This window comes from Microcebus murinus, chromosome 10 (genome assembly GCF_040939455.1).
Source record: "Microcebus murinus isolate Inina chromosome 10, M.murinus_Inina_mat1.0, whole genome shotgun sequence".
In the NCBI taxonomy this organism is placed as follows: Eukaryota; Metazoa; Chordata; class Mammalia; order Primates; family Cheirogaleidae; genus Microcebus; species Microcebus murinus.
Window position 1 is genome coordinate 26,559,644 of NC_134113.1, and position 248,770 is coordinate 26,808,413.

General features: G+C 37.2%; 2 protein-coding genes, 2 long non-coding RNA genes and 1 pseudogene across 4 annotated transcripts; 3 read left to right on the forward strand and 2 right to left on the reverse strand.

Moving 5' to 3' along the window:
• The first annotated feature begins 14,651 nt into the window (after window positions 1-14,651).
• On the forward strand, window positions 14,652-16,185 carry LOC109730915 (uncharacterized). The gene is made up of 2 exons (XR_002224052.2): window positions 14,652-14,758; window positions 15,961-16,185. It is a non-coding gene; the product is annotated as an uncharacterized LOC109730915 (long non-coding RNA).
• A 34,616-nt stretch (window positions 16,186-50,801) lies between these two features.
• Window positions 50,802-51,132, forward strand: LOC105877110 (HIG1 domain family member 1A, mitochondrial pseudogene; annotated as a pseudogene).
• A 7,883-nt stretch (window positions 51,133-59,015) lies between these two features.
• On the reverse strand, window positions 59,016-66,083 carry LOC105877061 (uncharacterized). The gene is made up of 3 exons (XR_001156731.3): window positions 65,642-66,083; window positions 60,969-61,132; window positions 59,016-59,223 (listed from the first exon to the last, which is right to left on the reverse strand). It is a non-coding gene; the product is annotated as an uncharacterized LOC105877061 (long non-coding RNA).
• A 124-nt stretch (window positions 66,084-66,207) lies between these two features.
• EEA1 (early endosome antigen 1) lies at window positions 66,208-186,083 on the forward strand. The gene is made up of 29 exons (XM_012775252.3): window positions 66,208-66,565; window positions 89,982-90,074; window positions 106,767-106,894; window positions 111,756-111,810; window positions 111,901-111,966; window positions 114,882-114,921; window positions 115,785-115,898; window positions 116,532-116,653; window positions 117,226-117,381; window positions 125,131-125,247; window positions 134,400-134,738; window positions 141,257-141,406; window positions 142,396-142,515; window positions 148,208-148,411; window positions 151,803-152,003; window positions 153,834-153,947; window positions 156,141-156,296; window positions 157,337-157,476; window positions 165,964-166,294; window positions 167,422-167,523; window positions 169,319-169,513; window positions 171,551-171,733; window positions 176,614-176,799; window positions 178,110-178,241; window positions 179,298-179,483; window positions 180,413-180,651; window positions 180,911-181,031; window positions 181,638-181,736; window positions 182,470-186,083. Exons 1-29 carry the CDS (start codon window positions 66,542-66,544, stop codon window positions 182,590-182,592), a joined length of 4,236 nt encoding a protein of 1,411 aa, XP_012630706.2. The 5' UTR covers window positions 66,208-66,541; the 3' UTR covers window positions 182,593-186,083.
• A 1,915-nt stretch (window positions 186,084-187,998) lies between these two features.
• PLEKHG7 (pleckstrin homology and RhoGEF domain containing G7) lies at window positions 187,999-240,673 on the reverse strand. The gene is made up of 16 exons (XM_020287931.2): window positions 240,152-240,673; window positions 239,598-239,620; window positions 225,902-226,029; window positions 222,944-222,984; window positions 218,293-218,388; window positions 217,179-217,322; window positions 214,000-214,095; window positions 213,326-213,427; window positions 210,177-210,290; window positions 202,753-202,927; window positions 201,060-201,175; window positions 200,635-200,728; window positions 196,106-196,185; window positions 192,812-192,965; window positions 189,410-189,507; window positions 187,999-188,414 (listed from the first exon to the last, which is right to left on the reverse strand). The coding sequence occupies exons 1-16, from the start codon at window positions 240,671-240,673 to the stop codon at window positions 188,307-188,309; spliced, it is 2,091 nt and encodes a 696-aa protein (XP_020143520.2). The 3' UTR covers window positions 187,999-188,306.
• Between the last annotated feature and the right edge of the window lie 8,097 nt (window positions 240,674-248,770).

Below are 248,770 nucleotides of genomic sequence, written 5' to 3' on the forward strand. Positions count from 1 at the left end.
ATTGATGTTAGACAGAAAAACGGAAAGGAAGGAATGATTGGTTATAATGATTCAGATTCATCAGCAAAACTAGGGTTTTAAAATTCAACTAAATACGACAATTGGGCCATTTGCAAGCATGAAGCCTGACTGCATGAGCTTTCATCTTTCAGTGAAGACGGAGAAGGAGGAATAGCAGACATTCATGTTTTTATGCTGCATACCTTTTTTGCTTCTTCATAGTTATAGCAAGAAAGAAAAATCTGCCTTTATTTTTAATGTAACAGTAGCTCTTCTAGTTTTGTTTAATTAACTGTTTAGATGCTTCATTTCCCTCTTATGTCCTTAAGGTAGTCAACATGAATTTATTTAAGTTTGAGTCGACATGATGGTCAGTGGTTGTGTGCAGCTTATTCTCTTTGCTCTTCTAGATAGATCCATCCTTAGCCCTTCTCTGCCCTGTTCTCTGGTCCAGGAGGAGGTAACTCTGGGCTCCATCACTGTCTGGCTTCTACCTGGGTTTGGCCAATGAGAGGTAGCAACAGGAGGTCACCGAAGGTGAGGGGAGAGTGCTCTGGGTTAGGGTTAGGGTTAGGGTTAGGGGTTAGGGTTAGGGTTAGAATTAGGGTTAGGGTTCCTTCCCTGGCTGCTTCCTGCCTTTCCATAGTTATGGCATGCCTAGGTTCCTCTCTCTGCCGCCCCTGCTTCTGTAGGGCAGCTCTACTGCCTTGACTATAGGTCTCACGGCATCCTGGAAAGACCATTTTTGTTCCTTGTGCATGTAAGCCTAGGTGAGGTAAAAGTTTCTCCTGACTGTTGCTAGTCCCTCGGTATTTCTTGATCCCTTGTTGGTTTCCTTAACCATGCCCAATGCCCAAATCCTTGACATAGTCCCTTCATTATGCGTTCTGCAATTAACCCACTGAGCATGCCTTTCCTTTCTTTCCAAGCTTGACTTGTACAGCCACTCATATACCACCAATACATAGACTGTTCTGATACTTTTACTTTCCTAAGAAATACTGATATGCCCAGAGAGAAGAGGCTAAAGGGACAGGTCATTATTGATGCCTTGATGTCCATACCTCCCAAATTCACTGATTATATGGAAAGCAATTAGCATGGTGCTGGCCCATAGTAAGCTCTCAGTAATAGTTGTCATTGTGCTGTTGTTTTAACATCCAAAGAATGGCAACTATTACCTCTTTTTATTCATTAAAGAGACTAACCTAATTTAACTGTTGGTATTTTATTCATTTGGGGGGGATTTAATATGTGTCAGGCCATTGACCTCATTTTATCATAGGTTGTAACAGTGCTATGAAGAAGTATACAGAATTATTATTTCTGTTCCAGGTGGGGAGACCAACACTTAGAGAGGATAAGTGATTTGCTCAAGATCACACAGACAGTGAGTAATGGAGCTGGGATTTAAACACAGGCTGTCGGCCCCAGGACCTGTGTTCTTACCAAGACATCCACAGCCTGGCAGAATAAGGCAGACATGGTCCCTTTCTTCTTAGAGCTGGAGGGGAAAACAGGCCTTAGACGAGTAATTACAAATGATGCATCTTACCAGGCAGAACTAATCTTATCCCAAGAAAGTGGCACTTAAGCTGAGAACTGAGGGAATGAGCCAGACACAAGAGACATTGGTCAGACCTCTCACCTGCAGATTTGGGAGCAGGTCGAGGCAGGACTATCTGTCTTATTTTGGATTCCTCCAGCAGCACCAAGCATCTTGCCCTGAGCAAAGTCTACATGAAACAAATGTTTCTTGACTCTATTAAAATAAAGATATTTAATTTTTGATGATGACTGTTTCTGATAGAAATCTTACTTAATAATTATTCATAAATCAAAGTCTTCCTAGTGCCCTTTAAGGTCACAGAATCAAATTCTCCTCTCATTTATCTATCTGTAAGTGACACCCACTAATTTCAATGGAAGTGACGTGTGTTTACTGGAAGGGAGAATTTGGTGGATGAGATATGGCATGACAATTAATGACAATTCCAGCCCCTTCACATGCACATTTAGTATCTATAATCACTGTTTAAGAAGATTACATGCCACAGGAATTAGGGGCTGTGGAGTCGGGAGCCACCTCCACCTTTTGATAGTTGTATGTTCCTTATCCTCTTCTCTTGTTACTTTCTTTCTCAGATTAACACCATCTTATTATAATTTTTTTTTTCTGACACCTAGTTTTCCAGGTTTAAAAAGAACTGTAGCATAAGGGATTTTTTTTTTTTTAAGATAGAAATCTTTTCTGAATTAAATTGTAGGGGGCAAAAAGTTGCCAACTATTGCCTCCTGAAGGTCTTTCCCAATTGGAAGTATTGCCGATTGACAGCAGTTCAGCAGGGGTCTGTTTGCTGCCGACCCTGGGACCCACTCAGGCCACGTGCACCTGCTATCTGTTGTCTTAGCACCACGCTCAGGAAGGAAATGTCTTCTGTTTAGGTTGTGGTTTTGGATTTGTGTATCCCTCTGCATGTAACAAAGTATTTCAAACAAAGAATAAACATGTAAATGTTTAGTGCCTAGGATCTGTAGTCTACAGGCAGAGATGTATCAAAACACTTTCTTATAAAACTTTCTAATAATGCTCTCATCTACCTCCAGCTTCATTTGCTTTTTTCCCTTCCTTTTCCTTTCTTCTCTGTCTCCTCCACTCAGATTATATGATACGAAAAAAACTCAAGTTCTAGATGCAGTTCTGTCATTGACCTTGGAATCAGAGACGAGTCACTGAATTTCTCTTGGGCCTGATTCTTTCTTTTGTTCAATAAGTATTTGTTGAAAACTTACCATGAACACTATTTTACTTGGGATTTAGAGGGGAAGAAAACATACATAGTCCCTGGTGTCATGGAATCTTTTGCTGACATTCCTCTAGGAAAATGAGATGTGACCACAAAGAGACAGAACCCAACATCATGATGTGAAGCCAAACACATTTGTCTGTAAGTCTGTGGCTTCTTTGTCTATAAAATGGGTAGAGCATTATATATGTTATATCTCCCAGACATTAAAGCCTTATTTATTTACTTTTTGAGACAAGATCTCACTCTGTTGCCTGGGCTAGAGTACAGTGGCGTCATCATAGCTCACTGCAATTTCCAGCTCCTGGGCTCAAGCATGCCTTCTGCCTCAGCTTCCTAAGTAGCTGGGACTACAGGTGCATACCACCACGCTCAGCTAAATTTTCTATTTTTGTAATGATAGGGTTTCACTATGTTGCCCAAGGCTGGTCTTGAATTCCTGATCTCAAGCAATTCTCCTGCCTCAGCCTCCCTAAGTGCTGGGATTATAGGTGTAAGCCACAGTGGCAGGTCTTAAAGCATTATTTACAATTCAGCATATGCAAAGGATCTAGAATAGGCAAAATAATTTTTCAAAAGAACAATGTTAAAGAACTTATACTATCTGATTTCAGGACTACTATAAAAGCTGCAATAGGCCGGGCGCTGTGGCTCACGCCTGTAATCCTAGCTCTTGGGAGGCCGAGGCGGGCGGATTGCTCAAGGTCAGGAGTTCAAAACCAGCCTGAGCAAGAGCGAGACCCCGTCTCTACTATAAAATAGAAATAAATTAATTGGCCAACTGATATATATATAAAAAAAAAAAATTAGCCGGGCATGGTGGCGCATGCCTGTAGTCCCAGCTACTCGGGAGGCTGAGGCAGAAGGATCACTCGAGCCCAGGAGTTTGAGGTTGCTGTGAGCGAGGCTGACGCCACGGCACTCACTCTAGCCTGGGCAACAAAGCGAGACTCTGTCTCAAAAAAAAAAAAAAAAAAAAAAAAAAAAGCTGCAATAATCAATACAGTGTGGCAGGGGCACAAAGATAGACACATGGATTAATGTAACAGAGTTGAAAGTCCAGAAATAGCCCCACACTTGCATAGTCAATTGAGTTTTCATAAAGTGCCAAGGTAATAAAGGATAGTCTTTAATAAATCATGCTGAAATAACTGGATCTCTGTGTTAAGAAAGACACCTTGACCTTTCCACATAGCATACACAAAATTCAACTCAAAATAGATCATAGGCCCAAGTCTAAGAGCTAATACTATAAACTTTCTAGAATAATATATAGCACAAAATCTTTGTAACCTTGGATTAGGTAAAATTTCTTATATAGAATATAAAAAGCATGAACTATAAAGGAAAAACTGATAAATTGGGTTTTGGAGCAATTAAAAACACTAGCTTGTCAAAAAACACAATTAAGAAAAGAAAAAGGTAAGTTACCAATTAACAGAAAATATTTATAAGGCATGTATCTGACAAAGATTTGTATCCAGAATACATAAGTTTCTCTTACAACTTAATAAGAAAACAATCCAATAATAAAATGAGAAAAAATATTTGAATAGACAATACATGAAGGAAAATATATGAATGCTCAAAAAGCACAAGAGAAGATGCTTAAACTCATTGATAATTAGAGAAATGTCGCTTAAAACCACCACAATGGGATAACACTACACTCATACTAGAATAGCTAAGGTTAAAAATACTGACAATAACAAGTGTTGTTGAGGCTGTAGAACAACTAGAAATATCATACATTGCTGGCGGGAATGCAAAACAATGCAGCTATTTTGAAAAATGAAGTTCCTTAAAATATTCAACATACACTTACCATATCACCTGGTAATCCAACCCTTAGGTATTACCCAAGAGAAATGAAAACATGATGCTCACTGAAAGACTTATATGAATGTTTATAGTATTATTTCACAATAGTACCAAACTTCAAACCATCAAAATGCTCATCAACTGATGGATAGATAAAAAGAAAATGGTGATAAACAACGAAATATTAACAACTGAAAGGAATGGAGTTGATGGGCTTCAAGACACACTCCCCCAAAATATGACTGTAGGAGACCAGAATGTGCCGCCTCAGAATATGCTTCTTTTGGCACAAATATTATTTTGAGCTGATTATTTTGAGAATTAGCAGACATAGGAGAGCTCTGAAAATGAGAGTAGAAATTATCCTTTTGTAAGAGAGATTTACATCTATAAAGGAAATCTCCATTTGCAAGGGTATCACCCTTTCTACACCAGGAAGAAAAGATGACTAAATACTAGGGACTGTTATCAATGGAGAAAGTATTGACTTAAATCTTTATAACAAATCTGAGCCTTATTTATGGTGCTTTTCCTGGCTACCTCCCCATAGATGAGCCTTTCCCAGACCTTTCTTTATTTGATTGACATCTGAAGTCTAAACAACTCTTTGAGATCTACTTTGGAGATTTAATTCACTTTTCCCTTTGTAAATCCAATGTATACAGGAGGTACACGTGTAGTAAGCTTCTGTATGTTTTTCTCTTATTTAGTCTGTCTCTTGTTACAGGAGTCTATTCCAACTAATAACTCATGAAAGATAGTGGAAAAATTATTTTTTCTCACCTACAGAGTACTAATACAACAATGTGTATGGATTTTAAAAGCATCATACTAAGTGAAAGAAACTCAAAACAAAATACCATATATAGTCCTTTGTGATTCCATTTACCTAAAATTTTTACTAAAAATTCTAAAAAGGCAAAAATTGGTGAATTTCTTTGTTGTAAATTATTCTTCAAGAGAGCTGTAAACATAGTTGATTCAAAACAAAAATGTATGGCTCATGTCTGTAATCCTAGCACTATGGGAGGCTGGGGTGGTAGGATTGCTTGAGCTCAGGATTGTGAGACCAGTCTGAGCAAGAGCGAAACCCCATCTCTATAAAAATAGAAAAATTAGCCAGGTGCCATGGCAGGTGCCTGTAGTCCCAGCCACTCGGGACGCTGAGGCAGGAGGATCACTTGAACCTAGGAGTTTGAGGTTACTGTAAGCTATGATCACACCACTGCACTCTAGCCTGGGCAACAGAGCAAGACTCTATCTCAGAAAAAAAAAAATACTTGGAGCTTATAGAAAGCAATTCTACAAGGCAATATTTTGGCAGTTTCAGAGGACGAAGAGAAGTTACCAATGCAGCAGGAGAATTTCTGAGGTTCATCCAGGAGAAACTTCCATCCATAATGGAACCCCAGAAATTCCAGGCCATATAGCATTTGACTTAGAACACTCTGGAAGTGCAGGCAGAAATGTCAGGCACAGAAATAGGTTTCTTATCACCCACACAGAAATCTCAGTCAGAGGCCACAGGCAGTGTGTGGCTTCATTGCTTTATCTGGCTAGATAAACCCTTGCGGGTTTTCCTCATCTGCTCAGAGGTGAGAGGGTAGCAGGTGGGGCAGCCCAGCGTCCCTGGGCTTGACTCGCTGACATGGAAGGTGTCCCCTCACTTTGGCATTTCTGTAGCCCTGCAGTCACTCATAATGCTTCATCGGGAGCTTTAGGGTTTCCAGTTTCCTCTGAGGGCTCCTTCGCTGCAGGACTTTGGTGTTTCCTGTGGTGCTGGTTTCTCGAGGGCCTCAGCATCCCAAGCAGTAAAGAGCCAAGGTTTACTTCTCTTAGGAGACCCTCCGAGCCTGACTTGTCTCCGCTCCCCAATCCTCTATCCCATGCTCCTAGTCCCCAGCTTGCTTGCCTTTCAGCGTTTGGGTAGCTGCTACCTCTCCCAGGAGGTGCTGGTGAAGAACATGACTTCTCCTTGAAATTTCACCTGTCTGAACAGGCATCTTAGACACTCACTCGTGGCTTCCTTCCATCTCCTTAGAATCATAACATCACAAATGATTGGAACACAGAAAGACTTTACAGAAATCTAGATCTAGGTTTTCCAAAACGTCTTCCTCAAAACTTAAGGGTATGAATAGGTGCTCAGTGGAAAATAGAGTCCATTATCAAATGCATTTAGAAAATGCCAATTAAACAGGTTTCTCTTTACAGTGTCTTACAAAAAGTCTCAATTCCCACATTTTGATAAATGAGTGTCATGACCTGGGATGAGAGTTAACAAGGAATGGGGATATGACATGCAGTGTTTGATCAGACAAACATTTTCATCTTTCAGATTGTAGAGCAGCAACAGAAATATATGTCAAATAGAAATATCCTGGAGCCAGCTGTGGTGGCTCACACCTGGGATCCTAGTACTTTGGGAGGCCAAGGAGGGAGGATCACTTGAGACTAAGGGATTTGAGACCAGCCTGGGCAACATAGTGAGACCTTGTCTCTACAAAAACATAGAAAAATTAGTGGGGCATAGTGGCATGTGCCTGTAGTCCCAGCTATTCAGAAGGCTGAGGTGGAGACGGATTGATCCCAGGAGTATGAGATTACAGTGAGCTATGTGTGCACCACAGCACTCCAGCCTGGTAGACAGAGTGAGACCCTTGTCCCTTAAAAAAAAAAGAAAGAAAGAAAGATCCTGCCAATCGCCAGACATATCTCTAATTACACATACAATTTTAAATATTTTAGTAGCCACATTTTAAACAGTGAAAAGAAACAGGTAACCCAAGTTTTTTAACTTTTTAATATAAATTATATTTGTTTATTTATTTACTTATTTATAAATAGGTTTTATCTGTTAGAGGAATTTCAGGTTCAACAGCAAAATTGACTGGAAAGTACTAAGAGTTCCACATTCCTCAGCTCCCATACACGTTCAGCCTTGCCTACTATCTTAAGTTAAATAATATATTTTATTTAACCTATTATATAAGACTGTTATTCTTTCAACATTAATTAATATAAACATTGTTAATGAGATACTTTACATTTTTTCTTGTATACTGCTTTTGTTTTTACCTTTTAAAATGTGGCCCCAGCCACATTTCAAGCGCTCAACAGCCACATATGGCTAGTGGCTTCCTTAGGGGTAGATCCACAGGGCCAGATGTTCCAAGGAACATACTTTAGGAACTGCTGATCTAGTCACACCCTCTGGTGATACAGATGAAGTTGCAGAGACCTGAAAGTTGGAAGTGATTTCCCTGAGTAACAGACTCAATTAACTTGAGCTCTGAGATCAACACACAGGCTTCCTGACTCTCACGGGTTAGTTCTTTCCACCACACCCTGACTCAAAACACAAATCTTTTTCTTTGTAGGAGGGAGAATTCTAGCTTCCTTCTTTTGCCCTGCAGAAGAACCTCCTTCTACTCCTTCTGAATTGAATTCGAATGGAACTTAGTCTAGGGACAAAGAGGGGCTGAGTTCACAGTGACTATACACAGCCTTTCATTTTGCCATGTGCTTCTTAGAATCTCCATGCTGTCTTTCCTTCTTAGGATTTCATGTATTCACGATTGTGTTTCTTATTCATATAGGGGGCTCTTTCCGGCCATAGTGGACTAGGATCCCTAACTATGAAATTGTTGTGATGAACTTGGGCCCTGGAATGAGAAGGACGAGAGAAGTCTTCCATTCATCATCCTTTTGGCAAATACTCACTGGACATTTCCAAGTTCTATAGTTAAGAGGTGTCAGGAAAGTAAAAATTGTCATAATGAGCTAGCCATTTATTAAAATGTGTCTCTATTCAAATATCTACTCCTGTTTTATGTATCATATACCTTGACCAGTGGGCCAGTGGCCCTTGTTGGTCATAACCTTATCAATTGTCAGATATTTACAACATAAGACTGTACAATGAAAATATAAAGCAGACAGATTGCAAAAGGAAAAAGCACAATTTGCCAAACATTTAGGATTTCATGAAGTTGATGAAAGTGGTACAGGAAAGCTACTGGAATTACTTGCAAGCCATTGGCAAATGAGGATTTGACATGACATGACTCAACTTATTAACAATTGAAGAAAACAATTATGGGAACAGTGATGAGTACTTCAAAAGGAAGGACCCAATGCTAAAGGAAGAGAAGAGATCCTTGGAAAGCTTGATCAAGCCTCAGAATAGTTTTGCAAAATGTATATCCTATGAATCTTCCTTTGGGGGTCACATATGAAATGAATATATAGTGCTATCATGTAATTTTGTTTGAAAAATTTAACAAAAATCTCCTAAATAATTTATGCCTTGGGGTTTCCCCTGAGAATAACTGTATAGCTGAAATTTTAAACAAAATTTAAACTAAGATAATTTTATAATTTGTACAATCTTTAGTTCATTTTTCAAGAAAATATCTTAATAATACCTATTTTTTTCAATGATGTTTGGTGCATTTATTTTAAGTGGCCTTTTCCAGGTACCAGTTACCCTTCAGTAACAGGAAATACCCTGCATGTGCTATTAGTATCCACAATTTTCAAGTGAAGAAACTGAGATATGGAAAACCTAGGTAAATTGCTCAAGGTCAAGTACCGGGTGGAAGTGAATAGCTGCCTAGCCAACCGGAATCCAGACTACAACTCCGCTACCCAACAGTGCCTCCTAGAGGGCTCACATTTGTCTTGCTCATCTTGACAAAGCTCAAACTAAAAGCCTTGTGTAAAAGGATGTTTAGGTACCCATTTCTTGTGGACCTCACAGGTAGGAATGATTCTACCTTAAATTTTCAGCTCAGAGTGGTTTCGAGTAGTAAATGGTACATTGTCCATTGTCTCGCCGTCATATTTTATACAGTCTAAAAGTTTGAAGTCTAAACTTCCTAACTGCTAGTTAAAGTCTATTATCTTTGTGTTTGCTTAACTTCTGCAGGACATATCAAGGAAGTTAGACATGTCTATTATAAATGTTGGGTATCTAATTGGCTTACCTTATAGCTGAGCCAGAAGGCAGACACTAAATAAAGAAAACCTCTTGGCTCACAATGACATACTGTCTTTGTACATCTTTCAATCGGAGAAAGATAATGGCCACGTATGATTTTAGGCAAGACTGCTGATTTGCAGTCTCTTCAGGAAATTGTAGTGTTTCCGAGGACAATATTCCTAGTCAAAATAGATTAAGCCTGAAGCCAAAGTGATGACCACAGTCAAAGTTAATGATACTGTGTTTGGCTGGAAACAACTGGAAGAAAATGATACTGTGTGTTTGGCTGGAAACAACTGGAAGAAAATAAGTTATCGTAGTAGACAGTCTACTCTATAATCCCTCTTTTTTTCCCAGGTCCTTGTCACCAGTGGGATGGAAGAAAATAAAGTTTCTCTTTGAGTACTTTGTATTATGTTTGCAGATGGGCAGAAAAACTACTCACTCCGATGAAATGGAGTATAGGGTAGGAGGGATATACCTAGGTTTTAGAGGAAGACTTGGCCTTTCCTCACTCAGTTTTAAGCTTTCAAAGAATGCAAGGTAGCTCTGTAACATTCTCTGGGGTACAGAAGGGGGACATGCTGCTCTCTGGTAGCTAAGGGCAACCAGCTTGACAGAGGAGATGAGAAAGTAAGGCTTATCTTATAAAGATGGGGCCTATCAAGATTATTAGTCCACCAGCAATCTACTTCTGGGTATAGACCCAAAAGAATTGTAAGCAGAGACTCTAAGAGATATTTTTACGCTTATGTTTATAGTAGCATTATTCACAATAGCCAAAAGATGGAAGAAACCCAAGTGTCCATCCACAGATGAGTGGAGAAACGAATGTGGCATATACATACAAACAATGGACTATTCGCCTTAAAAAGGAAGGAAATTCTGACCCATGCTGTAACATGGATGAATCTTGAGGACATTGAGCTAAATGAAATAAACCAATCACAAAAAGATAAACACTCTATGATGTTATTTTTGTGAAATAGCTAGAGTAGTCAAATTCATAGAGTCAGAAAGTAGAACGCTGGTTTCCAAGGATGAGAAGGGAGAAGGGAAATGAGGAATTATTGCTTACTGGGAACATGGATTTGGTTTGGGAAAACAAACAAACAAAACTTTCCGGGGATGCTGGTGGTGGTGGTAGCGTAATGTAAATGTATTTAATGCCATGGAGCTGTACACTTAAAAATGGTTAAAATGAAAAATCATATGCTAATACTAAAAAAAAAAAAGATTATTAGGCCAAAGAGTGGTGAGGGTGGTGTTATTGAGGTGACGGAGGTAAAGGAGATGAGAAGAAAAGAGACACAGCCCTGAATAAGATTTCCTAACTATGTTATCGTATGCAAATGATTTTAAAGTAAAAGTAAGTCTTGCCAGGTGATAATAGTAATAATTTGTTGTGTGCTTACCAATCACCAAGGATTAGCCGAAGCACCTTATGTGATACATTAACTCATTTCTTCTTCACAAGAGCCCCATGGAGGTGGGTACTACTGTTCTGTCTTTTTGAGATTTAGCAAGATTAACCATCTGCCTAAGGCATGGAGATGATGAGTGTCCACAGCCCCAGGAGCCAAAGCCAGGATGTCTGAGGAGTCTAGTGGTTCTCAAACATTAGTGTGCATCCGAATCCCCTGTGGGGCTTGTTAAACCAAGATTGCTGGACCTTACCCTTGGAGTTTCTGAGTCACTAGGTGTAGGGTGGGGGCCAAGGATTTGTATTTCTAACAAGTTCTCCCAAGGATGTTCATGTTGCTGATTGGGGACCACACTTTGAGAATGAGTGCACCAGCCTATGTTCTTACCCACCACAAGGTAATAGTAAAAGGAAGGACTTGCTCTGTGCAAGAGAACCCTGGGGGAAAGACGCAGGGTAACTCGATGTGTTGATAGGAGCCAGAGTGGCTCGGGGAGTGAGGAGCAGAGTTCACTACCCTGCGTCAGCTGTGCCACCCTCTGCTGCAACACAGGGGCAGCTGCTAATCTCCGCCAGCAAGGCGTGAGTTTTCAGGTCTTTTTCCCAGGATGCAATGAACAAAGATTGATGGAATCATACATTCTCATCATTTCCTTTCCTCTAATCTATCCAAATCTTCCACGTCCTTCGAGCTCAAGATGAAATCCCATCTGAGATTGATCCCTCGGCCCTCGCAACTCAGATGTATTTAAACTCAATGTTATACAAGTTAACATTTAATTATTCCTTAATCGATTTATGTGCTTTTGTCTTTCTTCCCCAGCTAGCTTTAAAGCTTTCTGAGGTCAAGGATAGTGGCTTCTATTTATGTAGGTTTTCCAATATGGTTAGAACAGTCTTAGTCTAGATGTATAATCAATGATTGCTGAAAAAAATTGCTTAACGAGTTAGAGATTACAATTACATCAGTATTGATAAAAATCAGAGTAGGAATATAATGAAAGTATTTCAGAAAACTAAATGCTGGTTAGCTGCTGGCAGACCTGTTGCTGGTCCAAACGGTGACTTCTATAGAGGCACCTGTGCTCCAGACAGCTATCTGACGTCCACACAAGTCTAAGAAGCCTATGAGGGGATGGGTGTGCCCTGAAATTGTGCAATGCACACCTTGCACAAGTCATGTCCCTGTGCATTGGGTGGATCGTACAGGCACATTGCTCCCTTTCAAGGCAGGTGATATCCTTATAAATATTAGTTCTAATAACTCTCCCATAATAACTGGTGCATATTTCTATAAACTGCACTTTCACAATACTCTGTAATTTTCTGATCCTTGTTCTTTCTCCCATTAAATTTGGTTTCTTTCCCCCATTAAATGTGTTAATGAATGTCTTAAGGGTAAGGACCATGTTTTATCTTTGTATCTCTAGTGTCTGGAGAAGTATACTGCATGCAGTAGGTTCTCAAAATAAATGTATGTTGAGTGCAGGAACAAGTCAACGAAACATCAATAGTCGCTGTCAGATTGTTTGAAGCTCCAGACATGCTGATACATAGTAAACTGCTTTGAAATTCCTTGGAGAAATAGCAAGACAATAGGCAAGTTCAAGGGAGAAACAGTTCGTGGTGCCCTCCCAGTGTTGGTAGTTTACCTTTGCAGAGTCCTACAGTGGGTTTTCTTAGCATTCCCACTGACAAGCCAGAACAGCAGGTGGATAGTTTCATCCTCCTGTTACACATGAGAAAATTGCTTTTGTCCGAGTTTCATAAATTCTACAATTTTTTCCTGTATCATTTTTCCTGGATAAACGAGTCAGATCAGGGTGCCTGTTTCCTTAAACAATCATGGTGCTCATATTAAAGGCCTTCATGGGAATATTCCATTTGAGAAATTACTATGGAGAAAAAATAAAGCTCATAAGTGCCTTATTTTCTCCTTTTTACTGCTTTATTTGACCTCCTAAAAATACCTACTTGTCACTTGGCTTTTGTGGTAGTCATGGGTGCTGTTTCCCAGGTGTTGCCGCGGCCCACTACCCCCTCCCCATACAGCAGGATGGTATTTCCCTGTCCCCCTTGAAGTTAGACTGGCCGGTGACTTGCTTTGGGCAGTGAAATGTGAGCAGAGCCGTGTGTGTGTGTGTGTGTGTGTGTGTGTGTGTGTGTGTGTGTGTGTCGCTTCCTGGTGGAAGCTCTAAGAGCCGGTGTGCAGTTCCCTACTTTGCCCTTCCCGTTGCACTGATGAGGGGTCAAACTGAAACCTCCATCAGCCTGAGGTCTCTGAGTAATTTCTATGAGTAATATATGTTCACATTCCTTATTGATGGCAAGTCAAAATGATCAAAGGAAACGCTTCTTTGAAGTGCCTTAGAGAAATAACTGGCTAGACGCGTGCATTTCAATTCCCCCCTTTCATTCAAAGACATTACTTCATAGTGCATTATGATCTGCGTGAGCAAGGGTGGCTTCAAAGGCCCATGCAAGATCAGCAGTCCTTCCCGGTGTAAACACAAGTCGACTGTGTCTTTCAGTAGCGCCTTTCACAGCCAATAGTCCCTGTCATTGTCAGGAACCCTAGACTCAGAATTACAAGTTTTGTTCAAAAAAAAAAAAGGGCATTTCCTCCTCCATCCTGGGAGTTGTCTACAAGTTGTCTCTGCTCCCTTGTTCTTTGCATTTAGGCCACCCTCCATCTTTTGCCTCTCTTTTGTTCTTGGTATTCTACAGAGGCAGCCTGGGCACTTTATTTGCTCATATCCAGAGCTGGGCTGTGATGGATACCCCTAAAGTATGGGGGACTGGCTGACTCTTGGCTTCTGTGGCCACCTATCCTGCCTTGTCCCCTTGGAGCCAGGGCTGACCTTGGACGATGTATTGAGTAGGCTGACTTTGTTCTCAGACCCACACATCCCTCTTCACACTTGGGAGACCCCATTGCACAAGACTTCTGGGGGGATGGACTCTCCTGCTACACTTCCTAGCTATGTGGCCTTGAGCTTGAAACCTCTACACTTCAGCTTCTAGAGCTCTTGAATAGCTGGCACTAGTGCCTAGCTCAAAGTGATCATGAGGGTTAAATAACACAATCCGTATAAATGTCTGGCACGTCGTCATCCCTCCATAGGTTTTAACCTTTATTATTAGTGTACTGGTTTTAGAATTATTCAGATGCCAGTGACTGGCACGACACAAATGTGAACCTCCTGGGCTGTGAGAAGCCTGGTGTCCATGGGGGGACAGACAGTGACAACAGAAAGCGCTCCTCAACAAGGCTCTGCACGCTCTGCTCACCTGTACATAGAAAGTGACTCTTCTGAAATCGCAAACACTTCGTTTCTTTGTGAAAACAGCATTTTAGAAAGGATATCAGCCTTTGCTGGGGAGCCAAATAAAGGATGTTATTGAGCTCTGAGAAGGGGATGGCTGTTAGCCAGCAACTCCTCAGCAATGTGGGAAAATGAGAGAGTGGGACACGAAGCTGGGCAGTGCCCGAGATCGACGGAGTGAATGAGCTCGTCCACGTGTTCTGTGGGGAGAGGAAAACGTGGCTTGTGAAATGGTTTAGTTAATACTAAACATTTACTAAACAGCTAGCACAGGATTGCTTATCAAGCAAGGCGTGAAACTAGTGGAAGCAGGAAACCCACGAGTGGTGAGACGCGGGCCTGTCTGAACGCTGCACTTTGCAGACTGAGGGGTTGGTGTAAGGTGTCCGACGTCAAGGTCAGCTTTCCTTTGTTGGGGTGTGTCTGCCTTCAACTTGGCCGATGGCCTGCTTGCAGGGAGGGTTCTGCATTCATCACTGTTCTCTCCCCCAAACTAGCTCAGTGCCTGGCGCATGGTAGGTGTTGCCTAAGTGTTTAGCGAGTGAGTAATCGAGGGCACCCATCCCAGGAACCAGCTTCCAAGGTCTAAGCGGGACTAGCAGATAGAAAGCTTGTGCTAACACAGTCATCCAGGACCCCAGAGTTTCTGCCTGGGCACAGGATGGGTGGAGGCATAGGGGAAGGGAGGAGAGGAGAGGCCAGCCTTCCCCCAGGCTTCCAGTGGTGCAGTTGGGAAGTCTGCAGGGACTTTGAACCCAGCATTGCAAAAGCTTGCTGGTTCCACTGATGAAGATGCAGGCTAAGGTGGGCTAGAGACTCCTGGCAGAGCTACCAGGAGGTTAGAGAGACCCGCAGCTTGGAGGGAAGAAGCATGGAGCCACACTGGTAGCTACGCCTCTCAGACCTTACAAGGGCTCTCAGCCTTGGGGATTAAGTTCTCTGTGTTTAGAGCACATTGTAAAAGTTCTACCTCATTTGAGTCACCTCAGGCTCTTACCTGGATGCAATAGTGACCATTTATTGAGCACTTCTATGCTCAGCATTGTGCTTAGTGTTTTATCCACTTTATCTAATTTAATTCTCATAACAACCCCACAGGTAAGTACCATGATTCCCATTTTAAAGATGGGAACTGAGGCTTAGTAAAGTTAAGCTACTACTAAATTACAGATCAGGGATTCAAACTCATGGCTGCATGACTGTGACATGTTATGCCATCAACCACTAAGAAAAAACTTCTAGCTTTATTTTATTTTTAGGTTGGGGTATGTATGTGTATAGATTTTAAATGTCTTCCCTCATTTTATGATTCTTCTGCAAATGTTGCTTTTAGAGCTCCTTAGCCATACCCTTAAATTTCTGGCCAGGTAGATACAGACTGAGGCAGACAGGTGTTGGGGTGGACCTTGTGATCTGTACCTCCTGAGGTCCCCACCTTCCTGAGTGTAGGCAGGACCCAGGACTTGGTTCTAACCAAAGAATATGGCAAAGGTAATGGAGTGTCACCCCATGATTATGTTAGCTCATGTAAGACTCTGTCTTCCCAGTAAACTCACAGTCTCTTTCTCTCTCTCGCTCTCTCTGTTGCCAACTTTGAAGAACTGAATTGCCATAGAATCCTACTGTGGCAGAAATATTCAGTAACCCAAGGGCATATGGACACAGAGCTTTCCGTGGTCAAGCCTCTGAGGAGAACCCAGCCTTGACCAACACCTTGACTGCAACCTTGTGAGACCCTAAAGAGAGGACCTTGCTGAACTGTGTGCAGACTCTTGTCCTAAAGAATATATGATATAATAAATGTGTGTTGTTTTAAGCTTTTAAGTGTGTAGTAATTTGTTATATAGCATGGAAAACAAATGCACACATCATTGCTTGAAAGAAAAAAAAAGTGCTATTTGATGACAGGGCAGATACATCGGGTTCAGAGGATGGTACAAAGCTGTTCTTGGGTTTTGTCCATTGGTGGAAATCAATCCATGAGAATCCTCCTCCTCAGTGGGCAGCAGTAAGGCCTTTTTCTCTGATCTCTCTTCCTTTGTTCTCCAGCCAGTCCTCTCCCTCCCAGCTGTCCTTGCTCATAGACTCTCAGTGGAACTGGGCAGAAAGGGAGAGTGTCTTAGTCCCTTCAAGCTGCTATAATGAAGCATCATAGCCTGAGAGGTTTCTAAACAACAGAAATTTATTTCTCACAGTTCTAGAGGCTGGGAAGTCTAAGATCAAGGTGCTGACAGCTTCGGTGTCTGGTGAAAGCCTGTTTCCTCATAGACCCCTGTCTTCTTATTGTAACTTCAGGTGGTAGAAGGGACAAGGGATCTATCTCTTATCTCTCCAGGGCCTATTATTAGGGCACTAATCTCATCTCAAGGGCCCCACCCTCATGACCTCATCTAACCCTAATAACCTCCAAAGGCCTCACTTCCTAATACCATCACCTTGAGGGGTGGGATTTCAACATACAAATTTTGGAGGAGACACACATGTTCAGTCCACTGCAGAGGGTTCAAGTCCCTTCCATTATACCCATCAAAGGGGGAATAAAGAAAGATGGTATGGCCTTGGGGTGACACATCTACAAGACAAACCTATCTTTCTTTTATAGATATTAATCACTTCTAATCATGTATTTCTCTGCAGTGTAATGCCAGGAGTTTCTGTTTTTCTCTTCCATGTTACCAAAGACTTTCTTCTATTATTTTAGTTCATGTAAAACAGGGTCTGATTAAATTTTTAATTAATTACCTCACCCCCCTTCTTTCCCCTCATGAATGAGGAGAAAGAAAAAAATTCTATCGGGCCTGACCTCTTATCGGAAAAGAAGGTTTTGTATTCCTGAGAGGAGGGAAACTGCAGGTTAAAGGCTAAATTCCTTTGTCTGTAATATAATCATAAAGCCTTTTTTTTTTTGGAAGGATCAAATAAAGCCTGTGTTTAAACCGACTGCATGTGCAAATACAATCGCTGTCCCTCTTGCTGTGACAAGTTTGTGCTGGCTGAAGCTTGAAGCGTTCTGAGGCTGGAGCTCACAGGGGTTTTGGGCGGAGAGCTGATCCTGGGCAGAGGGCAGGTGACCTGCTGACTGCATACAGATTCCCTCCCTGCAAGCAAAACAACTGCCCCACTGCCATTTGTCACTGGGCTCCATGGGGGTGGTAGGGGAGCGTGTGTTTTGCCTGCTTTGTTGGAAGGAGGAAAGGGAGGGTTGCTCTGTCCGGGATGAGGAGGCAAAGGTGGCATTCCTGTGTTGTTGTTGGAGCCCTTTGCATGAACAACCTCACCTGTCAAAACACGATGAGAAATAGAAGTAGAACAAAAGAGAAAGAGGCAGGAACCGATGAGAAGATGGATTGAACTAAACCGAGGCCTTAAAACACAATCTGTAAAATGTCTGATTGCATTTCATTTTATAGCTGCTTGAACACTCTGTGTGTGTGTGTGTATGTGTAGTCATATATTTATCTTATATAACTAACCGTGAAATTATTATAACTAACCATGAAATTATTATAACCATGATATTTCTAAATACTTTCACCAGTGTAGATATAATCATAAACACGTAATTCCTGGACAACAAAGATCAGACATTAACTTGCTTTATGCAATGTCCTTCGCCACCCAACTATAAATTTCCAGATCTTTAAGATACAGTTTTATAAACAAAGTGCTTTCATATAATTATCTCATCGAATAGCCTGAACATTAGCTCACCCAATTCTTCTCTGAGGACTCCAGAACTTCTACTCTTCACTTCCAGGCCAAGTCTAACAACTGTGTGTCCTTTAGAATTTCATGACACCCAAGTGCGACTCCGTCACTGGGCCTCTGCTCTCCAATCTGACTCAAAGCCTTCTCCCTGCTCCCAGTATTTCTGAAACCGCCTGCCTACCTCCTGCCCTGTGAGCAGCTAATGCAGCATTTTCTCCAAATATTCCCTTCACCTGTTCGCAGAGACCCAGAAGTCCCTTGAGGACATTTCTTCCCTCACTGCCTCTTCAAGGGTAGGATAGTTTTTTGTTTTGTTTTGTTTTGTTTCTTTCTCATGTCCCTCTTTGTACTTTAAGGCTGAGAAGTAGAAAAAAGCATCTTCCTGGCTTCCCATTTTTGATTGTAAAGCCTTTTCCCCTCTCTCTCTTGAAACAACCCCTTTTGCTCTTTTCCCTTCCCCTGGACCAGTCATTGCCAGAACTCTGCTACCTCTCGCTCATTGAAGAAATACTGGAGCCCCTGACCAAGGTGCTTCCTTTCCATCCTACTCCTGCAGCACTCTTTGACCTCAGCTTTCACAGGGCTCCCCTCTGCACCCCAACATCCCAGTTTCTTAACCTCTTCACCCTGCTCTACTCCATTTCAGCCACCCCACTCTCTTGGCCACCACGGGGCCTTGGTTCACAGCACCAGTAATTGCTTTCTTTCTGAAGTCTCCAGCTACAACCTCCTTCCTAGTTATCAGCTGACTTGCTTTGTATTCATAGCTACTTTTATTTTTCTTTATGAGTGGAATCTACCATTCTAAAAGAATTATCTGTAAGCCTTCTCCCATCTCCATTTTCTCCTTCATCTGACTTAGAGTTCATATCCATTGATATCACTGCCTTAAAAATATTCTTGGGGCTCATTGGATATTCCTAGACAGAAATAAATCTTGTACCTTAAACAAAAATTAACTCAAAATTGGTCACAGATTTAAATGTAAAACTACGAAACTTTTAGAAGATAACATAGAAGACGATCTTTGGGACACAGTGCTTGATGAAGTGTTCTTGAATATGACACCCAAAGCATGATCCATTAAAAAAATTGATAAATTGGACTTCATCAAAATTTTAAAGTGTTATTCTGCAAAAGACCTTGTTGAGTATAAAAAGACAAGCTAAAGACTAGAAAATAATACTTGCAAATCCACATATCTGACAAAGGGCTAGTATCTAGAATATTTAAAGAACTCTCAAACTCAATGTTATGGCAAAAGAGACCTGGAAAGTTTTCATCTGTGAGGATATGTAGATGGCAAACAGGCTTTTGAAGTTATGTTCAATATCTTTAGCCATTAAGGGATATGCAAGTTAAGATCATCACTATATACAAATTAGAACTGCTAAAATGAAAACTAATGATAACATATTGATGTAAATAAATGGTTGAATAAATAAATAATTATAAGAGAATGGACAAATCTTCCATGCAGAAGAATTTCAAATAATATATGAGAGAACTCTATCTTCAAGGAAGTGGAGCATACTTCCCACTCCTTAGGTGTGAGTTATACACAGTGACTTCCTTCCAAAGAGCACGGTATGGGAAGGGTTTTTGGAAAAAGAGTAACTTTATAATGAAGAAATCTAATGAACAGTGTCTCAGCCAGGGGAACATAGTCAATATCAAAGTGATAAGTTATGTTGACAGCATGGATCTTTGAGATATGATATGATAAGAACAGCACTTGACCTGGGTAGTCTTCCTCCTCAAAATCCACAACCCCAGCCTAGGCATGAGCAAAACATTATAAAACACCAGGAATTCAAGTGCTGTGGATTCTTGGATAACATGAGTTTGAACTACACGAGTCTACTTATATGCAGATTTTCTTCCTCTTTTGCCACCTCTGAGACAGCAAGACCAGCCCCTCCTCTTCCTCTCCCCCCTCAGCCTTCTCAATGTGAAGACAATGAGGATGAAGATCTTTATGATGATCCATTTCCACTGAATGAATAGTAAGTACATTTTCTGTTCCTTAAGATTTTCTTAATAACATTTTCTTTTCTCTAGCTTACTTCATTTTAAGAAGACAGCATGTTATACATATGACATATACAATATGTGTTAATTGCAGTTTATGTTGTTAGTAAGGCTATTAGGAGTTAGGTTTTGAGTCAAAAGTTATTATATACGCAAATTTTCAACTGCCTGGGGGTGAACACCCTTAACCTCCAAGTTGTTTAAGAGTCAACTGTATATGTTGCATAGAGACTCAAACCCAACTTTTCTGTCTCTAAAGCCAGTGCATTTTCTACTATGTGTGACTTATAGACAAACAGAAAGGTGCTTTTTGATTGATGTGAACTAACCTTCATCCGTGAGAAGTCTCAGGCTGCTCTCGATCTTACACCATTCAGGGATTCAAAGACAAAACAACCCACACCACTGGTTCCCAAACACTGTCTAGTAAAAGGTTTTCATTTGCCCACAGAACCCCTATTGTAGCAATTCCCAGCTTGCCTCTATAAGGCAATGAGTGCCATAGTGGTTTTGCTCTGAAAGTTAGGAGCAGTAACTGGGATGAGCCTTCAGCCTTCATCTCACAAGGGGCCAAGTAGCCCACCTGACCAGGCTCAGCGGGCCTTCCTACCTGCGTGGTAAGCAAGGTGAAACGGAGGGCTTGGGAATGTGGGAACTACTGTTCCTTAGCATCTTGGTTTGCCTAAACTATTTCAAATGAACTGAAACAGTATTGAGACCGACGTTTTCATTTTTGCTCATATCTGCATAAAACAGAATTTTTGGTAGTGACACTGATAAAAATGAAACACCAAAACAAGTTGCATATTAGAGCTTTTTCTCATGGGTGATATCAAATATCAAGGTATCAAATACACACAGTACAATAAAATTAAAAGAAAACTTATACCAAGGAAACATAACATATGTTGTATTATAAAATAAGTTTTAATGTTGTAAATGTCTCTGCATTTATATAAAACTATAAATATATCCTTTAAAATTATCCATGGTCAACAAATAGTATTTCTTGGGAAGAGCTCTCTTTTGTTCTGACATTATGAACTTTCTACATTTTTTGGTGTTGAAATATCCTTTCCTTTCTGCAATGATGGAAATGGTAGCTTTTTGTTATTGTTGTTGTTGGCAAAATTAATGGTTTGGCAACTCTATGTTTTCTCTCTCAACTGCTTTGGGAAGTTTTGCTGTCCTAAAAAAATTTAAGTCTGGGAACCACTAACCTAAGAATGCTATCATTCGAAAACGTAGGAGAATTAAATAGGCAAACATTTTAAAATTCTATGTAAATTAAGAACTCAGAAACTTTGGCTGATTTCATTAGTTTGTGTTCCACATAATCCACTGTAAAATTTCACTTTCTTCTTCCACTTCTTTACTAGGTTATTTTATAAACACCAAATATGAAAAGAACTTAAACTGTAGAAACTAGAACATATTATAGCTCCATAGTATCATATATTAGTATCATATATTAAAACTCTTTATAATATGTATTTTTCACTGAATAATATGCTATAAAGGTTTTGTTGTGGTTGTTTTCATCTGCGTGTATGTACATTTGCTTTGATATTAATATTTTTGCTCTTGCTATCACATGAATATTATGCCTTAGTGAAAGTTGCAAATACGTTCTGCAATGATTGAGGCGGTTTCTTATGTTTATATCAAAGGCACTAAGTTGATGAAAAACATGGAAATGTGCTTCTGAGTTTAGTAATTTTTTTCCTTTATATTGCATAATACAGGCAATAGAGCCATTCCATTAGTGTGGAAATAACTTCCTCGTGAATTCAGTATTATACTCAGGAAATTTTGAGCAGCATTTATGTAGTTTTGCTCTGCCTCGTTGCTCAAAGGCTTTCTAAGGATGTAAAAATAGGCACTGGTTGGACTTTCCCTTCATTTCCGTGCATGCCCTGATTCAAATGAATCCAATGTTGCCTCATTAGGAAGCAGATCCCTTTACTCTGCCCTATGCCATCTCCATTTCAATGAGCTGTAGAAGGAAAACACAATTTCCCTAGCACCTGTAGTTTCAGAATGAGACCATTTGCATTGCTAGAGTGTTTCACCCACAGCAGGTAGTTTTATGCCAATCTACGTTAATGGCAAAATTGGAAGTTAGCGTGTTAGCATTTCCCTGCTCAGCCTGGAGACTGAAACGTGCAATGTTGAGTCCTGTGTCATTTTGAGAATCCATTCTCCTTTGGATCGCTGCGCATTCCAAAATGTACTCAGACTAGAGTTTTTACTGATATTTAGAAACAATTTGACAATTGCTACTTGGATACAATAGTGATTTAGGAAGTGTGGAAATGTTGGTGAGGTCAGACAACACTATAAAAGGAGCCAAACATCTCAAACTGATGAATCCATGAAAATGTAGCATCAAGAATATTCAGAGAAGGGAAATGGAGTCTGGAGAGGAGAAATAAATTTGCAGAACATCACTTTAAGTCACCAAACATTTTAACCTAAAACTATGTGTATGCATTAAGTCCTTGTTAAAGAATAGAGGGGGTTAATATTTTTAGCACAACGGAACCATTAGCAAATTCACAAATTATACTTTTATTTATTCTTCCATTGTGAAGGATACACATTTGTTAGCTGAAGTAAGATCTCCTGCCTTACACAATTTCACTGTGGAAAAAATAATATTGACCTAGCCTCTGATCCTGCCTAACATGAAATTGATACATACTTAGAATCATGGAATTTTTCAGCTGGAAAGTACCATTGGATGAGATTTTAAGGCATTAAAAACAACTTGTGACCTCCATACCAGTTATCATTTATAAGAAGTAATGATGAACGCCACAAAGATAGAATGATTAAATAATTATACTGAACAATAGGGAAAATGGGGTCCTAGTTAATGAACTTGTTGATTCTCTTTTCTACCACTGGGTAAAGCCCTTCAAATATTCTAAAATTGCTGAATTGGGCAACACTTGGGAGATGACAGTCTGACTATAGGATTTTGCACGGATGAGGAAACTAAAACTGAGGTAGGACAGTTGCCAACACAAAGATCTCACAGCCCCTTAGTAATAAAGCCAAGTTCAGAATAAGGAAAGACTATGAACTTGGAGCAAATAGAATAGCAGGGCCTGTTTTCAGGGAAGGAGTCTTCTTCAACTAACAAGTATAGCCTCAGAGGAGGGTGGGACACACTGAAGAACTTGGATAATACTTGGAGCTGAGGAACCCAGAGCAGACCTGAACCTACTTGGAAAGGCTCTCTGGAAGAGCAGAGTATGCTCCTCCCCAGTATGGATGACTGTAGAGCTGATGACAATTAAGTAGAAATGGACGCCTGTAATCCTAGCACTCTGGGAGGCTGAGGCAGGTGGATTGCTCAAGGTCAGGAGTTCGAAACCAGCCCCAGAAAGAGTAAGACCCCGTCTCTACTATAAATAGAAAGAAATTAATTGGCCAACTAAAATATATATATAGAAAAAATTAGTTGGGCATGGTGGCACATGCCTGTAGTCCCAGCTCCTGGGGAGGCTGAGGCAGGAGGATTGCTTGAGCCTAGGAGTTTGATGTTGTTGTGACCTAGGCTGATGCCATGGCACTCTAGCCCAGGAAACAGAGTGAGACTCTGTCTCAAAAACAAAACAGAACAAAAAAAGAAATGTATGCTGGAGAGCTCTCTGCCCTCTCTGTTTGCCTACAAGCAGGACATAGATTTACAAAGACAAAAGGTATCCTGGCCACCAATCCTCCCCACCCCATCCCCCAGAACAAAGGTTAACCACTTCACAAGACAGCTTTGGACCCTCATCATCCTGGAGAAGACACCAGAGGAATTTATATTGGCAGGCTTTGCTAACTAGCCTTGATCAGCCATTTGTTTGCCTTTTCCCAAATTGCCAGCCCACCTATAGAGACTGGAAGTCCTTTTCTTTTCTTCTTTTCTTTTCTTTTCTTTTCTTTTCTTTTCTTTTCTTCTTTTCTTTTTTCTTTTCTTCTTGTCACTTCTCTAAAAATTTACTGCTCTTTGTTGAAGATGCCACATGAGTGAAATTCAAAGCCACCTCTTTGAGAACTACTCATTCTCTGAGCGTCTCCCATGTATATCTGGACTACATCTGTTAATAAACTTCTGTTGTTCTCTTGTTAACCTGTCTCTTGTAAGAGTGGTTCATTCCAACTAAGAACCCATTGGGGCTTATTATTATTATTCCCTCTACAGCTCTTTGTCCATGTGTTTGTTGATCAACACATAGACATTTCTCTCTCCTTGGTGAGAAAGGACTCTTAACTTAGATTAGAAACTCATAGAGCATGATTTGTAACTCGTTGTAGGATCCAAAATGAATTATTTCAAAGCCTGGAGATAGTGTACCAGAGTGGCCAGGACATGGGTCCTACACATCAACTGTCTGGGTTTGGCTGTAGGGTGAGTGAGGGAGAGGAGTCACCACGAAAGTCTTTGTAGGTCATGTCAGGAAAGATTTTTGCTTTTATCTCAAGAGCATTGGGAAACCATTTCCAGGCAAGTATTTGAAACAGACAAGAGTGTGTTCAAATGCATATTCAAAAGCTTATGTGACTCCTACCTCTGTCCATTACTAGTTGTATGTTAATTGGGGCAAATAATTTATCCTATCTGTGCTTTTGGATACTGCATCTGTCAAATGACACCTTTTACTGTTGCTATGAGGATTAAATGAGATAATGCTTTCAAATATGCAAATGATGCTTGGGACCCAGCAGGCTCTCAGCAGATGGTAATGCCATTCAGCTCTACAGGAAAAGAAAAAGAAGAAGACCCAAGGGGAACATCAAGGTTGATGGTAGAAAGAGAAGAAAAGGTGAAGACCAGGAGGTGAAGTTAGAATGCTCTTAAAACCCATTCAGGGTTAGTGGTAGTAAGTAGGAGATAGAGCCAGGAGAGCCTCTGGGTTTTGAAATTGGACTTCAGGGGCCTCTCACCTTTTATCTACAGCCCTTTGAAATGCTAGTCTTCCATGAATCATCCTATGCTCTTCTGCACTAATAAATTTTTCAGCAGCTCCACTTTGAATTGGGCTGAGTATCTAGAGCACAGTTATTTTCTGAACTACAAGAACGATGATCACAGCAAACTCACATTGAGGAAAGACTTTCTCAGTTTAGCATTTGAAGCTTGCTGAAATCTGGGCCTAACCTGAATCTAATTCTTATAACTCTCCAGCATAAAGGATGTTTAAAACATTTCCCTGGCTCACCACCAAGCCCAGGCTCCCTAAGGGGGCTCGTGGGGACCCTTCCGACCCAGTTTCCACATGTCTCTCACATGTCATCTCACTGCTCCTGGCTTTACACTTCACACTCTCACAGCAACCCTGGGTGACCTGGAAGCTCTGTTCTTTCTCCCTACACACCAAGTGCATCTTCTAACCTGCACCTTTGCTCAGAAGTGTCCTACTCACCTCCACCAGGAAGCCTTCTCTGATGCCTCTGGCTGGGAGATGTACCCCTCCCTTCCTAGCCTGGCTCCACACCTCACATGAGAGTTCCTGGTTCCTTTGGTTGACTCTGAGCTCTTTGTATCCATTGTATTCAGCGCCTGGCTTGTAGAAGGCTGTCATAATGAGTGAGCCCTTTGATCCATGTAAACTACCCACTCTCTGTTCCAGGGCTTATCATTCTTATTGGGGTAACTTCCCTGCATTTTCAGAATTCCTGAAACTCTTGCTCTGTGTGTCATATGCGTCTTCCTATTGCTGTGTATTTTACTCTCTGTTTAGGCCTTTCCCATAAACAAGTACTTGGGAGAAAGACAATAGCTTGTAAATCTCTTTACCCCCAATAACTTTAATTCAATGTCCAACACACGGAGGTGCTTGACAAATAGTTGTCAGTTATGAAGATGCTGATTTCTGTCTTCACTCTAGTTTTCCACCCTCTTCCCATCAAATCCCACTCATCCTTAAGGTCTGCTTCTTCCACAGATTCCTGCGGTGTTTGCTGGGTTTATTTTTCTTTGGAACACTTAAAGCATACACTGTAGTTTATTTTTATTTAACCGCTCTATGTGTGTACATCATGTATCTCATACAAGTATTTTTGTTTTAGAAAACTGTCTGATATTCTTTTATAACACTTCCTTCCTCTGATAGTTAAAGTCATTTCCTTTGTTAACTTTATCAGGTTGAGATGACCAGGAAAGGAAATGACTTAAAAGGAGGTGGACGTCTTGCGTATGCATATGTTTGTGAGTATATGACATGTGGGTCTGGCTGGTTTGGAGAGTGGTTAGGAGAAAGTGCAACTGAAAAGCATTTTTATAGGACTGTATTTAAGGATTAGTTTCTTAAATAATTTTGCTGTATTCATTATCTTAATGACAATGCTGAAAATACTTCAGAAAAGTGGAATATAACTGGCCACAGGTCAGAAAGACAAAAACATTCACTTGGGTAGACAAGGCAGTGATCAGAGCTTTGGTGTCAAACCATCCGAGCTCCATTCCTGGCTCTCTCATTCCCTGTGGGACTCTGGAAAGTAATATACTCATTTCAAACGTTAATTCCTCCCCTTGCATAACAGGAATGAGAGTACCTACCACATAGGATTATTGTAAAAATTAAATGAGTGAATATATGTAGAACATTTAATTGAAGGCCTGAGGCAAATTAGCTATTACATTAATGATGATAAGGATACAAAGTAAGGGTAAGGGTGCACAAGATTGAAGCATAGAATTATCACTGGTTAGTAATTAAGGAAGTGGGAAGCTTTTTGTGGAGCCTAAGAAAGGGTATGAATGAAATTGTGGAGGCAATGGGGGTGGAAAATGAATTAAAATAGTGAAAAGCTGCCCATTGGAGAAGCAGGCACCTACCCCTAGGAGGGGAAAGATTAAGGGAAGGAAGATCAAGATGGGAAAAGTTCAATGAAAGGCCTCTTAGAAAGGAGTATAAAGAAAAAGAATCAATAATAAATTAGGGTATGGGAAATACTTGAAATTCCCTGAAATATACCGCCACTCATTCCGAAAATATCGAGAGTGCTTTGTCCTTTGTCAGGTTGCTGGAAGACCAGCCCATCCACTATGAGGTAACCCAACATCGTAAGTGAGTCACCTTGCTATAGAGACTGTTGTCAGAGAGGCATAGAGATCTCAAAGGTTATTTTTATAACCTGGTCTGCCCTCTTACCTTCAAATCTATGCTCTGTGTATATATCAATAAATGTTTCTATCTCAACAATTTAGTTACCAATGTCAAAGAAATAGCTTGTGAACAGTACCGCAAACACTATATCCAAAACAAAGCTCATTATCATCTCTCCAAAAACCTGCAGCACCACTGCCTTCCCTGTCTTTTTTTTTTTTTTTTTTTTTTTTTTTTGAGACAGAGTCTCACTTTGTTCACCTTCCCTGTCTTGGTGAATGGTGCTATGATTCTCCTAACCTCTCAGGCTAGAAGGGTTATCTCCATCTTCTACGCCTCCTCTCTTACGTTTCAGCATCCAGTGAGTTGTCTTTGCAGTAACTCTTGCATTCATCTTTGTCTCTCCCACTGCAACTGCCTCAGTCCAGGCCTCCACTCGTCTAGAATTTCAGAGTTGGAAGACACTTCACTTTACAGAGGCCCAGAGTGCTTAAGTGACTTGCCAAAGTCACACCGGTAGTCAGTGGGCCAGTCAGACCAATAAGCCCGGCCTATAGATCAATCCATTTTTCTTTTAATTCCTGATGCCTCAGGTGCATACAGATATCCACACGACAAAACTCAAGGAGTAGAACTCAGATTCTCCAAGGGCAAGCTCATGACTTTAACTTGTACTTCTCAGCAAATGACTACCAGATCTATCCTCCATCCTAAAACATCTCCTAAACTTAGCTTCACATTTCCTACAGCTTGCTGAACCTCTTCAACTGAATGTCTTGGCAACCCTTAAAACTCAATATGTCTGAATGGAAACTCCTTGTTTTCCTCTTCTCCACCAGAAAGATAAGAGTGCACTGATGAATTAAGAATTGGGATCTAGATTTTTAATCTCATTCCTTTTTTAATCTCTGTCCTTTAGTAAATTAGCCCCGTGAAACCTCAGTTTCCTTAGTTGTAAAATGGAAATAACAATAGTACTAACTTAAGAGAACTACTGGGAGAAGTAAGAGATATAGTAATTATATTACACACTTAGCATAGTATCCATGATGCAGTAATTGTGCAATAATATTAGTAAAATCTCCCAATGAGGAAGTTCATCATTATCTTCAACACTTCTTTCTTGCTTCCCAAATCCAATCAGTTGCTGAGTCCCGAAGGTTATGATTTCACCCCTGTAGTATCACTTGCATGAATCTCTTTCTCTCTCTGCATTTACTGCTAGAGAAGAGAGAACCTCAGCTGACAGTTTATGGATCTACACGTAATCATACTTTAATTGCCACAAAAATAACTTGCTTCTCCACCCAGTTTTCCCCTCCCCTCCTCTCGTTAGTACTGAAAGAACTTGGGTTGCACAGGTGGAAGTCATATAGACTGTGTTTTATTTGAAAAGTTCCCGAGGTAGCATTGTTTCATCTCCACACATGATTAAACGAGTCAGGTCAACTTTTCTGCAAGCTTTTCTCCATTGCAGCCTAGCACCCACATTTAATTGGTTGCCTCATTTCACAAAAGCATCTGCTCTCAGCCCAAAATAAATAAAAAGGAACATTGCCAATGAAAAACCAGTTAGCTAAACCTGCTTTGCTTTGCCCAACCTCACATCATGTGTTAATTGTTTCATTACAGTTTGTTTATTTACAGGGAAGCAGCCGGTGTCTAAGATGTGAGGCATTCAGAAAATTGTTCAGATTATGGATTCACGGTACCTAGAAGCCCTGTGACTCAGTTTTCCACAAATGTGCTGCTATTCGGAGAAATGCTCACAGATCAGCAACTGTGCACTTTTGCTGGCAGCGCAAACATTGCTGATGTGCACAATTCCAAACTGCAAGCAGTTTCCCCAGTGAAAACAATGAGAACAGAATCGCAGCATTAACCAGTTGGCAGGGAATTTTACAGATAACTTAATCTGCCCCTTTGTTTTGGACACAATCCTGCTTTAAACTCTTTTGAATAGATAAAAATCTGTGCTGTTTTAATGGGTCTTCATCAGTAACTGCCTTCCAATATTACCACCCTCCAAATTAGGGAGTAATTCCTTCTGCCTGGAGCAGCCAGAATAGTTACCTATGCCAGAGCCTTTGTCCACTTTCTCCTACCTGGTAAAGAGCCAGTTTGGAGGGGTTGCCTATCCCTTCTCCGTGTGTCTCAGGATTAAATTCTGAACTGTCACAGCTTGCCAGTGATTGGTTTGGAGGAGGCAGGTGACCCAGTGCTGAGCAGTAAAATGGGATGACAGTTCAGGTACAGGGAACTTCTGGGAAAGGTTTCCTTGCTCCTAAAAGAAGACTTATAGGAAAAACAGTCCTTATTTTCAGCTGTGCATGAGAGTTGGAGCTGTGGCCGCTCTCTTGCATCCATGAAAAATCCAGCCAAGGACAAGGCCGTCAAAGTGACGATGGATGGCAGGGCAGAGGGAGGGAACGAATCTGGGTCTTTGAGAATGGCATTGAGCCTGCTGAATCAAGCAACCGGAAGCCACTCTTCCCCGGGATTTCTTGTTATGTGAGATAGTAAAATTTCCTTATTGTTTGTAGATTGGTGACTATAAATTAGTGGCTTTTTGGTCCAGAACTTTGCTGCAGAATGACATTCAAATCTCCATATCCAAGTAAAAGTTATTCCAGAGAATGGGACCACGTTGGAATTGCAAGCATTTAGAGGAAGGCATGGTAAACAGTAGGATCTACCTTGGGTTCACTAAGACCCAACGTGCCAAGCTACACATTTCTTTTTGATAGGATTAGTAGACTACATATCAAGGAAAATCACAGACATCCAATATTGGATTTCAGCAAATATCTGATAAAATTGTCTATAATGTTTTTGTCAACAAAGTGGGACAATTGAGGAGAAGATGTAGTATTGAAGAAAAACAAGATACTAGAGGAAAACAAGACTAGTCGACAGGACATGGCATTTTAAAGGTACTGTGACAGCCTTAAAAAAGAAAGAAATTCTGTCATTTTCGACAACAGTGGTGGAATTGGAGAACATTATCCTATATGAAATAAGCCCGGTGCAGAAGGACAAACACTGCATCTTCTCACTTACATGTGGAATCTAAAACAATCAAACTCCACTCCTAGAAACAGAGAGTATAATGGTGGTTACCAGAGGCTGGGGGGTGGGGGAAATGAGGAGATAATGGTCAAAGGATATAAAGCCTCAGTTAGACAGGAGCTATAAGGTTTTGTTTTGTTTGATATCTGTTGCATAGTGCAGTGGATGTAGTTAATAACAGTGCATAGTACATTTCAAAATTGCTGAGTGTATATTTCAAATGTCCTCGCCACAAAAAATGGTAAGTATTTGAGGTGATGGCTATGTTAAGCTTGATTGAATGCTTACACATTGGCCTGTAGGGGTGGAAAGGGAGTGATTGCTTTTCCCCCCATCCTAAGGGTGATGGCTGACACTCCCTAACAAAGGCCAGGTTAACAAGAGAAAAGCATAACACATTTATTTAGTCATAGTTTTACATGACACAGGAGCCTTCAGAATGAAGACCCAAAGATACAGGGAAAACTATCCATTTTTATGCTTAGGTTTGATGAGGAACGAACAGCTGTGTAGACCCGTGTTTGGGGAGAAAAGGTCTGACCCAGTGGGAATAGGCTGAGCGGGAAAGCCCAGCAAGGCCTGACTGTTCAGGTAGTTTTTGGCTTCTCTGCGCAGCCGTCTTTCCTTCTAGGTGTAGGCAGGACCCTTTTTGGAATGAGGGTCTAATGAACTATGATCAAACAATGTGAATCAGAGAATTTTTTTATGGCTAGCTTTTTTACCCAGAAAGTTGGGGGAAAGGTGAGAGGAATATTGTTAGGTTTTACAGCTGGCTTTGGGAGAGAGGAATTCTGATTTGTATGGCCCACCTTGGGAAAGACGAATTCTAGTTTTTATGGCTAGCCCATCAGGACAGGATAAGGGACCAGAGATAGGAGGGCAGGGGAAGGTCAGAGAGAACTTACTTCTGAGGCTGCTTCTGAGGCCTTCACATTGGGGTAACATTTTCTGACCCCCATTAGCCCCATAAACATATATAATGATAATTTGTCAATTTATATTAATAATAAAAATAAAGAAAAAATAAAGGTTCTATGATAGGTAACAAATAGGTGATAGTATAGGCAAGCGAAGAGGATGGAGGAGGTTGGCAAGTGTTTAATACAAACAGCAGGGCACACTAAGAAATGGACAGTGTGCTGGGAATCAGGTGCAAATGACACTCAGTGACCCAGGCCGGCAAGAGTTGGCACCACAGAGAAAGTGACAGGCTATGGGGTTCTAAGTTTTGTAGTGGCTTGTAGGGGATGGGGGAATGCCTGTATATGGATATTTTGGAAATAGATGAAAAGACCCCAAGTGTAAACACTTTTTTAAAAAATAGAATATGTTCCAGTTATAGGATAATCAGGATAAAAAGCAGTTCATACAGACAGTAATTTAAGAAAAGGCCACAGGGCAGAAGCTCAGTTAGTTGTGGCTCTTGGACAAGAGCCAGTACTATACTGAGAAGAAACACAACTCAATGCTGAGTTCTAGAGTTTTGGTCTGGAGATCTTCAAATTCCTAGTGTTATTCCTTCACATGTGGGGAGGCCACGCCATAGACGGAAGTCAAGTGGCCTCAGCTATAGAGAGGAGGGGTGCAAAGGGAAAGAATCAGGAAAGGCCTTCCCCAAACATTGCTGATTAATCAGCTTCGTGGAAAATTTCTTAATTGTCTGAGAGCGTTGTCCATGACCCTGACCTATTCAAGTGTTTTCATTATGAACTTGAATGAAAGCAAAGATATGAAAATCAAGTTTTTGAGCAATACAAACTTGAGGGAAACTGGTAATATGTTGGATTCAATAATTAAAAAGTTAAGTGTAGTTAAACTTGCATATGGTTAGCAGCTCCTCATGTGGCTTTTTCCAACTTTGCAAGAACAATAACATATGAAAACTTGAGCTTCAAGTTAGTGAAAATTAAAACAAAACAAAACAATAACAAAAACCATACAAAGACCAAAAACAAACAAACAAACTTGAAAACTCTCAATACCATCCACTAGGACTATATACAAGAATGTTGTGAGAACCCTGAGGAATTTCCAAGAATGACAGGCCAAGAGACAGTAACTGAAAAAGGTGAGCAGTGGACCCCACGTGCTGATGTGGAAAGTCAACCTGCTTGAAAGGGGTTGTCTCTCCTCTGCTTTCTGCCTCTGGATTGAAAACCCAAGATCAGTTCCCACCAGAAACACGGACAACTGCAGGTCTTTAGCTTTCTGTGTGTGTGAGAGGCAGAGGTTTAATTTTTTATCCTGTCCGTATGGTAAACCAATTTTCTCCACATCATTTACCAAACAATTTTTATTTTCCCCATTGAGTTGTGTTTTTGTTTTGTTTTTTTTGAGACAGAGTCTCACTTTGTTGCCCAGGCTAGAGTGAGTGCCGTGGCGTCAGCCTAGCTCACAGCAACCTCAAACTCCTGGGCTCAAGCGATCCTGCTGCCTCAGCCTCCCAAGTAGCTGGGACTACAGGCATGCACCACCATGCCCGGCTAATTTTTTGTATATATATATATATATGTGTGTATATATATATATATTTTTTTTTAGTTGGTCAATTAATTTCTTTCTATTTTTAGTAGAGACAGGGTTTCACTCTTTCTCAGGTTGGTTTTGAACTCCTAACCTCGAGCAATCTGCCCCGCCTCGGCCTCCCAGAGTGCTAGGATTACAGGCGTGAGCCACCGCACCCGGCCCCCCATTGAGTTTTGATGCCATCTCTTTTAGATATCAAGATCATGGGGTCTTTTTCTAGACTCTATTCTGTTTCTTTGTTTTAACTGACTGTTCCTGTGCCAATACCAAGTTGGTGGTGGTGGTGCTTTTTAATTACCTCAGTTTTGTTACATCTCTTAATATATGGTAGCAGAATTCCCCTTTCCCCTCACTTTGTTCTTTTTTCTGAAAGTTGGCTTTTTTGTTGTTGTTGTTGTTGGTCCATGTAAACTGAGCAAATATCCTCTAACCCCAAATTTTACTGGGATTTTGATGGGAATTGTATTAAAAATCATAGATTAGTTTGGAGAGAATTAGAATCTTTACAATGGTCCAGTGACCCCACGTCGGCATTCCTTTTATCTCTATTCTTTAAGTGCAGGACAACACTACTCAAAGTATGGTCCATGGACCAGCTGCATCACATGGGAGATTTTGAAATGCTAGCTCTTAAGCTTTGCCTCAGGGATACTGAATCAGAATCTGCTTTTTAAATAAGATTCCCCAGATAATATGTATGTACACTAAAGTTGGAAAAAATACCACTTAAGTAGGATTTTAAAGATTTCTTTAAGAGATTTTGTGCATTTTTGTTAGGTCAGTTCCTAGGTTAATAGAGTTCAGCAAAGGTCTCTAGACCTAACTCTGTTAACAATTCTAAATATTTTTTCTCTACTTACTCTATTAACAATTCTAAATTGGACAGGTTTTTCGTTCAATCTTTTGTGAATTTCCTGTGAATATATATATCATCTGTAAATAATGACAACTGAACCTCTGGACTCTCTTACTTCTGGTTTTTATACTTTTTTCTTCCTCTTGATTTATTTTATTGGTCAAAACTTCCAATATCACATGTAAAGTGAAAATAATTTAAAAGGCATCCTAGCCTTATTCTGAACCTTAAAGGAAATGCATCTAATATTTCTCTAATAAATATTAAATTTGCTGGTGATTTTTAGCAGGTTAAGAAACTTTTTCTCTATTCTTCGTTTTCTGAACACCTTTTTCAAACATTGATTTAAACATGTTTCTGCATATCATATGATTTTGTCCTTTAGTTCATTAATGTGGTGAATAACATTGCTATAATTTCTGACTCTGAGCCTTCCTTATGTTTCTGGAATGTAGTTTCATTCTCCCTTCAACAGTCTCTCCTTTATTAGATAACGAAGAATAAAGCTTGTAGCTTTTTATATTAATTAGATTACGGGAGTAAAAGTGCAACTGAACTTAATTTTGCTGAAAAAGTAATGTGTCCTTATTCTCTACCTCTTTGATCAGAAGAACATGGGCCAAGGCTGAAACGTAAAACTTCTCAGGGAAGTAAATTACTTTTATTACAGTGACTTTCATAAATATTTGGAATAAAAGAATAAACACCACTGTTGCCTTTTCCCCATGGTTTTGGCTTCAATAACGTAGATGAACTTTGAAACCGATCTATAAAGGTGAATGTCCTCAGCCCTCCCTAGGTGCAGCTCCTTCTGTGGTATGACACGGCAGTCACCTTGGGGGCAAGTTCTGCCTTTGCTCTTTGTGTAAGATGATGCTCTTAACTTCAGTCACTCTCTGTATAGGTGTGGCAGAGCAGACCTAGACACAACCATTTGATGTACTGCTCCTACGTGATCTTTCCTCTAAAAGATTTTCATCCCAAACTTCTGCTTAGTCTGGTGTGGTTTACAGTTAGACATGGAGCGAACTGGAGCCGCCGGTCCAAAGGACACCCCGTTGCTGACGTGGGACATGCCAGGCTGGGATTGTCTGTTCTCTTGATGCAAAGCAGCTGAGCAGGGCCCCTGGCAGTCAGACATCGGTGGGTTATTCTCTGCTGGCTGACTGTGACAGCATTGCTTCTCGATTCTTCAGTGCGTGTCTGTTTGCACAGTGCCTTGGAATCTTGCAAGAATCCACCGAAAGCTCTTAGCAGTAAAATGAAAAAAAAAAAAAAAAAAAAAAAAAACAGAACAAAAGAGGAAAGAGACATGCTCTTTCCAGAAGTTCATAGATTTCCCAAAGCCATACTCTGAGTAGGGGTCTGCGGACTGTGAGTTAAAACCCCGGAGATAGAACAACAACAACAAAAAAGACTGGAATCGCCACACTGTGGTTGGCTTTCAGTTTCCATAGAGCCACTACTCATTTTCTTGACAGTTTTAGGTTTTTAGGTGAGTAGTTGAGGGAACAGCGGAATGGAACAGCAGCTTGCCAGGGACTGTGTGTTTGTGATGTGTCGGGATATAAGGAATGCAGAGTTGCACGGATCTTATCCTTTGAGGAATTATACCAACAGCCCCAAACATCCATGACCTTCTGCAGATTATTTCTGTACAAGTTTCTAGAAAATAGTTATCATGGTGTACTCCTGGGAGACTGGACAAGCACCTGGGATGACATTCAGAGCTTTCCCAGAACTGGGCACTGACTCCAACTCCAGGTACCTGGTTGTTTGTTACATCCTATGTTATGGCCATATTCACTCAGTCACTCAGAGTCATTCATTTATCACACATGTAACTGATATCACCATAAGTCTACTGGGCTTGTATTTTTTTTTTTTTTTTGAGACAGAGTCTCACTCTGTTGTCTGAGTTAGGGTGCCATGACATCAGCCCAGCTCACAGCAACCTCAAACTCCTGGGCTCGAGTTCCTTCTGCCTCAGCCTCCCAAGTAGCTGGGACTATAGGCATGTGCCACCATGCCTGGCTAATTTTTCTATATATTTTTAGTTGTCTGGTTAATTTCTTTCTATTTTTAGCAGAGATGGGGTCTCATTCTTGCTCAGGCTGGTCTCAAACTCCTGACCTCGAGCAATCCTCCTGCCTTGGCCTCCCAGAGTGCTAGGATTACAGGCATTACAGGCATGAGCCACTGTGCCCGGCCTACTGGGCCTATTAATAATGAATTTTCATCTTCTCTTTTTTTTAATTTTTTTTTTTTTTTACTGCACCTCCCAAATCTGCTGCAATCATCTTCTCCTTTGCCAGGAAATAAAGTGTGCCATGAAAACAATATCCTTTGGGAGTAAAGATAAGCTAAAGAGAAAGAAATATTATTTTCATTTAACTTCCGCAGTTATGAGTTTCCATTCAGAGAAGTAGATGAGTACTGTAGCAGAGCAGAGCATGAAAGAAAAGTAGGAAGAAAGGTCTGTGATTCACCTTTTATGTCTCACATTTTGTGGTGAGAAGAATAAAACAACAGTGATGTGGTGATTTCACACCAAATCCTAATCTTAGATTTTAAGTATTAAGCACTTGTATAAATTTTAAATGAAGGTAAAAAATATACAAAGGCATAAAGGGCACAATTTTATATTTTTGGAGAAATAATAGAAGTGCCCAAATACATGCCCTCAATTAGATTTTAATAAATCAAATTATACTTTAATCAAATCCATTTGTTGTTTTAAAGATGTGAAATAATTAAAACCATCTATGGGACATCCTACTATTTATAACAATGATTTGTACTTTAATTAACTTCAGGACATGTGGTTATTTTAGTTGGGCTCTGAAGAGTTTCCCCACCCTGGATCCAGAATTAAAAGCATTACTAGAAACCACCATTGATTACAGAACAGAAAATTCCAGCAAGGTACAATCTATTCCTTACTTTGATTTAATCGTGTTGATTTGTTTTAAAATTAAAACCACATATAATTTTCGAATTGAGATTTACTTATTTTTTCTTCTTCCACTTTGAAAAGATTTTATTTTTTTATTTTTTTTTTTTTCCAACAAGAAATGACTATGAAATTCCAGCATGAAAAGATTTTAGTATTGGCTTTTTCAGGACCAAAGTACAAAGGAATTTTGGAAAGTGCTGGCCTTTTTCTCAAGCTCTGAAACCTTCAAGAATGTAAAATTGAAATATCATAGACTCAAGTCTCCTAGGCCTGTATTGTCTAGTATGTAGCCACTAGCCTAATGTGGCTATTGAGCACTTGAAATGTAGTGTTAAGGGGGAAGAACTTTTCCTCTACTCTCTTATTTTTAGTACCTAGTGGCCTGCAGATTAAACTAACAAAAGACAAAGTATTAGGAGAAAAGACACACAATTTTTATTAATATTTATATGCATGGGAGTTCACATAAAAAGAAGTGAAACTCAAAGAAGCATTTGGATTTGGGGGCTTATATACCATTTTAACAAAGAAAAGAGGATTTGGGTCTCAAGGGATGATAAATCATAGGAAAGTAAAACTAATGGAAGGCAAAGGTTATTTTAATAAGGTCTGATTCTATAATCTCATCTTGGTTTTGACTGCTATCTACAGTGATAATGGTAATTCTTCCCTTCCTGGTAGGAGACCTGCACAGCAGGAAATGTATGTAAGGTTTTTAGGCAGGTAAGTGGAGGACAGGGAACTCTCCCTCCATCTGTTGATTCTTAATAACCTTCAGCTCAAAATAATCCTTATGCCAAAGTGGCATGTTTTAGGGGTGGCTAATCCCCTCCAGTTGCAAGTTCAAATTGAGATGTGCTATAAGTATAAAATACACACAGGATTTTGAGGACTTAGTATGAAGACAAAAGAATATAAAATATCTCATTAATAATTTTTATATTGATTATGTACTGAAATGATAATACTTCTCATATGCTGAGCTAAATGAAGTGTATTATTAAATTAATTTCATCTGTTTCTTTCCACTTGTTTTTAATGTGGTTACTGCAACATTTAAAATGACATATGGCTCATGTAATATTTCTGTGAGCCAGTGCTGTCCTGGACATTAAATAAACGCCTCAAGTTAAGGGTGCATTTTGTTTTTAATAGGGTGGCCTTCATTGCCAGGCAGATAACAGATGTTAGCTAATTTACTCAAATTGCAGTTTAAACTCAAAAGTAATTTAAACAGTGAGACGACCTCCTGGGATGCCCAGACCAGTGAAGAGCATTTTTGTTGCTGTGTTTGTTGTGTTAAATTTTCAGTGATTTGTTGGTAGGCTGTTTGGGGTGACACGTCTCCTATCCACTTCAAAGAAGCCCCCAATTTTTCAGAATGTAAAACAAGAACGATAAATCTTGACTTGAAATGGTAGGGATAAGATCAAGTTAAACAGTAGGAGGATCTGATGAAATCAAAAGTTAACTGAAGAGCATTCCCTGGTGTCCAGGATCCATACCAAAAAAACAAACAAACAAAAAAAATCACCGTTTATATAAATGTAACATAGCAAAAATAATCTCCATGGTCACATCAACCTGGGAGTTGACTTAGGGTGCAAGACAATAATAATTAAAATAAAAGATATTAATTTGCATCAGCCCCCTTCTGCTGATTTTTTTTTTTTGTTTGTTTTTTTATTTATTTATTTATTTTCTTTTTTTTCCCTTGTACTATTAGCACAGAACCTTCTGCTGATTTTTGGAACTTTTCTGAATCTTTCTTGATGGCTTGAGATGGCCCCAGGGATGTCTGTGAATGAAACCTAGGGGTTCTCTTCGCTCCACCTTTGCTCTTGGTTCCCTGATCCTGAAATGACTCCCAGTTGTTTCCAGGGCCTTTTGGGATCAGAGACTGTCACACCTATGACCTGCCAGTTTTGCACCTGCTCCCTTGACCTTGGTGGGGTTTTCGGTCCTCACAGTCGCGGGGTTCAGCAAACCATGGTGGCCCTGTGTGCTGGGGCCGTGCAGTCCTCAGCTGCTACAACAGCTGTCCTCTGCTGGAACTCAGGGCCTTCCTGGCTTCTTTCTTTCCCTCTCTCCTGAGGGGAAAGTCCACCAGGGACTGAAATAGCTTGAGACTGGGCAGTAAGCCTGATACCACTCTCAGCCTTTGTCCACACTGTGCTTTGACAGTGTGGACATTTACCTGAAGGTTAAGAAAGCCCCTCACCCTTTTGTGTTCTGGAAAGTGGCTTACCGCAAAAACCACCCTTTCCCCCTATGACTTAGATATAAGACGCATGAATGTCCCCTTGTGTATCCGTGACGAGGCCAGACAGGGATCCTCCAAATTCCTACTATTGGCCTCATAAATGATTAAGCTGAACTATGCTTGTCCCCACTGTGCAATCAGAACAAAATGCCTGTTAACCAAACTTTGGGGAAGCTTCTCTCTTTCCTCCAGGACGCCAAATGTTGGTCCTCCCTCAGCCTGAGCCAGCATGCAGCCCCTCCCTGAAAATAAGCTGGCTTCTGGGTAGAACGTCCTCTGATCCAGTGTCCCCTCAGGTCACCCTTTCATTGCACTCCCCACACCCGGTTCTTGTTTATTCCTCTCGATGAAAGAAAAACCCTCCTTGACTAACTCTTGAGAGGCTTGCAGACATTTTGGTCAGTGCTTTCTCCCTATTGCAATGATCCTTTTGGATAAAGTTGCTCCTGACTATCTCAGGATTTGTTTTTTATTTCATGGCTTTCACAGCAACAGGAGGATACCTCAGAGAAGGCCCAGCCTCAGGCCTCACTCCCTTCAGAAACTGGTGCTTCCTTGTGTGGCCACCAAATGCTAAGGTGAATCGATGTATTGTGATTTTATTTTTTCTTTTTGAGATACAGTCTCACTCCGTTGCCCAGGCTAGAGTGAGTGCTGTGGTGTCAGCCTAGCTCACAGCAACCTTAAACTCCTGGGATCAAGCAATCTTGCTGCCTCAGCCTCCCAAGTAGCTGGGACTACAGGCATGCACCACCATGCCCGGCTAATTTTGTATATATATTTTGAGTTGGTCAATTAATTTCTTTCTAGTTTTAGTCGAGACACGGTCTCGCTCAGGCTGATTTTGGACTCCTGACCTTGAGCAATCTGCCCGCCTAGGCCTCCCAGAGTGCTAGGATTACAGGTGTGAGTGTATTGTGATTTTTTAAAAAGGATGTTTTGGCTGGGTGTGGTGGCTAATCCTAGCACTCTGGGAGGCCAAGGTGGGAGGATTGCTTGAGTGATCCTCTGGAGTTTCAGACCAGCCTGAGCAAGAATGAGACCCTGTATCTACTAAAAATAGAAAAATTAGCCAGGCACGGTGGCACATGCCTGTAGTCCCAGCTACTCAGGAGGCTGAGGCAGGAGGATCGCTTGAGCCCAAGAGTTTGAGGTTGCTGTGAGCTACGATCACACCACTGCACTCTACCTGGGGAGACAGAGCAAGACCTTGTCTCAAAAGAAAAAAAAAAAAAAGAGAGAAAGAAAAGAAGAAAGAAAAGGATGTTTTCATGTTTGCAGACATTAAAAGGACTTTGTAGATGTACTCCATCAGTGGCATGTGTCAGTGTCTAAGGATGGTATAGGTAGGAAACCCTGGGCTCGGGAAATGTGCCTGTCTGTCACCCATTGACCGTACAGCATGTGATGTCATCTTCCTGAGTCTCGTTTTTACCCCAATACCAGACATTAACAAGTGAATCCTGGGCCAGGTTCAGCCCCAAATTTCCTTTATTGGGTCAGCACATTATTGAAGACATTTATTTTGACAGTTACCACGATTGGGAGACTGCACATAAATCTTGTGGCTTCTATTGAAAAACATTGTTCCCATCTCATAAAGTGACAGCCCTCCTAACTGCCTGCTTTGCTCATCGCCATGACCTACCTGGTCTTTGGCCTGAGGTTCACCCTGACTCGTGGCATAGAGCACACAGTTCTCCCTCAAATAGTTGCTATGGGGTCCAAATAAAATAGTGTATAAAGTGGCTCCCAGTAAAACCTGAATAATTGTTACTTCTTCCTATATATTTGCTGGTATTCAGCTCATGGGCTTATATTGACTTTTAAGCATCTAAATAGATTTTCTACTTTGAATATGTGGATCATGGTTAAAAATAGCAAAAGGAGAATTAGATGAGCATCTGAGATGAAACAAATCCTTAGGGAAAAAGAATCTGATTTCAGAATCTTGGAAATGTATTTGAAAGATAAACTTTTTTTTTTTGAGATTAAAATCTGAGACTGTTGTTCTAGCTTTCAAATGAACCATTTAATCAATGACACAGTTCATTGATAAAGTAGATGTTTTCCCTGCACTGCGCCAAAAAACTAATTTGATTGATTTTACAATTAAATTGAGGGGGGTTGTTTTTTTTGCAAACTCATTCCTTGCTGTTTATTGATTTTTGTTTAAAGTTTAGCCATTGAGCATTACAATAAAGTGACTAAGCCACCTTGAACTGACAAAATCAAGGGCAGTCACCAAGGGTAAATACCACACTTAATGATAAGATGTGTCACAGCTCCTAGGAATTTTGCCTCTGGTTACCGGAATACATGGCTAGAGAGAGTAATAGGATTAAGACTCCCAGCCTTGAGGCTAGCTCCGGACTGTTAACACTGCCTCAATTGTTGCTCATTTTAGAGCTCCAAAGCTTTCGTTAGAACTCACTTGCTCGTTTCACTACCTCTCTTAAAAATTTCTTTGCAGAAGCAGAATTTGAAGAGACTTCTCCCTCCTCCCATGCTCTCTGGCCCTTCTCCCTGCTGTGACAAGCTACCTGTTATTTCAAAACTCTCAAGTACGCCCCCAACACCCTGCTGTCCCTGCTGCACCCCGACCCTTAGTATCAGGAAGGACAGCAGTCAGAAGAGCACTCAGTCACAGGGTCCGCAGGCGTCTCACACCCAGCCTCAAAGTCCCATTCCCGGCATGAAGCGTGGGGTGGAATGTGGCAGGGACCGTCAGTCCCCTCCCTCCAGGGCTTGCAACTCCCCCCAGCCTCCACCTCCCTTTTGACAACAGCCTCAGTCTTCTCCACGTTTGGATGCTGCTCTCTGCTTGGCTTCTCTTTATGGCATTTGAGAAATAATGGTGCTTCGTTTCCTCCGCAGAGGTCTTTGGATGCCTCTGGCATTCTCACAGATTGCTTCTTTTTCTCCCAACTTTGGTTATGAAGCGAAATGTGGCGATTTAACGTTTCATTAGCTGTTACTAAGCTGCTTCCCTGCGTGCTTTGTAAACGGTTTCCAGGACTCGGTGAAAGCGTAGGCACTTGTTTTAGGTTTTCGAAGTGAACTAGCACCCTCTGTAGGCCAACCTTTTTAGGAGTATGAGAAACCACATCTCAGGGTGTTGTTTCTGATGCCAGTGCCTACGGCAAAAAAAAAAAAAAATCACATTTTTCAAAGTTATCCGTGAAAATCCCTTAAATTGTCAGGAAGCATAAAAACCAAGAATTAGCTTCTTTTGTTTCACTTTGGTTTTGGCTGCTGCCTCCCTGCCTGGAGGCAGTGCAACTTCAGTAGGGAAAAGAAGAGTAAACAGATAGTCTTTTTCTCTATCCCTCTTTTTGTCTCTCCTCCCACCCACATATGTTGAGAGGCTCATGAGCTTCAATTCCCACACAGTATATTCATTCATTCATTCATTCAGAAACACTTATTGACTCCCTGCTAGGGGCCAAGCACTATTATGGGTTCAGACACAGAGAGGTCCCTGCTCTCATGGAGCTTACATTCTAATGAGACAATAAAGGGATTAATGTTTAGATTTTAAAAAGAGATGCCTTTTCAGAGAGTGGTAAGTACTCTGCAAATGATAAAACAAGCCTGGAGAGAGGTGGGGGTGACCTGTTTTAAATAGAGTAGTGTAGCAGGCCTCTAGAAGAAGGTGACTTCGAGCAGAGATCTGAATGAAGAGGAGACAGGCTTCATAAACTCTATGCTGGGGTATGACCACGGGCAGTCGGGCCCCCAAATCTACTCCCTCATGTTATATGTTGAGTTACACCACATGGATCCCAAGAAAGAAGATTAAACTGTTGCCACTGAACAGCCTTAACTCCATTAAAATGCCATTTGAACGTTAAATTGAAAAAAAAAAAAAAAAAAAAAAAAAAAAGAAAGATTTGCGACTCACCATTTTCTGACTTCTAAGAGGGAGCTTTCGAAGAAGCCAAACAAGTTTTATTTTTTTGAAAGTTCAAGTCAATAAAAATTTAATTTAATCAGAACATTAATAACTAAGGGAAAAGGACAGATGTCATACTGTAGCAGGTCAGCCTCAGGGCCTGCGGTACCTGGCTGGAGGGGAGGAAGTAGAGGCTGGAGCCAAATTCAGGAACATGATATGACTGTGGCTCTGACCCCCAAGGACGCTGGCTGATGGTCCCAGTCGGTGTTCAAAGGGAAGAGGAGCCCTTGATGTAATTGTATCCAATGCTGACATCTCTGGGAGTCCAGTTTACAGGTAGAGTGTGGCAGCAAACGTCTCCATGAAGAGGCGATGCTTCAAATTAGCAGGGAACTAGTAACATACTTTCTTTTTTTTTATTTAGGCATATGATGGGGGTACAGATTTTAAGGTTTCAATAAATGCCCTTTCCCCCCTCTCCCCACAAGTCTGAGTCTCCAGCATGACCATCCCCCAGATGGTGCACATCTCACTCATTATGTATGTATATACCCGCCCCCCTCCCCCCTCCCACCTGCCCAATACCCTATTACTGTAGTACCTATGTGTCCACTTAGGTGCTGCTCAGTTAATACCAATTTGCTGGTGAGTATATGTGGTGCTTGTTTTTCCATTCTTGGGAAACTTCACTTAATAGTATGGGTTCCAGCTCTAACCAGGAAAATATAAGATGTGCTATATCACCGTTGTTTCTTAGAGCTGAATAGTACTCCTTGGTATACAATAGTTCATCTTTTTAGAGCAGAACCCTAGCCAGCAACTTGGGGGCAGTGAAATCTCTAGTCCCCCAGGAAGAGGAATGGGGAGACTTCACAGGGCTCCAGCTGAGTGGAGCTGGACTCTAGTTCTTGAGGCAGAAGTTCAATTACACAGACTACATCCCCACAGTGAGACGTAGGAGAGTGTTATAACTCAGTGAATCCGCTATAGACATCACGGACAGTCGGTCTACAGAAAAACAGCTATTTCCAGAAGCCACACATTTGCAAAGGTGGGCCTCAGTAACCCCAACGAAGAAGGTGGGGAATGACATCAGTGTTAGGAAACCAGGCAACATTGCCATGACAAGTAGAATCAGCGATACTCATTAAGGGTGTGCTCCAGTAGCAGCCCTGTATTAGATTTTATGGAAAGGAAGTGAAAAGAATTTATGGAATCTCAAATGGCCAATAAAGGAAAGATGCAGGTGGAGAACCTGGAGAGCCAGTGACTAATTCAGTCAAACACAGTCAAGGCCACCTGCCAACCAGGGGAGTCAATAGTGGAATCCCCCCTACGAGACTGAAGGACTGAGAACCAGGTAGACTCTTGTCTAAGTCCTATAGCCCAAAGGCCTTCTCCGGCTGTCCAAGAACAGAAGAGGATGGATGTCCCAGCTCAAGAAGAGAGAGTGAATTTACTCCTCTCTGCCCTTTCATTTTACATGGGCTCTGAACAGAATGAATGATGCCCATCCACTTCAGTGAGGGCGGATCTTTATTCAGTCTACTGATTCCAGTGCTAATCTCTTCCAGAAAAACCCTCACAGACACACCCAGAAATAATGTTTTACCAGCTATCCTGGTACCTGTTAGCCCAGTCAAGTGGACACATAAAATTAACTGTCACAATATACTTATTATCCAAAACAAAATGGGGGATTTGGAGAAAGGAAAAATGAATGGTGACTAAAAATCAGCAAATTCCAACTACACATTCCCTAAGAACAAGCTATATCAAATTAATCTAATTGCCTGAGGTTGTTAAAAGTAGGAAATAACACAGATGAGCATTGATTCTGTTGATGTTTAATTCATCTGTTTATTTGTAAACATTCAGTACACAAATCACATCACCCTGTTTCAAACTTTAAATGGTTTGCACTTTGGGTACAATACAAAATCCCTGATATGGTCTCTAAGGCCACCCAGCATCAGGGTACCTGAGTCTCCGCCATCACTCTCCCCTTGCTCAGTCTGTTCCAGGCCTGGTGGCCCCAGGCTTTCCACACACTGTCCCATCTGGCGAGCACATTTCTCTTCTCACTCAAGCCCAAATAACCTAACTCCAAATCACAGGCCTCAGATTAAGTACTGGTTCCTCAGAGAAGATTTGCTGAACTCTCCGTTAGATTCTGCCTCTCCTGCTGTTCTGGCCCTGGAACGCTGGTGTCCCCCTTCACGGCACAATTCGCAATCTCCTGGATTTTTCCTGCCAATGTATGGAATGACTCTCTTCCTTAGAAAAGGTCAACCCCTCCAGAATTAAAAAACCACATCTACTTTGTTCAACTGGAAATGTAATGTATAACAGCACTTGATCAGTGTGGGCACATGAGAAAGACTATTCAATGAGGACCCCAAAATGAATGTGAACTCTACTTACATGGAGTCTACATTCTAGGAACAAGAAATTATAATGACCAACATGATCAGTGCAGTACTAGCGGGTTGTACAAAGCACCAAAGGAAGGCGAGGGTTACTTTGGCCATGAGGCAATTTCACATCTCCCTTTATGTCCTTGTAGATTTCTCCAAGAGCAGAAATGAGGGGAGGCTGATGACACCACATGGCAAATGCATGGCAATTGCAATGGAAGGAGAAGGAAGAGGGAAGTTTGAGTGATGCAGCCTCTAGGTGAGCCCCACAAGGCCATCCATGGCTGTGACCCACCCCACAGCATTTGCATCCTAGACTCAGATGTAGACAAAGAATAATTTTGAAACCTGCACATGATATGGAATTGGGAAGAATGACTAAAGTGTTGTCTTGCTGTGAAACTTTATTTCATCAAGTTTGCTTTAAACATGAATTCCACATTGTATTTCTTAATGGAACATTTGCTTTCTATTAATTAGTGTGCCTTTGTGTTTAAAGTCATTTGTAATTAAATTCAAATGACTTGGAAAATGAGGTTTCTAAGAGTACAAATCAATGGCTTGATATTCTGGAATGTGAAATATGTTACAAAGTTAATTCACATGCCAGAGTTAAAAACAAAAACATAAAAACCAAAGCTCAACATTCCTTTTTCCAATTCATGGTGTGCTGTCATCTCTTCAATTATTACCATAGCATGATTTTTTATTAAACTCTTACTTTTATTTCATTTACATGATGAGGCCTAAAACAACATTTTAACTGCGCCATGAACAGACCATTAGCCAATTTATACTTACTCAGTTGTTGAAATAAAGTAATAAAAACCAATTTCCCTTTCTTTCTTCTCCCTCCTCTCTCTCTCCTTCCTCACCTTTCCCCTGTCTGCCTCTTTTCTTCCTTTCTTCCACAAAGATTTATCCTATCATGAGCCTGAAGCTCTGCTAGGTGCACACATTTTGAATTTATATTAATAATACTTAGATTCAGGCATACGTAACCAGCAACCTCCAGAGTAGGTTTAAGATGACTCAATTGATCCATGATAGTACACATACAGAAGTGTCCAACACATCCTAAAACTATTTAAGCCCGATCTGATGTAACAAAATTGGCTTTTCCCCCTTTCCATTCATCTATGGAGACTGATTCACCACCATGAAGTGCTTGGTTAGATTATGGTTCACTCCTACTCTGAGAGCAAAACAAAAATGTACTCGGCTGACTCTTTGGTGAGTCAGTAGACTTTCTTTTCATTTCCTAATTCTAGTTCTACTTAAGGCTGGAATAAGTGGTTCTCTACTCAGCAATTGTAATTAAGCCCATTAATTAAAAATATACACATAGACCTTAGCACATCAGTTAAAATGGCTATAAGTTGTATCCAATAAAGCATGAGAATCAAACAAGTGCATAGTTCTATGTACCAATGCTGAAAAATTAAACAAGACTGAGTACATTTAATTTAGCCGATTATGTCCCTGTAGATCTGCTTCTTTGTCTTCAGCTGTTTTTAGAGATGGTTTTCTTTTCTTGCTTTTGTTGTTGTTGATCCTTGGGAGGCCACCCAGGTCTCCTTAAGTAAGGACAGAAACAAGGATTTGTTAGCTCTAGTGCATGATGTTTACATCCCTCTGACATATGCAAAAAGTGTCCTGGGGAGTATTACTTAAATGTGCGTTTCTCTAAGTCATTCATTGAAAAATGTACTAGGAAATCCTGTATGTTTAGCAAAACCACTCTGTAAAGTGAAGTCAAGGATAAATCTTAATAGGATTGTATGAATATAGATTAGGATTTCCCTGTTGCCTAAGAATTTAAGATCATCCTTAGTGGTGCCGACAATGGATGAGAAGCAGCACAGCATTATTTATTTATTTATTCATTTATTTATGGAGACAGGGTCTCGCTCTGTCACCTATGCTGGAGTGTAGTGGCATTGATCTTAGCTCACTGTAACCTCAAATTGCTGGGCTCAAGTGATTATCCTGCCTCAGCCTCTTGAGTAGCTGGGACTATACGTATACAACACCATGCAGGGCTAAAATTTTATTTTTTTATACAGACAGGGGTCTTGCTATGCTCAAGTTGGTCTTGAACTCCTGACTTCAAGTGATCTTCCTGCCTCAGCCTCCAAAAGTGCTGAGATTACAGGCTTGAGCCACTGTGCCTGGCCAGCCTAGCATTTTAAAGGAGGACTCCAAGTCCATGTGCCTAAACCTTGCTATGACATAGACATTCTTCCTGGTTCAGCAACCAGACAGGTCTCCTAATAGCTTATAGCAGAGAAGGCCAGAGACTCATTAAGGCAGATCCATCTTTAGGGGAACTTTACAAGAAGAGAGAGCACAATGGCATTTCTTCCCTGATTTACATGGGATGCAGACAAGTGAAGGGAGACAGGAAAAGTACCCTTTGGAGAACTGGGGGTGCTACACAGAAAAGGCTGCTGTGTTTTTACTCCTTGGCCTGATGCTTGTTGAGCTGGAGGAACATATAGGCCTGCCCTATGCTACTATAGAAGTGGAGGACAAGTTGAGTTTTTTGGAGAACCTGGAATTTGAGGGATATAGAGAAGTCTGAAAACTAGAGGCTAGTTAAAGTGGCCCTTAGTGGCAGGGTAAGGACAGAAGGTTGCAGTAGGATCAAGTTCCACTCACCATTTGGCTGGGCAAGAATGCACAAGATTTCGCATGAACCAAGGGGGCACCACAGAGACTGCACCAGATGGAAGAAAAGGACAGGTCATGTGCCATTTCCTTGGTGCTGACAGCTGTAATAGAAGAGAGGGGAGGAACAGGGACGGTAGGAGAGGAGATTTCAATTGGGTGAAAATTAAAGTTTAATTTAGACTGGACTAGAATTTTCTGTAGCTGAAAATGAGACTCTTCTCACATCTGAGAATGGCCCCAAAGCTAACAGATCTGACTGAAATGTCATCCAGGGGCTGAAAACTGAGAGCTGCTTGTTGGAAGGCAGCAGTGGAGAAGAAAAAGCAGTTTACTGATTATAATCACTGATTCAGCACACTTAATAAATCACTTCCACATTTTATTTAAAAAGTAAGCTATTACACTCCCAATGGTCTATTTTTTGCCAAAAATAATTATTTTTTGAACTTGAACCTGAATTTAATCAAGCCTCTTCAAGTAACGGCTTCCTGGAAACACAAGAGATGGAAGAATCTGTTAATGACACCAGAAGAAAACAGTCAGCCCCGTCCAGATTGTGAGAAATTCAACAGGACGAACAGCCTTATTTCTTCAACAAACACATGGCATGTTATTTAACACAAAGTTAATTCATAATGCCAGAGTTAAAAACAATAGGAAAAGGAGGGAAAACAAAGGAAGGAGAATTGTCATAAATTAAAAAAGACTTAGGAGAATACCTAACACATGTAATGTGTTTACTATTTTTGAATTTTTATCTGAATAATTACTGTTAATAATAGTATTTATTTAATAATACTAAGGAATTATTCATTTGAGTGGCATGAGAATGCTATTGTGGTTATATTCCTTTTTTTCAAGTTTTTACGCATTAGAGAAACATACTGAGGTATTTATAGATAAAGAAATATGATGCCTGGGATTATTTTAAAATACTTCAGGATAAAAAAACAAGTGAGAATTTGGTGGGGGGGGGAAGATTGATGAAAAATAATGGCAGAGTGTAAATAATTATTGAAGCTGGGTAATAGGTATATACAACTTCATTATATTATTCTTTCCATTTTTACATGTGAAAATTTTCATAATAAAAGGTTAAAAATTAATTAAAATCAAACAAGTTGTTTAGATACTAGACATGTTATTTTTAAGGTTGGAATATGGTATGGCATAATGAAATCAACCATAGTTTTGAATACTGGCTACATTTTTTATCAACCATGTGATCTTAGGGAAGTCACTTAACTCTTATGAGCTCCATTTTCACTGTCTGCTAAATGAGAATAATAATAATTTCTCTTATTGTTGCAAAAAAGGATTTAAGGATATAGCATGTGTGTAACATGTAGCAAAGCTACCTGGCACAGAGTGAGTGCAAGTACTAATTAGCCTAATCAGAGTTAATTTTCGTTTGTCACTATGCTTCCATTTTAAGCTATCTTTGATGTTATAGTTTATCTTGGTACCTTAAAACTGAAAACTGCTGAAGTGAATATATCCTTAGGCAAAAATCCTCAGGGGTGGGGGAACTGGTTTTACATCTCCTCATCTTGGAATGCATCTAGATTTGACCTTTCATCAGTTGGGTTTCTATGATTGCAAGTAACACAAACCAGGTCTGATCTATTTAAGAAAATAAAAACAATAGGCTATCTCACTGAATCCAAGGGAAATCTGGATCTAGAAAGGCAGACTAAGGGAAAGCTCAGGAACCAGAAAAATCCTAAATATCTATTAATAAGTAATATCAATATAAACCTATAATGTTTAGCTTCTTCAGGTTACCACAACCAGGACGAATGAACTTCAGCTATTTTAAGTCCCTGTATCATTTTGCTCAAGCTTTCGGTTTCAGAGAGGAGTGCCTGATTGGCCCAGTTTGGGTCACCTGCCTACCTTTTGGTTGGAATGAGGAGGTGGGTTGGGTACCTCCAGTGACAATCCCACCAAGACTGTATCCACTGAGGGAGAGATTATTATCTATGTCACACTACTAGTTGTTCCCCAATATCCATTTTCCCCTTCTTCCATGGCAATAGGGTTTTAGCTGGCCACATGCCTGTCCAGCTAAAGGCCACATTCACCAACCTCCCTAGAAGCTATATGTGGCCATGTAAGTAAGCTATTGCCCATGGGATATGAACAGAAATGCTATGAGACACATCCAGGTTTTGCCCTGAAGAGAATAGGACATAAGCTTCTTGAGTCTCCCTAACCCCTTCCTGTAGCTAAGTGAAGGCTAAAATCAAAGCAGCCACCTTGTCTTAAATCAATGGTAAAAGTTGAGTTGCCAGAGTTAGCAAATGAAAATGCAGAACACCCAGTTACATTTGCATTTCAGGTAAACATAGGATGCTTTAAAATATATATATAAGTATGGCCCATGTAATATCTGAACATAGACAGGTCCAACATATGTTGTTAAGTGAGAATAGAATGAGGAACAGAACAGTATGTGTACATCAGTTAATGACCTATATGTTTATGTGTAGGAAAAAAATCTAGTTCATGTTTAAATGTGGCCATCCAGCTGTGGTATGAACAGTGATTTAGGGAGGAAGGACAGGAAATTGCTGTAGTCATCTAGACAAGAGGTAATGGTTGCCTTGACCAGAATGGAGAATTAAGAATGAAGAGAGTGCTGGGAAGGTAGCTCAGCCTGTAACCCCAGCACATTGGGAGGCCAAGGCAAGAGGATCACTTGAGGATAGGAGTTCAAGAACACCCTGTCTCAAAAAAAAAAAAAGAAGATGATTTAAAATACATTGAATATCAATACGTATGTTCTAAATTGTTACCAGAGATATGCATGTTGGGGGCAGCGTATAAAAACATGTGGGACTTTTGCTTTTTAAATCATATATTCCTGCAATGTTTTAATAGAAAAGATTGAGGGGGCTTGGGGGGAGAAGCTGGGCGGACTGGGCACTCCGGCGGGGGTCAAAGCCAGTGGGACCGTCAGGGGTTTTCTCGCTCTGGGAAGATTCTTCAAGCAATCACTATGTCAACCAACACAGATGTGTCTCTTTCTTCATATCATGAAGATCAGGGATACAAACTTATCCGAAAAGCTAAAGAGGCACCATTTGTCCCCATTGGAATGGCAGGTTTTGCAGCAATTGTTGCATATGGATTATACAAATTGAAGATCAGGGGAAACACTAAAATGTTCGTTCGCCTGATACGCATGCGTGTGGCAGCCCAAGGCTGTGTTGTGGGAGCAGTGACTCTGGGTATAGGCCATTCCATGTATCGGGAATTCTGAGCAAGACCTAAACCTTAGAAGAAGAGCTGCTGTCTTTGTCATGGTCTTGTTGGAGGAGCTTGCTTTAGTTATTGAGGTTTTCTATCTATGTCAAAAATAAATTATTTGAGTGAGTTCAGACAATAATACAGTATTTTGAATATTGGCTTTCTTTCTTGCAGCTTGATTTGCCTGGTGACCAAATTACTAGTGACTAGCTCACTAACTAGGTCATTCATGGGAATCAAGTTAGCACAAAAAGACACATGTCACCTAAATGCACCTGATGATGTTAAAATGTCCACCTTCTTAAACTGTTAAATGAAATTAATTCTAAAGAGGACAGCAGGCCAACCCTGAACGACTCCCAGTTTGCTGCAGAACATCGCATGATTTGGATGTCATGTAGGAATCCTGTTTACCCCAGTTAATTTAACTTTTTTCTGCCTGTCTTGGAGACTAGTTGAATACTTCAGTTTTGGGGACTGGTTGGCTCTTTTAGAACTCTTTTTTAAAAAGTGCATGAATATAATTTATAAAGCCTTTCAAAATTGAAAGTGTATGTGTGGCCGGGCGCTGTGGCTCACGCCTGTAATCCTAGCTCTTGGGAGGCCGAGGTGGGCAGATTGCTCAAGGTCAGGAGTTCGAAACCAGCCTGAGCAAGAGCGAGACCCCGTCTCTACTATAAATAGAAAGAAATTAATTGGCCAACTAATATATATAGAAAAAATTAGCCGGGCATGGTGGCGCATGCCTGTAGTCCCAGCTACCTGGGAGGCTGAGGCAGAAGGATCACTCCAGCCCAGGAGTTTGAGGTTGCTGTGAGCTAGGCTGATGCCACGGCACTCACTCTAGCCTGGGCAACAAAGTGAGACTCTGTCTCAAAAAAAAAAAAAAAAAAAAAAAAAGAAAGTGTATGTGTATGTGTTTAAACCAAACCTAGAAACCTTACAACAGAGCTACATAGTAGTAGTATTTCAGAATCACATCTGTAAACATGAGAAAAACTTAGTTATGGATTCCTGTTTAGCCCTTTTATAACTGCAGAATTATATTTTTGCTGCCATTATATTTGAGTAATTTTTAAATGTCACCTTGAAATAGAAATAATGCATTTTAACCATTAATGCATAGGTAAATAAAGAACTTTTTTAAGTGTGAAAAAAAAGAGAAAAGATTGAAATACTTGACTTCCTAGAAATAAGAAAAATTCTATATGTTTGAAAAGACTATGAAAAGCTAAAAGACAAATGCAAGCATGAGAAAATTAGTTGCAAAATATGTGCTGGACAAAAAGTTAATATTCCTAATATATAAAGTACTCTTACAAATCCAGAAGATGGATTAACATATCAGTAGAAAATGGGCAAAGAGGAGAAAATTCACAAAAGAAATCGGTATTTCTTATAAACTGAAAACATTCTACCTCATTAATCAAGAGAAATGAAAATGATAACTAGATAGTATTCTCCTCCTAAATTAGAATTTTTTTTTCTTAAAGAACAAGCCTAATGTTGATTATGGAAGCTCCTTGAGGAAGGCTGTTATCAGGGAGTGAGATTTTAGAGTTAGTTTGTTAAATGAAACAGCCTTAGGTGGCCACAAGCAGCCTAAAGTGATCGTTATAGCCACATAATTCATAATAGCCAAAGAATACAAACAATCCAATGCCCATCATCTGATGAATGGATAAATAAAATGTAGTACACCCATGCAATGGAATATTATTCAGTAATAAGAAGAAATGAAACATTGATGCATACTACAACATGGATGGACCTTGAAAACATGCGATAATGAAAGAAGACAATCACCAAAAAACACATACAGGCCGGGCGCTGTGGCTCACGCCTGTAATCCTAGCTCTTGGGAGGCCGAGGTGGGCAGATTGCTCAAGGTCAGGAGTTCGAAACCAGCCTGAGCAAGAGCGAGACCCCGTCTCTACTATAAATAGAAAGAAATTAATTGGCCAACTGATATATATATAAAAAATTAGCCGGGCATGGTGGCGCATGCCTGTAGTCCCAGCTACCCGGGAGGCTGAGGCAGAAGGATCACTCGAGCCCAGGAGTTTGAGGTTGCTGTGAGCTAGGCTGACGCCACGGCACTCACTCTAGCCTGGGCAACAAAGCGAGACTCTGTCTCAAAAAAAAAAAAAAAAAACACATACAGTATGATATGCTAAGCAAATATTAATATTAACCAAAAATAAAGCTGGCATAACTATATTCATACCAGGCAAAATAGACTTTCGAAGAAGGTCAGAGACTGTCACCCCAAAATGTGCTACCCTGACATAAGGATTATTTTGAGCTGAAGGCAATTGACAAAAAGCAGATACAGGATGAGCTCTGTCCTCCCTCATTGACCTGAAAATGGAAGATAAATTCCCCTTGTTAGGTGTTCACAACTTGTCCCCCTCCATGTCCACTTCTCCCACCAGGAAAGGGACAACAATCTTATTACCAGAGAGGAGATGGTACCAAGGCAGAGTCTACACAAACAAATCTAAGTCACTGGCTCTTATCTACTGGTTTCCCTGTATATTTGCAGGATTGCTTCAACATTAGAAAATCGATTAGTGTGATTCATTAAGTAGGGGATCAAAATAAGCCACCCTAAATTATGTCATTTTGGCATAAGGATTATTTTGAGTTAAAGGCATTTGTGATTGAATATATGTGGAAAAAGCATGCCCAGAGCTTTCCTTATCTGACTGAAAGCAGAAACTCTGGAGAAATGAAGACTGCCATATATCCTCTGTTTCAGGAAGTTTCATGGCCATGAAGAGGATAGAAATTCAGCACTTAGAACTGCACAGATCCACCTTACTCCATTCGTTTCTGCTTCCCACAATTTGCTACCCTTGGAAGCCTAAACCCCTTTTCTTTGACTTGTGCCTACTCCACAATTCATCCTTCTTTGTTTAACATGATGTATAAGCTCTCAGGCCCATCTATGTCTTTGAGTCTTCCCTTCTTTTTAGAAAGGCCCCTGGATCAGCTAAAAATTAACATTACATAAAATTTGTGTGCCTTTTCTTTCATCCATCTAGTTTGCAGGGCCCAAGCAATGAGAAAGAAGAGAGAAAAAGAATTTGTTTTCTCTCCTACACACTCCAGTTGTATCCTTTTCACTGTCACTTTTAGAACGAAGGGTTAATAGATTTTCTATAGGTGCTTTTTGTTTTACTACCTCATCACATGTCATTTATATTAATCTCTCCATGGAAGGGTGGGCAGGAGATTTCCTCTGTTCCAGCACCAATATGAGGGCTTGGATATCCTTCAGGCAACTGATTCAGTTTCCTTTTTAATTTCCTTTGCATTTGTTCACTTTACATTTTGCTCATTTTTCCTTTTAAAGTAGCTTGTATTCTTAAATCCAAAGTGAACTGCATATTTCTTTATTTTTACTCATTTATTTATTACACACATTAAATAAAATTTTTCTTTTAAAAAAAATTGCAACAGGCATTGTTGGAGGCATTGGAGATATTGCAGTGTACAGGGAAAATGAAAAAAATGAATGTCCTGCCTTTTAAATATCATTTTTTTTAGAGATGGGGTCTCACTTTGTCATCCAGGCTGGAGTGCAGTGTTCTCATCATAGCTCACTGTAGCCTTAAACTCCTGGGCTCAAGTGAACCTTCTGTCTCAGCCTCCTGAATAACTGGGACTACAGGCGTGCACTGTCATATCCAGCTTGTCCTTATACTCTAATGAAAGGGGCAGGCAATAAACAAGATAAATATGTAAAATGAGACGGTAATAATTGGTAAAGATGATTCTAAGAGTAGAAGGTAAATTGTAGAAAACCAGAGAGTGATGCAAATAATCATTATGTAATATAAGTATAAATAACCTTTGTCCCATAGAGATGCAGATGATTTGAGTCTGGTAAAAGAGATTACAACCCAATAGCTTTATTACCCTATGGGGCATTAACCAGTTTTTTATGTAATTTAGTAATCATATTCAACATTTTTCTTTCAGTGACTACAAATATATCTGTCTGTCCTAAGCCCCTTTTAACTGGCTTTCTCATCCTGCTGGCTCTCTCATCCATGACCTTGTGGACTCTTTATATATTGCATTATGAGAGCCATGGTTTTTAACTTTTTAAAAATTATACATTGGAATATAGAATGCAGTTTGTGTGCTTCTGATTTGTTATGTATCTTTAATGAGCAAACTAACAAACATTAATATATGTATATCTGTGTGTGTGTATATATATACATACATATATATATATGTATATATATATATATATAATTTTTTTTTTTTTTTAGATAGGGTCTCGCTCTATTGCCCGGGCTGGAGTGCAGTGGCATCATCATAGCTCACTTGAATCTCATATTCCTGGGCTCAAGCAATCTTCCTGCCTCAGTCACCCGAGTAGCTGGGACTACAGGCACATGCTACCATGACTGGCCCCTAATATGTATATATTTCAAAATAAAACAATAGAGATTCAAAAAAAAACCCTTGTGGATTGAATTTTTACATTCTAATATTGATGGATTATTAGGCATTATAAATGGAAATTATGAAGACCATGCAGTTATATGTGATGAAAGCTTATGAGAATGTTTTTTCAAATATGTAGACAGATAAATAAATAAAACATTTAAACTCCTAGAATAATATCATCTGTTTACTAGTATAACCAGTACACTAGATATTTAAGTATTTGAAATCATTGACAATATGAGTTCTCAAGTCAGGCTGCCTGGTTCAAATCTTTGCTCAATCACTTCTTGGTTTGGGCAAGTTATTTTACCTCTCAAACTTCAGTATTGAGGAATAAATGAAATAATATAAGTAAGAAGGTCAGAACAGTGCCAGTAAGTGCTCAAAGTTAGCTACAAACTTTCTGTTTAGCTATGTTATCTTTGCAAGGAAAAGTTACAATATATAAAGTAACACAGAGCAAGTAAGTAACCATTGCAGCTTCCTATCATTGTGTCAATTATTTAAAAAATCATACAGAATGTTTGTAATAATCAGTAGAATAATGTTTCTCAATATTGAAAAGTTCTTATCCAGGCTTCTTTTGAATGTATTCATTCTTATCCACCCAGAGAGTCCATTTATATGTTTATTTTTTGAATTACAGAACTTTTGACAACCACAGGTAAATTTGTTGTCCAGCCAAACCTATGTTTCAACAAATGGTATTTCTTTTGCATGAAAAAAATAAACTTCGTAAACGAATTGTTGCTTGAGTAAGCAAGCTAAAATACAAAGAAAAGATGTGGCAAACATTTATTTAGAGGACTTATACTTATCCCAAACTTTAGTAGTTAATAATTCTCCAAATAACAGAAACAAACAAGTCAAATAAATAAATAAAAATTCAATAGTTATCAAATAGGTTTTCTCCCTTAATAAAGAAAGCACTTACAGAAAAGGAGGAAACTACGCAAAAAAAAAAGAAAGCACTTTTCTTATTACAAAGAGATATAGAGTGTGTATACTTCTTTCATCAGAATAGTCTTATAAAATAATTTAACTATTAATAATATTTATATTAACTAACCTACTGTATGTTTTATGCTACTATCCCTATGCTCTAGGTGACAATACATTTTCAGATTAGTATTTCACAAGGGACCATTTATTTGAGCCCTTACTACATTGCCTTAAAATTTCAGACTGTTCTAAGTAATCCATGGGCTTAAACAATGTACTGTTTGAATTAGATGGCCTCTAGGATCTTCCACCACTGAGTTTCCATCAAATTATAAGAGGAGATAGAATTACTATATGCCTAAATTCTATAGAGCTCATCATTCTAATTACGCCATGTAGGGAGGCCAGCTGGCTAGCTGTCAAGAGACCTCAGGAAGCTCATTTACATTGGTAAATTCACTGTTAGGCTCTGAATCTTTGCTTTGCAGGTTTAAAACTTGATTTTTGTCGGCACATTGAAAGTAAATTCTTCTCTTGGCAGACTCATATTATCCAAGCTTACAGAGACTGAAATGCCATTTTATTAATTTACAACGGGCAATAAAATTTTTATGTGAATTGTGCTGCATCAACAGGACTGGCACATTTAATCTTTAAGAACAAAACTACATGGGAAGCCAATTATAATTGAAAACTTGTTGTGGGTATGTATTCAGAACAGCAGAAGGTAGTTGAAAGATGCACCTTAGGGATAAATTTGTCATGTGGCCTGGAGTCTTTAGAGTCTGCAACCCAAGGTTCCTTCTCCTCTTTAATAAGGTTGAGTACAAAATACAGGAACACATAGGCAATGTAGTTTATTTTGGGTGGGGCAGAGTGAGACTTACGCATGAGTAGGAACTAGGTAAAGGGAGGATGAGTGCAGGGAACATTCCAAGGATATAGAATAACATATGTAATGGCCCAGAAGTAAGGGGCAGATTGTGGTGGGCCCAGAAAACTGCATGCATGAAGTGAATAGTGGAAAGAAAATGATGTCAAGAGATGAGGGTGGAGGGGTAGTTAAGGCAAGAGCACATGAAGACCTTGAAAGTCACAATAGGGAGTTTGAGTGTTTGTCTTCAACATGACGAGGAACCAGTGAGGAATTTTAAGCAGGAAAGTAAAAATGATCAGATTTGCACCTTAGAAAGATCATTCTGGCTGTAGTGTGGAGAATGAATTGGAGGGATGCCAGGCCCCAGACAGATGAGTTCATAACCCAAGTTAGAATGAAGGAGCTTGGAAGATGGGGTGGTGTGAGGTAGAACTTGCAGGACTGGGTCATTAACTGGATATAGGCAGAAATAAAAAGGGAACAGGCAAGGGTGATGTCCAGATTTCTGGCTTGGACATGGTGGTGTCCAGCACCGATATAGGAGCCCAGGAGAACACAGGGTGAGCAGAAGGAGATGATGAGTTCAGTTTAGTGTTGACATCTTGAATTGAGCTTGAGGATTCTTTGAGATATCTAAATGGATTTGTTCAATAGGCTGTTGAACATTTGGGTTTCATATTCAAAAGAGATCTGGACTGGAGATTTGGGGATCACCAGCAAATAAATAATAGAGTAATAGCAACCCCAGAGTGGCTGATAACCCACTGAGAATGTATGGGGGTGGATATAGTTCTGTAGCTATAAGCCTGGGTAGAGTTCACTTTGCTTAACCAAAATTATTAAAATCAACAAATAATAATGTCTGTCACTCTTCTGTGTGCATTCTGGTAAGATCTGTTCAAAGCTGAGTCATTCTAGGACACGACTGGAAGCTCCATGAAAGTAGCAGTATGTGTTTTATTTCCCACTTTATTAAACTACTGCTAATATCCTTGCTGGGCTTATCTCAGCTAATCTTCCTGGTACTGTCCCTGGTTGACTACAGCTGGAGAAATTACAGGCTCAGATCATAGATAGAAGCTCTGCCATGGATTTGACATTGGGGACTGCTATTTTATATGTTGAGAGAAAACTGGACTGAGATATGTGGATATTTGGGCAGAATAATAATATTTATTTCTTTAATAATTAGGAAGGGGAGAAGAAATAAATATACGGTCATTTCTCTGTATCAATGGATTCTTCATCTTCAGATTCAACCAACCATGGATTGAAAATATTTTGAAAAACAAATACAACATTTAAAAAAACCCACAAATTTTAAAAATACAGGATCACAACTGTTTACATAGCATTTACATTGTATTAGGTATTATAAGTAATGTAGAGATAATTTAAAGTATGCAGGAGGATGTGTGTAGGTTATGTGCAAATATTACACCATTTATATAAGGTATTTGAGCATATGCGGATTTTGGTGTGGGGTCCTGGAACCAATCCCCCATGAATAACAAGGGATGACTGTATTTTTAAAATGTGTGCATCTTGTTCTTATGTTCATAATAAAGAACTGATTAAGACATTCTTTAAAAAAAATGGAATGCTGAAGAGACATTTAAAAAAATCCGATTAAGTTTATTTATTGCATGTTATTTATCAAGCAAGACAACTTCTTGGAAGGCAGATTGAGTTAATGATCACATAACAGAATATTCCATTTGTTTTTCTTAAGCAGCTTCATGCTAGCCTCAGAAGCCAAGGGAGTGTCACATCCACCGCATGCTGTTTGTTCAAAATGAGTCACCAAGTACAGCCCACCTTCAAGGAAAGGAAAATTAGATTCTACCTTTTGGTGGGAGGAGAGTCTAAGAATTTGCTGATATGTTTTAAAATCACCATGGTCTGAGAAAAAAGAGGCTATGTGTTATGGAGTTTTACCCTGTTGGTTTACTATTAACAACCAATCTTAAATTTCTCTTCCTTCCTTTTTTTCTTCTTTTTTTTTCTTTCCTCACAGATAATAGCTACACACTGTCACAACTGGTAAGCTCCAAATCTAATAGATAATATCACTAACTTGAAAAAAAAAAGTTTAACAACGTATTTATCACCTTTCAGTTCTGTAGGCCAGAAGGCTTTAATGAATTTTATTGGGTTTAAATCAAAGTATCTGCATGGCTGGTTCCTTCTGGAAACTCAAGTGGAGAATCTGTGTTTTTGCCTTTTCTAGCTCCTGGAAGAAGCCTGAATGACTGGGTTCCTGGCCCCTTCCTTGCATCATTCCAGACTCTTGTTTCCGTTGTCACATCTTTCACTTCCTCTACCGCATGAACACCCCTTTCCCCCATTTGTTTTTTATTGTGGCAATATATACATAACATCAAATTTACTATTTCAATCATTTTTATGTGTGCTCATCAGTGACATTAAGTGTATTCACTGTATTGTGCAACCATCACTACCATCCATCTCCAGAACTTTTTAATTGAAAAGAGTTTTAAAATGTTGACCCTTACATTTTTTAATTTTTATTTTTCCTTTTAATGTGGTATATAGAAAAAATCACAGCTTTTTGGACGTGGATAGGTTTCAAACTTCTCTAATCCTCTGTTAACTCATTTATGATATTTATTAATAACAGAATTGTCCACACCACATGTAAAGAGTCTAGCACTGGGCCAGGCTCTTTGCTCTTAATAGCTTAGATCTGGGATATAAGACCATTCAGAATCTTACTTTTTCCAGTAGTTCTCTAGAGGAAGAACAGCTTAACTCTTATTTAACACAAGGTCTTAACTGCTCTTTCTCTGGATGCTGAACATGATGTACTGGCTACATCCACAGGGTCCTTTGCCCCCTGGCTTCTCATTGGGTTGGCAGAAAATCTAGAAGGTAGGTAGGAGTGAGGCCAAGGTATTTATTCTCGTGGTACCCTTCCTTCCATTTCTAAGTGATTTTTAAATGCTCCTCTGCTGAAGTTCACGGCTCCTGACCTGCAGTCCTCTCTCATAGCACTCTTTGAATTCTGGTAACTGCTCCCTCTTCTTGCCCCTTCAGGCATTAGTCCAGGTAGATATATGGTCACTCATGCTTTTGCTAAACTAGGCTTGCTTTGCCATCTCTTACTGGTTTTCTTAATTCCTGGCTATACTTATTTTAAAAGTCCCCTCCTTTAACATATCTTCAAATACCCTTTCTCCTGCTAGACCTGTGACTGACACCTTCCTTCTTTTTTGAAGCAAATCTTACTCAGAATCCTGTTATGTAAAACAGATAGAAGTGGAGCCACTCCAGCTGATGTGAGGGTGAATGATGTAGGTCCTTGATCACTTGCTTTTCCCCATCCACTGAGGTGGCCTCTGGGGACCCCAGGGCTCAGAGAAACATACTTTGAAAAACACTGGACTGATCAAACCCAAGGAAATGCAAGCCCTGATCAATACTGGGATGATATTTCTATACCACACTCTTTAAATATTAATAACTTCACCTGACCACACAAATGCATTTCAAGAGCACGTGAGAACCCAGCTTCAGACATTAGCTCCATTTCTAGAATTTACCTACACCATCTTTGTGGTATTTCAGAGGTTATATTACATTCAATTGGGTATTCAACTTGAGGATCCACAGGCTGGTCTTGGTTAGAAGATTGACAAGAATGAGGACATGGGTTTCATTTAAGATCAATTTCACTTTGGTTATGAATGACTTCTCTTCTAGCTAACTGGAAAAAAAAAAAGAAAGAAAGAAAAAGATAAATATTTTTATAAAAAAAATTTCACTTTGATTTACTACCAAATCAGCAAATAGCTAATGCAAAGAACATTCACAAGATCAACAAGATAATGTGTTGTCATAGTTCACCATTGCTTTTCTAGTTCTCAAAACGTGTGGTCTTAGAAAACCCATATAGAATGGGAAATCTACTGTGTCAAAAAATTCCCACCATCAACTTTCTGCCCACGATTGGAGTAGCTACAACCGCACTCAAGAGTCCAACCCTGCTTTCATAGATGGGACTTTTTGTTGTGCTGTCGCTATTACACTATTTTGTACTCTGCCCACATGCAATAGACTTGGCCATGGCCTATCACATATATTAAGAGCATTATTTTTAATAGATCTTAAAATTTAACTATTATTTGGTATTTTCCCAAATCATGCCTCCAAAAAATTTCAGTAGAGATCTGATGATTTTTCTTGGGGTTGCTAAAGGCAGCTAGAGCCTGGAGAAAACCAGTAGGGACTAATAGAGAGTTCATGTATCTCCCTGCTCCTCTGAAGTCCTCACTCCTACCTCTCTCAGCATCCGGCCCTCAAGACCTTAAAGAAGCACAGATTGATACTAGGCTTCAGTTAGTTAATTCAATGATACTAATATAATTTGTCAAGAGTGAGTAATTCAGTTAAGTTAAAAAGAAATAAAAGCTACTTAATGCCAAATAGCTGGTTAGTGGTCCTGTTTGTATTCCTTTGCATCTATAAATTGTTTGGGGCTTACTTATACTGAGCCATTACCACTTTGCTTATCTTTGTTGTGATTTTTCATGGACTTGCTTCTAGTTGCAAACAAATTATTTGTTTGTCATACACAAAATTGTGACAAAAAGAAAAATAACATTATTCTAATTTATAGAGGGCAGGAAATAAGTTGTGACCCATAAATATTGGGAATTTTTGAAGAGGCAAGAAAGATACATGCATATTATGTCAAAAGAAAAAAGATTATCAGGTAGGAACAGAAGACTGTTGGATTGCTTTCAAGATTGTCAGATTTGGATTATATCTGCACAAATAGGAAGATGTCAGCTTGGAGAACCTTGGAAGGCAACTATTGTAGAAGTATTTATATACCTTTCATTCCTTCCATCTTTCCTTAATTCATGCAACAAATACTTGTCATGTGCTTGCCATGAGTTAAGCACTGTTTTAATTTTGGGGGATATAGCACTGAAGGGGAGACAAGATCCTTGTGCTCAGGGAATGGACATTCCTCTTGGGGAGGAACATAGATAAATAATAGTCAGATATGACAGTATCTTTGCCATGCAGAGAATGAGAATGGGTGATGTGATAGTGATTGGAAGCACTTTAGATGAGGTAGTCCTTGAAGATCTCTCTGAGGAAGTCACTTTAAAAGAACAATCTAAATGTCACAGAATTAACCATATATCCCAGAGGAAAGCATTCCCTACATAGGAAATGGTGTAAAGGCAGGAATAGGTTTTGTGCAATTGAGGAAGAAAAGTTCCAGGTGGCTGGGGCATAGTGAGCCAAGGGGAGGAGGTTGTAAGCGGGAGGCAGAGAAACAGGCAAGGCCAGATCAGCAGGGTGTGTAAGCCAAGATAAAGTGTTTAGATTTCATTGGGATTGTGATGGGAAGCTACAATCAAAGAGGACAGTGACACTATTTAATTTGTATTTTTACAAGTTGTTCCTGGCTGCTGTGTAGTGAATGCAGGGAGATCAACCAGGAGACTATTATAGCAGTCGGGACAGGAGATGAAGGTGCTAGGTAGGGACTAGAGTAATAATGGAGAGAAGTGGCAAATTTGGGATATATTTTGGAAGTAGACTGTGTCAGGATTTCTTTCTTTCTTTTTTTTTTTTTTTGAAACAGAGTCTTGCTTTGTTGCCCAGGCTAGAGTGAGTGCCGTGGCATCAGCCTAGCTCACAGCAACCTCAAACTCCTGGGCTCAAGCAATCCTGCTGCCTCAGCCTCCCAAGTAGCTGTGACTACAGGTATGCGCCACCATGCCTGGCTAATTTTTTCTATATCTATTAGTTGGCCAATTAATTTCTTTCTATTTATAGTAGAGACGGGTCTTGCTCTTGCTCAGGCTGGTTTTGAACTACTGACCTCAAGCAATCGGCCCGCCTCCACCTCCCAGAGTGCTGGGATTACAGGTTTGAGCCACCTTGCCCGGCCTGTCAGGATTTCTTGGTGGATTGGCTGGAGGGAGGAGAAGTGGTAAAATAGAGAACTCCAAAATGTTTAGTTTGAACCAACTAAGTAACTGGTAGTGGTACATATCAAAACAGAAAAAGTGGCAAAGAAGTTTTGAAGATTAAAATGAAATACTTTTGTTTTGGCCATGTTAAGTTTAGATGCTCCTTAGACAGCCAAGAAGAAATATGAAGCAGTAGTTTGTTATGTGAAAATCTGGAGAGAGATCAGGGCTAGAGATGCAGATTTTGGCGTCATGGTCAAATAGATGAAATTTAAAGCCAGGAGGCTGGTAAAGATCACTTCTAGGCTGTGTGTGATAGAGAAAAGCAAGGGCCCTAGAACAGAGTAGGGGGCACTCCAACATCAAGATATGCAGTAGAGGAGTCATCAGACAAGTCTGCGAAGGAATGAACATTGAAGAGAAAAACCGGAAAGTACAGCATCAAGGAAGTCAAGAGAATAAACTGACTCAAAAAGGGAGTGGTCAACTGTTTTGAATGTAGGAGAGAGTCAAAGTCAAAACAGTAAAGTTGTCACTGGATTAGGCAACATGCAGGTCATTAGTGATCTTAACAAGAACAGCCTCATTAGAGTACGTGGGATAGAGGCTTGATTGGAATGGGCTGAGAAGAAAATGTAAGGTGAGACGGTACAGCAACTGTGCATGTGTAAACCACCGTGGAGATCTAGACAAAGACAGGAGGAAAGTGAAATAGGAATGCTCCTGGTTAGTGCGGAGGCCTATCTGAGATCTCCATGGCTGTTATTGTTAAATTATCCCAATGACTCCAGTTATATATATGTATCTCTAGTGATATTCAGCTGTTCCTATGCAGCATAGAGTAGAAGGACAGTTGGGTTTAACCAGAGTTTGGTCTCTGCTAGATGAAAACAATGAAGGAAGAGAGAGGTAAGGAAGTTAAGCATATTTGCAAAAGGGGTACTGTATAGTTGGACCATGGGCTTTAGGCTGGGTTTTGATGACAATGAGTAGGCTAGGGAAATGGCCAACAGTAAGAAAGTAAGAGGGGCCAATGGATTGGAGGACTTGCTGGGGGTCAGAGAATTTTTGGTGTGGGAATATTGATGTACCAGAGCTGAATGGATAGGAAATTAGTGGTCAGAAGGGCCAAGCAGAATTGTTGTATATGGGAAGCTGCTAGATTAGTAAAGGGTATTCTTACATGATTTAGTCTCACCCACTGCTTATTTTTTTTTGTTTTTTGTTTTTTTTTTAGTAATAAGTTCTCTAGTGTATTATTCCTGTGCTCGAGTTATAATAAACTGCAGGGAAATACACAGATTTTTGAATAACCCTTGTGCCTAAGCAGTAGATGAAAGTCTATTATATTAGTGAAAGATTCTACAGAAGAATTCCAGTAATGAAGGCCTTGGCATATTAATGCTAACAACCAGTTTTAAACTAATTTCTGAAAAACAAAAAAGAGCAAAGAAGTCAACTTATCACTTTTTGTCACTGAGAATGTTCCCCATATTATCTGAAAATAAAGCACCTCATGTCTAGAAAGATGGAGTGTGTGCTTTGTACGTGCACTATCGATAGTGATTAAAAATGTATTAGCTGTAGGCATGACTGTTCTGCTGCACCATAGAGACACACCCACACAACACATAGTAAAAAACAAAATGTTTGGGAGAGAAATATCATACTACATTATATAATGCGTTATACTTTACAAAATACTTTTGCATCCATTAACTCATTTGTAAGTAACATTTAATTTGCTACATCTTTTCTAAAGATCTGGAAGTACTTCCCAAGAAGTCCATTCATTGCTTCATAGACTCCATTCATTACTTGTTTTTTTTTCCTCCCTCTCCCAGCACAGTTAGTTTCATTATTCCGGTTCCTTCCCTATAAACAATGTTAAAGGTTTTTTTTTTTTTTTTCCCTTCCGGTGTGAAAATTGAGCCTCGTGGCTTGTGAATACTGGCAGAATGGTAGGCTGCAGGAGCTGTGATTTTTGATTAAATAATGACATCGTGCCCGGGAGGTCAGTTCCAAGTCCACGTCTTGTTTTGGCACAATGTTTACCTGTGACTTCATTTTTTCTTAATCTCTAAAAGAGAGGCATTAACGACAATTTCCTTCATATATTTATTATCAGAATAGGATTTAAAATTCCTTATGAGAACAGGCCATGCATGGGCTTTAGAAAGAGAAAGTGCAACATGTTAACATCAGCCCATTAAATACTGTTATGATCCAAAAAGGACAACCTCAAACTTCTCTTGCCAACTTAAATTCCAGCTTCTTCTTACCCTTTTTTTTCTGATTCTTTACTTTGCCTTTGGCTGAAATTAGAAGCAGGAAGGGAGCAGGGAAGTCGACCAGGGGCTGGATCAGGGGAGGGAAGCCCAGCAGACCGGTTAAGCACGCTTGCAACTCTCCAGCCTGCTTCGACCCGGGGCCAAGCCCAGAGTCAGCGTCTCCAGCAGAAATGAGGATCCGGCCGGGCCCGACCCTGCGTCCAGAGCCAGGAGCGGTCTCGGGAAGGGTCGCACTGGCAAACACTACAAAACAGCCTGAGGCGCCGACACACGCACCTGCCGGGTGCGGCCTCCTCCCGCCCTGGTCAGGGACACCCGCAGGCCGGGCCTCAGGGGTCCGGGCCCGCCCCCCAGCGGGCACGCGGTCGGCGCGCGGGCGCGGCCCTCTGACGGCGCCTCGGCGTGCGCTCGGCGGCCGCGGCGTGCCCCAGCCAGCCGGAAGGAGCGGCGGCGCCAACGTCCTGCCGCCTGTCCGTCACGCAGCCGCCCACGCTGCCGCCGCTTCCGATTGGCCACAGGCCCGGACCGGCCCTCTCCCAGCCCCGCCTCCCGCAGATGGACAGGCCAGGGGCGGGGCGGTGGCGGCACCGCCCCTCGGCGGCCGCGGGCGGGCCCGCCCAGCTGTCAGTTACGGGGGCGGCCCGGCGGGCGGGTGGGCGCTCGCAGGCTACCTTGTCGCTCGCCGGCTACCTGGTCGCTCGCTCGCCGGAGCGCACTCCCTCTTGCCGCCCGCGGGGAAGTCGGGGCCGCCCGAGCGGCCGCAGCCACCGCCTCCCCCGACCTTCTCCCCGTCCCCTCCCGGCCCGTCCCTCCCGCCCGCGCACCCCGAGTAGTGAGTGGCCCGCGCAGGGTCCGAGAGCCACCGCGGCGGCGCCGGGCGGTGTTCAGACCATGTTAAGGAGGATTTTGCAGAGGGTAAGAGAGTGAAACCGTCCGTGCGGCGGCACGTGAGCCGAGAGCCCGAGCCCGGGGCCGCGGGCGCCGCCGCCGCGCCGAGCCGCGAGGTGGCCGCGCGGGCGCCCCCTCCTCAGCCGCGCTCCTGCCTTCTCTAGGCCCCGCAGCCCGGCGGGCGCCTAGGCCGCGTCGGCCGGCCCGGGGCGGGCCGCAGGGGCGGGTGGGGCGCGGCGGGGCGGCAGGCCGGAGCTCCGGTGGCCCCGAGCGCCGGGCCGGCTCCGCTGCGGCGCGGGGCTGTCGGGGCGAGCGGGCTGCGAGCTGGAGGGTGTGGTGCCGGCGGCGCGTTCCTCCGGGATCCCAGAGTGGGGATGAAAATGGAGAGTTGGTGCCTGTGGGACGGGCGGGCCAGCCGCCTGCCGGGCTGGAGCACGCCCGGTGGGAAATTGCGGGGCAGCTTGCTTCGCTCTTCCGCACCCTCCCCGCCCACCGTGTCCCCCAACTTGACACGACGGGGCACCTGCCACGCACGGCCTCCCCGTCTCATCTGGACCGCGCTGGAGGGTAATGTGCTGAGACCCGGCCTGGCGTGGGCCCACTCGTGGGACTGACACTTACTGGCGAAGTCAGCTGAGAAGGAAGATATTACTCACTGTTGGAAACTTTCTTTTAATTAAAAAATGAGTTTCCCCTCCAAGGCCCAGTACCTTATTTTAGCTCTCCAAGAATAAATCTGCAGTAAGCTTTATTATATGATACACACTTAGTTTCTGCCAGTGTTATCTCTACTTGGAATCTGGAAAACCTTGAAAAATAAAAGGATTAGAGCATTTGAAAACTGTAGGTGTATCGTTTAGGAATCAATTCCTAGAATAACATTAAAATCTCTTTTCGTATAAGAGTTACTGTACGCAAGTTTTTGTTTTGTATAGCTTAGCTTTTTTTCTTTCTTTTCTTTTTGAGGCTGATAGAGTATTAAAAAATGTAGGTGATTGAAAAGTAGGTGCCAAACCAATTAGTTCTTTACCAAGGGAGGATAATTAGTTCAAAGGACAAAAGAAATTAGTGATTTTGTAGTATTCAGCCAAAGAATGTGTCAAAGAGAGTTGAGTCATCCAGTGTATAGAAAGGGAGTGTTCTTGCTTCTGCATAGCTTTCTGGTGAAATGTTGAAGTCATGTGAAACTTGATCATCTATTGGTTAACTTCTTTATCTGACACCCTGTATTGACATTTGATTATATTTTGCAGTGATTTTTGTCAGGGTTTTGAAATCTTGATAAGTGATGATTTTGGCAGTAGCAGGGAGTAGCAGGGGTATGCCTTTTACTCTCCCTATCACTTAGTTTATTCAAAGTAAAGACATCTGTGCATGATTTACTTGCAGTGCTTAAGAAGTTTTTCTTTTATTAGACCTGGAGGAACTGATTACTTCCTGTCTCAGATTGTGTTGCTGTCATAGTTCCACAAGTGAAAATTAATTTGCATGTGGTTTGCTTTAAAGTTTATTTAAAAAACCAAAGTGTTTACTGATTTAAGAGTAGCTTCTGGTAGTTATAGATTAGTTTTTAGAAATATAAAATGCTTTCCAGTACTCTTGGTTTAATGTTGTTAAGCATTGAGATTATATAAAGATCATTTTTAGTGTTGGTGCATACATATCAACTGTTATAGAAGCTTCAGTTGGAACTACAAAATTGGGGTTTATTTTGGTTATTGCTGAGATGTAATATTGAATCATCACATCTGAATAATTCAGTTGACAGCTGAGTTTCTCAACTGTGGCACTACTGACATTTGTGACTGGATAATTCTTTCTTGTAGGGGGCTACCCTGTGCATTATAGGATGTTTAGCAGCATCCCTAACTTCTAACTACTAGAAGCTGGTAGCAATCCCCCCAAATCCCCTTGTCGTGATAGCCAAACATATCTCCAAATTTTACCAAATGTCCCCTAGGGGCAAAATTGCCTCTAGTTGAGAACCACTGTGTTAAATTTATTCACTCTTTAATAGGAAAGTTGGGAGTGTTTCTCATGATTGATTAACTACTTAACTTTCTTTTATTATGTGTACTTATACTGAGTTTCAGTAAATTCCAGGCATTTATGCTAGGGGCTGGGAAACAGTTTAATAAGATATGGGTCCTCCCTTTAGAACTCATAGTGTGGTTGGAGAGGTGAACATTTAAAAAGTAATTATAGTGCTGTGTGTGGAATAATGAAGAGTGCTCTGGGAGCTGGTTTGTGGGATGGTGGTAGGACAATCAGGGAGAGCTTCAGGGACGAGGGGATATACGCAGCTCAAAAGAGGGAAGGACACGTCAGGCAAAGGGAACAGCAAATACAAAGACAGGGAGTCTTGTAATGGAGCAAGTAATACTAGGGGGAGTGTGAACAATTAAGTTTAGGAAGTGAGATGATATGCAGGCATTGGTGAGAGATGAAGCTAGGGAGCTTAGCAAGAGACCAGATTATGGAAGGACCTAGAGTCCCTTTGAAGGAGTTCAGCTTTTATCTTGTAAGTGGGTCAGTGTTAATGCTTAGCATTCAATAGGGATATTTTGATAAAAGTCTTAAAGAAATTTGGTGATTTGTATTACTACTTTAGAACATAGAATATATGTTTTCTTAACTGTACAGGTGGTATTTACTAACAAGTGTAACTTGAATCTTTATGTAACATGGAAACAATTTTATTTTACTATTAATATAGTTGCTGATTTAGAGATTGTTTGAAATGGTCTCCATGCTTTTAAATTATATTGTATTCCTTTAACATTCTGTTTTTAGATGACCTTTTCATTTTAACAATTGTAATTTTCTCCTGAATACTCTCCTCTAAATAGCATTTTTGAAAGAAGAGACAGACAATGTGATTATGATCAGTGATAACTCATAGTCTTTGAACATCACCAATACGGTCCCTGGGTACTTAATAGAAATTTGGTTTCTAGTTCTCCTTCTCCTGCTCTTTCTTCATTAGCTTAATAGATGGTGTTTGTCTGAGGCTTGAAAGGGCCTGGAAAAAACTCCCATAAAACCAATACAATGAGGTATCTCCAATATGTATGTATTGGATATTTTGCTTAATGGTCCTTTGAAGAAAAACATGAATGGTTGTTGATGGCCAGAAAGATGATCGACATTTAAACTTTGCCATTTCTTTCTTAAGGAACTTACTGTGATTTAATAGTAGTATATTTCCTTTTGCTGGAAAATATCAATAATATTTCTAAAAATGGATTTAATTATTCCATAATTGTAGAAATAGAAAGGCTACTTTTATGGTCATCAGGGCTGTCTGATTTTTAAAATGAGGAAGTAAAAACTGAGGGAGATTAGGTGGTATCTAAGGCAACACAGTAGATAGATGTCAAAGACTTATAGAGAATAGAGCCAAATTTTCCCAACTCCCAATCCATTTCCCTTTTCCTGGCACTTTGCTGCCCTTTTCTTTTCTTTTGGTAGCCAAATGTTGTCAAGCAAGTTGCTGCCCCGTTTTTTTCATTACTTGACTATTAATGATATGCTTAGCACTATGCTAGTCACTGTGGAAGATATAGGAAAAATATGAGACCCAGCTTCTGCCTTGAGGAACTTACATAATTAAGTGCCAAAGTAAATGATACAGACAATGAAGGCTGTAGCAGTACAGAGGAGGAAAGGTCAGAATGAACATGTGTGAGTGGGACTGAGATGGGGTTTTGAAGAATGTGACTGAGAGAGGAAAAGTTTCATTGCAGGAAGGAGTTAGAGTGTAAGCAAAGACACAAAGAGGGAAGTGAGTTTCTTTGTCCTGCCTTCCCTCTTTTCTGAGCAAATTGCCTTTCAACAAATAAATATCCATAACATTTGCTATGTGCTAGATACTGGGGCTATAACAATGAATAGACACAATCTCTGCCCTTCAGTAGCTTAAAACCAAGTGACTTCAGAGATAGGTCTATTTAGAACAGAAAGAAATTGAGAAATTTGCAAAGGTAGTGAGAAACCTCATTGTGGAGATACTTGATTGTTGAGCTCAGCACTGTCCAATGCAAATGTAAGTCACATAAGTAATTTTAAATTTTTTGTAGTCATATTTTTAAAAAGTAAAAGGTGAAATTACTTTTAAAAATATATTCCCTATAACCTAATATATCTATAATATTTCAACATGCAATCAATATAAATATTATTGAGATATTTTACATTATTTTCTTGTACTAAGACTTTGAAATGTGTGTATTTTACATTAATGGCACATCTCAAATTGGACTAATCACACATTTCACCTGTTCAGTAGCCTTGTATAGCCAGGGGCTACTGTATTAGACAGTATAGACCAATACTCTTTTATTAGTCTAGTTGGAGAGGTGTAATCTTTAACTTCTTATTTGGAACTCATTTCAACTTAAAAAAGTTGCAAGAATAAAATAATGTAAGGAATACCTATATATTCTTTTATCAGATTCACATGTTATTAACATGTTACCCTATTTACTTCATCATATGCTTAATTCTCTCTTCCTTCTTCTCCTTTCTCTCTCTCTGAATGTGTGTAATTTTTTCTTATTCTGGACTATTTGAGGATCAGTTATGGCCCTTCACTTCTGAATACTTAAGTGAAGAATAGGAATATTCTCTTACATAACTACAGTATAGTTGTCAACTTTATAAATTTATATTGGTTCACGTTCCATAATTCCCATTTCACAGTTGATCTGAGAGTGTCCTTTGTAGCATTTTCCCCCTCTAGTGCAAAGACCAGTTAGGGTTAGATGTTACATTTAGTTGATATTTAGTAGATATATTTAGTTATTCGTTGCTTTAGCCTCTTTTTTTTTTTTATTACAAAATACCCTCAGATTCTAAAGCCTCTTTTAATCTAGAACATTTCCACAGCATTTATTTGTATTTTATAATATTTTTGAAGAATATATTTCCCCTTCTGTTTTTTTTTTTTAAACTAAACTGTTCCTCAATCTAGTAAATGAGGTTTGCCTGAAGTTTCCTTATAATTACATTGAGATTATGCATTCTTAGTCAGAATACTGCTAGGAGATACTGTTTGTTTCTCAGGTTATCACATTGAGGCCCATGATGTCTCTCTGTACTTCAGAGAGGATGTTAATTTTGATTACCCTGTTAAAGATCAAGGTGTTGCCCAGTCTTGCCACTGTATAATTATTGTGTTTTTTTTTCTTTGAAACTAATGGGGTGGTTTGTGGGGAGATACTTTAAGACCCTGCAAATATCCTGCTCCTTATCAAAAATTTTCTCCTAGATTTAGCATCCACTATTGATTCTTATCTGACCTAGTCTTTATCAGGAAGGCTACAAAACAATAATATTTCTACTCCGGCACTTTCTCCACATTTACCAGTTGGTCTTTGGTTCTTTCCCTCCCTCCCTCCCTTTCTTTCTTATTGGTATGTACTCGTTAATTTCCATTTTTTAATGATTTATAACATCACTATACATTATTTTGGTGCTCAAATTGTCCCAGGTTTGAATAGTAGGAACTGTTTTAGGTGGGTCCTGTGTCCTTTGACATGCCCCCATCATTTGGTTGAGTGTGTTCTTACTTTCTGTCATATTAAGATATTCCAAGCTTATCCTGTACCTACCCATTCCCAACCCGGAAATTAACCATTTCAGTGAGGAGCCTTGATTCCTTTTCGTGAGGAATGGTATTATAGACCAAGATCTGGGTGGCTTTGTTTCTTGTTTCTTTCAGCAGACAAATCTAACTGAAATTTTGAACTTTATTCTGTCAGCAGTAGGAAATCAATAAGATTTTATTAAACAGTGAAAAATATACATACTTGGCACATAGTAAGAGTTTAATAATATTTATTGAATGATTGTTGAAAGGAATGTTTTAGAAAGATTAATTGGCCAATATTACAGATGATGTATTAAAACTATAGGAGAAACTTATAAGCAGAAACCAGATGGCAGTGATTTTTAATATTTCAGACATAATCAAGTAATCATGATTTGCATTAGGATGATGATATTATGAACAGAAAAGAGGTGATGAGGGTGTGATAGCTCACACCTGTAATCCCAACACTTTGGGAGGGAAGATCATTTGAGCCCAGGAGTTTGAGACCAGCCTGGGCAACATAGTGAGACTTCATCTCTACAAAAAACTTTAAAAGATTGGCCAGGCTCGATGGCGTGCCTGTGGTCTCAGCTACTTTGGAGGCTGAGATAGGAGGATTGCCACTTGAGCCCAGGAGTTGGAGGCTACAGTGAGCTATGGTCACACCACTGTACTCCAGCCTGGGCAACAGAGTGAGATCCTGTCTCTAGAGAAAAAGAAAAGAGATGATGAATAGAGAAGACCTTTTGTGGGCCTACTATGTGCTGTGGAACAATGTTGAATAAAGCAGACATGAATTTTTGTGGAGCCTAGCGTTCAGTGGAGAGGAGTGGAATTGTTCAAAGAATCATATAACTTTATCATTATATACTTGGATGAGCACAAGAAAGGGAAAGCACAGGGAGCCAGCCCCCAGAACACACAATAAGAGGGCCTTCACCTAAACTAAGGTGTCAGGAAAGTCTTCCCAGATTAGTTGTACATTTAAGTTTGATGACATCTTTACTAATTTATTGAAGTGAATTTTAAAATATGACAGCTAATGGAATTTTGTTTTCATGTAGTTTTTTTAGTGTGTTAAGAATAAAGGCCAGGTGTGGTGGCTCATGCCTGTCATCCTAGTACTCTGGGAGGCCAAAGTGCGAGGATTGCTTGAGGATAGGAGTTGGAGACCAGCCTTAGCAAGAGCGAGACCCTATCTCTACTAAATATAGACAAATTAGTTGGGTGTGGTGGCTTGTGCCTATAATCCCAGCTACCTGGGAGGCTGAGGTAGGAAAATTGCTTGAGCCTAGGATTTTGAGGTTGCAATGAGCTAGGCTGATACCACGGCACTCTAGCCCAAGTGATAGAGCAAGACTCCATCTCAAAATAAATAAATAAAATAAAGAAGAGGTTAAGATATAAAAGAATCAAGGCTAGAACTAATAATACAGATGGTATTAGGATATAAAAGAACCAGGGCTACAACTACGTTTCAGGCACATCTCCCCATACCTCTGTCCATGCACTGACCTTGCCATCCCTCACTAATTGTGTTTCTCACAACTTATCTCTTCTCTCAGTTGTCCACATTACTCAGTTCAGGTGACACCAGTAGTTATTTGCTTGCTTTTTTTTCCCTCCCAAACCACCCCATACTAATTAAGGGACTGCATTTTTGGAATCAGACCACAATTTAAGTCCTAACCTTCTCCACTCATGAGGGTAAAGTCTTGTGCAAAATTCCAATCTCTCTGAGATCTAATTGTTTAATCTGTAAATTGAAGATAATATCTACTTCATAGTCTAATGAAGGATTAAATGAAATAGTGTTCATGAGACACTCACAATATCCAGCATTTAGTAAACAGTATATAATAGCTATTACACTACATATCTACAGAAAATTTATTACATTGTTTTTGTACTTTGTTTATTTGACTTCTCCCCTACTAGACTGCGAAGCTCCCTAAGGGTGAAGGTTTTGTTTTCTTTCTTTGTATGTTTAGGGTCTAACACAGTGTTTGATGCTGGTGTTGACTACTTGGTGGCTGTGTAGAGATGATGACTTCATTAGGGAGTGATCAGCTAGAAAGTTATTATAGTTCTTAAAATTGTTGCATATTGGAATCCTTTGGAAGCTTTAAAAGATTTTTTATTTTCTCTATTGAATCAATTTCTAGACCTCTGGCTGTAGGTCTAGGGGATGATGACAACTTCAATTCAGGCAATGGCTTTGGGGATAGAGATAGGTTGATTTTTTAAAAGGTTAAGAGATAGAATTGATAGAACTTCTTGAATTATAAGTAGTTTGGGTAGCTGAGAAGATGGTGGAATGGACCAAAGGCAAGAGAAGGGGAGGAAGAACAGGTTTGGGGAAGAAGGTGAATGTGAGCTATAGGTCTGGACTTCCTAGTGGAGAAGCTAAATAGGCAAGTAGAAATTTCAGTCCAGCACTCAGAAGACAAGTAGAGGCAAGTGTTAGATATGTGTGAATGAGAAGTTAGGTTACATAAGGACTGAAAAGTGCCCACTGAATGCGATAAGTAGGTCATACCTATTTCAGATTCTAGAGAGTCATAGGGAGAAACGAATGATTGGCAAGTAAGGAAATAGAAACAGGGAACAGAGACTACTCCTCTAAGAACTATAGAGGTGAGGAAATAGAAAACATTGAAATATTAAATGCACTAAAGTAATCTGTCATCCTTGGACCATGTTCTGATAACTTTTTGTTTTCAAGGATTATAAACCTTGAAAATCAAATCAGTTTAAGTTGAAAGGGAGATTTATTGTAAAGTGATCTGAGAACAGAAATTGCTGTATAGCTAGTTGGGTGTCTGGAGAGTAGAACCTAGAATGGTGTCAGGGAGAGAGAGAGCTCTTTTTCCAGTCTCACACTCTCTCATGGACCCTGGGCTTCTTGCCTTTGCTTCTCTGTGCCTGTCCTTGCTGCTACTTTCTCAGTGTGTTCAGAACTTCAAATGGCCATCTGGCATGTGATTCTATACGCCTTTCACAATAGCTTTGCATAGCCAACTGGCCCAGTGTCTCGTTTCCCAAATCCTGAGAGAAGAATCTAAAATGTCCTTCTCATCTTTTCTTGTCAAGTCACGCATGGCCAGTTGAGTTGCTTCCTCTGGGTCAGGTGTCCATTGCTGGTCTAGTCAGCTGAGATTGGGAGTGGGTGGGGTCTTAGGATACTTAAGATTTTCCCTTTTAAGAGTTGTGGCACCATGAAACATCTTTTTCAGGTCATCTTCTAGAAGTAAGCTTTATCATGGCTCTGAAACAGTGATAATGGTTCTGATTAGGTTCATTTGGTTTTAAGAATAAAGGATCCATCAGGGTAGCTCAGGTATTAATAATGGAATAGTTATGGTTATAAGGATATACTCTGCAATAAAAAAGATGGAATTTCATAGAAATCCAAAACCAAATATATAATATGGGGCTGAGCCCTCTGAGTCATTTTTTTCCTGGAAGGCTTTGCAGGATCTAAGGCAGTGCTATTTGGGACTTACATGACAGGGCTTTATAGATTTTCTACTGTAGGGTTCAGCTGTTAAAGGACTCTGTGACCTTTCACAAACTGTGTCTTTTGTATCTGTGTATTTTTGTTTCTGCTGTCAGGTAATTTTGTTACCCTATACTCTAGTTTTTCTTCTTAACTATATATCTTCTGTATACTCTTTGAAACTTTGGGTGGGTTATAACTTTGTTTTGCTTAAATGCCTCATGTACTCTTACTTTATCTCATGACTATACTATATATAGCTTTAGTGCCAGTTTATGCAGCTAATTGATCATTTCTCTTCATAGTTTGCAATTCAAAGGCCTAAACATGGGACTCAGCTGTAGATGTTCCTGCACTGGGAGAGATTATTTATTTATTTATATAGCCACTGGGCCATTTTATTGGTTGTTAGCTAGCTTGTGAATAGCTGCTTTGAGTCCAGGTGATCACATCTGGTCAATTGTCAATAGCCATGGGTTTATGCAGACCAGCAGTCTTGGATTATCTTCTCAACATGGATGGACTTTGGTGGGGCAGCTTACTTTAGGATGGATCATGGTCATTGTATACTCTCTGATTGATTGACATATTTAATACAATAATGTGAATAATAGTTGCATAGACATCTGTTTAAATGTTGCATGGGTCATTGCAGTAGGTGTAATTTAATAAAGATCACATTCTTTCCCTTATCTCAGTTTTTTAATGTCAGACTGTGCTTAAGTTTTACATAAGTATGCTAATATAAAAGTCTTTCCAGAGTCTCAGTGGTACTTTATTTGGACTTTATTAACTAAATAATGTTTGGAAAATGTTTTGAGAATTCCCGCCTTTATGCTGTGCTATGCCAAGATACATTGCTTTGTGGATGATTTAAGCAGTTGGTAGATCATATTGAGTTAGGTGTCTGAGAAGTAAGTGTGAATTTGTTTTGTTCTGTAATACTTGTACTTTTCTTTGATAAAAACTTATTATATCTTTGCAGTTGCTTACATATTTTAAGCAATGGTTTAGCTTTAAAAATAAAAATACTAAAAATATTAAAAGAATGTATTTCTGATTATATAAATAAAGAATCATGTATACTATGGAAATTTAAAAAGTTCAGAAAAGGAAAATTGAGAAGTAGCATAGGGCTGTAGCATAGTGGATAGTTTAACATGAAAAACACAAGCTTTGAAGTCAGGTGGATCCCAGCTCTGCTCATTGTTATTACATATTTTTGGTCTTAGCTAACAACTAAGTTAGCTTCTTTAACCTTATTCCCCCCCCCCCGCCCGCCCTTAGCTAAATGGGAGCAATCCTTTGCCTTTACTTAAAGGATTGTTTTAAGGATTAAATTATATTATATAAATCAATTAAAGTGCTTAACATTGTACCTGTCATAGAATTTATATATTAGCTATTATTATTTATAATAAAAAGATAAAATATTTCATCTAGCAGACTACCAACTGATACTTCTTCAGCTAGCATAAGGCTCAAGTTTCTTATGTACATGATTTTGAAAATGCACATGATATAGGGGAAGTTAATATTCTGAACTTTATAATAAGATTCAGGCCTCTGGTTATTTTGGTTTTATAAAGCTTTTGAGTTTAAAGGCATCAGAACAAGTAGAGAAATCACTGAATTTGGAATCAAAAGACCTGAGTTCAGGTTCTATCTTTGCTACCAGTGTGATCTTAGGCAAATCATTGAGCTTTTCTGGGCTTTATTTTCCTTATCTATCCAATAAGGGCAACACCTACGTGATCTCTAAAGTGCTTTTCAGGATAAAAGCTTTAGTTGAAAACCAAAGAATAACCAGGATTTTGAGTATGCAGATCATTTGCAACCCCAAAGTAGCATGTTAGGTGTGTTATATAACCTATTTTTTTGCTCTATTCTATAGTGTCTTTACTAAGACAAATAGTGCCTTCAGGAATCAAGGATTCAGTGATAAAATTTGTTAACTTACATAAGGTGTACCTACCATATAGTAGCCTCTAGAAGATATTAGGTCTCCTATTTTTTTTGTTTTGTTTCAGACAGCGTCTTACTCTGTTGCCTGGGCTGTACAGTAGCATCATCATAGCACACTGCAACTGCAAACTCCTGGGCTCAAGTTGTCTTCCTGCTTCAGCCTCCTGAGAAGCAAGGACATGCTACCATGCCTGGCTAATTCTTAAATTTTTTGTAGAGATGGGGCATCTTGCTATTTTGCTCAGGCTGGTCTCAGACTCCTGGCCTCAAGCAATCCTCCTGCCTTGGCCTCTCAAACTGCTAGGATTATAGATGTGAATCATGATATGGGGCCAGGTTTCCTTCTTCTTTTTTTTTTGTCTGTTCAATTCCATACTAAGGTCTCCTTCTTTGCTGAGATCTTTTTCCCTCCAGTGTATAGTCCTTGATGATGCCTTAAAAGCAAGTAAGATATATTATTATAGTCCGACACCTATACGTCCATTCAAGATGGAGGCATATTCCTCTAGTTGCCTGGAGTCATGGCTGCTAATGGCTCATAGCTACATCTTTTTTCTGGGAATTGTCTTTGTAGAAGGAAGCTCTTTTCACTGAAGATTATGCTTCCTTCCTGGAAGCAGCTTGTACTTAATTACAGATTAATGTGGAGGATACAAGAATGCTTTGCCTTGGTTAGGGACTTAAATGAAAGACCATCCCAGCTTCAGAGCTCTTTGTAGGATTAGCTGAAGCTGTCATCTACTGTTTGGATAGTCTTTCTCAGGGATTTTCCCATCACAGAAAATTATATTAAGGATGGATTTTAATTTTATGAATTTTATGTTCTATTTCTTTGAAACTGATATTCTACATATCTTTTATAACAGGAATCCATAGCCAGTAGATTAGAATTTTTGTTAGATTATAAAGTGCTAACTAGTAGATTTTCAAGTCCATTTGACAGTCCATGATTTTGATCCTGGTCCACAGATGCTCTGTTCAGGAAATTTTATTGTCAACACCTTTCTCTGCTTCCTGCAGTGATCATAAGACTTTAAAAAAATGAAAGTTAAAACTAGACTGTAAACCCTTATTGTGGTATGTTTTTGTGTCTGTCTGTCCATATTTGATGAATCAAAACACTATAAACTTTCTGATTCGAGTTGGTGTTTTGTTAAAAAAGAAAAAATTATATGTATACTCTAAACTTGCCTAAAATATATAGATCAATTTTAATTATATGTTAGGGATTTAAAAAACTTTTATTTCACTTAATATTAGGTTAATTTTAATGATGTTTATAAACCCAATTTGGTGACTAGTAGCTTATCATCTATAATTAGTTCTAATTGTCTCATTCTCTTACTTACTTGGCTGCTTGTGAGAGGTAAATTATTGTCATGTAACTATTAACTAGGAACTTTTAGAGTTTTGAAAATGACCGTAAGAAAGAAGCATATCTAGAGATGGAAAATATATTCGACATACTTTTAAGTTAGCCAATTTAGGGCCCAAATTAATCACAGAATGAGAATATTAGAGGTGGAAGGACCCACGATCTTTTCCTATCCCCGTAGTTTATAAATGAAGAAATTGAGATGAGAAAAATTAAGTGTCTTGATTGGTGTCAGAGAAATGAACAAGAAACATTTTGAGATTATAGAGAGAATATTAGATTGAGACCTCAGAAACCTAAGTTTTAACTGCAACTCTACTATTAGATAACAGAGTGTTGTCAGACAAGTCAGTTATTCTTTCTAGAGCTTAGTTTCTTCATATGAAATGATTGCAATTGGGACAGATGGTTTCTGAGTGCCCTGTAGCTTTTGAATTTTGATTCTAGGTCTTTTTTTTGGGTGAGGTGTACTTAATAATATTATGTGTCTACTATTTATAATGTGTCTACCACAATGCCAGCCATTGATTTAAAGAGTTTGCATTTATTATTTATTTAATCTTGACAACAATTCTGTGAGGCTGACATTGTTAGTTCCATTTTATGTATGGGAATTTCAGGGTTAGAGAAATTAAGTAAATTTGCAAAGCTTTTAAATGGCTAAACTGGAAGTTGAAGGTAGGTGTATGTGACTCCATCTTCTACATTCTGAATCACTATACCCAGATTTAGGTGGACTTTTGTTTTTGGAGCACTAGATACTCTCTGCTGAAAATAAGAACCAACTGCATTTAGATAGGTATGTGTTTCTGACCTCTTTTTCTGGCATGGTGTAAATTGTGTGCCAGTCATTAGGCAGGAAAGACTTAGGAGGCATATTGTGTGCTGGTGCTTGAGAAATTTTGGAGAGGGGTGGAGTCAGATGCATCAAGAGGGATAGCCTTGCAGAGGCCACTTTGAGAGACAAATTGAATAGGGGTTACATTTAATTTAGTATCAATAATTTAACAGTAGGTGACTGTATTCTCTTGCTCATTAAAGTTGTAGTTGGCTCTGGGTTAGATAGAATTGCTCATGCTTTAGAAAATAGGAATTGTATTCAGCTGAAACCTGATATAAATGGGTTAGGGTTAAATGTGTTATATTTGTAAAGAAGCTTACTGTTGCATTATATATATGGTTTTATGATGGATAGAAAAGCATCGGTGGAGTTACATGGAGAGTTCTGTGGTACCTTAAGTTTTCCAGGTCAAGATTGTATTGCTGCAAAAACCCAACTAAGCCTTCTGCTTCAGGATTTGATATTGATCAGGACATATTCAGTTTTAAGAAGATAGAGAAATGAGAAGAAACTCTGAGGACAAAAAAAATGTAATTAGCAAAGATGAATTATGAGACAAGTTTGAAGACGTCAGTATTATAATGATGATTAGAATGAAGAAGATTAGTTTTCACGGTTGAAGTTAGAGCAAGAAGAAAAGGACCTAAGAGACAAATTTTGTATGACATTTGAGGCTAAGAGCTAGGAGTTAGGATTTGGAGTATAGGAAGTGTAAAATGAAAAGTAGAAGGCCCCTTACCCAATAATCATTGCTAATATTTTCTTCTGTATTCTTCTATCATTTTTTTTTTTTTTTTTTTGAGACAGAATCTCACTCACTCTGTTGTCTGGGCTAGAGTGCTGTTGCATCAACCTAGCTCACAGCAACCTCAAACTCCTGGGCTCGAGCAATCCTCCTGCCTTCCCGGGTAGCTGGGACTACAGGCATGTGCCACCATGCCCGGCTAATTTTTTCTATTTTTAATTGTCTGGCTAATTTCCTTCTATTTTTAGTAGAGACAGGGTTTCTCTCTTGCTCAGGCTGGTCTGGAACTCCTGAGCTCAAGCAATCTTTCTGCCGGCCTCCTGGAGTGCTAGGATTACAGGTGTGAGCCACCATACTCGGGCTCTTCTATAATTTGTTGATTGTTAATGCCCATTAACATTATACAAGCAGTATCTTACTCCTCATATGAGTTTGCATTTAAGTTTGAAACTTAATATAGTTTGCAGGTCTTTCAGTATCAACACTTTCAGAACTACTTTTATTGTTTGTTTATTTTATTTATTTTTTCTTTGAGACAAGGTCTCACTCTGTTGCCTAGCCAGGAATGCAGTGGTGTGATCATAGCTAACTGCAGCCTCAAACTCCTGGGCTCAAGCAGTTCTTCCACCTCAGCCTCCTGAGTAGCTGGGACTATAGGCACATGAGACCATGCTGGGCTAATTTTTAAATATTTTGTAGGGATGAGGTCTTGCTGTGTTGCCCAGGCTGATCTCAAACTCCTGGGCTCAAGTGATTCTTCCACCTTGGCCTTCCAAAGTTTTAGGATTACAGACACGACCCACTGTGCTGGACCTATTTGTTTATTTTTAATAACTACATTGTATTCTATTATATAGGTTATCACAATTTATTTAACTAGTCCTCTCTTGAAGGACATTTCATTTATATCCAGTTTTGCTATTATAAACAATGCTGCAAATAACATGCTTATACATAAGTGGCATTTTAATGAATTTGTCATTGGGTAATTTGATAGCAGTGGCTCAGAAAGTATGAAGTTTTTTTGTACTTAGTTACACTCTCTCTAACAGTGTTTGAAAGTGCTGGTTTTCCCACATTCTTTCCCTCAATGAATATTATCTAAGAATAAAAACATCATTTTACTTCAGTGCTGTGAAAACCAGATTGGTAGTTGTCATTTTAGCCTTCTAGTTTCTTGTTTAATTTGAAAAGATTAAAAAAAAAAGATGGAAAACAGAATGATGTAAATCCTGGACTAGCTTCATTAATTTTTTTAATGTATGAATAGCATGTTATGTTAGTGGATTCATACGAATTACATTTATTGTGTCACTATATTTTTTATAGTGAATAACTCACTCTGTATAGGGCTCCCATCCTCAAAAAAGGATTCTTCCCTCTTTTGTGGAGAAGATATGACATTGTGTCTGTTGCACCTAATTTTAATCTATTGCTTTATGATAAATTATCTCTGTACTTTGGCTTAAAACAACCACCATTTTATTTGCTTTTGATTCTTTTTATAGTTTGGGATGGGCTTAGCTATGTGGCTCTTCTATTGGTCTCTCCTGGAGTTACTGACAAAGCTATAGTCATCTGGTGCTTAGCTGTGATGCATGGTTTAAGGTCACTTTACTCATATTGCTGATTATATGCATTGGGCCATATGTGTCCAAGGCTAGCCTGGGTTTTTGTGGTGGCAGAGGAGTCTCCAGCAACAAGAGAACAAATCCCAATGTGCAAGCACCTTTCAAGTCTCTGCTTGTATCTCATTTGCTACTCTACGTCAGCCAAGGCAATTCTCATGGCCAGCCCAGAGCTGATGTGGGAAAAGATTATATAAGAGTATTACAAGGGCATTGAAACAAAGTCCTGATTCATTAATGGTAATTACCATAACAAACTACTGCTGACACCACTTTGTTCTCTCCTGTGTTAATGAGTTAAGTACTACAAGAGAAATATAAATAAAGGACGTAGTAGAGTTTCAAGGATAGAAAGATTTCTTATTTGAAGGGAAAGATTGAAAGAAGGTTTTATGATGTCTTTTGAATTAGACTGACTTCATCAATATTTGCAAATTGATGATTTTCTAAATCTTTCATTTCTTCTACACATATTAACTGAAATTTACACATATTAACTGAAATTTTACTGTAAAGAACTTTTCTTTCTTTTCTTTTTTTTAATAGAACTTTTCAACATATACCAGGGCTATTTAGTTACCCTGAATTTCAGTACATACTGGGAAGGCAGGATAAATGCTCAATTATTTTCCTTTACTTACTAATTTTTAAAATAAGAGTTGATACACTTGCTACTCCAGTGGTGATCACCGACGTTTGCTTACTAAGTCTTTTGACTTTCTTTTTCCTTAAGAAAAGAGAATTCATGGATTTTAAAAATAGACTTTATTTTTTAGAGCAGTTTTAGGATCATAGCAAAACTGAGCAGAAGGTACAAGATTTCCTATATACCTCCTGCCTCCACACATGCATACCCCTGCTCCTGCCCCCAACCAGTTATCAACATTTCCCACTGGAGTGGTACCTTTGTTACAGTTGAAGAATTTACATTGACACATCGTTATCATCCAGAGTCTGTAGTTTACATTAGGGTTCACTCTTGGTATTGTACACATTAAGAGTTTAGATAAATGTATAATACATGCATCCACCATTATACTATCATACTGAGTAGTTTCACTTTCCTAAAAATCCTCTGTGCTCTGCCTGTTCATCCTTCTTTCCTTTTTAACTCTTGGCAACCACTGATCTTTTCGCTATCTTCATAGTTTTGCCTTTTCCAGAATGTCGTATAGTTGGAATCATACAGTATGTGGTCTGTTCAGATTTGCTTCTTTTACCTAGTGATATACATTTAAGTTTCCTCCACATCTTTTCATGGCTTGATAGCTCATTTCTTTTTAGTTGAATTATATTCCATTGTCTGGATGGATATACCACAGTTATTCATTCATTCATCTACTGAAAGACATCTTGGTGATTCTAAGTTTTGTCAATTATGAATAAAGCTGCTTTAAACATCTGTGTGCAACTTTTGGTGTAGACAGAAGCTTTTAGTTCATTTGGGTAAATACCAGGGAATATAATTGTTGAGTCATGTGGTAAGAGTATATTTAGCTTTGTAAGAAACCACCAAACTATATTCCAAAGTATCTATACAATTTTTCATTTCCACCAGCAGCAAATTCCTGTTCCTGTTGCTCTATATCCTTGTCAGCATTTGGTGTTGTCAGTGTTCTAGATTTTGGCTGTTTTTATAGGTTTTCATTGTTTTTTAATTTGCATTGCCCTGATGGGATATGCTGTGGAGCATCTTTTCATATGCTTATGCAGTCTGTATATCTTCTTTGGTGAGGTGTCTATTTAAAGTCTTTGCCCCATTTTTTAATTGGGTTATTTATTTTCTTATTGTTAAAGTTAAGGCCATTCTTTGTATATTTTGGACAGCATTCCTTTATCAGGTATGCCTTTTGCAAATATTTTCTTCCAGTCTGTGGCTTTTCTTTTTCTTCACCATGTCTGTTGCAGAGCAGAAATTTTTAATTTTAATGAAGTACAGCTTATCAATTTTTTCTTTCATGGATTATGCCTTTGATGGTCTATCTAAAAAATCATTGTCAAACCTACAGTCATCTAGATTGTCTCCTTTTTTTTTTTTTTTTTTTTTTTTTGAGACAGAGTCTCACTTTGTTGCCCAGGCCAGAGTGAGTGCCATGGCGTCAGCCTAGCTCACAGCAACCTCAAACTCCTGGGCTCAAGCAATCCTTCTGCCTCAGCCTCCCGAGTAGCTGGGACTACAGGCATGTGCCACCATGCCCGGCTAATTTTTTTCTCTATATATTAGTTGTCCAATTACTTTCTTTCTATTTATAGTAGAGACGGGGTCTGGCTCTTGCTCAGGCTGGTTTTGAACTCTTGACCTCGAGCAATCCGCCTGCCTCGGCCTCCCAGAATGCTAGGATTACAGACGTGGGCCATCGCGCCCAGTCCTGGATTATCTCTTGTGTTATCTTATAGAGTTTTACAGTTTTGTTTTACATTTTGGTATGTGATGAACTATGAATTAATTTTTATGAATGGTATAAGGTCAATGTCTAGGTTCATTTTTTTTTTTTTTTTTTGCATGTGGATGTCTAGTTGTCCCAGCATCATTTGTTGTAAAAGCTAATCTTAGACCATTTTTTCTGCTGATATAACAGGATCTACAGACTGGGTAATTTATAAAGAAAAAAGTTTATTTGGCTTATGGTTCTGGAGGCTGGGGAGTCCAAGAGCGTGGCACTGGCATTTGGTGAAGTCCTTCCTGCTGTGTTGTCTCATAGTGGCTAAGGGGAAGGACAAAGAAACATGTGCGAAAAAGAGCTTGCTTTTATAGCAAAGCCATTTCGGTGATAACTAGTGTACTTTTTCAATAACAGCATTAATTTATTCATGAGAGTGGTGCTCCCATGACCAAATCATCTCTTAAAGGCCTCACTGCCCTATACTGTTATCATATATTGGCAATTAAATTTCAGTGTGAGTTTTGATGGGGACATTCAGACCATAGCAACTATCTTTGCTCATTGTATTGTCTTTGCTCCTTTGTCAAAGATCAGTTGATTAACATAGGTTTTTATATATTTTATGAACTCATGGATTTATATATATTTAGTGTATTTTTATTATTTGCAGTCAAGGTTATTTGCTGATGTGCAAGTTATCTAAGCCTTAACTAGTGGGTGTACCTTCAAGGTGACTTTTATCATTTTGACAGGACCCGGTTAGTGTTCATAAGCTTGTTACTTTTTGGTACAACAATGTTTCAGGTTTATCTTGTAAATTTCCTCCTCCACACCTGGAATGGACTATTCCTCCAGAAAGTCCTGGTTCCTTTTAGTGGGTAGTGGTGTTTAGAGATCATAGTATACGCACTTAGGGTGTACATTACTTTTGTGTTGCTTTTGCTTTTAAGCTTTTGAGTGATAAGAACTAGGATATGCATATTTTTAAAAAACAAAAACCAAAACAAAACATGAGTTTCAATTTAAGATTATAAAGTGGTTTTTACATTTTTGATTCTATATTTATATCTTTTAAAAAATCTTACAGTGACTATCTTGATTCTTAACATTAGCATAATTATTTTTTTCTAAAATGTACATAAATAGCTTTAAAATAACAATACATATATTACTGTTAAGATCATTGAATGAATTTTACTGTTTTTTTTTTTTTTAGCAGTTCTTTTTGTCCTTATTCTATATTCCACTAAGGATATATAGTCAAAGAATTATGTTCATACTTACTTAAAATAATTATTTTTCTCTGTGTGATTGATTATATCATCAACATAATATTTATTTAGGTTTTTAAAAATTTTTTAAATACTTAAAATTGTGATAAAATATACATAATATGAAAGTTACCATTTTTACCATTTTTAGTATATAGTTCAGTGGCAAGTGTATTTGCACTTTTATACAATCATTACAACTATTCATTTCTCTAACTTTTTCCTCATCATCATCTCAAACTGAAACTCTATACCCATTAAACAATAACTTTTCATTCCTCCCCTTCACTTCATCCCCTATGAACCACTATTCTACTTTGTGTCACTGTGAATTTAACTGTTCTAGGTACCTCATATAAATGGAATCATACAGTATTGATATTTTTATGTCTGAATTATTTCACTTAGCATAATTCTTTCTAGCTTCATCCATGTTATAGCATGTATCAGAATTTCCTTCCTTTTAAAAGCTGAATAATATTCCATTGTGTGTGTGTGTGTGTGTATACAACATTTTGCTTATCCATCATTGATGAACATTGGGTTGTTTCTATCTCTTAGCTATTCATAATGCTATTATAAACATTGGTGTGAAAATATCTGTTTGAGTTCAGTTAGGTTTTAACTGAGGTTCTTGGTAAGTGAGGATATTATTAACTAAGCTAGAGAACATAGTGAGGAAAGCAAATTTTTTCCCTGCGATGGTAAAGAGTTGAGATGAATGAAGGGTTTGGTTTTGGTTATAAAGTGTTTGAGGTGCTCTGGGAAATCATTACTTGATGTCTTAGGAAGCACCTGGAAATGTGGATGTAGAGGTATAGAGTGCTAAATTTTCTAATTTGCCTCTTTTCTAATTCAGGAGAGAGATGGTGGCAACCTAAATAAAGGTAGTAGACAAGGAAGTAGGGAAAGAAGGATAGATTCAAAATTTATGTAGGCAGTTGGATTAACTTGACGATTGGATGTGAAGTTTAAGGAAGAGAGAGAAGTTAAAGGTGATGCCTTCGATTTAGGCAAGATGAATGTGTGATGGTTCTGTTATCTGAGACTGGGAATGTTCTATTTATAGAGCACAGGGCAGAGTGATTTAGAATAATTCCTAAGGGCCCTAAGATTTTCAGAATGGTATAAATCAGCATTGGCTTAACTTAGTCCCTAAGCTGCATTAACCCCTAACAGGAGTGTCAGCCTGTCCTTTGAAGCTTTAAAGCCAGGCATTGATTTCTCCTCTCTAGCTATGGGAGTTCTAGATGGCATCTTCTTCCGATAGAAGTCTGCTTTGTTTACATTGAAAATCTGTTGTTCAGTGTTGCCACCTTTATCAATGATCTTAGCTAAATCTTCTGGATAACTTGCTGCAGCTTCTCCAGCAGCACTACCTGCTTCACTTTGCATTTCTATGTATGGAGATGGTTTCCTTCCTTAAATCTCATGAACCAACCTCTGTTAGTGTTAAGATTTTCTTCCAGGCTGGGTGTGGTGGCTCATGCCTGTAATCCTAGCTCTCTGGAAGGCCGAGGCGGGTGGATCATTTGAGCTCAGGAGTTCAAAACCAACCTGAGCAAGAGCGAGACCCTGTCTCTACTATAAATAGAAAGAAATTAATTGGCCAACTAATATATATAGAAAAAGATTAGCTGAGCATGGTGGCGCATGCCTGTAGTCCCAGCTACTCGGGAGGCTGAGGCAGCAGGATTGCTTGAGCGCAGGAGATTGAGGTTGCTGTGAGCTAGGCTGACGCCATGGCACTCACTCTAGCCTGGGCAACAAAGTGAGACTGTGTCTCAAAAAAAAAAAAATTTTTTTTTTCTTCTGCAGCTTTCTCACCTCTGTTAGCGTTCGTAGGATTGAAGAGAGAGCCTTGCTTTGGATTCGGCTTTGAATGCTGTGGCTGATTTGATCTTCTATCCAGACCACTAAAACTTAATCCATATCAGCAATAAAAGGCTGTTTTAGTTCCTATCATTTGTGTGTTCACTAGAGTAGCACTTCTAATTTCCTTCAAGAACTTTTCCTTTGCATTCACAACTTGGCCAACTGCTTTGAGGCCTAGCTTTCAGCCCATCTCAGCTTTCAACATTGCCTTCCTCATTAAGCTTTATTATTTTTAGCTTTTGATTTAAAGTGGGAGATATAAGGCTTTCTTTTACTTGAACATTGTAGGGTTATTAGTTGGCCTAATTTTAATATTGTTGTGTCTCAGAGAATAGGGAGCCCAAGGTGGGGGAGAGAGACTGGGGAATTGCTGGTAGGTGGAGCAGTCAGAACACATACAACAGTTATCAATTAAGTTTGCCCGCTTATGTATGCATGGTTTGTGGTGCCCCCAAACAAGTACAATAGTCACATCAAAGAACACTAATCATAGATCACCATCACAGATATAATAGTAATGAAAACATTTGACATATTGTGAGAATCACCAAAATATGACACAGTCACAAAATAAGCATGTTTTTGGAAAAAAATAGCACTGTTATACTTGCTTGGTGCAATGTTAACCCAAACCTTCAGTTTGTAAAAAGTATAGTATCTGTGAAGCACAATAAAGCGATGCATGATAAAATGAGGTATGTCTGTAAATAAATGTGCAAAGTATCTGCATAATGAACAAAGAAAGGAAATATTGGCTATTCAGTTGGAGAAGTTTGCTTATCTTTAACATAAACATTTTTTTCAACATAAAAGTAATTTAAGTATAGATCTAAAATTCTGAAAAAAAGTGTGGCAAAAACAAAACCCAAAACTCTCATCCTGTCTTGCTATAGAAATTATTATTTGTATTTGTAATTTTTTAATATTTTTTTTCTTATATAGTTAATTTATATTAATAATTAAATTTATATTAACAATTAAAATCATACTGTATATTTTACATTTTATGCAGTTTTTATAAATAATTTTAATTGATGAATTCTAAATAGTTATCAGTTCATTCTTATTTGGCATTTAGGTTGAATGCTTCAGAGCATTCAGGATGTTTGAGGCAAATGTGTGGTGAGTAGTTTTCAGTCTTGGGTACTTGAGGGGCGTTTCAGTGGAGATGTCTTGCAGAGAAGCAGTACTGGCTAGTGTTTAAGAATCACACTGCTCAAATCCTTTCTTCTGTTTATTAGCCATGTGACTTTGGGCAAGTTACTTAATCTCTATGCCTTGGTTCTCTCTTGTGTAAAGTGTGAATAATGCTAGCTTGTAGCATATATGTTTTTGATGAGGATTATTGAGTCAGTTTTTGTGCTCTAAATCAGGGTTACCCAACCTATGATGAGTTGTATAATTATTTCATTATATATTACAATGTAATAATAGAAATAAAATGTACAATAAATGTAATGTACTTGAATCATCCCAAATCCAACCCTCCCTCACCCTCTTGCTGTCCATGGAAAAATTATCTTCCATGAAAACAGTCCCTGGTGTCAAAAAGGTTGGGGACTGCTGCTCAAAATCTCTTTTTATCCAGTGTTTTGTTGGGTTTTGGATTCATTTAAAGTAGCACTTAAATATTAATGAATGATAATGTTAGATGATAAATGTTGCAGGGGAAAAAGAAGACCTTTAATCTTCTAAAATATGTCTTTGGTGGTGTCATATCAAGTATTGGAGATAAACTTGTAATAGTTGGTCTGAGTGGTAGATGATGGGTGACTAGATAATTTGGGCTTTGTGGGTCATTTTTGCATCATTGTAGTTTTAGTTTGTGTAGTAAAGAGAGCAATGCAAGAAGAATCAAAAGATCTACACTTTAGTTCTGCTTTTTTCTAATTTTTGTTAACAGTATAATCATGAGCAAGTCACTTAGCTGCTTTAAATCTGTTTTCTCCTCTGTAGATAGAGCATCTACTTTGCTTGTCTTAGAGATGTCATTATGAGTAAATATGATGTTTATTGAAGGTTACTTGAAGACTATAAATCATTATATATGTAAATAAGTCTTATTAATTTAAAATGAGAGAATGCATATAGAGATCTTGATATGGTATTAGGCACAGTCTTCCATAAAGGATACTCTTATTACTGTTTGTTATTATTGCGAAGACACCTACTTTTCTTATGTGGAAAGATTTAGGTTAGTAAATGGCTTATAAATATATTGTTAATATCTGATTTGATTTTTTTCCCTCCTTCTATTTGTGTTTCAGACTCCTGGGAGAGTTGGCTCTCAAGGTTCTGATTTAGATTCATCAGCAACTCCTATAAATACAGTGGATGTCAATAATGAAAGCTCTTCAGAGGTATGAAGATAATAATTTGGCAATAAAGTTCAGTATTATTTAAGGGAAAATTAGCAAATATTTGGTCTAATGATTGGTGACTTAAACTTGTCTTTTGTAGGAAAAATTCTTACAAGTTTTTCTTAAAAATTAGAATGCAACTTTTGAATCATACTTCTAGATATATACCTGGCTTAGTTTTGAGACCGAGAACGTGTGTACTCAGACTAAAAAATAATATTGCCAATTTGTCTTTAATGTTTTAATCTCAATTTAAGATTTTTAAAAGTCTTTTTAATAAGATTTTTTAGGGGCCGGGCGTGGTGGCTCATGCCTGTAATCCTAGCTCTCTGGGAGGCCGTGGCGGGCGGATTGCTCAAGGTCAGGAGTTCAAAACCAGCCTGAGCAAGAGCGAGACCCCATCTCTACTATAAATAGAAAGAAATTAATTGGCCAACTGATATGTATATAAAAAAAAATTAGCCGGGCATGGTGGCGCATGCCTGTAGTCCCAGCTACTCCGGAGGCTGAGGCAGAAGGATCTCTCGAGCCCAGGAGTTTGAGGTTGCTGTGAGCTAGGCTGACACTACGGCACTCACTCTAGCCTGGACAACAAAGCGAGACTCCGTCTCAAAAAAAAAAAAAAGATTTTTTTAAAAAGATTTTTAAAAGTGTATAAAGAATTACTGGTTAATTAGTATCTCTTTGTGCATATGTACTGTCATGAACTACTAGGCTAATGAAAAATTGGGTTATCTGCAAAATTTGTATATTATTTGCTGTTTTCACTTAGGACTTTGTAAAGATTTTTGTCTTTGATAGCTTATTAAAAACTAAGAAAAAGTAAATAAGTCTAAAAAGTAACTCAAAATTTTTGAAAAGTTAGCTTTAGTAGTTGCATTATTATTTTTAATAGATAAATAATATTTGCTTGCTATTGAAAAGGAGATAAGGAAAAAGAAAATAATACTGCCACTAAGAGATCAACACACTCACATTTTGCTTTGACAGGTTTTGTCAGTTGTACCCCCTATCCAGTCTCCTTTTCTATTCTATACCCTTTCCCACCTCTTGGTCTATTTGCATGCCTTTCTGGGTATGTCTCTTTTTTTATTCATTCATCTTTCTGTTTTGTCTCTCTCTATCTGTCTCTTCATCATCTGTTTCGGGTATGTGTATATTAACCATAGTAAGATGTGAGACGATTTTGAGAAGGAGAAGAAAAGTATCAGTTGAACTTTAAGTGCAAGTTTAAGGAACTGTCTTTAAGAAAAATGTCCCATACTGTGTTCATGATATGATGGGCTCAAAGTGCTCAATTGTAACTCAGGAAAGGAATATAGCAATAACTGTTGATCTCAGTCAGAACAAAAACAAAGAACAAAAACCAACTCTAATTTAGCAGTGCCTGGCAATACTGCTATATTTTCTTAATAGGTCCATTTTCCTATTTTCTGAGATGTTTATTTTGTGCCTTCTTTGTCCTCAAATCTGCCATGTCTCTTGCCCTTTTTTTTTAATCTTCCCTTAATCACCTTCTATATCATTAAGAATATAGGAACCATCAGATAAATGTTCTTGTTTTATCACCAAACTATACTTACACATATATTCTCTTTGTTCCTTTAGTACATGAAAAACAAGTTCCTTTTGTCAAATTTCATTCCTTTCTCTTGTGCCTTGAATTCCATTCTCCCTCATTTTCAACTTATCCTTTCTCCTTCCTGTCATTTAGTTTTTACCTTTACCATGAATTATTTCCATCAACATACAAATACGTTCACTATGATACATATGAAAACAAGGAAAGAACACTAATGAAACAAAAGTGAAACAACAAAAACAAAACCCTACCTTAGACCTGAAATCCTCCTTTCAGGTACCTACCATCTGTCATTTGCTTCCCTTCAGAGACAAATTTCTCTAATATGGTATTCCTAGACAGACTTCACATCCTCTCTCCCTATATCTGTTATATTTTTTTGGTGACTTGAATCTTTTATCATTGTGTCATTAGTGATGGAATGACACCAGCTTTATTTTGATTAGTATTTTCTGTACCTTTTTCTGTCTTTTCACTTTCAATTATTTTGTTCCTTTTGTTTTAGGGGTGTGTGTGTGTGTGTGTATATATATATATATATTTTTTTTTTTTACAAATAGCATATACCTTATCTTGTAATTGGGAGGACCCATTTGAGTTATTTTGTTTATTGATGTATTTTGATTTCTTTTTTACTGCTTGTTTATGTGCTTTACCTTTGTCCTTCTTTTCTGTTTCTTTTTCTCTTTTTTTCCCCTTAGTTTGGATTTAATTTCCTTACTACACATTCTTTGTTCTTCTGTAATACTGCACTCTTCTGGGTTTCTTCCTACCTTTCTAGCTGTTCATTCTTCTGTGCTGGCCCCTTTGGTAACCGACCTTCAAATGGTAGAATACATTGCTGGGATTAGTCCTGGGCCCTGCTACTAGTTTGGATATTATGCATTTTATTCGGTTCTTCTGGTGTTTCTTTACTTTTGCTATTTTAACATACATAATGTCTAAAATATTTTTCTCCCCTCTCATTTCAGGGACCTTTGAACACTTTGATGTAGATCACTACCTCCCACCTTATATTTTATTGCTCAGTATTTTAAATTTGTATTATTTTTCTTTTATCTTTATAAGTGAGACATTGTTTTCTATTGTTACTTAAATTTATCCATATATTTACCATTACATTTGTTTACCATTCATTCTTGCATCTTCAACTTTCCATTTGCAATTATTTTCTTCTTTTTAATAATATATCCTTTAGGATTTTCTTTAATGGGGATTCATTTGCTAGACACTCAATTTTAGTCTAAAATTTTATTTATTTCATGGTCATTCTTGAAATAAAATTTTGCTGAGTATAAAATTCTACGTAGAGACATACTTTTCTCTCAACACATTGAAGACATCCATCTCTGTCTTCTTTCTATTGTCACACTGTTATTGTTGAGAAGATGGCTTTCAGTCTTTTTGATGCTCTTTATTTTGAGACAGAGTCTCACTCTGTTGCCTGGGCTAGAGTGCCATGGCATCATCATAGCTCACAGCAACTTCCAACTCCTGAGCTCAAGCAATCCTCCTGCCTCAGCCTCCTGAGTAGTTAGGACTACAGGCATGCGCCACCATGCCTGGCTAATTTATATATATATATATATATATATATATATATATATATATATATGTATGTATGTATGTATGTATATGTATGTAAATATATGTATGTATGTATTTAGTTGTCTATTTTTTAAGTAGAGACAGGATCTTGCTTTTGCTCAGGCTGGTCTTGAACCCTTGAGCTCAAAGGATCCTCCCACCTCGGTCTCCCAGAGTGCTAGGATTACAGGTGTGAGCCACTATGCCAGCCTGATGCTCTTTTTTTTTTTTTTTGAGACAGAGTCTCACTTTGTTGCCCAGGCTAGAGTGAGTGCCATGGAGTCAGCCTAGCTCACAGCAACCTCAAACTCCTGGGCTCAAGCAATCCTGCTGCCTCAGCCTCCCGAGTAGCTGGGACTACAGGCATGCACCACCATGCCCGGCTAATTTTTTTCTCTGTATATTAGTTGGCCAATTAATTTCTTTCTATTTATAGTAGAGATGGGGTCTCACTCTTGCTCAGGCTGGTTTCGAATTCCTGACCTTGAGCAATCTGCCCGCCTTGGCCTCCCAGAGTGCTAGGATTATAGACGTGAGCCACCGGGCCGGCCCTGATGCTCTTTTGATGGGATCTTTTTTCCTACTCCTGTGGTGGTTTTTATAATCAATCAACCAATCAATTAATCTGTCCCTATCTATCTTTCTCTTTCTCTCATTTTTCTGCCTTTTTTTTTTTTTTTTTTTTTTTTTAGTTTCACTTGAGGCTCATTAGGCTTCCTGCATACACAAGTGTGTGTCTTTGAAGTGTTCAGGAAAATTCTCAGTGATTATTTTTGGTTCTTGCCTCAACTTTTTTCTTTTATTGCCATCTGGAACTCAGATTAGATATACAGATGTTCCTTGACTTGCCATGGGGCTACATCTTGATAAACCCATTATAAAGTCGGCAAATCTTAAGTCAACTGTTGTAAGTCAGGGACTGTCTACATGTTAAAATTTCTCACTCTGGCCAAGCGCGATGACTCACGCCTGTAATCCTAGCTCTGGAGGCCGAGGCGGGCAGATTGCTTGAGGTCAGAAGTTTGAAACCAGCCTGAGCAAGAGTGAGACCCTGTCTCTACTATAAATAGAAATTAATTGGCCAACTAATATATATAGAAAAAATTAGCCGGGCATGGTGGCGCATGCCTGTAGTCCCAGCTACTTGGGAGGCTGAGGCAGAAGGATTGCTTGAGCCAGGAGTTTGAGGTTGCTGTGAGCTAGGCTGATGCCATGGCACTCACTCTAGCCTGGGCAACAAAGGGAGACTCTGTCTCAAAAAAAAATAAAGATAAAAAAAAATTCTCACTCTATCATTTATTTCGTTTTATATTTTATGTCTTCCTTTTTTGTTTGTTTTTCATTCTGGATTTTTTCAAATCTATAATCTAATTAATTAAATCTTTCCTCAGCTATGGAGAACATCTACTATTTAATAAATATACCCAATGATTTTAATTTAAGTATCCTATTTTCATTTCTAGAAGTTTGGTTTGTTTTCACATCTGGTCTTCCTTTTTCATAGTTACTTGTTCTTTGCTTATTTTTAAGCTGCCCTTTAATTTATTTTAGCATTACAAACATGATTATTTTGTATTTTATGTACGATAATGTGTATAGTATTATTATAGCATTTGAAACTTTGCAGGTTTGACTCTGTTACCAGTTCTTTTTGTTGGTTGCCACTCATCATGCCTTGTTTTTTTGTGTATTTTGTGACTTTTTTGACTGAATTTATGTCCCCTGTAACTTTTCTTGTGGGAGCTCTTTGTGGCAAGGAAATGAGTCATGTGGATTTCTGGAGCAATCGTTGTTCTAGCATGTGGAATAAGTGGAAAGTCTTTTCATTATTGAATTAAGAGTTCTTTATCTATACTGGATACAGGTCCTTTGTCAGTGTTTACATTGCCTCCTATTTACCCTGTGGTGAGGGAGGGATTTTGTCCTAGAGTTATGGCAATAGCTGAACACGTAAAACCCGACACTGGGCAGACAAAATCAATAGCAGTTTATTAGTCAGATATTCACAGCCTAGGGGAGATGGACACCACACGCCATGTGGGGCTACGTGATGATTCCGCTTGGGAACACAGTGAACAACCAGGGGCTGTGGGAGACAGACTTTGCAGTGACAAAAGGATGGGATGCCTTCTGGTTCCTACAGAAGAGTATGATGGGATTGTTTGAATAAGTCTGTGAGCTTAGGAAACTGAAACACATTACTTGGGGAGAACCAGGCACTGTGCCTGGTCCCTGTGATAAGAAGGGTTGTTTGATTTGCGGACCTTTATCTGTGGGAGTAGGGTGGGGAGGGGAGCTGGTAGTTAGGCCATTTAAGGCCCTCCCAGTTTCACCAGATGTCGAGGCAGCACATAATAGTGGGCCTTAATTTTAGGTACATTATAAATAGAATTGGATGGAGCACGTATCTTGCTTTGTTCTTGGACTTAGGGGAATAGCATTTAAGGCTTTTACCATTGAGAATGATGGTGGCCATAAGTTTGTCTCAATTAGCTTAAGGATATTTTCTATTCCTAGTTTTCTAAGAGATCTGTTCTCCTTCCCTTCCTTTCCCTTCCCTTCTACCTGCCCTTTTACCTTTGTACTTTGATTGGATTTTGAATATTGCCAAACACTTTTCCTGTATCTATTGAGATGATATGATTTTCTCCTTTGTTCTGTTAGTGTTATGAATTACACTGATTGGTTTTTGAATGTTGATCTCTTGTATTCCTAGGATAAACTCCACTAGGGCATGATGTGTTGTTACTATTTTAATACAGGTTGAACATCCCTAATCTAAAAATCTGAAATCCGAAATGCTCCAAAATCTGAAACCTTTTAAGGACCTACATGATTCTCAAAGGAATGCTTATTGGAGCAATTTGGATTTCAGATTTTCAGATTAGGATGCTCAGCCAGTAAGTGTAATGCAAATATTCTGAAATCCAGAAAAATCCAAAATTCAAAACACTTCTACACTGAAGCATTTTGGATAAGGGATATTGGACCTGTATATTTCTGGATTTCATTTGCTTATAGTTTTTGAGGATGTTTACATTTAGTCATGAGGGATATTGGTCTGTAATTTTTTTTGGAAATGTTTTTGTCAGGTTTTAGTATCTGGGTTATGCTGACCGCATTAGTTAGGAATAACTTCTTCCATTATTTTCTGAAAAAGTTTGTAGGATAGGCACTAATTATACCTTGAATGTTTGCTAGAGTTCCCTAATGAAACTATTGGGGCTTGGAGCTTTCTTTGTGGGAAGTATTTCAATTATGAGTTGAATTTCATGAATAGCTATTGGGTTATTCAGATTTTCTATTTATTTGTGAGTCAGTTTTGGCAAGTTGTGTTTTCAATGAATTTGTTATTTCATCTAAGTTGTTGAATTTATTGGCGTAAATGTCTGTAGGATCTTTAGAGATATCCTATGATATTGGTTATTTATATTTTCTTTCCTTCTTTCTTGATTTTACTTGTTACAAGTTTACCTATTTATTAATCTTTCAAATTTTTGACTTTGTTAATATTCTCAGTCTTTTGCTATTCTCTTTTATTGATTTCTGCCTTATTTTTAATTTAGTTTGCTTATTTTTTCCTAGAATCTTCAGGTAGAAACTTAGGCCTTTGATATGTGTTTTAATATTGGTCCTAAATTTAATATGTTCAAAATGAATTCTTGCCCTCTACCCTTTCCTGCCCCAACATTCAACTTGCTTTTCTTTCGGCTATCTTTATCTTAGAAAATCTCAGATGTTGATGCTAAGGATTTAGAAACAAACTTCACTTTTCCTTTCCCTCACCTGCCATATATTGGAGAAATAGCAGTGGATAAAGTAAAGCATCTTTATCCTGGTGGAGCTTACCTCCAAGTGAGTGGAAACAGGGAAAATACAAAGCATACTAAAAATGTACTGAGTGAGACAATTGGTGATATTGAGAAAAGTAAAGTAGGAAAGGGGGCATAGAAATTGTTTCGGTGGCTGCAGTTTTTAGTTATCAGGGAAGGGGATAGTGCAAAAGGATCTGAAGAAAGCGAGGAAATGAGTCATGTGGATTTCTGGAGCAATCGTTGTTCTAGCATGTGGAATAAGTGGAAAGTCTCCTGAGGTAGAGTGTGCCTGGCATGTCAAAAAAGCAGCCAGGAGACCAGCGTAGCTCTAGCACAGTGAGTGAGGGGAGACTGGGTCAGCGAGGTGATCAGACCTACCTCTTGTAGGCCTTAGAGACTATTACACAGACTTTAGTTTTTAACTCTTAGCGTGATAGGAAGCCATTGGGGAGTTTTGAGCAGGGAAAAGACAAGATTTGATTTCCATTTTTTATAGGATACACTTTGGCTGCTAAGTTGAAAATAAACCGTAGTGGGCTAAGAGTAGAAGCAGAGAGACTGTTGGTAGGCTGTTGCAGCGATCCATGTACAGTGTGGTGGCAGCTTGGAGCAGAATGGTAACAGCAGAGGTGCTGAGATTCTGGATACATTTTGAATGTGGATCTAATAGGATTTTCTGATAAGTGGGATATAACATTTAATTATTTTTTTTGGTAACTTTTTCAAGAAAGCTGTTACCTTCTTGCAGGAAGGGACTTTGCCTTATTTACCATTGTGTTCTCAGCACCATACCATAGCAGCTGAAACACAATAATCACATTCAGTAAGTACTTCAAACATTTTTTAAATTTATTTTTTAATTGACACATTATAATTGTACATATTTATGGTGTACAGTTTGATGTTCAATACATATCTATATTGTATAATGATCCAGTTAGGATAGTTAGTAAATCCATCATCTCATACATATATCATTTCTTTGTTTTGAGAGCATTCAGAAACCACTCTTCTAACTATTTTGTGATAGACAATATTTTACCATTAACCATAGTCACCCTATTGTGAATAGAATACCAGAACACCAGAAAGAATAATAGAACACCAGAAAGTAAATACTTCTTAATGAATGATTGAATGATTGTATGTGGAAACTTAGCAGTGAATAAACAAGAGTAAAGTGAAAGGTAGCATAAAGCTGTGGTGGCAAAAACAAAAAACATCTTTTAAAGAAGTATTATTCTGTGGTTCTAGCACTTGAGACTGTGGTTGTCTTTCATCAGTATAAAACATGAATTCATGTTCCTCACTTTCATCCCCCTGATAATCTCTTTTAAGGGTTGTTAATAAAAGGAATAATGATAGTAATGACAGCTGCTTTACATGTATTATCTCACTTAATGGTCATGAGATCAATATGAAGTTGGTGCTATTGTTATCCCCCTTAACAGATAAGGAAACTGAAGGTCACACAGCTACCAAGGGTGGTGTGAATCCAGGATTCAAGCCCAAGCCTATCACTTGCTACTCTGTCTTGCCTCTTGCTCTGGAATCTTGTTTTCAGTCTTCCTCTCCTTCCTTTCTCTTATCCTAAGTGACTTTAGTAACTCAAGGAACATTTTAGCCTCCTAGTTCCTTAATGTAGTCAGTGCCAATGGCCTTTATTACCTCTTTTCTTGCTATTCAATTCCATGACAGTACTGTCTACTTTGTCATCAGGCAGAATAGTTTCACTAGAAATATTAAAGTCATATCTTCTCATTCTTTATTATAACTGTCTATCCTCTCAAAATTTTTCTTTCTCGTATTCTCACTGCTTTATTTCCTTGGCCTTGGTCAATAATCCAGGTTTTTAATTGGTATCTTTTCGTCTAGTCTGTCAGTCCTTTCTTTTCATTTCCAAGCATATATCTAATGGCAGTTAATATTTGTTGAGCACTTACAGTGTCTCAGGCTCTAAGACATTTAAGCGTTTGATGCTTAAGCATTTGATGTACACAGTAACTCTAGAAGAATAGGTGCTAATATAGCCTCATTTTATAGATAAGGAAAAACTGATACTTAGCAAAGTAAAGCGATTTCCTTAACGGCATATAATTGGCATTAGTTGATCTCCAAATCCACATCTATTTTTGACCTCAAAACTCATGATGCTATAACTGTTAAAACCTTTTGTCCTCGCCACTGTCTTCATTTTATTTACTTTCTCCCTGATACTCTCAATCTCTTATTTTCTCACCTTTTTACTATTCTTATTTGATAAAACCTCAAGCCATACATAGATCAGTGTAACAGCCCATATTTTAAAATATAGATACTGTTAGATATAGGGAATTTGAGAAATTGTTTTAGAATGGTTTTATTCCACTCAGAAAATTAGGAGGAGGGATCATCCACTGGGAATTATGGGAGTGGGCAAGAAAGGGATCTCAGGCTAGTGGAATAAACTCAAACTAAAAATTGCTTTCATTAAGAGAACTTCTTTGTTGAGAACATTATACCACATAAAGGTATTTTTTATACCTACCAGTAATTTCTTGATCTAAAAGTAAAGCTAACTTGCCAATAGTAAGTTTCAGATAAGTAATGACAAAATAATGTTCCAACCAAAGCAACTGTGTACTAAAATAAGAAAAATAGAACCAATGAAGATTTACAGCAGCAGTTTGGAGCTAATTTTATGAATCCTATTTTGGATAGATCTTTCACAGTTACTATGTGAAAATTTTCCTTACCTGTACTAAAAAGAGATATGCTAATTATTTTCCTAGTATTTCTATTTGTGTTGTCTATGTTTTGTTTTATAAAAGCATTTTTCTGTATAGCCTTCTAAAAGTTGTTATTTCACAGGGTTTCATCTGCCCATTATGTATGAAAAGATATATAACTGCTATTGATTTATCGGAGCATTACCAGAAAGTGCACGCTGAAAATGAAACAAGAGGACAGGAACTTCTTAATGACTCCAGTGTTACTGTGGGTCTTGTATATTTTGTTTTAGCAGCTTGGTTATGGGTTGCCCCAAATAGCTTTGTTTTTTCTTGCCTTGGTGTTGCTTAACTTTTTACGCTACAAGGGAATACGGATTGCTTTAATTATGCATGCTTTAGGAAGATTCAATAAGGAAAAGAGGCTCTTGGGAAGTCTGCTTGGTTTTTCTTACTGTTGCAGCTGTCTTTTTTTGAATTTGTAAATAAATATAAAAATTTAAGTTAATATTTTTGTATAAATTTTGCTATGAAATATAAAGTAAATGATTTTTTTCAACATTTGTAAAATATATCTTTATTATTTTGTTAATGTTTTATTAATAAATGTGTTATAGTGTTCTAGGTTAAAATGCTTTGCTCTTACATGGAAAGAAATCTTTGCATATGGACAGTTATTTTCCTTATTTGGGAAATACAGCATCAGAACTTGAATCTAAGACTGTCTCAATCTTTGTTTTAACTCCCCCAGACTTGAGGGAGGTGACTGACAGAATGTCACACTTTTATAAGTAACAGTGGATTACCCCAAAAATATTTCTCTTGGTAGTGTGGGGCTGGTACATATCTAAGGCTGAAGGTGGGAGCAAGTGAGAGGAAGTGTTGCCCATTTTTAGGCTGGAAAGAGTTTCTCAGATGATCTTGATATATCTGTTTTCTTTGAAAATCACTATGGTATTCTAAAAACAAAGAGAAACATAGCTTTTTTTTTTAGTCTTTTACAAATCTTATAAAAAGAATGCAACTTTTTGTATAATATCATGGAAGACCAAAACATATGACTTACTTTTTGTCTATGAGGCACTTGTATATAGAAGAAAACAATCCCTTCATTAGAGAACAGATCCACAAAAACGAATAAAAATAAAAACAAAAACGTCAGGAGCATTCACTTATTTAACATATTAATGGAGTACCTTTTGTGTAGCAGGTATTTTGGTAAGTAAAGGAGGTAAAAAGATACCTAAGATGTGATCTCTACCCCAGGAAGTTTCTATGCTAGTAATTATTTGCAAAAAGAGTACAATGGCTAATTCAACTTGAGGAAAGCTCAGGAAAAACTTCACAGAAACACAATTCAACCAGACATTCTCTGTAGTGGTGGGGAATGAGTGCATATTGGATGACAGCAGTGAAACTAGCCAGATTAGTGAACCAAAGTGGAGGCATAGAAGATTCTTGAAAATCTGCTTAGCATTTTACCAGTTATCATCCTTCTAGAATTTGTGGATCACCTTTTTTTCTTTATGGATTAGCCAAAATCTAAAGTAACCATCTCACCCACTTGTCACTTATTAAGAGCTTTCTTTTTAACTAAAAGGACACTTGGTATAACATAAATATCCTAAGTATTTAATATCAGGTTTTAAGATAAGTTCGTAGCTGCAGTGGATCTGAGATAGGATTATAGATAACTGAACTCTAAGAGTAAGGAATTTATTATCTTTAATCTTAAGTAAATTGTGTTTTTGGAAGTTGGTGACAAATTTGGAATAATTAAGGGAAATAAATGTAGCTGGCTATTTTTAGTATTTTATTCTTAGCTAGTAGTCCTTCTCTGGAATTTATCTATCTAACAACCTCAATCCTCTTGAAGGTATTTCAGAAAACATAAAAGGAAAAAGAGTCTCTTAAATCCAGAACTAAAGATCATGCAGTCTATTCGTGGAACATTCCTTAGGTACTCATTCTGAGCCTATTTTACTTTATTTTGAATGATGTGGTTTTTAATAATAAACTCTTTTTCTTAATCTGCCCTTTCCATCCATCACTGGCTAGCATTCTTAGAATTATTGGGCTAAGAATTTTTAGAAATGACTATTTAAATACAAAGTAGGATATAGGAAAACTACGAAATATAGATACAGGAGTTAAATAGTCTTGCCAGAATTTAATAGAGTGAAAGACACCCCTTCAGTAATTAATATTTATGTCTCTGAGACATCAGACAAAGATTTAATATCATCTATTTAAGAAGGTGAGGAAGTATATTTATTTTAGAAAGATTTATTTTTATCAGAAATGTCTCAAAATTTAAGTTTTAGTTAAATGTGCAAGTTCTAATTACATGAAAAATTCACATATGTGGGATATTTCTATAATGAAATACATATTACTGATTTCTAAAATTTCTCTTTAGGAATGAATCAGTTCTTTTTGGGATATTAACCTGGTAATATTTGGAAACCTTTTTAAGAAGGTATGGCATACCTAAATGTCATCATTAGCTTTCTGGCACTCTTAGGTATCTAGAACTAAAACTTGGAAATAGAGACAATAGTTAAAAAGCCAAAGTTGTGAAGATTAAATAGGGATGTAGACTCTGAGGAACACTTTATAATTTACTTTCTAATGACTAGCAGAAGTTGAGATGCAAAAGAGAAATGGCAGGCTAAATATTATAGGAGTTCATGTACTGTTGCACTAAAGGCATGTATTGTACAACACTTACTGGGCAGAAGATCTAAGAGTGCCAAATTAAGCATAATGTAGGGCCATATGAAACATGGTGGTAATTACGCCAGCTAGATTAACATGCAGGCTGGGAGCATTCATTCATTTAGAAGACAATGCTGAGCACCAAATATCTCTGGAGCCTATCGGTATGACTGTATTCTGATTTCCAAAGGCATATCCTCAATACTACTGTCTTTGCTTATTTCAGGAGTTTCACAGGAGATCATTGCATTCATTCACCTCTGCCCTTTACTCTGGCTCTGTGATCAGAACACACCTAGAAGCCTCCTATTTCCCAAATGTAGCATGACTGTTTGAATAGTGCTTCCCACACCTTTGTTCATGCTCCTTTGTTTGCTTAGAATGCCTGTCTTTTATCTCTGCCAGGTAATCTCCTATTCATTCTTTAGTACCTCATTCCAATATCTCACATATATACATATTTATATATACATGTTTATGTATATATACACACATACATAATTACAGCTGCAGTGAGGATGGATATGAGATACATACATAATATATACATGTGTTTGTATGTAATTTTTGGTAATTGATTAACTGCTGCCAGATACTTCTCCTGTGTTCCCATAGTCCTTTATTTATTTATTTTTTTTTGAGAAAGAGTCTCGCTTGTTGACCAGGCTAGAGTGAATGCCGTGGCGTCAGCCTAGCTCACAGCAACCTTAAACTCCTGGGCTCAAGCAATCCTTCTGCCTCAGCCTCCCGAGTAGCTGGGACTACAGGCATGTGCCACCATGCCCGGCTAATTTTCTATATATATTAGTTGGCCAATTAATTTCTTTCTATTTATAGTAGAGACGGGGTCTTGCTCTTGCTCAGGGTGGTTTCGAACTCCTGACCTCGAGCAATCCTCCCGCCTCAGCCTCCCAGAGTGCTAGGATTACAGGCGTGAGCCACCGTGCCCGGCTTCCCGTAGTCCTTTATATAGACTGGTCTTATAGCATTGTATGGTAATATTTGTCTACATATCAATATCCCCAATAATCAGTGAATCTTGTTTCTGTCACATAATGTGTATAAATGATAAATGAAGATATGCATTTTTTGCATCAGCATCCAATGAAGGAGCAGAGGTTTTATTTATTTTTAGTTTTTTACGTGATAAGAGAACTTATAGCATAGCTCATTTTGTACCATTGGAAGCTTTTCTAATCTATAAGCTGTTAAAGATCTGTTTCTTGGCAAGTTCTGCACTGCCGGGTTTATCCATATTTCAGTAAATAAATATACAATGTATCAAAATATAGTATGTTCAATACTATTTTAGCCATTAAGAGAATATAGATGAAAAGATCCAATGTCTTGTGTATTATAGTGAGTGTAGGGACTTGACAAGCTAATGGGGGTGCAGTTGGAGGAAAAAAGCAGTATGTGCAAAGGCATAGAAATTTGCAATACCATGGCTTGCTCAGGGAAACATGGGTCCTTTAGTATTGTTGAAGCGTGTTGTGTAGAGTGAGAGTTGTCTGGAGATCAGACTGCATAGGCCACTAGGGGAGTGGTCAGGTAAGACCTTACTGATGATAAGGGTTAGTGAAGAATATTGAAGAATCTATTTTAGAAAGATTCCTCTGGCAGCTGTGTGGAAGATTAATTAGGGAGAGGGAAGAGTACATACGTTATTGTAGTAGTCTGGACAAGAGATACTAAGTGCCTGAACATGGACAGCTGCAGTGAGGATGGAGATGAGAAGATGGAAAGGAGAAATGTTCAGGCTTTGTGTTTTATTAGAAATGAGACTGAGGGAGAATAGTTTAGCATAATATTTAGGTTTCTAGTTTAGATGATGGATGGATATTGGTGAGAAAAGGAGGTTTGGGAAATGAATTGAGTCTTGGACTTTTTGTATTTTAAATGCGTATAGGATGCATGTAGAGATAGATGTTGGTTATAAAGATCCAGAAGAATTCTGTAGAGAGTTCTTGGCTAGTCATATAAATTTGGGAGTCATTGGCATGTAAGTGATAGCTGAAACTATTTGCATCATTATAAACCAAGGAGAATATTGAGTCAGAAGAGGGGAGGTCCTTGAAAGAGCCTTGGAGAAGAGTGACTTTTCAAGAGAAATGCATTTTGGTTTTTGTAGAATAAAGAGAGGATGATCATTCTTATATATAAAAGCTGTATGTTCCCATAAAACAAAACTTACTTTCCATAGAACTTTCAAAGTCATGATGTATTTACTTGTTGCTCACAGCATGAAAATACACTGAAGCACACCACCCTCACACACATTCCATTCTATTTTTGTATCTGTCATAGAGGGACATTTTAGAATTATAATGTACTTGTTAAAAGCAAAACAAGCTTATTTCTTGCCACCTTGAGTTAGCAGAATTGTATCTGTAATAACTTTATCACATTTTTGCTAATCACTATTTTGTTTTGCATTTAATGAATGAAATAAAATATTCTTTATTAAATACTCCTGTAGAATAGATTCTACAAGGATATTCTTGTAGAGTACAGTGAAAGATGGGCTGGTAGTGTTTTCAGAATTGACATCTGGTAATATTTTTAAAAAGTACATTTGTGGAGTAAAGCCTCCTTAAAACCCTTGGTGTAGGGCATATATATCTGAGTGTTTGTGTGTATGTAAGTGTGAGGAATTACTACTTTATTATCTATAAAAATTTTTGAATGTAAATAATTTAAAGAGTAATTCAAAGTCGAGAGAGATTTCCATTGTATATTGGGTTGATGATGCTGAAAAAATATTTAATATTTTGAATATGACTGACAGTTTGAAGGATAAGAAATTGAGTAAATAATTTTCTATAGGACCAACAGACAATTTGAGATAAAGCTATATTACCCTTTGATTTGCTAATTCACTTTGTACTCAGGTGCTACAATGTCAGCTTTAAAGCCATCTGGTTAATCATTAATTCAGTTTCATGAACTAAGGTATTTTTTCATATATATATATATTTGTACACACATATATATTCTGCCTCCTCAGTTCTTTGAAGGCTGAGGCTTTGTTTTACCATTTATATCTTCCACAGAACTATTACAACACTTGAAATAATAATCAACTAATATTTATTGAATAAAGTCACTAAAAAGTTAGCATATAAAAGAGTTTATTTTAAGGAAGTCACTTATAAGGGTAAGTAAATGAGTTCAAGAGGTAGTGTAGCATTCTGGAAAGAGCATGGGATTTATCCAACAGACCTGTGTGTATCCTGGTTTAGTTAGGTTTGTGACCTTAGGAAAGTCATTTAACTCTTCTGTGGTTTAATTTCTTCTTCTGTAAAATGGTAGTAATAATACTTACTAATAAAGAGTTGTGAGATTTACATGAGATTATATAGGGAAAGTGCCTGGCATATAGTATGGACTCAATAAAAAAATAGTCATTATTATTATTACATATTCCATCCTACATTTAACAATGATCTATACCAGTGCTTCTCAAATATTTTTGATGGCAACCACTTAAGAAATATACTTTTTTGTTATCACCCAAAACAAAAGCTAGTAAAACATTATTTATCCTTAGTAGACTATTATTAAAAAAAAGTTCCAGCCCAAGAGATTGATTTCATGATTCATTGCAACTGCAAATTTATAAAACATGGATCTATATAGCATATTTAACATAGCACTCTAGTTGATAGTCTTAACTGTATAGTAATTCTGGGATTAATTATAAGTTTTTATATTTCATGGGACTGTACATTAATTTTAGACTTTCACTGTGTTAACCTTAGGTTAGCAAGGAAATTTACTGACTAGAATATTTCTCTATCATTGTAGATATATGAACTTTGTGGCAATTATGAATGATTTATTGTATTACTTTTTTCCCTTCAGTGATCAGAGTGTGTCATCTTCTTAATTTTTTGGTTAGCATTTCTATGAAGTAGATTGAAGCAGGTATTATTTTATAAATGGGGATATCTGGAAAGAAGAAGAATATGATGATAAATCTTTTCAATTAATCTTCTGGATTAGAACTTCTCAAATTAGAATTTGGTATTCTAGCCATTAATTTATTCAACTTAAAAGATGGTTGCAGGGGTTTTCTCTGTATTTTGTAAACGTCCACCAGAATAGACAGTGAAGTACCTTTGCATGATACTGGAATTTGGGATTAATGCCATAAATTAAAATTTACTTAGTGGCACCATTGGTAAGGATAAGACATTTGACCATATTTCATAACATGCAAATTGTGGTTTTGCAATATTAAAATGCTATTTTGAAACTTTTGTTCTGCTTCTTTCTATAGGGCTTCATATGTCCCCAATGTATGAAATCTCTTGGATCTGCTGATGAACTTTTCAAACACTATGAAGCAGTTCATGATGCTGGTAATGATTCAAGTCATGGAGGAGAGGCTAATATTGCTTTGAAGCGGTACAGTATGATAATTTTGAAGTTAATATTGTTATAGAATATGCATATGATATTATGGTTTAATCATGATTAATTAGTTTATGAAAGTGGTAATTTTTTGTATTTAATTTCAATCTGTCCTCATTTAGTATGGCCTTCCTCCCTTATTATTACAACCTATTTAGTCCTTGATCAGCAACTATCTATACCAGCATCTACAACATGGTACAGAACTTATATTTTTATTTTTTATTTATTTATTTTTTTTGAGATTGGGTCTCTCTCTGTCACCTAGAGTGCAGTGGCATCATCATAGCTCACAGCAACCTCAAACTTCTGGGCTCAGGGATCCATCTGTCTCAGCCCCCCAAATAGCTGGGACTATAGATGTGTGCCACCATTCTCGACTAAATATTTTTTTAGAGATGGAGTCTCTCTATGTTGCCCAGGCTGGTCTTGAACTCCTGGCCACAAGCGATCCTCCAACCTTGGCTTCCCAAAGTGCTGGGATTATAGGCATGAGCCACTATACCTGGCCAGAGGTTATATTTTTTTTTTTTTTTTTTTTTTTTTTTTGAGACAGAGTCTCACTTTGTTGCCCAGGCTAGAGTGAGTGCCGTGGCGTCAGCCTGGCTCACAGCAACCTCAATCTCCTGGGCTCAAGCAATCCTTCTGCCTCAGCCTCCCAAGTAGCTGGGACTACAGGCATGCGCCACCATGCCCGGCTAATGTTTTGTATATATATATATATATTTTAGTTGGTCAATTAATTTCTTTCTATTTTTGGTAGAGACGGGGTCTCGCTCAGGCTGGTTTCGAACTCCTGACCTTGAGCGATCCGCCCGCCTCAGCCTCCCAAAGTGCTAGGATTACAGGCGTGAGCCACCACGCCCGGCCAGAGGTTATATTTTTAATGGAGATTGTGAGTTAACAAAATAACGTTAAATTATATTTAACATATTCTGCTTAATAAAGAATGATATGCTTTGTTTAAATAGTTTTATAGCAAGTTGCTAAAATAATGAATTTAGCCAAGAATTAAAATTTAATTTTTAATTTAAATTTTAAAAATGTCATTTATAATCGTCAATATGATAATAAGCACACGTACACATTGTGCTTTTTAGCAGTTTAGCCTGATCATTTTGAGAGCTAAAACTAAACTAAAATATAACTACTTAGAGCATCATCCAACAATATAACTTTGCTTTTCTTCTGCTATTTTGGAAATGCTCATCTTTTTTTTTTTTGAGACAGAGTCTCACTTTGTTGCCCAGGCTAGAGTGAGTGCCGTGGCGTCAGCCTGGCTCACAGCAACCTCAAACTCCTGGGCTCAGCAATCCTACTGCCTCAGCCTCCCGAGTAGCTGGGACTACAGGCATGCGCCACCATGCCCGGCTAATTTTTTGTATATATATATATTTTTAGTTGGCCAATTAATTTCTTTCTATTTTTGGTAGAGACGGGGTCTCGCTCAGGCTGGTTTCGAACTCCTGACCTTGAGCAATCCGCCCGTCTTGGCCTCCCAAAGTGCTAGGATTACAGGCGTGAGCCACCGCGCCCGGCCTGAAAATGCTCATCTTTTACCCACGCTGGGGAATAAAGCTTGATTTCATTCTACTTATAAAAAAATATTTTTTTCATGCTTTCCTTGAAAAAAATACTTCTTGTTTGATTAGTCTGCTGTAACACAAAAATACTATATAGAGAAAAAGTATGGTAATTATATAACTTTATGGTCAGTAGGTAATACAGAACTATAAAATATAGTTCTTTTAATTTATTAAAATATGTGGGAAAACCAGTGCTTTGGGGAAGAATGGATCTTTCTTTTTACATGACTATTAATGCTCTTTCCTTTATAAGTTAATAATTTTGGCTAGTATTCTTGTCATTTGTTAGGAAATAGATAAAATATATGTACTTATCTTAAATCACATTATAAATGTTGTTGTATTTAATATCGACTTAACAGAGTTGCATTTTCAGCTAAAAATTAGACTGTGTTCAATATATGAACTTTCAACATAAAAGCATCCACAGTCTTCCCTTATTCTTAACTTTTCATTTAGTGTTTAGTTAGCTGACTGACTTCTGCCCTACCATTCTCCTAAAATTTCTCCTTCAAAGGCCAATAGTAACCTGGATTATTTTCAGTTGTTATTTTACTTAACATCAATTTGTGTTACCTATTACTGTCTAACAATCCACCCAGAGCTTATAGAAGTTTGAAACTATAACAGTTTATTGCTTCTCATGATTCTTTAACTGAATGGTTCTTCTGTTTAAGTGATGAAGTCTGTGGTTCTAGGAAAGCCAGAAGGTCAATATGGCCAAACATTCATGGTTGGACGTTGGTGTTGGATGCTGGCTGGGAGCTCAGCTGGGGATATAGGCCATGGGCCTCGGTTCTCTTTCATATGGGCCTCTCTATGTGGCTGCTTGGACTTAATAAACCGATAGTTGGATTCCAAGAGGGAAGCAGCAGAAACTTCCAGTCTTCTTTAGGCCTCATTCAAAAGTGTCAAGAGCACCACATCCTCCACATTCTATTGGTTAATGTAGTCACAGAGCCAGGTCAGATTGAAGAGGCCTGGAAGTAAACTTTGTCTTTCCATGGAGCAGTGGACTTTGCATATAGGAAGGGAAGAACTTGATGGCAGTCATCTTTGTAGATGGTCTACCACAACCTCTGCAAAATTTGACTCTGCTAGCTCTTTTTCCTTCTAGTCTTCTGAGATAACATACCGTTGTGATTATTTTTTTCTTGATCTGTTTTGCGTGCTGCTCTTCCTCTATATGACTGACCTAGGATAATATACACATCCATGTCTTCCTCTTAAACTACATCTCCAACGTAGATTTATCTCCTAAATTGCCTGCTAGGTATCTTCTGTTAGATGTTCCAAGGCATCTCATCACTGAAATTTTATAAACAGAATTCATTATATTTTCTTCTAAACCTATTCCTTATCTACTGTTACTTCTTTTGGTGATTGGCAGCATTATCTGATCACCTAGTTGCTAAAGCCAGAAAATTTGGTATGCTCATTTTTACACATCTTCCCCTGCTTCCTCCATCTGATTTATCACAAAGTTAATTCTGTTTTTTTGACAGCTCTCATAATTTTTCCATCCTCACTGCTACAGCTTATTTTATTTAGGCCTTATCATATCTCACTCAATAATATTTTTCACTATTTATATTTGGCTCTCTGTATTTAGTCTGTACTCCTCCAATTAATTCTCCATATTGCTGCTAGAATAATATTCTTAAAATACAAATTTGATTGCTGTTCCTCTAAATCTGGGGTCCTCAAGCTATTTAAACGGGGGTCCAGTTCACTATCCCACAGACCGTTGGAGAGTGTGCACTGTGGGCCCAGGACAAGTCAGATGCTAAGCAGGACAGGCAGTTGCGGCAAAAACACCCGGCGGGCTGGAAAAATGTCCTAGGTGGGCAGCATGTGGCCCGTGGGCCGTGGTTTGAGGATGCCTCCTCTAAATAATCACTTTTACTGGTTTCTCATTGCTTATGTGGGATAGTAAGTCTTTTCCATTTTTATCTCTTATTGTCTCTCCTCTTCCTGTCTTCCTACACCTCTCTAGTTTCTGACAATTATATTCTACTCCTCCAACACATTGGATAATATACGACTATGGGCAGGATATGTCTTTTAGATCAAAAGTCTAAATGCCTTGAGTGGATCATAAAACCTTTTTGCTTTAAAACTCTCTGTTCAATAGTTTTCATGTGAATTCCTTCAACATTGATCAAATATATGAAAATTGATGCATTAGTAGTTTATTTAGATGATTTTTAAATATATGTATGTAAATGGCAGGTACCTAGAACAAAATTCAAATGTTTCTAAAAAGTTTATAGTGAAAATTAAGCCTTTTCCCTAGCCTCTTACTTTGTTTTCATCAGTTTCTTGTATGTTCTTCCAAAGCTAGTCTATACATGTGTATGCATATGCCTATCTGTGTACATATAAATATATAAATATCTGTAATTACATAAAAATGGCAATTCTACATTGTTAAATACCTTTTGCTTCCCTCTGTATCTTATAGATTCGTTCACATCAATGCAGACCGAGCTGTCTCATTCTTTTTAATGATAGTGTGGAATTTTATTCTTGTGTTGGTGACTAGGATATTTTCACTATTTTGCACTTATGAGATTGTGGTATATATCCTTGTGGAGATGTGTACATGTTTGAGTATATCTGTAAGATAAGTTTCAATCCAATAGGGAAAAATGTGTTTTTGACATCCAGAATAATAATCCTAAATGTGTTTTCCTATGAAATCTCTCTCCTGTATTAGGGCCTAGAGTGGTTGGTTCACCGTCTTTTTCAGTCTTACTCTTAGGTGAGGGGAACAGAATTTGAGAAGGTTTTCACACAGGAAAGAGCAGTCACACTCAAGGATGAAAGAAGCCACTATTGTTAGAGCTAAATGAATGAAGGAGCAAGTGATAAGGCAGGAACTAGATGTGCATATTTTATAGTCCTTGCTAATGAGTTTAGATTGTATGCTAACTGCAGGAGAAACCCATTGATACTTATTATTAGTAAATTAATGAGAGACATTTTGCTTCTGGCTCAGACACTTGGCAGTCCAGTAATATGATTATTTTCTGAGAAAATGTTTTTTCATTTATAACCAATGAGCCAATAACCAATAACCAATTTTATTTAAAATAAAATTATTTTTCAAAGGACTTTATATATATGCCATTATATGTAAACTCTTCAGTTTTTTAAGAATTGAAAAAACTAAAATATTAATATATAGTTACTAGCCATGATTTTTTAAGAGACCAGTTAATTAATGAATATTAACTATTAATTCCTTCCCCCCCATATATGTTTAGAGATGATATAACACTACTCAGACAAGAGGTCCAAGATCTACAGGCTTCACTTAAGGTAAGAATAAAAATGATAATACTTGTTTATTTTCAATGTTTCTGATAATAAGTCTTTTAAAATTTACTAATTAAAAATCTTTTTCATTAGGAAGAAAAATGGTACTCAGAAGAACTAAAGAAAGAATTAGAGAAATATCAAGGGCTGCAGCAGCAAGTAATTGCTTTTAAATACTTAAAACACATTTATTAGCTATTTATTTTTATGTTGAACGTTAAGCTTAATACCTTTTTGTAAGCAGGTGGCCTGATATAAATAACTTCCTAATTTGTTTCTCTGTATTTAATAGCCACAGTATAAATTCTTTGTAATTTTAATGAATGCAAACAAATACATGGGGAGTGAAGATAATTTTTTAAAGGTGTCCCATTAAGACTCAGTGTTACAGGCCAGGCGCGCTCACGCCTGTAATCCTAGCACTCTGGGAGGCTGAGGTGGGCGGATTGCTCGAGGTCAGGAGTTTGAAAGAATCAGTGTTACTTATTGCTTTTCTATACCAGGTGATGTTAATCTAATTTTTTGACAGTCTAGATAAATGGCTAAATAATATAGGTTCAAACAGTACTGAATCTCTTCAAAGTATTTGTATTTGTGACAAGTTGGAAATGACTAAAATATTTATTAGAGAGAATAAATATTTGGTCTATTTGGTCGAGAAAGAAATATTATGAGTTATTTATGTTAGTGAAGATTGTTTAAAAACTGGGAAAACTGTTCTGTTAACAATGCTAGGTTTTAAAAATAACTGAATAAAAATGTCTATATATATGTGCACACACACACACACATATACTGTATGACTTTATGACATAAAAATAATACATAGGAAAAACCAAAAGAAAATCACTGTCTTATAGAAAGTGGTTATCTCTGGGTGGGGTTATTTTGATATTTTAGATTCTTTACAGTTTAATGTATTTTCCAAATAAGATATCAAATCTTATTACTTACTACTACTCAGCTTCTCTAACTGGGGATTCTCTCAACATTAAAGAAGTTTTTAGTAATCTAACATACTTATATTTTATTTACTCATGTTTTGTATAGATGCCATTAACAATTACTCAAATATGGGTTATATTTCTGTACTTTAAAACAGAGGAAATTATTTACTACATTTGAGATGATTATTTTACATTTGATACATTTAATTAAATTCTCTACCATTTAAGGTGTAAATTACTTGGCAGAAAACTTACCTTTGGGGAAAATGTATTTTAAATACTGACAATTCTTAGCAGTCAATATGTGTAAGTCTAGGTATAGAAAGTCAGGTAGAGTATGAAATGCCTTATTAAACTCTTTCAGATGTGTATAATTCTTTAAAATATGAAAATAATGTCAACATTATATATTATTTTGTTCCTAATGCATGTGACAAATTAAAGCTTATGGAATATGTTCTTTATTTCTGCTTCTTTTAAAGATAATTTATGATCCTGAATTAAAATTTAATGCTTTCAAAGCCACATTTTTTAGTAGTGATAGTTTTTTTTTTTCTTTTAGAGATTTTGTCAAGTCTGTAGAGTAGTGATAGTTTGATGGCATAATTTAACTTATGCAAATTTTCAAATATTATAGTTGTTTTATATAGTTACAATAAGGAGATGACCAAAGTGTGATTTCACAAATCACATGGTTTAGAGCCATACAAATATAAAAATTTCTAAGGTTTACAAGGCTTGAAGTGAGGGAGAATAACATAAATCTCAAAGGGAATTATCAATAGATGAGGTGCACATAACCACATAGTGAGTTCCACAATTATTAGCGTCTAGTTACTCTATTAGGATAGAAGCAGGCCTTTGTGGAAAGTAAAGTCTGATTAAAGTTTGAAGTGTACCATTTTATTTTTTATTTTTTTGGAGACAGAGTTTCACTTTGTTGCCCAGGCTAGAATGAGTGCCATGGTGTCAGCCTAGCTCACAGCAACCTCAAACTCCTAGGCTCAAGCGATCCTCTTGCCTCAGCCTCCCGAGTGGCTGGGACTACAGTCATGTGCCACCATGCCCGGCTAATTTTTTCTATATATATTAGTTGGCCAATTAATTTCTTTCTATTTATAGTAGAGACAGGGTCTGGCTCTTGCTCAGGCTGGTTTCGAACTCCTGACCTTGAGCCATCTGCCTGCCTCGGCCTCCCAGAGTGCTAGGATTACAGGCGTGAGACACCTCGCCCGGCCTGAAGTATACCATTTTAAATGAGTGGTTCCTTTGGTGAGATGGTGTCTAAAACAGTGGAGATCTGTGAGGACAGGGATCCCTCACTGTTAGAGGGCGATACAGGTGTTGGCAGGTGTGACTTGAAAGCTCAAAGGCTAATGGGCTGGAGTGTGGCCCTGTCACAGCCTAAGCCCTAAGCCGTCAGTCTCAGAGAAGCAGCTGACAGAGTGCAGCATGCAACGGCCTAAGCTCTCAGTGTCTGTCAAACTCTTAGGTTTATGTGTATTTTGAAGGCCAGTAGTTGATGTCAGTAGTTCCCCATATGGGGAATGAAAAGGTCAGATGTAACATTCCCAAGGGGAGGGGAAGTTCACTCCAAGTTCTCGCTTATGGGGTCTTACAGGCATCACATGCTCAAATGGAGGGAGATAACATTCCAAAGTTCTTATTATAGCAATATATATATTATCCACATGGCAAACTATGCTAAGTGTTTGGAATTATTTCAAAATGACGTAGCAATAGGACTGAATCTTGCCTGCTGACTTAAGCATTTGTTTTAGAATCTATATTTATATTTGTAACAATTTATACTGTTTATTACTGAATTTACGGAATTTAAGATGTCATCTGTTGTAAGACCCAGAATAATTTTATATATATTACTATACAAAAAAAAAAATCTACCTAAGAACCAGTGAACTGAATGAAGTTAGATCATTATGCTTGTCTGCCTACTGGTGGTACTTTGTAGGGCTGAAAGGATGGGAACCATCAAACTTTAATTTTTGCCAAAATCTTGCTACTTACCTGATAGAATGTGACTCAGAGATTTTTAACATTGGCAATTGTTAACAGTATTGTCTTTTCCTTTTAATCCTTTTGTTTATATCTTTTGTTTTCATTGAGGAGGCCAAACCTGATGGATTGTCGACTGATTCATCAGCAGGTAAGTTTACTTGAAAGCAGATACTTTTTCAGTTTTCTTTTTTATCATACTTCTTTTCTTTTTTTTTTTTTTTGATGCTTGCTAAATTAATTTCGTTTTGTGGTTATAATTTATGCTTCTAAAACAGTGGAGATAATGGTCATATTCTAGGTTTAGAAAGCTACATATGAACTTTATGATTTAATCAGTCAACAAAAATTTTAGTGTTTTGTAGTTCATTATAATCTGAAGTTAGGCAAACTTTTGGAATATTACATTAATATGGTTGTTTAATGAAAATTTAAGTCTATCTTAAGAGTGAGATAGTCTTTGGCCCTTGAGGTAAATTGATGAAGCTAGCATCTTTTAAACATCTTTAACTGGAGGTTAATGAGGTTAGCCATTACATTTAATTTCTCTCTGAATTCTCTTTTCTCTATGATGAAGTATTAGGAGTTGACTACATATTTTCACTAATTTTTTCAAGACCTTAATTGCTCTTAACCATTTCTAATTTCATCTTGCCTTATCACTGATTTTATCAGAGGATCAGAATATATTCATTTTTGGTCAATTGACAGATGTAGGAAAATAACTGAATTGTGAAATCAAAATAAATTTTAAACAAATATTCATAGATTATTTGGTGGCGATTCTAAATATTCCTTTCATTTGTTCTATGTGTTTGTAAATTATGACTTAAATGAATCAGATTTGCTTAGTTCTTGAAATGTGAAAATATTCTACTTATAATTGGATTAACAGACTCATGTTTTCTATTGTTTATATGTCTATTATCTTTACTACTATAACAATTACAAATTATAACAATTTACCATATGTAATTAACATTGTATTTGAATAACTGCTACACTTTTTTGCAGAACTACAATCTTTGGAACAACAATTAGAAGAAGCCCAAACAGAAAATTTTAATATTAAGCAAATGAAAGACTTATTTGAGCAGAAAGCTGCCCAACTTGCTACTGAAATTGCAGGTAAATTGAGTCAGAATTTTTTAGCCAGTAAATTAGTCTTATCACACTTTTGCCATTAAATACCCTAGAAATAGACATATCACCTTAGTGTGATAAAACATTTGTTAAACACTATAGTGGTGATTAATGGAATTTAATGATATTAGAGTTGCTATGTAAATTATTTTATTATCCTCCTTTCTCCCTTCAAAGGACTGGTTTTTCTCTAAATTCTACTTACAGTTTAGAGAAGATAAAATTTTTTGTGGTATGCTTAAAGATTAAAAAGCAACATTTTAAAGAAGTGAATTAAATACTATAGATTTAACATTCGCTTATGCTATCAATTACATTTTTAACACTATATGCTTTTAGCAAATAATTATATGTAATTAAGTATACATTAAAATGGTAATTAGTAAATTAGGGTTGGGTAGAATTTATGTAGACAAAAACATTTCATTATTTTTAAGTTCATCATTCAATGTAATCAGAAGTATAGATTTGTTGTATACATTTATGATTATTTACAGTATGTGAATTTGAATTTGAATGGTATATAGATATGCAGAGTACTATATAGGAACTTATAAAACTATTCTTCCCTAGAGTTAATGTCATGAAACTAATGTTCATATAACTATCTTTAATTAGATATAAAGTCAAAATATGATGAAGAAAGGAGTCTTCGAGAAGCTGCCGAACAAAAAGCGACACATCTGACAGAAGAATTAAACAAAGAGGCAACTATAATTCAAGATCTGAAGACTGAACTGGTAATTTAGGAACCATTTATTGAGATGGATTTTTATACTTTTCTAAATTAAAAATGAAATACATACTCTGAAGAAAAAATTTTTAAAAATTTTAGTTTGAGTGAAATGGAAGAAATAAAAATTCACTATATTGTACCACCTACATATATAAACTATATATGATTTTTTAAAATAAAAATGGAATATTTTGGTGTATACCTTAGTGTTCTAACATTTTTATTGTTTCTATCTAAATATTATCTGTCATTCTAGTAGTTTCTATATCTGCATCTCTGATCTTGATCTTCCTTTGCACTTTAGTTTTATAAATCCACCTACTTTTAGTATAATTCTGATTGAATTTCTAGCTATCATTTTTAACACTCTTCTCAGGCTTAACAATCTTGAATCTGTCCTTGACTTCTTTTTTCCCTTTATTTAGGCGGATAGATATCAGTGTTCCATGTTTGGAGTCCAAAAATTGATATTAAAGATTGTTTTCATTTTAATTTCTTTGTAGTGAAACTATTTTAAATATGCATATTATTTTAGTTTTTCACTGTAATTTTTAATCAAAATGTGTTGTTTCACAGCTTCAGAGACCTGGTATAGAAGATGTTGCTGTGCTGAAGAAAGAACTAGTCCAAGTTCAAACACTGATGGATAACATGACCTTGGAACGTGAGAAAGAATCTGAAAAACTAAAAGATGACTGCAAAAAGTTACAAGCAGAATATGCTAACTCAGAGGTAATGAAGTTGAGTGTGCTTAAATGTGATCAATATTAGCTTGATTAGTGCATACTATAGGATAAAGCCAGGGTTTGAGATTTTTCTGAGTGGTCTGTTATAAACACAATATTTGTCTTTCTTTCATTTGATCTGAGTAATATTAGTCTGTAGTTAATGTGGTCTGATATTCAAAATGTTTTACTTTCACTTTATCAAGCTAGACACTTGGAGAGGAATGTTTGCTTTAAAAGATTATTATTTTATTTAATAAATGATGTATATTGTGGAGAGATGATATTTAAAGTTAAATTTACTCAAAGCTAGTTGATAAATGGTAATTGAGTAAAGGAATAATGATAGCATTTTCTACAATTGTATTGTCAATGTTTAGAAAAAACATTTAGGAAAGACTTATTTGCTTATAATCTTATTTCTAACTGATACACATTGCATTATGTATTTGAAAGATGTTTTAAAAATTATCTAGTCTAACATTTCATCCAAGACTCCCCTTTGAAGCAACCTTGATAAAGTGATCCACAACCCTTGCTAGGTGGTATTGGGTATGCATATTTCTTTAGAAGTCAGCTTTTCTATTGAGTTGACATTGTTTCCTTGTAATTTATATGCACTGGTTCTAGTTCTCTCCTCAGGAATTGCACAGAATAAATTTTTCCTCTTTCCACACGAGATATTTGAAGATTCTTCATATTTACCCTGAGGTTTTTTCTCTTCCAGGATAAACATTCTCAGTTCCTTTTACTATTTCTCATGTGACATGTCTTTGGCCTGTAAATCTCTTATTTAATTATGTCAGAATATGACAAGCTCTAAGATATGTAATAAATATATTTGCTCAAAAATGCTAGCCTTTGTCATTTTTACTGTATTATATGAGATATTTTGTTATGACTACTATTATTTGCAGTCTTTAAGCTTCCTTATTTAAAATAGACCTCTGTTTTTCATATTTTCAGTTTGAAAAGTTGTTATAGTGATGTTTCAATTTGCATCTCTTTCTTAGAGTTCTTTAGCTGGTGATCTGAAAGCCATTCTATTCATAAATAGTAACATGTCAGCAAGCTATGGGGTATAAATATAGATAACCCATATATAATTCATTCCTATTTTCCTTTCTCCTTTATCTTATTGATGGGAGAATGGTGAAAGTCTAAGGGTTTAACATGCATATGGCCTTATAATGCTTAACACATCACTCTGAGATTTATGATCTTTAGATGCAAATTCCCCAAAAGTGACACTTCAAAGCCCAATAACACTTACTCCCACACTTATAATTTCTTAAGAATATCATGAACATACCAAAGCCAGTTAAAAGCTCCTGTTCTGGTGGTGTTACTAGTCAGCAGAAGGCAATGATTAATCTACAAGTACCAATGTAGAATTAAGGAGAGGCTGAATCAGGCCAGGCGCGGTAGCTCATGCCTGTAATCCTAGCACTCTGGGAGGCCGAGGCAGGCAGATTGCTCGAAGTCAGGAGTTCGAGACCAGCAAGAGCGAGACCCCCGTCTCTACTATAAATAGAAAGAAATTAATTGGCCAACTAATATATATAGAGAAAAAATTAGCCAGGCATGGTGGTGCATGCCTGTAGTCCCAGCTACTTGGGAAGCTGAGGCAGGAGGATCGCTTGAGCCCAGGAGTTTGAGGTTGCTGTGAGCTAGGCTGACGCCATGGCACTCATTCTAGCCTGGGCAACAAAGTGAGACTCCGTCTCAAAAAAAAAAGTCCTGTGAAGAAAAGTTCCATTCAAATGTTAAAGTAGAAGTACCTGAGTGAACCCAGTCACTTATGTCTTTATTTCAATAAGAACTACCTTTGATTAAATCTGCCTGCCTACTGGTATTTCTCAAATTAAAAAAAAATTGCATTCTCTTTTGATTAAAGAGTATTAATTAAAATTTTAAAATAAATATAATATGATGCCTAAAATTGAACCAAAATAATGGCAGTTTTAGAATATATGTATTTTAAAGTGCAGACCACTCTGACCTTTTCTGGAGTTCTGGAGTTATACATGTACTTGTTAAATAAATAGAATAGTAACAAGGGAAATAAATTGATATAATTACTTGCATTTGAAAAAATACATGTGGGAACATAATATAACTTAGTGATGGGAAAATATTTCTAAGTAATATTTAAGAATTACCCTAAGTTTAGTTTGGAGAGTTTTTATAAATTTATATTTTTATTATAGTTTAGAATATCTTTATATGTAATGAGAAGAGGTCATTTAAGATGAAAAAGTTATCACTAGAGTTATAAAACATTTGGAGGTCAAAGAATTTAGTATCTCTCTCCATTGTCCTCTGTCATTAAGGCTAATTGTAGTAAATAATGATTTTTTTTTATAAAAAAGATATTTCTGGGAAAGAAGGAAAATGGCTTAGAAATCAATTTCTTACATCTTCAGGTTTTCATAAAAATTTATCTTTTCAAGTATTTTGAAATAAATTTAGAAAGATTCACTCTTGCTGAGTAATTGAATAGGTGATTTAATATTTCATTATATTTTTAGTATTAAAACAAGGAGAATATTTATTCCCTACTTAGTTAATTAATAGATATATAGTGATGAATGAGACCTCAGGCTATGTTGAAATATTTAGAATAGCTTTAGGAAATGGTAGCATAACAGTCAGAATAATATTATTACAAACAAACTTATTTTTTGAGTTCCACTAGGTTTTGGATACTGTGCTAGGTACTTTAAGTATGTGATCTCATTTGTTTCTTATAACCCTGTAAGTTAAATTAAGTGTGCTTTACATATGAGGAATCTGAGGCTCAATGAGAGGTTAAGTAACTTGGTCAGGCTCATACACCTAATATAAAAACTAGGGTTTGAATCCAGATCTTATCCAAAGCCTGTGTTCTTCCTTCTGTATCATGTTGTCTCCTATTTTAGGTGGTCTGATGATTGCCTTATAAGTAATTTGTGCTATTAATTTTTTCCTACTACTGTTATTATTCTTTAAATTTTGCCATTTTGTATGTTGTAATATTTATATTAGTAGGTAATAGCTTAAAATACTTTTGAGTTGTGTCTCATACCATTTCCATATGAAAAAAATTACTAATTACTTCATCTCATTTATTTGTTTATAACTCCATTTGCTTTTTAGCTTCTGCTTACTTCAGATATACAGTGTGTATTTTATTAATTTATTAAAATTTAATTGTATTTATTTTCAGTTAAATGTGTTAATGAATTATATTAAAGAACTTACTAGAAAAATTTTTATCATAGATGTGGTGTTACTGAATCTAAATATTGGCATTAAATAAAACAAAAAGGAATTAGAAGTTAAAAAGTTTATTTTTTAATTTCAAATAAACATTTATTTAAAATAAACAACATGCTGGGTGTGGTGGTTCATGCCTGTAATCCTAGCACTCTGGGAGGCTGAGGGGTGGATCGCTCAAGGTCAGGAGTTTGAAACCAGCCTGAGCAAGAGTGAGACCCTGTCTTCTACTAAAAATAGAAAGAAATTTATTGGTCAGCTAAAAATATATAGAAAAATGAGCTGGGCATGGTGGCACATGCCTGTAGTCCCAGCTACTCAGGAGGCTGAGGCAGTAGGATAACCTGAGCCCAGGAGTTTGAGGTTGCTATGAGCCATGGCACTCTGGCCAGGGCAACAGAGTGAGACTCTGTCTCAAAAAAAAATAAACTTAAAAAAAAATAAACAATTTATTTGACTGGTATTTCTAGTAATGATATAGAATCTTGCTTACATTATTAAATGTTATCATGTTTATTACTTTCATTGGATATATACCTTACAAATTTATTGACTTTTCTCTAGATCTTTTTGAAGGCATATAGAAAATATTTCATTCTAAAGCATTTGAAAGTATACTATAAATAATTGGCTATTTTATAGATTAGAAGTTGAGGATTTAAAGCTTAAAAAGTATTATTTCTATTATTTCTAAAAATATACATTATTGAAAATGTCAAAGCTGAATCAACTTATATTTGGTGTGGTCTTTAATAGAAGTGATTTATAAAATATTTTATTTGTATTTCCAATGAACTAATTTGAATTCCAGTTTTAAGAGGTAAAATGTTTATATGGTATAGAATTAGTATGACTATAACCATGTATAGCTGTTAAAGTATTTAGGTATCTTCTGAAAGTATATAATTTAAGAGACTAGATTTGTAGGTATGTTTGGACATTTTTATCGTGTGCTCAATGTGTATCTTTGTCAGTCTTCCACCTTTCATCCATCATTTTGTTATTTTTTTTTTCTGCTTTCTAATGGAGATGCTTAAACTTGAGGTAACGTGCTTTTGGAAGGCTTTTTAATGTTAACAATACTCTTAATATATCACCTTCTAGCATCATGGCAATTTTGTATTTTAAGGCAATCTCAGAACTTCAAAGACATGCTTGTTTTTGTTAATCAAGCAACTTTTCAGCCACATTATTTACTAATAGTAGTAAAATATTAAAATCATAATTATAATTCTTAAGCACCAACAGGACATTTGCTTGAAATATTGTTCCTTAATTATTTTGTAATTAAAAATTTTTTTAATATTCGATTTGAATTCAATAATATTTAAAAAAAAACCCAAGGAAATGCAAACTATTTTATAGGATCTAATATACTGTTTCCTTGAGAATAAATATCTATTAACTCCTTGAAAGTAAAATTACTCATTCCATTAGTGAGATTTTTTTTAAGTGCCTACTAAATGTCAGGAATTGTTGTAGGTGTAGGAAATTTAATACTGAATAAGACAGAGTGCCTGCTCTCATAAGGCCTATATTCCTTTGTGTAAGTCAAACAATAACTAGATAAGCACACCAAATCATGACAGGAAGTCAGTTAATAAGTGCTATGAAGAAGAAAAATAAAGCATGATATGGGCAGTAGTGGAGCTGGGAATAATGTAGGACAATTTTAGATAGAATGGTCAGGGAAGATCCCCTCAAGGAGAAAACCTGTGAGAAGAATGAGGTAAGAAAGAATCTGGGGGAAGCAGTGGGAGCTAGGATTCTCAGGAAAAGGTTATAGTAAGTGCTAACATCCAAGGCTCCTGTGAGCTTGGCCTGTTAAATAGTTTGCGAAGTTAGTGTGGCAAGAGCGGAGGTCTTTCTTTTTTTGAATTTCACCCGTAGTGATATCTGAAAGAGGGAATGTATTTATTTATTTTTCCTTTGAAATTGTTGTCTTTCTTTTATCTTTGTTTTTTCCCCAAATATAAACATAATATGGGATCATTGTAAAAGAGTAAAATGATTTATAACATGCAACAGAAAAGGAGAAAGCCTTCTGTTAACTCACTCTCCTCACTCTCCCTCCTCATAACTAAAGTCTGTCTTTTGGTGTATACTCTTCCCACATCTTTCTTTGCTGTCCTCTTGAGTAAATTTAACAATTTTCAGTGCTTGTATCTATCTTTATAAAAATTTTAGTTTTTCAAAATATCTGAATTTAGTATACAGAATATAAATGATATACCTAATGTCCAGTTCTTTAGGTTCTAATCCTATAAAATCATTTATAAGAGTATATATAAAAGCTATAAAAAGGACAAGATATTTTTGGAATATATTTATGTTTTTCTTGTTTTATGTTTTCTACATGTTGGATTTTATCAGCAACATAAACTCTAGATAGACATTACACTTAGTTTATTTCATTTTATAAACTTCAATATGAAATCATGCAACTTTATAAAAATGTACACATATTTTGCATTTTAATATATATTGTTATTTATTTTTATTTATTAAGTGCCAGAAACCTGTGCAAAATCCTTTGGTAGGATATTTACAAGTAGGGATTTAAATGTGATGATTTATTTTCTTTTGTGATAAGTTGGCATTTATGTATGAGATCAGCTTGGGCAACATAGCGAGACTACACCTCTACAAAAATAAAAAATTAGTTGGACATGGTGGCATACATTTGTTGTCCTAGCTACTTGGGAGGCTGAGGCAGGAGGATCGCCTCAGCCTAGGAGTTCAAGGCTGTAGTGAGCTGTGATTGTACCACTGCACTCTAGACTGGGTAGCAAGTGAGACCCTGTGTAAAAAATAAAACAAAAACGAAACAAAAATCCATGATCCTACTGGCAAAATTCTGACATTAAAATTTGTTAGAAATAATAATTTGAAATAAATTTCCAATACCTATATTCCATTTCAAGGTTACATGATCAGCTTAAGACAGATATTTAATAGTATTAATATTAGGGTATGGCTTTTACTTGAACATAGCTGAAAATACATGAATATATATGAAGTGGAATTATACACTAGTTTTATAGATTGCCTTTCAGTATATCAGAATTGGTACATTTAATTGAGTGTTTTCTTTCAAGGTCAGGCCGTACACATACCTCAGACATACTCTGTTCCTAAAAACATTTTTGAAACTCATTTTAATTGATTTTAAACCAGTTTGAAACACACTAAAAAAACTAGTTAACATGTGGTTAGTGAAATAAAATAAACCCAAGTGTTTGATCACTCATGTCCATCACTTACTTTATTTACAAACTTGGTGGTTTCCAAAACTTAACACCAAAGTCACCATAAATGGATGAAGATATACCACCACTGAACATCCCCTAAAAAAAATAAGTTCCACCCTGGAAGGGTTTCCAAAAGAGGAATAGTGAAAGATCTATTGAGCAATGGCCTTATTGTCACAATAATTACAATCAGTGGCCTTCTAAGGTTTCTCCCCTGAAGATGAAAGTACTTATTTATAATATATGATATGTATAACTATTGATGTGTTTATTAAAAAAAATTGAAAATTTGTCTCACCCATATTTTAAAGTTTATTCAGTAGTAAAGAATATAGACAATGGGAATAATTGTAACGTTAGAAATGTAAGAAGTAAAGCCATGAGCAGTATTAGAAATAGAAAATTCTTTTGTCAGAGTCATTTGCAAGAAACCATACCTAAAAAATCAATACTTACTCTTTCTCTATAATGGTTGAACTTTTATGTATAGGAAGTTCATATTTCCAAGATCTTTGCTTCTCTGTCTTTTATATTATTTTTAAAATGATAAAACTATTGTTTTAATAGTAAACATTAATTGTCATTTTTTTAAAAGGTTAAAATGCACTAAAGCATTGGCTTGAAATTTGTAGAACTAAGAAAATAAAAAAGAAAAATAATGCACTAAAGCAAATTCATATCTAGCTATTATACCTGACTGTAGAGTGATCTACCTTAATTGAACTATATCTAACTTTAGTTTGGTAACTTCTTTGGACAAATACATTTTCATTACAATCAGAAAGGTGATTTACCAGTTTCAAAAACTCTGTGTTGTGTGTTTGCATATACATGTCTTAAAGTAAAAGGAAAATTTTATGCTATAGAAATTGAGAGAAAATGTAGATATCATTTGCATATAATTTTTAAATTCAGGAGCATTAAAGTATAGAGTTTCAAAGCTAATAAATTCAGGTTTATAGTTTGATGCTTCAGACAAATAAAGTAATATGTCAGCTTTTTGTTTCATGTATTATTAAATAAATGCAGTTGGGTATTTTGGATAAGTTTCAAAAATTAGTTTTAAGCCCAAAAAAGTGTGAGGTGACAGTAAAGGTGGTAGGATAAAGAACCAAGTTGAAAGTTCCAAGGATTATTTCAATTTAATAACAGCATCCATAACAAAAATCTGTGTAATGTTAAACTTTTGTATACTTCCATTTCCTTTTTTATTTTAGTTTGTTCTAATTTTCTTTTCTTTTTTTAAGGCCACAATAACCCAGCTAAAGAATGAACTTGCCAAAGGTCCCCAGGAAGTTGCTGTATATGTACAGGAACTACAAAAACTTAAAAGTTCAATTAATGAATTAACACAAAAAAATGAGGTGAGAATTTTAAAGCTTTATGTAGTGGTGAATTTATTTTATGTATCTTAAATTTTAATCTTATGCATTGGCACAGTACAGTGTGACTTATTCTGTATTTGCTTTTTAGTGTTAAATACGTTCACATTGTTGTGCTAACCAATCTCCAGAACTCTTTCTGTCTTGCAAAACTGAAACTTTATACCCATTAGCTCCTCATTCCTTCCTCCACAGGCTCCTGACAACCACCATTCTTCTTTGTATCTCTATGAACTTGACTATCCTAGGAACTTCATATAACTGGAATCATGCAGTATTTGTCTTTTTGTGACCATTTCACTTAACATGATTTCACTTAACATGATAAGTTTCAAAAATTAGTTTTAAGCCCAAAAAAGTGTGAGGTGGCAGTAAAGGTGGTAGGATAAAGTCCTCAAGCTTTATCCATGTTGTAGCTTGTTTCACAATTTTTTTTTTAAGGCTGAATAATATTTCATTATATGTCTATACTGTACTATCCGTTCATCTGCTGATGGGCACTTGGGTTATTTGTTTCTTTTGGCTATTGTGAATAATGCTAGTCAGAACATGGTTGTACAAATATCTTTTTGAAACCTTGCTTTCAACTCTTTTACCCAGAAGTGGAATTGCTGAATTGTATGATAATTCTATTTGTAATTCTTTGAGGAACTGCCATACTGATTTCCATGGTGACTGTACCCTTTTGTATTCCCACCAGCAGTGCACAAGGGTTTCAGTTTCTCCACATCCTCGCCAAAACTTGTTATTTTTCTTTCTTTCTTTTTCTTAGAGTAGCCATCTTAATGAGTATAAAGTGTTGCCTCATTGTAATTTTTAAATTTTCATTATGGTTTTGATTTGTGTGTTTGTAATGAATAGGATGTTGAGTATCTTTTCATGTGCTTCTTGGCCACATAAGTTTAACTGTTTTGTTGTTACTATTGTTGTTGAGTTGTAGAAATTTTATATATATTCTAGATATTAACCCTTTATCAGTTATATGATTTGGAAATATTTTATCCCATTCTATATGGTGGCTTTTCACTTTTTTGTTGTGTCCTTTGATACACAGGAGTTTGAAATGTTGATGTAGTCTAATTTATCTACTTTCACTTTTGTTGCCTGTTCTTTTAGTGTCATATCTGAAAAATCATTGCCAAGTGCAATGTCATGAAGCTTTTCCTTTGTTTCTGTCTAAGATTTTTATAGTTTTAGGTCTTATGTTTATGTTTTTGATCCATTTTGGGTTAATATTTATGTGGTATAAGAATTTCATTCTTACGCTATGGTTATCCATTTTTCCCAGCACCATTTGTTGAAAAGACCGTCCTTTCCCCATTGAATGGTCATGGTACCCTTGTCAAAAATCATTGGACCATTGTCTGAGTCTATTTGGGGTCTTATTACAAAACACAATAAACTGGGTAGCTTATAAACAACATAAATTTATTTCTTACTGTTTTGAAGGTTGGGAAGTTCAGGGTCAAGGCACTGGCAGATTTGGTGTCTAATGAAGACCTGCTTTCTGGTACATAGGTGGTGCCTTCTTGCTGTGTCTTCACATGATGAGAGAGACAGGGGTCTCTCTGGGGCCTCTTATAGGGCACTAATCCCATTCTTGAGAGCCCAGCCTTCATGATCTAAAAGGCCCCATTCCTAATGCCATCTTGTTTGGGCATTAGAATTTCAATATATGAATTTTGAATTTTGGGAGGCCACAAACGTTCAGACCATTGCAACCATATATGCAAAGGTTTATTTCTGGGCTCTCTGTTCTATTCCATTTGTCTCTCTGTCCATATTTATGCCAGCACCACATTTTTTAAAAATTTCAGAATATTACAGGGGTGCAAACAGTTTGGTTACATACATTGCCTTTGCATTGCCCAAGTCAGAGCTACAAGCATCTCCATCCCCCAGAAAGTGCACTCTGTACCCATTAGGTGTGAATTTATCCATCCTTTCCTCCCCCTTCCCACCTGCCTGATTACTATAGCTTTGTAATAAGTTTTGAAATCAGGAAGTTTCAGCCTCCAGCTTTGTTCTTTATTTTGTATTTTTAAATGTTAATATTTTCTGCCTTGTTTCTTTATAATGAGCAACAGATAGTATTTAGTTTGGGGGCAGAAGAAGTACTGGTATTAATACTTTTTTCCTCCATGTTTTTACTTTTTTGGTGCTGGAGGAGTAGAGTTTTATTAAATCCTTTTATTCAAAGATGTAGCAAATATATTGGTTTGGCTTTAATAACTTGAACCTAATATTTTGGTAAAGTAAAACAAGGGAAATGTCAAGAAGAAAATGAATATGGTAGAAGTGAAAAAAGATAAATATAATTAGCTGTAAATATGAAGCTTCCTACCAACAGCCATCTGAATGAGTTTGGAAGCAGATCTTCTAACCCGAGTCGAGTCTTCAGAAACTATATTTCTGGCCAACAGCTTATTAAAACCTCATGAGAAATTCTGACATGGAATCACCCAGTTAAGGCACTCCTGGATTCCCAACTCTCGGAATCTGTGTGAGATGGTAGATATTATTTTAGGTTACTGCTGCTAAGTTTTGGGGTAATTTGCTGCCTTTGGCCAGTGATTAAGGACTCAAAAGAGTTATTTTTTTTAGGAAGTGGGTGTTATATCTATGGCTGCTTACTATAGTAATAATTTTAAAGGTTTACAAATATTAATTTATTTTAAAAACATTAACTCATTAAAATTCACATAAATACTATTTCTTATGAAAAATTACCATTTTCCAAAACAAAAGAATTCAGTGAGAATTGTGATGCTTTACAGTTTTACAAAATCTCCTTAATATCTGGCTTAATACAGGACGAATATATTCTGATATCTGCTTTTACATTACATGGTTGAAGTAAATGAAGAAAATGCAGTCTCACTTAGATATATAGTTGGAAAAGGGAGGAGTATTTTAATAACCTTTTCAGATAATTATGGCTATTTTTATTTGATACTATACTAAAATTCGATAAGTGATAGTTTCTCAAAAGTAAGTTACAATGTATAATGTGAAACCATATCAATGAACTTTTTGTACTTAGTAACATTAACATTTGTTCTATCTTGTTTTAGGAGTGGATCTCTTCCTGTGCATGGTTTTGTAATATCATGCATTAGTCATGTGGAAAATATTGGTTCACTGAGTTATTCAGATCTTCCAAATGTTGACACATTTTCTTGTATAATGTAAAAACAATCACATTTGTCAATATCAGCATCAGTCTCAGAACAGGCTTTAAATATTAGGAAGCTGTCAAGTTTGTGGTGGTGGATATACTTTTTCCAAAATTCTAAGCTTCATTTGAAAGCTTGAATTTTATCATTGGCAACAAACACTATCAATTCTGTTCTTTGAAGTGACAGAATGTCTTCCCACTCAAGTGTGAATAATCATAGTTTGTTAATCTTTCCAGTAAAATGGTGTTCCATAAAAAAGTGGCTAGTTCAGTTTATAACTCAGTCACATGAGTACTTTTCCACATGACAACTATATTATACTTTGGTATGCAATGGAAGTGGTCCATGAATACCTCCAATTTTTTTTCCTTGCTACTACAAGTATTATACTTGTGAATGTCCATATAAAATTCTTAACACATTTGTGCAAGAATTTCTCTATGTTACATACTCCCAAGTAAAATTGCTGGGCTGTAGGGTACACACATGCTCAAATATACTAAGTGACCATAAACAATTTTCCAAAGTAATTATACCAGTTTCAGATTGCCCATTTCTCCATCAACTGTTGATGCTGACTGATTTTTGAAATTTACTTTTCTTATAGAGCTATGTTTTTCCCTAGTAAACCTCTGCACTTCTTTTGTCTCCTGTCAAACTATACATAGCAAACTATGTATGTAACAATTTAGTTTTGCCTTTGTTCTCAGTTTTGATTTTTAATTTCTTTGAACTCACAGCCTGCCTTCTATCTTGATATGTAGAGTAGCAATTTGTATGCTATGTATGTTTATGATCAGTGTAATTTATGTATTTTGAAACATTAAAATACTAATAAAGGACATGATTTGACATGAAATGTACAGTCAAATAATCCATCACAGATTATATGTGTGTGTGTGTGTGTGTGTGTGTGTGTGTGTGTGTGTGTATTCATATACACATTATGGAAAGAAGTACTATGGCTATTTTATGGATACTATATAGAATCAAGATGATTTTAGTATGGTAAAATTAGAACATTTTTGATTAGGGAACAATAGGATCTTCTACTAATCTTAATAATGCCTTACATAAGTATAACACAATTTTTTTCCCCAAGTATTTCATTGTTTAGGGTTTGATCACCAGCCAGAGCAAGCACAGAGTTGCATCTGCCTTTTCTTATTATCCTTGCTATCTGCCTCCTCAGCCCCTCCTTACCCCATATTTTTAAGGGCAAACCATAATTGTTGACAGTGGTAATAGCCAAGTGTTTTGACTTGGGAATCTCTGTACATGATCTTTTGAAGGCTATTACATAAAATGCTTTGGGCAATTTTTGTGGGTCACAGGCAGCATCAAGGTGGATAGGTAGCGTTGTAATTTATAGTGGACGGAAAAGATAATTGCTTTTGTGCTAATGTCAAGGTTTTCAGCTTTAAACCAGTTTTTATAATCATTGGCCTTGAAAACATAAAAACAAAATGGAAAAACTGAATGAACTTCCTAGTTTCTAATAAAAATCACTTCTAACATTTGAACAAAATCCTGCAGTTTAATTTAATTAATTATTTCCACATAAATTCTAAACAAAATCATATTGTTCATCTAAGGCTGCTACTGTAATAATATGGTCATTGTTAGAGACTGAGTTATTTTTTGAGTCTCACCTCTCACCCTTTTTCTAGTCCCACTGCTTTCCCTTTCCATCAGTCCAACCATTCAGGTGCTCATAGGCCAAAGTGGGAGCGAGATGTGGCAAGTAGTTATTACATTGCTGTGTGTTACCATGTATTGCAAAGTAGTATATTGACATGAACAGCACAGTACAGCAGTCATAGGCATGTTTAAATTTCAGCTTTGTCACTTGCTGGGATACTCAGCCTCTCAAAGTCTGTTTGTTCTCCTGCTAAGAAGTACTATTCAACCTTTTGCCTTTTATGATTGATATGAGTATTAAATAAATTAATAGATGTTAAAGTGCTTATTTGGCTTTTAGTAATTACTTCAGTGAATGTTGTTGTTGGTGGTTTTTGTTGTTTTTATTTGCTAAGTGTTGTGACACAGGGTTGGGTCAAGACCAAGGTGGAAGTTTTCTACTTTGCCTAGTAAATTAAGACAGGCTTTTGTAGAAGATATAACTTTTGAGCTGAGTCTTTAAGGATGCTAAGGAGCATTTCACATGACAGAGGGGTGATTGGCATTTCATTTTGAGAGCTAGATGTATAAAAGGCATAGGACCAGCATATATTTCTCATAAAATATAAGATATTGGAGAGCTAAACAGTAGTTTAATTTGTTCTTTTTCACCAAGCTGTTCAGAGGAACAAATGAGATATCTGAAACAACTTTGTATGCTGGAAAACATTAAAAAATGTCATTTTTTTGGCATTCATTTTCATTCCCTGGGCAAGTAACAGATGAATAATGGAGCCTGATATAAGGAATTGTCACTGTAAGAAAATATTAATATATCAAGAAAACAATTGGTGAGAAAATCAAAATAGACTAGACATTTGGAAGGGAAGAATTTTTTTTTTTTTAAACAGTCTTGCTCTGTTACCCAGCCTAGAGTGCAGTGGCATTATCATAGCTCACTGCAACCTCAGACTCCTGGGCCCAAGCAATCCTCTTGCCTCAGCTAATTTTTCTATTTTTAGTAGAAACGGCCTCGCTCTTGCTCAGGCTGGTCTCAAACTCCTGACCTCAAGTGATCCTCCCACATTGGCCTCCCAGAGTGCTAGGATTACAGGCGTGAGCCTGGAAGGGAAGAATTTTGCTCACTCAAATGATAGATTATGAGATAAGCTTAACATTCATTTTATAATTTAAACTTGGATATATTTGGAGGGGACATGAATTGATTTATTACGTGTATAAATTGTATTCTGAAAAATTTGTTGGATTTAGAATCATAATCTATTACTTTGCCACTTGGTCAATCATATCAGGTTTTTTTCAGCTTTGGCTGCTTCATCTGTAAAATAGGAGTGATAATGTCTATCTCATATATTGTTGTGAAGATTAATATGGACAGTGAAAAAGCCCTTATTATTTTCTTTAATGTATTCCACTGTATTTTTAAAAAAATCTATCTTGAAAAGCCATGTATTCACTATAATATTTTGCTTCAGATTCCATGGGAAAACCATAATAAGAATATTTTATAATATTAAATATGTTAGTCTTTCGCATATAAAAATTATATAGTGTGAATGGATTAGGTTCTTTTAAAAAGAAAATGGTTTAGGTTTTATTTTAAAAAGAAAATTGAATGATCTCTCATCTATGCAACAAAACAGGTAGATTCTGTTTAATTTTTTAAGACAAGTCGATTTTAAGCAGTTACTGATTATTGCCATGTATTTCTGTTTTTTTTTTTCTTTTTTTTTTTTTCTTTCGGCATATTATGGGGGTACAGATTTTAAGGTTTCAATAAATGCCCATTCCCCCCCCCCCCCGTATTTCTGTGTTTTAAAGAGCAAAGCTATCTGAACGATCTATAGAAGTGGTGGAATTACCTGGTCACTTGATACGTGAGCCTGTGGGGAAGAAGACTCCTTAACTCATTACTAGCCTTAATTTTTGTAGCATATTTAAAGAATTATGTACTGCTGAAGTCCTCAGTGTAAATGAGCATGGTTGCATTCATGAAATCCAATAACTTAGGATTGTCTTTTAAAAAGATAAATTATATAGAACCACATCCTTTATGCTGAAAAATAAAAAAAAAAAAAAGTAAAAAGATAAATTATAGATCGATTAATAAATTTAATTTAATTTATGAATTCTAAAATAAATGCTATTTTCCCAAACAAAGCAAATGTAAAATTATGTCAAGAAATATTTGGAGTTACTCATTAGTAACACGGAGAAATGTTTATAATTTTTCTTGGCTGGGTACGGTGGCTGACACCTGTAATTCCAGCATTTTGGGAGCCTGAGGCAGTAGGATTGCTTGAGTTCAGGAGTTTGAGAATAGCTTGGGAACATAGTGAGATGCTGTCTTTACAAAAATAAAAATTAACTGGTGTGGTGGCGCACATCGTAGTCTCAACTACTCGGGAGCCTGAGGCAGGAGCATCACTTGAGTCCAGGAGTTCGAGGCTACAGTGAACTTTGATCTCACCACTGCACTCCAGCCCGGGCGACAGAGAGACCCCATCTCTAAAAAAAGTTAAAAATATATATAAAATAAAATAAAAAGATATCTTTTAAAATATATAGTTGAATCAAAAGTATATTTCTCTCCCTAATCTTTTGGCTCCATCTCTTTTTTTCTGTTTCTGTTGTTTGGCCAAGGCGCACGTCTTTTGGTTAATTTTGCTGCAAACTCCTGGTTGCTCTTCTTACTTCTAAGTTTGTTTCTCATCCTGTCTCTCTTATATATACTTATATCATTTTTCTGGACAATGCTTTTCTGTAGTATAGTCCTACTTCATAATGTGGATTAACTCAATTTTCCTCAGACAAGTAAATATTCAAGAACCTTTATTGCTGCCCTTCCCATGTTGGCACCCGCACCTAGACTTATTACTACCTCGCTGAATGAATAGTGTTTGCCATTTCCCTACCTGCAACTTGTTTGCCCCTTCCTTTGTGTCTTTTCATATATTTGTATAGAGTGGATGGCATGAGTCATGTATACATATTCCTTAATTCCTCTTAACGGCTTCAAAAACCAAGCTCAAACTATTATTTTCATATGACTGCTTGTTTCATTTAAATTTTTAAAATTTGGTACATATTACATATACATATTTTCAGGGTGATAATTTGATAGATTAATATAATCAAATCAGGGTACTTGGGATATTCACTTTTAAAATCAAGCTCAAGCTTTATTATTTTCAGGTGATCTTATTAGTTAGCCTCCCCACCTGACTTTGTTCATTTTATTTTTTAAGAAAATTATGTACTTAAGAAATGTGACACACTATTCTTGCTTGTGCATTATGTTTTAAATTTCTTGTAAAGGGTTTTTTTTTTTTTTTTTTTTACATGTGTGTATTACATTTAGATTATAGTCTGTTTAAGGTACAAAGGCTTTTGATTGTCCTCTACTATTCTGTATTATCCCCTTCCAGCATACTGCATATAATAGTGAATATAATAAAGGTCTACTCGTTGAACCACTGGGTTCATATAGTGGCTTCTTATCCTGGCTATTTTTCTTACAGAATTGAGTTAAAATTCTGATTCATATTTTATATGTAAATATATTGACTTACAATGTTCAGAATTAATTTTTACAACTCCACTGAGACCAAACTTTAACATTTGATTAGATTGATCCAGTAACAAAAAATTGATTGATCCAGACCTTTGATTTGAGGGTGCTTTTTTTATATTTTGTACTTGATAGTATTGATTAAAATGAAAAAATATATGGCAGGTGAGTGATATCTTGAGATCACTATTTTTAAATACCTAGAGAGAAATTTGAATTACTCTTAGCTTATGACTCTAAAAAATGGTCTTTATCAAGAATAGGAGGGAAAAAAATGCAATCAGTAGGATTAGGTACTAAAACAGGGGACATTATTGTTATGCTAAAGCTCTTACCAAGTATGAAATTACAAAGCCAAAAATCAGAGTTGACATAGTATATTGTTATTCAAAATAATTTCTGTTGGTAGAAAGGTAGTTTTAATTTTTAACTTAAGCATAAAAGTATAGATATATTTCATACCCCAAAGAATCCAGTAGGTTTTAGTGTTTTTGTTTTATGTTCACATTTTCTTGGCATTTCTTGAGTCACATTTGTAGTGTTTGGTTAAGTGGACCAATAATAAAATCATAAGGTGGTATGTAATCATTTAATTCTTCCTGACTAGAATATTTTCACTGATTTATATTATAATACTGACTAAAACATTTAGTAGGAGATAGTACTTGTTCAAAGATTATTTAGATAATTGCAATAATTAAAAATATTAGGAAAGGAAATAAACCGTTACGTTGATATTTCAGAACTTGATGGAAAAGTTGCTGAAGAAAGAACTGGACTATACCCAGTTAGAGGAGAAACATAATGAAGAATCTGTGAGTAAAAAGAATATACAAGCAACCCTTCATCAAAAAGACCTAGATTGTCAGCAACTTCAGTCAAGATTATCTGTGTCTGAAACCTCACTGCAGAGAATACAAGCAGAACTAAGTGAAAAAGGAGAAGCCTCTCAAAAGCTCAAAGAAGAATTATCTGAAGTAGAGACCAAGTACCAGCATCTTAAGGCAGAGTTTAAACAGCTACAACAGCAGAGAGAAGAAAAGGAGCAGCATGGGTTACAACTCCAAAGTGAAATTAATCAGGTAAGAGATATTTGTTTTATTTATTATAATTCCCTCTATGGTTTCTTCTTAGTGTGCTTGATGGTTAGTTGATCATGTTGAAAAAATGCTGCCATTTAAAAAAATTAACTCTCAGTTTTTACATCCTGGAGTGCTGTCAGATCTTATTTCTTTTAATTTCAATTTCTCTTAAGAAAAAAATGAAAGTATCTATTTCAAAGCATGGTTTATTTTGAAGTGTTTATGAATTAATACATATAAATTGCTTAGATAGTACCAGGCACATGGCAGGTAATCACTAGATTTTAGCTATTATAATTAATTCAAATTGTTGACCATTTTTTAATTAAAAAATTCTTATCTTTTTTGTTACTAAATTTTTAAAACATTATTGTTATAAAACCAGTAGTATAAAAATTAGATATTTTAAAAATAGAAAACAAATTAGGCCTAAAACAACTATTTTTTATAGGTAAATAACATCTATCAGATAAAGATTAATACAGGTTGTGACTTTGCCATTAACTTGATTTTTTAATGTCTGTATTCTAATTATTACTTATAGGTAACATTAAAAATTGGTTGAAAATAGAAATTTGGGGGAGACTAAAGTCCTTAGCCACTTTTTTGGTAACATTCAACTATTTTTACTTAAGTGGCAGTGATGGTAATTAGTGATCATAATTAATTATTTTTATGAACTTATCTTTTAGTAATAATAATTACTATGTTAATAATTTATTGAGCTACAGTCATGTTTCAGGAATTAGAGTAAGTATTTCATATATACTATCATTAGTTTTTGAGATTAGACTGTGAGTTCCATGATATGATGGATCAAAAAAGTTTGGACTATTTCTCTAGCTTGTCTTATCTTTTCCTTTGTTCACTGTCCAGTCCTCCTTATGTTATTCTTAAACTGCTCTAACAACTGCTAATTGGTTTGCCTCTAGTCTTGTCCCTGTCAGATTGTCCAGATAATCACTGGAGTAAAAGCAAGTCTTACCATGTACTAACCCTGCTTTAAACTCTTTAATAGCTTTTTCTTTGGCCCAAAGGATTAAGTTCAGGTGCGTGTTATGGAATGCAGTGATCTTGTTGGCCTACCTCAGTGCTTTACCATTCTTTATTTTATTATTCACTGCAAGAATACCGAAGTGTGCTTAGTTTTTTTCCTATATGTTGTACTTGCTTTTGTGGCATCATTCATTTTGTCATCTTTACCTGAGATATTCTTTTTCTTCCTCTTCACCTTGGTAACTACTGTTTACCTCACTTGTCACTTTTCTAGAAATCATTTTCTAAACACTGCCACTGCTCTCCCACCCCACAAGATGGCTTAAGAATACACATAGTTTGAATATTTTACTTACCACATTACGGTATATTATCATAATTTATGTCCTTCTTCACTAGACTCTAAACTCTTTGGGTGCAAAGATCATATCTTACTCATTTTTTATTCTCACTACCTGGTGCATTGCTTGTTAATTGCAAATGCTTTAGTGAGTGAGTGAATGCATAAATGCAAGTATTTATAATGGAAGGAACCTGAGGCTTGGGAATATCAGTGACTAACTTAATAATAACTTATATTTGACTTTGGGTTCAACAAAACAAATTCAGCATTTATACTTACTAAAAGACACATGCCTTATTTGTTAGGGGATACAGAATGGATAGGAAATAGTACCTACCTTTAATGATTCTGTAAATCTCATGGAAAGGATCAGGATAGTGCTATCCTATACCAAAGATCATGAGAATTATAATAAAAGGATCCCATATACTATGGCAATTTGGAAGAGGACCTGTCTTCTGTCTTTCTCCCCACCCTCGACATAGTACTTCACCTTGTGCAATTATATTATTCAGTTAGGGGATCAGGAAAAGCTTTGTGAGAGAGAGGTGGTACTTGAAATGTTGAATATTGGATAGGTTTTCACAAGTGCCATTTGAAAGCAGAAGTATCTTCCAGCGTTAGGTATTAGTAAGAGCAAACTAGTAGCAGGAAAGTGTTATGAGAACCAGGAGGGGACACTGACTTAGGGTAGCATATGTGTAACAGGAGGGGACTGCTGTGACTGGAAAGAGCATATGGGACTTTATTATGTAGAGTATTGAATAGCAGGCTGAGGAATTGGGTTTTATTCAGTTGTCAGTAGGTGGGGGGGGTCATTAGGAATTCATGAGAGCCTATTTATACACATACTGGGTAGAAAAAACAAACTTAGTTTCTCCTACTGTACATTCACAACGCAGAGCGCTTCTGTAACAATCACCAAGGAAACTTTTAAACATACCAGTGCCCAGGCTTATGCCAGAAATTCTGATTGATTTGGATCAAGAGTGAGGACTTTACATTGCTAATTTTTAAAATTTCCACTTCAAGAATATGTGGGGATTTCTCCCTACTAACAAGCAAGCAGTCAGTTCTGCAGTGGACACCATCTGGGCATCCTCTAATTCAGTTTGATTCTGATACTATCTAACTGCGTAGCATCAGATTCCACAGTTTAAGGGCTTGGTCCTACAAGACTGCCCCTCACTTCTGATGGCAGCCACTAGTCCCAGGTTGTTTTTACCTGTGATTCTGGTCAACTAACTATAAGTTGGGGTCCCCATCACTCCCTCAGGTTTGATTAATTTGTTAGACCGGCCCACAGAACTCAGGGAAACACTTAGGTTTACTGGTTTATTATAAAGGATATTACAAAGAACACAGATGAAGGGATGTATAGGACACGGTATGGGGGAAGGGGACATGAGCTTTCATGCCCTCCCTGGGCTTGCCACCTCCTTTGGGTGGGGCTGAAAGTTTCAACCCTCAAATCTCACCTTGGTCTGGTGACCAGCCCTCATTCTGGAGCAACCTAGGGGCTGCTAGCCATCAGTCAACTCATTAGCATACAAAAAGACTTATTACTTTGAAGATTCTAAAGATTTTAGGATCCCATATGCCTGGAATTAAGACCAAATATATATGTATTTCACGATATCATACATACAAACATTTGAATATGTGATTATTAGGTTTAGTCACAATTCTGTATAAAATTAAGAGATCATGCTGAAGATCATGAAGTGACACCATTTATCTTCTTTCTTTCAGCATGCTATCTGGATTGTACCTTCAAAATATGTCTCAAATCTATCCACTTCTCTCCATCTGCACTGCCACTACCCTTAAACTAAGCCACCATCATTGCTTACCTAGGTGTCTAGTGACCTCCTTAATCTATTTTCCATAAAGAAGCCAGACATATCTTTTTAAAACATGAAAGATATAATTTTATTCCTCTGCTTAAAACCTTCTAGTGGCTTTGCATTAGACTTTGAATTGAATCCAAATTTCTTACTTTGGCACCTAAGTCTTTGTGTATATATTAATAGTATGGCCTGCACTATGTTCTCAAACTCCACTCATACCACTGTGAAACCAGGCTGATCTTTCAGTTCCTCAGACACACCAACCTTTCAAGTTGTTTTCTGCCTTGGTCCTTTGCCCATGGTTTTTCTTCTGACAGTATTCTTGACCTTAGTTCTTCAAAAGGCTGGCTCAGGTGTCATTTTCTCCATAGAGTCTTCCAGGATCACTCTGAAAGAGTTTTCTTTATCTTCTGGGTCCCCTCTTTATCTCAGCAAGCTGTTTTTTCTCATTTACATTGTGTAATTAGTTTTTTGTTTACTTGCATGTTGTCCACCACCATCCCCATTGGACTGTGAGCTCCATAATGTGAGAAATGTGTTTTGTTCTGTACTGTCAGCCTCTCTACTCAAGGCTTTCAGTAAATGCTCATTGGAAGGAAGGAAGTGAGTTTCACCTTTAGTGACTTTTTACAATATCCTTGAAGAGTGTAGTCATGAACTGAGTTGTTTTGCTCCCCACTGTATCCTCAGCACCCATCATAGTGCTGAAAAAATTAGATAGCTGGCAATTATCAACAAAGGACTTAAAAACCAAGTAGTCTATATTCTTTGTATATATGTTCATAAGCCCTTCTAAAAGAGCTACAGAGGTGCATATAATGATTGGTTACATAATTAAAAGAACAGATGTCATCAGCTTAATTCTTAAAAATTATCTAAACATGGTATCTCAAGTGGCATGGTTAAGCATGGACTTAGGAACTGACTGCTTGAATGCCAGTTTTGTGGCCTGCAAGCTGTGTGATCTTGGGTAAGTTACTTAATTTTTGCCTTAGTTTACTCATCTATAAAATGAGAATAGCAATGGAACCTTCTTCATAGGGTTGTCATAAGGATTAAATTAATATTTGTGCAGTATTTGGAACAGGGCCTGACACTTAGTAATCATTATTAGGAGTATGATGAATAAATAATTATGTAAGTTTACCAAGCTGAATTTATTAGAGAACATATTCATATATATGCACATCTCAAAATATGACTCAGGATAGGTCATTCTATTAGTTCTAGCATGTATTATTTTTACTCTTAATATAATTTATTTTTAACATACTTACTCTTAAAATGATATAGGCATAATTATTTAAGTGGCTTTGGCCTACTTCTACCCTTGGGCAGTTTAATTTGAGATTCATTTCTTTATTAAAGATCAAGGATTTATCAGGAGTTACACAGTAGTGAATAACAAAGTTATTTACGATACAGATCTCTTTTTCTCACCCCTTTAGTAAGTCTTTACTTCCAAACAATAATTATCTTTAATTCAATGGTTCTTAACTTTGACTGCACATCTCTTGGGGAGATTTTAAAAATTACTAACATTCAGGCCTTACTCTTGATCCAGTTAAATCAGAATTTCTGGCATAAGCCTGGGTGTTGGTATATTTTAAAGTTTCCTGTGTGATTATACTAGATTTATAACTGCTGCTTTTTAAGTATTGACTTTGGTAAGTGTTTTCTGAACTTTCGTGAAACTAAATATTATCTGGTTCTTGTTGTAAAAACATAGATTCTTAGGCTCCAGCACATCTGTATTAAATCTAAACTAGGGGAGAAGTCAGATTATCTGTTTACTAACAATGATATCAGGAGATTATTACATAGCAAGTTTAGGAACTATACATGTGTGATGCCTATTTGTAAGAGTTCAAGCATGTAGATGCTTGAAATACGAGCTTGCTTTGAAGGCCTCCTTTGTTTTTCTGTACCAGGATTGGGCCTACTTCTTTTAGTGAGTTCAGAAGAAGGTTGGGTAGTTTCTATAGTGTTAATTCACTGTGTTGTCCCTTTGCTGGTTTAGAAGTTTATTGCAGAACCTGAGTTTGTGTCCTCAATCCCAAAGAAGAAAGAAGAAAAAAATGACAGAAATACTGGCTAAAGACAAGGATAAAGTAAATGTGTCCCCTCTGTTACTGATTTGTATTTTAGTTAGATGAAAGCAATGTTTTATTTTACAAATATAACTTTAGTTAAATTGTTTTGCTGAAGAAAATAGTGGGTATTCAGTTTTCTTATACAACTTTATTTTTTCTTTGACAATTATGAGTTTTTATGGAGAAATGTACGAGTACAAAAACATAAGTATATATTTATATGTATAAAATTTATAGAGTATAGAAAATATGGCACAAAGACTATAGATTCTTAATATTTTCAGAGTTAACATTGCAAGTGGTTACATAGAGTGCTTGTTATTGTTATTTACTGAGAAACAGGCATTTAATTTTATGTGTTGTGAGTCTGTTGTACAAAATCTCTCTTAGTGTCTCAGTCTTCCCAAATGTATCCCCATCTCCATGCAACTCTTTTGTTCTGCATTCTCATCACTTGTGAGGTAGTTCTTCTGAAATTAATATAAGATTTTCTTCTTCTTTTTAATGGAAAAAGAAAAGAAAAAAACTCCTTTTCCTGTCCCCCTCTGCCTCCCATGAAAAAAGCAACTCTTATATTCTGGTGGTATTAGAGAAAATAATTTGAGAAAGTGATGGTTCTTGGCTCTAGGGCAAATTTCTCCTTTAGTTTTAACAGTGTAGCATTTTAAAAATTAATGAATGAGGGTCACCTAACATTTAAGAAGAGTGTATAATAGTTTCCTTTATAATTTTTTTTTTTTTTTTTTAGAAATATGTCAATTTGAGGAATGTTTTGGGCTGTATCCAATACCCAAATGTAAGAAGTCAACAGTGGTGGTTCTTGACTATGAAAAACCAACAAGAATCACTGTGGAACTTTAAAAATTTCTGGGGAATAGATCTGAGTGTTCTCTGAGTGTCTTAGTTTATAAATTTCATTTTATTTTAATTCCTTAAATGATTCCAACACTTATATGCAAATGAGAGTTCCAGTCCTCTGTATTTTTTTTAAAAAGAGAATGATAAAACAAAAACCAAAACTGTGATGTTAAATCACAGTTTTATGTGACTCATTATAATTTATGTGATTAAAATTTAGTTGCAGTTAAAATTACTACATAAGATTTTAGGTTTCCCCAAAGTATCATGAAAATTGAGATATTATATTTATAATGGTAAAAAATAGAACATTATTTGCGAAGTAGGTGGTGGTCTGTGTGTTTATACATATGTACATTTTTTTTTTGTTTTTAAAAGTTACATAGCAAACTTCTGGAGACAGAGCGCCAACTAGGGGAAGCTCATGGTAGGCTGAAGGAGCAGAGACAGCTTTCAAGTGAAAAGTTGATGGATAAAGAGCAACAAGTGGCTGATTTGCAACTGAAACTTTCTCGTTTAGAAGAACAGGTAAGCTGGCATTTCAGATGAGCTTATATTACCAAGTTTGTTGACAGACTTGAGGAATCTTAAATATTGTTATGGTTCATTAATCTTTTAATGGTCAAGAGCTTTAATTGAACTTTTAAAAAAATTTTAAAGTGCAACATTTATTATTACCCAGCAATTCTTTACTTATTAACTATATTAAGTCATTTTTGTTGTGATTGTATCCCCCAAAGTTCTCCACAAAAATGCACAAAGAAAACTATTCTTTCAGCTTTAGGCAGGAAAAAGGAGGGTGTAAACCTCTGTCGGACTGCTGGGGTCTTCCTACCAAGGAAGGACCACTCAGTAGTGAAACAGTGAACTCTGAACTGTTGGTGAGGGTCATTAATGACATGTAATTGGTACATATAAACTTTGAGTTTAAGGATTTTCACTCTTAAAAATTAAACATATGATTGAATGCTATCCTAAAGTTGCAGTTGCTAAAAATGGTACTCATGAAATGGGTAAATGTTATCATTAAATTATGTCTTCTATTGGAATTAAACAATAATATTTTGGGTTAAAACATGTAGCTTCAGCAATAGATTTTCTTTTAGACCTAAAATTTTAGATGTGGTGGATGATTCTATTTTCCAACTGTTATATGTTATAGAAAATGACTGTTATGAAAGAAAATATAAGAAATACTCATAATATGGTTTAGATTATTATTGGAAATAATTTGTATGTAATTAATTCCTTGATCATATTGGTCTACAAAAAACAGTAATGAACTCAATACCAACCTGGAGAAAGATTTGTATTCTTTTTAGGATGAGAGTCTATTCTTAAAGAATAGTTTCTTCATGAGATTCTATAAGTAATGAGATGTTGCTTTTAAAGTTGATTTAATATATTGTCTAAATCTACTTTTCTGTTCATGCTTAAGAATTGAAGTACTGCCAGATATTTATGAATGATAGCATTCTATCTTTAAATTGTCAACTGAAAGCCTATGTTTTTTTAAGTTGAAGGAAAAAGTAACAAATTCTACAGAATTGCAGCATCAATTAGAAAAAACAAAGCAACAGCATCAAGAACAACAAGCTCTTCAGCAAAGTATTACAGCAAAACTTCGAGAAGCTCAGGTAAACATTATTTGAATTATTGGCCTCTTAAACAAAAATTAAGCCAAACCATTATTCTTTTGTTGTGGTGAAAATAGATAATGCAAAATACTTGATTGTAAGTGTTTTTGATAATTTTCAGTATCTGGATAATCAGAAAATCTTTTTTCTTTTGATTGGTTTGTTGAAAGTTTTTATAAAATATTTGAAAACTATTTGTTATAAACAAGTATATTTATTTATTATAAATTAATTTATATAAAATATTTAATTTTAAGTTTCTTTATTAGATAAATTTATCTATTAAATGTATTTAGTTACATTTATTATTTATCAAGTTATTATTTATAAATAATAAATTCATTATTTATTATTTATTAAAGTACCTTATTTGAAAAGTCAAAAATGGTAAAATAAAATATCCTGATTTAGTTAGCCTAGTACAGAAGAACATTTTGTGTTTCCTACAATAGAGCTTACTATTTTTGGTCATTGCTTTTTGTGCTTCATAACCATCATGTGAACATTGGTATTGTAGGTATAGAAAATATAATTGATTGGGTTACATTTATATAAAGTCAAAAGCATAGCTTAGAATATTGAAAGAAGTTAAGTTTTTGTTTTGTTTTGTGCGAGGAGGTTGACCAAATGTTAGAAATGAATTTGACTTTGATATTAGTTTATTCTTTTATTTATTTATTTTTTTTTGAGACAGAGTCTCGCTTTCTTGCCTAGGCTAGAGTGAGTGCCGTGGCGTCAGCCTAGCTCACAGCAACCTCAAACTCCTGGGCTCAAGCGATCCTCCTGCCTCAGCCTCCCGAGTAGCTGGGACTACAGGCACAAGCCACCATGCCCGGCTGATTTTTATATATATATATATTAGTTGGCCAATTAATTTCTTTCTATTTTTATGGTAGAGACAGGGTCTCGCTCAGGCTGGTTTTGAACTCCTGACCTTGAGCAATCCGCCCGCCTCGGCCTCCCAGAGTGCTAGGATTACAGGCGTGAGCCACCGCGCCCGGCCTATTCTTTTATTAATTCATTGAATATTATTGATTGCTGTGTGTTCTTCACTGTGCTCAGCACTGAGAATAAAGAGAAGCAGTGCCTGCCCTCTAGGAAATGGCAACGTAATGATATATACCTAGAAACAATGTTACAGTTTGAGGGAGGCAGTAAGTAACATGCCTTTCTCTCCCTTCTGAGTTTGGAGGGTGGCATGGGAGTCAGATGCGTAGAGATCAAAATATTGGATTCATTTATTTGTTCTATTATTTGATTAGTCAACAAATATTTATTAATGTCTACTCCAAGCCAAGGGACTGATTTTGTGAACATTGTAGTGAATAAAACAGACAAAAATGTTAGCTCTCTTGGGGCTTAGGGAGGGAGACAAACAATAACTAAGGTAAATAGGCAAAACATGTAGCATATTAATGGTAAAAGAAAGTGCCATAGAGATAAAAAAAAAAAAAAAAAGGAGGGACAGGAAGTAGGAACTATCTGGGAACTGAAGGTGGGACTGCAGTGTTAGGTCTCTCTGAGAAGATGAAAGGCCTGAAGGAAGGGAGGGAGTGAGTCATATGTATATCAGAGAGAAGAACATCAGTACATTAAAGGATCCTGAGGTTGTCTCTGGAATAACAAGAAGTGAGTAGCTGGAGTGGATAAACGGCAGAGGAGTTAAAAGGGGCACCGTCATAGAGATCACAGGGGATCAGAACATATAGATACTCATAGGTAATTTTAAGGACTTTATTTTACTCCGAGTAAGATGAGAAATCATTGGAGGGTTCTGAGCAAAGGAATAAAATGATCTGACTTATAGTTTTGCAGGATTAGTCTGGCTGCTATATTGAGAGTAGACTATAGGAGTACATGAATAAAAGCAGAGAAATTAGGTAAGAGGCTACTATAATAATCCACACAAGAAATGATGTGACTTGGACTGGAGTGGAAAAGTACAGGTAGTGAGAAGTGGTCAGATTTTAGATGTTAAATATATTTGAGAGGTAAAGCTGACTGAGTTACTGATTGATGTATGGTATTCAAGGATGACTCCAAGGATTTTGGCCTGGGCAATAGAAAGGACGGAGGCCAAGCAAGATGAAGACTGAGAATCCCATTGGATTTGGCAACACGGAGGAGAGGATTATACTGTACATTAGCTGAGAGAGACATCAGTATATAGGAAATAAATAAATGGAATTATTAGAATAGATGCTATCTTAGTCCATTTGTGTTGCTATACAGGAATACCTGAAACTGGGTAATTTATAAAGAAAAGAGGCTTATTTAGTTCATAGTTCTGCAGGCTGTACAAGAAGCGTGGTGCCATCATCTAATTCTGATGAGGGCTTCAGGCTGCTTCCACTCGTAGCAGAAGGCAAGGGGAAGTCACTTTTGCACAGATCACATGGCAAGAGAGAGAAAGCAAGGGAGAGAGGAGGGAAGTGCCAGGCTCTTCTAAATGACCAGCTCTCACAGGAACTAACAGAGCAAGAACTCACTCAGTATTCTAGAACAGCACCAATTCATTCATGAAGGATCACCCCCATGACCCAAACACTTCCCATTAGGCCCCACCTCCAACATTAGGCATCAAATTTCAACATGAGGTTTGGAGGATAAACATCCAAACTATAGCAGATGCAATCAGCCAGGGAGAGTATAGTGAGAAAAATAGACAATTGGTAACATAAGAGTTCTGAGGAGCACCAGCACTTAAGAGTAGGGTGGAAGAGGAAGAAAGCCCAGAGAAGGAGAGAAAGAGCAGAGTAATTAGGGAGAACCTGCAGAGAGGAAGCCAAAGGAATAGCAAGAGTCAAAAGTTGGGAGTAATCAGCAACTTCAAGTGTGGGTGTGTGGTGGGGATGCTCAGTATTATAAATGCAAAATGTTCATTAGATTAAGCAATTAAGAAGTAAATTTGTAACCTTGTTAAACATAATTTCAATAAAATGATAGAGATGAAATCTGATTTTTGATTGATGACTAAATGAGAGATAAGGGAGCCAGGAAAGTAAATATAAATTACTTTGAAATTTGAACATGATAAGTACTAGGTAGAAACTGGAGGGGTTTTGGTCTGGAGAGTTTTTTTAGAATGAGATAGACATGAACATGTTTAAAGTCTAGGACAAAGGGACTTGTAAAGAAGAAGTTATTAACGATATTGGAGGAGAGGTGACTAAAGGAATAATGTATTGGTAAAAAGCTACGATGCCACTGATGCAATGGGGGGAGGGTGAAGTTGAGCCTATCCACTGAAGCTTGAGATAAATATGGAGGTAAATATATCTATATCTATATATAATTTTATAAGTAAGGGAATCGAAAACCAAGGTAGATCATTCCTGAAGACCTCATGTTTCTGTATAAAATTGGAGATATTAATAGTAATAGCTGAATATCAGGCAAGCAGATATTGAGAATTTGGAGAGACTATTTAAGCTTTTAGTTAGTTGTTGAGGGGAATATTTGAGGATGAGGACTTCATTCGAAAAAAGGATTGACAAGGTGATTCTGAGTATATACTGTAATGGAAGTTGGAATCCAGAAATTTGTAGCAGCACCAATCAATGGAGGTTTGTGATTTTACTCTAACGGTGCACAGGAGTGGAAAAAGCAGGTTGAAATATTGATCTAGAATTAGACTCTTTGGGACTGGTTGTCTTGGAAATTTGGGGGTGAGAGGAAATGGAGAATGTGGTTGAAAAATAGTTAAGATTAGTTCATACTGAAGTATGAGTTTAAGGAGGAGAAGCTAGGCATATGCCAAGTAAACTAGAAAGAAATCGAGTTCTCTGACATTGAAGAGTAGAAGTGAGGTTATTAAATTAGAAGACAGTAAGTTGTGTCACAGAGTAGGATAGTTGGAAATTTTTAGCTGGAACCATTTCAGGTGATTACAAGGTCCTATATGAGTGATTCAAATGTAGACTGAGTCCAGGAATTAAGATGATATGAATATGAGGCTATGCTCTTAATTCTTTATGTATTTTGTATTTCCCAGGAAATTGGCAGAAATTGGGATTGAGAGAAAGACTAAATCAGGTCTCAAGTCTTCAGTGAATGAGGTAGGGATTTATAGATGATAGCAATGAAGAGTAGAGGATAAAATAAATAAATGGCTACTCCCCATAACCTCACGAAGCCTTAACTTGAGAGAGAGAATAATAGCAGCGAAAAGCCAGGAAAAGGTCAACCTCCTCTCTTTGCCCAGTGGAATAGGCCTTACTAATCAGTAATTGACTTCTGTAAAGTTAGAACCAAATTTCAATTAAGACTTACAGACAACGCCACGACACTCACTCTAGCCTGGGCAACAAAGTGAGACTCTGTCTCAAAAAAAAAAAAAAAAAGACTTACAGACAGAGTAACTTTTATGGAAAAAAGGTTAGGCCTAGAACTGTGGTTCTAGAAAATTAGAAAAATATGGAGGGAGAGGTAATCAGTAAAAGCAGCAGAGGCTGAAAGCAGAGAGGTTAGGTTACCTTTCATCAACTGACCAAAGCTTACAAGGATGAGAAGTATGCTTGAAAGTGACTGACCTCAAATATTTTAGTATTGGCACACATCACTGAGAGCACCATGTGGTTACTGGCTCTGTCTTAGCAAGGTAGTGTGGGCTGCTGTAGGATTTAGGGAGGGGCTGGTTAGGGACTTGTGCTGGGCAGAGGCTGTCTGTGTCTCTTAAAATGATTGTGGCAGAGACAAAGGCTATGAGTCAGTTAGCCCAAGAATATCAGTGGTGGTGTTCTCGAGGTAGGCTATCACATTGTCTTCTGTGTAACATTGGGGCCCTTGGTAGAGTAGAAGAAGAGGGATCCCTTTTTATGTCAATAGAAAATAGAAGAGTTCTGTTGAGGTATGGAAGCAAACTTGTATAAGTGCATGTAAATTACAATGTAGTTGTTTATTTTTCTGTTTTTTTTTTAATAAATATTGTAGAACATGTGTGTCAGTTATCTTGGATACATCAATGAATAAAACAAGACAAAAAATTCCCACCTTTGTGGAGCATACATTCTAGTGGAGAGAGTGTGGAGCAAGGCAGATAAGCATGAAAAATAAGTAAATTATTTAATCTGTTAGAAAAGAAATACCATAGAAAGAAAAAAATGACCAGGATAGGGAGTACTGGGAAAGGCTGCAATTTTAAATGTAATGGTCAGAGTAGGCCTAATTGAGGTGACATTTTTATCAAACATTTGAAAGAGAGGGAGTGAACCATGTGACTCTGTAGGGGAAGATTTCCAGGTAGAAGGAACATTAGTGGAAAGGCTCTGAGGTGGGAGTGTGCCTGGTGTGATTAAGGAATAAAGAGTCCCGTGTGTCTGAAATGGATGAGAAGAGTTGTTGGAAGTGTCAGAAAAAATAATGTTGTTAATGGAAGGTTTTTTGTTAGATTCTGGCTTATTATCAATGATATCGATTAATATTAAATTAGTTTTAACAATAAACAAATATGTTGTTCTATTTAATTAAATTTGCCATGTTAAATTTAATAATTACAGTTTTACATAATGCATTTTAATGTAATAATTACATTTTAAAAATGTAATAATTACATGCAAAGTGTAATAATTAGTTCTTAAAAATGTAAGACTAAGATTATGAGTGTCAAAATTTAGTATCAGTCATTTTATGTTTGAGGAATAACTTTTTTAAGTTCTCTATTCTTAAAGTAGTAGTTTTCAATTCTTTACAGAATGATTTGGAACAAGTATTACGTCAAATTGGTGATAAGGACCAAAAGATCCAGAACCTTGAAGCCTTATTACAGAAGAGTAAAGAAAATATTTCATTATTGGAAAAAGAAAGAGAAGACCTTTATGCAAAAATTCAGGCCGGTGAAGGAGAGACTGCTGTTCTTAATCAATTACAGGAAAAAAACCATACATTGCAGGAACAAGTAAGCTTGTAAAATATATTATATTTCTAAAATTTACTTTCATCTCTCTAAATCTTACTAAATGTTTCATTTTAAATGATTCCTTCGGCCTCTTTTTAGCACATTTTAAATGTTATATGTTTTTGATGAATAGCATCTCATTCAACTTAAGAGAGGTGGGTTGCTGTTGTAGTAAAAGTTAGTAAATGTGATTTAACAAAGGAAATCCTCAGCTCATGTCCCTGGATATAACCTGTGTGACTGTGGGTAAATAATTCTACCTCATCAGCTTAAAGGAAAGTAGAGATGTTATTAATAATGGATTCTTGCCTCACAGAATTTTGTGATGTTTAAAAAAAGAATGAATAACAAAATATATTTATAAATTAAAGGTATTGATCAAGTATTGGTTGTTACTGTATACTGATTAATTTACAGACTTAGGGGTTATTTATTTTTGGTAATATATATGTCTGTGGACAATATATAGCTAATAATTTTGATAAACCTATTCTAACATTTATATGTAGTTTAAGAGAAACTTATAAAATTTACATTTATACATTTTCAAACAGAAAAGAATTTACAGTAGCACTTTTGGAAGAATTGTCCAGTAAGAGAATTATTATCTAATTAAGAAAGTATTTAAAACAAAGTATCAGAAGGCCATGTCATTTTTCTAATTTGGGCATTAGAATTTAAAGGACTCCCCCACTCCAAATTTCAAAGTTAGTTTTGAAGGATTCTTTTTTTTCCCCCAGAGACTGGGCCTTGCTTTGTTGCTCAGGCTGCAGTGCAATGGTATGATCATAGCTCACCACAACCTTGAATGCTTGGACTCAAGCAATCCTCCTGCCTCAGCCTCCCAAATAGCTGGGACTACAAGCACATGCCATTATGCCCAGCTAATTTTTTAATATTTTTGTAGAGATGGGGTCTCACTCTGTTGCCCAGGTTCATCTTGAATTTCTGGCCTCAAGAAATCCTCACACCTTGGCCTCCCAAAGTACTGGGATTACAGATATGAGCCACTGTGCCTGGCCTGAAGAATTCTTTAGGCTAGGTTTTATAAAACTTGACATGGCTTATTATACAAATATCATCAGGATACCATGTATTTTTTTAAAAAAAGAATAAATTAAAATAAGTCTATGTACTGCTTTTGGCCATGTTGGGGTAACTGATGTCTATTTTGTCCTCCTACCTTTAACAATCAGAAAAGTGGAAAATGCATACAAACTACCATTTTCAGATATTGGACAATAGTACAGGACTGTGATCGCTGAGAGAAGAGAAACAAGTGAGGTGAATTCTTTGACCATGGTAACTTTTGACCCAGAGATGTTTTCCAGACTGTAGTGCAGTTTGGGAGAATACAAGGAAAGTACAGTGGTCTTATTGAACTGAGGAGTGAGAAATTGAATTTAGTTGAGAAATTGAAGTTCAGGTAGGTTAAGGCAGCTCAAATTTGCAGGGCAAAATCTCAGAGAGCAAGGAGCAATGAAGAGAAAAAGCTCTAGAAATCTGCACAGGGATCTATTTGAGGCTTTGGTTGAATGTTAAGCTTTGCATTCATAAGGTTGGATTCCTTGAGACCAGGCAATGAACCATATCTAGGAGCTGCAGGCTGAGAAATTACCGAGCTCACAGAGGGCTGGGAGATGTGCAGGTTCCAGCCAGTCAGAGGAAAGATGTGGTTGAACCCTTGGCATTCAATAGAAGCACAAGAAATGTCACACCTTAGGAGAGCAATAACTAGCCCTAGAGTAAATGCTATCATGTACCTTACCTAATGAAGTATAAAAACGAGCCTCAAAAGGATCTAGTTTAATCATAAATATATTTATCAACTACTAGCTCAGACAAAATTCAACATTCTTTGAAAGAAGACAACAAAGTCCAGACTGGTCACAATAAATAGCAAAAAATTATTAGACATATGAGGAAGCAGAAAAAATGTGAGCCATAACCAGGAGAAAGATCATTCAGTGGAAGCATATCCTGAAATGAAAGATGATGGAATCATCAGACAAGTGCTTTAAAACAGCTCTTAAAATATACTTATGGGGCCGGGCGCGGTGGCTCACGCCTGTAATCCTAGCTCTCTGGGAGGCCGAGACGGGCGGATTGCTCAAGGTCAGGAGTTCGAAACCAGCCTGAGCAAGAGCGAGACCTCGTCTCTACTATAAATAGAAATAAATTAATTGGCCAACTAATATATATAGAAAAAATTAGCCGGGCATGGTGGCTCATGCCTGTAGTCCCAACTACTCGGGAGGCTGAGGCAGGAGGATTGCTTGAGCCCAGGAGTTTGAGGTTGCTGTGAGCTAGGCTGACGCCACGGCACTCACTCTAGCCTGGGCAACAAGTGAGACTCTGTCTCAAAAAAAAAAAAAAAAAAAAAAAAAATATATATACTTATGGATGTAAAGGGAAAAGTATGATAATGGAGGTAGAAATGGAAACAATAAAACAGAATCAAATAGAACTTCTAGAGGTAAAAATATAAAAATGCATGAAGTGAAAATTTCATTGGATGGACTTAATAGATTAAGCAAGTAGAAAACAACATCAGTGAGCATGAAGTCAAGGCCATTCAAACTTTTCAAAATGAAGTACAGAGAGAAAAAAGGGCTCAGGGAAGAAACAGTACCTTACTGACCTGTGGGATAGTTTCATGTAGGCTCGCATCCGTATAATTAATATCATGGAGGGGTAGAGGAAGAAAATATTTGTGGAAATAATGGCTGATAAGTTTTAAAATTTGATTAAAAACATATAAATCCATAGATTCAAAAAGCTCGAAGAACTCAAAGCAAAGTACATCAAAGAACTATCAGATGAATTGGATTTCATCTAAATTTTTTTAAAAGTATGCTTTTGAAAAAATACCATTACGAAAATGAAAGCCAAGACACAGAATGGGAGAAAATATTTATAATACATATATCTGACAATGTAGAAATGTCTAGAATATATAAAGAACTCTTGTTACTTAATTAGATTAGCGATTGGCTGGGGCTAGAGATGTTGGGGGGAAATGACTGCAAAAAGGCGTGAGGAAACATTTCTGAAAATGAAAATGTTCTTTATCTTGATTGTGGTTATGTTTAGTTAAGTGAGTCTATACATTTATCAGATTTCACATTGTGTTCTTAAATTGGATTAATTTTATTTTATGTAAATTATAGCTCAGTAGAGATGATTTTAAAAATAATGTGTCTTTTATTTTTTATGATTTGAAATATTATGTTTACTTATTTTTGGAAAGATGTGAATACTGTTTCTTGAAAAAATTTGAGATAACCTATCATAGAGCAGTTTAATATGCTCACAGTACTTAAATTTGGGTTCGTTAGTTTTTGTTATATCATTTATGAACTTCATAATTAGAGTCTTGCTTGTATGATAGGTAACTCAGCTAGCAGAGAAGCTGAAGAATCAGTCAGAAAGCCATAAACAAGCCCAGGAGAATTTGCATGACCAGGTACAAGAGCAGAAGGCACACCTTAGAGCTGCACAAGACCGTGTCCTTTCCCTAGAAACCAATATCAATGAATTAAACAGTCAATTAAATGAAAGCAAGGAGAAGGTCTCCCAGCTCGACATACAGGTAATATTGAATTATGCTCTTTAATAAGGTTATATATATAAAGTACCAATTTTAGGCTATCAGCTATTTTAAACTCTGTTTTTCTCTCTTTTCCTTGCATATTAATAGAAAAAAATCAAGAATATGAATTAGATAAAGGTTATATCTAGACAGTTTGTTGAACTTCCCTGTTTGTATAGACTCTGCAAGCTACACCTTCTGAAATCACTGACTCTTTTAGCTTTTCTTTGTTTTGAACAAGTCCTTATTATTGTTTTTGAAGTCCAAATTAGTTCGACATTATACCATTAGATTTCTGTGTTAAATATTTTGACTTTGGTTTTTTGTGATTTGTACATTCAAGATACTTCCTGGTATGCATGATCAGAACAGCATCAAGGTAAATTATTATGCACATGTTTGGCCTCACACCATGCGAGGGCTTTTCACTGTTCTTTCTTACTGTTTTAAGGGTTTTGGTACAGAAATTGCAAAGATTGTAGCACTTTAGCAATTGGTATTTAGTCTGAGTTTATTGCATATGAAGAGCCAGCAGAGGGGCTGGTAAAAGGATGGCTAGATTTTTTTTCCCTCATCAGAAACATTTCTGAAAGTAGGTAAATCAGTGGAGCTTTTACTTAATCTCCCTCAAATTTTCTTGTTACATGACTTTGGATGATATAGCACATTAGTTGAAGCATACTGTATTGAAAGAGCATGAGGAATTAGCATGAGTTAAAATATTTCATGAATTTTTTGTTCCTCAGATAGATAAAAGGCCATATATATTTTGCAGCTGACTTCTGCAAAAATATATTCTTTATAGTCTATGTTATACATTCATTAGTTAGTATAGATTTACTATGTATTGTTTAGAGTGTAGATATCTTTAGTCTTCACTTTTAATTCAATGTAGATGTAAATACACCTTGATATAACTATTATTTCTGTGAATACTCATTTAGTTATTGAGAAAGAATTCTTTGAGTTATTTCTTTCTGGTTAAAAATACCCGTGCCATGTAAATCTTACATTTCTTATGTTCATTGATCCTCTATTCAATCAGCTAAAAGAATATCACTCTCCCTCCCTTTTTTCCAAAAAGGTTTCAATATTTATTTTTATTTTTTTTGTTTTGCTTTTCTTATTAGAGGTGAGTTGTACTAAAGTTATTCAAATACTTACAATTGTTACTTTTGGTAACAAGACAGATGTTTTTGCTTGTTTGATTTTATAGAAGCATATTTATTTTTGAAAGCCTTGAATTTTTAGTATGTAATTTTTTGACTTTTTATGAACATCAAAAGTAAAAACTTTTCAGCAAGAAGTTATCAGGGAATACTGAATTTCACAAAGTAATTCCAGTTGTCTGGCTGTTTTGTGTCCTTTAACTCTGACATTCTTGAGTATCTTTGGAGTCATCATTTTATTATTTTTTTGACATAGTTACTTACTTTATCAGAAAGTGTACAAATGTGAAGAATGTAGCAAAAAAAATAAATAAATAAAAGAAAGTGATAGACTTTGGGCATTCACTTCTGAAAATTACAGTGGCCCTTCTCAGCAAAAAAGTATACCTTTTCTTTCTTAGCAAAGGGTACTAACGTGTTCTGGTGTCATATGGAGATGACATCTTGTCATTGTTTATCCAAACATCATTAGAAGTTTTCTCCCCTACTCATTCCTATTTGGGGGATTTTCACATATATACTTTTTCAATGTCTAAATCCTTATGCTTTTTTGCCAAAGGACTTAATTTTTAAATAGTTTAGTGACAAAAGCAATATGCATTCAAGCAAGGGGAAATCAAAACTAAATATGAAGTAAATAATTTGTAATTGTTTTTTACAGATTAAAGCCAAAACTGAATTATTGCTATCAGCAGAAGCAGCAAAAACTGCTCAAAGAGCTGATCTTCAGAATCATTTGGACACAGCTCAAAATGCATTACAAGATAAGCAGCAGGTAGGGAACTTGATTACATTTTATACCACAACCTAGTGCTTTGCTAGATAAATAAATTGCAAATGTGTAAAAATGATACCTAGTTTTATATAATCTTAGGATACTGACTTATCCCCCTTGATTCCTTTGTGAATTTGGAACCAGTTGAGTAGTAGATGCAGGGGTCAGACAGATGGAAATAAAATGAAGTATCAGCTTTGGTTTTGATAAAGCTCAACTGTGTGCGCCCCTGGTTGGGCTTCCTAGTATTTCTCCCCTACCCTAGACCTTGCTGTGGAACTGAAATATTTACTCCTAATTGTTGAATTGTTGTCTCATCCCTTAAAGTGTCAATGATCGAGAAAGAGAGACAGACCTCTATACTTTGTTTTTAGTAGGTGGGCTGGGCCATGACCCAGATGTATTAATACTTAGCACTTGGAAGTAGGAAAAGAGCTCTATCTATTTCATCTCAATTATAAGAGTTACTCCTTTTCTTGGGGGTAGCAGGAAGTGAGGGGCTGAAGGGAACACAGAAGTTACTTTTCTCAATACTTCTGATAGAATAGAAGCTTCCTACTTTTGTGTCAAGGTCAAAGTGCTGGTAGATTTTTCTTACCTTTTACCAGGTAGGAATTTTTAAAATTTACTTGTTATTCAAGGAGTAATACTAGTTATTGGTCCATTTTTAAAAAAACAATGAAGAAGTATATCAAATTAAAAAAAACCTTTTCTTTATTTACCCTTTATGCCAATCCCATTTTTCTCCTAAGATGGAATGTTTGCTCTTAAATTTAGTATGTATCCATACAATCCTCTATAAGCATTGAATAAACATATACACACACATTTATATATATGTATGTACATACACACTGATATTTTTCTTTTGTGCACATGGAATCACATTGTATATATAGTTCCGCAACTTGCTTTTTTACTTACAATATTAATAACAGATCTGGAAAGTATTTTCTAAGTATGAGATCAGAGTTAGAAATTATGATGGAAAAAAATTTGTGAGAATAATCACATAAAAGTTTAAAATTTATCTGTCAAAAATATTTTAAAAATTCTAAAAAAAATAGCAAAATGATAAAACATTTTCTGGACTGTGTCTGATGAAGGGTTAGGATTCTTGTTATTTAAAGCACTTTTACATATGAGATAAGTGAACATACAAAAAGAGAACAAAACTATATTAGGAAATGTTCAAGTTTATTAATCATTAATTGCAAATTGAGACAATTTGCCCTTATAGAGGAAAAGCATGTTTGTGTGTCTGCGTGTATGTTTAAATAGCAACAGAAGGATTGGGGAAGGTGTCGAGTAACGAGGCACTTTAATACGTTATTAGTGATAGTGTGCATTAATTCACTGTCTTGAGTAGGGTCAAGGATGGAGCTGTTTGGTAATGTATTTTAAGAACTTTAGAAGTTTTTGTATTTCTTAGATCACTTATAGTCTTTTATCCTAAGGGATGATCGTAGCTTTAAAGATTCTGTTTGCATCTCTGTCAATAAATGTAGAAAATTTAAAATAGACTACATCAATAAAATGGAAATGTATGTAGTTGTATATAATGATATTTTAAAAATAATAGAAAGTTTCATGATGCATTGTTATGTAAAAACAAAGGAGGTTAAAATAAAATAATATGTACAGTGAAATCCTGTTTTTATGTTAAACATACAAAGAAAAAATAGAAACTAATGCACAGAGAAGACTGAAAGGAAAGTTATCAAAACATTAACAGTGATTATTTAGAAGTAGTGGATTTACTAGTATTTTTTTTCTCTCTGTGCAAGTGGATAATTCAAATGAATTTAACAAGTTTAGATGCAATCACTGTATATTTTTAAAATCATCTTGAACATGGAAAACATTTAATTATGATGTAATTATTATTTTATTATTAACCTAGTTAATAGTCTCTTGTATCTTTTGGATCCTAAGATAATGCTTCTTAGTAAAACACTGAAAATTTATTAAACTGTTATGCATATAAACTTAGTATCTCAGACTATGCAAATTCAGGTCCTTTATGTTGGTGGATAACTATAGCCTCTGATGTATCATTGGATTTTTCAGAGATCTTACTCCAAATATTTTCTCAAATAAAATTAGAGTTTTCAGTTTTACTTTCACTGAATATTTGGGCACCATGATATAGTAAACTTTACCAAAGTTTTCTTCAATTGTACTTTTCTATAGGAGTTAAATAAGATCACTACTCAGTTGGATCAGGTCACTACAAAGTTACAAGACAAGCAAGAGCATTGCAGTCAGCTGGAAAGTCATCTTAAGGAATATAAAGAGAAACATCTTTCTTTAGAACAGAAAACTGAAGAGCTAGAAGGTCAAATTAAGGTTTGTATAAAAGAAGTTGAATTTAGCCATGTTTTTTGTTGCTGTAGCAATGGAATCTGATGACCTACATGGAATAAAGATTTTTAGCTAACAAAGAAAGGTGAAGTTGTATACAGTTTTTTAAAAAACCTGTAATTTTTCAGGACGGGTGTGGTGGCTCACTCCTGTAATCCTAGCCTCTGGGAGGCTGAGACAGAAGGATTGCATGAGCCCAGGAGTTTGAGGTTGCTGTGAGCTAGGCTGATGCCACAGCTTAAAAAATAACTTGTAATTTTTCATGTCTTAATTTTTAACTCATCTTTATTTTAATTTATTAGTGGGTGGCTTTTATAAATGACAGTTAACATATATACTGATTCTATTGTAATGTGTGACTAGTTCCAAGAGACAGCCAACCAGGGATCTATTCTATAATTATAAGGAACTTAACAATTTGTTGTTGTTGTGAAGTCTCTTCTGTTCCTTCATTCTTCCATCTCCTTACCTCCGTATTCTGATATTATATTTCAGATATGGTAGGCTTTTTCCATTTTAAAACTTTACATTTATACCCTTGTATTTTGCTTCTACTTTGATAATACATTGAAGCCGTGGTAAACTGTATCTTACTTTGACACAACTTCAAGTGAAAGTGTTGATTCACTAAAGAGATGAAATGATTAGTCATATTAGAGGATTTGACCAGAGTTTTTTGTCCTTTAAATTAGAACTACTATCAGTTAAACAAAATTTTTCAAAGATACACACACACACACACACACACACACACACACACACACACACATACATATCTTCTATAATCAGGTGATTCATATGTGTACAATTGTAGAATCATAAGATGTGTATATGTATTTATGTATGTATATACCAATATATGGGAGAATAATGGTTTCATAATGTGTTTTTTATAACACATATTTTATGGTTATTTTCATGTATATGTCAACACCAATTTGAATATAAACAAAATGTTATTTATTTAATAATTGATTATTATTAGTGCTGGTAATTATAACTGCTGTACTACATTTCTTTTATAGAAACTAGAAGCTGATACTCTTGAAGTTAAAGCAAGCAAGGAGCAAGCTTTGCAGGATCTACAACAGCAAAGACAGCTGAACACAGATTTAGAGCTTAGAGCCACAGAATTGAGTAAACAACTTGAAATGGAGAAAGAAATGTAAGCTAAACCATGTCACTTATAAAAGTGGGGAAATTATAAACTAAGTATTAAAATTTCCTTGAGATTTTAATTTTGCTATCACAGTGCATAGAGATTTATTAAATGTTTATTTTGCATTGATTTTATAAATTGCTGATGTTAACGTAAATGAAAAACAAAGCCATTATAATATGGTTACAGTTAACTTCACAAGAAAGCATTGAAAACGTGGTTTTAAAAAATTTGGGTCATCTAGTCTCTTTTCAATGTTAATATGGTGCATATTTCTCTATGGTAAAGCAGTTTTGAGTTCACAAATTTGAATAAATTAATGTAAAATTAAAAAATACAGGGATGTTTATATATTACCCAACAACAGTCAGGCTTCTGCTTTGAGGTACTGTAACAAGTAGGGATGGATTCTTTTTTATAAGAAATGATCTTTTTCAGCTTTGTGATGCATTTTGGCAAATTATCTATGTTTATGAGCACAAGGGAAACACCTGAATCAGTTTATCTTTTTTTTATTATTGAGGCAAAATTCACACAGTTAAATACCTAGATTTTACATATACAATTTGAGTTTTAATAGTTGTATATTCTGTGTAACTATGCTTCCCCCACACCCCCATACTGAACATTGTCTCATGGAGTTTCCTCATGCACCTTTCTAGTCAATACTGTACTCTTCCCTATACACAACCATGGTCTGTGTAGCTTTATGGTATCAGGTATCAATCCTCCAACTTTATTCTTTTTCAAGATTGTCTTGACTCTTCAAAGTTCATTGTTTTTTCCATATACATTTTAGTATTAACATGTCCATTTCTACAAATAAAATTGTTGGGTTTTTATTGGAATTGCACTGAAACAGTAAAACAATTTGGGGAGAAGTGACATCTTAACAATATTGAATCTTTAATCCACAAACACAATACATCTCTTCATCTGATTAGATCTTTTTCATTTTTAGAGATGGGATCTTGTTATGTTGCCTAGGTTGGTCTTGAACTCCTGGCCTCAAGTGATTCTCCCACTTCAGCCTCCCAAGCAGCTGGGATTATAGCCACCACACTCAGTGACTTAGGTCTTCTTTAATTTCTCTGAGCAGTATTTTGTTGCTTTAAACATAGGGGGCTGGCACATCTTTTTGTTAAATTTATTCCTGAGTATTTTATGTTTCTTAATGCAATTGTAAATGGAAATGATTTTTTTTGTTTGTTTTTGTTTTTTCCTTTTATTTCATTGTATTATGGAGGTACAAATATTGTTAGGGTTACAAATATTGCCCCTGTCCCCCCTCCCTCCCCCTGATGTGTCCAATCCCCCAGTGGTGTGCAGCACACACATTATGAAAGCATACATCCCTTTCCTCTTCCCCCCTCCCACCTGCCCACCACCCGATAAAAAAAGTTTTTTGTTTTTTTTTTTTTGACACTTTGGTTACATTGTATATCTTTGCCTCTCCCTGAGAAGGGTTAGAATTATGCCCTTCCCCTCCGAAGTGCTCGCCACATGCCTAAGATTGGGTCCCCCCTGCCCCCCCCAATCCCTGGTGAGCATTGCCACCATTTGAAAACCATAGTTTTAATCAGTCAGTACCAATTTGATGATGAGTAGATGTGGGGCCCATTTTCCATGTCTTGTGTCGCCTCGCTTTGGATAATGGACTTAAGATTAATCTAGGATAGCATAAACGGTGCTAGCTCACAGTCATTTCTTAGGATTGAGTAATATTCCATTGTGAGCATGTTTTTTAAATTTAATTTTCCACTTGCTGTGGCTAGTATAAAAATTTCATTTTTATATATATTGACTATCCTTTAACCTTGCTATATATATTGACTATCCTTTAACCTTGCTAAATTCACTTATTAGTTTTAATAGCTATTTTGTAGAATTCTTGTGATTTTCTAAGACAATCATGTTATCTGTGAATAGAGACAAATTTATTTCTTCCTTTGAATTTATAGGCCATTTGTGTCTTTTTCTTTTTTTTTTTTTTTTTTTTTTTTTTGAGACAGAGTCTCGCTTTTGTTGCCCAGGCTAGAGTGAGTGCCGTGGCATCAGCCTAGCTCACAGCAACCTCAATCTCCTGGGCTCAGGCAATCCTCCTGCCTCAGCCTCCCGAGTAGCTGGGACTACAGGCATGTGCCACCATACCCGGCTAATTTTTTCTATATATATATTAGTTGGCCAATTAATTTCTTTCTATTTTATAGTAGAGACGAGGTCTCGCTCAGGCTCAGGCTGGTTTCGAACTCCTGACCTCGAGCAATCCGCCCGCCTCGGCCTCCCAGAGTGCTAGGATTACAGGCGTGAGCCATGTGTCTTTTTCTTGACTTACTGCTGGCTGGAACTTCCAATTAAATTTGAATGTAAATAGTAATAGCAGACATTCTTGTATTGTTTCTAATCTTAGGCAGGAAATATTAAATGTTTCATTTAAATTTAAAGTTAGCTGTAGGTTTTTCCTAGATTCCCTTTATCAGATTGAAGACATTCCCGTCTATACCTAGTTTTATTTTTTTAAAAAATATTTCATGCATATATATTGAATTTTGAATTTAATATATATGAATATTCAATATATACGAAATTTACTGTATATTAATTTGCATATATTTTGAATTATGCATATATATTGAATTTTGTCAACTTTTTTTTCTGTATCTACTAATATGATCATATGAGTTTTCTCTTTTATTCTTTTTAATATGGTCAATTACATTGATTGATTTTTTTAATATTGCACCAACCTTGTTTTCCTGGGATAAATCCCACGTGATCATGCTATATTATTTTTTCATATATTGCTGTTTTTGATTTGAAAATACTTGGCTAAGAATTTTTCATATTCATGAGGGCTATTGGTCTGTAATGTTCTATTAATATCATGGCCAGGTTTTGGTGTCAGAGTTATTTTGGTCTTAAAAAGGAATTGAGAAGTATTTCTTCCTCCTTTCTGAAATGAGATGTATGAGATGTATATTATTTATTTCTTAAATGTTTGATGAAATTCACCTGTGAACCACCTGAGCCTGGAGTTCTCTGTCTGGGTTGGTTCATTTGGGATTCGATTTATTTAAGAGATATAGGGCTATTTGGATTTACTAATTTTTTCTTATGTCAGTTTGAATAATTTGTATCTTTCAAGGAATTTGTTCATTTCATCTAAACTTCAAATTTACTGGGATAATATTCATAATATATACTTCAGGATATACTGTAGGATCTGTAGTACTGTCCCCCTCCCACCCCCTTTTTTTTTTTTGAGACAGTCTCTTGCTTTGTTTCCCAGGCTAGAGTGAGTGCCATGGCATCAGCCTAGTTCACAGCAACCTCAAACTCCTGGGCTCAAGCAATCCTCCTGCCTCAGCCTCCCGAGTAGCTGGGACTACAGGCATGCGCCACCATGCCCAGCTAATTTTTTCTATATATATTAGTTGGCCAATTAATTTCTTTCTATTTATAGTAGAGACAGGGTCTTGCTCAGGCTGGTTTCAAACTCCTGACCTTGAGCAATCTGCCCACCTCGGCCTCCCAGAGTGCTAGGATTACAGGCGTGGGCCACCACGCCCGGCCCTTTTTGTTCTTAATATTGGTAATTTGTCTCATCTTTTTCTCGATCAATCCAATTAGAGATTTATCAATTTTATCAGACTTTTATAAAAAGATTTGATCTAATTGATTTTGTCAATTTTTATTTCATTTATTTCTCCTTGTATCTTTATTTCCTTCCTTAGACTGACTCTGTGTTTAGTTTGTTCTTTTTAAAATAGCTTTTTAATGTGAATGCTTCCCTAAGTATGTACACTTAATGGTTATCTGTTTCTTTTTCTCAGTTTCTCATGTCCTTTTCATTTGTCAATGCTAGATGTCATATTTCTGCAGATGATAGTTATATGTCTTATTCTAATAAAATCAGTATATTATGATAGTTTTTCAAGAGATGGAATAAATTATCTTGAAGGAGGATACTTTTTTTTCTAATTTGCACTAAAGTGCTCAGAGGACTCTTGGCAGCCCTGAGTATAAAGGTAGATTTATTTAGATGATATTTAGACTTATAAGATTTATTAGTATATGAAATTTCAAATGTCTCTGGTGGCAGAGGGAGTATATGCTTCTGGACACATCCCCATATAGCCATAAAAGTATTGAGATGTAGCATCATTCCTCCACCCTCAAGGTAGAATTAGTCTCTTGCTCAGCTTGTTCTTGATATTGATGTTGGGTTGGGTCCTGCCATGAGATATTCAATAGACACATCATTCACTAGAATTTTGATGGATAAAAATCAGTTCTGCCCCATTCATTTGAATGTCTTCATGGGAGGGATGTGACTGGTTACATGCAAGGACACTTTGTCTTTAAACACCAAATAGGCCACTCTGACAGAGTTGATGGTCTTGACTTGTGTCAAGGGGATGAGGACTTTGACTCTTCCAGTAGTGAAGGTGGAGATAACTGGCTGCGAAAAGTACTCATTGGGGAGATGAAATAAAACACGCTAGATTTGATGAGGATTAACTTATTTCATGCTTTCATGGGTTTCATCTTGTTTTGAGATGTGATGGCAGAAAATTTCTTATTCTCCTATCAAGTAAATCAAGTTCTGATACTTTGAATTAGAGGCTATAGAGGTGCATTTTGTACCTTAAGTGGCATTCCTTCTCACTCTAGTTGCCAGTCTGTAGGTATTTGATGAACGTATTTAATCCTTTATACCACCCACTGAGTGGTTGATCATCACCTCTGGAATCCAGTCATTAGTCTGTGAAGATCACTTTTCAGTTGGTTCTTATTCTTTTCCCCAAGGTTCTTTCCATTTCCTATGGACCCAATGGAAATTGGCCCATTTTCATTCTATGTTCTAATCTCATGGTTCAGAAATCATTGAGACTCCCACATCTCACTGGGTTAGGAAGACCTTTTAGACTAAGATCTTTTTTGCCTATATACTTCATGCAAACATTTTTCCTCAGGGTCTTCTGACACTTCTAGAGTACTACTTAGGAATGGATGACTGGATCTCTTCTGCTCTTATATCATAGAAACATATCAGGGATTCTACTAAACCCCACCCATGAGCCTAGGGCTCAGATGAAATAATAGGATACAGGGCTTCCCTTTCTCAGGGCCCACCTACATCTATACACTCAACTTTTCTCTCCCATCTTCCTATACGTTTTCATTACTCTGCAATTTAATGTATTTTCTACTTTCCTTTGTTATTTCTTCTTTAATGCATGGGTTATTTATGTATTTATTTTTCTAATAAAAAAGTTGTATTTACTTAGAAGCACTCAGAATGTCAACAAAACAGCAACTTTTTTTTGCAATTACAGGGTGGTATACAGTTAACAGAGCAACAATTATTTCGTATAAGCTGCATCAGAGATAATTGAAGATGAAAAAACTACCATCCCCATGCATAACTAATCTGTGCTGTGCACCAAGAACCTGCTTTAAATTTCCATGCCATTTTACAGCCCCCATCCTGTACAGGCAAGGTTAGTGGCTATTGGAAATACCACCGAGGACAGGGCTAGCTAAAGACACATTCAGTAGAGTGTTAACTATACAAAAAAAGACACTGCACAGTTTAAAAACAAATCTCACACAGCCTTACATTTCAGTTTTTTTCTTTAAAAGGAATGAGTTGTGTACAGGGGGTTAAATGCTTTATAGATAAGAAAATAAAAAACTGTGCTAGAAGCTGGGCGCGGTGGCTCACGCCTGTAATCCTAGCACTTTGGGAGGCTGAGGCGGGCGGATCGCTCAAGGTCAGGAGTTCGAAACCAGCCTGAGCGAGACCCCGTCTCTACCAAAAAAAAAAAATAGAAAGAAATTAATTGACCAACTAAAATATATATATATACAAAACATTAGCCGGGCATGGTGGCGCATGCCTGTAGTCCCAGCTACTCGGGAGGCTGAGGCAGTAGGATCGCTGAGCCCAGGAGATTGAGGTTGCTGTGAGCCAGGCTGATGCCACGGCACTCACTCTAGCCTGGGCAACAAAGTGAGACTCTGTCTCAAAAAAAAAAAAAAAAAAAAAAAAAAAACTGTGCTAGAACCAGCTTATTCGTCATCATCATCTTCATCTTCTTTGTCTTCCTCATTGTCCTCCTCTTCTTTTTCTTGCCTTTTTCAGCTTGACGACTCCCGTTTTTGCTGCATCAGGAGGCTTTCCTTTAGCTCAGTATGCAGCAATATCCTTTTTGTACTTTTCCTTCAGCTTTGCAGCCTTCTTTTCATAAGGCTGCTTGTCATCTGCAGCAGTGTCCTTCCACACCTCTCCCCGTTTCTTTGCAACATCACTGATGGATAGGCCAGCATGTTCTCCTTTGATTTTAGGGCAATACAACACGACAAGAAAAGGCCGCAGGAGGCCTCTTGGGTGCTTTGGGATCCTTGAACTTCTTTTTTGTTTCCCCTTTAGGAGAGATATCGGTGTTCATTTCTCTTTCATAATAGGGCTGTCCGCCTTTGCTGTATCTCCAAACTTTCCTTTCTGTTTAGTAGACATGGTCGTCCACCTCTCTGAGCACTTCTTAGAAAACTCTGAGAAGTTGACTGAAGCATCTGGGTGCTGCTTCTCGTGCTTCTCCCGGCAAGTTTGCACAAAGAATGTGTTTGATGACACTCTCGGCTTCTTAGGATCTCCTTCGCCCATGTTTAGTTATTTTTCCTCAGTGAGGCACAGCGTCACCCAGGGCCTGTCGGGCTCTCACTTGCCCGAGCACTGTCTCTATGGAGCTCAGTGTACTGCAATGGCTGGGAGAGTGGGAGCCAGACACACTGCATGGGTTATTTAGAAGTATGTTTGCTTTCCAAATGTTTGGGGCTCTTCTGGATATATTATTGTTACTGATTTATAATCCCATTGTGGTAAGAGAATATGCTTGGTAAAATTGAAACTTTTGAAACTGTGTCTTATTTAAGGCCCAGTGTATGCTTTATCTTAGATGATCTTCTATATGCACATGTATCTACTCTGTTGTTGGGTGGAATGTTCTATTAAATAACAATTGGGTCAGGTGGTTGATACTGCTGCTCTTATCTTCTATATCCTTGCTAATTTTTCCCTCTGGTTATTCTATCAGTTTCTGAGAGAGGGATGTTATAATTTTTGACTATGATTATGGAATTATTTCTTCCTTTAGTTACTTAAAAATATTTTTTTATAGTGACTATGTAAGCCTTTATTTTTGTTTTGCCTTCTTTGATTCACATATTCTTATGATTTTATAATTAATTTTGGGAAAGTTAAGTAGCATAATGAATAACTATATTGAGTCCTAATTTTAGGGTTGCTTCACAGGGATTTTAATGATATTAAAAGGTAAAATAATTGTAGTGTAATGACTCTTCTACCTAGACTTTTAAAAATCAAGGAGGTGTATAGTATCCCATGAACCTATTAAACTTTAGCATCTTTTCTAGCTATTTTTCTAAAAATAAAAGCATGTTTCTGGGACTAAACATTGTTTTACAAAATTTCAAGGTGTAATTACAGTTTTGGTATTGAATTAATACCTGACTTCAAATACGTGACTATACATCTTTTAACAACCTCCCTTTAACATATTGTTGAATTTATTCTGGTTATAAATGTATGCTGATTACATTGGAAATAGTGTACATTCTAGAAATATTACTTCACATCTGATTTTTACTTAAAACATGGTTGATAATTAATGTGTGTGGGGTTTTGCTGTATAATATGCATAATTTAATTTCTTTTATGAAAACAGTAAAAGTCTATAGATAGTTTTCCTAAAGCTATATCTTCATTTCTTTATTCTTTTAGCTTATTTATTCAGGTATAAAAAACCTATGTTAAGGGACAAATGATAACACAGCTCCTTTATAATTGGCTAGATTCTAGGATTAAAGTTAATCCTTTAATTATATTATTGCTCTGTATTTGAAGTGAAATTTTTGTTTTATTTTTTCACTTAATTTTTTCCTGAGTTGACCTTAAGTGTTTTGAAATTTAAGACCTATCAAACACATGATGTGTCTTATGTTCTCAAGGGAAGAGAAAAAGTTTTCTATGTGCTTGGGGATATGTTCTTTAGGGTACATGGAAAAACTTCTCTGGTTTTTATAGACTGGAGGGTCTGTTATACACAGAGTTTTTTTTGGGGATCTGTTGTCGTGGACAAGACTGGATTAAGTCAGGACATTTAAATGGTTTTGGCTTTACTACTAATTCATTTGACTTGAGAAAAATCATTTCCATATGTTCAATAATCAGATCATATATTCTAAGGCATTTTTCAGTTGTGTAATTTCATGAAATTAAATTATTTTTACTTCCAAACTATACAAAGAACTTCCAAAATTCAATAATTGTTTATGATTTTCTTTTTTTAAATTAAACAATTTTTTCCTTCACATTTTACATGAGGAATGTTTATGATTAATTTTAAATGGTAAATTAGGAATGGCAAGTTATGCATTATTTTAAAAAATTGTTTCTTAAATATTTAGAGTATCCAGTACAAAATTGGATCTACAGAAAAAATCTGAGGCCCTTGAAAATAGCAAGCAAATGCTTACAAGGCAAGAGCAAGAAAATCTAACCCTGAAACAAGAATTTGAAAATTTAAGTCAAGATGCAAAGATGCAGCAAAAGGAATTAAATAACAGAATTCAAACAACAGTAACAGAACTACAAAGAGTGAAGATGGAGAAAGAAACTCTAATGACAGAGCTTTCTACAGTAAAAGAGAAGTTATCAGAAGTTTCTGATTCTTTGAAAAACTCCAAAAGTGAATTTGAAAAAGAGAATCAGAAAGGAAAAGCTGCTATGTTAGATTTGGTTAGTAGTTTACATTTACTTTCTTGGATAGATGAAATTATTTTATTTAAAATGTACTGATTTTTCTGCTTAATTCACTCTTGATTTTTCATCCTACATTTAAATGATTTAAAATGGTTCTCATGCGGAAAGGAATTGGGATAGCCCAAGATAATGGTGTATGTGTGTGTTTATTATGTATGTGCACAATTTTCTAAAGGCCAAGGATGTTTTCAGTTGAATATAGCAGTCTTTCTCTGTTGCTGGTATAACGCTGGATTTGGCAGAGACTGCAGCATGTTTGTTCTTGGGGACATTTCCACAGAGAATACAAGTATTAGCTGAAACGTTATTCACTTGCCGGAAAAAAAGAAAAAAAAGACCAGAAAGGTCTTAATGACTCTTGTAACTCTGGATATTGTAAACTTTCTGATTCTTTATTGAATATTCTAAAATTCCAGATAATAGCATGGATTAGAGATTCCATAAAACATATTTAAACTGTAGAGAAAAAAAGTCAGACTCTCAGTAAATGCTTAAAGGAGAATGTATTCTCAGAAATATTTTAACCCAGAATAACACAAAGTAGCTGGGAGTATTATAAAACTCCTCTGTTCTCAATATTAAGGTCAGTGAAATTGTTTAGTAGTATTAAAAATTATATATTATTAGTATGTTACCTTTCTGTTCCTTTCTGTTTGGAGAAAACATTTTCTATCTGTACACCTTTCCACTTGAGTTATATGTGATAATTTTTAAATTTATTTTAATATTTTCTAAGTTTCTTCCATTTTCTTGAGGCACACTGTTCTATTTCTAAAATAGTATAAGTTAATTATAATGAATTTTATGACATAAAAATGTGGTTTCCAACGTGTTCTAAAATGTTGTCTAAATATTGTTTAAAGTATTTTATTTGACTGTTGGTTGATGATAGAAACCCTTAGCATTTTGTTGTCCTTCCCACTTTACTTATATATATATATATGTATATTTTTCATTGAAATGAATGATTTTATCCCATCTTAGCTTATCAATAATTTTAATTTATTTCCTTGTATATATCTTACTAAACTTATAAATCAGACTTCTTAAGATTGTTACAAATATTTTCTGTGTAATGTAGTTTCCTTTTTTGTTTTTTATAGGAAAAAACTTGCAAAGAATTAAAGCATCAACTTCAAGTACAGACAGAAAATACACTTAAGGAACAGAATGAACTGAAAAAATCACTTGAAAAAGAGAAGGAGGTAAGATCTCTTTTTTCTGTAACATAAAATATGTAAAGCATAAAGACTTTATATTTTCAAAATGTTTTCACATTGATACTTAGGTTAAGGAAAGGTTTATTTCTCTGAAATGTAATGGATCAGATACATAGCTAAAAATTGTTATTTCTGTTCTATCTATTAAAAAGATTTAGGCTAGTTTATAATAAAAGGCTTAAATAAAGGAATATAATAAATAAAGGAAGAAAATCTAGCCAGCTATCTACAGAGTTATAATTAGATTATCTAGGTTAAAGAACATTATTAGAGTTGAAAAAAGTCTTAATAGGCTTTCTATAGAAATGACCTTTTTAGGGCTCTTTATTTCACAGACATTTATTTTAATGGTATATTTGATAATGGTTGTATAACAACCGAGAGGTTTTTCTGTGGTTAATGTTTCTGTTGCTCTCTAGCAAAACATACAAGCAAATGAGTAAGTAAATGAGTGTAATATATGATTGTTACTCTCTGAAGATGTCCCTGTTAGCAGCTAGAGTCCAGGCATACAGCTTTATCAAGATAGAAAATGTGATTTGATAAAGCAGCAAAGAATAGTCCTGACAAGTGTTTCATGTGACTGCATTCTGGTTGTTGATTGAAAGAAAACTGTTGTGCAGTAGATGCCTGCCATGTAAGTGGCAAAATTGTGTTGGCTTAGTGTCTAAGCTCTGAATTGAGATTGTTCAAGTTTATATCCTGGCTATGCCATTAATTAGCTTTGCCATTTTGCCATGTTTTAGACAGATTACTTAATCTCTGTGCTTCAGTTTCCTCAGCAATAAAACAGGGCCAATAGTAGAATCTATGTCATAAAGTTATTGTGAGAAATAAATGGGTTAATATATTTAAAGTGCTCAGAATACTGGCTATAACAAAGTGATCACATGCTAGTTATTATTTTATTATTATTTTTCATAATATAATTGTCCTTACTGACCCTGACTCCTATTTTGCATAAAAATATTTTGCTATGTATTGTAGATAAGGTGAGACATCTGTGTATAGTACTGAAACTTTTTCAAAGTAACTTTGAATATGGTCACATGTAATGCTAGGTTCTTAATAGGATATGCATAAAACATGAAAACATGACTTTGGCTAGAGAGGCAAGAGATAATAATGGTTCCTTTTGGCCACAGAAGAAGAACCTCATTGTGACTTCTGTATGATGTCTAATTTTGAACAGAAGTATCCTAGTGGATTGTGTAATAAAAACAAGATAGTAGCAAAATAAGCCCCAGATCTCTAAATGAGGTAACTGTTGTGCAATGTACTTTATTGTCATCAGACAGATGACAATACAGATACAAATACAGATACTAAATGTATTTGCCAAAAGTGATTTAGTTTTTTAATAGTTAATATAGGGCTATTCTTTCTGATGAACTGTAGCCAATAGGCTCAGAGACATATGAGAATATTCTTGAAAGACAGTAGACATCCAATGTAGACATTGATGTTGACATTCCTGTTTTCTATGATATAAGGGAATACTAATCTAGTTCATTTAGAAACTCTATCTAAATATACAGTTATAAGTTAAAAAGGAAGATAGGATTAAACAAATAATGAAAATTAATCCAGTACCTAATAGCAAGTGGTGTCAATTAAGAAAGCATTATGAGGGCAGGGATTGTTGTCTTTTGTTAACTATTAATTATTTGTGGCCAACAGCCTTAGTCATTCCTTCCTAAAGTAGTACCTGGCATGTAGTACTCAATAAATGTCTTTAGAATAAATAAATGAATACTAACTATAGTTTATTATTTTTTAGACTTCTCATCAGTTGAAGTTGAAACTCAATTCAATGCAAGAACAAATCACACAGGCCCAGAGTACTTTAAAACAGAAGGAGAAAGAAGAGCAACAACTTCAGGGAAACATAAATGAGCTCAAGCAGTTGACTGAACAGAAGAAAAAGCAAATTGAAGCACTCCAAGGAGAAGTTAAAATTGCTATTTCACAGAAGGTAGTGATATGATATTTGTTTACTTTTTATGGGAAGAAAACCTGGCAGTTGGAGATAGTAATATGATTAACACAGATGAGCTACAACATAGAAAAGTTAGTATAAGCTAATGATTTTTCTAACTTAAATATATGAGAACATTTGATTATATGATTAAATATCTAAGTATGGATTTCCATTTATTATAACCATGTTTTCAGATAATAAATCATCCTTATTAAGGAAAAATAAGAATAAAATTCACAGAGTGGAATATTAAAAATATTCAGTAGAGTCAGATTTCATATAGTTACAATTATTTATTATTTTAAGTTACATCATAATGATTTCCATTTCCAAATCTATTCTAATTTATTATTGAGTATCTGTTTTTTGTTAGTAAATATGTTTTTATTTTTCTCCAGGACAAAAGTTACTAAAAATGGATTGTACTTAATATAAAATATTTGAACAAAATGAGTTTTCCCTCCACTGTTGGTATGTGCATATTATTAATAATTGGTCCATGGAGAAGATAGCAGTAGAGTCCCTGGTATATACAAGGCATATACCTTTATATGTCGTGCCATTAAGAGTTGGATGTCATGCTACTAGAGTTAAAAGAATATAAATGAAAACAACCACAAATACACATTTTATGTTGACTAGTGGTTTTGTAACTATTACTATGTTACTTTACAAAAGAGTAATTTTCTAATAATTCAAGCAAGAGTAGACAAATTTGTCTATCCTTTTTTGTGGCATATATAACCAAAAGTCAGCATGTAATTATCACAGTGCATATTTTGTTGCATACTTTCATATTTTAAGGTCACTTTTTAAAAAATTACTTGTATCCAAATATTTCTGAGATTCATTTTTATAATATCAAAACTTAGTGAAATAAAAAAACAACTATTTTTAGTACATTTTCTTTTGCTATTAGTGACAATAACATTTCTTCCAGATTTAAGATTAATATTTATTGCTTATATAATTGGCCCTCTGTTTCTGTAGCTTCTGATTTGTAGTTGGGATAAAAAATACTTGGGGGGAGGAACAATAAAAAGTAATAATACAACAATAAAAAATAATACAAATTTCAAAATATAATATAACAACTATATTTACATAGCATTTACATTGTATTAGGTATTATAAGTAATCCAGAGATGATTTAAAGTATATAGGAGGATGTACACAGGTTATATGCAAATACTATGCCATTCTATATTATATAAAGGACTTGAGCATTCACAGATTTTGGTACAGGGGGAAGTGTCCTGGATCCAGTCTCCCAAGGATATTGAGGAATGACTATTCTTTGCACAATTTTACTAGATGACCCCCTAAAGCAGCAGTCCCCAACCTTTTTGTCACCAGGGACAAGTTTCATGGAAGATAGTTTTTCCTGACCTCAATTGCAGTTTCATTAAAACAGTCTATTTAATTTAAAAACCAAGTACTTATTTTTCATATTATGCATATATTTTAATTTTGTCATAATTTGCGCATATCTTCTGAATCTTCTTAAGACTGAAGACTAAAGTTTAGAGAGCTTGGAACTTTTTTGAGATTTTCTTTTTCTGTCTTGATATCAATAAAGATGACTTGTGGAAATTTGCTAAGCTATTCTTGAGTTTGCAAGAATAGAAACTATAAACTTCAACACAGTAATGGCTTCTTAATTTCTTTCATATGGAGGTTTCCCTTAGTTCAGCCTTAAATTATATCATGTGAGACATCTAGCACTGTATCCTCCATCAGAATGTTGTTACTCTGTCTTCTCAGACTTGAAATGTAGTGCTTCCAAATGCTTTTTTTCTTTATTTAATTGCTTTTGCATTTTGTGGTTTTTAAATTGAGACTTGTTGGATTTTGTAACTCTTCAGCTTTGTAAGTATAAGATAAGTAAGTTACTCTTAATTGAAGTAGAATTTTAGAGCATAAATGCAGTTCATCTTGTTCTCAGGAATTTTCTTAGTTGTGTGAATTTCGTTTTATATTTGTGACTTTTTTGGCATGCATACTGTTTTAAATAACTACTGTATGTTTCAGACAGAGCTTGAGAATAAACTACAGCAACAGTCAACACACGCAGCCCAGGAACTTGCAGCGGAGAAAGAGAAAATATCAGTGTTACAAAACACCTGTGAAAAAAATCAGGAAAATCTAAAACAGCTTCAATCTGATTTCTATGGGAAAGAATCTGAACTTCTAGCCACAAGACAAGATCTTAAGGTACAGTAAACTATATATAATACCATAAAAACTCAGTAAGTTGTTTATAGACATTCATTAAATAATTTCTTTGAACTCAAATGGGCAAGGAAATATATTTGTGGACTATTGTGCTTGTTTTCAATTAAATTGTTATTTTGTATTAACATATTTTTAAAAGTTTTATAATAAAATAATGATGTACCTAAATGTGGGCATCTAAAAATGACATATCTATAACAAAATAATTTGGATCTATGTTAATTGCTATACTGTTAGCTTATCTAAGGATTTGCTGTCTTTGTGTGAAAATAACTTTAAAGATTGCTGTTAAGAAAATATAAGGAGCTGTAAATGTAAACCACTTGTTAAAAATTCAAGTAATTTAACTGTTGCTTGTCAGGCAATACTGACTTTAGTTTTATATATTTGTCAACTTTTCAAGATTACTAGAATGCCTGATTAAAATTAGGAGATTATAGCTTAAACTTAACCTTAATTATATAACAACAAATTTTTTCCTTGAAAAACTATTTGATTAGAAAAGTATCATGTTTATTAAAATGAAGGATATGGAAAAAGGTTAAACAATTTTAATGTAACATTAATGTATCAATTTTCTAAGGGAAATGGAACATTTATGTACTCTCACAGAAGATTAATCCAGTCTTCTCTCCTTTTTTTTTTGTCACAGTGATACATGTTTGATATTTCTTTCCTATGTTTAACTTTTAAAGTGTACTATTGTAAAATTCTATTATAAATCCCAGAATATTAAAATGTTTTATTTCTGTAATATATAATGTATATATTTTATTTATAGGCTATTATAGGGGAGGCTTCATGAAGCAGGTAGGGCTTGACTAGGTTCTGAAGGATATACAGAATTTGGATACGCACAGAGTCCTGAGAAAGAGGTCATTTCACTCAGAGGCACATTTGAGAAAAGGTGCCACAGTGGGAATGACTGAAGCCAGGAAACAGTTAATATAATTGTCTTGCTAGAGTGCTAGTTTATGTTTGGAATTAAGGTTAAAAAGGTTGGGTCCAAATTGTGAAGTGTCTGAGATGCCTAGTGAAGATGATTGGATTTTATATTGAGGGGAAAAAGTGAAACGTCTAAGCAAAGGAGTAAGATGAAGAACATAGCACTTTAGAAAGCAACCTGGTGGTGGTTTACAGATAGCTTGGGTTGGGCTGGGATGGACAAGTGGTGGGGAGGTTAGCTAAGAAGTTCTCTTTCTTACTTTTGCCATAAATTCTAGTAATCAAGGTGTGAATTGGTTAGAATTGGGATTCAGGTTAAAGAGGATAGAATAGAAAAGATTAATGGGAGAGAGAGATGAAACAAATGAAAGGGCTGAATACGTACTAGGCTGCAAGGGAAGGGAAGGAATCAATAATGATTAATTATTTGACGAAGAAATAGAAAATTAGGTAAGGCAATTTTCATAGTGCCAAAAGGATATATATCTACATCTCTCTCTTTCTCCATATCAACATTAGCAAGAGTTGTTACTAAGAAAACAATAATTTAGGTAATATTAAATTATTATTATTTTTCTTTACAAAACTATTAAAAGGCAGGGGAGGTTTGTGGAAGATTTTGGATTTAACCTAAAGGCAGGGAAGAGGGTTACTTAGATATTTATCTTTTAGGCCAATGCCTGGCTGCAGGATGAGAAGTGGATGGTAGGGGAACACAGCTGAATGTAAAGACTAGAGAAGAGACTTTGCAATAGCCTAAGTGCAAGATGATGGTACTTTGGGCTGGTAATAGCAGTAAGGATGGAGAGAAGTGGATGAATTTGAAGGATATCTAAGTGATAGAAGAGCTAAAACTTAATGATTGATTGTAAAAGTCCTGTGGAAATCACACTGTTTTCATATGCATGTATCATTTACCCATAGCATGACCTAGAAACAAAACTTGTCTCTACCTTAAATCAATATTCTTTCATTAGGCCAGCAGCAATTTTTATTATGCCTGAAAGCTACATTGTATACTAATAATCTCATACATGAAACTAACTCAAATGTCAATTTGGATAAAAAGAGAAGGCCAAGGGACAAGGCTGCTATAGAGTTTTACTACTCTTAAGAGGCCTTGGATAGATCTTTTATGCCAAAGCTTCCTTTTGCAAAAGTGGGCAGGCCCAGTGCAGCACAATATAAGAACCATGGGTAGATCTCAGTTCTTCTGATTTAGAGCCTTCTATTCTTTTACCATCATTTCACTAGAATTTTTTTTTTTATAAAATAGAAGATTGATACATTCTATATTGATGCTTCTAAAATAAGAAGTATATGAACTACTTAGGAAGTTAACTTTTTTTTTTTAAAGTAAATTGCTAGGGAAGTTCAAATGATATTTATAGACCAGATTAAGAGATGATTATCAATCATTATTTTTCTTGTGCTTTAGCGATGTTTTATGATCTTGTGAATGAGAGAAGGGGAGAGACTCAGAACTTTGTAACATGATCCCTGTCTGAATCAAGGCTGTCTACCATGGGTTAACAGAGTACACTGTGGGCTGGCAGTGTATACCTGGATGCCAGTAGAGTGGAAGACAGCTGGCCTGATCTATGGCTTTAGCACCATCTGCTGGATTATTTATGAAATACTTGAGTTTGTTTACTGGATATTTCAAATTGGCTATTGTGTGTACTATTTGTTGTCTAGGAAGGGTAGAATTTAACTGTAAATTTTACACCATTAGTAAAGTGAAAACTCTTAGAAAAAAGGTTAGAATTAAAAATAAATCCCTTATGTCATTCATCAGACATTAAGAAAAAGTAATAACTCAAATTGTAAAGGTTTTATTTTGAAAGAAGACTGCAGAAAACACTGCAGAAATTATTTTTTTGCTGGGGTAGTATAATGTGATTGGTGTAATAAGGGTCAAGGTTGGTAGTTGATCCACTTAGAGAATTTGTCTATTCAAATGGGAGTCAGTGGGTTAAAGATAGCCCCAACAAAAACCATGGAGTGAGAGGGGGGTTCCCTAAGAGAAGAGATGCTGAGCCAATGAAATAACACATTCTACAACAAGAAGGATAAAAGGAATATTTAAAAATGCATGACCCAGGTGAATGTTCAGTTGCAGGGTAGAGCAGAATGTCTTGGTATTTTCAGAAAAGACTTCAGGGAGAAGTCTAAATTTTGAGCTTGACTTTAAAAATTTAGTCACTAGGCTTGGGAGTTTAAAATTTTATAGGCTGTTACTTAAACCATGGCCATTTTAGAAATCTTGCAAGTCAGAAGTTAGGGGTACTATTGCTTTCCAGGTTCTAGCAAGCCTCGGTATTCTCAAACATTAGATCGGGACGTCTATTACCTGATTACAGTTGCTGTAGACTGTTTGGACTAGACTTTGTCAAATTTTTTCTTTTTATGTTATATTAAAATCCCTCTCACTCTTTGTGACACATAAGTACAGGACAATTCCCACATGCACTGTGGAGCCTTCTGTAAACCACATTCTGCAGAGTCTCGCACATTGTTTTTCTGTGCATTTGGTACATAGCGTATGCTCTGCTACCCAGGACAGCTTCCATTTTACATGCCTGTTCTGGTTCTCAGGCTATGTTGCAAATCCTTTACAGACCATCTTATACCCTCCTTTTCTACCTTAACAGTGTGCTCAGTTAATAGTAAGCTGCCCGAGTAATAAAGAACTGGATGATTTAGGTTTTTCCTGAAAAAATAAGCCTCATAGGGTTGTGTTCTATTGGCAGTCATTGAAAATGGAAATTTAATTTGTATTGAAAAGACTTCTGATCTGGGTTATTAGTAAGGAATAAACTAACTTTTTTAGGAGGCTTAAGAATCCTCATAAATAATGCTTTCATTTATTTTTTAATCTATTTTTTAAATTGAATACTTAACTTTATAAAAGCCTAGCCAGCAGGGGTCCTCTCCTGAATTATATTTTCTGCCTCCTTTTCAAAGGAATTGTATCTCCAGAATAAGAAAGATCAACTTCTTCTGGATCTGATGGAAGAGCATTAGTTGGATCTCATTCTCTGCTGATTCTTAACAATAGCAGCAGAGTGTGGCAAGGGTCCTGCCCTTCCCACTGTCTACCTGCTTCCCATATCTACCCCCAAATGAAGCCTTGTCGTTCAGAAAGCTAGCCCATTCCCCAACTTCAGCTTCTCAAAATATCTGGACCTTGAAACAGTTAAAACAGTTAGTAACTATAGGCTTTGTTAACTGACAATCACTACTTCTACCAATGGATGGAGAGATAAGAGGATGGAGTAATGGCTGTCTCGGAATGGAACCTCAGATGTTTGGCTGGATTTCCTCTTTTAGTTCACTTAATTGGGTCGGCAGCTATGAAATAAAGTTTGTTTTTTTTTCTCTAAGACAAAACCCCCTTCCTGTTTATTAAAGTTTTTAATGTATCAAGAGGCATCATAGATCCTACAAAATGTATATGTATACATAATATAGCATTTAATTATATTTCTTTTAAAATTATTTCCTTTCACATCTCCTCATGACTTTTCCCTCATCATAAATATTATTAATATGTTCTCTGAGTGTGTTTGATGTGGTCCCTACTTAATTTGATATTCCCTCAACACCCAGCCAGTATTAAAGATGTGATCAACATTCAGTATTAACACTTCAAATATGTATTAGTAAATAGTTTATTTCTAGAGGTGTTGGAATTCTTCAGCTTTACTAATTATTTTATACGATAAGTGTTTTCTATGGGCAAGAGAGTTAATATTCTAGAATTGCTTCTCTTTTACGTGATCTTACTGAAGGGCATAACATGCTATTTTTTTATTATATTGGTTTCTACAATGCTTATCTTAAACTTATGTTTCTGTTGAAATTTTCTAAAAAGATGACACATAATAATTTGGGGAAATTGTTTTTATAAGTCTGTAGAAGAGAAGCTTTCTCTAGCACAGGAAGACTTGATTTCAAACAGAAATCAAATCGGAAACCAAAATAAATTGATCCAAGAACTGAAGACTGCCAAAGCTACTTTGGAGCAAGATTCAACAAAGAAAGAACAGCAATTGAAGGAGCAATGCAAAGCACTACAAGATATTCAAAAAGAAAAGGTATTTCATCTTTCTGACTTCAGTTAAGAATCTAAAAGTTGCAATGGCCTTAGAAATTACCTAGTCAAACCTCTTATCCAATGCAAGCATAACCTTTATTTTCAATAGCTCTCTCAGATAGTTCTCTAGTTTCTGATACAATACTTTTGATTTTGGAATTTTAAAGCTAGGAAGTACTTCTTAATAGACTCCTTGTCATTTGCACCCATTTTCCTTACTGTTCTTTTTCAGTTTTATGAACAAACCTATTTTTCATAGCATAGACCCTTGGTTATTTGAGAACAGATATTATAGCCACATGACTATTTATTATATAACATTTATCCCAGATATGTGAATAAGATAATAAAAGGTCTAGAAATAATTCTTAAGTTTGTTAAGAATTCTTAAAATTAAGAACCAGCTTTCTCTAAGGGAAAGTAGGGTTATATTTTATATAAATAAATGATGCTAAGCTAAAAAGTTGAAAACAGTTTAATATGACCAGTACATTTCAAAAAAAATCACTTTAAATTCTGTAAGAAAAAGGAATTCAGATTCTAAGACATTTTATTTTTTCTTTTATAGATGAAATCATATATTTCTATCAGCTGATAGGATATTATTCTGAAGTGTACAATTCCTAAAGTTCTTGATATATTCTACATTGTTCAATTCCTGAAGTTACTGTATATATACATGGCCCCATTCAAATTTAAAAAAAATATTTGGGATACGTTGTAACGGTGGGGATGTTGAAGCTGGAATGAAATTCATGATTTGTGGTTGAAGTTTAGAAAATTCTGACATAACTGTGGTTTATAGGTGTGTTTAATAACAAGGGCCTTAGACAGATTGTGTTCTAGTTTTGGCTTATCACTAATAGATTACTACTCTTAAACCTTTATTCCTTCTCCTATAAAAAACAGGAGATTAAAAAATCTACCTATTATATAGAGATTAAATACAAAAATATATCATGTTCCTAGCTGGGTACTTGCATAAATGTAGTGATACTAATAAAATAGGAGTTATAAAAGCAAGAATGGTAGTTTTGGCTAAATTTTATAATATTCTTATTCTGGCCAGGCACTATTTATTATATAATATTAACTTAACTATTTGATCCTTATGATGATCTCATTATAATTGTTCACACCGTAAAAAGGAGGAAACAGAGGCAAGAGAGGGTAAATAATTTGCTCAATGAACTTAGGTAGAAAAGGAGCAGAGACAGTGTTATAAATTGTAGCAGTCATTTTTATTACACTAATTTTCAGTTAACTATTTGCTTTAAAATTATTTCTTAATAAATAATTATTTCTTAACAGTCGCTGAAAGAAAAAGAACTAGTAAATGAAAAATCTAAATTGGCAGAGATAGAGGAAGTTAAATGTAGACAAGAAAAAGAAATCACCAAACTAATTGAAGAACTCAAGTCCCATAAACAAGAAAGCATAAAGGTATGTTAAGATAATTATTTTTCCTGCCTGATTTGTTATGTTATTGTTCTTTAGCTTAAAATATATCTATATGTATTTATTGAATATCTGATATATGCTAGGAAAATCATTTTGTTTTTGACAAATATTCTTGCCAGAGTGCTCGTGTCCTGCATAACATTAGGCAAATTGTTTTATTTTTGTCAAGTACTCTTGCCAGAGTCCTCTTGTATCACACATATTGAAACTATGCTACTTTTGTTTTCAGATTACTGAATAAAGCAAAGTATCCCTAAGAGTTTAGATTCCATTGAAATAATGATGCAGAAAGCAATCAGTTTGGAAAATTATGCTTATAGATAATTTTCAATGTATGAGTTTAGAATTAAGATTCTAAGAGATTCTATTTATTCAATTATTTTTCCCCCTAAAATCCTTTAATAATCTTTTGGGTTTTTTAATTTTTTATTTAATAATCTCTTGTTTTTAACATTTTTACCTGCTATAAGCATAGATAGGGTACCAGTTGAAAAAACATAATTGTTTCTCATTTGCTTTGTAAAAGTTATTCATTTTCTTAGAGAAAGGTTAGATTCTCATGAGAGCTCTAATAATATACCTTTTATGTTCGTCAACATATTTGCCATTTGGTTTATAATTAATTATCTCATTATATCCTTCTGTTCCTCTAGAATGTGACTTTTTTAAAGGAAGGGATCTGTATAATTCATTTTTATATTATATTCCCAGAACCTAACACTATGTGTGATAACTAAATGATGACTCATAAATGCTTGCTAAGTGAGAACAGGGAAAGTAGGGGGCAGAGTTTGTTTTTTCCAAATAATATAATCAAAACATATACATACGAGGTATCACCTGAATTTAAATAGTTGTTAAGTAGGAAGTGAATAATCTTGCATCTTTGTAACAAATTGTTTGAAATAGTGAACTTTCAGAATCTCATAAGTGGGTAAAACTTATATCATATCTGTTGTGATAAATCGCATAAACTTCAGCTACATTTTGAAATATTTACTATTAAGATGATTAATTTTGTCCCTACTTTTTCAATAGGAGATAACAAATCTTAAGGATGCCAAACAGCTTTTGATCCAGCAGAAATTAGAAATTCAAGGAAAAATAGATTCCCTGAAGGCAACACTTGAACAGGAGAAGAGAAACCAGCAGATACTAAAAGAGCAGGTGAAAAAGGAAGAAGATGAGCTGAAGAAAGAATTTGTTGAGAAAGAAGCTAAGCTGGTCAGTAAGTCAATAGTGGGAAGGGTGTTTTATAATAGAGCTTTAAATCAATCTAGCGAGAGGATTTTTTTCTACTTAGATTTATGATTGAAATGCTTGCCTAACATTTTAGTTTTTGGTTAAGAAAGGACATCTAATTTGTTTAAATAGTTGACATCTGATTAGAAATATTTTCCTATGTAGTCATATTTTGGCTTATATAAATGAAAATCCAATTGGAATATAATTTTAAAAAAACCATTTTTCTAGTGCCAGAAACAAATAAACCCACAACTATGTAGATTGAGGTAAATGATGTGAGTGCCAGTTATGTTAAACTCATTTGTTTGGACAAAGTGAGTTTTGATAAGGGGGAACGGAAACTGCAGTTGATGACCAATGTCTACTTTTCCTTCCCTAAGTTGCACATGCCAAATGGGAAGCATCTGGCTTTCCTCTATTGAATTAAGTCCAAATATCCCAGGATAACTTGACCACTAAATGTTTTAGTTGAAGAGTTGCAATTTCAAGAAACAGTGATTTGAAGGTTTTCTATTGTTTTGTAGAAGGTTAATAGAAAATAAGATACTTATGGAATTGGGAGACATAAGGAAATGCCAGCTTTGTCTCTAGGGCATCTTGTTATCCCTAACCATGTGTGTTTTCCCTGCTCTGACTGAAAAAGAAAAACCTAAAGTCATTCACTATAGCTTGAATCTTATAAGAGGCTTGCTAACTATCATTTCAGCATTATGGCCTTGGTGCCAGTTCATGTTACACAGGTGTTTAGGGAATCCGTTCTGTTAGTGTATAATGAAATACAGTCTCCTGCCTCCTTTCCTGAAGAAGCAATATTATTTATATTGCCAATAATTTCAATTGAATAAACCACTTTATGTTGTACTACGTTTGTAATAGTTTCCCCCTTCCTACATTTTTCCTTTTTTCAGCATTCGGAAATAAAAGAAAAAGAAGTAGGAATGAAGAAGCATGAAGAAAATGAGGCCAAACTTACCATGCAGGTTACGGCATTAAATGAAAATTTAGGCACTGTGAAGAAAGAGTGGCAATCTAGTCAACGGAGAGTTAGTGAGCTCGAGAAACAAACGGATGACTTACGGGGTGAAATTGCCGTGTTAGAAGCAACGGTTCAGAATAATCAAGATGAAAGGAGAGCACTGTTAGAAAGGTGATTGATGTCTAGTAAAATTAGTTTATTTCCATTTTAAGTGATAGAAAGATTGTCTTATTCCATATTTTTAAAAATAGAAGAATCGTTAGAAAATAACATAAACCCCTGCAGATATTTATGTAGCCATTTAGAAATAACCCTTAAGATAATCAGATAGTTGAAATTAATGTAGTATATTTGAGATTACTAAAGTAGAGCATTATCTATATTCTAGAAGGGTCTTAAAAATTAACTATTTCTTTGCAATCTATTCCAGATGTCTTAAGGGAGAAGGTGAAATAGAAAAGCTTCAAACCAAAGTACTAGAATTACAAAGAAAGCTGGATAATACAACTGCAGCGGTCCAGGAGCTAGGCAGAGAAAATCAGTCCCTTCAGGTGAGTCACTTGGTGATGTAAGGTAGTGTCTTAGTCTAGAATTGACCTCTTAGTGAAAAGCTTGTCTTCAATTTTTTTTAAAAAGTCTTATATATTTTATAAATACTTTCAAATAGCTACTGTGTAGCGATATTGTTGGTTTTATGGGTAATTCAATATAAAAGATACCAAACTTTCAGAGACCTCAGAGATTAGTTAGAGTGCCATGTCATTCATGACTTGTCAGTACAGGGAAAGAATTACAAAACTCAAGAATAATGAAAAATGTATGAGTCCGTGTGTGTTAAAGATGTGATCCGAATATGTCCTCAGAGTCCTGAGGAAAAATTGATCATTAGAGTTAGAATGGATGGGAAATCACCAAATGTTAGAAGTGCCTTTTAGGAATAAGATTTGATTTACTTTAATTTTATTTTGTCATTTAGATTTATGAATAAAGCTACTTTTGACAATAGAAGTTGACCAAAGTATTTCTGATTTTTAAGATTTTATCCCCTGGTGCATATAGTCAAATTTTTATACAAGTCTGGCACTAATTAGAAATAATTCATTAATCTTTAAAATGTTGAATATTACAATGTATTAAAACTTTTTTTTTTTAAATAGATCAAACATACACAAGCGTTGAATAGAAAGTGGGCTGAAGACAATGAAGTACAAAACTGTATGGCCTGTGGGAAAGGCTTTTCTGTAACAGTGAGACGGGTAAATGATTTTGTTCATATAGCTATATTTCTGGATTTCATTTCTGAGTGACAATGTGATAACCATCAGACTAGTCTTGCATTTGATGGATTTTTAAGAATTTTCTATTGATTGGTAAACGTTAATTTACACCTCCATGGAATAATTAAACTTCATATAATCTAGTTTCTGGTTAACAGGTGTTTGAATTTTAGTTTTAAATTCAGTCTTTGCCTTCCTATTGAGTTACTCTCTGGTACAATCATTTTCTGAACCACTGTGCCAATATTCACTTCATATGCTTCAGTCATCATTGGGTTCTTTTAAAGGAAGGGAAAGCAGAGAGATTTTTAAAAAAACATATTTTAAATAATACCATCATGTTAAGTTTCAAGTTTATATTCCTGTAGAAGACATTATGCCTAAAGCATTTGACGGATAAGAATAGGTTTTCATTTAATAGGTAGGACTTAAAAGTGCATTAGGTAGCATTTTTTAAATGCCTTCTAAGGCTCTTTTGAGAATTTAGTGATAAATTCCATGTAAAATGTTTAACATAGTGTTGGATAAATAGGAAACATTCAATTTGACAAAGGGAATAAATTAACATATTGAAAATTATATCATTAAGTAATACACTAATCACTCAAAAATTAATATACCTTCTCAATATAATTTATGATATTCATGTAGTTTCGTAATGCTTTTGGTATAGTTTTTATGCTTGAAATTGTTTAATTTTTGTCATTTACAGCATCACTGCCGACAGTGTGGAAATATCTTCTGTGCTGAGTGTTCAGCCAAAAATGCCTTAACTCCTTCTTCCAAGAAGCCTGTTCGTGTCTGTGATGCATGTTTCAATGACTTGCAAGGATAATGGGCTATCACAACTTCAGAGTAATATTACACTAACATTAGATTTTTAATAAATGTACTTAATAGAGGTCTTGGACTACTATTTGATTTGGACACTGGTTGCAATACTAGACCAAATTAGAATTCGTATATTTTGGAATGTTATCAAGTAAAACTCTTCTATTTTTGTGAGACTTGGGCTCATCTTTCATTACTTTCTTCCATTTGGCCCCTGGAACAGCTTTCATGCCAAGTTTAGAATTAGCCAATGAGATGTAAATAAATTTTGGACAGAAAATAGCAATGTATTTTTTTAAATATAATTTCATTGTTCACAAATGAAGAATATAATTCCATAGCTTACTTCTTTCTCCTAAATTTAATGTACAAAAATGTACGTGGCTGATGTTATCACTTGTTGCTGTTTTTGTTGCACAGTAACACATTAATTATATTATTCTCTTTGTGAAGTCATGCACAGAACTATAACACTTTCTACCATTTTCTCTTAAATATAGGTCCATAGCTCAGTTTCACTGTTATGTTATAAATTTAATACTTGGTTGTTCTATATAAAGTTTATCTTAAATGTGTATTAACCATGAATTCAAAAATGGTTTTTTGTTTTAACAATATTGGTTAAATTCTTTTGGGTAGATTTTATGAAAAACTCTGTAAAATCAATTTGCTTAATTTATGGTTATACTGAGGTTATATTTTAAAGATTAGGGTTAATTTTTCTTTTTGTCTTTTTCTATCTCCTTTTTAAACTATTATATATCGTCCATTAAGAATCTTACAAAGCTTCCCACTCTCACCCTCAGTTGGAGGATGAATAATAGAATTGTATAATGTTCCTATTCTTGGTTTCTTGTAACTGGGAAGTCTTCTGAGATTAACCTTCATGTCATACTCCTATGTGATGTTGTCTCTTCAGCACCTTCAGGAATCTGAGTTTGCTTTTTAATGGATCTGCTTTTTACCTTTATTTGGTTTGACCTTCCCAAGCATAGCTCAACTTCACTGTTATTGTTTTATAATTTTGCATTGTAAAGCTAGTAACTAATATTGCTATAGTCTTATCTGTGAAAACAAAATACAAAATGGTAAGAAGACATTAAATATTTTACTTTATATTTTCTTTTTATCAAATAGGAAAGAATTTTAAAAAGTTGTAAAACTGACAAATTTAAAATGGTTCTGAGTTTGGAGTTCCATATCAACTGGGAAATCTTTTAACTCTGCAAAAATAATGCTGTAAAATTACCTTTAAGTAACAGCTGGAGAATAGAGTATCACCAAAAACACACATATTTAGGGATCCCAAAGTTATAATAAAAACTGAAACAGAATGGCTAAGCACCTTAAGGATAATTAAGGATTAGCCTCTTTGTATGCTAAACAATGGAATTGAACTGTAATTTAGCATGCATAGTCTTATTAATTTGGAAAATTGGAAAACATCTAAAGAGATAAGCCAGTAATGTTGGTTTATTACTCTTTCTAGAGAAGAAATGTAAAGTTATACATCCATTCATTGTAATCATTTAATAATAGCAGAGAATAATGAGTTAATATTTCATTTATAATAAATAGTATATAGTATAGGTTTGCTTTCAGATATCATGTTGAAATGAAATTATCATGTTTATGCCATACCTACAACATATATAAATTAAAAGTGATTGCCAGATATTCATTTAATTATTTTTAAAAAAACATTTAAGTAAACCCTGATGTCAATAGCTATTAAGAGAACTGATTAAGTCCTAGTACTTGGATAAACATATATCCTTGAGCATATATAATGAAGAAATACAATGTCTCTTTATTAAAAATAATGTTGGGTAATATAAACTGAGCTATTTATGCATTTTTATATACTTATAAATCCAAATAGTCTTAATTCTCTACTTTTACATCTAAATAACTTAATAAATGTGCTGGAAAAACACAGATATTCACAGAACCACAGTTTATTTTTTTTTTAAGATAATAAAATGTAATGAGAATTCTGGATTAGAATATTTGTTCACTTCATCTCCTAGTTGGATGCACTGCAGGCCTTCTTCCTGTCCCCTCCTTCCCCTGACAACAAATATAACCATATGTGATTGAGTGATTTTCTCATTTTTATCTAACTAATTTCATTTCATAAGACCCAAATAATTTACCTACCATAGCCTAGTAAACTGATAATATAAATGAAACCTAACATTTCTGCTATTAACTCTTACCAATTTAATGTATTTTGAAAACAAAAGTGTGTTTTTTCCTTTTAATTAAAAAGTCCCCTTCTGAGTCTTTATTGGCTATCCATTTTAGATGTTTGCTGGTACTGTTATCTTGTGGGTGAATTAGAGCTGGCATGTAGAGAGCTCCAGCTCTTGGCTTTAATGCAAAGCATATTGGCATCATGTGTTGGTAAATTCCAAACTCCAGCACAGAAATGTGAGTTAAAATCAAGTCTTGCTGGTTTAGTGTACAAAACCTTACCTATAGAATTTTTTTTAATAGAAGACAAAGCTGCTGGTATAGGATTTGTTCATTTTTAAGAAAAAAAAGAGGGAAACAAACACAAAAACCTCAATGCAGTATACAAATAACATTTTGTTGAACTACCTCTTAATGTGGAATTAGCTAGTTTAATAGTTTCCTCACAGTAATGTTAAATAGTAACTGCCAAATTTGTTATTTTCCAACATCTCTCTTAAAAAGTCTTTATGATTATTTTATATAGTTTTAAGAATGTTAAAGCCACTTTTTTTTAACCTTGCATTTAAATAAAAATGTTTAGCTTTTAAGTGGAAAGCAAATTATGATCATATGTTTTGATATTCATGACCTATTTGACTATAGCAGTTTTTTTTTAAAAATGCACTTTGGCTATAAAACCATGGATGTTCTGATCCATAAGATTTAAATGTGCCATCAATTTAGTATTCCTAGACATGAGCTTGATGAATGATGTTCTGTAATTATAATGTGCCATACACATTATCGTGTCTTAATTGCCCGTTGCCTGAATTTTAATGAACAATTTGTTATTGTTGCAGATGTGAATATTGTGCATAAACTTACTAAATTTATGTAAATTATATAAAATAGAATCAGAAGTCGCTAAATTCTTTCTGTGTAGAAGTGACGAATTTATTGTAACATGACACACTTATGTATATGACATTCTGTACTTCCTTGAACTGAATCATAGCTTCTGTAGATAATTTTGCATGGATATTTTCTCTTTTGGTTTTTAGTTTCATTATTTGTATTGTGTTTACTACTTGTGATCATGTAGTTGTGCCTTATTTTGTGAGAGAGTTTAGCTCAGTAAATAAATACTGTAATTTCTAAACTCAGTGATTGGAAGGTTACTAATTACAAATGTAACTGATAAATTACATGACAGCAGTTAAATCTGTATAAAGAACAATGGAAGGATCCTTATTGAATTGTTGCTTTTGTTTTTTTTATATGTTAAAGATGATATTAAAAAAATTTCTTTCTAGTAAATGTATTTTGTGACTATAAATTATTTTGCCTATTTAACGAAAGAGAGAACAAGAAAGACATTAACTATTTTGCATTATTTTATTTACAGTATATTAGCACTTTGCATTTGGATATTGACAGTGGTTGTTTTAATGGTATTCAACTTAGTAAATTAAGTTCCTAATCTCAAGAGAAACTACGGATGCTATTTTGCCGTGGACATTCCCTTTTCATTCCATTCAATATTGTGAAGTTGTAAAAGTAAAAAGAAATATAAAAATATATAATTAATCCCTTCTTTTATTAGGTGTCTAAGTTTAATACTCAGGTGACCATTTAAAGATACTTTTTTGAAAGCCCAATGTACCATTGTTTTTTGCTGTTTCCACCTCCCCCCAGGAATGAAGGTTCCAGAATGTTTTTTTTCCCCATTTCATTCTAATGTGCTTCCCTATGAAGAGTTTAATGTGCATATCCTCAAGCACTTAAAATATTATATATTAGATATGTTATTTTTTGAGCGTTATAGAATTCCAGTTTATGTATAACATATTCTTGAGCTGCTTTACATACTTTATGTTAATTTAGTCAATATTTTTCTCCCTTTCATGAAATGCAAAGGAAGAAAACTAGTCCTTTATAACTATAAATATGTGGTTGCTGGACTCACGGGACTAAAAGGAGCTTGAGAGGTCACCTAGTCCTAGTCCATTGCTCACCTCCTAGGTTGGTTTATATCTAAAAATCTCTGCAAGGTGATTATTAATTTTTAAAAAAATATTTTTTAAGCCAGAAATTTCTTTATATATCTTCTCTTGCATAAATCTATGTTGTCTTAGTGCAGATACCATGTGTTGGAACTCACTTGAAGTCTCTTTTTCTCTTTGACTTTTTTCCTCCTCACTTATTCTTAGCTATTAACAATAGTTATTGCTTTCCAGATTTTCCTTTTATTTTCTCTTTATTTCTAATAAATGTCTGACATTATTACAATGAGACTATTACTCTCCATTCTGAGAGTGCTAGGCCCTTGCACAAGAGTCTTTCTGCTGCACTTGCTGTACTGCCTTGTTTGCACGGGGAAATATGCACCTTCCTCAAAGAATTACTGTGCACATGACTTTCCCAGGAAACATCCTTCTCTGTCTATCCCATGCTTCAGCTTAAAGAAATTAGTTATGGTCTCAGTTGCCTTGCAGACAAACTTGAAAAATTTACTACTTCCACTTTGGAAATTTCAAACAATATCATGCCTGAAACTGAAGTTTGTGGACTTCATTTGATATAATAATCTGTCCCTAAGAACTAGTTCCTTAAATGCAATTAATAGTGTATATAATAATTCAAACTGCTTTTCTTGATAAAAATTCTAATGAAGTTTTAAATCCTGCCATGTAAAATTAAGTTACTGTACTGTGCTAACACACACACATAGACACAGACATACCAATCAAAACCAGAAAGTATTTTTATGACAAACACCATCATTCTGCAAAAAACAAAGTTAAGAGAAAGATACCTTGCTATTCATATTTATGAAAATTCCCCATGTAAAAGTGTTAACTGGTAAAAGCAGAACAGATATTAGTTTTTTCTATCTTGAAATAAGATAATGGAATTTAGTCTTCAAGGTTTTCTACTTCCAAGTTAGAGTATTATAGAGTATACCTGAGATAAATAAACGGTTGTAAAATGCAAATTTTAAAGCTACTATTAAAATGTAGACCTTATTTATTGCCTAACATTAAAAGAGTAATCAAAGTTTGTATCAAAAGAATTATCATTGTGTTTGAGGTAGGGCTATAAAGCAGTAAGACTGATTTACAAGCCATGTAGGAAAATTGGTTTCATTATTTTACAGATACACACAAAGTAAGATGCTGGTGTTCATGTTGGACACAAGCAGTGAATGTTTTCCTTCTGATACTGCATGTATCTGATCATTCACCCTTTACAAATTATAATAGCACCATTCTTCACTCGTACCTCTTACAAACCTGATTGAAATATTAGAAAGTAGTCTGAATATCAGTATATATTTATCAAGAAATTCCTCAGAGTTCAAATTTGTTGCTGTCACTATTCCTCTATACTGAGGATTTTCCTAGCTCAAATTCTCAAATTCCGGAACTCCTTTAAAAAGCACTTTTCCTTCTAGCTCATCACTAGATAAGTGTTACAAAAGTTTGAAAGAAATACCTTAAGCCCTAACCTCTAAAACGATATGCCACTTGTTTTAGGTCCCTAAATTTCAGAGGATTCTGCAGGCAATGTGAATAAAGATATTTTCTTGGTTTCCTGATTCTTGGTAAAGCAAGAGATTGCTGCTGTTATTTGTACCATCCATGTCTTCTGTTGAAAAAAGAAAAAATACATATAAATATAAAAGACTGTTAAACTGACAATTTCTCACATTTAGATTAATCTTTTCCAGTATATTTATTGACTTGTTCTTTAAAACTGAAGACTAATGAAACATTTGCATATGTTTCCCATTTTCTTCCTTACATCCAATATAAATACCTCTAATCATATAGGAAAATGCAAATGGGTTAAATGAGTATGGTATGCAAGTTGGATAACAGTCATGAGTAATCAAGGACCCATATAGTCAATGATGACTAATTAGCAAAATGAGTACTGAGAATATATATAGTTCGAAAGTTGAATTTCTTGAATTTCCATTTTGTGTGGAAACAAAAGTTCCTAACGTATGGTATAACTTGAAAAACAGACTATGAGGGAAGTGACCCAGGAAATTGAATTCTTAAGAATAATGCAATACTGCATTTATTGTCTGGCCATATAGTTGCTATGACGAAAGCCTTCCAGGGGAAATACAAACATAGAAACTGCTAAGATAGAGAAACCAGAGTCAGGCAGCTGCTCTTTCAACTCCATAGCTGTAAAAAAACAGTGGCATATTTTCAAAGGTGGAGCGACTTGACTGGCTCGTTATTGCAGCAGGCCCTCACTTAAGCTGCTATCACATTATTTGCACTTTGGAAATTGATTGGAGCATCTTAAAATTTAATCATGCCATCCAAAGCAATTCTTCCCCATTTCCTATGGAAAGTGCAGAACTCAGGGGCAGCCCTTGAGCTTCCGCAGCACGAGAAAGTGAGAGAGGTTGTGTCGACTGTGCAACCGTGAGCAAGTTGGCAACACTGAGGCTTCCGCCGTGATCTGGACTAGATGTCTCCCCCCTCCTCCCAGCTCTGCCCTTCCCAAAGCGGGTGAGGGAAACTCTCGATGCTCCATTGACTGTTACTTAAAGAGACTTAGGGTGAGATTTTTCCTTATGTAAACTCTGAAGAATCAAAGACCTACAAAATTAAAATACATACTTTGATGTTTTCCGTTTGGGCTTGTAATAAGAATGCTGCTATACACTGTCGATATCTGTTTTCGTGTTGTATAAGAAAAGCATTTCTCAGCCCAAAGACTAGAAAAAGATATTACAAAGACAAAAAGCCAAATCATTTCATATGAAATCCAAATAGTTTCTTAGTACAAAAACCTAGGGTATTTTTTTTTTCTTTTAATGGTGGTAGAAGATTTACATATATTGCTTAAAAAATTGATTTCAAGGCCAAGACTCCATTATGTCCAAATACAGCCCCCTTGAACACAAAACCCTTTCTTCCTTAGCTAACGACTAAGGGACTGGGACTTCATCTGGGACTTGATGAAATGCAGTTATGGCTTCACTGAGGGGAAAGAGGCTCTTTCTCACAGAACAAGCGGAGCATATCAGGTGGGTCTTGTGTGTATGAAAATACAGATAATAAAAATGTGGAAAACAATGTTATTTTCTTATTTGTCCCCCCACTCCTTTTTTAAAATACTTAATTTATTTTTGTATTTTAAGAAAAGTCACATCAAAACAAGATTTATAAACAAATTAAGATGTGGTAAAAATACAAAACCACCTGAATGCCTCATGACAGGCTGAGAAAAGCTAGAAAACAGACTCAAAGAAAATGCAGTATGCACCAAATTGTGTGAAATGTGAAACAAAACAAAACCAAAAGGGATGCTGGCATGGTTTCTGTGTTTGTAAAAGAAAGTCTGTTCTGTCATTTCCTAGCCAGTCTCAAGGAAATGACAAGGAGGTACTACTGGAAGAGCAGATTCCTTTTTTTTTTTAATAGCAGGAGCTCTTAAAATGAAAATCTCTTACTTAAATTATTACAACACAGGGAATAAAATTCGGTAGTTTATAATTGTTGCTATAGTTCATTAATGTTTAGAAACAAAAAACCAAACCAGGGCTGTCTGCTGCTCATATCAAATACTTTAGGGAGCAGAAAGAGAGGCAGGAACTTTTATTCCTGGTTGATCATGAAGCTGATGCATATCTACTGCCCTTGTTTTTATTTGTTGATTTTGTGAGTTTAACTCAGACTTTTTTGAGGGGAGTTGGGCTTCATTTCAGAACCCAAGAGAACACCAGACTTTTATTTTCTTAACTGTTAAGAACTATTCCAGTACCACAGATTATACCCATAACATCATAATTTCTAAATTCTACTGTAACAAAGTCTGTTAAGGTCAGGTCATGAAATTCTGTCCAGCTTCTCTGGGGTGAGAGGACTTACAACTATTAAAATGACTTTCTGGCAAAGAAAAATATGGCTATGTTTATTTTACTCCCTGATCTTTCTCCTTATAGATTCCCTGTAGCAAGTGAGGCTTTTTAAAGATCAGGTGGTTGTTTTTGGTTGGGTTTTGGAACCCATTTTCCTAGAAAATTGTACCTGTAGTTCTCAAATTTATTCAAGGCATCCCTCATCCGTTTGGTTTGTAATATCAGTACAAAAAAACTTTATAAGCAAAAGAACCTGGCATGGCTAGGCCTGTAAGATACAATAAGGAGATAATATATGGACAGGAATAGCACTTTTTTCCCCTGACATTTTAATATAATAATTGACACCATTTTTGAAGCATTTACTATATACCGGCCACCACACTGTTTTTTCTCCATTCTGTGTCATTTAAACCATACAGCAACCCTGTAAGATAGGTCAGCTAATTCCCACTTGCGCATGAGGAAACAGACTTATTAATTTTCCCATGGCAACACAGCTTGTAAATGACATAGCCAGGATTTTGAATTAGGTCCCTGTCACTTGAAAGCTCAACCTCTTTCTTTGGTCCCCATCTCCTCTTTCCCCCGCCACAGCCGGTCTGCCTCCTGCCCTGTGTCTGACCAGTCAAGGCAATAGACCTTGACTATGCAATAGAGTTCCAGCACAGGATGCCCTCTTCCATGGTATTTTTTTTCCCAGTAAAAGTAAACTAAATAACAAACCACAAAATGGAGGTGATTTTTGGCCCTAAGTACCGAATCTGCTGTATCTAGACCCTGTCGCTGTGCTGGAACGAGGAAGGGACCCTCACTGGAGGTGAGCGTCCCCTCCGGGCAGCGGCTGTGCCACCCAGACACGGCCCTTTGCCTGCCTGCTCCTGTACGGCTCTCTGGCTCATGCAGACTTTGGCCCATGGAGACTGTGGCTGGTCCCAGTCAGATCAAATAAAAATAAGAGGCCTTCAAAGGCCCGTACCTTGTCACTTTCCAGCAAACCTTACTGAAATGTGGGAAGAATAGACATAGGAGGCAGATGGCTCTATCTGTGGATAGAGGCTTCCCCTCTGCACGTGGGGAGAGAGGTTGCAGCCATTCACAACTTAATATATGGACAGCGCTTAAATATATAATATAACATAGCTTGGTTGTGTAGCATAACTGTATCAACGTTTGCTATTATTGTTTGTATAGTCATTCATCCATTCCTTAAGGTTGCTGTAGTATGTATGCGTTTGTCCTGTGCTAGTCACTGAAGCCCTGGGCTTGCCTGCTGGGGTGGCGATGGAGGGGAGTGGTGAGTGTGTCCCCCCCCCCCCCCCCCCCCCCGCTTTTCCTGCTCCTCTAGTGGAACAAGAAGGCAATTCCCACCTGCCTGGCCTCAGCTGGTCTACAAGCCTGCGTCCTCCTGAACACTGCCACCACCTACCCAGCCCCGAGGAGATGGGAATGTCCTTCAAGTCCCTCAGAGTCCCATGGCTTTCCTGCAAAGGATTTACTGATCTTTCATTATTCTTAGAGCTCCCCATGGACGGGGGCTGTTTCTTATTCATCTTGTAACTGCGGCGCCTGCTGAGTGCTAGGCTCTCAGGAGACACACAGGAAATGCTTGCATAAAAGATTAAAAATGATATATATTTCTGATGTGTGCGTTTGTGTATACATGCATATATATGTGCATATATATTTACATATTTAATTTCTTGCATATTTCTTTCTACAGCATAATAAAATATGCTTGCATAGCACATCATGGTTTACCAGTACTTTAACAATAGTAATAGTATTAATACTATTACTATAATAATACTAACAACACCTATCATTTATTGACTGCATTATATACATTATTGCATTTAATTCTCATGAAAACCCATTGAATTAGATATTATTATCCACATTTTACCAAAAGGAACCTGAGACTTAGAAATTTTAAATGCCTTCCCTAAGTTCAAACAGCTAGCAAGTGGCAGTGTCGTATCATCTGAGCATTGGACACAATAACTAATTTATAAAGTGAATGATATATAGCCACATATGAACACAGTTGTATCTTTTACGAAGACTTTAATTGGATTCATGTCCTGCTACCAAAATAGGCCAATAGAAAACGTGTGCTGGCAAGCAGATGAGCTGAATAATGGAAATGAACACATACCTGACACGTGGAGTGGATCAATACTTTTGACTACCAATCTATCTAGTGGAATAGGCTGATCAAGTACCGTACACGAACCACCCTCCTTTATTACTGTCTGCAGCTCAGGAGTAAGAGAAGGACACATTAAACCAGTGTCTGAGCCTCCAACTTTCTGCAATTAATAAGGAAAATAATGTGATAAATAGAAAGTAAATATTGCTGCTGATACCTAAAGTGTATCCTTAAGCAAATAGATTCTTAAAAACAATTGCTTGAAATCTAGCATACTATGTTTTCTGGATCTTAAAAAAGGCATTTCCCCAAAGCATAGTGATTTAAAGCAAAGTGTTTCTGATTCACCAAGTTTAATTACCTGAATAAATAAATCACCATCACATCAATGGGAAAAATCTTCATTCTTAGTGTCTTAATCTCTCTATAGTATTGAGTTAGATGAATGAGAAAGGCCAATTCTATGCATGGTATCTAATACTAAACTCTAACTAGATTCCATGCTCCAGAATTTGTAAATAGTTGAATATATAAGATGCTGAAACTTTTTAAAAGGGTGTAAAATATTGTGATTTGCATGATATATATTGTATACAAAAATATCAAAGAGACATGTAAACTGGTAATAGTCTTTATTTTGGAATCAAGTTGTAAAGCAGGAAACCAGAATATCACCTCGTCAATATGGGCTGCTGTTAAATGCATGTGTTCTGATTTGTATCATTATTTGAAGTGAAGGTCAGCTGTGGTAACATCAAGATTTTTTTAAGGGGTAGAGATTTTCAGAACTTGGCTTGTTCAGACATGCTAGTCTGAATAACCTAAAATAGGAGGCCATATAAATTCCCAAAGTGTGACTCTTATATTGTCCAACGTCCACTCCCTCCCAAATCACCAATCAGCTATTCATAGATTGATTAATGGGTGTCTATTTTTAATGGCTTAAGGGAACCTGCAGCCTTGGGACCACATGTGGCCTCTGGATCCTTGAGTGTGGCCTTTTGACTGAATCCAAATTTTTCAATAAAGGGATTTGTTCTGTGCAGTTTAGATCCGGACAAGAGGTTGCACTTGGGGATCTAGAAGGCCACATGTGGCCTTGAGGCTGCAGTTTTCCCACCCCTGACTCAACCAATCAATGCCACCAAGAAACTTAGCTTATTAAAAGATATGAGATTTCTAGTCTTATGATATTATTGTCTGTGTAAGGCTAGTTATCTGGTAAAGAAATGAGTAGAATAAAAACCATTAGTTATCTCTGATGGCTTAATACATATGGCAATTCCTCCTCACACAAAAAAATGGAAAGACGTTCCATGTTTATGGATTTGAAGAGTCAATATTGTTAAAATGTCTACACTACCCAAAGCAATCTACAGATTCAATGCAATGCCCATCAAAATACTAATGACATTCTTCACAGGAATAAAAAAAAGAATCCTAAAATTTATATGGAACCACAAAAGACCCAAAATAGTCAAAGCCATACTGAACAAAACTGGTGGAATCACATTACCTGACTTCAAATTATACTACAGATCTGTAGTAACCAAACAGCATGGTACTGGCATAAAAACAGACATATAGATCAATGGAACAGAATAGAAAACCCAGAAATAAATCCACATATCCATAGTGGACTTATCTTTGACAAAGGTGCCAAGAATGCAAGTGGGGAAAGGGCAGTCTCGTCAATAAATGATGCTAGGAAAACCGGGTATCCATATGCAGAAGAATGAAACTAGGTTCTTGTTGTATGCAAAAGTCAAATCAAAATGGATTAAAGACTAAAATATAAGACCTGAAACTATGAAACTACTAAAAGAAAACACTGGGGAAATGCTTGGGGACATTGCTCTGTGCAAGGACTTCTTGAGTAATAACCCCAAAGCACAGGCAACCAAAACAAAATTGGACAAATGGGATCATATCAAGTTAAAAAGCTTCTGTAAGGCAAAGGAAATAACAAAGTGAAGAGGCAGCTCACAGACTGGAGAAAGTATTTTCAAACGAACCATCTGACAAGGGATTAATAATTAGAATATATAAGGAGCTCCAACAACTCAATAAGAAAAAATTCAAATAATCTGACTAAAAAATGGGCAAAGGATCTGAATAAACATTTCTCAAAAAAAGACTTACAAATGGCCAACAGGTATATGAAAAAATCATTAGTCATCAGAGAAATTCAAATTAAAACTACAATAACATATCCTCTCAGTTAAATATCCTCTTCAGTTAAAATAGCTTTTATCAAGTGACAGGCAATAATGAATACTGGCCAGGATGTGGGGAAAGGGGAACCCTTCTACACTGTTGGTGGGAATGTAAATTAGTGTAGCCACTATGGAGAACATTATGCAGGTTTCTCAAAAAACTTAAAATAGAATTACCACATGACCTGGCAATCCCATTGCTGGGCATATATCCAAAGAAGGGGAATTCAGTATATTGAAAGACATCTACACTTCCATATTTATTGTAGCATTATTCACAATAGCCAAGATATGGAATCAACCTAAGTGTCCATCAATGGATTATTGGAATATTATATAGCCACAAAAAGAATGAAACCCTGCCATTTGCAAAACATGGATGGAACTGAAGAACATTATGTTAAGTGAAATAAGCCAAGCACAGAAAAACAAATATCAAATGTTCTCACTCATATGTGGGAGCTACATATTAAAAACAATTGATCTCATAGAGACAGAGAATAGAATGATGGTTATCAGAGGCTGGGAAGGGTAGCAAGGGGCAAGGGGATAATGGAGGGATGGTTAATGTGTGCAAAATAGATTGAATGAACAATATTTGATGGTACGACAAAGTGACTATAATCACCCATAAGTTATTGTATACTTTAAAATAACTAAAAGAGTGGAATTGAAATTTTCCCAGCACAAAGAAATGTTAAGTGCCTAAGGTGATGGTTACCCCAATTGCCCTGATTTGATTAATTCATATTGTATTCCTGTATCAAAACATCACATGTATCCTATAAAGATATGCAGCTTTATGTGCCCATACTAACTAAAAACAAAAAAATTAACATAATGTCTACCCTCCCTCAACATCCTTGAGAGATGTAGTTTGCTTTTGTTTTTATTTTTATTTTTTCAATTCAGAGCTATCTGACTAAAAAAGACAATATTTTATAATGCCTCCACTTTTTAGAGGGAGAGATTCAATTTGATGTATAAGAATATTTTACATTTTTAATGCAACTTATCTAGAAATATTTCTAAACCCATGTAGCAAACTTATTTAGAAAGTTATTTAGAAATAGCAGCATTTTACCTTTTTGTTGCGCTTAGTTTTGGTAACTAAGAGGAAATCGTTAAAGAGAAACAGATAAACGTCTAGGAATCTTGTGCTTTCTGAGGAGAGAAAGAGAAGGTGAAATGGGGACTTGAAACAGGAAGTAGAAGGATTTTTAATTTAATTTAAATCAATGAATTTCTTAATAAAACAAAACAAGGTGGGTATTATGGCACACCAGGGAGCTCCAATCATGTGGGTCAGAAAACTGCCTGCATTAATGTTGAATTGATTTCTGCCTAAAGCAGACTTGATTAGAGCCCAAGCTTCCAACTTTAAAGACAGTTGTATTTGTGATACATCTCATGTGAATCTGAGATAACTCGGGTGATATTTGTAATGGCTTCAAATAAGCCTAGGACAAATCCATCAGCTAATTGAACTCATGGCATTTCTGCCTCTTGATCCATCTGGGTGGTTATTGGAAGGGCGCATATTATCAGAGAAAGACATTTTGTCGCTGCTATGGACTATGCTGTTGTGTCCCCTCAAATTTCATATGTTGAAGTCCTAACTCCCAGTGTGGCTGTATTTGGAGTAAGAAAGTCATTAAACTAAAGCGAGGTCAAAAGGCTAGAGCCCTGATCCCGTCGCATTAGTGTTCTAATAAGTGGAAACCCCAGAGAGCTCGCTCTCTCTCATCCTGAAGAGAGCCCTCATTAAGGGCTGACCTTGATCTGGGACTTTCCAGACTGTGAAATAAATTTTTGTGCTGTTTAAGCCACTCATTCTCTGGTATTTTGTTATGGCAGCCCATGCTAAGACCATCACTAAAACTAATTTCTCAAATTTTACAATGTGTCTATAAATGTTTAAATATTCTCACATGGTTTTATATTTATAAACTTTTCCGATATTACTTTGGATAGATACTGAAGGCAAATAGGCTTCTTTACTTTTCCTTAAAAGGGAATAGCAGTAGAAGAGAAACCAAATGTTAGCATAAGGTATCCCCTTCCTTATTTTGCTGTCTTTTAGACAGCAGTTAGAAAAAAGAAATGGTTAAATTTAAGTGATTTCAGAGGACAAGGGAGTCTGTTTTGAGGGGCATGTGACAGGTGCTTAAAGCAAACATAGGAAAACCCAGTAAATTTTTTTAGTTTGTTCCATTTATTATATTTATTTATTCCATTTATTATATTTACTCTAGAAGTTCTTTCTCATATGCTATTATCCCTGGAAGCTAGGTGGCAAAGATTAAACTAATAGATAAAACATTTAGGATTCATTTCTATTTCCGTTCCTACTTTAAGCTGAGAGGCAAGATTCTTTCTATATTTGCAGAGAAGAGAAATCAGGTATTTTATTCAATTTGGATATAGTCTTTGAATATTTTTTAAAAATTATATTCCATCACTATTAGAAACTTTACTTTTGTAGAGACTGCTGGTCATCCCTCAAAAATCATTCTCCCTTTCTTTTGTAGTAATGAAATTCTCAAGTTTTAGTGAGTACACATCAACCAAGGATAAATACTACACCTTCCAGCTTCTCCTGCAGCTGAATATGACCCAGGAACTAAATTCTGACCAATGGACTGTGAATTAAAGTACACAACTTCTGAGTCATATCTGTAAAGAGTAGGGCTAAGCTGTTGTGTCCCTTTCTGTTTTTCTCACTGGGTAGAATGCAGATACATTGGTGAATCATCTTAGCCTACACAAAAGAAAGCAATACCCTAGGGATGGCAATAAGACAGAAGAAAAATGGATTTCTAATCACTTTATGAAGTGCAGCTGTCACATAGCTTGGGCTTTAACATGAGAGAAATAAACTATCTTTTTAGGCAATTGTTATCTATCTCTGTCTCCAGTGCCTGGATCTATATCCCAACTGATACATAGGGCTAGGAATGGAACAACACTAGACCTTTATCTTAGTTCAGGTTGCCATAGCAAATTACTATAGACAGGTGGCTTGAATAATAGGAATTTATATCTCACAGTTCTGGATGCTGGGAAGTACCAGATCAAGTTAGCCGATTCAGTTCCTGATAGGGGCTCTCTTCCTGGCTTGCAGACAGCCACCTTCTAGGTATGTGCTTACATGGCAAAGAGGGAGAATGAGCTCTAGGCTGTATCCTCTTATTAGGACACTAATCCTATTGGATCGGTGCTCTAGCCTTATGACTTCTTTTACCTTACTTACTTTCTTATTCCAAATACAGCCACACTGGAAGACAGATCTTCAATATATATTGTGTATGGGCGGGGGGACATAATTCAGTCCATAGCAACCTTCAAGACCTGTTAAATTTGTTTTCCCCACCCTCTGACACTCATATATGAATTAGTTTGATGAGCCTTGTCAAAATGAAATAATAGCTTTGTTTTCTCCAATTTCAAGCATTGTATTTTAACAAGCAGGCAGCAAACACCTTATATGTCCAAGACTTTAGTCTAGGAAATTATTATTTTAGCTATCATTTACTGAGGCCCTTGTGTTCTACTAAGCAAGTTATGAATCAAATTATGAAAACTTGTGCATTCTGGGAATGAGAACAATAGTACACCTTTTTTAAAGCTGGAAGAAATTTGGAAAGACAATATGTGTTAGGTTTCATCACCATCATTGTCATCATCATTATCATCATCAACGACATTTACAGAAGAGATTAAAGAAACTTAAACATTTTTCCCAAAGCTCACAACTGGTGTTAGCTCCCCTGATTCTTGGTCCAATGCTTTTTCCATTCAAAATCATGTCCTGTTTCTTCACTTAATCTTAGCCAAAAGGCTGAGAAGTGATATGTCTTTCTTCTTCTAACACTGTTACCCTGCCCCCATCAAATCTCTATGCCCAACTCTGAGTAAAAATATCATTGGCTTTAAACTTGATTTGACACCATATAGACTATACTATATGGAGTCTCCTCCTCCAACAGAATTTGACTAATACAGCATATGCCATTAACGTATGCCTGGTGTTAGTGATGTTTTGTATTCATCCCCATTCCACTACATTTGACCATACAAGAAGCATTTTCTGTAAAAGTCGCGTCTATCTATGAAGACTCCTTCTTAGGTGAGTCTCCCATCTGCATGTGACAAGTGAAGGCACATCTAATGTAGCTTTTCACCCACTAGGAGATGTTCATCCAGCTTCCACATGGCTTCTCATGATACCCAAGCCTGAAGCCAAAAATTGACTTTCTGTCCCACTATCTCCACCACCCACAGTGTTACTGGACTTTCAGACACATAGATTAGAACACTTGAAGGCATCTTTGACTCATTTCTTCTTCATCCACTTTATCAATCATAAATTCCTCCTGTTTTTGCCTTTGAAATATCTCTTGCACTTTCCCTTTTCTATCATGGCCATTTCTAGCATTTTACAATAGGAGAGGCCAATGCATCTTACCATCTTGGGAGGTGGGTAGGTAGAGGAAAGGGGTGAACCAAAATCTCGGATAATTTCAGGTAGAGGCCAATTTTGGAGGGAAAAAAAATATATGTTTGAACATGGAATTGTGTTTTGCTTCATTAGCTCAGAGTCTTCTCACCTCACCCTGCTGAGCTTCCGGTTTCTCCACTGGTCTCTCTGCTTTGGTCTCCTCTGTGCCATTTTGTGCATTGCATCCTGATACTAATAACTCCTTCTTCAACACCCTTTTAATCCTATCACTTTCCTGTCTGAGAACTCAGTGACTTCTTGTTGCTTGCATTTTCCTGGCTGGGTCTCTCTGTTTGGCTCCCAAGGTAGTTGCTATAATTCTGGAAGCCCACCAGGCAGAGGCAGCCTGGCTTGAGCTGGAGGTGGTGCTCTGATGTTTACTGGCCAGGTGACCTCTATCATGGCATGGAACCTCCCTGAGCCTCAGATCTCTCACCTACAACATGGGATCAAAGGTAACTTCTCTGTATAACTCACTGGAAAGAGTGTATGGAGAAGTGCTTGGATGTGAAACACTGCATGTGTCTATCTTCCGGATATGCCCAGCCACCAGGGCGGGCATTATGTGCTACCCTGATATTCAGTGCTACACCTAGAGTACAGCAGAGTCTCAATCCATGTACTGAGTAGGGAATTACTCCCCAGCACCTGCCCACTGATCGCACAGCATCACAGATGGGCAACGTCCCATCCCACAGGGCTTCATACTCGGTAGGTGCCCAATCAAGGCTTCATGCAGAAATGAGTAAATGAATGATTGAGAATCTTATTTTAGTTAGGCAGCTCTTTCTGATCATCATAATATTTACTGAGCACAAAGGTTGTGTCAATCATTCTTTCAAGTGCTTGTTCATCTGTTGCCTCATTTAATCCTCCCAGAAGGGTAAACTGAAGCATGGGAAGTCACTGTCACTGGCCCAAGGGTTGCACAGGCTGAAAAAGCCAAGCAGGGAGTGATCCAGGCAACCAGCCTCTGAGGCTCATCCTTCTATACTCTTTGCTGGGAACCTTGTCTCTCCAGGGCTGCTCTTCCACCTACCCTTCAATTAATGGCAATTGAACAAGTTACAGGTAGCAAAGATGTTGAGTTTTTAAAGGAAGCAGTTATTTACCTGCAAGAGTTAATTTGCCTTCATAGAGAAGGTGTCTGTTGGTTGGTGACAAGACGTTTTCTGCCATGTGTTCTTTAAAAATGTGTTTCAAACACTTGCAAAACAAGGGAGAAAATAAAAGAGTTGTTGTTAGTGATTGGAAGAGAACATGATGAAGGAGCTGGGATAATCAACTCCATCTAGAAAGTTCACAACATTTGGGAATGCCAGCAGATAGACATAGGAATGAACAAGAATGGGAAAACCTTTAAGAAGGACCATCCCAAGAATGTCACAATAACATTAGCCTCCCCATATGCAATGCCCCATAAAACTAGATTTATTCTTTAAGTGGACACATGGGGACTTTCTAAGACTATTGCATTTTCACCTGAATGCCAAACTTCCAGAAAGGGATTTAAGTCCTAATTGATCCTTTTTTGTACCTCTGGAATGAAAAACCTTTTATCTCTATCCCAAAGTGGAGGCCACACTATAATCTCCTGTAGATGTCGAAATTTTTGGAAATTGTCCAGCCACTTCACTTTTCCTTCAAGATCCCCTGAAAGACAAGACACATTCAGAATATATTTAAATGCATGTGACATTGTAGCATACATTTTAACCCAGGTCACAGTAATCCTTTTAGAGACACTGGCTGCCCTTGGAGCCAAACCATATTTTAGGCTCATTTGACAAATTACTTGCTGTTTATGTGTCTAAGAAAACTCACTAATTTGAAGTCAGCCTCTTGCAGAGAAAAATGAAGCTTAAGCAATTTAATTCGGTAAGTTGGAGATGCATTGTGCATTTTTATTTCAATAACACTAATAAATCCCTTGGTAGTTTTCTCTTATTCCCTATACCACAGAGCTGGTAATTAGAGGAAGAAAAAACAATAAGTCTAACGAAGACAAATATATCTTTTTGTGCTGATCATAAAACACATTAACTTCATGATGAGGATGACTATTTCTTTTTGGTAAGAACTCAATTTTTCTTATAAAGATTTGTATTAATTTTCCAACATTTTATAAAAAAGAATCTCAATGTTGCTATTTGGATTTTGAAATGGTTTTTGCAAAAATGGACTGGAAGGCATACACACATGGAATTGTATTGTTAGTAGAACCCCTGAGAATTCATCCTCTTTAAGGTATTAGACTTAAAGGAAGGCCATGCAGATTTCTTCCCTCAATAATGAGAATCCATATTTTATTGTAAAATCTCTAGAAGAGCTTCCATTCTCTTCCCTCACAAACATATTCAAATGAGTAGTAATCCTTAAAATTATTTTTTACATTTTTAAAAAGTCAGTCTTTATTGGAATTTTTGTCTTATTCACTTGATAAACTTAATTCCAGTTCTTCAGGTAATTTTAGAATTTGAACAAAAAATTTCAAAAGAGAAAAGAAATCCCAACTAAATGATAATTAACTTTTAAACTTACACAAGAGAAAAAAAATTAAAAAACAAAAACTTGCAAAAGAAAAAGAATATCATTTCTGTAGAGCTGATAATTATCCAATTGGACTGTTCCCTTTTGATGCCTACTAGGAAATCTTGGTTTATGGACATAAATCATGGACTTCTTTATTTGAGTTTCCATTGCACAGAACTACACAAATTAACTTAAGTCATCTTAGGGCTTGCTCAGTTCCCATCCCCATGTTTCACTTCTAAAGACTGCAGTTGACATTAGTTTTACATTGTCTCTGGATTTCAGGGATTTTTTAAAAAAATGATGAATGGTGATTTATCCTCCGGATACGCTTTCCATGGTGTTTATTCCCATTCGCTTTGTGTGTGGGTTCAGTATGGATGTTAAAAACAAAGTGCCTTCCATCCTCTGGGAAGTAGAAGTTTTCCTGCCTGAACTCACTTCTGAAACCCTTGGAGACAGAGCCACGTCCTGTGTAAGCCGGGTGTTAGAGTTCTCATAGGGCCCGCCAGGATGTGACCGGAGCCCATTGTTCTGTGTGTGTTTGATTTACAAAACGCGCTCAAAGTTGAGTCCACGTTTCCGACAGCCGTGACCTCAGGTCAGTGGAATTACCTTCTAGGATGGAAGCCCAGATGTTTCCCAGGAGTCACACGGCCCCAACTCTTTCATTAAGCTCACTTATCTCAGGGACTTACGGATTGACTTTTCCACCTTTTCCTTGATGGAGTAGATCATGATTTTCTCAGCAGCGTCTATACTCCTTTTCCAGATATTCTTCAGCAACAGGGGGTATCGGGTAAGCCTGTGTAGCGGAGCCACCAGCAGCTCGGGCAGGTGCAGACGTCTGCACTGCTCGTTCTGCTCACACCACTGGGGAAAGCAAAAGCAGACATGTCAGAATATCACCTCTCCCACGGAGGCCCTCAGAGGCCTGGATGTGAGCAGTTCTTAGAGATTTTACTCAGTACGGACAGGATGTACTTGCGAGCTGGTTGGGAAAATGTATAAGCCACGGACTAGACTTTGCTCTTGAAAATTCCATATTAAACTGTATTTGGCAAGCACCTATCTACCAGTGCCAAGCTCAGGATCTGCAACTGGGCTCTTAGATTGGATTAAGGAGTAGTATTGACTTTTACTGATTGACCAACATTGTTACTCTTCAGTTAAAGAAATGAAAGAATCTTTTTTTCAGATGTTTTGCCTTTCCAGAAACGGTGACAAAGTCTGTAGTCATCAGACCACCTATAACGCCACCACTCAATCCTCCTAAATGGGGAAATTGAGCAAGATTTAGATGCACAAGATGAGTTTAAATCTCATGAAATCCCCTAAAACCGCATGTTCCATTCGTAGTAGTGAAAGATATATTAATATATGTGCTCCAGCTTTGTTTACCCTTCTCATTTGAGAGTTTAGTTTTGCCCTCTGGCTTCACCCTCTCTTTCTCCTTTTCCCTGGCCCTGGGAGATTTCTGGTTTCAGCAGCTTTGTTCCCATCCTCCTTGTGATGGACACTTAGGAGAATGGAGGAAGGATCAAGATGGGAGCTGTAGGAGGGAAAAGGAAGAATTAACAGGGTACTGATCAAAAGTGAAGAGAAAATGAAAATAGAAGTTGGAGAGGCTAAGCTGATCTACATGACATAGGGCAAAGGGGGAGAAGAGAGGGATAAAGAGACAGATAATTTCCAATAGGGAGAGTTTGCAGTTGGGGGCTGGAGGAAGATGCTATTTTAGGGTACGCAAGCACTGGGGAAGAAAGCACAAGGAATTTTAGTAGGTATTGCTGTGGGTTGTACATGGGAGTTCCATAAATGATATTGAGAAACCCAAGTAAACATGAGAGTAGCTTTTACATTTGTTTCATCTGCTAGGCTGTTTCTTTGATTGTGACACTTCTTTGCACCTAAGGGACTCCGGTTTTTATGAAGGTGACACGTGATCCATGGACACGGGTCACAGGTTAGTATGCAGATAAGTAATACATCAAGAAGGACTATGAGGACTGTGTTCTCTTCCTTTTCTCTTATCCCACCCATTCACACCAAATTTATTCTGAGTCCAGCTATAAAGGGATTGAAATGGACTGAAGGTTTGTTTCCCTCCATTGTGTGTATTACACAATGAAATCCTAACCTTCAGTGGGATGGTACTAAGAGGTGGGGCCTTTGGGAGATGCTTAGTTTATGAGCGTAGAGCCCTCAGGAATAGTATTAGTGCCCTTATGAGAGAGACCTTATCAGAGAGCTCTCTGGCTGTCTTTCTGCCATGTGAGGATACAAAGAGAAGACAGCCGTCTACAACCCATAAAAGGGCTTTAGCCAGCCCCTGGCCATGCTGGCACCCTGATCCCAGACTTCCGGTCTCCAGAACTGTGAGAAACAAATTTCTGTTGTTTATAAGCCACCAGTTTATGGTACTTTGTTTTAGCAGCCCAAACTGACTACAACAGGGATCCTGCCCTTCCACTAAGTATTTTTCCTGCTGTAGGCTCTTGCCTCATTTCTACCTTTGATTCTTATTCCAGGCCCAGATTAAATGCCTTGTGACCCAGACCCTTCAGGGCCATCCTCAGGTGGGCCAGGCACACTGTGGGCAGCTCCCCACTTCCACAAAGATGTCTTTATGCCATGCAAAGTATCAGCCCTTGCATTTCAGAGATCTGGGTGCACTTGGCACAACCCCCCACCAATCCAATAGCCCATGGAAGTCCAAAGCTCTCACCCTAGATATTTACAAACTCACAGGGACTGAGAGTCTAATGGTTTCCTCTGGCCCTTGGACTCCTGTTTCCATATACATTGTTTCTTTCTTGAACAACGTGGACCAAACTTAGCCCCTTGGTTGGTTTCCTATGTTAGTTTCCACTGTAAACCTCCCCCAGGCCAAAGGTTTTGGTGAGTGTGCATATTTATTTTACTGAAGATTTTGGGTTGTGGAGGTGGGGTCAAATACATAGCCCACAACCCCTCTACTATTTTACTGGCTCTATTCTCTTCTTCGGAAAACAGGAGCTCTTTTCCTCTCTTCCCTTCTTCAAACAAACCCTCCCCTTTTATCTCTTGGCCTCCTGCTTAACAATTTGCACTTGTCTTTCACAGTTTGACCATGTCCTAGGGAATGGGGGTGGCGCCTTACCCTCCCGCACTCTCAGCTTTATCAAAAGTATTTCTTTTGAAAACATCCAGGGCGCCTCCTCAGGGGAATACTGCCCAATGCAGTCTTCTCCACTCCCAAGTGAGCACAGGGGTGCGTGGTGCACGGGGCTCCAAGAACCAGCCTACGGGGATCACCTTCCCCTCTCTGAACCTTGGATTCCCATTCTGTGAAATGGTGGAGGGTGCTAGATGATCTCCAAGTTCTCCTCCAGCTCCAAGTGGCTGTGGTTCTCATTGGAGTTGGCAGGGATGGAGAAGGAAGCCGGCAGATGAGGACGGGCTGGGAGTGGCAGGGAGCAGAGCTGTGGCTTTAGTGGCTGACTCCCAAGGCTACTGGCTGGGAGCAGCAGTCCAGCGTTCCAGCGCTACTTGGGTGGCTGGCAGTTCCTGTAACTGATTTCTCGGCAGCATCAGGGATCCCCTCAAAACACAGGACCCCGGGGCCACTGCCCCACATTGCCTTGCTGTGGCTGGCAGCATCCACTGGAATTCTGGCTAATTGTGAAAACACCGATCTCCTCCAGATAGCAATCAGGCAAGAAGCATCATTGGTAAATAATTTAGACAAAGATCCAGGCAGGAACATGGGATATTTTTAGTGTTTTAGAAAACCTCAGAAGACAGAAAAAAAGTTGACTGACAACTATAAAAATAAGGCTGTAAGTTTTTCTTTTGTCTGCCTATTGGCTTTATTTTTCAGGTCCATTAGGGAAAACAAAGAACATTTCTATCAAAAGAGATTAGACATAAAAAGCTTTTTTATCGATGGGTCCGGATCAATGAAGGCTGCTTTCCCTTTATAATAAATAATCCAATGTGTTTAGGGGAATAGCGATAGGAGTTAAAGACCCCAGATAAAAATGTTCTTCTAAGAAATCTGTCCTAGTGGGATGCGGCGTAGGGCTGGGGTAACCAGCATTCTTGGAACCTTGGGAAATTTACTTAACCTCTCTAAACCTCATCTGAGAAATGCAGATATTACGAGTAGCTACCTCATTGGGTTGGTAAGAGGTTTTAATGAGACAATCCATGCCAAGTGCTTAGAATAATGCCTGGCACATCTCAAACAGCCCGTGGTAGCTAGAATTCTCAGTATTTGATAATCGAGCCAATCTAAAAGACCTGGTAGCAAGTTCCCAGTCTCTTCCTCTGCATCATTTTAATTGTTTCCAAGATAATGGGAAGAACTTGACTCCCATTCATTAATGGGAGCGCACCAGTATAGTTCATACATTCATAATGCCCAGACTCACATGGTATGGAGGGTAAATTCATCCTAGTGCATTTACAGTTTCATTTTAGGCAGCCCGTAACATGACACAGAATTTAAGTTTTCTAAGAATGTTGTTTAAAACAGAGTATAGTAGGGGGAATAAATGTTGGATTCAGACAGCTCTGAATTCAAATCCTACCTCTGCCCCAGAACAACCATATCTTTTAGTAAGTTGCCTAAACTCCTGAAAAATTAGGATAATGTCAAGTTCCACAGAGTTATTGTGGAGACAAAGAGATCACAGATGAGCAGCCTGCGGCACAGTGCCTCGCCCAGAGAAGTGGCTCAAAACCCAGTCACCTTTGGTATCTGTGAGAATGCTGTTCTGTTCTATGGGGCTGTGAAAGGCAGATTCACTTTTGACTCTTTTCAAATCTCTCCCTGACTCCTTACCTTTGTTTCATGAGGCTAGAAGTTCTCTGGCAACAGAAAATATCCCTGAGGAGTTGGAAATAGTCCTGGTGTGAAGAGCATTGAATTCTTTTGCCCAATAGATTAACATAGTTCTTACTTTGCCGTGTATTGACTGACTATGTGACCTTGATAATGTCATATAACCTCTCTGAGCCTCAGGGACACATGGCAACAATGTAATCAATGTCGCAGATGTGTGTTAAGAATTAAAAGAGATGTTTGAGGAAGTGCATCATATAGATCATGAGTTATCATAACAACACTGAATACTCCCTTTCCTGAAATATCGTTGGATGACATATATAATTAATACATAATAATTGTACATATTTATGGGGTACATGTATGATATGTATGTATTTTCATACATGTACATAACGTGTAATGATCAAATCATGGTAAGATATCCATCACCTCAAATATTTATCATTTCTTTGTATTGAGAATATTTCAAATCTTCTCTTCTAGCTATTTTGAAATATATAATAAATTATTGTTAACTATAGTCACCCTACTGTGCTATTGAACACTAAGCAGTTATTCCTTCTACCTAACTGTGCATTTGTATCCGTTAGCTAAGCTCTCTTACCTCCCATCCCACCCTCCCTTCCCAGCTTCTGGTAACCATCATTCTAGTCTCTACTTCCATGCCATCAACTTTTTTAGCTTCCACATATGAGTGAGAATATGTGATATTTGTCTTACTGTGCCTGGCTTACTTCATTTAACATAAGGATCTACAGTTCCATCCATGTTACTGCCAATGACAGGATTTCATTCTTTTTTATGACTCCTTTGTGTATATATACCACATTTTCTTTATCCATTCATCCACTGATGGACACTTAGGTTGATTCTATGTCTTGGCTATTGTAAATTGTGCCGTAATAAACATGGGGGGTGCAGGTAGCTATTTCATATACTGATGTCCTTTCTTTTGTATAAATACCCAGTAGTGGGATTGCTGGATCATATGGTAGTTGTATTTTTATTTTTCTCAGAAAACTCCATATTGTTTTCCATAATGGCTGTACTAATTTACATTCCCACCAACAATGTATAAGAGTTCCCTTTTTTCTACAGCCTTGACAGCATGTGATTTGTTTTGGTTTGTTTTGTTTTTTAAAAAATAATATCCATTCCATTTGGGGGGTTAGATAATATCTTATTGTGGTTTTGATTTGCATTTCCCTGGGGATTAGTGATGTCAAGCATTTTTTTCATATACCTGTTGGCCATTTGTATGTCTTTTTTTGAGAAATGTTTTCTCAGATCCTTTGCCTAATTTTTAATGGAATTATTTGGGTTTTTTTTTTTAGTTCCTTATATATTCTAGATATTAGTCCTCTATTGAATGAACAGTTTGAAAATATTGATATTTTCTCCGATTCTATAGGTTGTCTCTTTACCCTGTTGATTGTTTTCTTAGCTATGCAGAGAGGCCTTTTAGTTTAGTGTGGTCCCATTTGTCTTTTGTTTCTGTTACCGTTGCTTTTGAAGTCTTAGCCTTAAATTTTTGCCTAGACCAATGTTCTAAAGTGCTTATTCTATGTTTTCTCCTACTAGTTTTATAGTTTCAGGCCTTATATTTAAGTCTTTAATCCATTTTGATTTGATTTTTGTATATAGTGAGAGATAGGGGTCTAGTTTATTTTTTTGAATACAGATATGCAGTTTTCCCAGCACCATTTATTGAAGAGGGTGTTCTTTCCCCAATGTGTGTTCTTAGTACCTTTGTTAAAAATAATTTGGCTGTTAATACATGGTATGGGATTTTCCACAGTTATTTGAAAATGGTGGCTGGACCTTGTTAAATTTAATTACCCCTAGATTGGAAGGGAGAGATATATACCTCAATTTTCCCCAGTTTGGGGTCTGATATAGTTTGCATATTTGCCCCTTCAAATCTCCTGTTGAAATTTGATCTCCAATGTTGGAGGTGAGACCTAGTGAGAAGTGTTTGGGTCATGGAGTGGGTCTCTCATGAACAGCTTAGTGCCCTTCTGTTGAAAAAGCCTGGCACCTCCTCCTCTCTCTCTTATGCCCTCTCTTGCCATGTGACTCGTGGCTCCCTTTTGCCTTCCACTATGAGTGGAAGATTCCTGAGGCCCTCACCAGAAGCAGATGTGGGCGCCATGCTTCTTGTATAGCCTGCAGAACCCTGAGCCAAATAAACTTCTTTTTTTTTTTTTATAAATTACACAGTCTCAGATATTCCTGCATAGTAATGCAAAACAGACTAAGATAGGAGCCTAGCTAAGAGTCTAATCCATCAACTTCCGGGGGAAATGTTTGTAATATGATTATGCATATGCTGGAAATCTAATGAACATTCAGTTTTCGGTTTAAGTAGCAAAGAAAACACTGACAGGCTGAAGCTATTAATACAAAAATAGGGCCACGTCTCTTCCCTAAGATCATTCCCTCTTTGTCAGCCAGGCCACACCCAGGCTTCCTGGCACGTGAATCAAGGCCATGGCAAAAGCCCACGGATGCACAACTGAGTCATTAGGAACTGTGGTGGCCTTTCCTCCCCTACCTCTGAGGTGCGGCTTTTGCAGGGGCTTCTTGCAGCTGCAGGGAAGAGCTGGTTTTCTGGAAAGGCATTTTCTATGGATCACCCAAAAGGGCTCTGGCACAGTACTGAAAAGGTAGAGTTCAGACTAAAGCAATGCCAAAAAAACGGTCAACAGAGCTAGGGAAGTCAAGGAAAATTCATTCCAGGTTTGCCTCTTAGAAAATGCTGAAGGACCCCAGCAGAAATTCCATGTTTTCATGCTTGGGGCCCAGAGCTGCCATGTTGTACAACTCATGCGACAACGTTTACATTGTGCTCTGTGATCTAATCTAGGGGGCGCCCTTCATACGGAATACAACGTAATGGTGCTCCAGGTTTTTGTGCTGGGACTAAATCCTACAAAAGCCTAACTTCTAGTCACAAACAAAGCTCAGGTTTTTATTCTAGTTTCCCCCCTTACAATGTACCAATTTCTACCACAAACAAAACAATGAACTAGTAAAATATTTTTTAAGCCCCAGCCAAAATTTCTGGAGGGATATTAGATGATATAATGTTCCCAGATGTGCACCATTTAAAATTCCTGAGTGTGCAATGGATGATGTCTTTATGAAGAAAGCATATTTCTAGTTGAAACATATTGTTGATTATTTATTTCTTTCTTTCCCATTTAATTTGGGCATAATAATTCCCCATACCTGGTACACCCAAAGAAGGTCAGGAAAAATATAAAAGAAAAGAAAATGGTACTTTACTTTTAAATAAATTCCAAAGTCATCTCTCTGCCTCAGGCTGTCAAGATAAAAGACAGCAGCTGAGTAGTTCAGGCAGTAGGTCTGGTGGCTCTGACAGAGGTTCCCTCGGAAATACTGCAGGAGAAGAGCAGAAAGAACTCAAGTTAAGGAGTATGCGCTGAGCCCGGCTGACTTTCTCTTTCTCTTCATTTTTACCCTTAACTAGAACAGGGGAAAGTAGAGGAGCTATGATTTCATACATAGCTCCTTTTAAAAGCATTATTTTAAAAAGATATGGTCTTCTCATAATAAACAGCTAATTCCTCAATAAATAGTCTTTTCTCCTCTATACTCACAGAAAATTCTATTTTGTATGTCTTAACTTAATTCACCCTTTTACTTCTGTTCAAGCTTTAATGAGGTCCCTATACCCTGCCTGGCACCTACTAACAAATACTGCCTTTGATATATTGGTGACCCTGCGAGTTGATGTTAAGCTTGTGTTGGTACTAAGTGATTAAAGTAATGAGATTTAACTTTTTATCCAATATTCCTCAAAAATATCCATAAATATAATTCTGCTGGCTTTTAAATGTGTAGAAATTTGGGATGCCTCTACTAAATGTATATTTAGAAGCACACATTTTGTTTAGCAGTCTTACTCAATTTCACACTTACTAGATTTTCTTCATTATTCTTATTTAATGCCTTAAACTTGCTATAATGACTACACTTTTGAAAGCTTCCTTGAATTCATTTTCGAATAAGGCAGATTGTCAAGTTTTAGACATATCTTCATACATACAATGGGTAAACTGCACACCACACAATATGCTACCATCTCAGTTAAATGTCTTTCTCAGAAACAGTGGTTATTCTTTCCTCTTTAGTGATACTTCTGGCTCATTACTATCAGGCACTCTTTTAAGGACTCCATAGTGTCTACCATGTTGCTGAGTCTATGTGCCCATAGATGATTTATTGACCAACTCATGGACCCCATTAGAGAATTTCCAATGCTATCCCAATGTGGTGGCATCAGAGGAGGAAGTCACATTGCTGGTGGTGTCATGGCTACAGTGAGTAGAAAGAGCAGACCCAGCCTGAAAAGCCACAAAAGAAAGTGCTGGTAATAAGGCCAGAGATGATGAAAACCTAGAAAAATATTTCATTATAGGACCTCAGAAGACAAAACGTTATGGAGAGCAACGTCAAGTTTGGGCTTCTGCAAGAAATAATTTGAAAGATGACATGAGTTTCTTTTAGGGAGGAATGTGGAGATCTGGGCAGAGAAGAAGACTTGGAGGTAAAGGGAGGGTCTTCTCATGAGGCACTGAGGTGCTTGAGAAATGTCGTAACTAGGAAGCGATTGTTAAGACACCAAGATTAAGAGGCATTAATAGTCAGGCTTAGAACTTTAGTTCCACTACCCATTGGCTGTATGACCTCGGCCAAATTATCTAACCTCTCCAAGCCTCAGTTTCCTTCTGAGTGACTTCTTCAGATGGCTTACCTGTGAATAACGAGATGTCCCCACCTCCTAGCTGGTGAGCTTCTTGTGAGACATTGCAGTAGACTACTTACTGTTCATTGAACCTTGACCCTAACCCTTCCTGGGGAAGATGATATGTACCCATTGCACTGAAGGTAACCTTGGCCATGTGCTGAGGAAATGCAAACAGATACACCATCTGTTGCTTCAGGCAGAAACTTGAAGAGCCAGTGAGTGTTTGCCACTGTCTCTTATGTCTTTGCCGTGGCAACTGGTAATGTTCCAGGTGGTGGTTGTTCTATTATCATGGGCCCCAGAGTCAGGACAAGGAGAAAGAGGAAGCAGAGCCTACGTGAGAAATGAGCCACGCCACTGAGATTTGGGATTGTTTGTGACTGTGGTACAACTGACTCTAACCTGACTGATGTAGACCTTCTACATTTAGGAAAAGTGTTTATGATCCATCTTTGTACATTATTAACATAGTACGGAACATTCATAAGTGGGTTTATTATAGACTCTCATAGAGTCTAATAACATCCCATTCTTTAGTAATCTTTAAGTGCATTTACGTGTTTTGATGAGAAGCTGATATTTTTCTAGGCTATTTACTAAAAACTAAATTTTAAAATTTTCTGACTCAAGGAATTGAGAGATCCTGAGATTTTAGCTAATTCCCAAAACTTTACATTCTTTCCTGTTTTTTGAAGCTTTTCTTATTTAAATCTATTTTTAATGTTCACTAAAGGAACTTCTTGCTTATTTTTGACTTGTTAAAATTCTTCTTTTATACATCTTCTGAAGCATGATTTCTCCAGAGAGTGTTTCCTTCCTGTAAGTACCCCACTATCTACCCCAGCTTAGGTTTTCTTTGTTGGACACTTAACTGTGTCCATTTATTTTTCAAGCATTTATCTCAATTTGATTGAATAATCATCAGTGTCATTACTGGACTAGTTTTTTTCCCCACTAGACTGAAAATTTCTTAAGAGCAGGGGGCTGAGGGCTGGTCTCAGTTTTGCACATTATTGAAAACAGGGGATCAGCCTCACCTAACACTTAGTAAGTTGTCAATAAATCTCAATCTATGTTTTTTTTTTAAATTGAGTGTAAGAATTTAAATCTTGGTAAATGAGACTGGATGGGAACCAGATTATAAAAAAACTCAAAGTTAAAAAAAAGTGGGGAGGAGGTTCAAATATCTACTTGAGAAATAAATAACATTTATCAAACCAGGGCTACAGCTTTTCCTCTTTTCTCCTCATTTCACACACAGAAATATTATTAAGGGTGGTGATGGATTTGAAGGTTTATTTTCTTTCTGAGAGTCTGGCACTTTTGTTAGGAGAACAACTGAACCATGTAATTAGCATACACTAAACTATTGCCATGAATATTGCTTTAAATTGAAGTCATTTAAAAAACAGACTTGGAAATGGCTTTTCCATGCATGCAGATTTTTGTATTAATAAAACCCACACATGGGACGTGACAATGGAAAAACAGAAGCTGCAAGTTATTTTTGAAAACCTTGATTGGCGGAGGCAGGGATGGTTCCTTTGTGGGAGGGTGGTGGTAGAACTTTCCCAGGAACAAGAAAAAATCAAGTAGATATGAACAACTGTCCCGGCAGGTGGGTGAATGTATTTCATGAAGCTGAGATCTCCCAGGATTTTACCTTTGTGAGCACGGAGATGTAATCCATCGATGGTGAAGTCTCAGAAGCATCTACATAGTCCTTGATAAGGGTGAAAAGACTGTTCACAAAACCAAGGCTTGTCTAGGGCCAGAGAGAAAGAAAACAAGAAAGCACACCCAGGGTTAAGGAATAAACATTTGACGCATTTTAAATATCATTCTTACAGATGTTTCCTATTTCATTTTATCTCCTAGCAAAATTCAAAGATTTATTTTCCTCCACCCTCCAGTATATATTTTCTTATAAGTTTCTTTTAAATAAATTCTTGTTGCTATCTCTCTTTCCTTCCATTTGCAAGGAAAGATATTATTTATTTATAAAAAATGAGAAAAGCACATTAATTTGAAAATAAACATTTGTGAAGATGATGGAGATCTTAGGAATGCATCTACATTTTTAAATAGCCATAGAAAAATTAAAAGTAAAGGTTTTCTTCACTAATAGCTACAATTTATTGCAAAGATGTCAATGGATATTTAGATTTCTCTCTTGTTAACTTGAAGTCCTACCTGGGAATGAATGGAATATGGAATAAATCATATGCCATATTCCAATATGGAACATAAGCCATAAGAATAGATTAAGCATGAATTTTCATAGTTCCTTAGTGAAGTTTAAAATATAGCTATGGACATCTTTCTACTTTAGCTCACCTGAGCTAACTCCTCCAGGTTTGCAAAGAGTCTCCATAAATCCACATCCAGGAGAAATTCATGAGTTTGCAGATATTTTAGTGTATTCATAAAAATCTTTAAAAAAAATAAATGCACATTAATTTACATTTTAAAATTTTGAAACTTGCCCTTTGTAAGAACATTAAACATAAACCTCCTGAGTATAACTTAACAAAGCAATGTGGAAATCAGCATTCTCAAAGTTTAAAACTTTTATTCAATGCAAATGATGACATTTAAGCTTCATAAAACATGTTGGAAAAGTACTCTTCAGTATGAAGTTGCTATTGCTTCTCTGAGCCCTAACAACATTCCTGTTGAACACAATCTGTCCAAATGGGCTTTCTCTGCTACATGGAGCCAAAGAAATCCCCAAGGTTCTCTTCTTGCCAATAGTACTAACTTGAGAGCAAAACAATGTTCATGCTGTGTTCTCATGTATTCCTTCCTCTGCAAAAGACCCAAATGTACTTTATTTTCAGGAAATTAAAAAGAGAATTAATGAGCTTGTATCTGTTAACTAGTAAAATGTTTTGATTAGGATAAAGGTATCAAATATGAATGCAAACATTAAGGGAGTCTTTATGTAATTCTCACTTGATTTGATGCTTTCACACAACAGGAGAACTACACAGCAAGTCAAGAAAGAAGAACTACAATCCTTACCTACAGATAGCCTGCCCTTCATCCTATAAACTGAAGAGAGATCAATTGATTGAAATGGAAATGCTTTGTACATAGAAGATGGGAAGCAGTCAAAGGGACCAATTATTTCAAGAATTTTTCGGGTGAAAAGACAGGGCTTTAGATAGCTAACCTTCACCAGTTCCCATTCCTGTATTATTTAGTGTGGTGAGTAGTTCTTGAACTTGCCTCAGAATCACCTGCAGGCTTTGTTAAACCAGAGCTGCTGGGGCCCATGATTCTGAAACAGCTGGTCTATAGACCACATATTGAGAACCACTGATTTAGAGCTTTTTAAATCCAGTATAGCATTGGTTGTCTGGAAATCTGTCAATAGCCAAGCATTTAAAATAGATAATTTTAAGAAACAGAATTTACTACTACAGAAAAATTGTGACAATTTGGAAGAAATCTTCTTTTTGCTGTAAGATTCTTTGCTTTACAGAAATTACCATTTAAAAAAATACTGAGTCCTCCGGTGTATTTATTTTACTCTGAGTTACATATTCGCAATTTTCAAGCAACTTTGGGAAACTCATATGGATTGTGTAAAGAGAGGTATATATGTACTTTCAATACACTGGTGCATTTGCAAACAAATTCAAATTGACCTTTTTGTAAACAGAAGATGCTAATTTGAAAAATGTGGGCAGTTTTACAGGGGCATAGAAAGTTCTATGCTGTTCATTGGGACAACGGGGTGGTATGGTCAGGAGTTAGTGCTCTGCGGTGAACATTTGATTGATTACTACTTAGCTGCAATGCTCCCCTTCCCTAAAACAGCTCGGTTTTCATGTCAGTGTCTACTCTTCTCTGTGCCTCTCATGTGCCATGTGGCAAGTTGATCTTACACCCGGGGCTGGGCCTTGACTACTTTCAGCCAATTCCTTCCTTACCTAGCTGGAGTATTTGGCTCAGGGTGGGCACCTGATCTAAGCCACTCCAATCAGAATGAATCTCAAGACTTGCTATGAATGCTGGGAAGATCTTTCTCTGCCCCTCTCTCCACGGGCTCAAGGACAGCAGCCATTTTGTGATGACAAGAGAAACCAGCCTTGGGAAGGAGCTAATGCCATAGATCCCAAGGATGAAGGACAGAAAGAAATTTTGTCCTTGGTTTTGAGCCCCTTGATCAAAACAATCTTGAATTCTTTCCCACCTCTGGGCTTTACAGTCATGTGGGCTAATAAAATCCTATATTATTTCAGCTAGTTTTCTCTAACTTGCTTTTGTATGCATCCTAATTGATACGGTCTCAACATTTCAATTTTCTCATAAAGTGTCTTTATGGTTTGAATTTTGCTAAGGAAAGGACTTCGTGCTGTTACTGACAATACATATTACTTACAGAAAATAACTGACATTTGCCTAGCACTTGACAGATTTCAAAGAGAACGACTTTGATCATTACAATGGTCTGCTGAGATAGCCAAAGACGGTATTGTCATTCCCCTTTTATAGCTTAGAACAGAGATTATCAAACTATAGCCTGTGAGCTAAATCTGGCCTGCCATCTGCTTTTTAAATGTTGCTTTTTGGTGACACAGTCAGGCACATTCCTCTGGTTGCTTTTGCACCACAGGAGTTGGGTAGTTATAACAAAGACCATGTGCCTTGCAAAGCTTAAAATATTTACTATCTGGACCAACACGAAAATGTTTTGCCAGCCCCTGGTTTAGGATATGGGGGACTAGAATTTTCTAAAGTCACAAGGAAAATCAGAGGCAGATCCAAGGCTTGAGCTCAGGTCTGCCAACACAGTGCTTTTTAGCTGTGTTAACACAGTAACCAGGATTCAAAAGTGCGATGGGCAGAGGAGACCTTGGGAGGCGTGTGGTCCATGCTCCCCTACGGTCTTGCAAGGAAGCTGCCCTATAGTTCCCTCCCCTGCCCTGTGGTTCTTCTATAAGAAATCCTCTGCTCTCAGCCTTACCAGATCAGGGCTGCAGCACTGTACAACCTCAAGGGTGCCATTTACATAGACGACATCATGATTATGCCATGCAATCCAACAGCACTGGATTACATGAGGATGGTAGGCCCGGAAGTCTGTGACCGTGGCCCTGCAGCTGATAAAAAGCATTCACCTGGCACTGTTCCTGAGGGAGCAAGAGCCCTGTGGGAGAAAGGCGACCAAAGATGGAATGTGCTGTCCCCAGGGTGGTGTGAGCTCCCTGACTCAGGAGTGTGTGAACTGGTGAGATCAGGCAGAAGAGATTCAGACATCAGATGAGAAGCTGGACTAATTGACTTAGTAAATCTCATCTAACGTTTAAGGAAAAAATGAAGAGACAACCAAGTAATAGATAAAAGTAAACAATAAATAAAATTTTCTTCAAGATCTCCTAAAAGAGGGGGAAAAAACCCCTAAAACTTTCTCCTTTTTTTTTTTTTAAATATGAAAGACAAAAACAGGTCCCCAAAGAACCAAATTAATATTTTCCATCTACTACAAGAATTAAGCCTGGCATTACCATCTTAAGAACTAATAAATGGTCCAAGAAATAAGTGCATTCACTCGTGAAAAGTTCCCACACGGCCTCTTGCTGCTTTCTCAAGTCTAATTGATCAGTGGGAAGTTTTTGGTGTGTTTCCATGACTTCATTCCAGGTTTTATCCTGTAAATGAGGAGAAAAGAGAGAACAGAACATTTCCACCTCGGTGGGTTGACCTGTTCGTTATTCACTTTGGCTTATGGTACAGCAGGAACAGGCAATCTCTGAAATCACGACCTCCCACTTCAGGCCCCGGGAGCTCTCTGGGCAGAGTAGCTCCGCAGGCTTCCCACACCCCAGGTCCCCTCCGTGGGACTCCTGGATGCCAGTTGCTCCCGATGCACAGCATGGGATGCGCATTGTACGGCGTTTTCACCTTAAAATGAAAAGAGATTCAAACCGATGTTTTGGATTATGTTCATGAATGTCATGAGTCCCTTTCAGTTTATTGCAAAAAAAAAAAAAAAAAAAAAAAATCTCTAAGAACCCCAAACCCAGAACTAGGAAGTCTGATTCTGGATTTTACTGGTGAAACTTGTTGAAATTACTCAAGAATAAAGTAAAAGTTTTAGAGTTCAAAGAGACCTTTAGAAATTGTCTTATCAAAAAAACAACTGGCCAGGCGTGGTGGCTCACGCCTGTAATCCTAGCTCTCTGGGAGGCCGAGGAGGGTGGATCATTTGAGCTTAGGCGTTCAAGACCAGCCTGAGCAAGAGCAAGACCCCGTCTCTACTAAAAAAAAAAAAAATTAAAAAAAAAGTTAATTGGCCAACTGAAAATAAAAAAAAAATAAAGAAATAAAAAAAATTAAAAAGAAAAAAAACAACTTATTTTTCAAATGAGGAATTGAGGCCTGGAGAGGTCAATAGTAGAAGCAATTACTATTAACATTTGTATGGGGCTTCCTGACCTACAAAGTGCTCTCACATTCATTACTTTATTTAAAATAAAATGACTTTCCCCAGGTTTCATTGTGTTGGAGCAGAGAAGGCCCTTTCCAGCCCTGGAAATAATCTGACAACTTAAAATAATGACAAAAAAAAAGAAGAAGAAAAGGAAAGCCATGCCACACAATAAACAATTTATGACATACCTTAAAGCTGCAGAACTCATAGCCCCTGAAGTTGGTAATCTTCACCAAGGAGAGGCAGTTTTCCAGGTCGGATACGTGCTTATGTTTGTCTTTGCCCTGCTTAAAGTTTGTTAGAAACAAGATTTTCAAACATACATTCTTTAACAGCACAACGTCAATAGCCTCAGCATCTTTCATTCGTTCTCTACCATTCCTGAGAACAGACTGCACCTTCTGTCTTTAAGCCATGGACAATTCTAAAGCCATTCTGAGCCCTAGTCTGAGCCACAGGACCACAGGATGTCAGACCTGGAGGACAGAGGCTCATGAGACTATCTGATCCAAACCTCTCACTTAACTAATGAAAACATATCCAAGGCACAGAACGGTTACATAGCAAATAGGTGGGTTCTGAGTGAAGTGCCCACCTGGTGGGGTGACGTGGCATCCTTCACGGACTTAACTTCTAAATTCTGGACCACTGGGCTTTAGCATCAGAAGGTGCATCAGATGTATTAGTTTAACCCCTTATTTAACAGATGACTAACTAAAGCCCAGACTGTTAAAGAAACTTTCCCCAAACAATTAATTCTATGCTAAAAAAGAAATACCAGAATATGCTAGAAACTTTAGTTTCCATGGAATGGAATAACCTATTTACTTTTGTTATGATCTCTATTTTTACTAATATATTTTTTTTCAAAATCTTATTGCAAAGGTAATATATGATTATTGCAGAAAATTTGAGAAACAAAGAAAAATACCATGAAAATTAAAGCTATCCATTATCTCCACCCTCAGATACCCACTGAAAACATTTTTCTGATCATATTCATAATTAATTTTTAAGCGGTGTCATATTTATACATTCTTTGGAACTTTTAAAACTTTTTAAACATCATATAGTGTGAGCATTTTTTTTGATTCCATCGGTATTCCGTTGCAACATCATGAATTGCCCACTTAAAGAGTTCATTTTACCAACCACACCAGGAAGAAGCTATCAAATAACAATGTATAAGGCTTTTTAAAGTCAACTTGGCAGCATTTCAAATGAATGTTTATCGCAAATAATTGTTGACTTGTTCTGTTGCCTCAGGGTGCATGATATTGGCATGGACCTAAAGTTTGGTGAAAGTTAATCAACATTATATTAATGAGCACGAGGAGGGACGGGTTGTCTGCTGCTATGGGTCAGCGGCTCCCTGGGTGTGCGAAAGGAGACCCTGTAATATTTGCAGAATGTGCTACTGGGCTGGGGCTGGTTTCTCTAGTAGGGTTACGGCACTGAAAGAGGAAATCTATTGTAGGCTCATTAGCCTTTGCAGCAGCAAAGGAATCTTGGAGCCAGCTGGGGACCTCCTACAGCAATTGGGACATGTGCCTTTTGTTGATGTCTGAAACCATGGCGACTGCATGTTGTGGAAATAAAAAAATCAGCAGCCAGTTGGGAAAGAAAGAAGCTGAGACAATGGAAGCAGCGTTGGAGTTGTGGGAAAGTGGGTGCTGGCCCCGTACTTTGATGGGCACTCACTGTGGCTTGCCATGGGTTTGCTCCACGTCCTGGCCACATAGCTTGGTGGGGATTCCAGCGAGAAGGGAGGAGACAGTTGTCTGAGTGGCCACATTAAGTCTCGAGAGTAACAGGCCCATTTAGTGCCCTGTTGCTTCCACTGAGGCGGTGTTGGTTAGGAGAGGCCGTGAGAAGCATTTGAAAGGTATTTGAGAGGGTGTAAGGTTAACTGTGGAGTCTCAAACTTAGTCATGAAGAAGTAGGTGGAATGGAGGTGTGCAATAGGTATTGGTGACGTGGAACTGGAGCCCAGGTGAAGGTTAAGATTGAATACCTAGGCCGGACACGGTGGCTCACACCTGTAATTCTAGCACTCTGGGAGGCTCAGGTGGGAGGATGGCTCAAGGTCAGGAGTTTGAGACCAGCCTCAGCAAGAGCAAGACTCCATCTCTACTAAAAATATAAAGAAATTAGCCAGGCACCTAAAAATAAAAAAAATTAGCCAGGCATGGTGGTGCATGCCTGTAGTTCCAGCTACTCAGGAGGCTGAGGCAGGAGGATTGCTTGAGCACAGGAGTTTGAGGTTGCTGTGAGCTAGGCTGACGCCACAGCACTCTAGTCCGGGTGACAGAGTGAGACACTGACTTAAAAAACAAACAAACAAAAAAAAACCAAACATTGCATACATACATTTTGGAGTGGTTGACAAAGAGATGGAGTTGAACCAGTGAGAACAGACAGGATCTTTCTTTGAGAGCTCCAGTGAGAGACGGAGGGAGGAGTGTCCAGATCTGGTTACAAGGATCCCTAAGGTTGGGGGGGGGGGGCAGGACCGAGCTGGAGAACAGACTCAGAGCCAGACAGCCTGGGACTGCTGGAGACAAATCCCTGCTCTGCTGCTCATGAGCTGTGTGACCTTGGGCAAACTATGCAACCTCTCTGAACCTGTTTTTCCATTTGCAACATGGAGGTTACCTAGCTTGTTGGATCGTTGTGAGAACTTACGAATTCACATATGTAAACTATAACATCTACAGACAAGAATACAAGTAATGAGAAACAGTGCCTGGCAATGTGGTAAACATTACATATGTGTGTTAGCTTTCATTACTAATATTGTACAGATAGTTGGGAAAAAAAGAGGGAGTAAAAGGAAGGAAAAAGGGAAAGAAAAGTAAAAACCTGTACTAGACTAGGAAAATCCAGTACAACTTAGAGGTGTGCTTGTTACTTTGGTGCGGATCACCGTTTATAAAGATGTGAATTACCTCCTGGATAAGGCTAAGAGGATAAAGGAAGGAAGGAGACATATTGATCTTAAGGTACCAGGTATCGTGTCCTTGTGAAAGTGAAGCTTCTGGAGATGAAGTTTTCTTCATTGCTGAGAACATTCTATCAGTCTACTAATTATTTTTCCTTTAGGTATCTCCACAACCGACCCCCAAACATAGTACAAACCATTGAGCACATTCCCTCCCCCCCCCCAATTTACTTGTCAGTCGATCTTTTCAATTGTGACTGAAAATGGGCATTTTGGTATCTTAGCTATCTGGCCCAGCACCGGGCACAGTCACCCAACACACACGTGTGGAGAAAGTTGCTTCTTTATGGATCGATCCCAGCAACTTGTGGGAGTGTCCCTTCCTTAGCTAAATCCTTCCCTTCTGAAAGCACATTCTGTCTCCCAGGCAACCCTGGTGGCTTCCCTGTCCTGGAGGCGATCTCAGGAGGGCTGGGGGAACAACAAGCCTCTTCTCCTGGGACCTCAGATCTGGCTGGTGACTGGCCCCGCCCCTGTTTATATGAGCAAGGAACTCAGGAGAGGTGGCACTGTAAACCTTGTCTCAGACCTGCCGGGAAAACAGTCACGGCATGTCCCTGCATCACTGGTGAGCAACGGCCCTGGTGACAATGGTGCCACAATTTTACTAATGATTTACAATTTGCAGCTCTTCCTGTTTAGACTGTGTTCCATTTAAATGTTGTATTTTTGGGGGAAAAAAAGTGAAAGTCAATCATACAATTGGCTATTGAGAACAAGTAGTTTTCTAAACCCTAATTAAAAATACAGCTACTAATAACATGTCCAAGATAGGTTGTCTACAAGTGCCCGGCTCTGAGGTGAGCTCCCTATGCATTACGATGTGCTCATCACAACCACCCTGTGAGGCTGGCACTAGGAGTTTCCACTTTGAATAGGGAGAGACCCGAGCTGAGGGAGGTCAATTCACTTGGCCAAGGTTCATGGGCGGTAAGGGAAGCAGCTAGGACTGGAAACTCAGAGGGCTTTTCATTTAGCTACTGGACTTAAAAGATATCAAGGTGTGTGTGTCCATAGAACCATTGCAGATGTCAGCAACTGATGCCAAACTGATTGGAGAGGCCATGTGGGCAGATTTGTAGCAGAGCGAGAGGCACAGTAACTTGCCATGAGGCCCTGCTGTTGCTGCTGGCCGTGGCGTGTATGTGTTACAAATGGTACTGCTGGGAGAACACAAAATCCGTCCCTTCCCTTCCTCCAGAAAACAGGAGTCATCAGGCTGTGATCCTGAACACTCGCTCCTTCCACCCCACTGCATGCCAGAAAGGACGGCTTGTCTGAGGCGGTCAAGATGCTGGAGCCACAGATTTAGATTTATAACTCTTCAATAATTGATGGAATGAAGAACGAATTAAAAAACCCACTTGGCCTGATCTGACTGGCTTTTCCAGAAATAGAAGTGTATTTGTGGAATCTGTTTCTGTAATATCTCATTCATTTTTCAATGCTCCCAATATACACGGCACTGACTGTGAACTGGGGCATATATTTGTGCAAGTTTGCTTCATCGAGTGAGCTGTTTCCTAAGTTGTATCCTGTTATAAATTTAGTGTTGTAGAGCATCACTATATTAGGATTGCTTTGTGTTTTTTTGGTTTTTTTGTTTTTTTTGCAGAGCTCATTAACCACTGGCAATTAGCACTGTTTTGCTGCACAAAATGGCACCATTTGGCATGTTCTGTAGCCAATACTACGGATGTGATGATATCATTTACATTTCACGTGCCATCTGCCTTTATGCAAAGATAAAGCAGAATGAAAAGGCTCTTCAGCCATTTCTTGCTTCCTTAGCTACGGGAGGCTTAATTAAGACAAAAATGACAATGTGAGACACTCACCACTCCTCTCTTGGAGAAAGGCCATCTTGGCTTTTTGGATTCTGGAGGGTGAAATTAAAGAAAATATATTATTACAGGTACTTCGAGTGACTGGTGACAGATGATTGCAGTGCTTTACAAAACCTGCTTGTTGAAAATGAGCCAAACAAGATTCATCCTGCCTTAATTCTCCTTCTCTTGAGAATGCACAGTATGAATATTTATATCTTTGCAGATGAGTGAATGAAGCAGTTGCAATCTCAAAGCTGATGTTCGGTTCTTGCCTTAAGGTGGTATAGACCTATTTCTTTTCTAGTGTATTGTTAACCTCCTTTCTCCCATCACTTGGGGAGATAGCTATAAACTGGAGTAAAGATGTTGAGTAATTCATTTAAGACAGAAAATCAAAGCACTTTGGGGCTGAAAGGATGAGCCTTTTGTTTTTCCCCCATCTTACCATTAAGTCAGCCCATCACATCACATGCAACTTCAATGGCCTGACCAAGCTTGGGACTTTCAGATTGCACAAACCCAACAATCCCCAGGTGTGGTTAAATGAAGACTCTTGAAATAGGAAATGCCAACACATGTCACCAATCTTTATTCTGGGGCCGGTTGCTATTGGTCACCACCTCAATAGTCTTCAGGAGTTGCTTTGAGTTGAGAAGGAAGTCATTATTCAAACACACATTGTTTTGATGACCAGGAAGTAGAGATTAGATCAGGTTCTGGTCGGTTGATTTTTATGCTGTTTTCATTAATTTGTAATGTGACCCAGAAAAAGCTAGGAATAGTCCGTTAGGTTTAGGTGGGATGTTCTGATCACTCAGTATACAAATGGACGTCTTATAGGTTTAGTTTTCTTTCTGTCAGATTCTTCGGGAGAGCATGCATAATACTGTCCCAGAGGGAAGCAGTCAGACGTGAGCTCATTTACTGCATAGGATGTGCTTGAGTCACTGTTCCCACCGTGACCTTGGAAGACACCTGCCCAGCTCATTATTCTCTCGCTCATCTGACCACCTTATTAATCTCTATACAGGGGTGAGTAGATAGAATCTCCCTTAGGAACAAATCAGCTTCACCACGCTTAGCTTTCAAATGCCTGGTGGTTAATACCTATGCCCAATTTGAACCGAAATAATTGGGGGTTTTGGTTCTTGATGACTTTCTCTCTTCTGCTTTTCTAACTTTGGGGATAATTTTGGAGCATTGGGAAAGCTTTTTAAATATTCAGAAGAAGATTTAAATGAGTCCTCATTGAATCCACAGCTTTTTATTATCTCTCTTAAATATTACATTTTGCTGACTAAGAATCTAATTCAACAAATAACTGCAGGTGACGCATACATGCACCAAAGCCTGAGAAACACTGGTCTAGACCACGATTTGGGGACATGAGACCTCTAATCTAAATTCCTTGAGAAAAGAGTATTGAGTGGTAAGGTGGAGGATGTTGCTTATCTTTTAGTGTTTGGTATCTGCCGTGATGCTAGGCATATCACAAAACAAATGGTGTGACATAGAAGTGTCATACAGCAACGATGACCTTGTTCCTTAGCATGGTGGTTCTCAAACTTTAGCTGGCATCAGAATCACCTGCAGGACTTTTTTAAAAAAACAAAAAACAGACTGTTGGACACCACCTCTAGAGTTGCTGATCCAGGAGGTCTGGAGTGGGCACCCAGAATCTGCAATTCTGGTAACTTCTCAGCTGATGCTAAAGCTGCTGGTGTGGGGCCAGCTTGTGGGAACCCCGGCTCTGGTTGTTAACAGGTTTAAAGCATTTGCAAAGCCTCATGCAACGTGTATGTAAAAACCTCTGTTAAGGTGACATTGTGTTTAGAAGCAGCTCGGATTTCTAGAGGCGTGTCCTTGAGCAGATCATTTAACCCCTTTTGGCTCGTTCATTTGAATTGTTGTATCATATAAAATAGTAGATGTGAAAGGGATCCATAAAGAATAAAGAGCTATAAAAATGTTCATTATGATCTATTCCCTAGTGGCTTCCGGGGTCCACATACTGAAGACTGCAGCTGCCACACAACGGTGACTGACACAGGCTGGTAGAGAGGGCCCCAGCCCAGCAGGCAGACGCCTAGGTGCTCTTCCTCTGCACAAACCCGCAGGCACCAGGACGACCCACTTCTCCTTTCTGGGTCTCCTTTGCACACCTGTGAATGAGTTGGTGGTTTTCAAACTGTTTTGTCAAGTGTCCAAGGCTCCTGGAGATGCCTGGAGGTGCATCTTTGGGGCTCGCCCCAGCTGCAAGCATGGCAGCTTCACCTGGATCTGTTTTACACATTGGACTTCCAAGCAAGGATTCTGTTGTAAAAAGGGCTCTGCTAAGAACAAAACCAGTTTAAAAACTACCAACGTGTGGATAATCTTTAAATCTCCTTTCGGCTCTCAAAGGCTTTCATGTACCTACCCTCAGAATCACGAGGAAAGTACCCTGAATACCGCAGTTGTTCTGCTTTGACAAGGGAAACGAAGACGCAGAAGATTCACCCCTAGGGCTGTGTCTCTCTATCACTAATCTGCCATTGGCACCTCTGCCTCCACATGGTACCTCTCTGGTTAGAAGATACCAGTGTGAGATGGCAGACTAGGAGTGGGGAGACATGCTACCTACAGCAATGGGAGGGGAAGCTGCCCCACTCCTGGCGAGGTCACTGTGATCCCAGATAATGCAACTGTGCCAGGGCCTGGAGCTTGGATAAGTTATTTAACCAGAGTATAGTTGAGGGAAGAGCCATGTCTTACTCATCTCTAAATGGAATGTTCAAGACCAAGACTGGTATTCAGCTGCTTCCAGTAATTCGCAGCTGGTGCCTGTTCTAACTGGCTAGACCTCAGTTCTAGCTGCTCAGCGCACATGTTCCACTAGTTATTAAACATTTTGAAAATGCCCCCCGTTTGTGACAATATCCATCCCAGAGTGGGCATGTCATGCAAGTATGCTTGAATGGACACAACCTGAATTCAGCAGCAGAAGTGGGTGGCACAGGTAATCCGCGGCTCCATCTGACACCAGAAGGTCCCCAGGGAACACCTCGAGTCCGGGTAAGTTCAGCACCACAGAACTTCGCCTGTGCTCGTAGAACCTGTGCTCGAGAAATGAGGGGGGAGAGCTTAGAGCTGGGTGCAGGCAGGTTCGTCGTGCACATCTCCACTGATCATGAAAAGTCACAGCTGGCAACCTGATGCTGCTCTCTTTGAAGGACTCAGAAGTCACTCTGAGCTCCAGGCATGGGATGACACCTTTACCACACATTTACTCACTATCTTTTTTGAGCCTTACTGACCATTTATGAGTTTGACCAGGAGCGGAAGAGCTCATCTAGACATGTCAACACAAACACACCCTGCTGGTTCTGACTCAGAAGGTTACTAGAAGAAAGATCTAAATACAGAAGGCTTTGCCAGTTATGCACACTGCCCCAGAAGGGAGCAAGATGCATGGGGTGGCCACCGGCTCCCCTGGTGATCTGAAGCTAGTTGTGCAAAATCAGCACTTTTATTTTCCCAGAGAACATTAAAATATTGTTGGAAAAGTTTAGCAAACATGATTATCTACTTTCTCATTTCTTCTACTCCATTTCATGAAACTTCTTGTCTGTTGGATGTTCATAAAATTAATGGTTGATGTAACAGATGCAGTGGGGAGCAGCCCCAAAGTCACTAGGCCTTTGCCTAGTGATCTCTAAGGAGCAAAAGTGGCAGCAATCTGTCTGTCCTGCTGGGGACCTGCTTGATAACATGGAATCATATGCATGGAATCTCCTAGTGTCCTCATCAGAACTGTTCCGATATTCCTTTGGTTTGTTCTAAGGGGTGGGAGATGAAATTCTTTCTGTTTATTCACTAATGTAATCTCTAAATTCTCATTTTTACCAACAAATAGTCCAGCATATAGGTTACTTTATACAGAGAGGAATTTTGTCTTGATTTAGCAACAAAAGCATAGCTATGGAATTGTCTGGGAAGTTGAGAGCTCAAATTTATCATACCCCTTTGGATTTTAAGATTTTTGTCCATTGCCATGTGGTACCCCCCAGCCTCTAAAATGGTCATGCCTGATCCCTGTTAGTCTCCCTAGCCCAGCCTTGCCTCTGCTCCTTCCACTTTCCTACCTACCGCTCAAGTCCTAGCAGGCTATGCAGCCAAGTCCCATGGCTCTGCCCTTCTACATGAGTGCTGGCCTTTCTGCCTGCATTTTTGTCTCTTGCCTCTTAACTGTATATTGTTGGATCTCAAGGCCTCTTTCTAGTCAATACACTTGCTGTTGGTCCTAGTCATCCCCTGTCAGCCTCGTTATGCTGATGACCCAACTCTGGTGTACGTTAGCATGTCTTGTGGAATTTATTATAAATATCCATCCCCAGGTAATTCCGCCCTTGGTATTCTGATTCAGTAGTGCTAAGGTGGGCCCCTGCACCTGTAGCTTTACCCAGCGCCGTAGATACTCACTGGAGTTAGAGAACAACTAATTTTGAGGTGATAAATTAACTTGATATAGGCCTCTCCTACCTTTAGGTTTTGAGGATTATCTCAAATGTTCAGCCTGTGGCTAAAAAACTTTTCCAGATCATTTTACTTATAGTAGAACAAGTTGTTAAGGAGTTTCTAATTAGTGAATAACTTCTATCCCATAAGTTTCTACAAAACATATGAAGTAAAGATGCCTCAGACTCTGCAGATAGATGCTTTAGGCATAAAAGAATTTATTTGCAGTTATAAAAGGCTGCCTCCTCCAAGAAGTCTTCCCTTATACACAAAGAAGTAATTCCTCACATTTGTGCACTCCTCTGTATCCACCCAAAATCAGGCCCTGAGCATCTTCCATCTGTATTAACAGTCGCCTCTTAACTTGTTTCATCACCCTTAGCTTTATCTGCTTGATTCCATCCCATGCACCACTAAGGGTGACTTTTCCAAAATTTAAGTCTGAGTTATCTCTGCCTTTCATCATATATCAAATAAATATAAACCTCCCATGATCTGGCCCCATTTACCTTCTTGATATTCCTTATTTTACAATCTATTCTCTGGAAATATGTAATGGATTGTAATTCCTGCTGAGTGTGTCACACCTCAGTGCCTTACCTGGGAATATTTTCTTCCCTCCCTGCCTTCCCCAAGCCTGTCTAATTCCTGCTCGCCCATGAGATTCAGGCCCATGGATTATCTATGTTAAGTAGCATAAAAGGGAAATACTTAAAAAACACTGGGCTCAGCTTTATTCAATTGACTATATTCCCTGGGCTTTTGTAATCTGTTCCTTTCTCTCCTTTTGTATTATTTTTTTTTTAATTAGAAAACTTTAGAATAATGTGGCAAACAGTGGTAGTTACTAACCCAATGTACATACTCTTCTTTTCCTTGCTAATAAAACCTTGCTTTGTCTGGACATGGTATGTGCTGAGTTAATATGCTGACCTGCTCTGACTCTCTTGCAGCTAGGGAAGGCCACGTGACCCACACTGTCCAAGGAGATTTAAACAGATGCTGAAGTGTGTGAATTTTGGGAAAACTTTTTCAAAAGAGGTAGACTTGGCTAGCTTCTTCCATTTATCCTTTGTCCTTTGCCTTCTTGCTGTCTGGACTACAGCTTAGAACCCAAATATATATCAGAAATCTGGCAAAGATAACAGCAGAGTAGGAAAACAGGAGCCTGGCATCTGGTTATATTACAACAAAAATCCTACCTTTTATTTGCTTAGGTCATTCTAGTCGGGTTCTGTAATATGCAGACAAATACTATCCCTACCATCACAGACTTCCTCCTCCAAGAAGAGGCCATCTTCTGGCATTGGACATTCCTGTTTGACTTTTTCTCCACCTACTTTATGATTAGGTTTTATAACAAGATAATTAGGGTTGCAACCTCTTACAACTTTCCCTTTTTTTTTATTTGCCAACCCAATGTCTAAGGTAGTTATGAGAATGAGGGAGCCAAATTAGGTGGGAGTCAGAAAAGTGGCAGTAATTTGAATGAGAAATATAATTCTAGTTTCATCAGATTTGATACAGGACACTGGGACTGACAAATAGCAGATTAGCAGTACACAAATCCAGTCGGGAATTTTCAAAGTGGTCCAAAGAAGGTATTATATAACATAATATGCTGAGAGCCCACAAAAAGAAGACCCCCGAGGAGAAACATCAGAACCTTCCCCATCAACTTTATATTTCTCTTGATAAAAGATCCTAGAAGCATATAATGAGATATAGGTATTTATGGGGATAGAGGAGGCTGAACTGGGTGGGCATTGGAAAAATTACAATCATTTGAGTGAGAAATATAACCTAGGTGAATTTTTGGGGAAAAATTTACTTACCCTTTTGACCTTAAAACTAGATGTTATACAATCTGGTATCATGAACTTGGTAATTTCCTAAGATTCTAAAAACTGTGTTTATATTCCCTAGAGACCTCAGAGAGCACATTACTGCTAGTGGGGAGGAAGGATGAGTTTTCCCTGGCTCCTTCTAGGCTGACTTACATCTTTCTCTTCCATGCTTCTACCGCTCTCTGGTGCGGTGGTTAAAAATATGGGGTCAAATTGCCTAGATGTTAATCTTAGCTGTGTCCTAGGTTGAGCAAGTTAAGCAACCTCTCTGGCCCCTACTTTGCATTTGTGAAATGTAGACAATAATAATATTGTGTGAAGATGGATTAAATTAATCAATATAAAGCACTTAAATCAAAGTTCAGAACTTAGCAGTCAGTAAACACTATCATGTCGTTTATTGAATATATTGTAACATAGTGTTCTATTTATGCATCTGTTTATTCCACTAGACTGCCAGCTCTTCAAGTGCATGTCTTATCATCATTTATGTTGGTAGGTGCTAATTTAGAACGCAATCCATTATTACTGATGAACATGAATGAATGAAATAATCATCTGATGTTGTCCTTCCTTATGGAAAGCGTCTTACTTTACAAGGTCGTTTTGTAGATTCATGTCTTATTTCCCTTGTTACCTCAGCTCCTAGCTCCTGGTCTAAATCCCTCTGTTTAGCAAGAGCTCTGTAAACACTTAAGTAAATGGAGCAATAACCAAGCCCTCATGTACTCAGAGTGATTGATCATTGTCATTTTCCTACATGAACGCCCGCAGAACGCGTACCCTGGTAATAGCTAGCTGTGTGTGTACTGTTCTTTAAACACACTGCACTTCACGCCTCCGTGCCTTGGCTCAGGTAGTTCCCATCTGCCTGCCTGTCTCTACTTTATCTGCTTGGCAAACTCATATTCCTCTCTAAATTCCAGCTTAGATGTTCTTCTTCCAGAAGTCTTTTCTAATCCACTCAGGAAGGGTCAATTCTCTCTCTCTCTCCCTTCCTTCCCTATCCCTACCTTGTTTTTTTATAATAATTTCATAGAAGGCTCATACTGGGTCTTGTATATCACTTAACATAGAACCTGACATAGAACAGGGATTCAGATAGGCTTGTCTAAATAGACATGTTGATTTGGAGGATAAAACATTGACATTCCTCAAATGAATCTGTTTTCCATTCTGGATCATAAATGAATCATTATATGCATCTACAAAAGCAAAATGAAATCTGAGTGCTCATCAACCCTCACCTCCTTCAAAGTGGTTGGTTACATTACCCCTATCCATTTCTCCCTTGCCCGGGGTAGCTTCTGACATAATGCATCCATTTGGGGGCACACAGATCAGGCTTGGAGTTGAATTTGCATATATGCAGCAGAAGGAAGATAACTGGCTTGCACAGGGCTTGAGCCATGACCTTGGCTTTTTGCCTTGGTGTTCAAAACCCATAATGCTCATTCTGCAAGGGCAGGTGTGCCCCTGCCCTTGAAAAATGTATTTCTCAAGGATATTTGTTTAGTTGTGTTTTTCTAAACAACTGAAGGGCAGCATTAAGTTCAACTATACTTACACAGCGACAATGGGTTTTGCCAGGCACACCCCAAATATTTTGCATTTATAGTTAGTTCATTTACTAGTTTAATCTTCCCTGCCTGCTTTACACAAAAGCAACAGAATCTCTGTGGCATGAAATTGTTTTGTTCATCAAAAGAGAGCATGAGTTAATAGAAATATCAAGAACCACAGTTATAGCCATACAGAGACCGAGGAAAGCAATCAGAAAGAACATCTAGAGTCAGAAACATGAAGAGACATGGGTTGGCACAGAAAATGTGCCTCTGTATCACCCATGCCTGGCTGTGGACTAGATTTCTGGGCACTTAGGAAAGGACCTGAGTCTGTGTCAGTCGGGTTGCTCAAATCATTGGATCAATGATATTTATGTAAATGGTTATAATGAGTTCAGCATGACATTGAATTTAGGTCTTGTGGTGGGTAGAGGGGTGTGTTTATAGTTCCAAATGGATATCTTGTTTTGGCTGTTCTAAACATTAGGATTGCTTCATATAAAAAGTGGCATTCATGCAGAATTATTGTGTCTGATTCTGGATTGTTTATCCACTGGAAGCAATCATTGCCATGAATTCAGAATTCTTACCCTATTCCCCCAAACAAAATGATATCTGTGTGGGGTAGGGATGTTTTGTGTAAAGAGGGTAGGGAAGATTAAGCTATTAAATGAACTAACAATAAATGCAAAATATTTGGGGTGTGCCTGGCAAAACCCATTGTCGCTGTGTAAGTATAGTTGAACTTAATGCTGCCCTTCAGTTGTTTAGAAAAACACAACTAAACAAATATCCTTGAGAAATACATTTTTTTTTTTTTTTGGTCTGATGCTTGGCTATTCTGGTTCTTTGCTGAAGTCCAAACTCTGGACCCAGAACATTGTATTAATATAACCAGGTGTCTGCCTGACCCAGACTGTGCGGCTCTCTAGGGCCTGACCCCCCTCTCCTGGCCTCCCTCCCCACCCCGCATTTAGAAACCCAAACACAGCCACACTTTCACTAACCCTGAGGTGCGTTGCTCCAAGCTGGTCAGATCCGAAGGGACTAGCCCCATGGTTGCTGGAATAATCTCGTCTCCCTTCTGGTAAGAGGATGTCTGCTTATTCTCCTTATTCTGTCCTCTGCTGAAGATCTGAAGGTCCATGATGTGGGCTGGGACAGCAACAATTCGGAGAATCCAGAGAATTCTCCCCCACTGCTGGGCAGGCCGCACACCCCGGCATTAACACTCAACAATGAGGCTGCTCTCACATGCTGGTGCCAGAACAGTTTCTGGCTACTGGAAATGTGTCCCCAGTGGACCTCCAATGCATACATTTTGTAAGCGATAGATTGGTCTTGGTGAATATTATTCTAATTTAAAATCAGCTGGCATTTACTGAGAAGTGATTCTTCCTAGACACTGTATGAAGTGCTTTTTGTGCATCCTCATATTGATTTTCACAAACACCCTATGACGTGGAAATTACTGTTCTCATTTTAGACCAGAGGAAACTGAGGCTTAGAGGGCTGGATAAGGAGCTGGATAAGGTTGCATTGTTTTAGAAAATGACAGAGCCAGAATTCAAAATCCATGCAGGTCTGACTCCAAAATGACTAGTAAGTTGGAAGAAGAGAAAAAGACACTACCAACCATTTTAAAGCACAAGGAGTTTTTAAAATATGGAAATAATGATGGTTTAGGTAAAAGGGGAGTGTCATGGTTTGAATAGTGGTCCTCCCAAAAAGACATGTCCACATCCTAACCCCTGGAACATGAGAGTGTGATCTTTTTTTAATAAATAAGGTCTTAGCAGATGTAATTAAAGATCTTGAGATGAGATTATTCTAGTGTGTGGTCCCTAAATCCAATGACAAGTGTCCTTATAAAAGACACCCAGAGGAGCGCACAGAGAAGAGAGAGAGCCCTGTGAAGAAAGACAGGCAGAGGCACAGAGAAGAGAGAGAGCCCTGTGAAGAAAGACAGGCAGAGATTATGGTGATGCAGCCACAGTCAAGGAACGCCTGGGTAAAGAAGCAAGGAGAGGTCCCCTAGAGCCTGCAGAGGGATTGTGGCTCTGCCTATACTGTGATTTAGGATTTATGGCTTCCAGAATGGAGAGAGGATACATTTCTGTTGTTTTAGCCACTGGATTTGTAGTCATTCATCACAGCAGCCGCGGGAAACTAATATGATGGCAGTACTGGCAAGGACACTTGACTAAGGACCCAGATTCCAACTGTGACCTTCACATGTGACCTTGCCATATCCCTTCCCGGGGCCTCCATTTCCTCACATGGAAAACGAGTGCATTGAGTGAGGCGCTTTCCATCCATCCTGATCTAAGTCTGAGGGCTTAGGAGCCCTGTTCTCACTCTCCCCTTCAGCGGCCATGGTGGGGGCGGTAATTACATGGTGACCTTTTTCTTGGCAGAAATGTTTGAAGAAGAATAATTCAAAGTTCCCCTTTTAGAAATATGACTAATAGATCATTTACATTTTTAAGAGATTCCTTCTGAACAGTGGACTTAAAGCAAGGGCTACTGGCCTTTAATTCCCAGGTGCAAATTTTAAGAAAAAATAAAAAATGCTAGAGAATGTGGGGAGGTACAATTGCTCTACAGTGATACTGTGTCTTAAAGGAATAAACATCTTATTGAAGGCATTATAACTTGGATAAGGCATGGTATTATCTTTTCCCTTGCTATGAATGATACCCATTTTTTTTTTTTTAAATCAGGAAGGCTTATCAAGCCTGATTCCTCGGAAGCCATAGTCCTTGTCTGATGGTAAAGGTTCATTGGTAAATGCAGCATTTTTCAGCAGGCAGCTTTTCAGCAATTGCTTGACTAGAAAAAGTAGGCATTCTATTTTGAGAATCATAGTATTTTACCTTATGCAAGAAATACAGTGCAATTTGGAATGCTTGCTTATAACTATAGGTAGATCACACAGGAGGAAAAAATTAAGAATCAGTAACTTTTCTTAAAAAACTCCTTTAAAAATAATTAACAGACAACTGACAACTCTCCTGCAAATTACTGAATTATAGCTCTCCTGGTTAAATGTAGGATATATTTTTCTATTACAAGTTGCAGAAGATGGTTGGGAATGTTCCTTTGTGTGTTTGACAATAGTTTCGAGTTTAAATTTCCTGTCAGAATGTTCCATTTGCAGGAAATCCAAATGAGAAGGCAGAAAGGATGAGGAGCCTCTAGTTTACTGCCCAGAACCTGCTAAACGGTGGCTAGGTCATCACTGTGGACTGAAGGAGGAAGCCTCGTCCCCAGCTCATCAGCTTGAACACAGAACAGAGACGCCTCGCGGCCTCTGTGACACTGTGTGGAGAACTCCCTGTACTGTGACGTCTCGGGTCAATCAATAATACTTTATTGAACACACATGTGTTCAGATCACTAAGGTGACTGCCCAGAACTCTCTCTTTCTAAGCTACTGTCTTTTCTGGACAAGAGTCAACATACACCTTAGTGGGATCAAGCAATACAGATCTCCATGAACCTAACGTACACTCCAGAGATGATCACAAAGCAGTAAGGAAGATGGCGGAGATCTAAAGGAGTTGCAGGAACTAAATAAATACTTGGAGGAAAAAATACACAAAACAAAAAGGAGATCATAACAATTTCCCCTACAGGACGTGTCAAAACCTAACTAACCAATTGAATTCCTTTTTTCTTTTCTTTAGCATTCCTTAAACATTTGTTAAGCAGCTACTATGTGCCAGGCAGTGTTCTGGGCACTGGGGTTTCAGCAATGAACAAAACAGACAAAAATCCTGATTTTCTGGAACTTATATTCCAGGTGAGCTGATGCTGGTGGAAGAATAGCACCTGGTTCCCCTCCAGCCATGCCCAGAGCAGGAAAACTCTCAGAGGCTGCAGTCTTTTCTTTTAAGCAATTAACAATATATTGTCTATTAGCCTCTAGTTAATCTAACAAGGTTTAAAGCTCTGAGAGAGCTGACAAACTCTCTAGTATTTCCCAGAGTTTACAGACAGTGCTAGGTATACAACAGGTTTTAAATAAAAGTCTGTGGGGAGTATAATATTGAATTGAACATAATGTTCAGACAAAGCAGATGAGCTTTCTGCAATCGACCATTTACCTCTGAGGTCAGAATATTTTAGAAAGCACAATTCAATGACTTACATATGGGAAGCACTGAATGAATGAATAATTGAATTAACAGTGTCTCTAAAAATAACAATAGCTACTATTAATATTTGAGTCATAGAATTTAATCAGCTTAAAAGGCTCATGAGATGGATACTACAGTCCTGTGTGGCTTAACAATGGGGACACTTCCTGAGAAATGTATCACTAGGGAATTTTGTTGTTGAGCCAACATTATGGAGTATACTTACACAAACCTAGATGGTACAGCCTAGGACTCCAAGCCTAGGCTCTATGGTGTAGCCTATTGCTCTAAGGCCACAAATCCGTACAGCATGTAACTTTGCTGGATACCGTAGGCAATTGTAACACAATGGAAACTATTTGTGTATCTAAACACACTAAACATACAAAAGGCGCAGCAAAACTACAGTATTATACTCTTATGGGCCCACCATCATACATACAGTGCATTATTGACCTAAACGTCATTATGCTGCCCATGACTATGTTTGTAGCTCCACTTCAGACATGAAGACTCTGAAGTTTTGAGCTGTTAAGGAAATTGCCCAAGATCATGTTGCCAGAGAGAAATGGAGATAGGATTCAAACTCAGGGAGTTTGGCTCCAGTAGCTTTTAACTTCATGTTATGCTGCCCCCTAATGGTAAACCCAGACGAATCTGACTTTGGGGGAAATTTTACTGGCATTCAATATCTTTTGTCTGTCTTTTTCCGCAAAATAAACTGTCAAATATCTCATCATTTGGTTTTCATGCTAATGTTGCCTCCACTTGCTAATTTGGATATATTTAACTTTTTTCCTGTTTCTGTTTGAGCAGTGGAAGTTTAGTCTATTTTCTCATAGAAAAGTGGTATGCAAGTTTCCCTTCTCAGCTTCAGGGCTGATCTGAAAATTAGGTGAGACAGACAGGTTTCCCTAAATACAAAATTGAAAGGGTGCCAGGAATGTCTCCCTACAGACACAATCTCCCCTCTTTGCTACCTGATGTTCAAAATCCCACCAACACAGCTTCACTGCTTGGCTTCAAACCATGTCCTTTGTCAAAATGCAAATACACTGGGGATAGATAAGTGAGTGACACTGTAATCCAAGCAGCCTGCCAGACTGCCCGTTTTCCTTCTTCCATTTATTTTTTCAGTAAATATTTTTGGAGGTAGATTCTAGCTGAGTACAAGGTGCTGGAGGTTCACAGATAAATAAGAAGTGGTCTGAGAGGTTTTGATTCTGGGGGCAGATGAATGTAAAAGAAACACAATACTGTGTTTTACATACTATAATGGAGACTTTTATAAGTTTCGGGGAAATCCAAAAGGAGAGAATGTACTGGCTCTACTTGTAAGGATGAGAGTTTATATCCCTTAGGCCTAACATCTTTCACACTTTAGTAAGAATGAATTGTAAAGATTTTTTTTCCAGGAGGCATATTTTGGTGATAGGAGAAAAAGGTTTGGAGTCAGTTTAAGTTCACTTGAATATTACAGAGGGAAAGAGGGAATGACAACAAGAAAAAGGGTTCAGAAAGAAAAACCTGGAAAGAAATGTTTACCACCTAGCTAACTTCAGAACTAAGAGTATATTGAGCCCTTCTCACTTATACAAACCTGCCCGGCTGTCAGGCAATGTGTTAAAACACTGTAGTAAAAGAAGAATCAGTATTTTTGAGAAAAAGTTTACATCTATTCTGCAAGGTCAAAAAAGGTGATTGTGATTGGCAGCCACAAAGACAAGCATTTCTTAATTGTATACACCAAGGGTCAACAAACTTTTTCCACAAAGAGCCAGACAGTAAATATTTTAGGCTTTGCGGCCCAGGCAGTCTCTTATGACTAATCAACTCTGCCACAGTTGTGTGGGAGCAGCCCTAGACAATGCACAAATGGATGGGCATCAGTGTGTGCCAATAAAGCTTTGATTACAGAAACAGGTGGTGGGCTGAATTTGAGCCGTGGACCATGGTCTGCTAGCTCCTGGCTTACACCATTTAATAGGCATAATTTTGCCGAGGAGAGAACTCCGGCTCCTGGATGGACAGCAGGACCCCATGCGGAGCTCTTTTCCTGACATTGTGTGGCTACACAGCCTGGTAAGCAGCCGTTCAAAGGACATGGGGACATTGAATGGCAGCTGCAGAAAAGACTGCAGAGACAGGAGGAGGAAGAGAGGGAGGGAACAAAGAGAAACGGGAATTATCTGTTTATTTACTTCTTGTTTATTAGTAGTAATGTAAGAATGTCTAGTTAGAATATTAGTTCATAGATTATATTTACTTAATATCTCATTTATCCATTGCCTGCTATATTCCAAGTATTATGCTAGGTCCTAAAGAAATAATATTGACTAATTCAAAGTCATCACTAGATACAAGATAATCAAATTATCCCCTCTGTACCCCTATTGTGGCTTTTTGTAATCTTCAACTATTTTGTAATATGTGATTGTGACATGTTGAACTCCACAGTTTTCTTTTTGTAAAACTAATTGCATGACAGATTATTGAACCCTACAGTTTTATTAAGCCTCCATCTCTTTGACCTGGTTGTTCTTTTAAATTACCAAGACTCTTTCTGTTATTTCCTCACAAAGATTCCACATGCCAGTGAAAATCACCCATATGTCATCTTTGCAAATGGCTAAGCATCCCATTACTTAGCCTTTATGTCTGCTGGCTCATGTAATAATCAACAGTGGACCCAGACTTTACCTGCTCTAGGAAACATTCATTGATTAAATACTCACAAACATATATATAGCATATCCATCCTGATGCCATCTCTAACCAAGTATTTACTGGAAATCTCCACTCAGATGTTCCATAGGTCCTCAAACTCAGCATATCCAAACCTGAAGTCAAGACCTACACCCCACCCACCCATAACTCCCTCCTTTTCCCAAGTTTATCTAGGTCAGTGAACGAAAACATCAGATACCCAGTGATGGAGGCCAGAAGCTCGGAGGTCATTCTTGACAACTTCCTTTCCTTCGCCCCTTACTCTCTACCACGCACAAAGTCTGGGTGATTATATCTCCTAAATATCTCTTGCACTGAGATACTTCTTTGTAACCTCATTGCCTTCATAGTTTAATTTACCGACTTCTCATATTTAAACACTCTAATTATTCTACTTAAGTCCACTCTCATCTAAATCCCACATGTACCCTACATCCACCTGCTTATATCAATCCATTCAACAATTTCACCCTTCTCTTAGGGTAAAGAGCAAAATTCCTAAACATCCTTTAAGCTGTGTATGATCTGACTCTAATCAACATCATCATCTTTCTTTGAGACTACTCTTTTTCACTTTCTCCGGACTCATCTGAATTAGCTATGGTCTTAGAGCTTACCTCTGTTTCACACCTATGGACGGTTTGCACTAATGGACCCACCCTTCCCCATCCTTGTATCCACCCCCTTTGCCACCTAACACTTCAGTCCTCTCCCACTGTTGGTGACACATAATTCCCTGACCCTGAGTTCAACCCATTGACTTGGTCTGGCCAGGAAAATTAGACCAGATACAGAGCCCAAGCTCCACGAGGACTTGTGTGTTTCCACTTGTCCTGTTGGACCTCTCCCTTCAGGGTAAGAAGAACATTCCCAGGGGAGGAGCCCTTTGGTCCCATGAGCAGGATGAGAGACACATGTAGCAGAACCTCCCCGCTGGGCCTAGCCTATGTCAGCTGACTCCCAGGGGACACATAGATGTATAAGGAACAATAGCAAGATGTTATTTTAAGTGGTTTAGGGTGGTTTGTTACATAGTAATCACTAACCGATACACTAACAGGGTAATCTGCATTTTCCTGTGGCTTTGTAAATATCCTCTACCTTCATTCATACATTTAGGCTAGCTAGGGTTAAAATCAACAAAGAATGCATAAATGGATAGCATCTTTACTACTGTAAATGTAAACTGTTGCTTGAAGATTGAAGTCCAGTAATAAAACAGTGGCTATTTCTCCCAAGGACTCCACTGTGACTTTCCAAATGAAATGAAGACCTTGCTATCAGTCTCACAAATTAGGGAGGTGAAATTGGGTGTGGATCTTTCCTTCGCTGCCAAGGGAACTGTTCATATATAGGAGGGATGGCAAATCCACTGCCACAACCTGGGGGCCACACGGAGAGTGTTCAGAGCTGGTTTCTGAAATGACACAGTCCGCTTCGTTCTAGATAAGGGCACAGTCTGTCATAACAGGCATTTTAAAGGTCGCCCGAGACTTAAACAGAACATCTTGTTCCTTTTATTCTTGTCCTCTAAATTTTGCTTTGAAAAGCTATTCAATATTTCTGGCCTTTCCATTTTCTCTACCAGACGAAACCAATTACTAAATGGATGTTAATTAAGCCACAGGGCTAAGGCATTGACGACTCAAAATGAAAACCATGACCGCTGTTGTACCCTACCCCCCAAAATGCTGTGCTCATAAAGGAGACTCTTGAAATTAAGACTCTTGCACCCACAAACGTAAAGAGTGACTTGGGTGTTGTAAAACAAAGTGCACTGATTAATAATACACCATCAGGTTTATCATGTCAGAACAGAAATAAAGACGTCAAAGTGAACAGTCAACAGATGTCACAGCACTGGAGAAAACAACTGCATACATACCTGGATGGATGTGATTCTTCTCCCTGTAATAAATTGTAAAAACACATGTTTTAGTCTTGCTCATACCCGTCCAAAATTCCAAAGCAGACATCTTGAAAGGAGGAAATATTCACTCTCCTAGTTAAAATGTTTTGGATTTTTTTTTGGGGGGGGAAGGGGGCTAGAAATTTGAAAAATCGGCTCTCCCCCCTCCCCCTTTTAAACCAGCTACCACCAGGTTGTCTTTAAATGGAGAGTATTTGCAAGAGGGCCACTGTCATTATCCAATGCCTGACAGACATCAGTAGCCTGGCCTCAGTGGGCTGTTTCTTAAAGTGCCTTCAAGATTAGAAGAAAGTGACCTAGACCCCCGTTTTAGTTCTTCTCTAAATTGCTACAGCCTTTCCACTCGAGAGCCAGTGCTTCCTTAAGAGTGTGTGTCCCCTCAGCAGTGCCTTTCTGTGCTGTGTCCTATCACAGGATCTCCTGGCCTTTGGGGGCATGTGGCAGCCCCCGGGACCTATTTTGCTTTGTGGTTAATCAAGTGAGAGGCAGAAGGCTTCGAGCTGTGTTACCTGAGGGCCAGGGCACCGTGGCGTGGGGCTGGGCAGGCAGTGGCCTTCTCGCCCCAGAAGGGAGGCCTGGTGAAGAGAGCCCTCATCGATGGGCTGAAGCTCGGGAAGGGCTTGCTTGTCAGAGGGGCTGGTCTGGGGCTCGAACAAGTCAGCCGCGTCGAGGTTGGAAGACAACCTGGAGCAAAGTCTCCAGGGTGGCAGGGAGTGCGGAGAATCCTTCAGGCTTCCAGGCAGACTGCTGGAAAGGTAACACAGGGAGCCCGCAGGCTGACTCCAGCTTCCCCAGGTGGGCACCTGCAAGGCGTCCTGCTGAGGCAGCGAGTGCAAAGTCCCCCGGCCACTGCCCCTTAGTCTCCTCAGGGTGGGAGAGATAGAAATGCGGCCCGGGGCCTGCCGGTCAAACTGGAGAATTCCGCCCTGGTTCTCACAGTGCGTCTTACACAGGCTCCTCAGGGGGTGCTGAAGGGAGGCTCCGTGGCCTGGGGGTGGCACCTCCAGGCAGGATGACCCCTTCTTCTTCATGAAGCTAACAGGACCCGTTGCTGGAAGCTTCCAGGGGACGGTGTCCAAGTTGCTCTTCTCCGGACCACACTGGGGTTGCTCAGTTTCTGCATCCAGGTGCTGCTCTTCCTCTGGCATTTCTTTGCCTGTTTCCAGAGAATCACAAGCAGGTCGTTGCATATTTAGTGAGGAAGAGCAGACTGTGGAATCTGCAGCAAATAGGGAAGACTGCGGTGAGGAAAAAGGTGTCTGACATTTCAAAGGAAAATTTCTAATTCTTCATAGGACATAGGTTGAGCCTGGTTCAAATGAGTATCCTTTACGTTTTGTAGATAACTAACATACGTCACATATGTTCAGCCTTCCCATCTAAATAGCATATTGAAATCTGTTTGCTTTCTACTTAACATCTCTTCCAGGTTCAAACAAAAAAGCCTTTAAAAACTTTGGAGACTTAGCATACTTCTTGGAAACCACGCAGTCCTCATCATTAGATTACTCCATTTTAAGAGAACCAAATATACATGAAATTCTCCTCGTGTTCTGCATCAACGTAAGTACGTATGCACTTTGGTGCATTCCAAAGACATAAAAACAAGGAAAACCAGGCCTCTTCCCTCAAGGTTTAAATAATAGAATGAGACATAGCTTCAGAGATAATTGACGTAAAGTATCTGACGAAAAACATTTGAGATTTGATCAATGCCCATGATTTGGAAAAATGACTTGTGAGTTTGAAAAGAAAACCCAGATGCCCCCAGGTGCCCTACTTCTCATGATTAGAGGAGTCTTCTAGGACTCACACATGTAGAATTACCTCCTGATTAAGCTCTTCTTATGCTCAAGCAAAGCTGACTCTGCCATTTGACAACTTGATTCGTGGACATGTTACAGTTCTAGTAATTTGTGATCTCGCACATGAAGAAACTATTTCTTCTTCATGAACACAACAGTCCTTACCTATCCTGTCAGTTACTGCATGAGAGTTAACCTTTGATTATTTACAGACTAGGTGTGGGACTGTGGGATAGATGATAGAACTGTGTCCTCTTGCCATGGACAGTGTAGAGGGTGGTTCAGGCTGTGTACAATTGTCTGTGGATGGAAAATCAGTAGTTGGCCACAAATCCTGGGATCCCCAATAATAGTTGTAGCCAAGTCTGAAATTCTAACATGAAACTCAGCAAACTGGAACCCTTTGGGAATGACCATATTTGGATAGCCGAAATTTGAGGATGGCTAATAATTTACCTTTTTAGTGTCATAGAATTTTAATTGCATTAACAGAACTTTTTAGAATTCTTTCTACAGTGTATTATTTACTTCTTCAACTTGATATGGAGAATGCCGAAAACCAATAATGCTTTTTTTCCTCATGAACTGACTTCGTTATGTTGACTATCACTCATAGTACGTTTAGTGAGATTATTACTACGTTTACTATTGTTCTGTGGCAAATGCAATAACTGTTGTTACATGTTTTTATAGCATCTGATAATTTACATGCACACTAAATGGCCGCACACTGATGTACCCCTAATTTTTATTCATCATTTCCCATTATACTTTGTGTACTGGCCTATGGCAGCCACTCTCTCCTCTTTCATTTGTTTCTTTTAATCTATTTCAGGCATAGAAGTCTCATAACCTCATATGGAGACAATTAATAGGCTCTTAGATTTATTCTTATCAGTAAAGACAAGGAGCCCAATGTTATAACATTGTCATGACAGTTTTGTGACACTGATTTTGGGCACTCCATGATCTCTCATATTTACTTCTCTCATCTTGAGTAAGGTCAAACTAACTGGTATTCGATTTTAGACTAGAGAGTTGCTCGAGGAACTACTTAGATACCAACTAACATCAATTCAACTCTTATTTACAAAGGAAATCTGAAATTCTTCACGTGGAGTTGGCTTACCTATTTTGAGCTGAGGACTCAAGTTGCTATAGAACTTCACGTGGAAAACAACAATGCATGAGGTATCCTTTTTTGAGTAGTGGAGGAAAGAGGGTAACCCCAGTTTGAACTCTTACATTTAGTTAAGGTGGGGTTGAACTAGTTATGGTTTTAGATTGGTAATTTCTGGCTGCTGCTCTAAAGGTTGATGTCAACTTTGGTGGAGAAGAATGAAAATGTCTGTTCTGACCAGTGATAAAGTTAGGTATATCGCTGCTTCACAGAGGGGCCAGTTCCTCATTCTCTCAACAATCAAATGGCTGAGCCAAGCACCAGAGTTGTAGGTACTTTCATGCCTGTATACACCCCGGGGATTCTCTTATTTCTCTCCTTCAGAGGACTGTCCAAGTTCTAGGCAGCAGCAATAATAAACAAATTCAGTATGCTTACATAGTAGTTATACCAGAATTCTTAGAGTTTCTCTTCTGTCCTTTTGGCCTTTTTTCTCCTCTTTTGAGGGGTTAGGACATACCTTTGAGTTTCCCTTCTAGTTGTCTGCACACAGAGGTGTGGCTGCTGGCAGGAGGTTTATTTACGTCCAGTAAGATTTAAGACGTGAGTATTATTTATTAGTCAGCGTCTTAAATATCGGAACCAAGGCAATAGCACCTGCTGGCATGACTCACCGCAGACGTGGAGAGACTTAACTACAGCAGGGCTTCGGGAGGTGGTTTGCAGAGAAGTAGCCCAAGTGCTGGAGTAAATGGATCTGGTTTCTCTCCTAGTCTCACTGCCAACTAACCGTGTGACCTAGGACAAGCCACTTCTCTGCCAGCCTCCGTGCAGCAATTATAAAAAGGGCATGAAAGCACCTTCCTCCCAGGCTTGTTGCAGGAATTAAATGAAATAATGGCCGAGGCTCCTGGGAGGTCTTCCCACAATGACTACCCCCCCAGCAGACCTGGTAAGGAGTCAAAAGTTAACAGGAAATCAGCCCATGCTCACTGTTCTTTCCGTTTAAAAGATGAAATCAATACATGATCATTGTAAAGAAAATTCACCAGCTTTTGACCTCCCAAGCTTTAAGAATCCAGCAAACACCCACCCATACTGTTAGGGAAGCGATCTCCTTCTACTAGAAATTAAACCATGTGGATTAATGATTCACTAACTCTCATTAGACCTGGAAAGACCAGCAAAACAAGACCAAGCAAAGCTGATAGCAAGAGGACCCGAAGAAACAGAAAGTGCAAGAGGGAAACCCAGAGAGCAGCTGAAGGTTGCCTTTAATACCTGGGAGATGGTCTGTTGCTGAATGTGACATTGTCCAGGGGGGCCCTGATAATCCTCAGTCTGAAGAACCACAGAGCCAGTGAGCAGCCAGTTGAGGTGAGGGCTCGGAGCAGCAGGTCCCACACCTGTAACAATGGACCCTGCTCACCTGAGTGCTCGCAACCCTGATAGGAGCTGAAATGAGGAACTGGCCTCTCCCCTCCTTAGAGACATTTCTAATTATTTGTTTATGAAAAAGCCTGAAGGGAAGCACATCCAGAATCTAAGACCGCCTAGAAAAAGTTAGGTGAACAATGGCTGATCCAAAACAGGTCATCAGAAATGATGCAAAAGTGGCTTTTTACATCCCCTTAAGAGGTCCAATAATCCTCGATAGTTCAGTGAAGGAGTTCTGGGTTTCTAGTCTTTATTTTTTTCTAAAGTTGTGAGAATCGTTCTTTGGAATCTTACTTTCTTCACATCTTCAAACATTTTGTGCTGATCTATTTTATTAATGGGATGCTTTGATAAGCCTTGAATAATAGAGGAAATGATTGCTGTACTAGGGAACACATTTGTGAGCATTAGTTTTCAAATAATTAAAATGCAAATAGAAAGGCATTTGTATACACCGGCATTCTTATCAGATCGGTACACCTAAGAACGTTTATTTGGTGTCTAGGTAGAGATCATGTATATTTGTGCAGTGTTCAAAAAATTCCTATAGGCTTTATAAACACAAATTCAAATTAATTCCAATTAAGTCTAATTTACTGAAATTTCCATTGCTTGGAATCATTACAGATACTTATTGTGAAGATTTCTTTAGGTCAGTGATTCTCAAAGTGGGTTTCCTAGATGGGCAGCACCAGCATCCCTTGGGAACTTGTCAGAAAGGATAATTCTCTCCTTGGGCCCCCATCAGAAACTCTGGGGGAGGGGCCAGAACTCTGTGTTTTGACTCTTCCAGGTGATTCTTATACTTGTTAAAATTTGAGAACCACCGTCTTAGGGAAATATTTTATAAGGTCTAATTTATAGATATTGGCCTTGTGATAACCTTTGCATTAGTCTTTAATTCTTTGATATTGGTCTTATTAGAACATCATTTACTTAGACCTTTGAAGAATGACTTGATCTGCTGCCCCACCATCACTGCGGCCATCACCACCACCCAAGCAAAAATGGAATATCAAGAATTATCTGTTTTGCCAGCATAGAACCCTCATAACACAGTCTGAGCTTCTGCCAAGCCTGTCTCAAAATGAATTGCTTCAATTCAGGAAGAAAGAAAAATGAATAAAGTCTTTTAGCTTTTGGTTTGTGGAAGGAAGGTCATACTTTATCTACTAGTCCCCTCACGCACATGTGATTGTAAAACTGTCTCTCCTGGGGGCTGATGATAATGGAATATTTGATCCCAATGCAAAAATTTCCAACCTCTGGCTGTAACTTCAAGAAGGAAATTAAGAGTCTTGCAGAAAGGTCATAAAGGATTATCAGGAAAAAAAAAATAGTGCCACTTCCACCTAATTTGTCACTAGGTGGGGACAGGGAGGCATTTTTTGGGAAAGGGATGGCCTTGGGTTAGCTTCTCCTTCAAGACCCAGGGCAACTTCACTGACAGCAAGAGTGGCCCTTCATCTCTTAGTATGACACACGGATTTTCTCTCCAGTTCTGCAGAGGAAACAGCTTCCCTCCTCATTTTTTTGTCTACTCTCTGGGTTTCTTGACTGGGATGTTTTTGTTGAGGAGGAAGTCACCAGAGATGTACCCCATGTGGAATCTAAAGTTTGATAAGCTATTTTCTATCATGAATATTCAGATCTGAGGCTGCAAGTTCTGGAGTTGTGATTGGTCCTCCAGCTTTTTATAAGAAATTTATCCAACATTAGAAATTAGGATACTTTATAGAAAAATTTGGATCGTAGGCTTTTCTTTTTCTTCTTTTTAAATTAATCATTCTGGCAACACTCTATTCCTATTCCCATATTCTCATATATATCAAAGGACTGGATCTGAGGACAGGGCTCTGTGTTTGAGATAGGACAAGCACCATCTAGTTCACTGCAGTCTCTACCACTCCCTGTAGTCTCCCTGATGCAGGCTAAAGTTGTTGCTATTGATTATTATGCTGGGTGGGGTGGTGTTTATTTTTTCTAGCAGCACTGTAAGTAATGGCCTCAAACTGGAAGCAACCATAAGACCCATTTCAATAGGATGTCCATCACCAACAGTTAAAAAATATATTGACATATTCCAATAATTTATTTATTCATTTATTTATTTTGAGACAGAGCCTCACTCTTTTGCCCAGGCTAGAGTGCCATGGCATCAGCCTAGCTCACAGCAACCTCAAACTCCTGGGCTCAAGCAATCCTGCCTCAGCCTCCTGAGTAGCTGGTATTACAGGCATGCGCCACCATGCCCGGCTAATTTTTCTATATATTTTTAGTTGGCCAATTAATTTGTCTCTATTTTTAGTAGAGACGGGGTCTCGCTGTTGCTCAGGTTGGTCTCGAACTCCTGACCTTGAGCAATCCTCCTGCCTCGGCCTCCTAGAGTGCTAGGATTATAGGCCTGAGCCATTGCGCCTGGCTCCAATAATGAATACTATTCAACAATGAAAAGAAAAAGGAGTGACTACTCTATTCCAAAATACAATGTTCAGTGAAAGAAGCCAGACTATATGATTCCATTTACATGAACATCAAGAACAGGCAAAGCTAGTCCATGGTGTTAGAGGTTAGGGTAGCAGTTTTATCTTTGGGGAGAGGTGGTGACTGCAAGTCAAGAGTGTGGCTTCTGGGATGCTTTTAGGTTCCATTTCTTGATCTGAGTGCTGGCCCCACAGTGTGTTCCTACAGTGGAAGCTTATTCACTGGTGCACTCTGCTTATCGTACATGTGGTTTTGTGTCCACGTATGCTTTGCCTCAATAAAAAGTATTCTTTAAAAATTGTGTTTGTGCTGAAAGATAACATTCTGGTTTATTTAATTTCTGGCTTTGAATTGGCAAATTCCTAAAAAAAAAATATTTTCTTTCTAGTTGTTGAAAAGAAGTATGATTTTTATTTGAGTTTCCTTTTAGGCTTTAGGGTTATAAAAATCCAACAGGTCCATATTTAAAATGGTTAATATCAATGTATCTTGATATAGTTTAATATTTTTGAGCTATTGGTTTGAGAAAATTTTCTAGGCAGTACATATTCTGAGCCATGTCATATCCAAAACTGACTATTTTGCTATCACATTTGCTGGGTATGGAATTCTTGCACCATGTTATTTTCCTTTAAAGGTCTGTAGACGTTTTTGCATGATTTTCAGCTATTAGTAGTTAAAATAGGAGGCCAATAGAGTATTTACTCTTTGATGAGTACTCTACTCTTCTTTTTAAAAACTCCTTTTCAATATTGTATATGTTTTCTTGAAGTACGAAATTAACCACTTTGGGACCAGTGTGGACCAAAGTCAATAGCCACACATGAACATGCACAGCGACTTTAGCCGACAGCCGTGATATGACTTTTCTAATTTTTCATTTATCAAAATAAAATTGTGAACATTTAAAAATAACATAACGAAAACATACATGTATATGTTACCTATTCTGATTTACATTACAAGTAAAGCTGCCTGTAAAGTAAAACAAGCTTTCGGTGCTTTAAAGCTTTCCTCATCACACAAGAGCAAAACGTGGTTAATTTATATATATATATATATATATATAATATATTATTTTTAAATTTTCTTTATATTTGAAGGTTTGCTAGTGTATGTAAAGGTATGTCCTGTTTTGCCAAGGATCTAGTGTACATTTTTGAATATTTAAAATACTTTTCCAAATGAAGATTATTTTCTGTATTATTTGACAGTTACCTTTCTTTCATTGATTTCTCTTCCTTTAAGGGAGATCTATTATCTCTTATGTCTAATATTTCATCTTCTCTGTACATTACTTTTATTGTCTTTAACTTCTCCCCTGTAGTAGGGAATTATTTCTTGACATCCTTTTCTATTTTGCGTGTTCTGTTTTCTGCAGAGTCCAAATTGCTTTTAACTGTTTCCATAATGGCTTTAAAATCAGTTCTACTTTGAAGATAAATAGGACTATTTCGGTGCAGTTCTTTTTTATTGCAAAACGTTTCCTTTTTCATAGTGGCAGACTATAGGTTCTTGAATCACACTGAAACTATGTATCATTTAGTGTGCTATGAACTTAGGCATGTGATTAACCCAACTCCGCATATGTCGTCTAAAGATTAAAGTCAAAGAATCATGAATCAGATAATGTCTGACTTTTTCTGCTTCTTGAAATAACTCTACTTCAAAGAAAGGTAGTTTGCCTGAGCCATCTTTGAATTTTTTACTTCATTCTTCTAATCTGCAAGCTATTTAACTAGGTCCTGTGATTATTCTATTTGCTATTCCTTTTAGAGGGATATCTTTGATTGTCTGGTGTTGATTTATGGTCTAGAAAGGGTTGGACTGGGTTCTATAATGTGTAGGTTTATAGCAAAATATCTCAAATGTAATCTTTTTTGAAGGAAGAAATGGAAAAATAAAATTAAATCACTAGATTTCATTTTAAGCACTCATCAATTTTGAAGGCTAAGGGACAAGGTTTTAGGCTGGGCACAGTGGCTCATGCCTATAATCCTAGCACTCTGGGAGGCCGAGGTAGGAGGATCGCTCAATGTCAGGAGTTCAAAACCAGCCTGAGCAAGAGTGAGACCCTGTCTCTACTAAAAGTAGAAAGAAATTACTTGGACAGCTAAAAATACATAGAAAAAAATTAGCCGGGCATGGTGGCGCATGCCTGTAGTCCCAGCTACTCGGGAGGCTGAGGCAAAGGGATTGCTTGAGCCCAGGAGTTTGAGGTTACTGTGAGCTAGGCTGAGGCCACGGCACTCTAGCCTGGGCAACGCAATTACAAAAAAAAA

Coding starts and splice junctions, on each gene's coding strand:
- EEA1 (XM_012775252.3), top strand. CDS start 66,542: ATGTTAAGGAGGATTTTGCAGAGG. Junction 153,948..156,140: donor CATTACAAGATAAGCAGCAG/GTAGGGAACTTG, acceptor ACTTTTCTATAG/GAGTTAAATAAGATCACTAC. Junction 171,734..176,613: donor CCACAAGACAAGATCTTAAG/GTACAGTAAACT, acceptor TGTTTTTATAAG/TCTGTAGAAGAGAAGCTTTC.
- PLEKHG7 (XM_020287931.2), bottom strand. CDS start 240,673: ATGAAGAAGAAGGGGTCATCCTGCCTGGAGGTGCCACCCCCAGGCCAC. Junction 201,176..202,752: donor AAAGGTGGAAAAGTCAATCC/GTAAGTCCCTGA, acceptor CTTGTCTTTCAG/GGGATCTTGAAGGAAAAGTG. Junction 200,729..201,059: donor AAAGGTTTTTCATTCCAGAG/GTACAAAAAAGG, acceptor TTGTTTTGCAAG/TGTTTGAAACACATTTTTAA.